The sequence below is a fragment of the Oryctolagus cuniculus genome, chromosome 10 (assembly GCF_051225735.1).
Source record: "Oryctolagus cuniculus isolate XC-2025 breed Fujian yellow rabbit chromosome 10, ASM5122573v1, whole genome shotgun sequence".
NCBI classification, from domain to species: Eukaryota; Metazoa; Chordata; class Mammalia; order Lagomorpha; family Leporidae; genus Oryctolagus; species Oryctolagus cuniculus.
The window spans coordinates 115,807,176-116,089,741 of record NC_142876.1 but is presented as its reverse complement, the minus strand read 5'-3'; the positions used below and the strand labels follow the sequence as shown (position 1 = coordinate 116,089,741).

Genomic DNA, 282,566 nt, shown 5'->3' with positions numbered 1-282,566 from the left:
ACCTGTCACATCACACAGCACTCGGCCGGGATGTGGCCCTGCGTCCTCTCCTCTTTCCTTGTGGCCATCGCAGTTCATGATCTCAGCTGCCATAGGCTGGGTCTCCCTAGCACAAGACAAGGATTTGAGAGCAAGCAGGGAACTTGAAGGGTGACCCCAGGAAGCGCTGGTCTGGGAGATGGGAGGTCCGTGGGGGAGGGGGAAGGAGGGAATTGATGTGGAGTGGGCAGGTTATTGTTGGGGAAAACTGGGGCTCCGTCCTGTTGGGTACCCCTGGGAGACCCCGCTTGATGGGGTGAGGATGCTGGGGATATGGGGGTTCAGGGCTCCTTGTGGCATTATAAACTGCCTGGCACTTCCAGATGAACCAACCCAGAGGAAGCCTTTAGGTGAAGAGTCTCAGCAGACCGCGGGCGTGGATCACGAAGAAGAGGGCAGCAGCATCTGCCCCAGTCTCCTCCAGAGACGTTTCGTTCCTGCCTCCTCCCTCGCCACACCCTGCGTGACCAGCACCTTGGACAGCGCCCGGCAGAGGGGGCGCTCAGTGAAGGGTTGTTGGATGCTGGTATGAGGGCCAGGTGAATGAAGGTGGAGCTGGGGTTGGAGACCAAGCCACCTGATTCCTGGGGCTGAGAAGGAGGTGGGAAGGGGGAAACTCAAATGTTGGCCTCAAGTTGTAGATTTCTGTGCAGTGGCTGCAAGCCTGTGAAGCCAGCCCTAAGGACGGCCACAGAGCTGCGAGCTTATGCTATGACCCAATGCAACAGCTGCCCAAATACCCTGCTTATTTAAAAACATCTCAGAGGACACTGGACAGCCCTCTGCTCTCTGCCAGTTTCCACCCTGCACTGCGTCACCAAGGAGGCACCATGAGCTGGCCCTGTGCAAGGCACTTTCCAGCTGCCATTTATGCCTCTGACTTAACAGGGGAGGGATGCCAGGATCCGAGAGGTGACGTGCCTTGCCCAAGGCTCCCCGTGATTCCCTAAGTCCCCAAGTCCAGTGCTCTTACATCTCCCCTGCTGGTCCTCTCTCGGGCAGCTTGGGAAAACGGGAGGTGTTTCTCCAAGGAGCTGCCTCTCCCCTTGGGCGACTGCCTTCCTGCTTTGCTGGAGACATCCCAATGTCACGACTTCCTCTGACACTTTCATTAATTAACTCTTGCTGCAAACCTGATTAAATGCAATCAGAGAACTGGCTTGCAGAGAGAAGCAGTTCCCGCTCGGGGTCTCGCAGGCGGCCTGAGAACATGCGGGGCTTCTTACCTGAAGGATGTCGGCAATTAGAACCTATTTCGATTGCCGGGGTACGAGCTGCCTGCCTTGGAGAACATCAATTAGCTCAGTGGCTAAATTGTGCTGAGAGTTACAGGTTACCAAGGGGACTCACGGTCAATGCCAGGATTTAAGTGGCTCTCGTCTTCGGGGATCATCTTTCCTGAATCACAGCCACGTTGTGCGCCTGGTAATTATTGGCACGCTGATTAGACCTTGTCCCTTATGCAGAGTGACTTCCTAATCGCCAGCTGCTGGGCAGGAGAGCTTCCCAGCATCGACGTAGGTACACCCCGTCCCACGTGCCCGAGCCTGGCACACACGCACAACCAGCTGCTCCACCCTGGGGCCCAAGAGACAGCGCAGGCACACGCTGGGCTCAGCCAGGTCTCCCATGAGAGTCACTTGGGGTTTTGAGGCAGCCCTGGACCATTACTGGGAAGTTGAAGATTATCTCTGAGCAGGTAGTGCGCCTGGGAAGAGTCTGCGTTACTCCGGGAAGATGTTTCATTGCGGTTCTGAAAGAGCTCAGTGCCAGCGAGGGCCTTGTGCAACTCATGGGAGGAAGCCGAAGGACGAGTGGGCACAGGCAGGAGAGACAAAGCCTTGCTTTGCAACCATCTGCTCCTGTGGCGACTGATCTGGCCCTGCAAGAGCAAGGACTCAAACCCTGGAGAAAGGCGTGGATCTCTTTTCACCACCGGCTCACCTCTTAAAAAATCCCATCACCCTTAGAGGCGGTGGTGAAGGCACAAGTGCTCTGGTTCCTGCCACAACGTGGGAGACCTGGACTGTGTTCCTGGTTCCTGGCATCAGTTCTGGCCCAGCCTCCACTGTTGTGGGCATTAGCCAGCAGATGGGAGTTCGCTCTCTATTTCTGTGCCTCTCAAATAAATAGATAAATAAATAACAGGCAGAGTTAGTGAGAGAGAGAGAGACAGACAGACAGACAGACAGAGAGAAAGGTCTTCCTTCCGTTGGTTCACCCCCCAAATGGCTGCTGTGGCCGGCGCGCTGCGCCGATCCAAAGCCAGAAGCCAGGTGCTTCCTCCTGGTCTCCCATGTGGGTGCAGGGCCCAAGTACTTGGGCCATCCTCCACTGCCTTCCCGGGCCACAGCAGAGAGCTGGACTGGAAGAGGAACAACCAGGACAGAATCTAGCGCCCCAACCGGGACTAGAACCCGCGGTGCCGGCGCTGCAGGAAGAGGATTAGCCTAGTGAGCCGCGGCACCGGCCTCAAATAAATACATTTAAAAAGCCTCTTTAAAGTCTCACCACCTTTCAGCACCGTTGCACTGGGATTCAAGTTCCAATCTAAGTTTAGCTGGGATGAAACACACCCAGGCCACAGCATTCTGAGAAGGAAATCTCTGCACCTTGTCTGAGTTCACACAGCCAGGAAGGGACGTGGGGATCCTCACAGCCCAGCTCTGACCTGATCCCTCCACCTCGTGGCTTCCCAACCCTGGCAACAGTGATTGGCTCAGGGTGGGACAAGCAGGGCCAATGAGAGCCAGCCCCAAGACTTCTCCTGGAACAGTCGGCAGGAGGCTGCTGAGCTGATGGGTGCCAGCCTGGTGGCTGCTGGAGGCCACCTGGCCCAGGCCAAGAGTGGACCTGCCTGAGAATGAAGACAGCCAGGAGCAGACAGGAGGAGGCAGGCGGGGACATACACCTGCTGACTGTGTTTAAGCCCCTGGATCCAGCCATATCTTGTACCCCTGGCCTTTTCCATCACACCGGCCAGCAAATTCTCTTTTTTGCTCAAGTCGTCTGTGTTTCTTTCAAATATAACTGAACGAGTTTTGAGTAACGCTATCTGTGAACACCAGGCTGAGTTTTAACACATTTCCAAGAGGGGAATGGTCCTCATTTTCTCCCATGCCACCTCCTGACATCCCCCAGCTTGGAGAGGTATTCCGGGGAGGGCCCCCGGCACTGCCTCGTGCATCTCCCCTGCCACCACTGCCTCCCCAGTCCCCATCACTCTTGTCAGACACTTGCTAAGACCCTGCTGTGAGCTGTCCCCATTCCATCCCTGGGTGGCCTCTGCCTACTGAGCTGTGTGGCTTTTGGGAGACCCCCGTTTGCCCTGCAGACCCAGTCTCTGCCCTGCCTGTGTCCAGACAGCCAGGCTGCAAAATGGCCGAATGGCTCGCGGGGTCAGAGGGAGGGAGTGGAGCAGGCCCTGGTCCTTCCCCCTGCAGCCGTGGTTGCCTGGGCAGCTCCCTGCCAGTCCTGCTCTCTGGCCTCCTGGGGGACGATGGCTCCCCACTGTTGCCCGCTGCCCTCCCTCCATACTTCTCTGAACTTTGCCTGCCCCAACACAAGGCTCCCTCTTCAGACGCCCTCCAGTGGGTGGCTGTTTCCTGCCTGGGCCCTGCACGATATCCCAGGGTGAGGAGAGGCAAGCCTGGCTCATGGAATCATGGCAGACTGCGTCACCTCCTTATTGCCATTAATGCCATGGAAGGATATTATTATTGTTACTATTATTGTTGCAGTAGCCACACTTACTGAGCGCTCCCCGTGCCCCGCATACAGACCTAAGAAGCTTACTTGTGTTATCACTTTGGATGCCAGGGACGACTCTCGCCAGGTCAACACTGCTCTTGTCCCATTTTGCAGGTGAGACAGTGGTTCAGAGAAGGAAGGGTACTTGCCTAGGGGCACGCAGCTCAGCAAACTTGGAATCCAGGCTCTGATCCCCAGGGCATGGGATTTCTGCTGGTGAGCTCAGCGGGCCCTCGGTGTGACCGGCTCACAACCTCGCTCGCTCTCGCTGCCTTGTTTCCCTCGCTCCTTCTCCGCAGCACAAGTGCCCGAGCGTGGGGTCACCTCCCAGAGGAGCGAGGTCTACCCCCCTGTTACTCTGCTGAAAACTGACAGCTGGCAGAGGGCTGCCTTGGCTGTGTCTGACAATGGCGCCCGGTGCTAACCCAGTAGCAGGAACGGCTTCCGGTCACCGACAGTACGTGGTGCCCATGCTAAGCGCATCGCGGGTGTTGTTTCATCTCGCCCCTGTGCAGAGCTTTGCAGTGTATTTTACAGATGGGGAAACTGAGGCTCAAAGGCATGAAGCCGGTCAGGCAAGCAGCCCCTGGAAGACTCGTGACTCTGGTCTTCGTGAGCCTGTGTGCTTACCTTCACGTGTGGACGCCGAGTGCCAGGCGGGACTTGGGGAGTGCAGCCCACCACTCCAAGAAACAGGAGCTGTTTCACTTCATGTGGCTCAGGAAGGCTTGTGGGTCTGTTTGGGATCTTCTGTCCAGAGGGCTTTGTTTGCTAGAGAGCCGGTCCGGGGGTGAACATCATTGCTCATGGCACTCATTGTTTGAAAGGCAGAGTTACAGGGAGAGGGGAAAAGAGCTGGAGAAGGAGAGATCTTCCATTCGCTGGTTCACTCCCCAAAAGGTCCCAGTGGCCAGGGTGGGCCAGGTCAAGCCCAGGAGCCTGGAACTCCATTTGGGTCTCCTGCGTGGGTGGCAGAGGTACTTGGGCCATGTGCCGCTGCTTTGCCAGGCACATTAGCAGGGAGCTGGATCGGAAGTGGAACTCAAGCCGGTGCTCATGTAGGATGCCTGCGTCACGGGCGGCCGCCTAAACCACCACGCAAGGACACCAGCCCAGCTCCAGCTCATTTTCAAGGACATCTCGATGCTTCTGTCTTCAGGTCTTAGGCCTGTGAGCTTCCCTCTACCCCAGTAACCCCAGTCGATTCTGTGCTTTCAGTATCTCGGAAGATTCCTGGCTGAAGATGGATGACGGATCAGCTTGGTTAGCTCCTGCGTCCTTGAAGAAGCAATTAAAGATGCTCTAGGCATTTCAGGAAAACTTGCAACTTAAACAAGAGACTGAGATAAAGGAACAGGAAAAATGACCGCTGAGGGAACAGAGATAATTCCGAGGACAGAGAACGGGGTTAAAGAAAGAAAAGGAGGCCGGTGCTGTGGCTCACTAGGCTAATCCTCCACCTAGCGGCGCCGGCACACCGGGTTCTAGTCCCGGTCGGGGCGCCGGATTCTGTCTCGGTTGCCCCTCTTCCAGGCCAGCTCTCTGCTGTGGCCAGGGAGTGCAGTGGAGGATGAGCCCTGCACCCGCATGGGAGACCAGGAGAAGCACCTGGCTCCTGCCTTTGGATCAGCGCAGTGCGCTGGCCGCAGCAGCCATTGGAGGGTGAACCAACGGCAAAGGAAGACCTTTCTCTCTCTGTCTCTCTCTCACACTGTCCACTCTGCATGACAAAAAAAAAAAAAAGGAGAAAGAAAAGGAGAAGCCCCTGTGACTGCGATCCTCAGATAGAGCACAGCATCCATAAAAGCCGGTGTAAGACGGTGCAGCAAAGGAACAGTCAGGGCACAGGGAGAAATTCTTGGAAATTCGGACCGCAGCAGCAAACACCTCAGCAGGTGCCTCTCCTGTTCTCCCCGCCCCCTCCACACGGAAGGCGGCTCTTCTTCCCTGCAGGGTCTGTGGCCGCTGCCGTCACACAGCCCCCCCCCCCCCCCCCGCTTCTGAGCATCCTTGCTTTCCGCGATCTTTTCAAAGCACGCACTGCATTCGCCTCCCTGCGAATATACTAATAAAGGCTCTTCAGGGCCCCGAGGCGGATGCTGCTAGTCCCTTTCTCAACAGACGTTTCCTCTGTTTTGTCCTGGTTTTGTTCAGGTGCCAAGCGGGCGTGCCTCTCCAGAGGTGCATCTCTTGATGGGCCCACACCGACCCCAGGAATTGCATTGTCTTGCCAGTGACCTATATGGGAGTGCTTGTGTCACCCAGTGAAATAGGATGCCATGTTGCAGCGGCTTTGGGAATAGGTTTCCTTGCTGATAAAACAGACACCATGGAGGGAAGGAGAATGGTTCTTCTTCTGTGTTTTTAAGCGATGGCTGGTACTCTGGTGATTGCTTGTGTGACCGTGAAGCCACGAGCCTAAGACACGAGTCAATCCACCACCAATGGCAGAGTAGGAAGGTGGATACGTGTGAGTCCTTGGCAATGTCACTGAAGCACACAGACTTACCGAACCCGGAGTCTCCGCTCGCCCAGGCGTCTTGCTACGTGGGATAATGAAAGTGACTCATTCGCATCCCTCACAGTTGGAGTTTCTGCTGCTTGTGGAGAATCTGGCATCTTCAGCCCCATCATCTGCCACCACCCAGTCCACCTGCTCCGCACCCTTTGCCGTCAGCTCCCTGAGCTCATCACCATCCCCTAACAAGCCATGCTCTCTTATCTCTCTACAACCTTGCCCTCCACCATGCTGTCTGCCAGGAATGCCTTGTCCATTCACCCTTTCACACCCAGGGACTCCTGCTTCCTTGCAGTCCCTGGCTGGGGTGGGTGACCAGTGCTCACCCTGCAGGAACATGTCTGTCCCTGCTGGACTGTGAGTCCATGGGAGAGGGAGGTGGAAAGGATGTCCCCAGCACTCAGGGAGATGCCTCTCTGGTCCTTGGTGGGGTCCATCACATCCTGCACTCACCCCTGGAGTTATGTTCTCGTGTGTGTGTGTGTGTGTGTGTGTGTGAGCACGCACTGGCGGGGGAGGCAGAGGTAGAAGGAGCTGGTTGAAAGCACAGGCTTTGGAGTGAAACGGACCAAGGGCTGACCAGTCCACTAACGAGGTGTGTGGGCTCCTGTGGCTCACGCCGTCCCTGTGGCTCAGTCCTCCCCCTGGCACGCGGAGCTGGTCTAGCTGTCTCGGCAGGGCGGCAGCAGGGTTCAGTGGGATAGGCCTGTAGGCCAGCTAACTCAATGCCTGGTTTGTAGGACGTTATGCACACTCCAGCTCTTGGCGTGATGACTTTAATAGTTCGCACTTAATTTGTGTTGGGTGGGGGGAGCACAGGTGTCTGTCTCAGCAGGTAAGATGCTGTCAGGGACACTCTCGTTCTGTATCAGAGTGTCTGGGTTCAAATCCCGACTCAGATCTCCATCTGAGCTAATGCTTTCCTTCCTGCTCATGCCCACCTGGGAGGCAGCCGATGGTGGCTCAAGTACTTCAGTTCCTGCCACCCACGTGGGAGGCCCAGATTACGTCCTGGACACTTGGCTTCAGCTCGGCCCAGCCCTGAGTGCTGTGGGCATTTGGGGAGTGAAGCACTGGATAGAAGATCTCTCGCTCTCGCTCTCTCTCTAAATTAAAATTATACTATTTGTTGGGGGAAGGGTCTCAAACTTCCATCAAATTCCCAAAGTGCTCCGTGGTCCTGGGAGGCCAGGAATCCTGGTTTGGGGACTTAGAGGAGCTGGGGTGGGGGAGTCCTGCCCATGGGGCTGAGAGTGCCCGGATGACTGCCCATGCGGGGCTCTGTGCAGTCCACGGGGAGCACCGTGTGAGCTGCCCCATGGATCCAGGAGCGTGGCTGCGGCCCGATCTGCCCGGGACGAGGCCCCACCACAACAGCCCACCCCCAAGGCTGTCCCAGTGATCTCCTTGGTCCCCCTGAGGTCTCGTCAGTGCCTGCTGGGAGCGGAACTAGGGGGCGGGGCCACTGTGCCTCTGCCTGGATTGCCTCTCATTACAGCAGCTCTGACCGGGGGTGGGCAGCTGACAGTGACAGCTCCTTGTGTCTGGGCCAATGACTCAGGGAACATCGCACCTCTGAGGACATCGTTGTCAGCACAGAGCCAAGGCAGTGGCTTAAGCGACAGAGCTCCAGCCCCCCTGGACTGGCACTGTGCCACCCCTACCCACTTAGTGTCCCAGCCCGTTTTCCTAAGCTGTGGTGGCCCCCTGCATTTACAACAAACTGGCCTTGGCTCATGGGGCCTCTAGCCAAGAGCTACCTCCCCTCGCTGCCCCATGCCCACCGCACGCATCAGGAGGGGAGGCAGACAGTCGTGCCACTGCCTCGTGGGCCCGGCTCCAGCACCTACTGCTGAGCGGTGCTCCTGGGGCCCAGTGCCCCCTCCTTCCAGGGGCCACCAGCTAATGGAGTTGTTCGAGAAGAGAATTTTCCTCAGCATGTCCCTGTCTCCGACTTCCCGAAGACGCACAGCCAATTTCAAATTGCAACTTTCTTTTATTGGCAAAGAAGAACTGTCAGCACCTGTCTCATTTATTTCTCATCAGCCGTCCCTCGTCCAGGTCCTGCCAGACTGGGGCCTGCTGGGCTCGGGAATCAAACTCCCAGGCACAGCCTCTTCTGAGTAATGCGGAAAATTTGATGGGACTCTTCTTAGCCACGACAAACGCTGTCTGGAAAAACAGATCTTCTCCACCAGCTCCCCCGCCCCCAGCCTCCGTCACCCACCCAGCACATCCCGCCAGACCCAGGGTCCCAGGACACTGTGAGGGCTCCCCCAGTGTGCTGTCTTCCTAGCGGGTCTGTCCTCTGAGGGATGAAGCCCAGTTTCTCTCTCCGCTTTTAGATTCACTTAATATGCTAGGAAGTTCTTAGTTTAATCTAACTTGTTCTTCTTGTCCCTGGCTCCATACCAAGCTGTTTTTCAGTCCTGGAAACTACCACAGGGCCAGGCCTTCTGCAGGCACTCAATAAATGTTGAGAAAATGAGTGGGGGCCGGTGCTGTGGTGCAACGGATAAAGCCACCGCGTGTGGTGCCGGCATATCACATGGACGATGGTTCAAATCCTGGCTGCTCCACTTCTGATCCAGTTCCCCACTAATGTGCCTGGGAAAGCAGCAGGAGATGGACCAAGTGTGTGGGTCCCTGCACCTACATGGGAGACCTGGAAGAAGCCTCTGGCTTTGGATAGGCCCAGCTCTGGCCATTGTGGCCATTTGGAAAGTGAACCAATGGATGGAAGATCTCTCTCTGTGTCTCTCCTTCTCTCTCTCTCTAACACTGCCTTTCAGATAAATAGATCTCTAAGAGAGAAATAGTGAGAGAGAGAGACAGAGACAGAGAGATAAAAAGAAAATGAGTGCAAGGGGCAGGTGTTGTGGCACAGCGGTGTAAGCCACCTCTTGGGATGCCCAGAGCCCATTTCGGAATGCCTGGGCTGGAGCTCCACCCCCACTTCCCATCCAGCCTCCTGCTGATGCTCCTGGGAGGCACCAGATGTTGGCTCTAGTGCTTGAGCTCCTGCCACCCACGTGGGAGGCCTGGATGGAGTTCCTGCCTCCTGGCTTCCGCCTAGCCAAGCCTAGGCGTTGGGGGCATGGATGGAAGATATGTCTCCCCCTTTCTCTCTCATTCAAATAAATACAAATGAACAAATGCTTTTCAAATAAATACAAATGAACAAACTGAAAAAAAGAAAACGAGCAAATGAATAAAGGAGGGACAAATAACAATGGGTGAGGATTGAAAATGGCAGTTCACGGAGGATCATGTGAAGTGGCTCAGACGTTTATAAATACCAAACACACTTATAAGGTATTATATTTTACATTTAAGCAATGTGCCCAAGGCCACACCGCAATCACATGACCAGTTGTAGTTGAACCCACGTGAATCACACAGGTTGGGCCTGGCTGTCTGGTGTTGTTTTCCCGGGGAGGGTGGCTGTGGGCGGAGGCTCAGGCTGAGTGGGGCCAGTGCGTGAGGCAGAGACACGAACCCCACACTTATCCTGGGGTGGGGGCTCCTCAGACTGCAGGGGAGGGCCCCCACTTCTGACACAGCTTCCCTTATCAAAGTGCCAGTTTGAATTCTGACTGCTCCTCTTCCCATCCAGTTCCCTGCTAAGGCGCCTGGAAAAGCAGTGGAAGATGGCCCAAGTCCTTGGGCCCCTGCTACCCACATGGGAGACCCAGATGGCGTTCCAGGCTTCTGATTTTGGCCTAGCCCAGCTCTGGTCGTTGTGGCCATTTCAGGAGTAAACCAGTGGATGGAAGATTTTTTTTTTCACTGTCTCTCCTTCTCTCTGTCCCTCTGCCTCTCAAATTAAAACAAACAAACAAACAAACAAACACACACACAAACTCGGGGAGAGAGGCTGGAGCAAGGGAATGAAGCCAACTGGAGCTGGGGTTGTGTGGGACACCTGGTGGCACAGGCAAGGTGTTCTGTGAGCAGTGGTTTCTGGCAGATAGGCTTCAAGGCCAGTGACAGCCAGCAAAAGACAGAGCTTTCTCCCAACACGGCAAGTGCTGTCCTGTGCTCCTTTTCATGTTTACCCTTGAAGCCTGTTGTTATTCTTACTCTTTTAAATCATTCCGTGATTAACAGACTATCGTTTTATTTTTTCTTAATTAAGATAACTTCTCCACTTCCATTAAAATAATTATTTACTTATTATTTATTTGAGAGGTACACAGAAGGGGAGAGAAATGGCTGGGCCAGGCTGAAGCCAAGAGCCAGGAGCTTCCTCCGGGTCTCCCACGTGGGTGCAGGGCCCCAAGCACTTGGGCCAACTTTCACTGCTTTCCCAGGCCGTAGCAGAGAGCTGGATCGGAAGCAGAGCAGGTCACAGCTCAAACCAGCGCCCACACGGGACGCGGTGCTCCAGGTGGCAGCTCTACCTGCTGTGCCACAGCATCAGCTCCTCCAGATCATTTTCGATACCAGCTGTCACCAGTCTTAAATCTTTTTGAAAATAACCTGCTTCTAAGATATATTCTACTTGATTCCAAAACTGGCTTGGGGCAGCTTTTATCCAAGCATCTGTGAAGGAAGTGGTTTTTTTTTTTTAATTTATTTTTATTTATTTGAAAGAGTTCCAGAGAGAGGTAGAGACAGAGAGAAAGGTCTTTCATCTGCTTGTTCACTCTCCAAATGGCCACAACAGCCGGAGCTGGGCTGATCCAAGTCAGGAGCCAGGAGCTTCCTCCAGGTCTCCCAGGTGAGTGCAGGGGCCCAAGGACTTGGGTCATCCTCCACTGCTTTCCCAGGCCATAGCAGAGAGCTGGATTGGAAGTGGAGCAGCCGAGACTCGAACTGGCGCCCATATGGGATGCAGGAACTGCAGGTGTCAGCTTTGTCTGCTACGCCACAGCCAGGACCAGAACCAGTGTCCATATGGGTTGCCAGCACTTCAGGCCAGGGCTTTAACCCGCTGCGCCACAGCGCTGGCCCCGGAAACATTTTAGAATTGTGATTAAAGTGGGTGAACTCAAGACTCTGAATATGTAGGTTCAAATACCCACAACAACACTTAACGGCTGTGTGACTTTGTCTAATTTCTTTTCTTTTCTTTTCTTTTTTTTTTTTTTTTTTTTTTTTTTGACAGGCAGAGTGGACAGTGAGAGAGAGAGAGAGACAGAGAGAAAGGTCTTCCTTTTGTCATTGGTTCACCCTTTAATGGCCGCCGCGGCCAGCGCGCTGCAGCCGGTGCACCGCGCCTATCTGAAGGCAGGAGCCAGGTGCTTCTCCTGGTCTCCCATGGGGTGCAGGGCCCAAGCACTTGGCCCATCCTCCACTGCACTCCCGGGCCACAGCAGAGAGCTGGCCTGGAAGAGGGGCAACCGAGACAGAATCCAGCGCCCCGACAGGGACAAGAACCCGGTGTGCCGGCGCCGCAAGGCGGAGGATTAGCCTACTGAGCCGCGGCGCCAGCCGACTTTGTCTAATTTCTTTCTTGCTTGCTTACCTATTCTTTATTGTCTTTTTTGAGAGGCAGAGAAAGAGAGATGGGGCTGGGCTAGGGCCAGAGCCCTAAGTCAGGGACTCAACTCCATTCTCCTGTGTGAGTGGCGGGGGATCAACTGCTCGAGCCAGCACATCCCAGGCTGCTCGCCAGCAGGGAGTGGAGTCAGCAGCCGGAGCAGGGCACCAAGAGGCGAGGTAAGCACCAGATTGCTGTCGGCATGACGTGGCACGTTGTTCTGCAGAAGAATTTTTTGCAGTACTGTACTACCTCCAGAGATGGGGGCCTCACTCCCTCAGGAGCACACTTTAACCACAACAGCTCTGTCTGAAGAAAGCATTTGCTGTGGCTGCCCTGAGGCCCATGGCTTGTGGCTGCCCAGCACTCCCTGATGGGTCCTGGCTCTGCCCTCTGGGCTCTCTGTAGAGAAGCCCTCCGGCTGGTGTCTCCACCTCTGCAGCAGCTGGGGCCTTCCTGACCTCCTGCCCGCCCTGGGCACGCTCAGCCCGGCTCCCTGGCAGGGCCCAGAGCCTCAGGGCGAGTGGATGGCCATGAGGTCTGCAGACAGCCCCTCTCTGAGCCAGGGCTCAGAGAGAAGGGAGTTTGGATTTGTTCACACTCAGGTGTGCCGCGCAGAAGTCAGTGTAAGGATCTCTCGTCACGAGAGCACTGGCTGCTCCCACCTAAAACTCCGTATCTTCCCCCCACCACCCAGGGCTGGACGGTCCCAGCCCAAGTCTGAGCTCTGGCCCTGGCACCTTGGCTGTGGACACCCCTCCTCCTCGTCTATGAACATGATTGACAGTGGGCTCTGCCTATCTGCAGTTTCCATGGATTCAACCAGCCACAAGCTGAACATATTTGGGAAAAATATATTGGAAAAAAATAGGAAGTGGATACGTGCATACTCTTGTCATCATTCCACAATCGGGTTTGACTCTGTACACAGCACTGAGGCTGTGTTGGATACGTAAGTCACCTAGAGACGATTTAAGGTGGTTGGGAGGTGTGCAGAGGTTCTGTGCAGTGCTGCACCACTCTACAGAAGAGGCCGTATGGGGAGGGGGCACGGAGGGGCGAAGGAGAGACCTCCCAGCTGCGCGAGCCCTCCCTGTTTGCACAGAATGACTCTTAGCCGAAACAGAGCTTTAGGTTGTACTACTTAGTCTTTCTCGAAACTCATATTAAAGGAAGCATCGGCAGTGCGGTGTGCCGGCCACAGCAGCCATTGGGGGATGAACCAACGGAAAAAGGAAGACCTTTCTCTCTGTCTCTCTCTCTCTCACTGTCCATTCTGCCTGTCCAAAAAAAAAAAAAAAAAAAAAAAAAAGAAGCATCCGGCACAAGCAATGGCATACACCCCAGAAGACAGTCTCATCACGGAAGGAACACACCTCCTGCAGATGGGTAAGTGCATGGTGCCACGAAAGCTCCGAAGCCTGGGACAACGTGAGACCCACGCCGAGCTCCCGAGGCCGCACCGCAGGGCCACACGCGGGGCGTCGGAAACCCGGCATCCAGGCGCAAAAAGTTAAGGATCAGTCGGAGGGGATGGGACCCGCTTCTTCCAGGTGGCCCCCGGGGTCGGGCAAGGGATCCCGGGAACTGCCCTGGGCGCCCTTGCTGGTGGGAAGAGCCGCAGGCTCGCTCTCTGAGGGCACGATTGGCTCCTGCACCTGTCTCTGCTTGCGTGGTAAGCTGCGCTGCTGGCTTCCAGCTAACCGTATACCAGAGGGGGCTACTTAAAGCCGGCAGCGGGGACACGTGGGAGGCCGCTGGGTCTGGTCCTAGGGCTTGGGACGCAGGCAGCAAGACGATGCCCCAGATTCTGATCTTCCCAGCGCCACCCAGCCCTAAACCAAAATAGGATTTGTAGGCAGCCGCCAGACAGCCGAGGGTGTGGAGGAGGCTTTAATTAAAATCCGTAATGTGCTTGGTGATATCGCTGCGTGCCTCTCCAGCCTCACGCACAGCGCGCTGTTCATGAAGGTGAGGGTCATGCAATGGATTCACTCATTCGGCTTGGAACAAAAACAGCTCACACTTCCTGCATGCCCACCCCGAGCCAGGCACTGCTCCGAGAAGCAGCTAGGGAGCTCTGAAGGAGACCTGGCCGTCCTCTGCACCTGCCCTGCCATAAGGCTGCGTCCTCCAGGCCAGGGAGACGGGAGCCCCTGGAGGCAGCCACCCGCGCACCTCTGCTGGGCTCTATGGGGGCTCCCCATATCAGCTTGTCCCCGAGGAACAGCTGGAGGGGGGATCCGCAGGGGGAAAGGAGAATGTGGGGGAGTGTGTAGGGTGGGAGGGAGAGGCTGCTGACCTGACCTTGCTCCTGGGTGGGGAACCTGCGGGTTGTTGATCTCCTGATCGAGGATAGGGCCTGGTGCTGTGGCAGGCAGAACGCAGAAGGGGCCTCCCTTCTCCTGGGCTCTGCTCTGGGCAGAGATGCGGCTCCCAAGAACAAGTGGAACACGCACTTGCTTACTGAAGGGCGTTTTAGCGTGCTTTCGGTGTAGCGAGTCAAGGATACTGAACACTTCTCACACTTGACAGGTGATCTTCAAGGGCAGGTGCTTTGAAAGTCAGCGCGACCAGCCAGAGTAGCAAGTCCAACTTCACTGTTGAACTCTTTGCTGCCTTAGATGAAGGTATCATTCAGGGTTGTCTGTAAACAGCTGTTTGGAAATGGGTAGAATTGGGGAACTGCTGTATCCTTGTGTATAGTACGGTGCTTTTGCCAACTCATTGGAACGATCAAGGTGGAGGGGACACAGCAACAACATAAAATTTTGTGATCACAGGAGTCAAGATAATTAAAAAACAAGGGGCTGGCACTGTGGTGTAGTGGGCTAAGTCTCTGCTTGAGGCACCGGCATCCCATATGGATGCCGGTTTGAGTCCTGGCTGCTCCACTTCTGATCCAGCTCCCTGCCAGTGACCTGAGAAAGCAGTGAAAGATGGCCCTTGTGCTTGGGCCCCTGCCCTGGGAAACCCGACCAGCCCAGCTTTGGCTGTTATGGCCATTTGGGGAGTGAGCCAGCAGCTGGGAGATCTCTGTGTCTGTTCCTCTCTCTGTCTGTAACTCTGCCCCTCAAATAAATCAATAAATCATTTTTAAAAAAATTTGCAGATAAAAAAGATCAGCAGGGCTGGCATTGTGGTGTAGTGGGTTAAGCCTCCGCCTGCGGCACCAGCATCCCCTATGACAGTGGTTCGAGTCCCAGCGGTTCCTCTACTGATCCAGCTCTCTGCTATGGCCTGGGAAAGCAGTGGAAGGTGGCCCAAGTCCTTGCGCCCCTACACCCAGGTGGGAGACCTGGAAGAAGCTCCTGACTCCTGGCTTCAGCCTGGCCTAGCCCTGGCTGTTGTGGCCATTTGGGGAGTGAACCAGCAAGTGGAAGATTCTCTCCTTCTGTAACTCTGCCTGTCAAATATATGTTAAAAATAAATTAATAAAAGATCACTGGAAGTAATAGATTGAGATGGGGGAGTGGCTCCCCGAGGCTTGTACGTCAGGCAAGAAAAAGCAGGAGAAGTGCACGCAGTGCCAGCAGCTGCGGCCATGCAAAGGAGAAGGGGCGAGGACCAGGCGAGGTTCAGAGGAGGAAAGGAGCCTAAACCTGCAGAGGGAGCCTTGGCTGCTCCCTGTCTCCTGGGCATCTCGTGCGTCACTTCCGGGTCTTAGGATCCTCACCGCCTCCCTGTGGATAATTGCACTGCACCATCTGATCTGTGTGGTAGGAAGGGCCCAAGAGAATCCCAGCCTGAAAGAGAGGTGGAGATAACTTGTGCTGGAGACAGAGCGGGGGGCTGAGACCCCGGGACTTCCACTGCTGTGTTTCCTAATCCCTGGGCTGGTGACACCAGGAGTAGCTGGGGCACAACGCTCAGGCAGCTGCACTGGCACCTCTCACACCAGCCTGCTGATCGTGGGGACCTGGCAGAGGCTAGCCAGAGGCTTCCGTGGAGTGTGGGCCTTGCTGGGTGTCCACCCCCGTCTTCCCACAGGACAGGTGCCTGTGTCCCAGGTGCACAGCCCTTTTGGGGACATAGCTGCCCCCAGGGCCCACCTTTCCCAGCCTGCCTTGCATCTGGAGGGCCCCTTTCTGACATCTCAGCAAGTCCTGTGTGACTGTGGTCACCAGGCACTGAAGGTCACAGTGATGAATGAATTAATGAATGAATGGAGAGAGAGAGAGAGAGAGAGAGAGAGAGAGAGGTCTCCTCCACCTCCCCCTTATTCCACCACTCCCCGACCGAGAACAGCAGCTCTGGTATTACGGTGATGTGTTATGTTGCCAAAATGTTGGTGTTGGTTTGTTTCAGCAGCTAGCATTTCTTACTGTAGGATCCAGGCTTACTGGGAACAATGTAACAGCTGAGCCCTGTGGACAGCCTGCGTGGACTGTGATCACCCCCATTTTGCAGATAGAGACTGAGAGAGAGGGATCAGCTGGCCCAGGATGGTACCTTCATTCTCCAAGTCCCTCAGTGTTTCTGAGGGGCTGTTCTGTGCTAGCACTGGGGAGACAGAGTCCCAGCCCGCTGCAGCTGGTGCTCGGGGTCGGGGGAGGGGGATGGGGAAACGGAGAACAGGGTCCTGCAAGGGGAATAGAGGCAGGGGTGGGGGTCCAGTGAGAGGTCAGCAACAGGGTGGGGCGGGGCACATAAAGGAGCAGGTGCTTGCCCCGTCCTGATCATCCCCTGAATTCTGCCACCCAGCTGCTTGCTGCCCCTTGGTCCCAGCTCAGGCCGAGAGGACCCCTTGGTGACTTGGAGCTGTGGATGCTTCCCCAGTGAGAGATGTGTGTGCAGACACAGCAGGAGGTGAGAGGAGAGGCCTTTGGGATTCTGGAAGAAGAGTGTTGCAGGCACAGGAGCAGCAGGGCCTGGGGAGGCGGGAGAGACCATTGTGGGTGGGAGACAGGTCGTGCAGGGCCTCCTTGGCCATGGCGGAGACCTGGTGCTCTGAGTGACGGGAGCCATGAGGGGTGCTGAGCAGATGAGGGGTGCTGAGCAGAGGAGGGGCGTCCTGACCTTGGCCCGAGGGATTCCCTCTCTCTGGGTGGAACAGACGCTGTGGGGATAGGGTGGGGCAGGTGAGCGCAGAGGCAGGGAAGCAGGCTGGAGTGGCCAGGACATGGGACAGGTGGCGGCTGCCAGCAGCCAGGGTGAGAAGCTGGCCTGTTGTTGATGGTTAGGAGTGGGGTGGGGGAGAGGAGGGGTCACGGAGGCCTCTAAGGTTTGTGGCCGGAGCTCGTGGAGGGTTGGCGGCCCTGTTAACTCTGATGGTAGGGCCTGGAAAGAGCCCCTGCGAGAGGAAGGAGCTGGGTCAGTAGTGCAGGGGTGGGTGGTGAACGCAGTCCCCCAGCCTAGGCTGCTGGGGTGCTCACTGCACTGCTGGACAGCAGGAAGGCATCAGGGCGGGGAGTGACCTGACCCAGCAGAACCAAGGTGGCCCCTGAAACCTGGACTGCACGGTTCTCTTTTTCTTTTCTTTCTTTCTTTTTTTTTTTTTTAGATTTACTTATTGATTTGAAAGGCAGAGTTACAGAGAAGCAGAGAGAGAGAGAGAGAGAGAGAGAGAGAGAGAGAGAGTCTTCCATCAGCTGGTTCACTCCCCAAATGGCCACAACGGCTGGAGCTGCGTTGATCCAAAGCTAGGAGCCAGGAGCTTCTTCCGGGTCTCCCAGGCAGGTGCAGGGGCCCAAGGATTGGGGGCATCTTCTACTGCTTTCCTAGGCCATAGCAGAGAGCTGGATCAGAAGTGGAGCAGCAGGGACTCTAACCAGCTTCCCTATGGGATGCCGGCACCACAGACCGGGGTTTAACTCTCTAAGCCACAACACTGATCCCTGCACAGTTCTTAAGTGGACACATGGTGCCACCTGGTGGCTGTCTTGGCTCCTTGCAACCGTCTGCTTAGCTGGGCAGCCGAGGGCTGGGTGCCAACCTGGATCCCAGGAAGCCCGGCTCTCTGAGCCTTCCAGGGAGGGATGATGGCCCCATATCTCATAAGAACCAACAGGTGGAGGAAAGGGAAGAGACTTTGGGGGGCGCGGGGCTTGGGGGCCCCGTGTCCGGTTTTGCTTTCTGCTGATTTTTCAATCTTATTCCACCTTCCTTTTCACTGATTTTTTTGCTTAAGTGTTTTTGAGAAAATAATACAAATGAAATAAAAAAAAAAAGACCCATTCAAATCCTATGAAGACAGCACAGGTGGCGAGAAGTGAGTCACCCTGCTACCCAGCTCCCTGAGCCAGAGGTGAACACCTCACAGTCGCTTCCTTCCCGACACCCAGCACACATCCGTTCAGCGATCGCAAGGGTTTACTACACAGCAAGCACACCTAGCATGGGCCGCTAGGGCCTGGCTGGGGCTCTGCTTTGTCAAAAGAGCCTGGGCCCAAGGCTGGCAAGTGGGTGGTCTCGTGGCTCACATCTCCCAGGTTGATTTCCTATTTCATACTTTGCAGGTTGCCCCCCCCCACACACACAATGCTTCTGTTTGATTCTTTTTTTTAAAATAGATTTTATTTATTTATTTGAAAGGCAGAGTTTATAGAGAGAGGGAGAGGGAGAAGGAAGGAGGGAGAAAGAGAGAGAGAGAGAGAGAGAGAGAGAGAGAGAGAGGTTCACTCCCCAAATGGCTGCAACGGCCAGAGCTGGGTTGGTTGAAAGCCAGGAGCCCGGAGCTTCTCCCGGGTCTCCCACTTGAGTGGCAGGGGCCCATGAACTTGGGCCGTTTTCTCCTGCACCAGCAGGGAGCTGGATCAGAAGTGGAGCAGCTGGGACTTGAACTGTGTCCGTATGGGATGCCCGTGGGGCCCAAACACTGGCCCTCACCTGTTTGATTCTGTCCTGAGTTCTCACAGACTTCCCACCTGGCAGGCCGTGGCTCTCAAAGCTATTTCCGTGGCACCGCCTGCCTCAACGTGGCACAGCTGCCGAGGTGTGTGAGTGACAGCTCCGTTCCTGTTTCTCACTGCGCAGGCCTGTTTCTGCGCCACTTCTGCAGATGGGGACACTGAAGAGGAGGGAGTGAGAGTGAGTGGGGCGGGGAGGAATCCCAGGGCTACACGCGGCAGGGCTCCCGGGGGCCAGAGCCCCGCCTGTAACCCGTGCTCTGCCTGCTTGCACTTTTCTCTGGTCATTCCCTCCCCCCCACACACACTTCCTGCTGGCTTCCTCCCTCCTGGCTGACCCTGCTTGCCCTGCACACCGCCCAGCCTGGCACACCCTATGCCCATCCTCCAGACAAAGGCCCCTGCCACCCCGCCAGGCTTCCGTCATCACCCTTGTGTCCCAGTGCCCCTCGGCCGGTGGGCTCAGGACAGAGGCCTGGGCTCCGCGGCTGGCATTTGGCAAGCCCTGTGATGTGGCGGCCACCTTCCGCTGACCGAGCCTCGCCAGGTCAGGAGGTGAAGACAGCCAGTGTGTGAGCGGCTCCGCGCGTTTGGGGGCAGGAGGCGTGTCTTGAGCTTATCCCGCTCCGTGTGCACCTGTGACTGTTGTGTGGCTTCCAGGACTCAGGTTCTCCCCAGCACCATGCCCTTGCATATGCGGCTCCCCCCGACTGCCATGCCGTTCCCGGCGGTCTCTGCCTGAGCCCCCAGCCCCGTGTCGCTCCTCTGCAGCCGCATGTGCGCACTTCTCCTTTGGAACAGGTGGGCTGGTGAGCATCCGTGGCTCTTGTCAGCCAAGACCTCTCCCAGTCTAGGACACTGAGCTTTCTCCTCCTCCTGGCAGGCAGTGGTTGGTGTCAGGAAGAAGCGAAGCTGGGAGCTCCTGGGAGCCTCAGGGGCCAGGTGACTGTGGGTCCAACAACTACTGGCTGTAGGGCCTCAGCCGGGTCTCCCAACCTCTGCGTGTCGCAGCTCCTCCTGTTGAGTTGGAACCTTACTGGTCTGTGCCCCTTAGGGTTGTATGAGTGTTCAAAGAGCGAAGGCTGGCCGGCGCTGCGGCTCACTAGGCTAATCCTCTGCCTGCGGCGCCGGCACACAGGGTTCTAGTCCTTGTTGGGGCGCCGGATTCTGTCCCGGTTGCTCCTCTTCCAGTCTAGGTCTCTGCTGTGGCCCGGGAGTGCAGTGGAGGATGGCCCAAGTCCTTGGGCTCTGCACCCACATGGGAGACCAGGAGAAGCACCTGGCTCCTGGCTTCGGATCGGCGCAGTGCGCCGGCTGCAGCGGCCATTGGAGGGTGAACCAACGGTAAAGGAAGACCTTTCTCCCTGTCTCTCTCTCTCTCACTGTCCACTCTGCCTATCAAAACAAAACAAAACGAAAAAAGCAAAAGCATCTAGCGCTCGCAGAACTGGAACTGTGCTGGGGGGAGGGGGTTGATCTCCCATCCTCTGGTTCACTCTCTGAATAGCTTCAACTGCCAGTTATCTCAGGCCAAGGCCAGGAGTCTGGAGCTCCGTCCAGGTGGTCTTCTGCTGCTTTCCCAGATGCATTAGCAGGAAGCTGGGACAGAAGCGGAGCAGCCGGGACTCGAAGCGAATTGGCAATCTGATACGGATGTGAGCACTGCTGTGTCACACAACCTGCCCCATCATTGCTTTTTTTTTTTTTTTTTTTGAGCAAATGACACGCTCAAAAAAGGAGACACTGGCTTCTGTAAGTGATAACACGACAGGGGACATCATGATAGTTTACTAAAAGGTTCTCTCCCTGGCCCCAGACATAATCTTGCCTGTGAGTGTGGGTTTGTCCTGGGACCTGCCAGGCCCCAGCCATTCAAAGGCCTGCTTAGGAGGCAGAGCTGGGCCTGTCGCTTTGCTTCTGACAGGTTGGGAAGTCTCTTCCTTGTTTGTGCCAAGCACACAGGGGAGTCACTGTCCCCGCAAACCTTGTAAAGTTAAAAAAATGGCCATCAGGCTGAAAATGGAGAGAAAACGGAGACTACTAAGTGTTTGGAACCCTGCAGAGGGGCGGATGGAGGCCCAGGGCGGGGGAAGGGACTCACTGACGGTGCCAAAGAAAGGTACAGGCGGGGGCAGGGCCAGCACCCAGGTCTCTGGGCCCCTGGCTCGCTGCCCCTGGGTGATTACCTTTGGAAACGCCGGAGCCGCAGGCACAGAACCAGGGCTCCCGTCTTCAGGACAGCGAGGGTAGCATAGCCTGCAGGACCTCCGCCAGCCCCCAGAACTGAGCTGGTTTTCACCACCCGCGGAGGCGGAGGCCGATGTCATCAGACAGGAGACACCTGCAAAACCCAGGGTCTCCCCAAAAGAAAGCCCAGGGCGTGTCCAGGACGCAAAGCCAAGTGGTCTCTGCTGCTGGACCAAGGCTCTGTGTCCAGGACACCCACCGATAGCCCTGTGCTGAGTGTCCGTGCTGTACACCCTCCCATCCCCACCTCCTCCTTCCAAGTCCCTACTCTCGCGTGGTTCCATACTGGGTCTCCACGTCCTCCACGTAGCTTTTCAGAGAATGCAACTGACCCTAGAACTGGAGTTTTGAGTATGGCAGGAGAAGTTAAAAGCTCCTTGGCTGCCTTACTCTGCGCATAGCGGTCGGGAGTCTAAGAACCGTGGGCCTCAGTCGGCCCATCTGTACAATGGGGCGGTGGGCGCACCTGCTCTCCCGCGGCGCGGCTTTGTAGAATTACCAAGGCCCTCCTTCGCCCCGCCCCGTTCTTGCTGCGCCTGCGCAGCAGCATCGCTCAAGTTCCAGCCCCCTTCGCGCGCTCGAAGACTCGGCGCTCGACGGGCGTCTGTCAGCCTGTCTGCTTCTGTGGGCGCCGCCGCCGCAGGCGCGCCTGCCGAGCGCCGAGCAGCCGATGGAGATGGCGGACGGGGTTGTGTGAGGGACCGCGGAGGCCCAGAGCCCGGGCCCGAGGACGCGACAGCCCTGCGTGCCCGCGGGAGCCCGACGGGGTACAGAGCCCCAGGCCCGGCCTGAGGGGCTGGGGGCGCAGGAGACGGGCGGCTGTGCGGGCGTGGGACGTGTGCGGTGTGAGCTTGGTTTTCGGGCCTTGCGAGTCGCTTGTGAGTGCGGGGGACGCTCGGGCTCTGCGGTTTGGTGGCTTCACCGGAGTGGCAGTGCGGTCTCGGCATTCGTGTCCTCGGTTTGTGCGGCGTCTGTGGTGCCCGCTCCCCCGGGCCGGAGAGGTGCGCGTTGTGGCTATGCGGGGTGTGCGTGAGCTTGTGGGGGCCGTGGCGCTCTGCGGCCGCGGGATGTGGCTTGCGTGCCGGACGCTGCAGGCCGTGTCGGTTCTATATTTTTATTTTTAACGTAATTCAGGCTGTGAGCGGATTGCATATGTGTTCAGTCACGCATGTGCGGTCCGGTTTGGTGGTGTGGGGTAGGTTTCTCTGTGGGTCACCGTTTGGTTGTGCGATTTTAGAGTTCATTCATTCATTCACTGAGCTTTTTTGTGGGCCTCTTGTTGTGCGGCAAGTCCTGGGCTAGCCCATGGGGGTCTGGGGTAACAGGTGGAGGCTGTGCCCCCGGGACGCTGACAGCCTTAGCTGATTTTGGCGCGTGCACGAGCGAGTGTCAATTGGAGCAGGCACCGTGAGGAGCATCGTGCTGGCTCGGAGGAGGCTGGGAGTAGGGGTGACGGGTTGAGAAAGTGAGATTTGGGCAGCAGAATGAGGGCTGAGCGTGCGGCAGGGGTGCCGCGGGCTGTGTGTTTGCTTTGGAGGGGCGAGGGCGGACAAGGAGGGGAGCCGCCCAGGGCAGAGCCGCCGCTGGGGAGAGCGCGTCCTGGAGCTGCCAGTTCAGTGGCCACCCGCATAAACGGCCGCTGGGTTTGTCTGTCTTCCCAGGGGCCCGGCTCGGTCCGGTCAGAGCTGAGGGTCACTCTTGTCGCTTACACAGGGTCTTGAGCAGAAATTTGCCCGCTCTTGTGGACTGGTTCTGTTTGCACGCCCCCTGCGGCTGAGAGTCTTCCTGAGGTGACACTGGACGTGACTTTGCCACGGCCCAGGGGGACCTGAAGTGTAACTTTACAAGCCTTAAAATAGGCAGGCACTGAGTCTTTGTTTATTTTTTAGTTAGCGAGTTCAGGGACCAGCTTTGTGGCGTGGTCGGTTATGCCACTACCTTTGATGCCAGCATCCCATATGGTTTGCCAGTTCCTGTCCTGACTGCTTCACTTTTTTTTTTTTTTTTAAAGATTTATTTATTTGAAAGGCAGAGTTACAGAGAGAGAGAAGGGCGGGGTGGCGGGGGTGGGGGAGGGAGAGAGGGAGAGAGAGAGAGAGAGAGAGAGATGTCTTCCATCCACTGGTTCACTCCCCAAATGGCTGCAATGGCCAGAGCTGTGCCAGTCCAAAGCTAGGAGCCAGGAGTTTCTTCTGGGTCTCCCATGCAGGTGCAGGGGCCCAAGGACTTGGGCCATCTTCTGTTGCTTTCCCAGGGCATAGCAGAGAGCTGGATCGGAGGTGGAGCAGCCCAGTCTCCAGCCGATGCCCATATGCGATGCCGGCACTGCAGGTGGCGGCTTTACCAGCCCTGCCACAGTGCCAGTGCCTGCTTCACTTTTGATCTAACTCCCTCCCTGCTGTTGTGTTTGGGTGGTCCTGCACCCACATGGGAGACCCAAAGTGAAGTTCCAGGCTCCTGGCTCCGACTTGACCCAGCCCTGGCAGTTGTGGCCATCTGGGGAGTGCCCCAGCAGATGAAACATCACTCTCTCTTCCCCCTTCTCTCTCTCTCTAACTCTGCCTTTCAAATAAAATAAACAAATGTTTTTAAAAATTAGCTAATTCACTAATGTATTTATTAGAGAGGCACAGAAAGAGAAGAGAGCGAGCTATCATCTATATGTGGTGCATTCCCCAGTGCCCGCGGCGTCCTGGGTTAGCACGGAAGCTGGGAGCAGAATACTCAGGCTGGGTTTTCCAGTGAGTGGCAGGAACCAACTTACTTGAGCTCCTGCCTCCTAGGATCTGCAGTAGCAGGAAACGGCTCAGGAGCCAGATGTGGGCATCAGACCTGTGCGCTCTAATATGGGATGGGGGGGTCTTAACAGCTAGGCCAAGTGCCCGTCTCAAATCTTTCACTTGTGAAACAGTGAGAGCCTCAGGTTTGTGGTTCAGCTCGTTCACTGGTTTATAAAATCTAGTGAGCCTGGAGAGACAGGACTCTACAAATATAAAATGCAAAATGGATTTTCCTTTTGATTATCAGATATCGATATTCCTCCTTAGAATATGGCTGGGAGCTTTGTTTCATTATACCAGACACTTTTTAAAATGCTTTTTTATTTACTTCTAGAATATTTATTTACTTATTTGGAAGGCAGAGTGACTGACAAGTATCTTCTATCTGCTGGTTCACTCCCCAAATGCCTGAAAGACCTGGGGGAAGGCCCAGCTGAAGCCAAGAGCCTGGAGCTCAATCCAGATTGACCGGGTCCCGAGTGCCCTCACCATCACCTGCTGGACCCCAGGGTGCACATGAGCAGCAATATGGAGTTGCAAGCAGAGTTGGGGCTCAGATCCAGGCACGCCAGGCTCATCTTAACCACCGCGCCAAACACCCATCCCCGTATTTAAGAAAGATATCTTACTAGTATCCAAACAAATGATCAAGGTGTAGAGTCAAATAAAAACTTCTGCTTGTTGATAACTACGTACGACTCTTCTCCAGCTGCTAAAATGCTTGCGGATTAAGAAAGTGCATGGGGCCGGCGCCGTGGCTCACTTGGTTAATCCTCCGCCTGCGGTGCTGGCATCCCATATGGGTGCCGGGTTCTAGTCCCGGTTGCTCCTCTTCCAGTCCAGCTCTCTGCTGTGGCCCGGGAGTGCAGTGGAGGATGGCCCGAGTGCTTGGGCCCTGCACCTGCATGGGAGACCGGGGAGAAGCACCTGGCTCCTTGGCTTCGGATTGATGCAGTGCCAGCCGTGGCGGCCATTTGGGGAGTGAACCAACGGAGGGAAGACCTTTCTCTGTGTCTCTTTCTCTCACTGTGTATAACTCTACCTGTCAAATAAATAAATAAATAAAAGTGCATTATTTGGCGTGAGTATAACAAGTGCCTTGATGCTGAGTTTTTTTGTCTTCAAGCGTCTATGTAGTTGCTGTTTTCTGGTGATGTTCTCGTGTCTTAGGTTTGCTTAGTGTAAGGATTTGGGAAACAGTTTGTTCTCTCCAACTTATACCAAACAAACACTGAGTATCCTTGTTGAAACTGAAAAAAAGAAAAAGAGTCCTCAGTTGTTGCTAAATTTCCTGAATTGGCTTTTCTTTCTTTCTTTCTTAGGGCTCCTGCTCCTGCAGAGAGGAAACCTCAGCCAGGGCCATGATGAGGCCACTTCCCCGTCACGCGTGTATGGCTCGGCTAAGTTAACGCCGCGGGAGCCTGGGGAGGACCCACGCTGACTGTTGGCATGAGGCCGCTGCCTTCCCAGAGCTGAGAGGGGCGCTGCCATGGCCTCTTTGGATGACCCGGGAGAAGTGAGGGAGGGCTTCCTCTGCCCCCTGTGCCTGAAGGACCTGCAGTCGTTCTATCAGCTTCAGTCCCATTACGAGGAAGAGCACTCGGGCGAGGACCGCGATGTCAGAGGGCAGATTAAAAGTAAGAGGCGAGGGTCTTGCCTGTGCCTTTACGGGAGCGAGAGCTTGAATTCATGGGATGGTTTCCATCCGCCTCCGTGTTGCTGCTGGAGCAGGAGCGTGGTAATAGTAACAAGCAGATGTCTGGCCCTTGCCCTGTGCCAGGCATGGTTCCAATCTCCCCGTGTATTTATTTCCTTTAATCTTCACAGTAGCTGTGTGGGTAGGAGTCTCAGACACGGAAAGATTAGATAACTAGGCTACGGGCACGTGTGAGGCAGAGCCTGATTTTGAGTGTAGTGAATGTAGTCACTGTGATCTCCTGTCTCTCGCTAGACAATTCTAGTTTTGTTAACCAGGGTTACGAGGGTTTGGAGAGGAATTGCTTTCTTTTGCCTTGAAAGTGGAAGCACATTGTGTACCTGTTGGCCTGTCACGAGTTTAAGCCTCCCACCATCATTCCTACCCCAGGTGGACCTTGCTGTCTACAGTCCAGGAAACGCAGTGGTTTAAAAAACCCCAAAATTAAACCTTGGTTTTTGAGCTTCCAAGGGCTCAGGTCTTAGAAAATTGTAGGAAAAATTTTTCAGAATTTGACTATATGTGTGTTTATTCTATTTTCTACACTTTAGTTTTGAACTTCCAACTAAGATGCTTCTCCTGTGGAATTTTGTTTTGTGCTTATTTAGCCGACTTGCTTGTCACACTTGGCAGCATTTCTGAGGTTGGGAGATTCCAAAAACTTGGGTGCTATATTCACCATCTTGGTTGGGTGGGAGAGAAAGAAATGATCCTAAGTGGTATTCTGAAGTGGCCTCCAAACTTAGGAGTCATGTGCACCTTGTAATCACATAGTTGTCCCTGGAGTCCACTTCAGATCTCTAGGAAAAAAGAATTGCTGGAAACATCCATCCACAGACACGACAGAGTCAAACATTTCTGGACTCCTGAGGACTTTGATTATCAAAGCGACTTCTGACTGTAAGGCTGGAGCAGAGCCTTGACTGGTGGGAAGCAAAACCCCCCAAAACCTGTGTTTACATAGTTTTCAGAGTTTCTCTCACAACACTGTGATTTCATTTGACTACCAGCAACCATGGGGGACTGTGGTGGTCTGATTTTACAGTGAGGAGGCTTCTGAGGTGACTTGGCAGAGCTAGCCCTGCATCCCAGGTCGTCGATCACCTCTGAGCCCACCTTCTCTTTCCATGGGGCAGCGCTGGGGCTGAGGCTCTGTGCACATTCCATTCACAGCACGCATTACAGCTTCTGGGGAGAAAGGTAAAACCCGGCTTGATTATGAAAGCTTCCTTACAAGTGAAGGGCTGCCATGGTTTTTAATGAGCTTCCAGTCCTAGTGGCAACTGACCTGTGTTGTATAGCACGCCATCCCTCAGACCGGTGGTGCTGGTGGTCGACAGGTCAGAGAATGTCTGCAGAGTGCCTCAATGGCCTTTTTAAAAGTGCACCCCACCGGAGACCAGGATAAATACCTGGCTCCTGCCATCGGATCAGCACGGTGCGCCGGCCGCAGCATTCCGGCCGCGGCGTCCATTGGAGGGTGAACCAACAGCAAAAAGGAAGACCTTTCTCTCTGTCTCTCTCTCTCTCTCACTATCTACTCTGCCTGTCCCCCCCCAAAAAAAAAAAAAGATTGACATCAAAGACTTTTGAAAAGTCCTTCAAAAGCAGATCACTTCTCCCTTGGTCTTTTGGTTCTCAGAAATCTTATGACATTGATAGTTTTAGGCAAGTGAAAAATTAAACCCAGAAGAGCAAACTGTGGCATCAGGTTTCGAAGGCATTAAGAAAAGATGAGCTGATGAATGGTCACGAAGAAGTGGCCCATGGGCCAGCGCCGTGGCTTACTAGGCTAATCCTCCGCCTGTGGTGCCGGCACCCCAGGTTCTAGTCCCGGTCGGTGGCTCCTCTTCCAGTCTAGCTCTCTGCTGTGGCCTGGGAGTGCAGTGAAGGATGGCCCAGGTCCTTGGGCCCTGCACCCGCATGGGAGACCAGGAGGAAGCACCTGGCTCCTGGCTTCGAATGGGCGCAGTGCGCCGGCCGCAACACACTGGCTGTAGTGGCCACTTGAGGAGTGAACCGCCGGCAAAAGGAAGACCTTTCTGTCTGTCTCTGTCTCTCTCACTGTCTAACTCTTCCTGTCAAAAAAAAAAAAAAAAAAAAGAAGTGGCCCATGGATATGAGTCCAGTCCTGGTTCAGCCATGGTGTAGCCCATTTACAGTAAGTAGGGGAAATCTGGTTGAAAATTATTTGTAGCTTCTGCTTTCTGTTTCTTTGAATGTGTGCTTTGGGGTTTGTTAATTGGCCCCCTCTGGAAGGGTTACACCCAGGCTGGGAACGCTGCCAGGCAGTTTTTTGTATATCTTCCAGAGTGGCTAAATGCATAGACTGCCTGTTTAACTTGACACGGTTTAGTCTTGTTTGCAAAAAGGAATTGTTTGCTAACTGGTGTTTCCTGTCTGCTAGACCCTTTGTTCACATCCGCAGTTCCCTCTTCCCTGTTGTTGGAAAAGACTACTTTAACAGGCTCCCAAGGGTGTGCCTTAGGTCTGGCATTTTTCCAGTTGCAAAAAACCATCCTGCAGTGGCTGATAGTCTAAGAATTTATGTATTGGGGTGACTGACAAAGACCCACCTATCTCATTCCCACTCCCTTCCTGCTAGTCCCCACCCCGTGCCACCATGTCTGCATTTACTTAGGGTTTTGAAAAGCTGTGGAAAAAAATAAATAAAAGCTCTGGATTATTTTTAATGTCATTCAAGTCAGAGGACATTTCAGAGTCATGAGAACTCTACGAGATTTTTTTTTATTTTTTTATTTTTTTTATTTTTGACAGGCAGAGTGGACAGTGAGAGAGAGAGACAGAGAGAAAGATCTTCCTTTTGCCGTTGGTTCACCCTCCAATGGCCGCCGTGGCCGGCGCACTGTGCTGATCCGATGGCAGGAGCCAGGTACTCATCCTGGTCTCCCATGGGGTGCAGGGCCCAAGCACTTGGGCCATCCTCCACTGCACTCCCTGGCCACAGCAGAGGGCTGGCCTGGAAGAGGGGCAACCGGGACAGAATCCGGCGCCCCGACCGGGACTAGAACCCGGTGTGCCGGTGCCACAAGGCGGAGGATTAGCCTAGTGAGCCGCGGCGCCGGCTATGAGGTATTGATATTAGATGTTAATGACATTTTGGATTAAATGTGATATTTTGTACTAGAGTTTTACAGGGATGGGGAACGTTGAGCTGGTGAAATCATTTTGTCCTTTGCCTGCCAAGGCAACCACATGTGGGACTCAAAATCAATGAACCTATTGCAGGCTAATTTTTAAGTTGATAATTTTGTACAGGCTGTGAATGATGTCACAGATACCCTTGGCAGAAAGGGATAGCAGTCACCCAGGACTTAAGGACACCAGTGATAGAGCAGTTTAGAACTGAGAATTATTTTGTATTCCTTGCCAGTTGATTGTTGCGTTTTAACTGTGGTCCTGCAGAACCGCAGCACAGGTGGCAGAACTCTGTTCTGCAGAAGCCTCATTCGTGAATCAGTGCTAGCTGTGGGGGAGCTGGGCTCTTGTTACAGTAGTGGGAGGTGTCCACTTCCAGCCCTCTTGTGTCTGAGATTCCTGATCCTGAGTGAAGCATGTTTCTCTCCATCTTTGCTGTCATTTCCTCCTTTGTAGGCAGGGCTGTGCCTTGCCTTTGGAAGTTGTGAGCAATGAACTATACAGTGTGTTTGAAGATGTCTTTCATTGTGCCTGGTTCCCACAGTGACTCGGTCCAGGAGATGTTCATTTTCTTGCTAGCCTGGTTCTCTTTGTGTTAGGTTGCAGATATATGTATTTCTTGAAGCTTTTGTAAATATTATCACCTTTATCTTCAGTAAGCAGGTAAGCAGCTATGGAGCAAAGAAAAGCTCTGTGTCCAATTGTAGATTATGGAGAACACCTGTCCAGGGCTCTCGAGAAATGAGAAGTGTTTACTTGTGAATATCAAGGGTAAATAAATTAGCACCATTGAATTTGATTAAAAATTTTTTATTTTAATTGAGAAGTTTATATATAAGTTTATAAAAGAGTTTATGAACTTATTTGAAAGCCACTGTGACGCAGAGTGGGTGGGAGTAGAGAGAGAAATGGAGAAAAATCTTGCATCTGCCGGCTCACTCCCTAAATGGCTGCAACAGCCAGCTTTGGAGCCAGGAACTCCATCCGCATCTCCCACATGTGTGGCAGCCATCCATCTTCTCTGCCATCCCAGTACATGAGCAGAAAGCTGGAGTGGAAGTGGACCAGCCAGCACACAGGCAGGCACCCCAGTACGGGATTCCAGTGTCACAAATGGTGGCTTAACTTGCTGCTCAATGACACTGGCACCTATACATGAGTTTTTCAGTGTACAGTAAGTTTTGACAAACGTGAATACTCATATAACCACCATCCCAATTAAGAGACAGGAAAAGAACACTTTCATCACCCTGGTTCCATCATTGCATTTAGGTTTTTTTTTAATTTTTTTTTTTTAACAGGCAGAGTGGATAGTGAGAGAGAGAGAGACAGAGAGAAAGGTCTTCCTTTTGCCGTTGGTTCACCCTCCAATGGCCGCTGCGGCCGGCGCACCGCGCTGATCCGATGGCAGGAGCCAGGTACTTATCCTGGTCTCCCATGGGGTGCAGGGCCCAAGCACTTGGGCCATCCTCCACTGCACTCCCCGGCCACAGCAGAGAGCTGGCCTGGAAGAGGGGCAACCGGGACAGAATTTGGCGCCCCGACCGGGACTAGAACCTGGTGTGCCGGCGCCGCAAGGTGGAGGATTAGCCTATTGAGCCACGGCGCCGGCCGCATTGCATTTAGTTTTAACACTTGTATTTCATTGGGCTCTTAAATTAGGCAGTGAAAGGCCAGTGTTGCAGTGTAGTGATAAAGATGCCACCTACAATGCTGACATCCCATATGGGCACTGGATTGAGTCCTGCTGCTCCACTTCTGATCCAGCTCCATGCTAATGGCCTGGGAAAAGCAGCAGAAGATGGCCCAAGTGGGCTCCTGCTACCCACGTGGGAGACCTGAAGGAAGCTCCTGACTCCTGGCTTCAGCCTGGCCCTGTCCCTGCTATTGCGGCCATTTGGGGAGTGAACCAGTGAGTGGAAGATATCTGATTCTAGTCCTCTGTCTGAAACTCTGACTTGCAAATAAGTAAATAAGTCCTAGAAAAAAGGAAGGAAGGAAGGAAGGTCAGAGTTATAGATGGCTGCAACAGCCGGGACTGGGCCAGGCTGAAGCCGGGAGCCACAAGCTTCTTGCAGGTCTCCCACGTGGGTAGCAGGCCCAAGCTCTTGGACCATTCAGGAGCTGGATTGAAAGTAGAGCAGCCAGTTCTCAAACCGGCACCCAAATGGGATGCTGGTGTCGCAGACAGATGCTTAATTTGCTCTGTCACAACCCTGGCTCCTGACTTTCAGATAAAGAAATAAATATTTTAAAAAAAGTGTAATAGTAAGCCTATATATTGGCCACATAAACAATCCTAATGCTCATACTGACTATTAGCTCTGTGGTATTTGTAATAGAGTGTTTAGATATTTATTGTTGCATTTCATTTGGGATCCAAGTATTTCTTGTACATTTTTTTAAACAAAGGACATGTAGTCCATCAATTATTGTTTTTGAGATTTCCCTTGACTTGTTATGGGTGTTCTAAACAGGATCATTTGTGTTGTATGTTTAAAGGTCTTGTCCAGAAGGCTAAGAAAGCAAAGAACAAGTTGTTGAAACGAGAAGGTGATGATCGAGCAGAATCAGGGACCCAAGGATATGAGTCTTTCAGCTATGGAGGGGTTGATCCTTACATGTGGGAACCCCAAGAACTTGGTAAGAAAATCATTTCATTCTGGCTACCTTGTGCTACGTAGTGTTTTAAGAAGTGGTTGAGGAAGCAGCATAAATCAAAGTGGCCTAACCTTCTCAAGAACCACGTTGAGAAATGAGGGACTGGAAAAGAAGGAGGTGTGCGTGTGCTCTGTCAGTGCTGTTCACCACTATATACGGGTGCTCTCATTGATTCTTCACTGCACCCCACGAGAACCTGCCTGGGGTCAAACAGATGGTGATCTGCACACGTGGGGTGTGATTCCAGGTCTCTGACATCAGCCTGGGCTGGCTCCATTGCTGGGCTGTCTACTCTCACCCGGGACATTGTTGACTAGGGAGAGACATACTTTTCTAAAATGCATGGTTATGGCACCATCTATTTACTTTCAAAGTGATCATCATTTTAGGGTGATGAAAATGTTCTAAAATTTACTGTGATGTGCTGTTCTATTAATATGGTTAAATCCATTGAATTTGTATATCTTAAAAGGTGAATTGTAGGTGTGTGGATTAGGTCTAAATAAAGATGTTATCAAAAAGATCACACCACACACTGCACTAAATAATCATATATCATTTAACTGTTGAATGATAAGAATCATTAATATAATAAAATACTTTCTGGCTATGAAATGGATAAATAGTCATTCCTTCTTAGTGCTGTATTATTCTTTCATGTTCAAGATCTTGTTCACCTTTCACAGAGTCCTCGGCACACAGAGTGGCTAGTGATGCTCATTCCCTATTTATGGGTGAGAAAGCTGAGATTCAGAGAAAGGAAGTGGTTTGTACCTAGGGTCAGCTACCGTGTCCTTACAGTGCCACTTTACAGAAAGTGTCATTTTAGATGAGAAAAGGGGGGGAATTGCTTTAAAAATAATCCTGTATACCTATGTCATGATGAGTTAGTGTTTATAGTCATCCCGGGGCCGGCACTGTGGCGCGGTGGGTTAAAGCCCTGGCCTGATGTACCGGCATCCTGTATGGGCGCCAGTTCTGGTCCTGGCTGCTCCTATTCTGATCCAGCTCTCTGCTGTGGCCTGGGAAAGCATTGGAGGATGGCCCAAGTCCTTTGGCCCCTGTACCCATGTGCCCCTGTACACATGGGAGACCCGGAAGAAGCTTCTGGCTCCTGGCTTCAGATTGGCTCACCTCTAATCAATGAGGCCATTTGGGGAGTGAACCAGAGAATGAAAGAACCCTTTCTCTGTCTCTACCTCTCTCTGTAGCTCTGTCTTTCAAATAGATAAAATGAATCTTAAAAAAAAAAAAATGAGGGAACTTCACAAAGGTCATGGAAAAATGAAATTAAAAATAATAAAATGTATAAATTTTATTCTCTAAGTTCCATCAAATTCAAGATACTTTTGTAAGTGATGATACCAGCTATTTCTTCCATCCCTAAAGATCCAAGAGTTCTGGTAATCTAACTATGTCAATGAAGTATTTTTATACATTGTTACCTGAAGAAAAATGGTTGTTTTTTAAAAAATTTCTTAAGATTAAGGCCAGCGCCGCGGCTCACTAGGCTAATCCTCCGCCTAGCGGCACCGGCACACCAGGTTCTAGTCCCGGTTGCCCCTCTTCCAGGCCAGCTCTTTGCTGTGGCCAGGGAGTGCAGTGGAGGATGGCCCAAGTGCTTGGGCCCTGCACCCCATGGGAGACCAGGAGAAGCACCTGGCTCCTGGCTCCTGCCATCGGATCAGCGCGGTGCGCCAGCCGCAGCGCACTGGCCGCGGCAGCCCTTGGAGGGTGAACCAACGGCAAAGGAAGACCTTTCTCTCTGTCTCTCTCTCTCTCACTGTCCACTCTGCCTGTCAAAAAAAAAAAAAAAAAATTTTCTTAAGATTAGGAAGCAAAAAGAATTCAGAAGGAGCCAGATCAGAACTGTAAGGTGAACACCTTGTGATTTCTCATTGAAAATCTCATGAAGTTGCACTGTTTGATGAGAGCGATGAATAAGAGCATTGTCATGGTAGAGAAGGACGGGATGTTTTCCAGGGTGTTTTTCTGCTAAAGCTTTAGCCAACTTTTCTCTGCACACTCTCTTAATAAGTAGATGTTGTCATTCTTTGATCTTCCACAGAGTCAACAGGCAGAATGTTTTGGGCATTCCAAAAAGTGTTTCTGTGGTCTTTGCTCTTGACTGGTTCTCTTCTGTTTCTGCTTTGGTTGGATCACTTGTACCTCTTGGTAGCCATTGTTTGTGCTTTGTCTTCAGGACTATTCTGGTAAAGTTGTGTTTCACCTCCTGTTGCAGTTCTTTGTAGAAATGCTTCTGGATCTTGATCTCACTTGTTTAAAATTTCCATTGAAAGCTCTGCTCTTGTCTGTGGCTATCTAGGTGCAGAAAGCTTGCTGCATTTTAATCTTTCAGTCAGAATTGTATTAGTTGCACTGTCGGAGATGTCTGTGGGGTTGGCAGCTGTTTCAGCTGTTAAATGTCAACCCTCTTCAGTTAGAGTGCAAGTGAGATGAATTTTTCCCTTGTAAATTGACATGGGTGGTCTGTTGCTGAGGGCTTTATTGTCAATATCATGTTGTCCCTTCTTAAAAGGAATTATCCATCTTTTTTTCTTTTTATTTGACAGGTAGAGTTATAGACAGTGAGAGAGAGAGACAGAGAAAGGTCTTCCCTCTGTTGGTTCACCCCCAAAATGGCTGCTACGGCCGGTGCTGCACCGATCCGAAGCCAGGAGCCAGGTGTTTCTTCCTGGTCTCCCATGGGGTGCAGGGGCCCAAACACTTGAGCCATCCTCCACTGCCTTCCCAGGCCACAGCAGAGAGCTGGACTGGAAGAGGAGCAACTGGGACAGAATCCAGTGCCCATATGGGATGCCAGTGCCACAGGCAGAGGATTAACTAAGTGAGCCACGGCACCGGCCCGGAATTATCCATTTGTAAATTGCTATTTTGTGGGGCCTTTGTCCCCATAAACTTTTCATAAAGCACCAGTAATTTCACCATTTTTCCACCCAAGCTTCACCATAAATTTGATATTTGTCCTTGTTTTAATTTTAGGAGAATTCATGTTGCTGTCAAAAGGGTGCTTTTTGTACTGATGGCAAATCTTTCTAAGTGTCTCAAACTAGATCCTTTTCAGACATGTTGTAGCAAATTAACTAATATGAGTTTATTTTGGAGCAAAAATATTTTTTTGAAATCCATGCATGGTTTTTTCATAATATGCATTTTCCATGATCGTTTTGTAGATTTCCTTGTGTACACAATTTTTTTAAAAAATTTATATTTATTTATTTGAAAGTCAGAGTTACACAGAGAGAGAAGGAGAGGCAGAGAGAGAGAGAGAGAGAGAGAAAGGTTTCCCATTGCTGGTTCACTCCCTAATTGACTGCAATGGCCAGAGCTACACCAATCCAAAGCCAGGAGCCAGGAGCTTCTTCCGGGTCTCCCATGTAGGTGCAGGGGTCCAAGGACTTGAGTCCTCTTCTACTTCTTTCCCAGGCCATAGCAGAGAGCTGGATTGGAAGTGGAGCAGCCAGGACTTGAACTGGTGCCCATATGGGATGGTGGCACTGCAGGCGACAGCTTTACCCGCTATGCCACAGTGCCGGGCCCCCACAATTTCAAAAAATTGTTTTATTTGAAAGGTATAGAGATAGTTTACTGGTTTACTGCTGGTGGTGTGCTCTGACTACTGGTTTACTCCTCAAATACCTACAGCAGCCAGAACGGGGCCAGGCCAAAGCTGGGAGCCTGGAACTCAGTCTGGGGCTTCCACTTTGGAGTCAGGGACACAACCACATGAGCCATTATGTGCTGCCCCCCAGGGTGTGCATTAGCAGGCCACACCGGGAGTCAGGAATTGAGCCAGACACTCCAGTGTGGGATGCCGGTGTCCCACATGGTTACTTCACTGCTGCACTAAAGCCCACCCTCATACACTCTTTATTTGTCAACTTAAAAAAAGTAATCTTTTAACATAAAAGAATGTGGCATATGACAGATTCTATGTTTGGGTCAGCCAGTAGATGTAGAGTTGACCGTTGAGGAGGAGGTGCAGTGAGTGCGCGTAGGGTCAGGGAGCGTGCCGCATTGGGGTTTGGAAGAGGTGCGATAGAGCAGTGGGTATTTCAGGTAGTGAGCTACGGGGTAGTGAGCTGCATGGTTCCATGTGTGTCGGGGCATTTGTCCTGCACATTTGTCATTTGGCTGCTGGACTGAGGAAGGTAGGAATTCACGTAGCTCCTTTCAAGGCCATCTGTTACCATTTCCATGTTTTTGGCCATTTTGAGAAGAAATTTTTTTTTGGAAATATTTTTTATTTATATATTTGAGAGGTAGAGTTACAGACAGTGAGACAGACAGAAAGGTCTTTCTTCCTTTGGTTCACTCCCTAGATGGCTGCAATGGCTGGAGCTGCGCCGATCTGAAGCCAGGAGCCAGGAGCTTCTTCCCGGTCTCCCATGCGGGTACAGGGGCCCAGGCACTTGGGCCATCTTCTACTGCTTTCCTAGGCCATAGCAGAGAACTGGATTGGAAGAGGGGCAGCTGGGACTAGAGCCAGCGCCCATAAGGGATGACGGCACTGCAGGCGGAGGATTAACCTTCGCCACAGCGCCGGCCCTGAGAATTGTTTTTATTCTGATGAAAAATCATGTTGTACCAACTTTACAAAGTACAGAAAAATAGAATAAAAATCACTGCTAACATTACTGTCCTTTTATTTAATAGGCATTCGTATACAGTCAGTATCCTGAGGGCTTTATAAAATTGACTCAGTCTTCCTAAACGCCCTGTGAAATAGAAACTTGGTATTCCCACTTTGTGGCCTGTTTGATTGTCCCACTTTGTAGATGAGTACATGGAGTTATAGAGGCCAGGTGGTTTGTCCAAGTCACACAGTGTGCAACAGAATTGCAGCTTGAGCACTGGCTGGCTCCAGAGTCCTGGTCCTGCCTGCAGCGTTCAAAGACCCCTCGTATTGTACTGTGTGGCCTCCAAGGGCACGTAGTAAATATTTCAGAAATTTCCTTCCAGTTGCTTTCTTAGATTTTGACTTTGTATTAAGACTTTGAAGTCCTAGCATTTCTGCTTGTTTTTGAAATTCACTGACAGCAGCCCGGTGGAGAGGCTCCCTCAGCGGTCACATCACTCCTCTCCTGCCTTGCCTTGTTCTAGGTGCTGTGAGAAGCCAGCTTTCTGACTTCAAAAAGCATCGAGCTGCCCGAATTGACCACTATGTTGTTGAAGTCAATAAATTAATAATCAGGTTAGAGAAGGTAAATTTTGTTGTTTTAAAATACTTCTTTTTTTCTGCAAGTACAGATTTTCTGGGTGGAAAAACTACATTTCTGTAACATGTATCAAGTTTGTCAGATGCGTCTGGGGCTGTTGGGAAAATAGCCCGAGCATTAAGGAGGGCGCAGTGAGCAGTTCTGGCCCGGCTGGCTTCCCTGCCGGGAATGGCCCTGGTTGACACTCAGCACACGTCAGCTCCCCTTTTCCCTCCTGTGAAGCCCACTTGGCTTCTGGAAGCTTCTGTGCCTTCCTCTTTTGGGTGTCCCAGGCACTGTCACTCAGCCGTGTGTAGTGTGATGTCATCTGATGGAGAGCCGGTCTGAGGGACTGCTGAGCCAGTGCCAGGGTCCGGTGCGGGGACGTCTGGTCCTGTGGTGTGAGAATGTGTCTGCAGAGCCGTGATTGCTGCTGTGTGTGACCTGGATGGGGAGTGGTGGGCCTGGGGCAGCCACAGGCACAGCTCTCTGGATGTCCTGTCAGGCAGGAATATGTGGCCTGTGGATTGTCCAGGAGGACTGTGGGGAGGTGGGAATTTCCCTTTGCTTCCAGTCCTGGCCCCTGCCCCTTCCCTGCCTGTTCTGGGTTATTTCCAAAACAGTACTGGTGATAGAGGTTGGAATTGGGTCGTAGGAGGGAAGGTGTCTTCTAGATGTAAAAATCATACCGTGTCCCAGGTAGACTTGCTTTAGAGCTTTGTGGGGTGAAGACACATGAGACGCCAGCAGTGGAAAGTGTGGAATGACTGCAGCTATCACTGATTAATTCCACATGGCCCTGTTTTCTCCTGCTCAGCTCACGGCATTTGACAGAGCGAATACTGAGTCTGCAAAGATTCGAGGTAACTTTGGGACTTTTTCTCACATTCATTCTTTTTTATCTTTGTTCCTGACCAAATCTCTTTTTGTAATGGTGTGCTTTCTTTGTTGGCTTGCTTTTTGGTTTGTTCTTCCCGCAGCAATAGAAAAGTCTGTGGTGCCTTGGGTCAATGACCAGGACGTCCCTTTCTGCCCAGACTGTGGGAGTAAGTTCAGCATCCGAAACCGCCGCCACCACTGCCGCCTCTGTGGCTCTATCATGTGCAAGAAGTGCACGGAGCTCATCAGCCTTCCCTTTGCAAGTAGGTGACGTGGTGGTGGGCATGCAGCCTGGCGTCCTCTTGGGACTGGCGTATTTGCCGAATACTAGGACTTTGGGCCTTTTTGTTTCTGAGTGGGCCGTGGGTTCTTCATTAACTCATTCATTAACTCTTCACTAACTCGTATGTTGGTTTGCTGAAACCCTGGCAGCCTCGGTGCTGTGCCAGGGGCCGGGATACAGAGGTTTGGAATAGGAGTTGGCAAACAGTTTTTGAAAAGGACTAGACAGTAAATATTTCAGGCTTTGTGGGGCATGTATGGCACCTGTGACATTTCTTCTTTTTTCAAACGCCCTTCTAAAAATGTGAAAACTGTCCTTGACTTGAAGGCCATACAAAAACTGGCTGCCGCTGGACGTGGCTCACAGGGTCCTCGCCAGCCCACCTCAGTTGTCCTTTCCCATGGAGTCTAGCATCTAGCAGGAGATAGAGACCCACAGAGAAATCAGTGCTTTGAACAGAGTCTATGCAGTGAGGCACCCAGGAGAGGCTGAGCAACTCTGTCAGCTCTGCTTGGAAGTGGTAGAAGCAGCTTTTTTTTTTTCTTCAAAGATTTTATTTGAGAGGCTGAGTTAACAGAGAGAGGTCTTCCATTTGCTGCTTCGCTGTCCAGGTGGCCACAATGGCCAGAGCTGAGCTGATCTGAAGCCAGGAGCCAAGAGCTTCTTCCAGGCCTCCCTTTTGGGTTCAGAGGCCCAAGAATTTGGGCCATCTTCCAGTGCTTTCCCAGGCCCTAAGCCCAGAGCTGGATCAGCAGAGGAGCAGCCGGGACTAGAACCGGCGCCCACATAGGATGTCAGCACCACAGGTGGTAGCTTAGCCCACTGTGTCACAGCACCAGCCCTTGTAGAGGAATCTTTGAAAAGAGCATCTTGTGAAATGAGCCATGGGCTGTTCCTTCCTTCAGGATAAAAGTCACAGATAGCTCATTGTCCAATGGAAGAGACTGTGATGTTGTAATGTGGGAGGTACTAGTACTGTGGGAGGCTCAGGAGAGTGGGAACATGGGGCTCTGGTTGGGAGGTGGTACTTGGGAAGTACCTTGAGCAGTGAGTAGGACTGCTCAGAAGATGGAGAAGAAGGAATTCTGGTTAGAGTGGAGAGCACATCTAAAGGCCCTGGGGCAGATGAGTAGATGAACACATGGACTCCAGGAGAGGAGTGTGAGAACAGAGTTGAGGATTGTGGGAAGGAGGCTCCAAAGGTTAGATGGAACAGGATGCTGCAGACTTGCATCTCAGCTGGTTGTTGAGAAGTTGCTGAAGTTGATCTCACTGGGCTGTCGGGGGTGGATTGTAACCCTGGAGAGTACTGCTGACTCTGGGTACTTTGCTGGCCACAGGAGGGGGGCCGAAGCAGGCGTGTCTCTAGCCGACTCTCACATCCCCCAGGCCCACTTCACCTTAATACTTTGCCTTTCTCCCTGAGACCACTTCCTGTCCCTGAGACTTCATAAGCTATATTCTGTGGACACTGTTTGCCTTCTCTTGGCTCATTGGCCAGTGACGATTGGGCAGCTGCAGTGAGTGACACAGGCTCCTTGGCCAGCTCTGGGGTGCACCCTGACTGTTGTACAGGGAGAAAAGTGGGAAGTGCTCCAAAGTGCACTGTGTGGTGGGAACTGACCGGAAGGACGGATGTCCCTGGAGGACCTGCCTTTTCAGCTGGGCTTTGGAGAGGGTAGGCACTGGATGTCTTGGGGTGGTTTCATGGAAGAATTTGGTGTATCCGAGGCACAGGGCAGAAGGAGGAGTGGGGTGAATGGTAAGGCTAGGTTAGGGGTGGGCCTCCAAGCCTTCTGGGCCATTTGGATCTTGTCTGCATGGCTCGGGAGTCCTTTCTCACCACCAGGTCCCACCCCAGGAAGGAGAGAGGCAGGTACTTCTCACCACAGGACGCACTTGACTGTGTCAGTTCCCAGATCTAGTGCCTGTGGACTGGGAGCCTTCAGTTGTGGGGGGAGGGTTAATTGGATATAGTGGGGCTCATGGCTGCCGGTGTTTGGTTTTGACAGACAAGCTCACCAGTGCCAGCAAGGATTCCCTGAGCACGCACACCAGCCCCAGCCAGTCGCCCAACAGTGTCCACGGCTCCCGCCGGGGCAGCATCAGCAGCGTGAGCAGTGTGAGCTCGGTCCTGGATGAGAAGGACGATGACCGGATCCGCTGCTGTACGCACTGCAAGGACACGCTGCTCAAGAGGGAGCGGCAGATCGACGAGAAGGAGCACACGCCCGAGATTGTGAAGCTCTACGAGGTGACAGAGCTGACCCGTGGCCGCTGTGGCCTCTGTGGCTGCTGCTTGTGCACAGGCCTGCATGTTCCTGAGAACGCTCTGGGAGGCTGCTCATTCGAATCATTTCTCCTTCCTGCTGAAGGGCCAGGGTGTGCTTTCCCAGCCAGGGCCCTGAATGAGTCAGAGTAGCCCTGTGAGTGCTGCAGCAGACTCCTGCCCTTAGCTGTCCCTGCCTTCTTGAGAGCTGGGCTTGGGGTGGGGACTGTGGTGGAGGCCCGGGGGAAGGGGAGTTGGGGCCGTTGCCATGTGGGTTGCTCCGGGGAGGGTAGAAGCTGGAGATGGCAGAAGCCAGTCCTGGGAAACTTTCTGGGAGTTTGAAGCTCTAAAGTTTGAGAAGGTGTTCCAGATTTCCAGGCTTTATAGGTTTCCTCTTAGAGGCTGCCAGCATCCCTCTCTAAGTCCCTTCAGACACCCCCAGTACTCCTTAGCAATGGTGATCCCAGCCCCCTTATTAGATACAGACTGTGGGAGGAAATAGTGTGTGCAAAGAACAGCTGGGAGTGAGAGTGGCTCTGCCTGAGTGGCTGGGGAGACCTGTGAGCTCATGACGGGGTGCTGGGCAGGGTTGTGGTTGGGGAAGGGGTGGGGGAAAGCAGCTGCTTTTGCAGAACCCCGAGCAGAGGAAGAGCATACTTTATCTGATACGATCACTCGGTGACCACTGTCCGCGGTGCTGTAGGGCGGAGTGGCCGTGTTGGGGAGCCACGAAATCCTCAAGCTGGTTGCTCATTGAACCCATGCTGCAGATGGAGCCATTATCCATCCTTTGCATGTAATTCCTGACCTGGTAGCTTTTTTAAAAAAGATTTATTTTTATTTATTTGTAAGTTACAGAGAGAGGTAGAGACACAGAGAGAGTTCTTCCATCCGCTGGTTCGTTCCCCCAGATGTCCGCAATGGCCAGAGCTGCACCGATCCGAAGGCAGGAGCCAGGAGCTTCTTCTGGGTCTCCCACGTGGGTGCAGGGGCCCAAGGACTTGGGATATCTGCTATCCCAGGCCACAGCAGAGAGCTGGATTGGAAGAGGAGCAGCTGGGACTAGAACTGGTGCCCACATTGGATGCCAGTGCTTCAGGCCAGGGCTTTAACCCACTGTGCCAGAGTCCCGGCTCCTGGTATCTCATTTTTAAAAACAAAGTCATTTATCTTTATGCTGTGCCTTTAAGATTTGTTTATTTGAAAGGCAGAGTGACAGAGAGGGAGAGACAGAGCTCTTCCATGCTCTGATTCGCTCCCCAAATGCCCGCAACAGCCAGGGCTGGACTGTGCCAAAGCCAAGCACTCCATCCAGATCCCCCACAGGGATGGCAGGGACCCAAGGTCCTGGGTCACCATCCACTGCACATTAGCAGGAAGGTGGATTGGAAGTGGAGGTGCTGGACTTGAACCAGCACTCCTGCCAAGCAGCTTAACCTATCACGCCACAGTGCCCACCCCGGTATCTCATTTTTGTAGATGGTCTTTGTGCTTTCTGCTTCCTTCTGTTTTGAGGTGAGCCTGGGTGGCGCTGGGTCCTGCTGTGGGCTGATGTTGCCAGCAGAGAGTGTAGCTGCTGGTTCCTTTTCTCTGTCTTGCTGGGTACCTTGGCTTGTGCTCCAGAAAACCTTCTCCCCTCAGAAACGTCCTATCAGAGGCTCTGCCTTTCCTCTCCTTTCTTGAAAGATTTTCTGCTTGAAAAGCAAATTTATAAGTTAGGAAATTGATAGAATTTTAAAAACCCACTTTTGTTAAAGGTGCATTTTGTAGTGCATCTCCGGCTGGAGCCTCAGTTCTGGGAAGTTTCTGTGACTGGAGGGCATCACTCACCACTTCTTTTTGTTCTTAGAAATTGCGACTCTGTATGGACAAGGTTGACCAGAAGGCCCCTGAGTACATCAGGATGGCAGCGTCATTAAAGTAAGTTGTCCCCTCTGTTCCAATGCAGTAGTGACTCTTTCAGGTCAGTTTCTCAGTAGCGGAAAATGGGGATCTTAGCTCTAGCCATCGTTTTTCTCTGTGGCCGGCTGAGGAGGTTCTTCATGTCTGTGTTTAAGTGGATCCCACGCTGCACGTGGGAGCTTTGTGAACAGTGTGAGAAGAGTGCAGTGGGGCTTGTGCTCATCGGGGTGAGGAGCTGCTGCAGCGTGGCGTTGAGGCCGCGGGGCTCAGCACAGCCCTTTTCCTTTAAGTAGGGGTTGGCAGGCTCCACCCCCAGGGCAAATCTAGCCTGCCGTTTATTTTTCTTCTCAAATTTAGGTGTAGTTTGCCATAAAATCCACCTCCCCCCTTTTTAAAAGATTTTTATTTATTTATTTATTTGAAAGTCAGAGTTACATAGAAAGAGGAGAGGTAGAGAGAGAGATCTTCATCTGCTGGTTCACTCCCCAGTTGGCCACAACAGCTGGAGCCGTGGTGACTGAAACTAGGAACCAGGAGCTTCTTCCATGTCTCCCATGCAGATACCGGGGCCCAAGGACTTGAGCCATCTTCTTACTGCTTTCCCAGGCCACAGCAACGAGCTGGATCGGAAGAGGAGTGGCCAGGACTTGAACCGGCACCCATATGGGATACTGTCACTGCAGGCGGTGGCTTTACCTGCCACGCCACAGTGCCGGTCCCCAAATCCACCTTTTTAAAGTATACCCTTCAGTGGTGTTTAGTGTATTCACAAAGTTGTGCATCCCCACTGTCTTAATGCCAGATGTATTATTTCCCTGATAAGAAACCTTGTATTAGGGGGCTGGCGCTGTGGTGCAGCGGGTTAAAGCCCTGGTCTGAAGCGCCAGCATCCCATATGGGCGCCAGTTCTAGCCCTGGCTGCTCCTCTTCCGATCCAGCTCTTTGCTATGTCCTGGGATAGCAGTAGAAGATGGCCCAAGTCTGGGCCCCTGCACCCGCATGGGAGACCCAGAAGAAGCTCCTGGCTCCTAGCTTCGGATCGGTGCAGCTCCAGCCATTACGGCCATCTGGGGAGTGAAACAGCAGATGGACAACTTCTCTCTCTGTCTCTACCTCTGTCTCTAACTCTGTCTTTCAAATAAATAAAATAAATAAATCTTAAAAAAAAAGAAACCTTGTATTCAGTTTTTTTAAAAGATTTTATTAATTTTATTTGAGAGTTAGAGTTACAGACAGTAAGAGAAGAGACAGAGAGAAAGGTCTTCCTTCTGTTGGTTCACTCTCCAAATGGCTGCAACGGCCGGAGCTGCACTGATCCTAAACCAGGATCCAGGTGCTTCTTCCTGGTCTCCCACGTGGGTGCAGGGGCCCAAGGACTTGGGCCATCTTCCACTGCTTTCTCAGGCCGTAGCAGAGAGCTGGACTGGAAGAGGGGCAGCCGGGACTAGAATCGGTGCCAGTATGGGATGCTGGCACGCAGGCGGAGGATTAACCTACTGCGCCACGGCACCGGCCCCCCTTGTAGTCATTATTAATCACCCCTCTCCCTGGTAATCCCTGGTCTATGTTCTGACTCTGTAGGTTTGTCTTTTTTTGGCATTCCCTATAAATACAACTCTAAATATGTAATCTTTTATGTCTGGTTTCCTTCACACAGGCATCATGCACATGTCAGTACGTTATTCCGTTTATTTGAATGTATGTATTTAGCTGATCCATTCATCACTTGATGAACATTTGTGTTGGTTCCACCTGGGGCTGTTAGGAGTAGTTCTCCTACAGTACTCACCTACAGGTCTTTTTGGTGGACACGTTCTCATTTCTCCTTGGTGTATACCCAGGATTTCAGCTATTGGTTGATGTAACTGAGACCAGAGGAAGCAGAATTTCTGGTTTGGGCACACCTTGTCATTTTCCACATGGTTGGCAGTGTGTTCTCATTGCCCGTCTGATGTTCTCTTTGTAAAACTGTGCACCGAGAGAATCTTCACATTATAGGACACAGCAGTGTTTTTCCAGTTAGGACTGTTTTATAGACAGAAAAATAGGTAAAGACAGCAACCCTTTCTGCTTATTTAGCTTGAATTGCTGCTGCCTCTGGCAGGGAGTTGAGGGGCCACCGCCAAAGCTGAGTGATCTCCTGAAACGTTCCCCTTGGCCCATTGGTCACTGATGCTATAAAAATGGAAAGCCCTAATCACAGCACTTGGAATTCAGCAGTCTGGGGGTAGTGACAGGCTTGGGAGCGAGCAGTTATAACATCACGACATAATTGCTGCTCTGCCTCTGAGACTTGTGCTGAGCCACCTCTGGCCTTCCTTGATAATCCGCACTCTACCGGGGCTGCACTACTCCCACCCTGCCCGGTTTGGAGTTAAATGTTTTTTTTAGGCAGGGAGTGATTGTGAGACCCGGACTGTGCCCTGCATGCATGGCTTGCCTGGGCGTCGGAGTCCCCCAGCAGCACTGCAGCTGTCCTCTTTCCGCTGTGTAGAGTTGACTGAGAGAAGCCGGATGGCGACTCATTCAGTGAACCACTTGGTGCAGCTTACGATGTACAGGGAAGCTGTGGAGACGTGAGCGGGCTAGGTTCAGCTGCTGTGTTTTGGTGATGCAATTAAAGCACGTCGTTGGGGTCAAGCACACCTCTGTCCCTGTGGGATCTGCAGGTGAGAGAGGGGCTGCCGGTTGAGTTCAGTCCAGGCAGTGAGCACTACGCTGTGTCTGCGAGTCCAGAGTGCCCCTTTGGGAGCAGTAATTGCATCTGCCCTACGAGGCCCCTACTACAGTCTCCAGTCAGCATCGGGAAGCTCAGATCAATGTTCTGTGATTCCTCCTTAGTGCTGGTGAGACAACCTACAGTCTGGAACACGCGAATGACCTTCGAGTGGAGGTGCAGAAGGTGTATGAGCTAATAGATGCTTTAAGGTAAGGTTTTCCCTCTTAGTGCAGAAGTGCATTTTCATGAAGTGGGGGGTGGCAAGCACACGTGAGAGGAGGCCTGCGAAGGTGCCAGCTCTGGCACTCGCTGCTTTTAACTCTTTGTTAAGGAGCTGGTAATTGACACTGACCATGTGCCAGTCCCTGGCTGTGTCCTCAGAGTAGCTCATTTATTGTACCCAGTTGCCCTGTGAGCTAGGGATTCACATGCCTGTTTCATAGGTGAGGAGAGATGCCACAGCTGGCAGAGTGATGGAGCCAAGAGAGAAAGAAACCCAGGCTTTTTTTTCAAGTGTGTTCTTGCTCTTCGAGTCCTCAGCTGCTTTTCAAACGTGGTTTGGGTATCAGGGTTCAGTCAGCCTGAATTACAAGAGGTACAGGTACTCCAGGGAGAACTAAGATGAAGGATTTTTGTGCACCAGACATGCAGGGCTGGCTATGTAATTCACAAGGCCCAGAACAAAAGGAACATGCTGACCGCTGTTCAAAATGTATTAAGAATTTTAAGATAGGGACAGTAGAGCATTAAGCCAAGCATGGGGCTCTTCTGAATGCCAGACCCTATGTAATTGTACAGGTTGTTCACCTTGAAGCCAGCCATGTGTATGTGGTTAGTTCCTTACTGAGTGAGCATTTGCCATGCACCCTGGGCTGTGATAGGGCCCTTGGGTATGGCCAAAGGGTAAGAAGTGGCCTTGTCCTTGGAGGAAACCTGAGTGGAGTCACTCACCTGTTTGTACCCGTCTTCCCGGCATGAAAGCCTGGTGCCTCCACAGACTTTGACCCCTGTCTCTGAGGCTGGCAGTGCCCGTTACATTGATGTGTTTGTTCCAATTCAGTAAGAAGATCTTAACCTTAGGCTTGAACCAGGACCCTCCACCACATCCAAACACTTTGCGGCTGCAGAGGATGATCAGATACTCAGCTACACTTTTTGTGCAGGTAAAGCCATCCTGGGGTGGCACAAACATTGCACTCGGCCTGTCCTGCTCGTCACCTCTCAGAAGGCAGATCCGTGCCAATGGCTTGTTTCCTATTTATACATTGATTACTTTTTAGGATTATAAATGCATCATGCCACATGTAGAGAACCATCTGGATTTCAGACACAAATAACACTACTTCTAATGCTATATCCCCAGTACACTCACTTGTCATTCTGATATATTCATTTTATTTCCATTTGCATTTGAAAATAAATGGTAGTTATAAGCAGTACATACTTGCAAGTGTGTGTCTTCCCTTTTCATTGCTGACTTGTATCCTGAGAGCTTTGGTGCACAGCCTCGCCACTGTGCTGGGACGCCTGCAGAGTCCTGCTTTGACTGTGTGTGCCGTCCTTCTTTCCCCTCCCTTGCAGTGGCATTTGTGCATTCTCATGTTTTGCTGTTCAAAATGTGGCCAGGATAGGAAGCTGCCTTAGGATAAGCTCCTGAAGGACTCGCCCAGGTCGCCGGCTGTAAGGTCCCGGGGCAGCCAGACCTTGGTGGTTAGAGCTGTGTTGTGTCTTCTACCTCTGAAAGCTTTGAGAGTCACAGCAACCTGAGGGCTCCCTGACGGGGACACTCACTAGCGTCCCGTGGGGTTACTTTTCTAGCACAGCAGTGGAGAGAATGAGGCCTTGGTGCTAGGATTAGCAGTCGTTTAGTCAGTGCCTGCTGGGTAACAGGCCACGTTCTAGGTGCCCGAAGTCCTGTAGTGAACAAAAAAAGACACAGATTCCCGTTTGTGAGCCTTATGTTCCTGAGAGAGGGACAGAAAGTAAGCAGCTAACACACTCTGTAAGATGGTGGAAGGTGCCGTGGCGAAGGGGGAGGGGTCTGTGGCGGAGCTGACGTCGGGTCCCTGGGCTGTGTGGTGCTGAGCATTCACAAAGGGAAGGCAGGCCCGCTGGGACGCTGACTCTGGCCTTTACAGGGTCAGCTGCTTCCTGCTACCAGAGCTCAGTGTCTCTCCCCGAGGATGAAGTGGCCTAGTTCAAGTGGATGCTCATCACAGGGCTTAAGGCCCATTTTCCCCCATGAAGTTTAAGTGTGAAATTGTCTGTAATTCCCTACAGGAAAAGTTGCTTGGCTTAATGTCACTGCCAACCAAAGAACAATTTGAGGACCTGAAAAAGAAAAGGAAGCAGGAAATGGAGAGGAAGAGGATCATGGAGAGACAGGTGCGTGGTGTTCAGGCAGGCGGCATCAGCCACTGCCTCCTTGAGGGATCTGAGGATGAAGGCCTCTGTGGCCCCAGGAGATTCTGTGAGGGGGCTGTAGTGAGGGAGAACCTACTGCTCTCCAAGCTTCCTTTCTTCAGAACCTGTGTCCTGGCCTCACGGTCGTCTGCAGAAACCAGAACACTTGTTTGGTTTTCTCCCTGGGTCTTGTTTCCCTTTCAGAGGCTTGGCCAGGTGTAGAACTCCAGAGCGGCTGGCAGTTCTCCCCGGCCGGGGGCTGCCGAGGACCCGGGCACAGGAGCGTCCGGTAGGACGTGTTGGAGTGTGCAGTTGCACAGGCAGTCGTGTGTGTCAGACACGCGCGAGACCCTAGTGTAGAGGGCGGTCATGGCCTTGGTGTCGAAGAGCGCGAGACTCCAGTGTAGAGGGCAGCCATGGCCTTGGTGTCGAAGAGCGCGAGACTCCAGTGTAGAGGGCAGCCATGGCCTTGGTGTCGAAGAGCGCGTTTCAGAAGGAGGAGATCGTCACCCTTGTTTTCTGTTACTCGTTGTTTTCTTTTAGAAGATCACTATCTGCCTTCCAACCTCCCCCACCTCCCAGATGCAGGCTTGATTTGATTTTAGCGGTTGGCTACAGTAGCCCTCAGATGGGAGACTGCGTGTCACTGGCCCAGGGATAGGGGGACGGTGGCGAGTGACGGGCAGTGGGGCTGCGGTTGGCCTGGTGACTGTGCTGACCGCCTGGCTTTGGTGTCTCCCCAGGTAGCTCTCGAGTCTCAGCGAAGACTTGAGGAAAGGCAGAGTGGCCTGGCGTCTCGCACGGCCAACGGGGAGCTGGCATCCCTGCCCAGAGGCCCTGCCCCTCTGAGAAAGGCTGAGGGCTGGCTCCCGCTGTCGAGATGTCAGGGACAGAGTGAAGACCCCGACCCCCTGCTGCAGCAGATCCACAACATCACCTCGTTCATCGGGCAGGCCAGGGCTGCCGGCCGCGCCGACGAGGTGCGCACGCTGCAGGAGAACCTGCGGCAGCTGCAGGACGCCTACGAGCAGCAGCAGGTGGAGAAGGCCATCGAGCTGTCCCGGAGGCAGGCCGAGGAGGAGGACCTGCAGCGGGAGCAGCTGCAGAGGCTCCGGGAGCGGGAGTGGGAGCGAGAACTGGAGCAGTTCCGGGTCGCGTCCCTGCACACTCGCACTCGGTCCCTGGACTTCAGAGAAATTGGGCCTTTTCAGCTGGAGCCCAGCAGGGAGCCCCGCCCCCACCTTGCGTATGCGCTGGATCTGGGCCCTTCCTCAGGGCAGAGCAGCACAGCTCCCACGACCTCTTCCCCCAGCCCTGCACAGGAGCCCAACCTAGTGTGGGCTGGGCCCTCAGCCTGCGGCCAGGAATGCCCTCCCCAGGGTCCCGTGTCTCAGCCAAACGAGGTGCCCTCCCTAAACCCCTTTGAAGAAGAAGACCTCGCCAGCCCCAGAGAGGAGGACCCCACGCACCCTCCCACTGCAGAGGTGTCTGTCAGCCCTGCAGCCCCTGTCCCAAAAGAGTATAATCCCTTTGAGGAAGAGGAGGAAGAAGTCGTGGCAGGGAATCCCTTCACAAGCCCAGATTCGCCTGCGCCCAACCCCTTTGAGGAGGAGGAGGAGTCTCCCCACCTGAGGCCCTCCAGCCCGCCTGTCCCTGGCAACCCCTTTGAGGAGCCTGCCGGTCCCAACCCCTTCGAGGTGGACAGCGACAGCGGAGCCGAGGCCGAGGAGCCCATAGAGGAGGAGCTCCTGCTCCAGCAGATCGACAACATCAAGGCCTACATCTTCGATGCCAAGCAGTGCGGCCGCCTGGACGAGGTGGAGGTCCTGGCGGAGAACCTGCGCGAGCTGAAGCGCACCCTGGCCAGGCAGAAAGGCGGCCCCGACTGAGCAGCCGTGGGAGGGGCCTGGCAGCGGAAAGGCAGGTGGGATTGGTGGGATGGAGGCAGGGCAGGAGTCCAGATGCACAGTCTGCTGTCTTGTGCTGTGCACTTTGAGGCATTTCCACTACAGATGAATAATAAAATGGGATCCAGAACGGGAAGAATCAGCATTGATGTGCTGCTTTTTCCTGTTTTTTTTTTTTTTTTTTTAATTGGAGGTTTTCCCCTTTCAAAGGGACTTCATATTCTCACTACCCAGGTGAAACCGTTGGGCCCAGGGCATGTACCTCCTGGGTCCCTTTGCTGCTGCCAGGTTGGGTCATTCTGCAGTGTTAGAGAGCAGCTTTTCCTAGGCCCACCCTGAGCCGAGATGGGCAGGATGGAGTCCCTTAACTACTCTGCTCTGGCCCCGTGGAAGTCAGTCTCTTGCGGGCCATGGGTTCTGTTTCACCCAGGCCTGTGCAGCAGAGGGGAGAGGGGCTGCGGTGAGGGCAAGAGTCCAGATCCAGGAGAGCCCAGCACCTCTTTGCAGTGTCTTGCAGGATCTGTTTGCCTCTCTGTGTAAGTTCCTGTTTGTCTCTTTCAGAAAGTTAAGCTCCCAGTGCAGGGGCAGCAAGGTGGATTTGAGCATGATCTTTTCAGAAAATGGGCATGGCTAATGTTCTGGTTGATTTTAGTATTTGGGAAAAGAATTTCTATATATCATGGCTCTGATGGAAATTGTCCATCCCCAGAGAAACCTCTCTGCAGAGTTTTGGCAGAACTACTCTGCTGAGGGCCTCTTTGGAGCGGCCAGTGTGTAATGTAGGATTGGGGTCAGGAAGCCTCCCGGAGTCACAGGATAAACCACAGGCCAAAGCCGCTCCATCAGCCTTCTTCCTTCGGAATCATCCCGTCCTGACCTGGGCGCTGGTGAGATCTGTTCCTACCCACACGGACATCTGTGAAGAGGCCCAGCCCAGGATCCTGGCGCTGGCTCTGCAGTGCTTCACCTCTGCACCAGGCAAGGGGAGAAAGGGAATGGACCAACTGAGCCCTGGTGCTTCGGTTTCCAGGACCCTCATGAACCCTTCACTGACCTCTGACCTCTGACGTCATGACACCCGGGTGTGCTTGGCTCTGGGCAGGGTTTCTGCAGTTACAGTTGCTAATTAATGAACAACAGCTGACCACTCGTCACTTTATACCCTCAGCTAACTCTGGACCATCCTTAGGTTACTGATGTGAGAGTTAATTCATTTCATTCTGGAGAAGATCCTACTGAAGTGGGAGTGGGAATGGCTGAATTCTCTGGGAGTAAAAATCTGTGTCGGCGCTAGTGATATTTCTTTTGCATTTTCTGGGTCTTTTTCTTTGGAGATGTGGAAATAGGGAAGGGTGGGTGTGTGTGTGGAGGACCCATTGCCTCTGGGTTCTGTTCACAAACAAAAGGAAAATGAATAGTTATGCATGTAAGCCGCTGGCCAGCCCTTGTTGGTTGCTGCGGTGGCTTTGGGAAGCAGGGGAACAGGTAGCTAAGGCAGTGGTAGGGGTCTCCCCTCTCCCTTGAGGCCATGCCCTTCCTGCTGTTGCTCCCCGACTGGAGAGAAGGCGGCTCTGCGCCGGAAACGAGGCAGTTCCGGGAGCTGAATGCCGCTCTCCGTCATACTTTGCTGTGAGAACGCGGCTCAAGTAGCTGGTGATTTCAGCTGAGACTAATCCACTAAATGTAGCCTTTCCTGAAATCACCTGCAGGAATCATGTAAGTAATTAACAGCATCGGGGGAAACACAAGAAACCTTGGTAAAAGCTGTCTTGAAAACCCGACTTACTGACGGTAGTAAACCAAACTAAAATCCCTGTGCTCTCATTGTTTTTCCCCATGGCTGTGTTCGTATGTGAATGTGAACATGACAGGAGTTAAAATTCTCCACCCCTTGGCTGTGCCAATTCTCAGAATTCATGCAGGCACATGGTTGACAGCAGGGAAAAGCTGGCCTGTGTGTCGTAACCACAACGTCAGGTTTTACCTCATCTGACTGCACTCTTGCTTCATCTCATCGTCCATGAGCAGGTTCTTGATGTGGCGTTGGCAGACCCCCAGGCACTGACACGGTCATATATGGAAGAGACTTCGGGGACTCCGGCATCCAATGAAGTTCTTCATGCCTTTTCCCTTTCATACCTCGTCTGGATCCCCCCGCCCCGGGTCTAATACACTAAGGACACTTACTCACTGTACTCGCAGCTCAATGTATCTTTGCTGTTCAGTTCCTACAATGTACCGGAGTCATCCTGAGCCATGCGGTGTGTGGCCGTTGGCGTGCTTAGGTGATGGGACTCAGAATGAGAAGCGGGTCTGCAGCAGCTCAGACTGGAGCAGCAGGTTGTGCTGGTCACCTGACAGTGACTGTCAGTCTGAGGGTCGTTGATTTGCATGCACTACTCTGAGGCCTTGTATTGGAGCTTTTTTAAAAAAATAAAATAACACATGATACTGGTTGAGTGTGTGCGCACATGTGTTCCAAGTGACAGCATCAGAAGATAGGCCTGGTTCCTGAGTCTTGTCTGATTAAGGCCCCCAAAGTCAAGGTCCCTGGAGCAAACCAGGGATAAGTATGGGTTCCAGGTCTGTCCTTACCTCGTTACTCCAGCAGAGTGGGTCCAATGCGTGATAGAGCACAAGCATAGAGCACAAGCCCTTCATAATCCTCTTACCCCTGTCAGCCCGGAGGAAACAGGCTCGGTGACGTGGGGGACCCCGACTGCCATTTGTGCCAGGCTCAGCACTGCTGCAGGCGTGGGGGCTGGCACAGTGGCTGCCTGTGATGCCATCCCATGTGGGCACTAGTTTGAGTCTTGGCTGCTCCACTTCTGATTTAGTCCCTTGCTCATGGTCTGGGAAAAGCAGCAAAAAATGGCCCAAGTGTTTGGGTCCCTGCTACACACTGGGGAGACCAGCAGAGGCTCCTGGCTTTGGCCTGGCCCAGCTCAGGTTAAAGAAGTTATCCTGGCCTGGGTCACACAGTGGAGAATGCGTATTGAAACCCAGGTGTGTCTGATTTGCTTTGTTCTCAGTAGCTAGGAGAGTTTGTGCTTGGTGAGGTGTGGAACAGGGCAGTGCTGAAGCGTTGTGGGGCTCAAAGGGGCACACATGGGCAGTGGGAAAAAAGCCAGGAGCCAGGTGCTTCTCCTGGTCTCCCATGTGGGTGCAGGGCCCAAGCACCTGGGCCATCCTCCACTGCCTTCCCGGGCCACAGCAGAGAGCTGGACTGGAAGAGGAGCAACCGGGACAGAATCCGGCGCCCCAACTGGGACTAGAACCCGGGGTGCCGGTGCTGCAGGCAGAGAATTAGCCAAGTCAGCCATGGCGCCGGCTGCTGAGCAGTTTCTGACGGTGACTTCACCTGGTCCTTGAAACGGACCTTCCCAGGACATCTAGCTTACAAAGCAAAGAGGGGATACTATTTAGTGTTCACTCTGGGCCAGAGCGTGGTGGTTGGTTTTTTTTTTTTTTTTTTTTTTTTTTTTAGGATTTACCTATTTGAAAGGGTTCAGAGAGAGAGAGAGGGAGGGAGGTCTTCGATCTGCTGGTTTACTCTCCACATGGCCTCAACGGCAAAGGCCCAAACACTTGGGTCATCTTCCTTCTGCTTTTCCCAGGCCATTAGCAGGGATCTGGATTGGAAGTAGAGCAGCCACAACACCAACCGGTGCCCACATGGCAATGCTGGTGTTACAGGCAGCATCACCCACTGTGCCACGATGCCACGATGCTGCTGGCCCTACCGGTGCTCTTTCAGTCTCCCGCCAACCGCAGTTTGCAGGGGAACAAGTGAGTGGTGAGGCTGAACGTGGCCCAGGCCTCTGACTCCAAACCCAAAGCTGTTCAGTTTGTACTCATGTCTCTGACGTGGGTGGGAGTGGGGTAGGGGAGTTCCATCTAGTGGAAGCCCCTCCTGTGGATTTAAGAGCAAAAGCTCCCTGCCCAAAACTTCGCAGGCCTGGCATAATTTTAAAAATACTTTGGAAACCACTTGTGGTTTCAGCTCAAAGAGCTTGGATAGTATCACTTTGTCCTTACAACAAGAACAAGCTAGAAAAGTTTCATTTTTCTTGGACACATCAGATAACCAGGTTTGCAAGGCACAGTGCCATCCTAAAATCTGGAGAGGGGTGTGTTCAGGGTCCCACCGCCAGACCTGAGGCCTGGAGCAGAAGCCCTGGATGTAGCTGTTAGAAGACTTAGCGGTGGTTTGGTGAGTTGTTGGGGGCAGGGGAGTGGGAGGCCAGCCCCCTTGACCACACTCATGGGCTCCGCCTCTAGGAACCCACATGGTTCTCATGGTGAACTGCTGAGAAAGATCCCCTGGTGGCTTGCCCCTAACAAAGGTCCACCCTGGGGTGGGGGAGACCTCAGGAGACCTTCCCCTCTGGGCCAGGGCATCTTTATCACTTCAGCCATCACCTTCCCCAGGTGGGAGGCTGGGTAAGGACCCAGGCCTGTGCAAATACTGAGACTTCATCATAGCATCATGGAACGCTGCCCCGCCCTGCACCTTCCCACGCCCTAACAGGCTTCACCAGGGGTCACAGCTGAGAGCTGCCGGACACAGACTCCGAGGGGGAGTATTTAGCGAAGGCCAAAGTGAAGAGGGGGAGGTGACGCCTCTGACACTTGCAGCCACAGCAAACTTAGCTGCCAGGCACATTGACATAAATCCTCACACTAAATTTAACCTCAGTCCCTGTGACCTATCCCAGGCAGTTCTGTCCCACTGCCAACCAACAATTTCATACTTAAAAGGCAAGAAAAAAGTGTGACAAGAGGAAGCAAACATCTTAACTCATGAAATTATCAGACAGGAAATTTGACATACAATTAGTATGTTACCGGGGTCGGCACTGTGCTCACTTGGCTAATCCTCTGCATGCAGTGCCGGTATCCCATATGGGCGCCGGGTTCTAGTCCCAGTTGCTCCTCTTCCAGGAGCTCTCTGCTGTAGTCCAGGAGGGCAGTGGAAGATGGCCCAAGTCCTTGGGCCCCTGCACCCGCATGGGAGACCGGGAAGAAGCACCTGGCTCCTGGCTTTGGATTGGCACAGTGCCAGCTGTAGTGGCCATTTGGGGAGTGAACCAATGGAAGGAAGACCTTTCTCTTTCTCTCACTGTCTATAACTCTACCTGTCAAATAAAAAAAATAATTAGTATGTTACCAGGTCTACTGGTAACAATAAAGAAATTGCCGGCTGGCACTGCGGCTTACTTGGCTAATCCTTTACCTGCGGCGCCGGTACCCTGGGTTCTAGTCCCGGTTGGAGCACTGATTCTATCCCCGTTGTTCCTCTCCCAGTCCAACTCTCTGCTGTGGCCCGGGAAGGCAGTGGAGGATGGCCCAAGTGCTTGGGCCCTGCACCCTCATGGGAGACCCGGAGGAGGCACCTGGCTCCTGGCTTCGGATTGGCGCGGCGCACCGTCCGCAGTGGCCATTTGGGGGGTGAACCAACGGAAGGAAGACCTTTCTCTCTCTCTCTCTCTCACTGTCTAACTCTGCTTGTCAAAAAAATAAAGGCACTGTGACAATGAGCCCTAATGGGCTCATCAGTAAGCTGGACTCAGCCAGGTGATCAGTGACATTGAAGGCAGGTCAACAGGGACTTCCTGATTGAAATGCAGAGAAAAGAATGAGAACCGACACACACCACATCCAAGAACTATGAGACAGCTTTAAAGAAATAAAATGGATGTCATGGGAATTCTAAAGGGAGAAAAAATGAAGAGGAAATATCTGAATAAGAAATTTCCAAAACTAGAGGGAGACACCAAAAGCACAGATGTGGGAAACTCATGACCAGGTTCAAGCTCAGAAGCTTCCTGGTTTGTCTCCCCACGCCTTCCCCGACAGTGTCCTCATCTTGTGCGTTAGCTTTTTTTTTTTTTTTTTTTTTTAATAAGTTCCTGCTTTCTTAGAAGAGCTGACTTGGGATGCAAATTGTGCTGTGCTGGCCTGATTCTACGCCCCTCCCAGGGAAAACTGCCCCACCAGCACTTCTTCCAGCCCTTACCAACCTAACTCACAAAGCTTTGTCCAGAGCCCTGATCAATCGCACGGACAGGTTGGACTCAGATTCTTCTGCTTTCTACTGACCAATAATAAAGCCTTTGTCTTCTCAAAAGACCCACACATAGGTGACCTGAGTGCAAAGGGCAGCCTTCGGTCGGAAACACTCGGGGAACACCAACACCCCAAATCTGCACCGCTGCGAAACGTACTCAAACTGCTTACACAGACAGTAAAAACCTTGAAAGAACCCCGAGGGACAAGATAACCTTGTGAAGGTCACAGCCCAAGGACACAGGCCCACTAAAATACAGACATTTAATCATGAGATCATGGAGAAACAGGTAAGAATTAGAGCTAATTACAGCCTACGCAAGCAAGAAGTGGGGAGTGAAATATTAAAACTTAAAAAAAAAAAAACTCACCAACCTAGAATTTTCTATCTGGAAAGTCATTCAGACTTGAAAGAGAAATAAACCTCCTGGAGCTGAGTACTTCTGAATGGCATCTCATCCACCCAGAAGCTGGTGAGTGGGGGAACTAGGATCCCAAACCACTTTTTATTTTCCTTTAGCAAATCGGTTTGATTTTCTAGTCAATGGTAAAAACAGTTCAAACTCCACATTTTGGAACTGGGCAGTGGAATAGCAACTTATCAGCTGACCTGAGTCTGCACTCAGAACTCCTAGATTTAATAGCTGAGCCTACTTAGAAATACCTTCCGGAGCGGAGCCTGCCAGCAGGTGGGTGTCTTGTCGGCGCACGAGCACCCACCTTTGCCCGAGGCCACCTGGCCAGGACTACAAGTCCCAGGCTGCCCCGCGCGGCCCGCCGGGAGGTGTTTCCCGTGAGTCTGCGCGGGAGAAGCGGCGCGAGGGCCGGCCGGGCCCACCGCTGCTGCTGTGTGAGACTTTCTCGCGCGCCGCTCGCCCTGCGGCCGGCCTCGCACCGCCGCCATGCCTATGAAGGGCCGCTTCCCCATCCGTCGCACCCTGCAGTACCTGGGGCAGGGCAACGTGGTGTTCAAGGACTCGGTGAAGGTCATGACGGTGAATTACAACACGCGCGGGGAGCTGGGCGAGGGCGCCAGGTCAGTGGGAGCCCCGGGAGGCCGCCTCATGCCGGGCGAATCGTGGCCTGGGCCTTGCCTGCCCGGTGGCAGCCCCGGGGTGCCGAGGCGGATGCGGGGAGGGCCGCCGGGCCCTGCCGTGCCGGGCCCTGCCGTGCCGGGGGCCGAGGACGAGCGCGCGGCCCCCTGAGCGCTCTGTGGCCGACGGCGGGCGAGTCGGGAGTCGGGGTAGCCGCCGGTCCTGTCGGGGTCTGGGGCGACGGGTAGGCTGCGCCCCCGGCTCCTCCCGGTGTCCCAGGGCGACCCCGGAGTGACGTGAGACCCGTAGCGGCTGCTAACCGTGGTGATCTTCACCAGGGAGCTCCTTGGGGTTTCCCGGGACCCTGGTGTTACCCTTGGAGAAGTGCTCAATTCGGACTGTTACCTACGTCTCCGGTTTTTTGGGTGGCCGGAGCCCTGGCTTGTTCGTGTGCCCTCGGCATGTCGTGCTGGGGCCTTGCTCCATTCTGAGTGCCCGGCACCAGTGCTGCAGCCGCCGTGCGCGAGCCGTCTGGGGCATCAGCTGCGATTGAATGTCTGAGGGCCAAGACCCTACTCGGCTCTGCCCCGTGCCCTTGTCCTCAAGACGGAGCCCTGGGCTCCAGGATCCGGGGACGCTGATAACCGGCTGGCAGCGGCGCGGGGTGGAGGCCCAGACCCCTCTGTGTGCAGCCTGGCTTCTTGCACCGACTGCCCCGGTGACTTGGGGCAGGTTACTGCCCAGCTGAGAAGTCCAGCCTTGTAGAATTTTCAGACAGCTGAGCGCAGTGCCTGCCACCTGCTGTTGACTGCCTTGCCTCCCAAACTTCAGCAAAGCCGTTTTCGGATCCCTGTTGCATTTGTGTTCTAGTCGTTGAAGGCGCTGGAACTTCCTGCGCGGCTATGGCCTGCCCTGTTGACAGGAGGCTCTGGGGTCTCCATGGTGGGCGTGGAGCCGGGGCCTCCAGCCCGAGAGTGTGAATTCTGCCTTGGCTTCCAGCCCTGTAGCTGTGGTCTGCTAGGCCTTGAACTGCAAGTGTGTTGACTTAGAATTTTCTCTGTAGCTCTGGCTGTCACCTGTTGACTCCTCGAGGGAGGAGGAAGACTTGGCTGCTGATGGCCACCCCTGTTGTCCCCGTAGAGTCATCTGTGAGTGCTGCATCGGACAGTAGTCAGTGTTGGAGTCAGTGCAGCTTGGGAAGTGGAGCCAGATGCACAGTGGTTTTTGGCTTTTTGATCTCTGAAATCCTTCTGTTTTTCTTGCCGTTCACTATCCTTGTTGATTTCAGCTGCGGATTCAGCGCCTTGGCTCTGGAAGTGTCCTCAGTCCCAGTTCTGTCTCTTCCAGCCTTCTGCACACATCCTGCAAGCTTCCGTCTTGCCGGCTGCCCCCTGGGGTGCTGATGAGGCGCACAGCAGCCGCTTGGCCTGCGTCACACCAGCCGGGAGTGCAGCCACGCCGCTGGCTCGGAGACGGGTTCTGCGTGCCTAGTGTGAGGGTCGGTGTGGTGGACGCAGGGTTGTCACTGAGGCTCGTCTGCGGCACCTTTAACAGAGGCCTGCCTAGAAAAGTAGCGCGAGGCTGGCAGAGACGGCAGGAACAGCGCAGAGAACCTGGGCCTGGGCCTGCAGCAGTGAGGGAGAGAAGGGCTCTTGCAGGCGGCAGGCGTCCCTGATGCTGTCCATCCTTTAGGTCTCTTGCCAGTGCCTCCCACGCCCAGCGCCACGCTGGAGGGCAGGGCCTGCGGCACGGTGACGCAGGCGTGGTTGTGGAGCACCGCACCTCCGCAGGGGCGTGGAGGTGGTTTGCCCCTTCGCTCAGAATGCTGCAGTGCACCTCGGTGAGGCCCTGCATCAGATGGCAGGTGCCGAGACCCGTGCTTGTGCTTGGGGCGCGCGCCGTGGGGCAGCGGTTACGCCGCCGCCTGCAAGTGCCAGCGTGCGGTATGGGCTCCGGTTCAAGTCCCGCTGCCCCACGTCCAGCTTCCTGCTGATGTGCTCGGGTGACTCAGGCACCGGCGCCATCGGAGCACCTGTCCGTGATTTTTCTCAGCCTTTTTGGGGCCAGGGTCTTAGGAGAATGACGACCTCTGGTTTTCCTTTGGAGAAATACGTGTGTCCACAGAAGTTTAGGGTAAGCACGATGTCGTAGATTCCGTCTCTTGCCTTTGCAGGAAGTTTGTGTTTTTCAACATACCTCAGATCCAGTACAGAAACCCCTGGGTGCAGATCACGATGTTCAAGAACATGACGCCGTCGCCCTTCCTGCGCTTCTACCTGGGTGAGTGAGGGCCTTGGTGCGGCGCCTGGCCTGGCTCAGATGGCGAGGACATCAGCAGCCTCCTTCCTGCCGGGGCAGCCCGTGATGCAAGCGCCCAGACTCGGGCCACCTCCGCATCCACAAACTGCGTGCACAGTGGAGCTGAAATCTGAACCCCGCCCCCAGCCTCTTTGCCTGTTGTCCCTGCCTCCCACTGCAGGGGGCCTTTTTTTGCACAGTCTTGGTTTTTTTCCCTCTTAAATCCATGCCACCTCTGAGATAGGATTTATTGCCACTGATGCTCAAGAAAAGTGAGCCAGGACAAGTCCAATCTGCAGGGCAAGATGAGACTATGGGCTATGTGGTGGGATGTTGGGGCCACTCCAGGCTGAGGAGCGTGTAGGTGGCAGGGGGCTTCCTCATCTCCTTACTGTGAGCGAGTGCGAGAGGAAGGTTGGCGCTGTGCTGTGAGCCAGGTGCTCCAGCCCGGCCAGCCCAGCCCAGCCTTGTGATGCAGCAGGGGGTCAAACGGGCCAGGGCAGCCCACGCCTGGACCTCTGGAGAAGGCGTGACAGCTTTGGAGCTTGGGAGAGGCAGGGTGGGCAGTGTGTGACTAGCAGAGCTGACACCTGGAGTGGTGTGGAGGGGGCCCGCAGGGAGCAGGTTCCTGAGCCTGGGGTGGTGTGCAGGGCCCTGAGGGAGCAGGGAGCAGGTTCCTGAGCCTGGGGTGGTGTGCAGGGCCCACAGGGAGCAGGTTCCTGAGCCTGGGGTGGTGTGGAGGGGGCCCGCAGGGAGCAGGGAGCAGTTCCTGAGCCTGGGGTGGTGTGGAGGGGCCCGCAGGGAGCAGGGAGCAGTTCCTGAGCCTGGGGTGGTGTGGAGGGGCCCGCAGGGAGCAGTTCCTGAGCCTGGGGTGGTGTGGAGGGGCCCGCAGGGAGCAGGTCCCTGAGCCTGGGGTGGTGTGGAGGGGCCCGCAGGGAGCAGGGAGCAGGTCCCTGAGCCTGGGGTGGTGTGGAGGGGCCCGCAGGGAGCAGGGAGCAGGTCCCTGAGCCTGGGGTGGTGTGGAGGGGCCCGCAGGGAGCAGGTTCCTGGGTGGAGGCACAGGACTGCCTGGGCCTCAGGCTGGGTGAAGGCTTTCTTCAGGGAAGGAAGCCGTGTGCCTCATGGTAGTCTTTTGCCATGGTGGCCTTCCTCACGTGTGGAAGACGCTTTCCCTGCCCCTGCCGCTGCCCCAGCCCATATGAAAGTGCCATGGCGGGGCACCGTGGCTCCCACCGCCCCCACATAGTGCAGCCTTAGGCTCCCCATTGCGCTGCTGGCTCGGAGGCTCTTTCCGGCAGGAGGGTGCAGTGTGGGGGCGGGGCGGGTTGGATGCTACGGCTGTTGGTGGAAAGGAGCCGGTGGCGGTGCGAGCTGCCGGGGTCCAGGGTTGGTCAGGTGGGCTGCCAGACTGAAGCTGAAGTGTTTGGACCACTGGGTCGTCTTCAGGGCGATCTTGGTCTAAGTCCGCTGATTCGGGCCCTGGGACAGCGAGTGGTTTCGTCTCCCTCAGCCTTTCCCCATGGGTCCAGGCAGCCCATGGTGGGAATGTGGCCCCCTTGGCATGTCTCTGTGTGGACCCAGGGCCCTTCCAGCTTCTGCCGCAGCCCACGGCTGTCTGAGCCCCCACCATGCCACCAGCTGCAGCAGGGGCTCCAGCGGGGGCTCAGAGAGGAGGGCCAGGCATGTGTGGCAGGAGCCACGTTCACAGCCTGAAGCAGCAGGTCCTACGAGGCACGCAGCAGACAGGCCTCGGCTGCTCCAGACGCTCCAGCAGCCCTGCGCCGGCTCAGGCGTCTCTGGGAAGCTGGGGTCTGGGGTCAGAGCCCCTGCTCTCGCTGACTCTGTCTGTCGCCTGCATGAGCTTTGTGCGGCTTTGCTGAGCCTCTGGGGAACCACCCCTCTTTGCAAATGAGACCTTGGGCGTGGCCATGGTCGCTGGGTCCTTGGCCCTGGAATCCCTCTGGTACCTTCCACTTCCTGTGCATCTTCTTTGCATCCTGGAGTCCTGCCTGTCCGCGTGGGCTACGGCCCTGTGCACGCTCCCCATGTTGCTCAGGCGCGTGGTGCTTGTTCGGGTCATTGTCCCAGGTTGGCCGCACTCCTCACTCGGTCATGTTCTCCCTGAGCAAGTGTCATTCTCATTTTCTTTTCTTCCCCCCCCCCCCCCCAAGATTTATGTGTTTGAAAGGCAGTTACGAGAGACAGAACCTTCCCCTCTGCCGGTTCGTTCCCCAGATGGCTGCAATGACTGGGGCTGGACCAGGCTGAAGCCAGGAGCTGCATCCCAGGCTCACACATGGGTGGCAGGGCTGTCTTCTGCTATTTTCCCAGGTGCAGCTGGGACTTGAACCAGCGCCCATATGGAGCGCTGGCGTTGCAGGCCGTGGCTTAACCTTCTGTGCCATAGCGCTGGCCTCCGTGCTTGTGACACTTCAAAGGAAGGCACCACGGCAGCCTTCCACGTCTTTGAAACCGCAGTGAAGTGTCGACTGGAAGTGCCCAGTTCCTCCCTGGATCCTGGGAAGGCGCTTCATGTCTTGCAGGGAGCCGAGACAGAGGTCCAGGTGTCAGGAGGCTCGATGGCAGCCGCAGGAGACGGAGGACGTGAGACGCATGTTGTGCAGGCAGCAGCAGGGCCCCGCTGGAGGGACGGGAGTGGGCCGTGCCGTTTTGGGCTGTTTTGAGTTCTGAGGTGTAATTCACCTGTCAGGCAGTGCGCAGGGTTTGGTGCCCAGTGTCGAGGGTGGGGGGTCCCTGTTCTCCATGAGACTGCGCCCTCTGCAGGAGGCTGGTTGGTGCCGCTTCCTGGTCAGTCCTTTCTCTGGGTGTCTTGTTAGGCTGCAGAGACAGAACCTCCCGCGTGTCTTGTTGAGCGTCTGACTCATGGGGTCCCTGGGGTTCTCCCTGCCGAAGTATTGCTTGTTGCCAACTAGTGCCCCAATTCTGCACTCACCTGCTGATGAGAGATGCTAAGATAGCTAGAAGTAAAGAAAGAGGATCTGGAGTGGGGACTCGGCGCTGTGCTGCAGTGGGTTAAGGCCCTGGCCTGTAGTGCTGGCATCCCATATGGTTGCCATTTCGAGTCCGCTTCCTATCCACCTCTGTGCTGTGTCCTAGGAAAGCAGTGGAAGATGGCCCAAGTCCTTGGGGCACTGCACCTGTGTGGGAGACCCAGAAGAAGCTCCTGGCTTCAGATGAGCTAGCTCTCCGGCTGTTGCTGGCATTTGGGGAGTGAAGCAGTGGATGGAACACCTCTTTCGGTCTCTATCTGTAGCTCTTTGAAATAAATCTTCATAAACCAAAGAAAATGGGGGGAGGGGCCTGGAGGCGGGCGGGCAGGGCAAGTCTCTGGTCTGCCAGCTGGGGGTGGACTGAGTGGGTGTGGGTGGAGGAGCTGCAGGTGGTGGCGCGGCTGCAGAGATCTTGGCCAGCTGGATTGTGTGGGAAGCTCTAGCGCTGGCCTGGGCAGATCCCAGTTTGATGGGGGCTGGCAGCTAACACAGACCGAAGACTCGTAACTTCACAGTCAGACACTCAGTCCTGCCCGTGCTGAAAGCCTGGGAGCCCATGCCTGGTGAGGGCTTTGGTGCTGTGTCACGCTGGGGAGGCCATCCCATGTTGATACAGGGTGAGCTGCTGGCTGGGGCTTGCTTCCTGTCTGTATAGGGTCCCAAATGGCGTCACGGGGCCACACACTCGGGATCGCGCCTAATTCTAATTCCCAAAGGCTCCACCGCCAGTACTCTCAGCTTCTGTAGTGGTGCTTAAGTTTCTGACGTAAGAATTTTGGGGTTGCACATTGAAACCCAAGCAAGCAGGGTGCCTCCATGGCTGCCGAGAAGGAGGCTGTAGTGTGGAGGAGGTCTTTGCTGTGGACACAGGGCCGGCGCTCTGGGTTTATACGCCGGAGTGGGGTTGCAGGGCCCAGGGGAGGCTCTGCTGACCTCCCAGCCTGCAGGGTGTCCTGCTGCAGCTGGTCCTGTGAGCTGTGGGAGTCTGCCGCGGTGCTGACCGCTCGCTCGGTGGTTAGCGCAGCACAGGCGCTGAATGTCGGGTCGGTGAGCTTAGTCCTGAGTGAACTCGGCTCAGCTCAGGAGAACCATCCTCCGTGGAGGCTGCAGGGGGAGGAGGCTGTTTCTTGGCCTGTGGGAGGCTGCCCGCGGTCTTGGGTTTGTGTCCTCATTTCGGCTCCTCTGAAGCTAGCAGCCTTGCCCGCTGGCCATGTTCCCCAGTTAGGTCTCTGTCTCGTCACAGCCATTGAGCTGCTCTGATTGGAAGCACCCGTGTGGTTTGGCTGGCCTGCTGGTTAAGCCGGAGTAAGCTGCCCATCTCACGGTCCTTACCTGTGATCACAGATGCGGTCCCTTTCGCACTGGAAACAACACATTCCCAGGTTCTCGGGGACTGGCGTGTGGACATCTCTGGGGACCGTCACTGTGTCCTTCACTTGAAGGCCTTGAAATTTTAGCCTTTCTACTGGGTGTTTTTCACAGGAGTTTTTTGGTTATGTTTAGTTGAAAGACAAAGCTACAGAAATGAGGAGAGACAGAAAGAGACCTTTCATCACTGATGCGTTCCCAAATGGCCGTAGTGGCCAGGGTTGGGCTGAGCCGAAGCCAGCTTGGAACTCTGTGGGTCTTGCATGTGGGTACCTGGGGCCTTAGTACTTGGGCATCTTCTGCTTTCCCAAGCATGTTAGCAGGGAGCTGGGTAGGAAATGGAGCAACTGGGACTTGAACTGACACTTATGTGGAATGCTGGCATTGCTAAGCCTGTGCCACAACACTGGCCCCTCGTTGAAGTTTTTTTTTTTTTTTTTCCATTAAATTTTTAATCTTTTATTAACACTTCAGGAACACATGAGAGTATCTGCAGCATGAACCAAAATGATTTAATAAGATTACAGAAAAGATTCCTGGAGTTACAATCTGTACAAAAAAATCTACATAGAATTCACACAGGATAGTATCAGACATAGCAGCCATTCAAATTAACTTGCTATGTCCAAAGCAATTTCATGTTAAAACATTATAATAAAAATAGGAATGTAATCTGTAGCCAAGTTTCATTTTCTTGATGCTTTGTTGTTTTTTTTTCTTATGTGTTATCTTGAGGCTTTCTTTATTTCACAGCAGAAATAAAGGTAGGTAGAAAAGATAGATTTTTTTTTTTTTTGACAGGCAGAGTGGATAGTGAGAGAGAGAGACAGAGAGAAAGGTCTTCCTTTTGCCGTTGGTTCACCCTCCAATGGCCGCCGCGGCCGGTGCGCTGCGGCCGGCGCACAGCGCTGATCTGATGGCAGGAGCCAGGAGCCAGGTGCTTTTTCCTGGTCTCCCATGGGGTGCAGGGCCCAAGCACCTGGGCCATCCTCCACTGCACTCCCTGGCCACAGCAGAGAGCTGGCCTGGAAGAGGGGCAACCGGGACAGAATCCGGTGCCCTGACCGGGACTAGAACCCGGTGTGCCGGCGCCACTAGGCGGAGGATTAGCCTAGTGAGCCGCGGCGCCGGCAGAAAAGATAGATATTTTTAAAATTTTCAATATACTGACGTTTTAATCTGTATGTCCTCATGAGTGTCATTTTCCTTTTTGAGACAAGAGTACGTCCTGTATATCCTCACAGGTTTTTTTTTTTTTTTTTCATTTTTGATGTGCTGATTGGCTTCCCAGTCTAGATCTTGGACATGCACAGCAGAGACCCGATGACTGTAGCCTCCAGGGTGTGCAGGAGCAGGGAACTGGAATGGGGAGCACAGCCAGGACTCGAAGCTGGGCACCCTGAAACAGGGTGTGTGTCCTAGCTGGTGTCGCACCACTGCACCAGATTCCCGTCCCCACCGTTCTGGTTCATGAGCCTTTTGGCCACATCATTCTTGTAAAGAGTCCATTTGGATCTTCCGTCCACTTCCTTTCAGCTGTTCCTTTGTCAGATACAGATGCTCCTCCGCTTACCATGGGTCTCTCCTGAGCGCGTCTTCAGTTGAAATAATCTTAGATGGGAATGGCATTGAGTCCACCTGACTTACCGGGCGTCCTGGCGCAGCTACACAGTGCACTGAAGAGCTCTGGGAGTGTTCCGTGGTGACCGGGGGCTGACGGGGAGCCAAGCTCGCTGCCACTGCCCAGCCTCCCGGAGGACCAGACCACACGGCATTAGCAAGAAAAGACTCAAATGCACAGTCCGGGGAAGGTTCTACTGCGTGCGCATTGCTTTCCTGCCATCATGGTGGTTCCGTCACATCAGGAGCCATCTGTACATGAGTTGTGATGCTTTTCTCAGTCTGTGGCCTGCTTTTCATTTTATTTATACAAAAACTTCTGTTTTTGAAAGGAGATGAGCTCATCCTCTGATTTATTCCCAACTTGGCCACAGTAGCCAGCACTGGGCCAGGCTGAAGCCATGGTCTTGGGTCTCCTGTGGGGGGGGGGGGGGCAGGGACCCAAGCACGCGCTGCGGCATCGCCTCTGCCTCCCAGAATACCCATTAGCAGGAAGCGAGCCGCGAGCAGGGCCGGGACTTGAACCTGGGCCCCCATTTGGGGATGTGCACGTCCAAATTGTGTCTCAGCTGCTATGCTGAATGCTTCTTCTGGGTCTCTTCATGGTGTCTGTAAGGGCAAGAGTATTAAATTTGATGAATTTGGTTTATCCATTTTTTCCTTTACAGTTAATGTTTTCTTTGTCCTATGTTTGCTTGTGAAGTGTGAATTTTAGATTTTATATTTCAGCCTATGATCTGTACAAGTTATCTTCTGTGTATTACATGGGAATTGAGATTAATTTTTTTCTTAAGTTTGGGAAATCCAGTTGTTAAAGCACTGTTGGGCCGGGCATTGTGGTGCAGTGGATAAAGCTACTGTTTGCAACGCCAGCATCCCGTATGGGCTCCTGCTTGTTCCACTTCCATTCCAGCTCCCTGCTATGGCATGGGAAAAGTAGTGGAGGATGGCCCAAGTTCTTGGGCCCTGCCACACACGTGGGACACTAAGGTGAAGCTCCTGGCTCAGCCCTGGCCCCTTGTGGCCATCTGGGGAGTGAACCAGGGTATGGAATGTCGACCTGTCTGTCTTTGCCTCTCCATAACTCTTTGAAATAAATACATCTTAAGTAAAAAAAGTAATATTGGTTGAAAAGCTACTTTACCACGTTAAATTTTCTTGGCATCTTTATCAAAAGTCAATTGGCCGTGAATGGATAAATGGTAGAATGTTACTCAGCCACAAAACCCTGCCCCACACCACATGAGCCTGGAAACTTGATCTCCAGTGAGAAGCCAGGTACACAGGACTGTCAGTGCAGTGTGCACAGCAGGTGGAGCTGGGGGCAGAACTAAGGTTGCAGGAGCAGGGCAGTAGAGAGGCACTGCTTAATGGATCTTAAGGTTTCTCTTTAGGCATAAAATGTTCTGGTGGTTATCCTGTGAATATATCCAGACCCACTGTACTGCAAAGCCCCATTGGTAAATTGTGTTCTGTTTAACCACATGCCCAAGAAGTCTTGGCCTATGTTTCTGAACAGCTCATCCTCTTTGGCGGACCTCTGTCCTTAGGCTAATACCACACTGTCCTGCCGTTGGTGGTTTCATGTACAGGCTTGGGAGTATCTGGCCCGTGGGCCATGTATGGCCTGTGGTATCATTTGTCTGGCCCTGCCAAGGCAGCTGCAGGCAGGACTTTTTTTTTTTTTTTTCTTTATAGGTTTATTTGAAAGGCAAAGTTAGAGATTGATCTTCCATTTACTTGTTCACTCCCCAGATGGCTGCAGTAGCCGTAGCTGGGCCATGCCAAATCCAGGAGCCAAGAGCTTCATCGTGGTCTCCCATGTGGGTGCAGGGGCCCAGGCACTTGGGCCAGTTTCTGCTGCTTTCCCAGGTGCATCAGTAGGGAGCTGCAACAGAAGAGGAGTACCCAAGACTTGAACCAGCACCCAAATGGGATGCTGGCATTGTGGGTGTTGGCTTAACCCACTGAGCCACAGTACCGGCTCCCAGGCTGGTCTTCTTATATTTAACTGGCAAGTTTAGTTCATCTTTTTTGATTTATTTATTTGAGAGGCAGAGTTACAGAAGCAGGCAGAGAGGTCTTCCATCCACCGATTCAGTCCCCAGATGGCCACAACGGCTGGCCACAATTGGCTGGAGCTGGGCCAATCTGAAGCCAGGAGCCTGGCGCTTCTTCCCGGTCTCCCATTTGGATGCAGGGGCCCAAGCACTTGGGCCATCTTCCACTGTTTTCCCAGGCCATAGCAGGGCACTGGATCAGAAGTGGAGTGGCCAGGACTCGAACTGGTGCCCATATAAGATGTCAGCACTGCAGGTGGTGGCCTTACTTGCTATGCCATGGCACTAGCTTGGCAAGTTTTTAAACTGTACCCTTAGAAGTCCATCTGTAGGAAATGTATGCAGAACCGTACAACTTCACAGTTAGAAACTTCACACATTTCGTATTTACAACATTAGGAACATGATGATTCTGCCCACCTTCCCACCCACACTCCCACCCCCCTTTCTCCTCCCTTTCTTACTCCCACTCTTAGGTTTTATTAAGTTTTTTTTTTTTTTTTTTTTTAGATTTATTTATTTATTTATATGCGGTAGAGTTAAAGACAGAGGGAGAGAGAAAGGTCTTCCGTTTGCTGGTTCACTCCCCAAATGGCCGCAAGGGCCGGAACTGTGCCAACCCGAAGCCAGGAGCTTCCTCCGGGTCTCCCACGCGGATGCAGGGGCCCAAGGACCTGGGCCATCTTACTGCTTTCCCAGGCCACAGCAGAGCGCTGGATGAGAAGAGGAGCAGCTGGTGCTAGAACTGGCACCCATATGGGATGCCGGTGCTGCAGGTGGAGGATTAACCTACTGAGCCAAAGTGCTGGCTTCACGATCTATTTTCAATTAAATTTATACACATACAATTAACTATGTTAAGTAGAGTTCAACAAAGGGTATGAAAAAACTGTTGAATAGTCAAGACAAGGGCTGTTCCGAGTCACAGCTTCTCAAAGTGTCAATTTCACAACAGATTGCCTTTTAGGCGCTCTATTAATTATCACAGGTTGGGAGAACATATGGTATTTGTCCCTTTGGGACTGGCTTATTTCACTAGGTATACACCCATTTTGTTGAAAATGACCGGATTTTTTTTTAACTGTTGTGTAGTATTCCATAGAGTACATTTCCCATAATTTCTTTATCTAGTCCTCAGTTGATGGGCATTTGGGTTGATTGCATGTCTTAGCTGTTGAGGATTGAGCTGCAGTAACATGGGGTACAGGTAACTCTTTCATATGCTGATTTCATTTCCCTTGGGTGAATTCCCAGGAGTGGGTTGGCTGGGTCATATGGTAGGTCTGTATTCAGATTTCTGAGGTATCTTGATACTGTCTTCCACAGCGGTTGCACCAGTTTGTCTTCCCACCAATGATGGATTAGGGTACCTTTGTCCCCACATCCTCGCCAGCAGTTGTCTGTTGATTTCTGTATGGGGATTCTACTAGGGTGAGGTGAAACCTCATTGTGGTTTTGATTTGCATTTCTTGATGGCTAGTGATCTTGAGCACTTTTTCATGTGTCTGTTGGCCATTTGGATTTCCTCTTTTGAAAAGTATCTGTTGAAGTCCTTTGCCCATTTAATAAATGGGTAGTTTATTGTTTAGTTTATCTTTATATATTTGAGTTATTAATCCTTTTTTAAAAAAGATTTATTGATTTGAAAGTCAGATTTACACAGAGAGAGAAGCAGAGGGAGAGGTCTTCCATCCGATGGTTCACTCCCCAATTGGCTACAACGGCCGGAGCGGTGCCGATCCGAAGCCAGCAGCCAGGAGCTTCCTCTGGGTCTCCCATGCGGGTGCAGGGGCCCAAGGACTTGAGTCATCTTCCACTGCCTTCCCAGGCCATAGCAGAGAGCTGGACTAGAAGTGGAGCAGCTGGGTCTTAAACCAGCACCCACATGGGATGCTGGTGCCTCAGGCCAGGATGTTAACCTGCTGTGCCATAGCACTGGCCCCTGGGTTATTAATCCTTTATCAGTTGTATAGTTTGCAAATAATTTCTCCCATTCTGTTGATTGAGCAGGCTAATTTTTTTTTTTTTTTTTTTTTTTTGACAGGCAGAGTGGACAGTGAGAGAGAGACAGAGAGAGAAAGGTCTTCCTTTTGCCGTTGGTTCACCCTCCAATGGCCGCCGCCGCCGGCGCACTGCGGCCGGCGCACCGCGCTGATCCGATGGCAGGAGCCAGGAGCCAGGAGCCAGGTGCTTTTCCTGGTCTCCCATGGGGTGCAGGGCCCAAGCACCTGGGCCATCCTCCACTGCACTCCCTGGCCACAGCAGAGGGCTGGCCTGGAAGAGGGGCAACCGGGACAGAATCCGGCGCCCCGACCGGGACTAGAACCCGGTGTGCTGGCGCCGCAAGGCGGAGGATTAGCCTAGTGAGCCGCGGCGCCGGCCCGAGCAGGCTAATTTTTAAAGTGGTGACTGTGTGGCCTGTGAATGGTGTCAGAAATAGCCAGATGGCCCTGGGTGGAGAAGAGGTTCTTCACCTCGCTTCGTAACACCACCATTGAAAGCAGGTGGTAGAAGCCCAGCTTGGTTCTCTTTTTTCCAAGAATTATTCTGGCTAGGCCAGGCCCTTTGCAGTTGCATTGAAACTCTCAAATCTGTTTGCCAGGTCCTAGACAAACTCTTGCTAAGGTTTTGATTGGAATTGAATTATGGATTATTTTGAGAATGTTGAGAGCATTTTTTAAAAGGTTTATTTATGTGAAAGTCAAGAGTTAGAAGGAGAGGCATAGAAAGAGAGGGGGGGAGGAGAGAGAGAGAGAGAGAGAGAGAGAAAATCTTCCATCAGCTGATTCAGTCCCCAATTGGCCACAATGGCCAGAACTGCACTGATCTGGAGCCAGGAGCTTCTTCTGGGTCTTCCCTCGTGGGTGCAGGGGCCAAGGACTTGGGCCATCTTCTGCTGCTCTCCCAGGCCAATGCAGAGAACTGGATCAGCAGTGGAGCAGCTGGGACTCAAACTGGTGCCCATATGGGATGTGGGCACTGTCGGCGGCTTTACCTGCTACGCCGCAAGGCTGGCCCCCTGGGAGCATTTTTAACAGTGCCAAGTATGTTTTGTGACTACTGTAAATGTTGTTGTTGTTTTTAAGATTTATTTGAAAGGGTTACAGAGAGGGAGAGGTCTTCAGTCTGCTGGTTCACTCCCAAAATGGCTGCAGTGGCAGAGCGAGGCCTGACACAAAGCCAGGAGCTTCTTCTGGGTCTCCCACATGGTGTAGGGGCACAAGCACTTATGCCATCTCTCTCTGCTTTCCTAGGGACATTTGCAGGGCACTGGATTGGAAGTGGAGTAGCTGGGACTTGCAACAGTGCCTATATCAGATGACTGGCACTGTAGGTGCTGGCCCCTATTGTCGCTCCCCCTCTTCGTGGAGGAACGACACAGGACCCTGCGCTGTTCTTTCGTCTGCTCGGCCCTCCCCGGGTTTGCTGCTGGTTCTTCCCAGGTTGGCTGCTGGTCCTTCCACCTCCGTGGAAGGGCGGTTCCCCCTGCCACATTCCCCACTTCCGCGGGGGAGCGGCACACCGCCGGCCGGCTCTCTCGGGGGCTGCACAGGTGTTCCTTCAGATGTTCCCCTTAGATGTTCCTGGTGCATGCTGTCTCTCTCCTCCTTTATAGTCCTCCTCCGCCAATCCCAACTCGGCTGCCCACACGCCGAGTACGCTGCTCTCCTCCAATCAGGAGCAGGATCAGCTCCTGGAGGTCATCACTCAAGTTGGCAAGAGGCAGCTGCGTAGAAGCTGTTTTCTCCTCTCCCAGCGCCATATTGTGGGAGAGCAGATGCATAGAATAAGTCTTAATTCCAGTAACTCAGTCCAGTCTGGGTTGCTCCCCACACCTATAAATTGTATTTTTATGACATTTTATTTTCCAGTTGTTTGCGGCTAACAACCAACCAACTGTATGTGGACCTTGAGTCATGTGCCCTTGATAAATTCACTTATTTCTCTCTCTCTCTCTCTCTCTTTTTTTTTTTTAATTAATTTACTTAGTTGAAAGAGTTCCACAGACAGAGAAGGAGAGGCAGAGAGAGAGGGAGAGGTCTTCGATTGACTGGTTCATTCCCCAGTTGGCTGAGACAGCCAGAGTTCTGCTGACCCGGAACCAGGAGCTTCCTCTGGGTCTCCCATGCGGGTGCAGGGGCCCAAGGCCTTGGGCCATCTTCTATTGCTTTCTCAGGCCATCACAAAGAGCTGGATTGGAAGTGGAGCACCTGTGACTCGAACTGGCACCCTTATGGGATTCTGGCATTGCAGGCTTTATCTACTACACCACAGTGCCAGCCCCAAATTCACGTATTTCTTTGAGTTGTTATTTGCTAGGTCCCTTAGGCTTTTCTATATAAACTACAGTGATATCATCTGCAAATAAAGATGGGAAAAGTGTAACTGTCTTTTTCTTTGTCTTAATTCACTGGTTAAAGTGGCAGTGATACTTGGGATTTCTCTCAGCAAAGTACAAGGTACCTTGTACTCTGTACAAGGGATCATTGTACTCTGATCCTCACCAGCACTTAGTACTGTTCAGTTTTTAAATTGTAGCCTCTGTAATCTTTTTTTTTTTTTTTTAAGATTTTATTTATTTATTTGACAGGTAGAGTTACAGACAATGAGAGAGACAGAGAGGTCTTCCTTCTGTTGGTTTACTCCCCAGATGGCCGCTACGGCAGGAGCTACAGGAGCTACGCTGATCCGAAGCCAGGAGCCAGGTGCTTCCTCCCAAGCACTTGCGCCATCCTCTACTGCTTTCCCAGGCCATAGCAGAGAGCTGGATTGGGAGTGGAGCAGCAAGGACTCGAACCGGCGCCCATATGGAATGCCAGTACTGCAGGCTACAGCCTTACCTGCTATATCACAGCATTAGCCCCTAGGATTTTTTTCTGGAAGTCTTTTTTTTTTTTTTTTCTTTTAATAACTTATTTGAAAGCTAGAGTTAGAGAAAGGAGGAGATAAAGAGGTGTTCCATCCACTGCTTTATTCCCTAGATGGCCACAGTGGCCAGGGCTGGGCCAGGCTAAAGCTAGGAGCTTCCTCTGGGTCTCCGGTGTGGGTGGCAGGGGCCCAAGGACTTGGACTATCTTCTGCTGCTTTTCCAGGGAACTGGATTAGAAGTGGAGCAGCCAGGCCTTGAACCAGCACCCAGATGGGATGTTGGCATTGCAGGGCAGCCTTACTTGCTATGCCACAATGCTAGCTCCCAAGTTTGAGCTGTTACATTTGGGTCTCTGACCTTTTTTTTTTTTTTTTCTTGAAAGTGCTACTAGGTAAAGGGTACGATTTGATTTTTTTTTTTTTGCCTATGAGCAGCAAGTTATCCCAGCACCATGTCTTCAGTGGGTTATCTTGGCATCTTTGCCAACAATCAGTGGGCTGTGTTTTAGGCTAGTACCCCACTTAGAGTGCATGTGAAATTGGAAGGTGATGGGGCCAGTGATGCAGTACAGCCGCTTAAACGTCTGCCTGTGGCGCTGGCCTTCCTAGCCCAGGCCCCTCTCTAACGTGCCTGGGAAAGCAGTGAAGGCCCAAGTCTTGGGGCCCTGCACCCATGTGGCAGACCCAGCAGTAGTTCCAGGCTCCTGGCTTAGGCCTGGCCCAGCTCTGACCCTTGTGCCCATTTGGGGAGTGAACTGGAAGATGGAAGATTTATCTATGCCTCATTCTCTGTAACTCTATAAATGAAACTTAAAAAATTGGGAATTTGTCTTCCTTCTCCATAATTACTGTGGCTATTTTGGGTCCCTTTTTTCTGTGATAAAAGCATTTGAGGCTCAGTGGAGCAGGTTCTGGGGACTGCACTGACTGGGGTGGAGGCTGTCCCTGGCCCGTGGTGTCCTTCCGTTAGGATCACCTAAGCTGCTGAACACAAGTGTGTTTTATATCTGCCCCTGGTTAGATACATACAGAAAGCAGGCTTGTGCTGCGCGTCTGTTTTCCTAAGGCTGAGAGCAGCCTCTCCCGTCTGTCTACAGACTCCGGGGAGCAGGTCCTGGTGGACATGGAAACCAAGAGCAACAAGGAGATCATGGAGCACATCCGAAGAATCTTGGGGAAGAATGAGTGAGTTGCTGGGGGCCCTAACCCTGATCTTAGCACGTCCAAGTAGAGGAAGAAAGGCGTGTGGGGTAGGCAGAGAGAGGGACGACCCCCGTGAGGGAGCCCCAAACCCCAGAGCAGCCCGGGCTGTGGCTTGGCCGCCCTCCACAGACAGCTGTCCAAGGGAAGGGGCCAGGCCCACCTCCTGGGCTGGTGAGAGCGGAGGGCAGCTCTGCTCGGAGCTGGCACGTGTTCGGCCCGGCCCTCCGTGGCGTGGCCCTTTGCCTCCCAGTGAGGAAGGACATGGGAAGGGAAGGAAGCCATGCGGAGCCATTTCCAGGCTCCTCTCCCTGTGGTGGTGCCCGTTAGCTGTGGGCCGGCGATGTTTGGGGGCCACAGCAGCAGGCAGGTGCTGCCCCGGTGACCGTCCCTGCTCGTGTGCAGGCCTTCCTCTTCTGGGCCCTCCACCACTGCTTGAGGTGGGCGAGCGGGAGGGGAGAGGCTTTGGGGGTGAGGTTAGGGGCAGGAGAGCCCAGCAGTGTCTTGCTCATGCTTGGTGCCATCTCTGCTCTCTGCCAGGGAAACCCTCAAGAAAGAGGAACAGGAGAAGCTGCAGCTCTCTCACCCAGCCAACTTCGGCCCCCGGAAGTACTGCCTGCGGGAGTGCATCTGTGAGGTAGAAGGGCAGGTGCCCTGCCCCGGGCTGGTGCCGTTACCCAAGGAGATGACGGGGAAGCACAAAGCTGCTCTGAAAGCCAGTGCCCAGGACTGAGGCCCGAGGCTACTGCGGGCTGGGCCGGGCCATCGGACCAGTGAGGAACTGGGGATGGGATTCCCTCGGCCCAGGTTCTGTCTCGGAGACATCCCGGAAACCTCTTTGTAATAAAAGCTCTTCATACAGGTGTAAAAGAACAAAAGCACATAGGGTGGGCTGTCTGGAGCTGAGTGGCTGACTGCAGCCACGTGGTGTGGGTCTTGCTGTGTGCGTGCGTGTGTGTGTGTGTGTAAGGCCGCAGCTGTGGACACCGGACTCTGTCCTGTAGCACTCCGCTGGTGCCTTCTGCCTTGGACCAGGTCTCCCTCCAGAACTGAAGGGCTGCTGTGGTTGTCTGGAGCTGTCTGTGGCTGGCAGTGTGGACACCCTTCCAGCTGAGGCATCTGGGTGCTTTTCAGAAATCTGAAGGCAACCCTTTGGGCAGCACTGACTTTTGGCTGAAGGTGACCAGCCCTTCCCCCTGCGGGGCCTGGCTTCGGGCCAGAGCTGCATGAGCCCCTAGTGGCTGACTGGCCAGCCCCACTCAGGCACATGCCTGCTGGCCACTTAACACCGTCACTTTGTGCCCTGGCCAGGGACGGTTAGCAGCCGTGGTGGGAGGAAGGCGTTGCTGCTGGTGGAGGTTTTGGGTCTCGGCAGAGGTTGCTGACGTCACGGCTATGGAAGCGGTTACTTGTCACATTGCTTTCAGAAGACAGCAGAGTCCTCTGCGGTTTACTCCCAGGAGACTGGACTTGAGGGCACAGTGAGCAGTGGTTATGGGGTCACAGGAGGGCAGTGGGGCTGAAGAGGGCCTGGCTGAGACCTGTATTTCCTGTATTTCCTGGGGTCTGGGCCAGGCTGTGCTCAAGCTCCGAGTCCCTGCCTGGTTCCTCCAGTGTGCAGTGGGGATGAAGGCAGGCAGCCAGCGATGTGATGGGAACTGCGATGCTTTCTGTGAGTGGATGGCTCACGTTCTGCTGTACGGTGGGTTTGTAGTCCGGGGGATGGCATGTGGAGTTCTGGGACGAGGGTGGGGGAAGTATGGGTCTCGAATGGTTGACTAACGTGGTGTTGACTCAAACTAGGATGGGGCTAGGCAACTTCTCCACAGAAATCCCTGCCCTCCTGTGCGTGGCTCCAGGGCCGCTCCGCCGACTGCAGCTTTGCAGTGAGCACCTTTGGGTCCTTAGGGCTATGATTTCGGTCTCTGAAACAGGTAGATGTCCAGTGCCTGATGGAACTAAGATGGGAGTTTGACGACAGGTGTGACAGGCTGTGGCATAGGCAGCCAAGACCTGGTGCCTGCCAGGGCAGTGGGTAGGCTGCTGTGGTGCCAGCCTTGCTAATGGCACGGACTGTGCCACTGGCAGCAGATGGAAATTCTGAACAATTTAAACTTGTCTCTTCCTGTTTTTTTGGGATGAAAAATGGGTTCAAAATATAAATGGGAGAAAATAAGATGAGCCCACTGAGAGGATTTTAGATCTGACCCTTCTCGTACTGTGTCACTAGTGCTCTCTGGATGGCTGCCAGGGAATTCTGTCACTAGGCTGGGGATCTCTGCGCTGTCACCTGGAACAGCAAGAGGGCAGACGACATCACACTGAGTTCGTCCCAGCTCGGGAAACCCGAGAGGTTTAACCAGGTTGCAGATGCCCGCACAGGGTGAGTGTGCTGCGTGGGGCCTGGCTTTCACACCAAGGGACTTTCCTGCCAGGTGGCTGTGGCGACCACCCTGCAGGCGTTTGCACTACATGTATGTGCAAGTGGGCCGTAGGGGTCAAGGTCACCCTTGGCTAAGGCCTGAGGCAGAGCTGCAGAGCCATCACCCACAATGCTGCAGCTGTGCTGTCCGGGGGAGAAATGATGAGCAGGATGCATGTGAGTCTGTAAGTTGCTTTAATAGTAGAAACCTCGTTAAAGTGGGAGGAGTAAGCCACAACAGTAATGCCACAGAGACAGCATTTCATAAAATGCATAAAGCTAATTCATGCACTGCAATACTCTATGTACAAACACAACAATGCAAATTCTTCAAGACTGAAGACATTGATTAGATATAAAATTGAGTTTAAAAAGAACATGCCATTTTTAAATGCCATTACATACACCAAGCTGGTTTCACAGGGGAAGCACGCTGTAAAGCTACAGCTTTGGACAGGTTTTTAAACCCGGAATTACAAGTAATGGCATAAACAATCTTTGATTTCATATTGTGAAGGGCAGAGGTTACAGAAACGGTCCCAAGAAAACCTAACACCCAAATTTTAAAAGGGCTGGTAATGCAGCTACCTCTTAAAGAAGTCCAAACTACAGATAAAAATTATGGTTGGTACTATGAAAAGTGTGCAGCTTTTCCATTATAAAACTAGTTGAACACTGGTTTACAAGGTAAGTGGGAGAACGGGGAACTATAGAAAAATATCTCAGCACTTGAGTTGTACATGGCGGCAGCGTTGGAGTCCTTGAATGTGGTGGTTGAAAAAAAAGATACTTCTCCGAAGCTATTTTTAATGTAAAAGTCTATTTGCAAATGTTATCCAAATCCTAACAGTCTGTCAGCTGATGAATGTTTAGTGTTTTTTCTGTTGTATGTATACAAGTATTGAGACATAAAAACTGTTGGCTTCTTAACTGAAATATGTACAGCTGGGATAAAAACATGACATTCTTTTTTAAGTGAATAATTTTTCTTAGATTGCTTTTGAGATAAATAGCCCCAAAAGAAAATTGAAAATTTCTAAATTTTCATTTAGAGACAGTGCTGCTTCCATCTGTATTTGGCCTGGAAAGCCACTCTGACCAGGGTGATTGTCGCGCCAGGCAATGGCACAACCACAGGTGGGTGAGGCCAGCAACCGGCTTGCTTTCTTTACATCAAAATGGGGAGGCTGAAGGACCCACGTGTCACGAAAAGCACGGAGCACTGTGGGCTCACGAAGTGTCTGCCAACATTTGATGGCTGATTGTAAGAAAAAGAGCAGCCTGTGGATTCTGAGTGCTTGTAGTTGGCCAGTGATTTCTCCCAGTGGCTGGGCCCTGGCTCCCAAGTGCCACGTCTCCGTTTAAAGCCTGCTAAAGGGCGAAAATTCATAATAGACCTGCACAGGAAAAAATCTGCCCTCTGTAGCCTTAAGGGCACAAAAATACAATTTTTATCTGAAAAATTTGCATCATAATTTACACTTGTATGCCTACAGTTAGAGAATTCAAAACCTGTGGCTTAGGTGCCACCAAGGTTAGCCATTGGCATCATGCTGATTCAGAAGAACACTGGGGGGATGGAGTTTTCAGCTGGCATCAGAGATGAGAAGTCATGGGCCGAGTCCCAGGGCAGTGCCCTCCCGGCTTTGCTGATGGTGCAAAGGACCTGCTGCCAGGACCGTGTTGTGACCCTGACCCCTGGCTCTGGAACCCGCAAAGGTGCTGTGAGCATTGGGGAAGGCACGGGCTCTAACCACAGGTTCATTCCAGCTGGGCCAGAAAGGAGCATGGCAAGTCCATGAAAAATTCCCACTTGAGTTCTGGGCTTCAGGATGAACTCTCAGAGCTTTCTGGCCCTTGTCTGAACCTTGAGAAAATACAAGAAGTCACTCTGTCCGCACTTTACCCATCGGGAATTCTCCCTTGTGCAGGATGGAGACGGACTTTGTGGCCCTTCCCAGCTAAGTTCCCCAAAAGGGAAACGGGAGTTTAGAAATGGGCAAATCTTCCTGCTGAGGGACCTTGAACACCCACATCAACTTAGATGAATGACTATCATAATGAGCTCTTTAAACATAAGGAAACTCGGGCTAGAAGGCTACATGTTTGTATACATAATGTACACCTATGTACACATACACATTACTATATACATACTGTACAGGTAGGAGATATAGACACGTGTACATTCAGTCAGTCATACAAGCCTATACATCTGTACAGCCACGACGCTGCTGATGGGCCCAGGGTTGGATGTGTGCAGTGCACACGAGCGGAGGCACACAAGGAGGAGGACCAGAACCCTGTCTCCAGGAGTTGGGTTTAGAAATTCGCATCAATGTTAAGACATAATTACAGAGCCGCCGCTGGCGTAGCTGGGCACAGGCAGCCTGTGGGGCATGTGCTCTGCTGGCTTGGGACGTCCTCAGGGGCCTCCCGGGAGAACAGCCTGTCGCCCAGTGACACCTTCAGGGCCTGGCTTTAGAGGACGGGAAAACACCTCTAACCCCACCGCATATACAGCTCTCGACGCTGGAAAGGGGGCACTGAGCTTCCACACGCGCATGAGATCAGGTAAGTGGACACACAGGGTGCGCCCGGGAGCGGGGCTTCTCTGCAGGAAATGGAGCCACCAGAGTCGGGCTTTGTCCCCCCTCAGTGAAAGCACTAAATCCAGCCAGAGTCTGTAACATGCGGAAGAGCAAAGTGTGTCCATCTAGAGACTACACTCTGGTGAGCACGTGGCCACTCGGCCCGAGAACCCACGGCACCGCCGCCATCACCAACATCACCACAGCTGGACTACCGAAAAGCTGGCCATCACTCCCTCTGTGCAGGGCAATCATGGAACATGCAACCAAGACTACATCTGAAAGCGAACCCTGGCCTTACGGCAGGAATTAGACAATAAAAACGCTCCAAATTGCACACTTCTATTCCAAATGCCAGAGATGGTAACATTGCTTCCTTAAGAACACTTCAGGAGTGACTTCAAAGTGGTATTTGCTTAAGTAATTTGGTCTTTTTCTGTTTTATGCTCATACCAGTGATCTTGATACATTTCAACATGGAACCACTTTAACCTCAATGAGATTATTCTGGAAAAAAAGCCCACATCACCAAAGTGTGACAGCGGTGTCTGTCCTGGCTCCCTGAGCCACTGAGCCCTTCTCACAACGGGTGCAGTGCCAGTGGGCTCACAGTACAGCGGCCCTGGGTGAAATGGCCTGGAACTGTCAGAGCTGTAAGACACATGGTCGGGACTCTCCAAATCTTGACTTTGGGCTGACAGGACAGAGAATGCACCTGTGGCTAACACGGGTCTGGTGACGCAATCCTTGCACAAAGGCCACGATGAGCTGGGACGCAGTGGAGTACTCAGCACTCACCACGGTGCCCTGGAATCAGCCACTGCCAGCAAAGGAACTTGAGGAGGACCAGGTTAGAATCAGCAACTTTAGAAGCAATACTGATTCTGCTCCAGGGTTCTCCCAGAGCTTAGCACTTTGTTCAACCTGAGCCTGGGCAGCCTAATGGACATAGGACTCCAGGGCCGGCTGCTGCAAGGACGGGGATCCAAAAACTGTGACACACGTATTTTCGGAATTTTGAGTCGATTAACATGCTCCGGGTGAAAAATGAAGAGGAAGCAACTACTGCGGACAGACGAGCTTAAGATATCCTCTGCTGCAACTCTCCACAAGCGGGGACGACACAGAACATGTAAGTCCACTGTCCTGGACGTTGCTGTCCTAATGGAGTTCAGTACTCTTCAGGGGTAGCAAACTAAAAACTTGAGCTAGCGGAACAAAATCCTCTCCATTTTTAATGACCATCCCCACTATATACTCTCTGCTTTAAGTGTGATTAAATCCCAAGCAGGAGTTGAGAAGTTGCAGGTGCTGTCCCCATTCGCAGTGACTTACGTAAGTGCTGCTCACCCCGCAGGATAAAGCATCTCGTTTGCCTTGGGCCCCTGGTAGCGTTCAGCCTGTCCACTTGCTCATACCAGGGCTGAGTGCCTGCGAGGCAGGAGACTGAACTGTCATCTTGTTGGATACCATACGATCAGCAGGTTCAACAATGCACAGGATTAACCTTACAGGATGCATTTTCTTAATTGGGGCTATAAACAAAGAAAACAAAACATTCGACAGTGTGCTGCATGCCACTTTCCCAGAAGGGAAGCTTGGGACCGCTCATGTCAGACGCAACTTCCCTAGGATTGACTTCTGTTCCTGTACGCTCCAGACACTAACTTCTGAGAAAGAATATCATCTTGGGCACAAGCTGCACCGGGGAACCAGAATGCACGGTGTCAGGACGCTAGGAGATTCCAGTGGAGACTGGAGATGCTGTAGAGACCCTGACATTTAAAGTCAATGTGAAAAAAAAAAAAAAAAATCCCAAAACGCTGTACCTTCACCAGGCCATAGGCAGCTCCCTTCCATTCCAAGTGACTGCAGAAACTTGGGCCCTGCCACCGTGGAAGCCCTCGGGGACGGCCCTCCCCTTGCAGAGGTCGCCCTCCTCCCAGTGGACAGCATGTAACAGCCCTGTCCTGTGCAGGAAGGAGGCTTTCTGGAAGACGCCCTCTGCTGGGGTAGCGGAGGAACTGCAGGTCTCACCAGCAGTTAATGTCTTACCTAGCTGCAATCGCATCTGAGGACAGTCCTGAGAAGAGAGCCCCGGGCTCTGGAGGAGTCTGCACACACCCATCCTGGACCAGGTCAGAGAACATGACTAGGGCCAGCTCTGCAGCTGAGCGCCTCCGGGTTGGTGCCACCAGCTGTGCTAGCACCACCCGCCCGGCCCACTTAGTGTAGGACATGCACAGCCGCCTTTGTGTTCCCAGGAACTGAGCCCTGCAGCAGTGTGTGCCTGTGGTGAGGAGTGACGCCATTTTTTCTTAAACATAAATGATTGTCTCCTGTGCCCCACTGAGTTTTCACAGAATCCTTAGCGTTTCAGCAAAGACTAACAAACAGTTTTCCATTTGCCCTGCCCACAGGCAAAATGCTAACGTTGATCAAGAAGTGCTCAGAAAGTGCTAATGTCATTACCCTGGTAATTAGTAGCTATTAGTTCCAAGGACATTTTTAATATATATACACACATACTGTTCTCTTAGTTTCTTTTAGTTTTCTTTAATACTAATCTCTGACATTATAAAACTTCATTTCTGTTTTTTGCCCTTTGAGAATTTCTAAATACAAATTGAGTTAAAAGATTGTTTCAAAATCTGCTTCATCAAAAGGCATTAAAATGTTTCTTAGGGAGGAATGGATCCTACTAGTCTTTTAGTTGCAGTTGTCGGGTTAACAGATGAGAAGAAACCGGGTACTGGGAATATCTGCACATACCACGATGCCTCCACTCTGTCTCTCCTTGGTGTCTGGGTGGGTCTGGAGGTCCTGTGCCGCTCGGCGGGTGTGCGGTGTGTGCTATAGGCTGGCTCCTGTGATCTGGCCGTTGTATTCTGCGGTCTCCATCTTGAGGATATAGGGGATTATGCTGTCTATGGAAACGTTGCCAATGAGACCAGTAAAAAAAAGTTCTTCTGTTATGTTGGCGCTCATCAGCCTGAGTGCCGGCAGGCGGACGAGAATCCGGGCCAATCTGTAAGAGGGAGCAACATTAGGAACGGGATTCCAGGCCCAGCTCTTGTTCCTGGGCCCGGTCTATACTGTGCAGAATTGAGCCCAACACATTCATTTTCCACCCACCTGTTTTTTGATTTCAACAAACAGGTATTCTATCAGAAACCTATCATGAGAAAAAATATCCAAGGAGTACAGACGTGTAGGGTTCAAATATGTTCTCTTCTGTGTTTGTAACAATTCTCCCACCCACCAAAAAGAAAAAACTTGGAAATTCATCCCTGGAAGGGCATGGCATTTTCACATGACAGACTGCTACCTACTCACTGAATAAAGATTGTGAAACCTTTTCTACAGTGCTCTAATTTCCAGTGCTCATTCAGCATTACAAATAACACAGGATGAAGGGTTGGTTACCACGTTCCTGCCCTGGACGGCCACTGGACACTGTATCCAAAGTGCCTCACATGGCCAGGCCATTCCCCAGCCCGGAACAAGCAGTGTGTGCTAGATGCCACCATACACCACGCTGACAGCCCGACTACAACCACCTACCTTTTCTCTGGCAGGGAAAAGATGGGCTCGCTCAGTGTGCAGAACATGAAAGAAGGTTATGAAACCTCCTACAGTTTATGGTACCCACTACACATAAAACAGTAATAGAAGGTACCTCCGGACAGGACTTTTTTAATGGGATTAAGGTGTTTCCTGTCTGCTTTCCAGAATGTTCTGTGTTTTCCTGCAGTGCTTACACAAGTAGCATTCCAGCATCATCGTCCATGTCCCCAGCTCACCGTACTCCCCGATGATGCTGAGGTGATCACTTAGAGGAAGCCGTGGTTCTGCCAGCAGCTCCCCCAAGGCCAGTCCCCGCCATCTTGTGGCCGTGGGAGCCTGGGGCAGTGCGCCTGTGGCTTCCTCAGGGAACAGCTTGCTGCAGGGCAAGACCATTCTCTGAGAAGTACAGGGGCCGAGGGGAAGCCCGCACGTGTCGCATCTCGGTTCTGAGGCCTGCACGGGGCACACGAGTGTCTTCCTGGACTATCAGTATTACTCCAACAGTTCTTCATAGGGGATGGCGGAGAAGGCAGATACAATGTCATTTTATTTGCAAAGGTTCCAAAAACTCCTGTGGCCCACAGGGGTTGAGAAGTCATGGGGAGAGTCCTCCATGCATTCTGAATAGTCCACGCTATTTCAATGTATTTTTGAGTCGACCCTTTACAAATACACTGTCAATCAACCTTCACCAAATAAAGGGACTTTTTTCCATTAGTTTCTGTGAGGGTAGAATTTTATACGACTTATCAGATCTTTACTGGGATCAGAGTTAACTGTCTGGTCAGGTCCTGCAGGCTGCTTCAGTGGGTGCTGAGCAGAGCCAAGACCCGTCAAACTACTCGGGACGAAGGGGGTCTCCACGGGTACCTGAGCCTCACACGTGTCAGCTCCAGCATCGACTCCAAGCCCTCCAGTTAGAGAGCAGCAGCTGGAAGCCTTGCCCACAGAATCACAGCACCCCTGGCAGCCTGGCAGCCCGGCCCCTCTGACCTGACACCTGCACGCCGGAGCAGCACGTCTGCAACTGCAGAAGCCAAGTGTGCTCAGAGGCAGCCCCTGGCAGGCTGCTAGCAACACTGCCGCTCCAGCCACACTCCTTTCTGCTCCCAGCAAGAGCGCGTGCCCGTGTGCCTCACCGGTACGTGTCTTCCGAGTAGGTTTTCTGCACGTAGTCCTGCAACTCCATCTGTGCCTTTTCTTGGAATTTTTCGATTTGGCTTGTGCCACTCAAACCTGGATGATCTGAAAACAGAAAAGCAACCCCGGTTTCCCTTCTGTATTTAGACAGTTTTGTCTGCAGACTTCTTAGTTTTGTGTTTTTAAGATCAAAGTGTGCACTCTAAAAAAATAAAAAAATCTTTAAAAATCAAAGAACAAGACTGAGCTAGCTGGGATGTCTGTCTCAGAAGGCTGGCTTTGGCTCGGAGAGGCTGCTCTCCTGAGTAAACACCCCAGCCTGAGTGGCTTCTGGACATGTGCCTTCTTAGTACTGCAGAAAACACATCTTCAAGCTGTCATGTACAATTAGGAGTTGTCATTCGTTTTCTAGCTACTGAATTATAGTCTTCCCACCTTTATGTCAGCCATATTGTTCACGAACCGGAATAGGGAGCATGGGAAAGGTTAAGCTGCATCCAGCCCTGTCAAGGTTAAAGGTCAGCCCACTTGTCCCCTCCGTGCCCTCACAGCCCCGCTGCCTCCTGTCCATATCTGCGGCCGGTCCTTTTGGTACAACCTGCAGTGGCCGCTGCCGCTTGTGCACACAGCCTGTCGCTCTGTATTCTACATTCTAACAGAACTTGGCAGTGCGCACAGCCAAAACAAACCAACAAAAGGAAAGAACAAAGGAGTCTGGATGGCAGGTGGTACGCTATCTCATGTGGCATAAGCTTGTCTGGCTGATGCATTGCTGTTCTGGTAGGGCTAGAGAGACAAGGGTTTAGGAGAATTTATGTATTTATGTTAGGTAACAAAGCCCTTCTCATGAGGACGCCAGGTCACATACAGTCTGGCAGAGCTCTCCCTATACTGCTGATGACTCGACATGGTCATGTTCAGGAGGGAAAATGTCCCAAGTCCCCACCGCATATCTTACCGGGGCTAAAGAGAACTATAGCTTTAAGGTATGCGTACTCATAGCCGTCTATATCCAGCTTCGCCATGCTGTTGCAGAACTCCTGCAGCTTCCAGATGTGCTCCATGACCTGCTTGATCCGGTCGCCAGAAAGTTTATCTGGAAAGCAACGTCACAGACCACCTGAGAAAGGCCGGTAACATACAACCAGCTGCTTTGAGGTGCCTCAGGTGGAAAGAAATGGGAGATTAATTTCATTTTCGAGCTGAAGTAACAACAGGCATCCAAACTCCACCTCACTGCCCACTCCGCCTGGACCATGACCCCTGGACCAAGCCTCCCTGCCCACTCCCTGCAACTCCTTTGGTCTCCCAGGGACACACCGTGACCGCCCTTCAACTGCTTCAGACTCCGTGCAGGTGCCGTGGCACAGCAGCGTTGTGCTGCATGAGATGAGCATGTCCCGCAGCAGAACACGGGTCTGGATACCGCTACTCTACTCCAATCCAGTGCTCTGCTGCCGTGCCTGGACGCGCACATCATGGCCCGAGGATCTGGGCTCCTGCCACCCACTGGGAGACCAGGGTGGAGGCTGGTCCAGCCTCTGCTGTGGGCTTCTGAGGAGTGAACCAGCAGATGGGCCATCAGTCTGCCTTTCTTATTTTCTGTCCCTCCTTCCCACTCTGCCTTTCAAATAAAATGGCTCTTAACCAAAAAAAAAAAAAAAAAAGGAAAAGGAAACCAATTCACATGAGTGGTTAGCTTTTCTCTTTCCTTCTTTTTAAAAACTTACTTAAAGGTAGAGAAACAGGGACCCAGGGAGATGACAGTCCCTGCATTACAGAGCTGTGAGGATTTGTGAGCTGTTACTCATGAAAAGATGGCCCATCACCAGTCAGGGAGATGCACACAGAAGCTGGCCTTATTCTGAAAGCACTCAAGGCCTGTGAGGAAATGGCCTTTCCGTGTCTTGTTTGTATTCACTGCATGGAGGAGGGCCGTCTGCACTGGTAAAGGCCCCTGAATCAACAGTCGGGCTTCCGTCAGCTGATGTGCATGGTGGGACGCCGAGCTCAGCCACCTTGCCACGGAGGCAGCCTGGGGAAACTAAGGTGTCTTTGACATGGGTCTCTTGCAGAGGGCTGGGTTCTGCTCCATGAGCACCTGACCAAAACACAGCTCACCCCAGGTCCCCAGTCCCTACCTTCCTGGATGCTGTTCTGCAGGTGGTTGACAATGGCGGCCAGGATGGTGGAGAGACTCATGACCTGGGCACACTGGGCCAGGCCTAGGGTGAAGAGCTCGTTCCAGCAGGCCCGCACTAGGCTGGTGTTACAGTCCTGCCTGCGGACACAGAAAGCAGGCTCAGTGTGGCTGCACACTGCACTTCTCCCAGGATGTGGGCAACGCAGGCACTAAGCCTCAGCACTCCCCACCAAGCAGATCTGACAGGTGTTTGTTTAGGGTCTCTGGGGTGTGCAGGGTCATCCTTGAAAACGGTCAACTCTATGAATGTTGTAGTTCAAGTCTGACATTAAACTACTCTCTTAAAGAAGATTCTTTAGACTGAAGTGTGGCCAAGCCTTCTGAGTCCTCAGCAACCCTGGCTTGGCTGTGTCCCAGGGAATGGGTATCTGTGTCTCAGGTCCTTGGCCAAGGTCACGAGAGATGGCAGAGATCAAAGGACAGCAGCTGAGTGGACGCTGAAGGGCAGAAGGTCCCTGTCACCCCAGCAGACAGGCGGCAGACCCTGTGCTGCAGCTGGAGTTGGGGCTGCAGCAGGGAGCTTGCAGCCCTGTCCTGGACAAGTTCTCAAGTCGGCCAGCAGGGCCAGCAGCTGCGAGACCAGCTGCTCTTAGTCCCAGATGTGCCCAGAGGCAGCATCCCTCCATGGGCCTCAAGACACCAGGAGGCCGGAGAACCTCAGCCATCTGGACAAGGCCATTCCCCCAGTCACCTCAAGGACAGCTCAGCCAGGGGAGAGCAATGGGACCAGGGCTGCAGCCCTGTGCCAGGCCCACCACCTGACACGTGCCTCGTGATTTATCCTCCTAGCCTGAACGTCCGCTTACAAAGCACTGCATGCGAGATCTGACTGACACCACCTTGACTATGTGGTATCGTGGTTCCAAATCAAACAGAAAAAGTGCTCTTGGCTCCTGCCTGGCCCAGCCCCAGTCATTGTGGCCATTTGGAGAGTGAACCAGCAGATAGAAGACTTCTCTCTCTCCCTATCTACCTCCATAAATAAAATAAATCTTGAAACAAGAACAACAAAATAAAAACCAAACTGAGGGTGAGGCCAGTGGTGTCGCGGACCTAGCAGGTGAAGCTACTACCTGTGGTGCAGGCATCCATGTGGGCACTGGTTTGAGTCCTGCCTGTTCCACTTCTGATCCAGCTCCCATGAATGTGCCTGGGAAATCACTGGCTCAAGTGCTTGGGCCCTGCACCCACATGGGAGACCCAGGTGAAGCTCCTGGCTTCAGCCTGGCCCAGTCCTGGCCATTGCGGCCATTTGGTTCGTGAACAAATGGATGGAAGATCTCTCTCTGACTGCCTTTCCTTCTCTGTAGCTCTTTGAAATAAATAAATCTTTAGAAAACAAACATCAGGGGCTCTTGAACAAGGTCTTAGGAACAAACTAGAAGGGACCTCGTAGGTTTTCCAAGCCATTCCTAGAGAGGGCAGCCCCTTACCTACCCCCGACACATGCTAAGAAAACACTCACCCAAGTGCCTGAAAGGCTGGGATGGACCTGGCCCAGTGCATGGAGAGGAAGAGCAGGCGGGACGCAGACTCGCAGATGTAGTGCACGTTGAGGTATTCCGGCATCGGGCTGGGCATTGTCAGCTGCACAAGGGAGGCGCACAGGCAGAGGTGAGGGCTCTGGGGACCGCTGTGCTGGCCACACGTGCCCTGCCCTTTCAGGGGCGGTGCCAGCGAGGCTCCCTGCCTCTGACTGTGAAGCTGCTGCATGGGTCCAGCTTTTGCGAGGGGCACCGATCCCCATGCTTTCTTGCTCAGTCTAACCGCCGTCTAACAGGCCCAGGGGGACTTCCCAGGTCGCTCATATGAAAACATGCTATTCAACTCTTGTGTCAGCTCAGCTGTTACTCACTGTAGTCCACTCTGAGCCATAGCTCAAAGTTTAAATTGAACTGGGAACAGGGGTCAGACCCACAGGCTCGTAGGCACTTTGGAAGGTGGCTTCAAGGGAACAGAGGTGGAGGCCACACATAACCCACGGAGTAGGACAATTCCTGCCTCCTGGATGCCAGGCCAGGGCTCTATAGCTCCACTGACTAACAGGGCCTCCCATGCCATTGAAACTGGAATCCCACTGCTGAACTATGTCTTGGGCACCCCTGGCCAACTAGGAGCAGCGATCCCATCTTTGTAAGTGAGCAGGCAGATCTCTCCAGGAAGACTCAGCTGGAGACCCAGGGACAGAGGGGCCTCAGCTGTCCTGGGAATGTCCTCAAAAGGTGAGGTAGTGAAGGTGTGCACAGGAAAACCTGTGCGAACCAACAGTCTCTTCAAGGATGCCTATGTTACAGAGGCTCTGAGGGGCAACGTGTCAGATCAGTGGTCAGGAAGGAGATCTTGTAGGCAGGCTTCTCCTGCACAGAGAAGAAAAATTGCACCCCCCCCTCCCCCCCAGCCCATGCTGCAGCTGGGCTGTGTCGGGAAGGCAGCAGCAGAGGCGCCACACTGGCCAGTCTCGATAATGACTGGCTGCACCTGCTTCAGGTTTACCTTCAGAACCCAACGCACAGTGAGCACAAGACAAGTGAAAATGCTTCCCAATGGAATACAAGATCCTGGTTGAGGCCTTGATGTCCAGGTCCACAGTACGAGAATGAGCTCATGCTGGGGCTACAATTCAGCAAAACTGGGGGAAGCCACTGCCTGTGGTGCCGACATCCCATATGAGCACTGGTTTGAGTCCTGGCTGCTCCACTTTCGATCTAGCTCCCTGCTAATGCACCTGGGAAAGCAGCAGAGGATGGCCCATGTGCTTGGGCCCCTGCCACACATGCGAGACCTGGAAGAAGCTCTTGACTTTGGCCTGGCCCAGCCCTGGCTGTAGTGGCCCTTTGGGGAGTGAACCAGAGAAGGCAGATTCTCTCCGTTTCTTTGTAACTCTGACTTTTAAATAGATAAGGAAAGAAAAGGAGCTCACGCTTAGGGTTGGCTTTAGAGCCTACAGATCAGCTTCGGCAGAAACCTCTCTCCCAACAGGCTGGGGAGGCTCGCGTGTGGTTAGTCTGAGAGCACTCACCTTAAATGTGACGTGTGTGTCTGAAAGGAGAGGGCCTTCAACCTCAATGATGGGTGTCGACTGGTCTCTGCTGATGACGTGGATGCTGCCCCCTCCACTGGCGTCTATCCCGTCGGCCAGGCTTGGAGGCGAGGAGCTGTCTGTGGTATTAAGTGCTTTAGCTAAGGTATCAAATGCCCTGTGAGCAAAAATGAAGCAAGTCTGTGAATCTACAGCTCTTAGGGGAAACAGGGCTCTAGCTGAGATGTAGCTCAGACAAGCAATGCTCTGAGAAAGGATAATCAAACTACCTGCAGAGGGAGGGCCAACACTCAGAGCTTCTGGGTATTGTACCTCCTCTTAGGCACTGAGCTCTGGAATGTTTATTTTCCATATAATTTCTGTTCTTCACCATTTCCTATTATGCCTTGAACAGGATTTGGCTCCCTCAACTCAAATGTTTGAACCCCAAAGCCTTATGTTAGTGGTCAGTGGTGGCTCGACAAAGGGTGAGGACTTGATCTAATTACCGCGTCTGGGAGCTGGGCCTAGCTGTCGTCTTTAGTCACTGGGGACTGGCCTCAGAAGTGGCACTCCTGAGACGGCTCACCATACAAGCAGAGTGTGCTTCCTGGCTCCCCGTGTCATCGTCCAGTCTCCCAGAGGCCTGAACCAACGTGGCTGCTCAGTCTCGAACTGTGAACCTCCAAAACTATAAGCTGAAACAACACTCCTTCGCCCTCCACAGCTCCTCTCAAGTACTTCAGTTGAAGTAATGAAGTAAACTTCCAAAGGTAAAAATTCTCTCCATTTTATAGAGGTGAATGCTGAGGCTTACAGATGTCAAATAACTTTTCTAAGACCATCCACATAGTTAAGTGATGGAACCAGACTTCTAATTCAATTCCCATCCTCTTTCCACTGGACCAAGATCTTCATTTCTCTCTTAGACTGCAAATAACCATGAGGACCAGAGTCCCTGCGTGCTCCTTAGCCATGCTCCTGGCCAGCCTAGCATGACAGGCAGGAGTGGCAGGAGCAGAACCAAGGCTCGGGCTGCAGAGGAGTCACAGCTGCAGCATCCAGTTACCACACCCAGACCAGCTCGTGCTCTGCTGGCTAATACGGATGTAGCTACGCTGGCGGAGTGAGGCTCCACACTCGCCACTCAGGTTACGGGAGAAAAATGGGCTAAATGAGAAGTATGATATGGGCTGAGCTGTTACTATGCAGGTGTGTTGAACAGTGCTCAATATAAACAGCCGTCCACTAAAAGGCCTCCCTGCACTTTCACGGAGTTACCTGGTTTCTTTTTTCCTTGTTTGGAATGAAAAGCAGTGGTGACCGTCTGTATCACACAGTGCTAAGTGGGCCCAGGTTATCACAGCTAAAACTTGAAAGAGGACAGCCATGCAGGGTTGTTGTGACTGCTTTAGAACCCTTGATTAAACAGGATACATGCCAACATGCCCCCCCTGGCGCTGTGCGTGTCCGCGCGTGTGGGCTCGTACCGTGTAATCTCGCTTGCAGATTGGTCCTCTGGCTGGATCTCTGAAGTGTCACCGTTGTTCAAGGACTCACTCAGGTTGGCAAGGGAGGTCACTACGTTTGCCAGTGTGCCCAGAGCTCCCTGGCTTGTTTCTGCCTAATAAACAAAAAATAGTAACGTTAAACACACACACACACATACACACACACACATAAGCTAAGGATTCTCAGGCCCCTGAAGGTGTAATGTTGGCTCCAAAACTGCTCCCCACAGGGAGCAGTGGGAGGGTGCTCTCTGTGGTGATGGGTCAGTTTTCTTTATCTCTGTGTGGCTGTGGTTACACAAACCCACAGGTGACTTAAGGACACAGGGGTGAAATGACAGAACAAAAACAGGTTAACTGGACTTTACTCAAAGTTAAACTTCTGTGCTTCAAAACACATTACCAACCAAGCAATAAAAAAGGCAACCCACAAACAAAAAGACAAGTTAAAGAACCGAAAAGAATATTTGCGAATCATGTATCTGACAGCAGCTTAGTGACCAGAACACCAAAAGAACTCTACAACTCAACGATGAACTTAAACATGGGCAAAGGGGTGGGGGTGGCACTGAGGCGCAGCGGGTTGAGCCTTCACTTGCAATGCCAGCATCCCATACTGGAATGCCTGTTCGAGTCCTGGCTACTTCACTTCTTATCTAGTTTCCTGCTAATGTGCCTGGGAAAGCACTGGAAAATAGCCCAAGTGCTTCGTCCCCTGCCACTCACATGGAAGACCCACATGAAGCTCCTGGCTCCTGGCTTCAGCTTGGCCCAGACTGGATTTGTGGCCATCAGAGGCATGAACTGAGTGATGGAAGATCTGTCACTCTGCCTTTTAAATCAATCTTTTTTTTTTTTTTTGGACAGGCAGAGTGGACAGTGAGAGTGAGAGAGAGAGAGAGAGAGAGAGAGAAAGGTCTTCTTTGGCCGTTGGTTCACCCTCCAATGGCCGCCGCAGCTGGCGCACCGCACTGATCCAAAGCCAGGAGCCAGGTGCTTCTCCTGGTCTCCCATGTGGGTGCAGGGCCCAAGCACTTGAGCCATCCTCCACTGCACTCCCGGGCCACAGCAGAGAGCTGGCCTGGAAGAGGGGCAACTGGGACAGAATCCGGCACCCTGACCGGGACTAGAACCTGAGGTGCTGGTGCTGCAGGCGGAGGATTAGCCTATTGAGCCGCGGTGCTGGCCAATCAATCAATCTTAAAAATGGACAAAAGATCTGAATCTTGCCAAAGAAGAAATACAAATGGCCAATAAGCACATTAAAAGATACTCAACAAATCAAAACAAGGAAATACCATTTCACATACACCAGGATGTTTCTGGCCAATTACTTGGGCAATAAAGTACTGGTGAGGATACAGAGAAACTGCAATCTGCACACACAGTAGGAATGTAAAGCAATGCAGTCATTTTGAAAAATATCCTGGCAGTTCCTTCAAAGTCTCCACCCAAGAGTTACCACCTGACCAGCAAACTCTGGTCAAATGCAGAAACTTCTCCAATGTCTATCAACTGACAAGTGGATAAATAAATGTAAGGTCAACCTATAGAATGGCATATTACTTGGCAACAGAAAGGCATGAACTGCTGACACAGGCTACTAGGCATGAACCTTAAAAGCATTCTATTAATATTCAGAGAAGCCAGCCACAAAAGGTCACAGACTGTATGATCCCCGATTTGAAACAGAACTGGCACAACCCTGGAGCCAGAGAGGAGGTCAGAGGTGGCAGGGTCTGGGAGAGGGGAAAGGGCTGTGACTGCTTAATGAGGTTCTGGGTTTCTTCTGGGGAGACAAAACTATTCTGAAATGAGGGGTAGTGGATGCAAAACTTGGTTATACTAAAACTCACTAAACTATACACTCAAAGGGTACACTGGATGGTATTTAACTTTTATTTCAATTTTTTAAAAAAGGAGGAAGTTAGAGATAGACTGAGATAAACCAAGATACTCATGTACAAATGTCTTGATTCCAAGAGTGAAACACCAGAATCGACAGAAGCAATAGCCACAGGAGTCACTGGAGGTGCTGAGCAGCTGCTGTGGGGTGGAGGCCATCATGGCCATCAAGTATGCTAACGGGGAAGAAAGAGGAAGAAGAGGGGAGAGTAACAGGATGGCACTCACTGGGCGCCAGTTAGATGGTCAGGTGCAACACTGACTGAGCTAGAGGGGCTGACATGGTGGAGCAGTGGGTTAATTAAGACACTGCCTGAGATGCCAGCATCCCATAGAGGCACTGGTTTGAGTCTACTTCCAATCCAGCTCCCTGCTAATGTGCCTGGGAAGGGTCCCTGCTCTGCCACGCTGCAGACCCAGGTGGAGTTCTAGGCTCCTGGCTTTAACCTGGCCCAACCCTGGCCACAGAGTGAACCAGTGGATCAAAGATTTCTCTCTCTCTCTCTGCCTAACTCTGCCTTTCAAATAAATAAATCAGTCTTTAACCAGCTTCTGAAAACAGCCATCTTTAGGTGCTGTGATATGTACTATTTTCCAAACACGCTCCTGGGGTGGGTCCTGGTATTTCCATTTCAGGGAGGAAGGCACAGGGCAGCCCAGTGTGCTGATCCAAAGTGCTCTGTGTTCACTATGCAAACATGACACAGCTTCTGCATTCAGTCCCCCATCTAGGGACAGGAACGCATTCCTGCCAGTCAGCGCTCACTGCCATGGGGAGGCACGGATGGAGCTGCCGGGTGAGAGGGGGCGCATGGCTGTGAGCAGCAGGGTGGCTCTCTGAGCCCAGTGTCTGCACAGATGGCACCTGGAGCAGCTGGCCAGAGTTCCAGGGTCATCAGGAACCTTGAGAGTTATTTGGGTTTTTGTTTTCTCTCCTTCTCTCCTCCTCCCCATGCAGTCAGCGCCGCTGTTCTGGACCGCCCGCAGGAGTTAGGTGTGTGCCCTCAGCATCGTCCTGCACATTGTCATAGCCCAAGCACAGAGAAGAGAGCTCCAAGGCCCGCCTGAGGCCAGAGAGGGCAGGGCGGCTCCTCAGGCGGGCCTCGGGCTCTCTGCCTTCTCATTCCCTCAGCACTTGATATGAGCGGACAAGGACCTGAAGGCCCGGCCTGGGCCTGTGCTCTCGCCACTGAGCTGCCTCCTTTACCGCTACGGCTTGCTGCTCACCCTTCATTACTTGGTTTACATTAGGAACAACAAATGAGCAAAGCGATGGCTTCCCTGGGCTGCATCAATCCCTCCTTGGTTTTCCTCCCAGGAACTAGCCAGCTGTCTCCCTGTCTTGGAAAGGACAGTACTGTCCCCAGTAAGGTTGGACTTCCCATGGCTGACTTGCTGTAGCTGAGTTTTAGAGCTGGACTGCCTCTGGCTAAACTTCCTCCTAAAGGTCACCTAACATAAAGGGACTGGGGGCTGCGGGAGGGGCAGGGACAGCATGTGGGTGAGCTCCCACCCGTGATACTAGCATCCCACATGAGTGCTGGGTTGTATTGCAGCTCCACTTCCCATCCAGCTCCCTAATGGCCTGGGAAAAGCAGCGGAGGATGGCCAAAGTGCTTTTGCCACCCACGTGGGAGACCTGGATGAAGCTCCTGGCTCCTGGTTTGTTTGACCCAGCCCCAGCCATCTGGGGAGTGATCCAGCAGATGGAAAACCCCTCTCTCACGCTCTCTGTAACTCTAACTTTCAAAACAAACAAATCCCTGAAAGAGCAAACAAAAAGAGACGGGGGCTTTTGCAAAAGGCTCACTCAAGGTAAGCAGCTACTTCTTGAGCATGACAGCTTGCTAATGTAAAAGAAAAAAAAAATCTCAAGAGTCCAGAACCACAGAATAGCCACCAAACTGAAGTCCAGACGCTGCCTTGTTCTGGTGATGGTGACCAGCCAGCTCACTGAGGTTTCTGAAAAGGCAGCAGCAACCCTAAAACAAGTCCCAGCGTGGCTGTCATCAACAAGCAGACAGTGAGATGCAAGGTCATGCTTTTCCATGGAGACCATGGGAGGCCAAGAAGGTGGCACACACAGTTAGGGCAGCAGCCTGCACTGGCAACACAGAGGAGGAGAGGAGGCACAGGGAGAGAACGTCACCTTGGAATCCGTGGCCAGGAGAACCGTACCATCCTCACGTATCAAAGGCTGCTGGATGTTCACAAGCATCCCTGGATCAAGAAGACCTGTTTGTCTATTTAAGACATAAAGAAACCCAGAGTAGCTTCCAACATTTTATGTACAGTATGATCATGCTGCATTCACCTGTCCCTTCAACATCTGCCAACTTATGTGCACCTGAGCAAAGATCTAACTAGGCTCAGCCACTGAGGGACCGAATGGCCCTCTTCTTCCTGTGCAACGATGTGCACAGTCAGGTCTACAGCGTGAGACAGGAAGAAGCACCAAGGCACGTTCTTCAGGGCTTTCCACTGACTGATGATTATGGACTTCTGCCAAAAAAAAAAAAAAACAAAAAAAAAAACAAAAAACTAACTTGATCTTGATCTTCAGAAAACCACCAAGGTGTTCTCAACTTCAGTTCTAAGATACATTTTGGGTTTCTCGTTTGCTTTCTGTTCCTTTTAAAGTAACTTCAATAGATTATATCAATTAGAACAAACAAAGTAACTTGTGGCACTCTCTGACAGGAAAGACCTGTCTGTACTGCAAAAAGCCCCAGTACTGAATTACGGAGCAACTGTTCTACTCCTAGGAACGCTAGTTTAACTGTACAACAGTCTCTGAGCCTGAGAGTGGAGAATTTCTAGCCCATCCCGAGAGGAGTGACTGAACAGGGGTGGGATGAGGCAAATGGAGGCTGGAGGCCGCGGCAGCCAGGCAGGAGCCACACCTCCCCGGGCAGCGGCCGTGCCTCCTCTGATCAGCTCCAGAGGCTGAGGCGTGCTGCCCTTCGTGAGAACAGGAACTGACCTTGCTCCATCTTTGTCTGCCACAAAGGTGGGGGTGGCTATCAGAGGACTCCTCAGGTCCTTCCGGATATAGATTTTCTCAGTTGATGCGGCACAATTGCTTGGTTTCTCCCGCTGCACGTCAAAGGGCTTCCGTTCACTCTGCACAGCTTAAATCACAACATAAATATTCATGTTTAGAGCACAGACCCACGTCAGTAACGAATACAATTCCTCAGGGTTAAGTAAGGGGTCTCCCTTAGTATCTATTATCGCAGGGACGTAAGTGGTGGTGCTAGCTCATCTGGCTCAGTTTTCACAGTGGACTTTTCCAAAGCGGAGAAAAGTGTTCCGAGCCAAACAATGCCACGTGAAATCTAAACGCACAAAACAGCACCAGTCCACTGCCAGGCCTCTGTGGCTCACAATGAGCCCTCGGGGCCTTCACTTCTTTTTTGATACATTAATTAATTATATCTATTTATTTGAGAGACAGACACAGAAAGATCTCATCTACTAGTTCATTCCTCAAATGCCTGCAACAGCTGGGGTTGGGCCAGGCTGAAATCAGGAGCTAGGAACTCAATCCTGGTCTGCCCCATGAGTGGCAGGGACCCAATACTTGAGCCATCAGGATATGTGCCGGGAGGGAGCTGGAATCAGAAGCGTCATGGGATCTCCGAGCCAGGCACTCCAGTGTGGGACTTGGGCACCTCAGGTGGCACAGAGATCCAGCCCTGGGCTTTCACTTCCCGCTGCTAACAAAATTAACTCTGCAGAAGAAGTGCTCATCTGCTGGGTCCTTGTAACACAGCCTAGCCTGGGTCACAAGGGATTCAGGAACCACTGTCATTTCCAACTCAGACCCAGCTTCTGCACAGTTTATGCCCGTTATACCACACGAGCAGTCTCTCCATTTAGCAACCTAGTTTAAGAACAGGTATACATGCCAGAAACAACAGAAGAAAAGGAAGACTTCTTAGAACAAGGAAGACATGAACCCTAGGGCCAAGGTTTCATACTTCCTGCTAACCGAACTGACAGGGATTGGGTCACAAGTTTGTATCTACACCTGTGATAGCGCTCTCTGTCTGTCTGTCTCACACACACACACACACACACACACACAATTACAGTCATTACTCTAAGTAGCAATATTCATCATTGAGAAAGAGGACAGTTTGGCTCTATGGGCCAGTCCAACACCAAGCCAGTGATGTCTGCATCCACTGTGGGGAAACAGCAGTTATCCTTGGCAGAAATTAGATGGTATTTCTAATTTCTCAAAGAATACATTGCCACTTGTCCCCCCATTTTCAGTTTCCAGAAGTACAAACGCTACTACCTTCTGAGGCAGGCCAGTGGGGCTGGGGTCCATGGCCTCTTCAGACATAGGCAGGATGTCCTTCCCAAGCAAGCTGTCGGCTGCAGCTGGAAAGCTGTCTCCAGTCTCCAGGCCGACCGGCACCTCCCCACTAACAGCTTCTGTACGCCAAGTGTACCCTGCAGCCTTCAATCACACCTTCGGGGGGTGGGGGGGGCTGCAATCTTTCACCCAGATCTGGCAGAGGAGGGGGCTGAGCCTCTGGGGAGACAGTCTCCAGGAGACCCCTGCTATCTCCATGAGCCCCAAGCCAATCAACATACGTATGTGAAACCCCCTGTCCAAGGGGCACCCCAATAAGATAATGCAATGAACAGAGAGTAATGCCTTAAAAACCCAGGACACTTCCTCAAAGCCAGTGTCCGGCTCAGGCACTCTGTTTGGTCGGTCTCCTCTCTGACCAGACGCTTTCTCTATTCGCTTGCCAATCAAATAAAAGGTTCTGCCTCTTTGCAAAATGTTTCCTGGCTTCTCATTTCTGTACTAAGCTGAGGAAAAGAACCTACGAGACTCAGACTGGGACTGGTAGGTAACGCCTCTCAGTCTTCGTAGGCAGCCTGTACTCCTGGGTCCAGGGCCACCAGCCTTGCCAGGTCAAGTGTGCGTCCTGCATTTGCTACCCTCCATGCTCTGCAGCACCTGCAGAGTCCAGCTCTATTCTTGGGTTTCCCTTTGCTGCCTCTCCTGGATTCCTGTCTTCACGCGGGCACCACTAGCGAGGAACCTGACTTCCATGCTGACTGTCCCTGTAGGTGAGGGCCTGGCTGAAGAAAGAGCTGAGAGGGGTCTGAGACCTTCGTTGGCTGCTCTACACCCGGGGGCAACAGCCCTCCCTTCAGAACTTCAGCTGTGCAGAGGCTGGGCCGGGGCCGAGCCCCGCGGGAAAGTACACAGTAAGGAAGCAGTGAGCACAAGTCTGTGCACTGCATCCTCGGGGCGAAATGGAGGCAGGGGAGGGGCTCCCCGGCTCCCCAGGGGTCAGTGTGCTCTCAAGCTGTGTGCACCCTACTCTCCTGTGCTGTCTCCTGCTTCATCTGAACACTGGCGCCCATTCACCCAGCTGACCAAAACGTAAGCCAAAAGCAAGTCAGAGAGGGTCAGTTTTTCCTAAAGAATTTTCAGGCCAAATTTACACCCCTTACTGAACAGACTCTTGCTCCCTCTCTTCCGGTTACCACAGGCGGCTTCATGCCCTACTCACATTCCATTTTCATGCCCATCTCCAAGCATTTTTTCAGCCGGCAAAACTGACAGCGATTGCGGTGATGTTTATTGATGATGCAGTCTTGGTTGCTCCGGCAGCTGTAGGTCAGATTTTTCCTCACGCTCCTTTTGAAGAAACCTTTGCAACCTTCACAACTGACAGCCCCATAGTGACGGCCTGGAAGGAGAAAGTACCCTGGGAGTTAGCAGGGGAAGCAGTGATCTGCGACAGCTCTCAGAGTGGCCTGGGCATACGCTGTCAGACGCCAACAGCCACGCAATGGCCACAGGCTTTGGCACGAAGCATACGGCCACGTCCTCCAGATAGCTTCTCTACGGATTTTTTAAAATTTAATTTGGGCTGGCGCCGCAGCTCAATAGGCTAGTCCTCTACCTAGCGGCGCTGGCACACCGGGTTCTAGTCCCGGTCGGGGCACCGGATTCTGTCCCGGTTGCCCCTCTTCCAGGCCAGCTCTCTGCTGTGGCCAGGGAGTGCAGTGGAGGATGGCCCAAGTGCTTGGGCCCTGCACCCCATGGGAGACCAGGAGAAGTACCTGGCTCCTGCCTTTGGATCAGCGCAGTGCGCCGGCCGCAGCGCGCCAGCCGTGGCGGCCGTTGGAGGGTGAACCAACGGCAAAAGGAAGACCTTTCTCTCTCTCTCTCTCACTATCCACTCTGCCTGTCAAAAAAAAAAAAAAAAAAAAAAAGGAAAAAAAATTTAGTTTGAAAGGCAAAGTTGCACAGAGATAAATATGGAGGGAGGAGAGGGAGGGAGAGGGAGAGGGAAGGGGAGGGGGAGAGGGAGAAGGAGAGGGAGAAGAAGAGAGAGAGAGAGAGATCTCTTCCATCCACTGGTTTACCCCACAAATGGCTGAAATAGCTGGGGCTAGGCCAGGCTGAAGCCAGGAGCCAGGAACTTCTCCTGGGTCTCCCATGTGGGTGGCAGGGGCCCAACCCCTTGGGCCATCTCCCATTACTTTCCCAGGTGCATCAGCAGGGAGCTGGATCAGAAATGGAACACCTGCAACCCAAACAAGCGCTCAGATGGAAGGCTGGCACGGCAGGTAGCGGCTCAACCCACCGCACCACAGTGCCAGCCCCTCTCTACAGTCTTTCAAGTAGGTTTATGAGGTCAAAATGCTCCCGTGACACACAACAGCCAGTAACCAGCGTGACCTCAGTGCTCTTAGCACACAAAGGACCGAGCTACTAGGTGAGGGATGAATCCCACTGTCTGCCTGTGCCCAGCCGGCCTACTCCTCAGACCTGGACCTGGGATGCTGCTCAGTCACCCATCTTACAAGGAGAGACGTGGCACACACCTGCACACGCTGCCTTAGTACACAGGGTCTCACTCCTGCATCTCTCCATCTCACTGACTCATCCTAGACCCTGGGGGCAGCTGAATGGTGACTGTGAAGGTTCGAGGTAAAGGAAGGGCACCTGTGGCTCACATGGGTTAGTTCCTCGGCCCCTTCCAAGAACACAGCAGTTTGCTTTTCTAGTCTCTGATCAGTGACATAAGGAGCACTCCAACAGCAGTCTGTGCTTCGTAGTTCACACACATCACACTGCACTGCTCCCAGCTGACTAATGTTGACTAAGCATCTGGAATTCCACAGCGGGGGAGGACACAGGACTGTCATTTCAGGGGGCTACAGGAGATCCTACTGCGGCAACCTCTAATGTGTGGAACCATTTCCCAGGTGTGCAACTGTGTCTCAACTTGGCTCTCCTTAGACTACCTGTGCTACAAGTCCCCCTCTTTGCATTGGTTTCCTTTCCTCATGGTACGACTGAGCTCTCTGAGTGACTCTACCATGGAAACAATGGCACTGACAGCCATGCCGGGACTCTCCTTCAGCTCAGAAGGGGACCGACACACAGGAAACCCAGGCGGATTCTGGCCTTTCTGTTCTGTTCAGGCTTCGCTCATAGGCTCTCACGTTCACACAGGCCTCTCCCTGCTGAGCAGGAAGGCAGAGATGCAGAGGAGGCTGGGGAGAGAGCTGGGAGAACACGGTCTTTCCTGACACTGCTGGGGGACGTCGGGCCCGTGGAGACTGAAGCGTAACACGCAGCCAGTGCCTGCAGAGCAGCCTGCACAGAGGCAGCACTGTCCACCTGCGCCGTGGGGTAGCTGAGTTTCAGAGAAGCCCTGGGACGGGCTCGGTTCATCAGGACAAAGGGGCGGGCAGGAGCAGAGGCAGGCACCACTGGCAGAGAAAAGATGTCACTAGTTTGGAGGGACTTGAGCTTCTGATCTCTTGATGCCTGTCTGGCACAGTCTTCCTAAGAAGTGTGGTTCAAGTTCCTGGAGAAAACAGTAATGTGTAACCTCTCCCAACACACACACCTCAGGACAACAAAATTTCCTGTGAATTTTCTGACCACAGAATAAAGTGAAATCAAGCAGCCACCGAACTCAGGTCTGTACCCCCGGCATCACTGGAACTGTGTCCTTAACAAATGCTTGTCCACCCCTACTGCCTGTCTCACCTTCTATGGCTCCCTAGGGCTAGCATGCCGAAGTCTGACCTTCTGGACTAAGAATCTTCTCCACTCTCTCTTTACCCACATGCTAGATCTAACTAGGGAAGCTCACGCACTCTTCCCAAAGCTACCAGGTGCACACACATTAAACTCCTGGGTCCTGGCCCCACTAGCCCTGTGTCCTTCTGTCTCACTCAACAAGCACTCGGCCGGAGGCCTGCCGCTGTAGCCAGCATCAGCTGCCCTCTCCTCCCCCGCAGCGGTTTCTCACATGAGCCACGGGATGACAGGGGAAGCAGCAAACCACTACAGACAGTAACTAGGTTACAGAAACGATGACTTCCGTTTCTTGATGTTTTCTTTGAATCTAATAACCTGAGAAACCATTTTGCTTATTTATATTATGACCCAAATATGAAAAGCAGAGTTCGTTTTACCCTACAGAAAATATTCTTTCTAGGTGAGCCCCGGGCCCTCCCACAACAGCGGGTTCTTGCTGTTGGTCCACGACATGCACCCAGCAGAGTGGCTCACACACCAGAGGCTTTGTCGCCGCAGACCACACAGTACTCCACCACCTGGGGCCGCTGCACGTCCGCCTTGCCCAGCAATCGCTCCACAGAAGCAGAATCCGTGACGATCTAAGAGATCACGAAGCAGAGTAACGTTTAACTATAAATCCCTAATCTTGAGTTCCTAAGCAGGAGAACTCGGGGCAGAACTGGGGCAGTTCCACCTGATACCCAGATGGCCTGTGTCCCTCATGGACTGCACCTCCCCTGGGACTGGGGGCCCTGTGAGGAACCACACAGAGATGTCCTCAACTGGAAATATTTAAGATCCTTCTGACTGCCTCTCTAGCCCCACTCAACAGCCTGCAAGCATGCAGGGCGCTCTTGTCAGAGAGAGAACCAGCTTTCTTCATTAAATAACTGGGTCCCTCCTGGAGGCGCTGGTGGTAGCAGGACTGAAAGCTGAGGGGACCCTCCAGGTGGAAGAGCAGTGCTCCCCTGGGGGAGTCCTGTAACTAACATCTACACGAGAAAGTGAAAAACAGCTGTTATTAAAAAACGGACTTCACCTTGGACCAGTCATAATATTTAAGGTGATCTATGAACACATACAGAATTAACACCGAATCCCCTCGTGAAACACAAGATCTGAGATGATCGGGATGTGCTGTGAGGAAGGAAGGATGAGCTGCATTAACGACTATGATATACGGTGGCTCAGAAGCACAGTTCTTCTGTGACGGGGGTTGTGGCACAGGGGGTTAAGCCCCCGCGTGTGATGCTGGTTTCAGAGCACCATTGCAGGGAGTTCCACTTATGACCCAGCTCCCCACTGGCGCGCCTCAGAGGCAGTGGAAGATGGCCGGGTTCTTGGGCCCCTCTCACCCCTGTAACACAGAAGACCTGATGACACTCTGAGCTCCGAGCTTCTGCGTGGCCCAGCCCTGGCCAGTGCCTCCATTTGGGGAGTGAACCAGCAGATGGAAGATCTCTTTCTCACTCTTTCACATAAATAAATCTTAAAAAAAAGTACAGTTCTTTTTAAAAATTGTTTACTTACTTCCATCTACTTGAAAGGCAGACTGTGTGTGTACATGAGAGAGACAGAGAGAGAGAGAGTGAGTGAGCAGGAATGAGAAAGAGAGAAAGAAAGAGAAAGAGAGAGAGAGAGAGAGGGAGAGGGGGAGGGGGAGAGAATGAATGAATGAATAATTGAATGAATGAATGAATGAATTTGTGATTCATAAAAACTGGGGCTGGGCCAGGCCAAAGCCCGGAGCTAGGAATTCCATCTGGGTTTTCCATGTGGCTAGCAGGTGCCCCTTGGGTGATCATCCACTGCCTCCCAGGCCCATTAGCAGGAAGCTGGACTGGAAGTAGAACAGCCAGGACTCAAGCTGTACTCCCACTAGGATGTGAGTGTTCCAAGCAGTGGCTTAAATCATGCACCACAGGCCCGTCCTCACAAAGTCCAGCTGTGAAAGGTGATTGCTCGTGTTCTGAACTACCTCAAAAAAAATTTCTTTCCTTCCCCACGTTTTTCCTTAATAGATAATAGCAACATTATCTGCAATATCCAGAAGGTGGAAGTAATCCACATATCCATCAATAAGTGCACAAACTGTAGCTCATACATTCATTAGAAACCTTAAAAAAATAAATAAATCGACACACCCTAAAAACGGGTGAATCTTAAACACATTATTTTAAGTAAACAGTCACCAAACAACAAATACTGCATGACTCCACTTAAATGATGTACTCAGAAGAGTCCAACTATAGAGACAGAAAGTGGAATGGTGGTTACCAGGGGAGGGGAGGGGTGGAAAGCCACTGTTCAGTGAGGACAGTTTGGGCTCAAGAAGGTGAAGAGTCACAATAATGTGGATGCACTGAGCGCCACTAAACGGTGTGCCTAAAAATGATTAGGAAGATAAATGCCAGGTGCACTGTACCATAAATTAAAACGTAATACACATTTAGAAACACACACACAAGGACCCTAGCATGACCCTGACTAGACATGTGTGTCCACTATGGGACAGGGCCTGAGTCTGCTCTCAGCGTGCTGGGTTTCGGAAGTCAGTGCTCCCAATCCCAGATGTTCTGCCAGTGTCAGCTCTCCTGCTCGTCCTGCAGCCAGTCCCCAGCTCCATTCTCCCTTGCTAGGGTAGGGAGAAGCAGGGCAGAGATGGAGACAAGAACGGAGGGGCCCAGAGCCAGCAGTTCACAGCAAGGACTGAAGGAAAGGCGAGGACCAGGTCTGGCGATCTGAACAGAATCAGAGCTAGGAACACACTGGTTCTCACCCGCTGTGGGTAGCCCTGGCTGATACCTTTGGGATACCATGGGCCAATGGCTGCCCCACTGTAGCCATAGCTAAGACCTGTTCTTTAAGGGCTTCAGTGCCAGCTTGCTCACACCACTCTCTAGTTGGCCACTGACTTTTCCTGGCTCAATCTCCATTCCCTCTTAAGTGTTGTAAGTTCACTGTCTTCTGGACCTTGCCACTTTTTGCTGGTATTTTTTTTTTTAAAGCTTTGGACAAGCAGCAACCTGCCATGTTTTCAAGTCTCAGAAAGATGTTCTAGAGATGGAATTGGCCCTTGAAGGCAAAGGCCAGAACAGGTCAGCAAGTTCAGTAGCAGAAGTGCTGAGACACACAGCTGCCCCAGGCCTTACCTGGATCCTGCCAGGGACAAGGTTGTCTGAGGTGGTGAATATGAGCTGCTTGGCGCTGGTTGTCTCTGGAGAAGCCAGGATCACCTTCCCGGTTCCAGCCCCATCTGGACCGGTCAGAATGAACTGCTGTTTGGGGGATCCGGAGGCGTCCACAGCTGTGACTATCTGTATCTTCTGTCCTGTCTGCTGGTCAGTCACAATCTACAAGACACAATATGGAGGCCACTCTCATGGAGCATTTTGGGAGCCAGGGACTCGCAGGTGGTACCCAAAAGTAGTCAATGCCAGATGCTGGTGCCTCAGTCAGTGCTGGTCCAAGATGCAATCTCATCAGTTCACGGTGACATGAGAAAAGTAAAACAAGAGTGAACTTTGCAGAAACAACTTTTCATATGGCCAGTGTTATCCTCTGATTATATCTTTGGGCTGGCATTGTGGCACAGTGGATTAAACTGCAGCCTGTGATGCTGGCATCCCATCTGGGCACCTATTCATGTCCTGGCTGTTCCACTTCTGCTCCAGCTCCCCGCTAATGATCTGGGAAGGCAGCAGAAGATGGCCCAAGTGCTTGGGTCCCTGCCAACCATGTGGGAGACCAGGATGAAGTTCCAGGCTCCTGCTTTCGGCCTGGCCCAGCCCTGGCCATTGTGGCCATTTGGGGAGTGAACCAGCGGATGGAAGATTCTGTCTTTCCCTCTCTATCTCTGTAAATAAACAAGTAACACAAATCTTTCAAATAAATAAATCTGTATATATATTAAAATACCTAACCCTTTTGAAATGCTACTGATCTATAAAATCTAAAAATGTGGAAATGATCACTTTCAAGAAGGGCTGTTTCTGAGGTGAAAAACCTTGCCTCAGGGCTGACAGAATATGGGGAGCCCCCTGCAGACACACGCTGAACTCACCATCCACTGACCGCCTACCTAATCCACTCCACTCCCTGACCCAAGGTCTTTAAGGACAGAGGCCACATTTGTGTCACTGCTACATCCCCAGGGCCAGTACAGGGCCTAGCACATGGAGAGAAGACCACAAAGGCTGTGGGATGACTGCAGGCAGCAGGCACGGATTCTGGAGAAGTCCCGCCCTGACTCCTCTGGGGGCTCCCACCTTTCTGGAGCCACCGCTGCCAGAGCTCACCGGCGCCCTCTGTCTCTGCCTAACTGCATCAGTAACTATAAAAGAGACCGATCTCTCTTGCTGGTGCCCGTGGAAGCTCTCGGAGGCTGTTCTAGTCCCCACCCTGTCTCTCTCCCAGTCTCCCAGCAGCCCTTGCAGCACTCTCTGCCTCCCTTGCAGCAAGCAGGACTCTTGGGACTGGCAGTGCTGGGACTGGGTGGGCAGAGATGGGCTGAGCTTCTGCCTGAACTTGGTCCCCTAGTGCCTGTACAGGCAGGCAAAGTACTGGCACCACGTTTCGACAGACTTTGTGAAAGGGGACTCTAAGGTCCGAACAACAATCACATGGTCTAACACATTAGCTTTGTTAACTTCCCAATACTGAAAGTCACGTAAGGTTGGCTGATTCAAAATAAAATGGCAATGGTGTGTGTTTTGTACAGCAGACGAGGTGCCACTTGGATGCCTCCATCCCACACTGCAGTGCTGGCTCCACTTCCAGTCCAGCTTCCTGGTAATGTAGCCTTTAGCAAGCAGCAGCTCCGGCGCCAGTGCTGGGGCCTCTGCCAGCCTTAGAGATCTGGATTGAGCTGCAGGCTCCTGATTTCAGCCTGGCTCAGCCTCAGCTGTTGAAGGCATCCGGGGAGTGAACCAGTGGATTGAACACTCTCTGTCTCTCCTTCTGTGTCACTCTGCCTTTCAGTTAAATAAATCTCAGAATCAAAAACATTTGAAAAATTTTAATTTCATTTTATTTGAAGATAGAGAGGGATTTTCCTTCTTCTGGTTCATTCCTCAAATGCCTGTAACAGAGCCACAGCTGGGCCAGGCCAGAGTCAGGAGCTGAAAACTTTATGTAGCTCTCACATGTGGCCACCATCATCTACTGGCTCCCAGAATGCATTTGTAGGAAGGAAGATCCGATAATGAGATGCAGGTGTCCCAAGTAGTGATTTAACTGCTGTGCCAAGCATCTACCTAAAGTAGCTTCATATTACATGAAGTTCAATGAAAAAAATGTTTTTGGGATAGGGAATAGTATTGTGGTATGTCGCTCCCCCACTCGCGGAGGAGCGGCACCGGACCCTGCGCTGTTCTCTTTCCCCGGCCCTTCCCAGATTTGCTGCCGCTCCCCCGCCTCCGCTTTCACGGAGCAGCACTGCGAGCTCTCCGACCGACTCTCTCAGGGGGCCGCCGTGCATGTTGTCCCTCTCCCTCTTTTAAGGGGTTGGGTAAGGAATCAGCTAATTGACGAAGCAGCTGTGTAAGATTTGTTTACTCTCTCTCAGCGCCATATGATGGGAGATCAGATGCATAGAGTGAGTCTTAATAGTCTCTGGTCTAGTCTGGTCTCGGTAGTCTCAGTACTTATTTCGCCATGTTGCGGGAGACAGGCCCTGCTCCCCACAGTGGCCCAGCTTTCCTTAGTGGAGTGCTGGTCTGAGTTCCAGCTGCTCCGTTTCTGATCCAGCTTCCCGTTAGCAACCTGGGAAGGCCTAAGATGCCCCTGCAATCCCTGTGAGACCAGGATGGAGTTCTCGGCTCCTCTGTCAGCCTGGCCCAGACCTGGCTTTGCAGTCATTTGGGGGAGTGAACCAGAGGATGACAGATCTCTGTCACTTTGCATTTAAAATGCATACATGCATTTAAATAATAATAATTTAAAAACCCAGTAACAAAAAAGTGAAGGAAAAGAAAAACCTTCTCAGACAAACACTAAAGGAATTAATCACCGACACACTTATCGATTACTGGGAGAGAAGCCTTCGGGTAGAAGGAAAAACATTGTGTTAGAAGCCTGGATCTACATAAATAACTGAGGGAAAATGAATGCTTTTCTTATTCTCAACTGATCTAAACATAACTGTTCAAATGAATAATAGTGAGGCTGGCACTGTGGTGCAGTGGGCAGTACTGGCATTCCATATGAGAGCCGGTTCAGTGATTACAGCAAATGGGTAAGCGAAAGGAATGACAGCAAAGTCACAAAGGGGGAGGAGGGACCCGGACAACTCTGTTGCAAGCAACCTGCACTACACATGAAACCTCACGGTGCCTTTGGTTACACTGGCTCTGACACACGAGCTCTAGGACAACAATTAAAAACAGGTTAAGGGGCTGGCGCTGTGGCGCACTAGGTTGATCCTCTGCCTGCAGCGCCGGCATCCCATATAAGCTCTGGGTTCTAGTCCCGGTTGCTCCTCTTCCAGTCCAGCTCTCTGCTGTGAACTACGAAGGCAGTGGAGGACGGCCCAGGTGCTTGGGCCCCTGCACCCACATGGGAGACCAGGAGGAAGCACCTGCCTCCTGGCTTCAGATTGGCGCAGCACCGGTTGTAACGGCCATTTGGGGAGTGAACCAAAGGAAGGAAGACCTTTCTCTCTGTCTCTCTCTTTCACAGTCTGTAACTCTGTCAAATAAATAAATAAATAATCTTAAAAAAAAAAAAAACCAGGTTAAAAAAGAATTGCATGGATATGCTAACAGCAGTGATAGGGAAGAGGGGCCAGTGTTGTGGCACAGTGGATTAAGCCGCTGCCTGCCGTGCCAGCATCCCTTATTGGCGCCAGTTTTGTCTAGTTGGTCTATTTCTGATCCAGCTCCCTGCTAATGTGCCTGGGAAAGCATAAAATGGCCCAAGTCCTTGGGTCCCTTGCACCCATGTGGGAGACCTGGAAGAAGCTCCTGGCTCCTGGCTTTGGCCTGGCCTAGTCCTGGCTGTTGTGGCCATCTGGGGAGTGAATCAGAGGAAGGAAGATCTCTCTTTCTTTCTCTCTCTCCTTATCTCCCCAACCCTCCTAGAACTCTGCCTTTCAAAAAAATAAAAATAAATCTTAAAAAAAAGGGGAAAAAAAGAAGCTTCCTACACTGAATAGAAAAGTTATACAGATGGGTGATATTAATCCAAATATATTAATTATCACATACTTTAAATGTGAATGGTTTACACACACTACTGGGAGAAGAGCTGGGAAAACAAACCCAAGACCTATCTTTACATTGTCTATGGGAAGTTCATTTTACATATAAAGACACAGATTAAAAGGATGGAGAAAGACATATCATGCTAACATTTGTCAAATAAAGCTAAAATAACTACATTCATTTCAGATTATAAGCAGACTTCAGAACACAGAAAATATCAGGCATATAGAGAGGCGTTATATCGTTAGAAAAAAGTCAGTTTTCCCAAAGAACATAACAATCCTGCAAGTGTATGCGCCTAAGAACAAGTATCAAGGTAAGTCAGGAAGACCCAATAAAACTTCAGGAGAAACTCAGCAATCAGCAGCTTTAGTTGAGGGGTCCGTGTTTCCCTGTGGGTGACGGACATATCAAGCTGGCAGCAAAGTCAGGAAGGCTGACCGGAACAGTCCTATCAATCAACTTGATCCAACTAACATTTATAAAAGAATCCATCTACCGGGGCTAGCACTGTGGTGTAGCGGGTAAAGCTGCTGCCTGCAGTGCCAGAATCCCACATGGGCGCCGGTTTGAGTCCTGGCGCTCCACTTCCTATCCAGCTCTCTGCTATGTCTTGGGAAAGCAGTAGAAGATGGCCCAAGTCCTTGGGCCCTTGTACCCGCATGGGAGACCCAGAAAAAGCTCCTGGCTCCTGATCGGCACAGCTCTGGTCATTGTGGCCATCTGGGCAGTGAAGCAGCGGATGGAAGATCTCTCTCTCTGCCTCTCCTCTTTCTGTGTGATTCTGAATTTCAAGTAAATAAATAAATCTTAAAAAAAAAAAAAAAAAAAGAATCCATCTAACAACAGAATATACTGCTTTAGAAACCTGCCTGGACCAGCCACCAACACAGACCATATTATGGGCCATAAAACAGATCTGACCAAATGTTGTAAAGTAGAAATCAAGAACACACAGTATGTTTTAGACCTCAATGGAATTAAAGAGGAATTTAATAATAGATAACTAAGGATAGCTAGAAAATCCTCAAATATCTGGAAATTAAACAATATACTTTGGAATAAAACATGATTTAATGAGACTTAAAAAAATTCCAAACTAAAGTCCAGGCCACAGAGGTGCATTTGGGAGTCACTTTAAATGTCATAATGACATTTACAGCCCTGGGCTCAACTGGACAGACCCTGAGGAACTCCAGCCCTTCCGAGTTAGCAAAGGACTACAGTGATACTCCCCAGGTGAGCCAATCATTATTCCCTATTTTATAAGCAGTGTCTCTAAGTTCAAACGTTAACATGGTCTCTCTCTCCTATGAAACAGACGCACAGCCAGCTGACTGATAAAGAGCATTTCAAAGCAGTTGTTCTAAAAAGGCTGGCAGGCTCTCTAGTTACCTTTACCCCTGGGTCAAAGAGTGTATTTAAATATAGCAAGAATTTTAAAAAATTCGTTTCAAAAAGCCTCTTAGTTGAAAATTAAATGAGGTAAGGATACTGGGAAGGGTAGGGAAAAGGGAACATTCATTTATATTTGCATAAAATTTTAATATTGACCTGGATACTCAATACCAGAATCATTAATTATAGATATTTATATATGGGTAGATATTATAAATGCCAAATTCATAGAAAAGCAAATATACCACTTCACCTACAAACTGACAAAGATTCAAACAACAGCATAATATGCAGTTGAGTACGTGGCTGGGAACATAAATTTCCATAACCTCTCTGAAGTACAGCGTGGCAAAATGGCTTATCAAATAGTTTCTCAAGAGAAAGAGGAAGTTCTACTTTGTGCTGCAGGGAACCATCTCCGTAAGACACTGTCACAAAAAAAGAGCAAGGGGCCAAACAGCAGGCACAGAGGGCCCACAACACTCGTGTGAAGCTCGGGCGCAGATGTCTGCACTGTGCTTGTGGACTTACATGCAATGTGGTGACAGTGGCCAGCTCCTGGGAGGGACTGCAGTGCCTGTCCAGAGAGGAGGAGACTTTTTCTCACCCTGCACCCTGTGTGCTGGGAGTGCTCCAGCACACATGCACTACCTCTACAACACACTCAGAGAAGCCACTATTCCTCTGAGTACAGGGAGGCGGGACTGGAACACTGGAGTGAGAAAGCAAACAGCAGACGGGTGTGGACGGGAAAAGGGCACAGGACAAGCAGCTCAAGAAAGACGTGCCAGGCAAAGAGGAGGGAGAGAGGCTCCAAGAGTTCAAGAGGCCTTCCGCTGGGAATCGTAATGAAGATTTCAAACTTAAAAACCATGTAAACTACACGAGTTCTTTCTAGTAACATCTTTATGTGAAACCTCAATATATAAAAAACTACTTTATTATATATAAATGTATCTTATAAGCTCAGATTTAAACATTTACTATAAAGTGAGACCCTGAGTATGATGATGCTCTCCTGAAAACTAAACTTGAAATGGGAGAGTATGGAGGACTATCTCAGGAAACCTCCACAAAGACGCCAAGACTAACTACACCCAGGTCTACCTCAAGCACAGCAAATACAGCAGTCCAAGTGAGCACACTCATAAACTCTAGCATGTAAAACTTAACAAATGAGAGGCTTTTTCAAAGTTAGACTAAAGTGTCAGCATCCCATATAGGCACCAGTTCGAGTCCCAGCTGCTCTGTTTCCCATCCAGCTCTCTGCTATGGCCTTGGGAAAGCAGTAGAAGATGACCCACATGCTTGGGCCCCTGCACCTGTGTGGGAGACCTGGAGGAGCTCCTGGCTCCTGGCTTCAGATAGGCGCAGCTCCAGCTGTTGCAGCTAATTGGGGAGTGAACCAACAGATGGAAGACCTCGCTCTCTGCCTCTCTCTTTTTCTCTGTGTAACTCTTTCAAATAAATAAATAAATCTTAAAAAAAAAAAAAAGAGTGAAACATAAAACTTGAACCTAGTGTTTCCTGTCTGCCTCATCTCCCATAGTTCCTGCCTCACCTCCTTTGAACTCCAGAAAATAACAGCTCGGAAACCTGGCACAAGGCTACCTTCCCTACTCTGGAGACGGTCACTCTTCCAATCCACAGTCATTGCAGCCGTTAGGATGGTAGGAGACCAATGGACACAGGGTCTGCTTCAGATCCTCCCCCACCGGCCTGCAGAACCTGTTATGGTGGTCTTGGCTTCACTGGCACCTTAATTCTCATTATTATTATTATCGTGATTTAAAACAGTACGTAAATTCTGGAATGGAAAACAGTGCTATGAAGGGCTTTACTGGAACAACTGAAGAAATCTTAGGTTACAGACCACGGACTAAAAAGCGGCTTATTCAACATCTCCTGACTCTGGTAACCGTGTGAGAGAAAGCTCTTCTTCTCAGGAAACGCATGCACGTCCAGTGCACAGCGGTAATGGTTCCAATCTGCCCTCACACAACTCAGAGAAAAATAACATCCAAGCATTCAGAATGTGACAGCAAGCAACTGCTGCCTCTGCACAATGGCTACAAGGGATTTCCATGCACTATTTTCTCTAAGTGTGAAACTATGTAAGAAGAAAACGTTAACAAACCATTAACACAGTTGCTAACAATTATTGAGGTTCGCTTCCTATAGGCTTACAGTATTATCTAATTTAATTCTTTTATAGTCCTACAAAATAGGTGCTATTATTGCCACCAAATTACAACTACAGAAATTAGGTAAACTTTCCATGGGTCACGTATCTGAGTAGAGACAAGATGTGATCTTAGGTCTGTTCCACTCAGAACCAATGCTCCTGAATACTGCCCAGCCTGTCATCCTTTCGAAAATAATCCTCCCTTTTCAGCTTTATTGGAGAAACCACTACTTGGGGCCCAACCACTGTTATTCACTAAAACAGCAGAGAACTTATTCTTCTCCCAGGCCTATTACTGACTCAAAGAAAATCCATCTCTGTCTGTGTCTCAGTCTTTCAACCAAACAAATAAAAAAAAAAATTAAACAGTTCACAGGGTTGGGGGGAACAGGCATGGTACAGTGAGTTAAGCCACCATCTGAACACCTGCATCCCATACTGGAATGCTGGTTCAAGTGCCAGCCACTCTGCTTCTGATCCAGCTGCCTGATGTATGAATTTCAAAATCTTGAAATTCCTTTTCTACAAACTCTAAAAAAAATTTATGTGAGAGACAGCAACAGACAGACAAAAATGGAGTGAGAGGCCCCAGCTAACGCCAGTAACTCAACCCACATCTTCCCAGGGACCACTGCATCCCAGGGTATGCACTAGCAAGAAGCTGGAATCAGAAGCTTGAACCGAGAGATGGACTCAGGAACTCAGTGTAGACCCAGGCATCCTGACCGAAGTCTTCACTGCTCAAATGCTGCCTTTCCACGAACTTTTTGAAGAAACCTCTTTTGTATTAACTAGCACACAGAGCACACTATTATGTGCCAGGGGATATCGTCAGCCTTTTAAAAGCCGTATCTCTTTGATTTCTCAAAAAGCCTATGAGATAAGTGCTATTGTACAGGGATTCGTGAACAGAGATGAGACACGATGGCCAGGAACAGTCTTAATTTATCACGCTGGCACAATAATCCATATAAGCACATAATAACCAGGGTTGATGCACGCACCGGCAAGCAGATAATGGCCGCATTCCATTTTCAGGGTAAGTTTCTTTCTGTCTGACCTTGGGAGGTCTCCACCACACTACTGTTACTGACATTTTCTAATGAAAACACTTAAGCATTGATAAGGTAATTGCACAGGGTCAAAAAGCTATTCAGTGGAGCACTGGATGTGACTTCCAGTCGGAGCCCTTGCTCTGAACCACGCGACGATACTGCCTCTCATATTGGAAGCAAGTAAGTAGTAAGATGGCACTGCATCTCCATAGGTTGAAACAACAGTTCAGAAGTGTGCTTTAAAAGTTAAGTGAAAGTAAACTTAGAAAAGCTTTTTAAAGAAACGAGGTTGCGCTGCATCTGACGCCACGAGGCTCAGCTCCTCAGTGACCCTTTGGCAGGTTTGGTTCTGGGAGGAAACTGGAGAAGGCAGGGCTGCCTCTGGCCGCTGGCTGCAACCAGGGGCTGGGTGCAGGTACCTGAATGCGCTGAGGAGAGGCTACCGTGGAGTCGGTGGAGATGATCTGGATGCGCGGGGAGGGGCTGGTCATCCCTGGAGATTCCGGCCGAGAGGTCTGTGATCGTGGTACCTGCAGGCAAGAAGTGGGATGGGTGACAAGGGCGTTCACAAAAATGCCCAGTGCTGGCCGGAGGGCCATGCCTCTTGGTTTCAGGGTGGCCCTGAATGATAAACCTGTGCAGTACGGACCCCGATGACAAAGGGATCAGTGAGATACTGCTTCAGGATGCTCCCCCCAAATACAATCTTGAAATACTTGTTTATGACGTCAAAATTCAAGGTAAAAAAAAATCAAAGGAATTTTCAGTTATGATCTCCACAACCTCAGTAGTGTGACACAGTTCAGACATTTACTTTAAAAATTCAATGAATGTAAACTTGAGGGAAAATGTTATGGTGGAAAAGAGGTTGTGCTTTACTCGATGCCCAAGAAGAATAAAGTTAAAAGGTCCCAAAGTAACTTTCTACAGATGATGTTTTGAGTATTTTCCACTGCTTCCAAAGCCAGCTGTGAACAGTGCCAGTGAAAAGCTCTCAAAACATGGCAGGAGATGACAAACAAAACCAACACTGCATGAAAACGTCAGGGATCCGAACTTCTGAAAAGGTCTTGGTAACTTCCCAGCCTCAATGTGATGGGGTTGCCAAGAGCCCATCACTATTACTAGAATTAGGTCAGCATCCACTAAAGGCAAGGTTTAGGTGCTGAGTGGTCATGTGAGTACCTGAAGTGGGTGTCATTTATTTTTCCTCCATTAAAAGTATTTCAGGAGGCTGGCATTGTGGTGTAGATGGAAAAGCCATAGCCTGAGTCTTCAGCATCCCACTTGGGCAGCTGTTCATATCCTGGTTGCTCCACTTCTGATCCAACTCCCTGCTAATGGACTGGGAAAAACATTAAAAGATGGCCCAAAATGTTTGGGCCCCTGACATCCACATGAGAGACCTGGATGAAGCTCCTGCCTTTGGCTTGGCCCATTGCTGGCCATTGCAGCCATCTGGGGAGTGAGCTGGTAGATAGAAGATCTCTCTTTCTCTCTCCCTCTGCAATTCTTTCAAAATACACTTTAAAAAAAAAAAAAGCATTTTATAAACTATTCTAAAAAATAAAAGGGACAAACACCTCCTAAGTTACTCTATGAGGCCAATAATTCCTGATACCAAAACCAGATGAAGACATCAAAAGAAAACTACAGACCAATATCCCTTATGGATATAAATGCAATATATCCTCAGTAAAACAACAGTATACTGAGTCCATCAGTACATAAAGTACTGAAACCATGACTACATGGGGTTTATCCCAGGAATGCAAGGTTGGTTCAACACAGGGAAATCAAGCTGTTTAACACTTCATATAAAAAAAGAACAAAACAAAATTCAAATGATCAGCACTGAGAACTCACAGTCTGTGGAATCAAACAGACATGGGGCCGGCGCCCTGGCTCACTAGGCTAATCCTCCGCCTTGCGGCGCCGGCACACTGGGTTCTAGTCCCGGTTGGGGCGCCGGATTCTGTCCTGGTTGCCCCTCTTCCAGGCCAGCTCTCTGCTGTGGCCCAGGAGTGCAGTGGAGGATGGCCCAAGTGCTTGGGCCCTGCACCCCATGGGAGACCAGAAGTACCTGGCTCCTGCCATCGGATCAGCGCGGTGCGCTGGCCACGGCGGCCATTGGAGGGTGAACCAACGGCAAAGGAAGACCTTTCTCTTTGTCTCTCTCTCTCACTATCCACTCTGCCTGTCAAAAAACAAACAAACAAACAAACAAAAAAAACAAACAAAACCAGACATGGGTTCTGAAACAGGTAGTGCCACCCTGAACCAATCACTTTAACCCTCTACACTTCCATTTTCTCCAATTCAAAATGGAAACGCTGTTACTACTTCATGGGATTGAAGTGAGGGTCACTGAATAATCTAAGCATTAATTCCATTCAGCAGAAGGCAGCTATTACAACCATCACAAATTTTCTGAAAACTGTTCTAAAGCCTGAATTACAAAGTGTATATCTTTGCTACACATGACAAACTGTACTAGTGAGTTTTTTGAGCAGAAAATTCTCTTTATTGTAAAATATGTTAAGTTCAACCTCATGTTATACAATAAATGTAAAAGTACAGGTATAGACCCTAAGTGCTGTGGAATAGCGGGTTAAGCTGCCATGTGCAATGCCAATATTCCATATGGGTGCTTGTCCAAGTCCCAGCTTCCTCACTTCCTATCCAGCTCCTGCTAATGTGCCTGGGAAAGCAGTGGAAGATGGTCCAAATACTTGGGCCCTTGCACCCATGTGGGAGACCATGATGAAGCTCATGGCTCCTGGCTTTGGTATGGCCCAGTCCTGGCCACTGCAGCCATTTAGGGAGTGAATCAGCAGATGGAAGATTTCTCTTTGCTTCTGCCTATCCTTCTCTGTAAATTTGCCTTTCAAATAAATGAATAAATCTTAAAAAAAAAAAAACAGGTGTAAATCTTCGTGATACCTGGATTAGCAATGGTTTAACACTTACAGCACAAGCAAAAAACAACAGGTAAAATGCACGTAAGCAAAATTAAAAACTGATACGCAGCTTGAATCCAGAATATATAAAGAATTCTTATAATGCAAATCAAATCAATAATAAGATACTACTCACTCCCACTAGGATGGCTACAATAAAAAAGCCAGATAATAACAACCGCTGGCCAGAAAATAGAGAAGCTGACATCTTTAGTACTGAGAATGTAAAACGGGGTAGTCATTTGAAGACCAGTCTGGCAGTTTCTCCCAAGTTTAAAAATAGTGTTACCGGCCGGCGCCGTAGCTCACTAGGCTAATCCTCTGCCTTGCGGCGCCGGCACACCGGGTTCTAGTCCTGGTAGGGACGCTGGATTCTGTCCCGGTTGCCCCTCTTCCAGGCCAGCTCTCTGCTGTGGCCCGGGAGTGCAGTGGAAGATGGCCCAAGTGCTCAGGCCCTGCACCCGCATGGGAGACCAGGAGGAAGCTCCTGGCTCCTGGCTTCGGATCAGCGTGGTGCACCGGCCACAGTGGCCATTGGAGGGTGAACCAACGGAAAAGGAAGACCTTTGTCTCTCTCTCTCTCACTGTCCACTCTGCCTGTCAAAAAAAAAAAAAAAAAAAAAAGTGTTACCAGGGTTGGCGCTGTGGCGCAGCGGGTTAATGTCCTGGCCCAAAGCCCCAGCATCCCACATGGGCACCGGTTCTAGTCCCGGCTGCTCCTCTTCCAATCCAGCTCTCTGCTGTGTCCTGGGATAGCAGCTGAAGATGGCCCAAGAGCTTGGGTCCTTGCACCCGTGTGGGAGACCCGGAGAAGCTCCTGGCTGCTGACTTGGTTCGGCGCAGCTCTGGCTGTAGTGGCCAATTGGGGAGTGAACCAGCAGATGGAAGATCTCTCTCTCTGCCTCTCTTCTCTGTGTAACTCTTTCAAATAAATAAATCTTTAAAAAAAATTGTGTTACCAGGGCAAACAATTCTGCACTTAGATGCACATATAAAAGAAACAAAAACCTAGGTCCGGAAAACTGTCAAACAATGTTCACAGCAGCATCAGTCCAACAGTTTAAAAGAGAAAGCAACCCAGGAGCTCTGAAATGAACAGATAAACCAACTGTGTACACAAGCACACCCACCTAGGCTCACAGTGGATGAGCCTTGAAGACACCATGATGAGTAAAAGCAGCCAGCTGCAAAAGAGCACATGAAATGTCTACTTAGAGAACCAAGGAAGACTAAAAACAAATCAGTACATGCTTAGGATTAGGGGGCGGGGGAATACTAGCTAAGGGATGTGGAGGGTCTCTTTGTGGGGTAATGAAAGTGTTTTGGAATTAGAAAGAGGTGATGGTTACCCAACTTTGTGAATATACTAAATGCCACAGAATTGTAAACTTTGAATAGGCAAATTGTATGTGAGCTATATCTTAATAAAGCTGTTAAAATAAAAGAATGAATGAACAAAAATATTCAACCCATGGTATAAGGGATTGCAATAGAGGTCAGTGTTGAGCAGGGAGTGAGTAGTGTTTAGGAGGGGGCGTTGGAAAGCTGCCAGTAGAAAATTTTATCCTTTTAAAAATTTATTTGAAAGGCAGAGTGAGAGCTAGAGTGAGAGTGAGAGCAAGAGCAAGTTCTGTTTTTCCATTCATTGGTTCACTCCCCAACAGCTCACAACAGCTAGGGCTAGGCAAGGGAGAAACCAGGACTAGGAACTCCATGTGGGTCTCCCACATAGGTGCTGGGGACCCAAGTACTTGAGTCATCACTTGCTGCCTCGCAGGGTGTGCGTTAACAGCAAGTATTTTGTTTGAAAATCATCCAGCACAGTGGTAAAAGGTCAGTTTGGTAACAAGACACACAAATATCAGAAGCGGCACCTTTCTTTTTTTTTTTTTTTTTTTTTTTTTGACAGGCAGAGTGGACAGTGAGAGAGAGACAGAGAGAAAGGTCTTCCTTTTTGCTGTTGGTTTACTCTCCAATGGCCGCTGCGGCTGGTGCGCTGCGGCCGGCGCACCGTGCTAATCTGATGGCAGGAGCCAGGTACTTCTCCTGGTCTCCCATGGGGTGCAGGGCCCAAGCACTTGGGCCATCCTCCACTGCACTCCTGGGCCACAGCAGAGAGCTGGCTTGGAAGAGGGGCAACCGGGACAGAATCCGGCGCCCCAACCGGGACTAGAACCCGGTGTGCCGGCGCCGCAAGGCGGAGGATTAGCCTAGTGAGCCGCGGCGCCGGCCAGAAGCTGCACCTTTCTATCTTCCCTGCGTCTCAGGGCTCGATGTCAGTCTTAGCCAGAGTCCACTTACTACCCCTTGGCCCTGCTCACTTAGTTTATGCTTTAGTATAAACGCCTGGCAGCACTAAGGTGTACGTCACACCCTCGCTAAGACACCTGCACCTTTACAAGAAAACTGCTTGTCCAAAGAACTACTGAACTGCTCATCCAAAGAACTCAATTAAAACCACGGGTGTGACAGGATGTTTGGGTATGGTTTCCAACAGACACTTTAAGGATAAAATCACTGTTCATTTTACTTTTTTTTCTTTCTTCTTCTTTTAAAGGTTTATTTATTTTATTGAAAGGCAGAGTTAGAGAGAAATAGAGATGTTTAACTCACTGGTTCACTTCCCAAATGGCTGCAACAGCCAGGGCTGGGCCAGGCCGAAGCCAGGAGCCGGGAACTCCATCTGGGTTTCCCACGTAGGGGACAGGGCCCAGGCACTTGGGTCATCCTCTGCTCCCTTCCCTGACACTTTGGCAGGGAGCTGGATCGGAAGTGGATCAACTGGGACCTGAACAGGCACTCATATGGGATGCAGGCATTGCAGGCAGAGCTTAGCTCACTGGGCCACATCGCCAGCCCCTTCACAACGTTTCTGAAACTACCCACGCTTGCCCAATACAGAAATGTTTAGCACCTACAGAGTCTGAGTGGAAGCCTTGCTCTTCTGGCCAGCCTTTCCTGGTCCCTCAGGGTGGCAGGAACGCCCTCCTCTGGGTTCCCACAGTCCTGCATCTCGGCACTCCCCACAGGGCACTGAAATCTCTACAGCAATCTCCGGGGGCAGGAGGGAATATTTCCTCCTGCTCTTATCCCCAAAGCCAGGCCCACAGTGAATGCTTCGTGAAAGAACACTTACTACCTCAATGAATGAATATGAATCCTGCAGCTCTGCCTAGATCTTTCGTTTTACTCTGCTCTTGTGCCTATCCGCTAACTAGATAGCCTGCAGGTACAGTATGTCACCACTTAGCAGTTTCATCTTCGAGCCAAGGAGGACTGGCTGCACTAATACAGGTGGGTTAATTAACCTAATGGTTCATACATTTTCACCCTGAACGGGAACCTTTTTATTTCATCACAGCGCTGTTGGACAACTCCCATGTAGGAATTCACCAAGACACAATTAAGGCACAACAGAGGAATAAAATGTATTTGCAAAGTGAAAGAACATTCAAAAGTGAACTATGCCTGGCAAGCTTTGCAGCAGCCCCTCATCGTCCTGAGAGATAGAAAATGGAATATTCATAGGAGGTGGTGCAGTGGGCAGAATTCCCAGGGAAAGAGAGAGATTTAAAGGAAACTAGTAACTGCCCATTTTTTGGCGTTAAGTCTCATGACATCAGATTCATGACTGGGAATGGGATGTTGGTCATGGTAATTTTGTTATAATGTTATTACAAGGAACTACAGGTTATCACCAGCTGCATGGCAGCCATGCTGGTAATTTCTAGTTGGCATAGGTACTGGGCACAATTTTGCAGCAATAGTGGTTTCAGGTATCTAGTCACACAGTAGGAGCTTTGGATGCAACGCTGGAGAAGGGTGTGATGACATATTCCTCTCTAGTATCTCCTCTGATTCCCCAACTGTCTCACTGGTATCACCTACGTATCGCTGTCTCGGCACCTTTTGTTCTACTTTGTTTTTTAAAGAGTTATTTGTATTTGAAAGGCAGAGTTACAGAGAAAGAGAGAGATCTTCCATCTGCTGGTTCACTCCCCAAATGGCCATAACAGATGGGGATGAACCAGGTCAAAGCGAGGAGCTTCATCCAATTCTCCCACATGGGTGCTGGGGCCAAGGACTTTGGCTGTCTTCTACTGCAATTCCCAGGGACATCAGCAGGGAGCTGGATAGGCAGTGGAACAGCCGGGACCTGACCTGGTACCCATATGGGATGCTGGCAGTGCAGGCAGCGGCTTAACCCATTATACTACAGTGCCTTCCCGCCTTCTCATTTTTTAAAGGAAATAACTGTCAGGAAAGACACCTGTGGTTAACATACAGTCATTTGCTGAAAGATGCACATGCACGTTGAAGACGATGTTCACAACTTTGAGTTACTCAGCAAATAGTAAGTGTGTCTTATCTATAATTTACTCTGGGTTTGGGCTGCAACATTCCCATGTATTGATAGGGTAACAGGTTCATACTCTCGAAAAGCAGATCACATAAACCTTGTATGTTACAAACCTCAACCAGAAATAGTCCAGGTGAAATAACCAACAATGTAAATGTCAACACTCCAGCCTGAACGGAAATGTACTATATCCTCCTTTTATCATGTATTTCAAAAGACCATCAAATAGTGTGGTGAAGGTTCAATGGGCAAAATATTAGCCCCTCTCTGTGTGACAGCTCGCGTCATGGGACACTCTACAGGAGGCTGCTAGTCTTTAAAGTTCACTGTCATGTCACACAATGTGTGGGGACCTGGCAACCCCAGTGTGCCATGTTGCTACAGAATCACTTCTCTTGATGACCGTGATGACCGGTAAGAGCAACTCTTCTTTATGCAAACTTTATGAAGGAATGAAACCTGAACATTATAAATCAGCAGCATTTATATCAGAATTAAACAAACAGTTTTTGAATTTTCCAGTTGATACTACAGGTTTAAAAAAATTACAACTACTGCCTTAAATTTCTTGGCATAACAAAGATCCAAAGTCAACAATGACTACCCAATAATTATGTACAACAATGAAATACTTAGAGAGTAATCTGGTCCATAGGCAGATTAATCTCCCGGAAAAGTGAAGAAACTAACTGCTTTTTCCCACCTGAATTTAACCAGCACAGTGGAATACAGGTTTCTAAGAAAAAACAATTTGCTAGGAGCTTAACCTAACAACAGACAGTAAAGTGAACTTTTTCAAATATACAACAGGCATCTAAATCCACAGCTATTTTACCGATTGCTCTAAAAACAAGTGTCTACTGAAATATACTGCCGCAGAAGGAGGCTTCTCCAGAGAGAGAGAGAAAGAGAAAGAGAGAGAGAGACAGACAGACTTCAAAATTGCAGTCCAAGCTTCAGGACCCTTCCACACTCACCATGCCAATGGCTCCCTGAGCTTCATTTACATTTTTCCTCAGCAACCAGGCCAAATAGAGTCCAAGCAAAAGGGCCAAGGGGTGGTTGAGAGAGAGCACAGGCATTTGCTGTTAAACCCTGTCAGTGCAGATTCCATTCACCACAACCAGACACTGCTGCTTAAGGATGCCCTCTCTATGACCCCGCTCAGCTGAAGGTCAAGTACACTACCACTCCCTGTAACCAAGGAAGCGGCATCGACATGTTCCTGCTGTTTCCCCAGCTGCTGAAATCAGCCTCTAGTAATATGATTAACAATTTGTTAAGGAAGACGCACTTTGCTCTCAAAACTTCCTCCCTCACCTGGATTGTTGCTTTTGCTTCATCTTCTCTCCCCCCACCTCTTCCCCTTCCAAATTATCTTTCTTCAACAGACAGCTCACAAGAATGTTACCATGCAGTTCAACCAACTCCAAACAGTGTGTTTTAGAAGTGTTTATTGGAAAGGCAGAGCAACACAGGGAGAGAGAGAGACAGAGATGTTCCATCTGCTGGTTCTCTTCCAAATGCTTGCAACAGCCAGGGAGTGAACTCCATCCGTGTGTCCCACACGGGTGGCAGACTCAAGCCCTGGAGCCATCACCTGCTGTCCTCCAGATGCATTAGCAGGAAGCTGGATTCCAAGTGGAGCCAGGACCCCACTGAAGCACAATGCCTCCTCCTAGAAAGGTTTAAAAGTATGAGGAGTAGAGCGAAGATCTGCAGAACCCAGACACTCTCCGAGCATGTGTTCAACTTCACAGCGCAGTAGGGTAGTATTTTTGAACTCTATGGGACCTTTGCAAGTTTCCCTTTCATTCAAAGGGTAGGCAGCAGCATATGGGCTGCATGACATACAAAAACACCCCCAAGAATAACTGGGCTCACTGAACTACATCCACCCAACGGGCGGCAGGCACATGAACACGAACACAGGGCAGAGTTCTGGCCTCAGATGCACTTGTGTAGTCAGTGCAAATGAAAACCTACTACTAACAGGCCCACCAAATGGCCTCTTCCCCAAGGCCAGGAGCAAATGGAATGCCTGAAGTCTCAATGAACTAGAGGTAGGACCTAAACCAACTCGATTCTCCAGCTCTGAGACATGAGCACCAATCACTAAGCCAGGCTGCAGTTTCCTGAATGGCACGAGGACTTATTATTTTAGTGCTTCAACAAACAACTAATATGAAAGAAAGGCTGGCCAATGATCAGAAACAAATAAGTAAAAGCCTAGGAGAAATGCAGAAAGAAATACGTTTTACAGATATTTATTTTTGCAGAGGGTAGAGAAGGAGGTTGAAGAAGGGAAGAATTTTTTAAAGTTCACATTGCTAGGAATGACCGATTTCTACTCCAGAATTCTACTTATGCACTAACATTCTAAGTTAAATGAACAGCCCCTTTTCAGGTTCTAGCACAAATCCAACAGGGAAAAATTAGCCAAGGGGGGAAACAGATGGTTCTCCTCTCTGAGAAAGTAGACTATGAGTCCTTCCACCTCAACATGTATTCACAGTTCTAAGAAGCCTGATGCTATTCCCTACGTCGTCAGTAAGCGGTGTGCAAAAGCAAAGAGACCAATACAAGGGAGCCAAAAGCTCCAAGGCCAAACAATTGCGGTCAACAAGTCTGGTTCACTGATCTGATCTCATAATTCTACTTCTGGGAACCGACCTTACAGAAATTATCCTTAATCCAGAAACCGCTTTATCAGTGTGGGGTTCTTAATTATTTTTCTACAGAATCTCTTTCGGCGGTCTGGGTGAAGCAGCGTCACGTCAGACACTTGCAGCCCTGGCTTCCCAGGAGGAGGACGGACACGGGTCAGGCAGGTGTCCTAGGCTGAGACCTGAAGCGGCAGTTCCAGCTCCAGCTTCAGTGACAGGCTGTGCTGGATCAGCAGCACCCCAGCTCTGCAGCTGCTGCCTGGTGTTGCTCTGAGCCTCCTGGTATAAAGTTTATCGCAATCTGTCTGTTCATCCTCATGTATATGTTAATCCTGTGTTCTTTTTGAGTCTATGAGTCTCATTTCTGTAAAAATCAGCAACATTTGGTTTTATGTGGTTTGATATTAAACCTCTCTCCCTTTTAAAGATTTACTTTAAAATCAGAGTTACTGAGAGAGAGGGAGAGACAGAGACAAAAAGAGAGAGAGAGAGAGACCTTGGATGAGCTGGCTCACTCCCTGGATGGCTGCAATGGCTGGGCGTCAGGGGCCAGGAGTTTCACCTGGGTCTCCCAAGTGGGTGGCAGGGGCCCAAGTACAAGCAGGGCCATCTTCTGCAGCTTTTCCCAGGCCATTAACAAAGAGCTGGATTGGAAGAGGTGCAGCTGGGACTCAAACCAGTGCCCTTATGGGATGCGGGCATCACAGGCCGTGGTGTAACCTGCTATGGCCCAATGCTGGCCTCACTGTTAAGCCTCTTGACTGGTACAGAATGCACATGTTTATCAATGTTAACTAATGATACAGAAAAGCAATTTATATGTCCAAACTAAGAGATGAACTAGTGAAATACAGTGAACTGTGCTATATTTGCTAGACACGATGTTATGCAGGCTATGTAGAAATCCAAGGAAGGATAATATTTACTCTGTGGAATATTTTTTTATAAAAACACGAGACACAAAATTGTATGAACACTGTGATTACATGTGAAAAACACCAAAAAAGAATATATTTATTCATTCAATAAACAAATCCTGAGTGTTCACTATACTCCACACACCCTATTTTAGGCACTGGGAACACAGCAGCAAATGATACAAAGTTATGACTTCCCCAGAATTTATGTTCTTGTTTGATAAAGAATTCTGCAGAAAATGATGAGTATTATGGAGAAAAACAAGTCAGAGTGAAGAGGGCAACAGAGGTCAAAGGGAGAGGTGAAAATGATTTTTCAGACCCTGAAGTGGTAAAGACACTATACTGCTTTTATAAACCATTTCTGCAGACTTCCCATGGGGCACACATTGTGGTGTGGCACAGATTAAGCTGCTGTTCGGGATGCCTGCGTCCCAATCAGAGTGCCAGTCCCAATCTCGGCTACTCCAGTTGTAATCTAGCTCCCTGCAATCGCTCCTGGGATGCAGCAGGTGATGGCTCAAATGCGAGTCCCTTCCCTTCGTGTGGGAGACTCAGTTGGGAGCTGCTGGTTCTTGGCTTCAGCCTGTTCTAGCTCTAGCTATCGGGAGCATTTGGGGAGTAAGCCAGTGGATGGAAGAACTCTCCAACAAACAGATCTTAAAAAAACAAAAAGAAAGAAAGAAATTTCCAAGGATACCTTTTAAAACCAGCATATATCACCAGAATTCAGTATTATGAATGATCTTATTTTTCACCAAGTCAGAAATAACAGTTGTTCATATTTTTCCTCATTTTTAAGATGTATCTTCTTACCCATCTAAAAAAGAACAAGGAAAATTTTCTTTGGTAAGATGACGTACAAAAGTCTATGAAAAATTCTGCCACTTGCTACCGAAAGTGTTCTAAAAAGCAGGCTATTTTACAACTACGAGCTAACTGAAACACATGAACAGGCAGCGAGGCACATGGAAACACATTACCCCGAAGAATTGTAGCTCTTGTTTCAGCAGCTTTGGGCAAGTTCCTTCATTGCTTTAAGCATCTGCCTACTCATCTGTAAGACTGAGGTTAACACCTTTTACCTCACAAGGTATTGAGAGGATTAAATGATACACCAAACGCGCACTGCACCAACAGAGGGCAGCCCGACTGTCACTTCCCTGAGGAAGCTGAGCGCAGAGCGCAGTCTGTGACTGTATGAGACGTCATCTTCTCCCGCGGAAAATACCTAACATTTAATTTTTTGTTTTGGAAGACAAAACTGTTTCATTTTTTAATTCTCTATTTCCTGTGACCAGTAAAATGATATGGTTCCCAAGTTCTTTCTCAAGTGTTAGACACTCAAGGTCTATCTCAAAAGCCGTGAGAGTCCAAGCGAGGAGATGTTTCCCGTGACAGCTTATCATGACTGTGCCCAGGCGTCACCAGCAGCCATCACTTAGGCGCAACACTTCGGCGTAAGCTAGCTCTCTGGCAAGGACATCGTGCTTCCTCATTTTCTGTTTGACAATTTCTCTTATCAACTGTTTTTCTCTTATACCACAAGTCTAATCTTACTTATTCTAATATTTTTATTTTAGTTCTACTGACTGCATTTCATCTACAAAATGCTTTTATCTTCTTATGCAAGTCCTACCTTTTTAAACTATGTGTAACTATCTAAATGATTCATCATATCATCTATGGCACCCATAGACAAAATGCATATTATAAAAAAAATCACTTTTCTATATTTCTCTTAAATTATATTGATTTTAGGGGACATTATTTGCATAAAATGGTTATATTTTCTATGAGCATTATTTTGCTCTTTAAAGAAATACTGGGGGCGGTGGGGGGGGGCAGGGATTGTGGTACAGAGGGTTACACCATGCCAAGGGATGCCTGCATCTCTTACCAGAGTGCCTGGTTCAAGTCCCTGCTACTCTGGCTTCTGATCCAATTTCCTTCTAATACACCTGGGAGAAGGAGATGATGGACCAAGCACTGGGGTTCCTACTACTCATGTGGGAGACTGGATAGAGTTTCTGTCTCCTAGTTTGGCCTGGCCTCTGCAGTTCGAATGTGAACAAGCTGAAAGAAGATCTTGTTTTCTGTTATTGAGCCTTTCAAATAAATACATAAATCTTTATATATATATAAATCTATTATTTATACATATGTACATACACACACATCTAAAAAGAAGGTACTGGGTCTGAAGCAATCAAAAACCTGTAACAAGAAGGATATTACATAGAACATCCTTAATGCATGCTTGCTGAGTTCACTTCTTGCATATGAAGGTTTGTGGTAATATTTACTTTTTCTGTGTTTGTTCATTTTTTATTTTCATTGACTTATTTATTTCAGAGGCAAGAGTTAGAGAGAGAGGAAGAGACACAGGCTGCAACAGCTGAAACTTGGCCGATCAGAAGGCAGGAGCCAGGAGCTTCCTTCAGGTCTCTCACGTGGGTGCAGAAGCCCAAGCACTTGGGCTGTCCTCCACTGCTTTCCTAGGCACATTAGCAGGAAGCTGGATCAGAAGTGGAGAAGCTGGGATTCCAACAAGAGCCTATATGAGATGCTGGCATCACAGATGGAGGCTTAACTCACTGCTTCACAGTGTCGGCCCTGTGCTAATTATTTAAGAACTGTTTAAAAGAAACTGGGAGATATAATATGATGCAGATAAGCTTTTGATCTGCAATTCTATGTATAATCTAGTCCCAAATGTGAGCCCAAGAAGTGATACTCAAAGATGTTCATTACAGCACTATTTATCTTTGAGAAAATTTACAATCAACTTATATGTACATCTACAGTTAAGTAGCCAAATAAATACAGTTCTAATTGATATACCATATGATAGCAACACAATTATGTAGGGTGGCTTTCGGTGCCACTCCAGGGGGAGACCTGGATTGCTCCAGTCATAGCTTTTGGCCAGGTCCAGCCCTGGCTGCTGTGGGCTCTGGGGAGTGAACTAGTGGATGGGAGTTCTCTCTGTCTGTGAAGTAAGTAAAAACAAACAAAAGAAATGGAAACAAAACCCTACAATGGAGAACCAGAACACACTCACCCACGATTCTCTCACACTGCTGGGAGGAACATAAAATGGCACAATTACTCTGCAATTTGGCAGTTTCTTAAAAAACTGTGTGACCCAGCAGTTCTACTTCTAGCTATTTACCCAGGAAAAATGAAAGCATGTGTTCTCACAAAACACCTGTGCACAATGTTCATAGCAGCTTCAGATCTAACAATCAAAACTGGAAACAACTCAAATGCCCATTGACAGGTGAGTAAAAAAGAGGAAAACTGTGTTATACCCACAAGGTATACGCCATCAAAATGAATGCATGAAGGATGTATACAGCAACACAGTCAAGTGCATGAATACAGCTAGACAAAAACAGGCGTACAGACAAACAGGCAATGAGAGAGAGAGAGGGAGAGAGAGAGAGACGGAGAAATGTTCATTGGTTCACCCCCAAGTTAACTGCAATGGTCAGGGATAGGATGAGCCAAAGTCAGGGCTCCCACATGCGTGGCAGGAACCCAATTCCATGAGCCGTCATCACTGCTTCCTAGGGTTCTCATTAACAGGAAGCTGGCATTAGAGGCCAGAGCTGGGTATGGAACCCAGGTTCTCCAATATAGGTCCTACGCATGATAACAACAAGAACAGACTGTGTGATCCCTTTCACAGAGTTCTAGAAAATGAAAACCCATCCAAAATGATAAGAAGATCAGCCAATCCAAAGGAATGGATGTGGCTGGCTAGAATTGTACTCAGAAGGTAACATATAGCCTACCGCTTATGTTAGGGAAGAAGGCTGAGGGAATAAAAAAGCACATCACCTATCCCAAGAATTTAGAAAAATAACGGCAAAGTAAATGCAAAGAAAGCAGCAAGAAGAAAATGCCAAGGACAGAAATTAATCAGAGATAGAAACTCTCTCTGGTGAAAGTGATGAGGGCAATGACAAGAGCAGGCACAGGTAATATTAGCAATGAAAAGGAAGCTGTAACTAAATATAAAACAGGTCTGGCTTTGGGGCATAATGGGTAGTCACCACCATCTGCGATGCTGGCATCCCATATGGGTCCCAGCTCGTGTGCAAGCTAACGCATTTCCTATCCAACTGCCTGTTAATGGCCTGGGATAAGCTGTGGAAGACGGCCCAAGTGTTTCGGTCCCTGCCACCCATGTGGGAGACAGGGATGAAGCTCTTGGCTTTGGTCTGGCTCAGGCCTGGCCACTGTGGCCCCTTGGGGAATAAACCAATGGATGGAGGAACTTTCTCTCCTTTTCTTTGTAAGTCTTTCAAACACATAAATAAATAAATCTTTAAAAATATCTCTAAAACAAGGATATTCTTAGCAACCACATACCAGTAAATCTGAAAACAAACAATATGGACAAATTATTTGGAAAAAGGTAAAACACTAAAACTCAATCAGGGGACCAGTGTTGTGGCGCAGTGGGTTAAAGCCCTGGCCTGCAGTGCTGGAATCCCATATGAGCGTTGGTTTGAGTTCTGGCTGCTCCTCTTCTGATCCAGATCCCTGCTATGGCCTGGGAAAGCAGTTGAAGGTGGCCCAAGTCCTTGGACCTCTGCACTTACGTGAGAGAGCTGGAAGCAGCTCAGCTTTGGCCACTGCGGTCATTTGGGAGAGTGAACCAGCAGATCAGAGACCTTTCTCTCCCTCCTGCTCTAGCTCTCTCTGTAACTCTTTAAAATAAATAAATCTTAACAACAAAAACTCAATCAGTTACAAATGAAAAATCTGAATAGTACTTGAATCATTAAACACATTAAATCAGTATTTAAGTCTTTCCATGTCCCAATAGTTTTACTAGTATCTTCAAAAGCATTCAAAGGAGGCCAGCACTGTGGCGTAGTAGGTTAAACATCTGTCTGCGGCACTGGCAGCCCATATGGGTGCCAGTTGGAGTCCTGGCTGCCCCATTTCCGATCAAGCTCCCTGCTAATGTGCCTGGGAAAGCAATCCAAGTGCTTGGATCCCTGCATTCATAGGGGAGACCTGGAAGAAGATCCTGGAACTTGCCTTTGAATTGACCCAGCTCCGGCTGTTTTGGCCATTTGGGAATGGATGAAAGACCTGTATCTGTCTCTCCCTCTCTCCTTCTCTAATTCTGCCTCTCAAATAAATAAATCTATTTTAAAGAAAAGCATTCAAGGTAGGATACTGTCTGTGTGTGTGTGTGTGTGTGTGTGTGTGTACACGCGGATGTGCATGTGAGAGCATCAGGCTTGGGGTCTGGGAAGCTGAATCCCATTTCAGAGGGCCTAAGTTTGAGTCTCAGCTCTGCTCCTGACTGCAGGTTCCAGATAAATGTGCACCCCAGGAGGCAGCAGGTGATGAGTCAAGTAGTTGGCTCCCTGCTCCCGCGTGGGAGACCCAGACTGAGTTCCCAGCTCCTGACTTTGCTTGGACCAGCTTTGGCAGTTGTGGGCATTTGGGGAGTGCATCAGCAGATGGAGGAGCTCTCTAACCTATCTTCTGAGTACAACTCCAGCCACATCCATCCCCAGGCAACTACTAATCTTCCTACCATTTTGGATGCATTGGTATCTTCCAGAAGTTCCCATGAAAGGAATCATACAGTATGTGCCTGTTGGGGTGGGTGTTTAGGCTAGCAGTGAAGATGCTTACGTCTCTTTTGGAATCTCAACCTTTCAAAAAAATAAAAGAATGTGTATGTATAAAATCACAATCAAGTTCAGATGACCAAATTGAAGTTTTGGTTTATTCAGAGCACATACAAGATGAGTTTAACATTACAAAGCCAATGTAACTGGTCAGAAGAGGGAAATCATATAGTCACCTCTTTAAAAGCCCCACAAAAACATTTAAAAATTTCACTGTCTGCTGAGTATAACTTATTCCAACTAGGAGTGCAAGAGAATACTCTCAATTTGTTAAAGAATAAAGGCTCATAGCAAGCATCAAAACTAATGATGAATTGTTGATAGCATTCTTCTAAGATGAGAAATGAGGCAAGGATGCCTTGCTACTATTTCCATTCAATTTTACTCAATATTCTAACTAGGATATTGACAAGACAAACGCATAAGAACGGTAAAGAAGGGATCAATGCTGTGGCATAGCAGGTAAAGCTACTGCCTGGAGCGCTGGCATCCCACATGAGCGCCAGTTCGAGACTGGGCCTCTCCACTTCCAAACCAGCTCCCAGCTAATGAGCCTGGAAAGCAGCAGAGGATGGCCCAAAAACTTGGGCCCCTGCATTCACACGATAGATTCAGGAGAAGCTCCTGGCTTTGGATTGGCCTAGCTCTGGCCATTGTGGCTATTTGGGGAGTGAACCAGTGGATGGAAGATCTCTCTCTCTGTCTCTAACTATGCCTTTCAAACAAAACAAATAATAATAATAAAAAAGAATTGGAAAGAAAAAAAATGAAAACACAACTGAATCACAGATGACGTAAAATTTCAAATGAATTTAGACTTAAATTAATAGAGTAACTGCAATATGGCTCAATTCAAAAATACTGCCAACAGCCGGCGCCGTGGCTCACTAGGCTAATCCTCCGCCTAGCGGCGCCGGCACACCGGGTTCTAGTCCCGGTCGGGGCGCCGGATTCTGTCCCGGTAGCCCCTCTTCCAGGCCAGCCCTCTGCTGTGGCCAGGGAGTACAGTGGAGGATGGCCCAGGTGCTTGGGCCCTGCACCCCATGGGGAGACCAGGAAAAGCACCTGGCTCCTGGCTCCTGCCATCGGATCAGCGCGGTGCGCCGGCCGCAGCGCGCCGGCCGCGGCGGCCATTGGAGGGTGAACCAACGGCAAAAAGGAAGACCTTTCTCTCTGTCTCTCTCTCTCTCTCACTATCCACTCTGCCTGTCAAAAAAAAAAAAAAAAAAAAAAAAAAATACTGCCAACAAAGTAACTTGGTACTTCTCCATACAGGCTGAGCATCCCTAATCTGGAAGTCTATAATTTAAAATATTCCAGATTCCAAGGATGTTAGGGTGGTGTGGATTTCAGAGCATTTTGTACTTCAGATATTCAGATTAGTGATGCTTAGCTAGTAAAGTCCATACAAATATTCAAAATCCAAAAAAACTCCCAAATGTGAAACATCTGTAATACTATTATAATGCTATTTGTAATATCAGATCAAACATTGGGAAACATTTCTGATCTCAAGAATTTGGGTAAGGGACACTCAACCTACACCAACAAGTTGGAAAATAACAATTTGATCTGATGCCATCCATGTGGGAGACCAGGATGGAGTTCCTAGGTCCCAGTTTCACTCTGGCCCAACTCTGGCTGTTAGGAGAATGTGAGGGAACTAGCGAATAGGAGCTCTCTCTTTCTCTACCTCTCAAATAAATGAATAAATAAATAAGTTTTTAAAAAAATCCTCTTTTCAGTGGGCGCTGCGGCTCACTAGCTAATCTCTGCTTGCAGTGCTGGCACCCCGGGTTCTAGTCTCGGTCAGGGCACCAGATTCTGTCCCGGTTGCCCCTCTTCCAGTCCAGCTCTCTGCTATGGCCAGGGAAGGCAGTGGAGGATGGCCCAAGTGCTTGGGCCCTGTACCCGCATGGGAGACCTGGAGGAAGCACCTGGCTCCTGGCTTTGGATTGGCGCAGCACCGGCCGTAGCAGCCAATGGGGGGTGAACCAACGGAAGAGGAAGACCTTTCTCTCTCTCGCTCAGTCTAACTCTGCCTGTAAAAAAAAAAAAAAAAAAAAAAAAAAAAAAAAAAAAGGCGTGTTCCTTGGAGACCAGAGCAGCCTTTAAAAAAAAAATCCTCTTTTCTAGGTATTCTAAAATACATTGTCATCAGTATTATCTATAGTCATCCTATTGTGTAATATGTCTTTTTAACTGTACTAATATTTGAAAAATAGTATTACTGTTATTTTAGTTCTCTGGTCTATCCCAAACCTATTTTTCCATAAACTCTGTTATTTCTGATGTATAACAATAAGGCTGTCCAGAAAGGTCTACATAATCTAACAGAAATGGTTCCCTTCCAAATCCGAAGAGCAGGAATTTTATCAATTCAGTACCTCAGGCGCACAACTTGGTGAATCAGCTGCAGAACCAAGAGGCCAGGCAGCACGTGGTGTGCAAACAACCACCTAAGAAACCCCACAGCAGGGACTCGAGTGTCAACGGTTTAAGAGCAGGGGGTGCCCCCAAATCCACCAGCTGCCAAGGAGGAGTGCAGTGCGTTAGGGGCAGGAGCTGAGCGTGGCAGTCTGCACTACTAGCAGGCTCCTGAATCAACCGTCAAAGACAGGTCATTCTCTCGCTCAAAAGGCTCCCCTACATGACAGAATAAAACACAAATTCCTGCCGTGCCTATCAAAGCCATGATGAGTGGACCCCCACCTCCCACTCCGACTCCTGTTCTTTCTCCCTTCCCCTCGAGTCCCGTCACACAGGCCTCTTCACTGTCCCTTTCCTGAGCCAACTATGCCCCTCGCACCCTTCTTCCAGTGTGAAAAGTTCCCCATCTCTGTAACCCCCAGCCTCAGATAATTCAAATGAATTATTTGCTTACTTTATTCAGGTCTTCATGTAAATGTTACCTTCAAAGAAAAATTGTCCCTAAATGTGCTTAAATAATAATTTGTGTTACTTTTAATCTCTTCTCTTTATTGCACTTTCACACTCGTATCTGGGTTTCCTACATGAGTTGGAAGAGCCCCAAACATGGGAGCCATCACCTGCTGCAAATATTTCACCCACTTTTCTGATTTGTTCTTTATTTTCTAAATAATAAATAAATAGGAGTGTTGAAATAAGGCACCTTATTTACAAACTATGTCATCTTCATAAGGATGCAGCAACTCTTGGGCCCCTGTACTCACACGGAAGACCCAGAAAAGCTCCCGGGTCCTGATCAGCTCAGCTCTGGCTGTTTGCAACCATCTGGGTAGTGAACCAGGGGATGGAAGATCTTTCTCTCTTTCTCTCTCTCCCTTATTTTCCCTCTCTCTCTCTCTAACTCTGTCTTTCAAATAAATATTTTTTTAAAGAAGTGTGCTGAGAAATAAACTTAATATTTTTATCTTTTAATTCCATTTCCCCACAAATTTTAAGTTCTCATACATGCAGGAAGTTCTACTTGTTAATAAAAACTGCTAGAATAAGCAAATTTGGCAAAGTTGCAGGATACAAAATCTACATAGAAAATCAGGTACATTACATTAACAATGCACAATCTGAAACAGAAATTCAGACAACAATTCTATTTATAATACCATTACACAAAAAATAAAGCACTAATAAACCTAACTGAAGACTTGTACAGTGAAAATGGTACTGCATCACTGAAAGACATAAATAAATGGAAAAACAATGTTTTTATTAAATCAGAAGAGTTAATACTGTCAAGATGTCAATACTACCCAAAGCCATTTTCAGATTCAAAATCCTAATGATGTTTTTTGCAGAAATAGAACAATTCACCCTAAACTACATATGGAATCTCGAGAGACTCAAACAGCCAAAAATCCTGAAAGCCAATCATGGAAAAGAAGAGTAACCTAGAGTGCAGATTTCTGTCCTGCTGCCCGCCTTCCTACCCACCTTCCTGCCAACGTGCAGGGGACCCTCATCCACCGCGGAGACCAGGACGGAGTTCCTGGCTCCTGGCTTTGGCCTGGCCCACACCTGGCTGTTGTGGCCATTTGGGGAATGAAATAGCAGATGGAAGATCTCTTTCTTTCTGTCTGTCCCACTCTGTTAAGTAAGTAAATAAGTCTTTAATAAAAAACAAAAACCACCTCATTACAAAACAACAGCAATCAGAACACTGTGGTACTGGCATCCAAGCAGAACTATATACAGACCAACTAAGTAGAGTACAGAGCCCAAATCTTGAGGACATTATGCTAAGTAAAATACGACAGTCATAAAAAGTTAGGTTCTGTGTGACTCTACTTATAAACGTATCAAAAGCAGGCAAACTCATAAAAAGTAGCATAGTATGAGGAGAGGGAAGTGAGGCGTTGCTATTTAGTAAGTACAGTTTTAGTTTTGTAATCAAAAGTTGTGAAGCTACATTGCACAACGATGTAAACACACTTAATGTAATGAATTATAAACTTTTTTTAAAAGTGGAAAATTTTATCTTTTAATACTTGCTCATATACTGCAGGAAAAATTTATCTATTTTCTTTTGAAGAATTATTTAGTTAACTGAAAGGCAGCATGACAGAGACAGAGGCAGAAAAAGAGATCTAACCATGGTTTACTTCCCCAAACAGCCTCATCAGCCTGAGCTCAGCCAGGCCAAAGCCAGCAGTCAAGAATACTATCCACATCTCCCACATGGGAGAACAGCAGCCTCAGTACTTGGGCCATCTTCCATTGCTTTCACAGGCACATTATGGGAGAGCTAAATCAGAGGTGGAGCAGCTGGGACTTGGACTGGCACCGACAGGGCATTCCAGCACTGCAAGTGGAAGCCTAACCTGCTGTGCAAAAACATGAGCCCCTCAACTATAGCCTTAAAAATGGTTAAGATAGGAAATTTTACGTTGTATGGTTTTTACCAATATAAGAGAAAAAAATAAAGAAATAAATCCTTACATATATGTCAAATGATTGTCAACAGTGACAGCCAGACCATTTAACAGGGAAAGGATAGTTACTTCCACCAATGATGCTGGGGAAGCTGGATTTCCATCGTTACGCGCTGGGCAGGACCTGTCTCTCCAAAACTTGCACAGGACATTTAACCTCTGAAGTCCTGATGTTAGTGGTCAATGGACTGAGGGTAGAGACTTGACTGAGAGGATGCTCTGGGGGAGGTCTTTGGGTCCTTGGGGGCATACCCTCAGAGGACGCTTCTCAGGACAGCTTTGATTATTTGAGTTCAAATACTGCCTAGCTGTCCCAGGTCATCATGTAATCATTCCTCTAGACCAGGGGTGGGGAAGGTCCAGCCCATGGGTCACATAAAATCATTTGGAAATCATTTGGTCTGGCCCTGATCCAAGGTTCTTTCAGGCAGCACTCAAAATTCAATAAATCTATAGCAGGCTAATTTTTAAGCTGATAATTTTGTATACATGCAAATGATATCACAAATATCCAACTGGCCTAGGGCAGAAAAAAATTCTCCACCCCTGTTCTAGACACACCATGGCCAGGCTCCACCAGATACCAAGCCGTGGGCCTGCCTGATCCTGCCCTGTAACCTCCAAACTTTAAACTGAAATAAACCTTTTCCTCCCCAAGAAGCTCCTCTTGGCTATCTCAGTTAATAAAATAAAAAGTGGACTAATACACACACATACAAAAAGAATGAAATTGGCCCCATCCCTTATACAAATGGATCACAGAGAGCTAAACTTAAGAACTAAAACTAACAGCATAGGAGAAAGGTTTCTTGGCACTGGATATAGCCATAATTACTGGGACAAACCACCAAAAACATAGGCAACAAAACAAGTTAGATTTCATTAAAATTAAAAACTTTTTCTGTGACCATCATTTGGCAGGCAGTTAATCTGTCATTTGAAACGCCTGAATCCCATTTCAGAGTGCCTGGGTTCCAGTCCTGGTCCACCCTCCACTGCAGTTTCCTGCTACTGTGCACTCTGGGAGGCCGCAGGCGATGGCTGAAGTAGTTGCGTCCTTGCCACTCATGTGAGATCAGGAATGAGTTCTTGGCTCTTGGCTTTGACCTGGGCCACAACTGGCTATTCTAGGCATTTGCAGATGGGCAATCTCTGCCTGCCTTTCAAATAAATTAAATAAATAATAAAGAACAGGTTTTTTTTTTTTTTTAAATCTGTTTGTATATCAAAAGACACTATCAAGAGAATGAAAAGGCAACACACAGAATGGAAAAAAACATGCAAATCATATACATGGTACAGTATTAATATCCTGAATCTATAAACAGCTCCTACAACTCAGGGACCAAAAAAACCCAAAAACAATTAAAACACAATCTAACAACCCAATTAACCAATTAAAAAATGGACAAAGGACTTAAACACACATTTCCCAACTAATATATAGAAATGGCAAACCAGCATGTGAAAAGCTGCTCAACTCACACTAATCATTAGAGAAATACAATCAATACTAAGATGAAATACCACTTCACATTCATTAGGATGGCTATTATCAAAAAACCGTGAAAGGAAACAGAACAGAAAATAACAGCTGTTGAGGATCTGGAGAAATTGTGCACAAGCACACTGCTGGTAGAAATGTAAACTGGTGCATCTATTACAGAAAATACTATGGTGGTTTCTATATAGAATTACCCCAAGCTTCAACAATTCCACTTCTGAAATGCTGAAAGTATGGTTCTTCCTTCTTTCTCTTCCTTCTTCCCTCTCTCCCCTCTTTCCAGACTTATTTACTTGAAAGGCAAAGTTAACAGAAAGAGACAGAGATTCCACTGGTTCACTCCCCAAATGGCAGCAATGGCCCGGGATGGAATTCCAGTAGGGTCTCCCCCATGAATGACAGGGGCTCAAGTAATTGGACCATCTTCCGCTGCTGTCACAGGTGCATCAGTAGGGAGCCAGACAGGAAGTACAGCAACAGGACTCGAATCAGCACTTCTATGGTTGCCACTGTCTCAGGCAGCAACTTAATTCACTGTGCCACAAAGCCGGCCCCCAAAATATGGTTTCACATAGATATCTGTATACCCATGGTCACAACAGCATTAATCAGAGCAGTCAATTGGTGGAAGCAATCCAAATATTAACAAAGGAACAAATACACAAAATACGGTACATACTTACAATGATTACTACTCAGCCATAAAGAGTGAAGAAATTCTGGCACATGCTACAACAGGAATGAAACTTTAGGATATTATGCTAAATGAAATAAACCAGTCATAAAATGACAAATATTATGATTCTATTTATATGAGGTACAGAGAAAATGGGGGGCAATGGCAGTTAATGTTTAATGGGTACAGAGCTTCTGTTTGGAAAGATGAGCATGAGATGTATGATGACGATGGTCACAAAACACTGTGAATGCAGTCAATGCTACTGAACTGCACATGTGAAAACGGTTAAAGTGGGAATTTCTGTGTCATGTATTTTCCCACAGTTCAGGGGAAAAACCGCATTAAAGACTCTCAGTTCTTTACTGAGATGGCCACCTGGTCTGCCAGGTGTACTCTCTTTACTACCTCTTTTCATTAACTTGGCTAGCATGCTTCCTGCTATTCTGTTGCAGGTCTGAGTCCTGCACAAAGCAAAGAATCCCGAGCAGCTCATCTCTGGTAACATGCGGCCATCACAGAGGGACTAGAATGAGAGCAGCAAATAAAAGCCTTCGAGCTCCAGATGGTTTAAGGCAACGCTTCCAGCCTATCGTGTTGGATAATGTGACCAGTCCCCTGGACTGCACAAGACAATCTTATCTTAGAATACCTCTGAACACCAGACGACCAACGGCAAGAAAAGAATACCCACCCTTAAGCAGCTCTTTGCTCCTGTGTCAGCTATGAAGAAAATACAGAAGATGGATCTTCATGCATGTTATCTCCATAAGATTATTAGTGACTTCTCTTGAGGGGGGAAAAATTAAGGTAGTTAGGTAGATATGAACCAGTGTGTATAAGAGGCCAAAGAAAAAAAATGGAAATTTCTGAGCAAAGGAAGAAAGTCTTGGGAGCAGGCCTGTATTTACACAGCAAAAGTCCTGTCTGTATTCCATACCTTGTTGGATGGGTCTTTTGTGTGGCTGACTGAGGGAAGAAGGTGCAGGCATTGTGGTGTAGAGGGTAAAGCTACTGGCTGTGATGTCCCCATCCTATATTGGCACCTGTTCACGTCCTGGCTGCTCCATTTGTAATCCATTTCCCTGCCAGTAGCCTGGGAAAAGCAGCAGAAGATGGCCCCAGTGTTTTGACCCCTTCCACCCACGTCAGAGACTTGGGTGAAGCTCCTGGCCCCTGGTTGCGGCCTGACCCAGTGCTGGCCTTTAAGGCCATCTGGGGAGTAAACCAATAGATGGAAGATCTTTCTCTCTCTAGCTGTGACTTTCAAATACATAAATCCTTTTAAAAAAACAGAATGAAGGGAGAAATGTAGTAACAAACCAGCATTTACATATAAAATATCTTGCCATTATTTAATAACCTGGTTGTGTGGGTCCCAGCCCTCTCTGGGAGCAGCTTAAGGGAATGTCATCTGCCCTTCACCAAGGTGGCTACTACGGAGTTCTGGGAAGAATTTTACAAATTCCATAGCCAGAAAGCCCTGCACCCAACAATACCCCAGAAAGTGTGCCTGGGAGGAAGCAGAGAACCCATTCCCACATCCAGAGAAACTCTAGTCTGCAAGCACACTGGGCTCTCAGTTCTTTACCGAGATGCTCTCCTGGGCCGTCAGGTGTACTCTCTTCGTTACTCCTTTTTATTAAACTTGACAAGCATGCTAACTGCTACAAACAAAATGCACTACAAAACATAAAGATAATGTCTAAAGATAAAGAAAACAGCATAGTAAGCGAATTTTTGGAATCAGAAAGTCAAATACCAGAAGAAATTGTAGACAGAGAGAGACAGACACACACACACCCTTGAAGATATGGAAAGGGTGAGAAAGTTCAGGAGCCCGCAGGTTTCCGTTTTAAGACTAACCATTGGCCAAATGCTTTGACAAGAAAATGAGAACTTAAATGTCCGATTTGTCAAGAGAGCAGAATTAAACAAATTTAATCACAATGAATCGGGCATTACAGGGCACTGGAGACAGATAACCTGAGCAACGTCTCTGCTTTTCCTCCTTTGGAGCTGTGGCCTGGTAAACACTGAATCTTTGTTTAAGAATCAGTAGAGCTCTACGTTTCTAAACATTTCCTTAAATGGAAGCTTTGGTTTAAGTTTTCTACAATGAAGATAAAAGCCCGGGTGACAGAGAGGGATTGGTTCTAGAGTCTCCTCAGCCACGGCTCTCTGGGGGGCACGATGGCCCCTTAGCCCCAGCAATCAGGGAGAAGCACGACCAAGGCCTAGAAAGCCACCTCACTTCTACTGCTTGTGATCAGACATGCAAAAGGCTCCTGCAAGTTAACCCCCAGAGTTCTCCTGGCTCAATACATTTCATGAAGTCAAAAACGGGTTTTTTCTTTGGTAATGAGGAAACATGCAGTATGTGTATATTTATGTGTGTAATGTGTTTACTCTGAATTTCTTATTATAGTGGGAAATCTCAAATGCTCAAAAAGTACTTACGCCCCTTTAGGAAAATACATTCTTTCATATGTAGCCATACTTAGGTAGGATTCAAGTCAGCACTGCTAGGGTTACCAATTCTCATCTGTCTAATATTCCTTTTAAAAAACACTACCATATTGTTCTGTTTTAAAACAACTTTCACAGTCATTTCACAGTTGATGGACATTTGGGTTATATCCCCATCAACAATGTAAAAGTTTTCCAATTTCTCCACAACCTAATTCTTTTTTTCTGTTTTTTTTAATTTCAGTCATTTGGTGGGATGTGAAATGGTATCTCATTGTAGCTCTGAGAGAAAATTAATGAAACAGAAAACAGAAAAACAATAGAGAAATTGATGAAGTCAACTGATGAAGCTAGTTCTCTAAAAGATGAACAAACCATCAAACTTAAGCTTGACTGACCAAGGGGGAAAAAAAGGAAAGATTCAAAACACTAGAATCACAAATTGAAGAAATTACTACTGTTCTTTACAGAAGGAGCAGGGCCAGGATTTAAATCCAGGCAACTGGTGCCACGGTCTACACTCTTTACCATAAAGAGCTGAAAATATCTGAGCACCTTATAGGACATCAATATGTTAAACTGCACCATCCAACTTTTGTAGCTTAGTTGGTATTCAGGACTTACACCTGTCTATAGAGAATAAGGTTGATCTGGGGACTCTAGAGAAAATCGTCCATTATCTCATTGACTCTCATAATCCTATGGTAGATACTATTATTAGTCTCATTTTTGAGATGAAAGAAGCAAGGCACAGGAGATCACCCAGACAGCAAATGACAGGGCACACATTTAATCCCAATACCTGATCTCACGGCCCACAGTCTCCTTCTAGAGTCCCTTTCTATTTACTCCTTAGTGTGGTCCATCTCACGCTTAACCCCGTATGAACTGTAGGCTCTCTTACTCCTTTAGCCAACTTACTATTTTTTATGGTTATTATTTACAGTTTAAAGTTAAGATTAAGGATTCAAAGAACAACATTCACACTCATCCCTTTTAATAGCAGGAAATCTGGGAGATATTTTAAATTGGGAGATACCTTTGCATTCTAAATTGGAATACCTTCTATAATTTTGAGTCCCCCTAAAATGCACTTTTTGCCACTAAGTTAACACAGAATTCCACTACTTAAAGGAAGTAAGGGGGGGCTGGCACTGTGGTGCAGTGGGTTAATGCCCTGGTCTGAAGTGCTGGCATCCCATATGGGCACTGGTTCAAGACCTGGCTGCTCCACTTCCAATCCAGCTCTCTGCTATGGCCTGGGAAAGCAGAAGATGGCCCAAGTGCTTGGGCCCCTGCACCCATGTGGGAGACCTGGAAGAAACTCCTGGCTCCTGGCTTCGGATAGGCATAGCTCCAGCCATTGTGGCCAGTTGGGGAGTGAACTATCAGATGGAAGACCTCTCTCTTTCTCTGCCTCTCATTTCTCTGTGTAACTCTGACTTTCAAATAAATAAACAAATCTTTAAAAAAAAAAAAAAAAAAAGGAAGTAAGTAAGGTATTTCCAAGAAAATTCCAGCTGGTACATTTTTTGAATGTATACATAGGGCTCACATTACCTCTTTAGTCCCTCAAGAATTAATAATGGCTTTCCAGGGCAGCCATTTATATACTCATCTCCAAATCAGCCTCAACTAGAAACCCTACTAAATGCAAAATAACCATAAATATAGGAAAAGCAAAGAATGATTTTCAAGGTAATTATTCCTATCACAAACTAGCAGCAAAACATACATAGGTATTTTAACTCTAATTTTTTCATATTTCTGGCCTTTCATGTAACATTAAAAAGTCTGTGAAACAATTTTCTTTCATCTTCAGTTAATATCAATCATTATTCACTGTTGGGGGGGGGACGGGGGAGTGTAAACAGGTACACTGTTGCTTTTAAGTTAATGGCTGACCTAAAATCTGAATAAAAAAACTGCCCACTACTTTTACTGGCTTAACCCAATTTGCGTGTAGCTTTTGCTCAAAAAAAAAAAAAAGAATCCTTTCTTTGTCCATTTTTTTTTTGTCAAATTTGTAGCTTCGAGGTAGAAATATGATCCAAAAATGCAATTCAGAAACCTTCAAATGGTTCCTGCATTTCAAATGGTTCCTGGTTGCAGTATGAGTCATGGCTCACTAAAGGAGCTCTGAAGAAGTGAACACACCTGGGTGGGTATCTCAATTCTGCTAAAGTATGCCCCTGATCAATTACTTATGTCTGTCAGCCTTAGCTTCCTTATTGATAAAATGGGAATAATGACATAACAGACCTCAGAGACTTACTGTGAGGATGAGAGTCCCTGCAAAGGCAATGGCATGGAGTGAATACTCAAGGTGCATTACTAGTGATAACAGATTAACTACGCTTTTAAAGATCTGCACCTGACTACCTCCTTTACAACTTAGTTTCCTGCACATACCAAGATGTTGAATTCCTCAGTCCCTTTAGAAACCTTTAGGATTCTCCCCAGAATCTACAGTACAGTTACTTACCGGCGAGTCTGACAAACGCTTACTCATCACTTAAGGGGCACCTGCAGGATCACCTCCTTTACTGAGTTACGCTTCCCAACCTGTTTCATGATTACTCCCAACCAGGCCTTCCGACCTCTAAAGGAAGGACCCACAGCTCATTCACCTCTGCATTTCTCAGCAATACCTCGCAGATGGTCAAGGACTGTGACAGCAGTCAGGCCTTCTATCAGTCCACAGTATTAACAAAGTATCAAGTATGTGAGAAACTAAGAAGCTTAGAGTTAAGCTAAACTCACAACAAGAACCAGATTCCATCTGTTTTGGTTCAAGGTAAACTTTCAAGTCACTACATTTTATGCAGTTAAACCAATTAAGAAATGTTAGGAATAAATGTTGCTACTTTTATTTTTCTTCCATGTTGACATCTGCTTTAGATTTGGATCACATGCCCACTTCCTTGGGACTGTACTGAAACAACAGTGCACACTGGGTTTTTTTCTTTCCTTTCAAAAGCAAGGGTGCCAGCATAGGTGCCGGCAGCCCCTGTCACTCACCTCAGCCACCTGCTGGGTCCCCACTCTGTGATGAACCAGCCCCTCCATATTTGTAGCCATGGTGAAGCAAGATCATTAGAGAACCTGTTTGGAAAGATGCAGCAACTTCCATCAGGTGGGGGGAAACCAGGCTACTGGAAACTATCAGTAATTAAAACTTATCCTACTGTTTTGTGCAGATTTCACCTTCAACAGAAGACAGAGCCAGCAGGCCAGGCATAGCTGGACCTGCTGCACAAGTTTCCTCAATCACAGGTATACAATTAATTAATTACAATATTTAAATTTCGAAATATGACTTCTTCTGGTAAACACAGACAAAGATGAATTTGGAAAGGTAACTATCAGGTCACCTGAGTTCCAACAGTGTGGCTTACTTCTCAGGGAGGTGGGAATCCCATACACCTTTTTGTAAAGTTCCCTGTCACAGTGTGTTGAAGAAGGTGGTTATCTGAGAAAGGCGTGAGATCAACTCTGCATAGAGCGCTAGATTGCTATCATCAACTATACTTCTGTTACTAGTGGCAATGTGAGAAGTAAAACCCTACCCAGGTGCTAACACACCCACTGGAGGGTTGAAAGGCAAACACCATCATTAACAAAGAAAGGAACAAGGAGGCCGCATTATAACATGGTACCCATAAATGTATTTCAATTTTTAAAGTCCTCCAAAAAATTAGAAAACCAGGTAATTCAGCCTCTACTAATAAAAAAGAAAGTCCCATCTGATGCCATCGTTTGTGAGAACTGAGGAAGACTATCTCAGGACCGCAGAGTGCGGCAGTCACCGAGGGCAGGACACTGGAGGACAAGCACTGCTGTGGGCACACGACAGCCCGGGTGAGTATTTCCTAAATGCTTTCTGCTAACTCCACCACAAAGAACTGAGGATAAACCAGGTCTCCTATAGCTTTAACTTATGTACAAATTATTATGGACTACAGAGGTCCCACAGTTAAGAGAACAAAGCTCTAGAATCATCTATTTCCAGGATTAACATATAAAAATTACAAAGGACTACACAGTATGCAATATACTCAAACATTGGCACAGTTAATTTGTTTGCCCTTCCTTAATCACAAACTACACTACCACGCAATGCAATTTTATAGAATTTACAAAACACACTCTGCAAAGTTCCAAACTGAAGTATTACCCAGCACTGATGTCTGTGGAGCTTTCTAACTCCCTGGTAACCGACAAGTATAAAAAACCTGGCTCTTGCCTTCAAGGAGTCAAAACTTTGTAAGAACAGGTGCCACTGGGGCTGGCATTGTTCCATATGGGCACTGGTCAAATCCTGGCTACTGCATTTCCAATCCATCTCTCTGCTAATATGCCTGGGAAAGCAGAAGATGGGCCAAGTACTTGGAAGATCCTCCTGGCTTTGGCTTGGCCCAGCCCTAGCCCCAGCCCCAGCCACTGCAGCCATTTGGGGAGTGAACCAGATGGAAGACCTCTGTCTCTCCCCCTTCTCTCTCTCTGTAACTCTGCCTTTCAAATAAATAAAATGAATGTTTAAAAATTAAAAACAAAATAGGTGCTACAGCAACCATCACATGGCACTGGGCCACCCAAACAAGGGATTCATTTTCACATATGGTTAGGCTTGAAACTGTGGAGTAATGTTTTTGGTTATATATTCCTTCAATAAATAGAACTTTTAACTTTCATTTCAAAAGGAGAAAACAGAAACATTTTGGAATCTGTCTTTGCTACAGATTAGTTCAAACTAGTAAGATGGAGGGGGAAAAAGCGAAACTTCAAATGTGCCAGAAAAGTCAACTCACTTGTTAAAAACACTATTACTGCATGTGAAAAGTCTCATGTTTTAACATTCTTCCTCAAAACTGAAGAAAAATTCTCTAGAAATCAGATATATAGCCAATAGGTATTATATTACTAAGGACTAAAATCTGAACATGTAGTTCCAACTAATAATTTAATCACTTTATGGCATTACCAGCATTTGTGCTTTTTTTTTTTTTCGGACAGGCAGAGTTAGACAGTGAGAGAGAGAGAAAGGTCTTCCTTCCGTTGGTTCATCCCCCAAAATGGCCGCTAAGGGAGCAACCAGGACTAGATCTCGGTGCCCATATGGGATGCCGGCGCGCAGGCGGAGGACAAACCAAGTGAGCCACGGCGCCGGCCCCTGTGCTGCTGTTATTAACGGCAGTCTTAGACAAGGAACGTTGTCAGGAGGGGCTGGCTTTGTGGTGCCACAGGTCAAGCGGCTGCCAACAATGCATTCCATATTGGAGCGCTGGTTCCAGTCCTGGCTGCTCTGCTTCCAATCTAGCTAGCTCCAAGTTAATAAGCCTAGGAAGGCAGTGGAAGATAGCCTACATGCTCGAGCCCCTGGTACCTACACAGAAACCTGGATGGAGTTCCTTGCTCCTGGCTTTGGCCTGGCACACCCTCAGCTGTTGCAGCCATTTGGGGAGTGAACCAGCAGATGGAAGATCTCTTCCTATCACTGCCTTTCAAATAAATAAATCAGAAAAAAGAAATAATGTTAATATTATTGAATATTTTAGAAATAATAAAGTATTGGAAAGGCTAACCTTTCTATTGGGTTTCCTTAAAAGAGCTGGCTTGATCCTACAAATTTTGAGTTGACATGGATTTTATAGATGGTCACTTGTTTATGGAGGCTTAATAACTCAAAAAATTTTCTGTAATGATTCAATTTAGCACTAAATTTTCAGCTTCAGATAGGGGATGAAGTCCCAAGAAATTGTAACAACTGGTAATGGTGAGGTTAGGTATTAGGTCACAGCAAGTGTATCCTAATTCCTTTTTTTTTTTTTTAAAAGATTTATTTTATTTTATTTGAAAGGCAGAGTTAGAGAGAAGACAGAGAGAGATTGATCTTCCCTCTGCTGGTTCACTACTCCCCAAATGGCTGCAATGGTGGGGACTGGGCCAGGCCAAAGCCAGAAGCCAGGAACTCCACCTGGGTCTCTAACGTGGGTCTAGGGGCCCAATTACTTGAGCCATCGTTTGCTGCTTTCCCCAGGTGCAGTATCAGGGAGCTGATTGGAACTGGAGCAGGTGGGTCCCAAGTCAGCACCTGTACAGGATGCCAGAGCTGTAGGCAGCAGTTCCACCCACCGCACCACAGAGCCAGCCCCAATAGGAATTCTTTGATTATATAAGTTATAAATAACTTCTCTCACTTTGTGGTTCCTCTATTAACTTTCTTTACAGTCTTCTGAGGAACAGAAATCCTTAAATTTAATAATGTTGACTTATTAATAGTTTATTTTACAGTTATATTTTTGTTTTATTTATGAAAATCCTATCCTACCATAAGTTTTTTTTTTTTTTTTTTTTTTAAGCGATGTATTTATTTGAAAGGCGACTGACAGAGGAAAAGACAGAAATACAGGAGATGGTTCAACTGCTGGTTCACTCCCCTGATGGCTGTGGCTGGGCCAATCTGAAGCCAGTAGTCAGGAATTCCCACTTGGGTCGGAGCCCCAGCACTGCTTTCTCAGGTGCATCAGCAGAGAGCTGGATAAGAATCAGAGTAGCCAGGACCCCACCCAGTGCTCCAACACAGGATGCTGGCATTGCAGGCAGTAGCTTAACCCCACTGTACCCCAACAGAGTTACCTATGCTAAGGTTTTAATTTTAATAATTCTACATATTTTCCTGTAAATGTTTAGCTGTGTAAATCCTCACACTTAAGTCACTGATCTATCTGCAACTGATTCTTGAGTTTGATAAGGAGTAAGGATCCAACTACTGTTTTCCTATGAACAACCCATTTTCCAGCACTATTCAGTGAATGATCTATCCGTTTCCCCACCGACACGGCACGTCTTCAGTTTCCCTACACATGTGGATAGTAAGTCTAGGTTCTCTTTCTGTCACCACCATTTTGTTATCACTAAGCTTTAGCTCTGACTTGCTCTTGGGCAGGACAAATGCCCCCCACCTGGTTCTCCCACAACAACTTCCTGGACCATCTCAAGCGCCTTTCTTTACACACTTGAATTCTTACAGTTCTGGATCTCACTGTTGGTTTTCTGCCTCCAAAGCAGCTTCAGGCATCATCAACAGCAGCTTTGGAAGCTGCTTAAAAATGATCAAGGAGAAGTGTACACCTTCTGGAAAAACAAGCAGAGACAAAGAATGAGAATAAGAGTGAACTATGTTAAGCAAGTGCTTTCAATAAAGATTTACATCCAATCAGAGCAGACCAGTGAGAGGTAGTTTCCAAGAAGTATCTTCATTTCATCACTTCTGACAACAGGTTGAGTCACATGCCATACCCTATCTTCACATACAGAAGCTGCTGCTTCCCGGATATCACAATGTGAGAACAAAATTCTCAAGAGACTTCAGGAAGGGGGCGAGGGAATATTTAACTACAAAGGGTAAGATAATGTCAGAGAACAAGGCTCTCACCTGAACTTCGCTTACTGCTAACACAGCCATAGGTGCTCCTAGAGACAGAAACATCACACAGTGAGAAAGGGCAGAGGTCTTTGGAAAGGGTATGGGGCAGTGGTTATCAATTAGGGGCTGTCCCCTACAATGAGAAGCTCCAAGCAACAATGGGTTGGGTCTACATGTAGTCTGATAACCATAGTCACTAGAATAATGTAATCTAAAATTAAAATCTGGACAAAAAATTCCATTTTTTAATAGTACAAACTACACAAACAAAGCTCTTAGAAAGTGGTTACTCTATACCAGGGACTATTATTAAGCCTCTGGCACAGAAACCTGAGTTTTAAAGTCTGGTACTTGACTAATTCAACTCTCTAACCTTCAAAGATTGTCCATACACACAATTTGTTTAAAGAAAAGAACCTACAGCTGTTAAGATCCAGTATCTTCAGTCAAAGAAGTGCTGTGGAACACTGGCTCCTGGCCATCTTAAACTAATCAAGCCTGACCACCTCTACCAACTTCACCAAGCAACTGCCATGAAGTTGGCAATGAACTGCTGAGAACTAATCACCACCACCACCACCACCACCCACAGTAAACAGGGAGGGAAGAGAAAAGAGAGTGCTTTGTCCTTGATAAACTTTCAAAGGAAACCAGTCAGTGTCTATGCAATGCAAAGGCTACCATGAGCACCCTCTAGAGGAAGCATGCCATTCTGCCTGGGGAAGTTCAGTGAAGATTTTACAGGGCAGGAGAAAATTAAACAAGGCTTAAGTATCTTGAAGGAAGAGTGGAAATTCAGCAAGCAAAGAAGCGTGGATGGAGAGTTCTAAGCAGAGAGGACCATCTGTGAAACTCACAGGTAGGACAAAGAAAGGGCACACTCAAGGAAGTGCAGACGACCTGGAGAGAACTGTTGTAGAGGTCAGCGGAGGAGAAAGACCAGCACTGCAGACAATGCATAACTATTAGGAACTTGGCAGAGGAAGACACAATCACAGACGGATCTTAAAAAAATGTCGCTGTGCAGCAGTGGGGCAATGAAGACTGTACATGGGAAGCCAGTTATGAAGTGGTTAGCGGTGAAGGCAGATTCTTAAACTCAACTTCAACTAGTGACTTCTCCCTGGACAGCACACAGGGAACAATATATTACAACATGAAATACGGACAAAAAAAGGACAGAAGTAAATCATGATTTCTTGGCCTTTTGTAGCAGGTTCTACAGTGTAAAGTTTTTCAAATTTAAGTACATCATATCATCCCTTTAGCAAAGAAGCACAAAAACCGCAACAGTGGCTTTGAATCAACTCTTCTAGGCCTGCAAAGAGCGTGACAGCTGACTAAACCTTCTAAACAGAGTTTCTTTAGTCAAACAGGTTACAGACCCCACTGCAGTGAAAGCTGGGCTCTGTGGAAACCCCTCAGTCTTGGCAGTGGCTAGGACAGTCCAGCCCTGCTCTCCGCAGGCAGTGGCAGGAGGTGGTATCTCAAATAACAACAAACAAGTCCTGGAACAAGGAAATCCTGTCTTCCTTGACAGGATCAGATGAGTCTGCGTTTCCCTCTACAATCAACTGATTCAAATCATTCATATTTATGTTTTACATGGCTATAATTATGTAACATTCAAAGTATCTTCCATCTTGATTTTTTTTTTTTTTTTTTTTACAAACAAAGGTGTCTGGTTCTGCGGTTCGGACACTAAGCTGATCTCTCTAGTAGTGACCATACAAGGTTGCTGGGAAGACTGGGTCTGAAATACAGTTGTGCTGTGCCCAGGGCATATGATCATGCATGACATGCATGCATGACAGCTACCAAAGGCAGAAGCTGACAATGTAACTTCCACTTTCTCAAGAAAATAAAACATGTATTACCATTAGGAAAAGGTCTCTCACTTGGACACAGGATCCCCATTAAAATAAAATATATATGTATTATATAAATGTACATACAGCATGTGTAATCCTGTTAAATTGTGCAGCTGGGCAAAATTAAAGAGTTGAATTAGGATAAAAATCCCAAAAATATTAAAAATCAATACCTACTAAGTATCTGCAAAATACTACGGGTACAGAACTGCTCAGTAAGTACAGTGTTCAGTTTAAGTTTCATTATACTTTGTCTTTCAGAACTTTTTATGCTTACAGGAAAATTTTTTTTTATTTATTTATGTGACAGAGTTAGACAGTGAGAAAGAGACAGAGAGAAAGGTCTTCCTTCCATTGGTTGACCCCCAAAAATGGCCGCTGCGGCCGGAGCTACGTCAATCCGAAGCCAGGAGCCAGGTGCTTTCTCCTGGTCTCCCATGCGGGTACAAGGGCCCAAGCACTTGAGCCATCCTCCACTGCACTCCCGGGCCACAGCAGAGAGCTGGATTGGAAGAGGAGCAACTGGGACAGAACCTGGCGTCAATATGGGATGCTGGCGCTGCAGGCAGAGGATTAACAAAGTGAGCCATGGCGCTGGCCCAGGAAAATTTTTTAAAAATATAATCTAGTTAGCATGAAAGAGAATAAAAAATGAAAAATACACAGCTCAAGAAAGATAGTTGGGGCATAGGCATTGTGGTATAGGGGGTTAAGCTGCCACTTGAGGTGCCCACATCCCACACTGCAGTGTCAGTTCGAGTCTTGGCTTCTCCACTTCCAGTCTGGCTTCCTGTTAATGTGCCTGGAAAGGTAGCAGATGATGGCCCGAGTGCCTGGGCTCCTGCCACCCACGTAGGAAACCTGGACGAAGTTCCTGACTTCTGCCTTTGGCCTGGCCCAGTCCTGGCTACTGGAGGCATCTGGGGAGTGAATGGGTGAATAGGAGATTGATGAATAATACCATTCTCTCTCATTCTTTCAAATTAAAATAAGTAGAAGCATTTGTCAGCCCCTACCTGATCTGCCAACCTGCTGCTTCCTTACAGTGTTCAATCAATCTAGCTCTGACCAGACCGTGCTCTTGAAAAAAAAAATTTTTTTTTTCTCAAATGGATACTAAGAGGCAGGTTTATGCCCATCAACAGAGAAGTTATTCATGGGGGTGCCTCTAAGGTCAAGGTTACATATATATCCTATCCACAACTTATCACTACTTAAACTCAAAGGTTATTTAGCTCCTAGGTCAGGCAATTCCCTGCCCATTGTGCCTCTCCATAGGAAAATGGTTCTTTCCATGTTAAAAATCTGGGCTGAAAGAAACGGACAGCAGTGCTGTGGGTAGGCAGGTGGAACAAGGAGTGAACAGGAGATGTGATTTTAGCCTGCGAGGAGTTCCTACACAACCAGGACAGTTCTAAAATTCACTGCACACGGTGGAGTTTTCTTCACCTTACAAAGGGTCCAAATTCAAGGCTGATGTGGACTCTCTTCAATTGTACTAGTATGAGCTACAGGAAGATGGACAGAAGGAAAGCAGGATAGATTTCCTAGGTACCTATGAAGTGCTCTGTATCAAACTATGCATGATCTGATCACCAGCATACCTCCTGAATAGATAGGATTAGCTCTACCAAGGTAGGTGGAGAAAAGATTTATTTATTTGAAGTCAGAGTTAGAGAGAGAGAGGGAGAGACAGAGATCTTCCATTTACTGGTTCACTCCCCAGATGGTTCCAACAGCCACCATTGGGCCAGGCTAAAGCTAAGAGCTTTTTCTGGGTCTCCCAGGTGGGTGGCATGGGCTCAGACACTTGAGCCATCTTCCACTGCTTTCCCAGGCCATTAGCAGGGAGCTGGATCGGAAGTGGAGCAGCCACATAGGATGTCGGTGTCACAAGTGGCGGCTTTACCTGCTATGCCGTAACACTGGCCCTGGGGAAAAAAATAGATTTTAACCAACTCCAGTCATCCAGCCACCAAATGATGGGACTGCGGTTCCAGTTCATAACCTCTTTGACTCTAAAATCACAACGGTTCCTCTGGAACACATGGCCCAACAAAGTAATTCCCCAGAAAGAGGAAATAAATGAAAAATTTAAAGGGGGGGGGGCAGGAAACCAGTTAATTAAGCACACAAACTTATATTAGTAAGCTAAATCATTTATTTTTTGAATTTTCTTTTCTTTTTGGAAGATTTATTTTATTTATTGGAAAGGCAGATAAAGAGAGAGAGGAAAAGAGGAAGAGAGAGACCAAGAGACCTTCCATCCACTGGTTCACTCCCCCAATGGTCCCAATGGCCTGGGAAGGGCCAAGCTGAAGCCAGGAGCCAGGAACTCCATCTGGGTTTCCGATATAGATGGCAAGGGCCCAAATACTTGGGCCATCTTACACTACCTTCCCAGGTACAACAGTAGAGAGCTGGATCACAAGCAGAGCAGCCAGAACTCAAACAGGATGTTGTAAGTGGTGGTTTAACCCGCTGTCACCACAATGCTGGTGCATAAGCTAGATCACTTAACTGATTTACACAATCACTAATTACTAAATATGTTGCACAAACACTGTATTTCAATATTAACAGAAACATCTGACCCAGCTCCACCCAGGTAGTACTCTTAACAGACCATAACAATTCTTTTGAAACTTGAGCACACTTTTCCCTCAAAATTTTTCCTATACTAATCATGTTGATTAAAACCATGAAGATGATGTTACCATCTTTTTTAAAAGTAAAAAGTATTACTGAGCTGCAACATGCAAATATAAAAGTGCATACTTTGGGGCCAGCACTGTGGCGCAGTGGGTTAATGCTCTGGCCTGCAGTGCCGGCATCCCATATGGGCACCGGTTCAAGACCTGGCTGCTCCACTTCTGATCCAGCTCTCTGCTATGGCCTGGGAAAACAGTGGAGGATGGCCCAAGTGCTTGGGCCCCTGCACCCATGTGGGAGACTCGGAGGAAGCTCCTGGCTTCAGATTGGTGCAGTTCCGGCCATTGATGCCAAATGGGGAGTGAACCATCGGATGGAAGACCTCTCTCTCTCTGCCTCTCCCCTCTCTGTGTAACTTTGACTTTCAAATAAATAAATACATCTTTAAAAAAAAGTGCATACATCATAATTTGATTTCTCACTAGATACACATGTAAATGCCACAGCAGAAAGCAGAACATTACCAGCGCTCACAAAGGCCCCTCTGCACCCTCCCCGCAGTCACTAACTTCCCTTTCCTCTCCGGACTTCTAGCACCAGGGCTGTTCTGCTTCTTTTGGAAGTGTGTAGTCCACGTTTTTGTGCGACTTTCCTCAGCGTCTGTGATAACCGTGAGGAGTCACTCCACTGTAGCTGCTGTGGACAGTGCAGAGCAGCGCCGTGCCTCTGGTTATCCACTTTACTGCTGCCGCACAATGAGGCTTTTTCTGGTTTGGAGCTCTTGTGACCACCGCTTGTATCAAGATTTTTATACAAGGATTTTGATGCACTACAGTCTTTCTTTACTTGAAAATTTCCTTATTTTTCACAATTAGACTTCTTCAAAAAGAAATACTATCAGGAAAAAATTTACAACATGTATTAGATAGGTCAAACGCATTTTGATGAGCAGCCTTTTCAGCTGAGCACTGACATGTAACTTGCTTTTAGCCTCGATAAAGCGATTAAAAGGTGATTTCTTCAATTCCAAAGCTATTTCCTCTGCTAAGAGGGAGAAGGGCTGTACAAATGACACTGCTGAAATGTGCCACAAATAATTATCATATTCCCTGTACATAAAAACCACCAGGGGAAAAACATCATGAAATGACTGTGACTCAAGAGCCATCCACCCTCAGCTCTGCACTTGCTCGGAGAGCAGCTGGCCACAGGAGGAGGCAGCTACGGAAGTTTTGGAGGGCACCTGTGGACAGTGAGGCGGGACACTTCTTTTCCCTGAATTCGCTTTATCAATACATGCTCAACAAAGGTAAACAAGGTAGCTCCCTGTCAAACCAAGACGCCCTCCGTGTGAGCCCAGCTCCACGGGCCTCTCGTTTTTGCCCCTCAATCTTCAGCAGCCGCTGCCCTGTTCTGCTGGCCCCAATACCTTCTCTCTCACCTCCCACAAAACCGAACAGGATAAAGGGATACCTTCTTCTACACTTGGAATCAGGGAACAAAATCCCTTCCTATCTACATGTCATCCTTTCCAGGAATGAGAATCTTTGGGGTTGTCAACAATTATGGCAGAAAAAGTTCGGCCTCTATTAAAGGGCTTTGGGTCCCTTATCACAGTGGAGAAGTACTTTCTAATCTCCTAACACTGACTGTTATCTTCATAGGCTCCCTGGAGTCCAGAAGTGAATCAGAAAGGACAGTTAAGAGTCTCAGCTAGCCTCCTCTTTTTGCCTTTTTAATTCACCTCTAGCCCTCTACTGCAAAACTCCCAGATGCCAGGGTTCACAATCTGCTTTTACTGTGCCCTTTGCAAACATCCTATTCCATAGCCCTGATCTGGGCTTTCATCCCCTCAGTTCAGTGTCCTCATCACTGCACACATGTTGTTCCCAGACAGGCCCAGCCTTTTGGTACGAAGCTCCTGCTGCTTCAACCTCTCTGGCACTCAGGGGAGCACACCTGCTACCTGGGTAGCAGCAGCTGACAAGAGACAGTAAGAAAGGAATAGCAGGATGGCAGGAATGACAGAGTCTCGGCCTCCAAACACATTAGGTTGAAAGCAAACACCCACAATAAATCAGGAAGAACCTGTCATTTACAAAGTGTGACAGGAGCATGGATGTGTCCATTAAGTTAGGCATGATGATCAGACACAGAAAAAAGTCAGCATTTTTTAATTTCCTCCTCATCAGCAATACCGAGGTCAGCTAAAACCGGGCAGGCAGTTCCGTGTCCAGTGTGAGCCTGGACCAGATGCGCTCTCAGGACCCCGCTCTCGCTGAGATCTTACACTCCTTCCCAGACTCTGTCTAGGTGGTGCTCATTAAGGCTGTATCTGGATCTGTTCCGGGGGAGGAAAGGCACACACAGCACCTAAGTAAGAGAACTCAAAGGTAACAATCCCAAAGCAGGGCTCTCAGTATTTGGAGACAAGCTGGACTCAGCGTCCAGCGGCACAGCGCCAACGCTTCAAGGGGAGGCTGCTCCAACACAGGCCCGCCTCCCTTGTCCTCACTTCTTCCAACAGCAAGTGGCTTCCTCCTTCCCAGGTACAAATGGGGAATGTGTAAGCCTCACAGGGCACCCACTCAGGGTGCGGTGCGAGAGCCATGTCGTTCTGCCTTCTCAGCCCAACTCTGTCCACCCTCTTGCACTGGCACTTGATTCCCTGGAGACAAAAGTCAAACACTTCAGAGAAGTCCTCACAAAGTGAGGAAACTTACGCGCAGTGTTTTTCTTCTCTCTACAATGGAATGATCGTGAAAAAACTTCAAGGTCATTGCACATACAACTACCAGAAGCAGTAAGTAGCTTTTTCATTAAACTATCAGTTCTTTGATTACCCTGAGTAATGAGTTCAAGAAACTGACACCAAAAACCCTTGAAAAGGAGAGAAAATTATCTAAAAATGGATAAAACTATTGACTGCTGTTGTTTTTTTTTTTTTTTTTTTATTTTTTGACAGGCAGAGTGGACAGTGAGAGAGAGAGAGACAGAGAGAAAGGTCTTCCTTTTTGCCGTTGGTTCACCCTCCAATGGCCGCCGCGGCCGGCGCGCTGCGGCCGGCGCACCGCGCTGATCCGATGGCAGGAGCCAGGAGCCAGGTGCTTTTCCTGGTCTCCCATGGGGTGCAGGGCCCAAGCACCTGGGCCATCCTCCACTGCACTCCCTGGCCACAGCAGAGGGCTGGCCTGGAACAGGGGCAACCGGGACAGAATCCGGAGCCCCGACCGGGACTAGAACCCGGTGTGCCGGCGCCGCTAGGCGGAGGATTAGCCTAGTGAGCCGCGGCGCCGGCCGACTGCTGTTGTTATTAAAATATATGCCCATCTTAAAAATCTGTATTAGGTCAGTGAACATGACTGTTCTATTTACCAGACTTTCCAGTGGAAGCTTGACAGGTACTTTATAAAACCTACTTCTGGTGTTGATAAAGCAATTACAAGGTGATTTTTCAGTAATTTCATTGCACGATTCAATTTGTCTTTGCAATGATAAATATTTAAAATTAAAGGCTACAGAGACTTTCAATTTCCAACTCTCTGCAAACCCACTAAGGATTTCTTCCCTGCTCTTTAATCTGCAATGACAACAACTCGATGAAGGGCGGGATGGGAGAGGGAGTGAGAGAGGGGAGGGCCATGGGAGGGAGGGAGGTTGGGGGGGGGAGCTACAACAACACAAAAGCTGCACTTTGTAAATTCACATTTATTAAATAAAAAAAAAACATATAACAAACAAGCAAACAAAAAGAAACAGAAAAAAAAAAGAACTTAATACTTCATCATTTTAGTATTTTTTATGTTCTGCTTAAAACTATTGGTTGAACTCTTAATTAATACACAATTACTCTTAGGGGTTTAATTAATGCTATAACTAGTACTCAAATAGTATTTTACACTTTGTGTTTCTGTGTGGGTGCAAACTGTTGAAAAAAGTTACTTAATATATGCTAAATTGATCTTCTGTATATAAAGATAATTGAAAATTAATCTTGATGTGAATGGAAGGGGAGAGGGAGTGGGAGAGGGGAGTGTTGTGGGTGGGAGGGAAGTTATGGGGGGGGGAGCTATTGTAATCCATAAGCTGTACTTTGGAAATTTATGTTCATTAAATAAAATAAAATATAAATATAAAAAAAAGAAAAAAAGTAATTTACTCGAGAGGCAGAGCATCAGAGAGAGACAGAGAAGGACCTCCCAACTGCTGGTTCACTTTCCAAAAGCCTGCGAAGGCCAGGACTGTGCTAGGATTGAAGCCAGCAGCAAGGAGCTTAATACAGGTCTCCCCCATGTGGTGTCAGGGACCCAGCTATTTACACCATAACCTGCTGCCTCCCAACTGACCACCAAGCACAAAACTGGAGTTGGCAGACAGATCTGGAAATCAAACCCAGGCACTGGAGCACGGGAAGTGGGTGTCTTAACTGCTAGGCCAAACGCCAGCTCCCAAACCTAGAATGTTTGATTTCGTGATAATCACAGGGACTCTGGGCCTGGTTTCTTCAGTCAATGGCAGTGACATGGAGCAGGCCTCTGCTCTAACAGCTGGGACGCCGCATCTCAGACGGGCGTGCCTGCTTCCAGACCCAGCTGCACCCCGAGAAGCCAGCAGATGAGGCTGCAGTGCTCAGGGTCCCTGCTACCCATGATGGAGACCTGGGTAGAGGTATTTTGGCCTGGCCCAGCCCTGACTGTTATTGGCATTTGGTGAGTGAACCAGTAGGTAGAAGATCTCTGCCTTTCACATGAAAAGAAAATAAATCTCTTTTAAAAAGTAAATGATATATTAGGGCTATTTATTTCTTCACATGTAAAGTTACTTTCACATAAAGGAACTTATAATCAACTAATTATACTTATTTCTTGTCTTTAAAAAAGATCACCATATAATTCGTGAAAAAAGGATTCAAATGGATCATCTTACCACATTTAATATCTCCCTGCAGTGGAGGTCCTGCCAAGGACCATAACAGACATTTTATTACTCAGAGAGCTATATAACAGCCCAACGAGTCCACATAAAAAGGTACCCATTTTGGACAGCAACTTAGTTATCATAAATTACCAACAATTCATCCACTCAACAAATAGTGTCAGGCATTCTACTAAGTGCTGGATACACAAAAGTGAGCAAAAACGATTCCTGCTCTCCTACAACTTACAGTGTGGTGAGGACAAGACAGTCATCAAACACATAACAGAGCAGGTACTTACTAAGTCAGAGAGGGTTATAGAGAAACAAATATAACCTAAAGAAACCTGACGTGGACTGGCAGGGAGAATCAGGGGGCACTTCCCTTAGGGGAAGGGATGCTGACCAGATCTGCAGGCCCAGGTAGGTGGCTGGCGTTTTCAATATTTTAGGGCCAGGGAACCGCAGTGTGAAAGAGCCTGTGGTGGAGAGTAAGCCACACTGACATGGAGGTTAGTTGGGCCAGAGTGTCCAGCGCACAGGGAGCTAGGGATACAGGGCTAGCAAAATAAAGACCAGTGCTGGGAGGGTTTCTGAATATGGAGCAGGAAGAGGGCCTTTACCATCACAGGGGTTGCAGCAAGACTTGAATAACGTAATGCCTTTAAAAAAAAGTTATGAAAAGCACCCTACTCTTGGTTAATGCTCTTCTGTTCCACTGCTTTGTTTTCTAAATAAATTTTTGGTCTGGACGCCAAGTGAATGACTGAAAAGCGTTAAAGGCAGAATCCAATGACATAACCCTGTTTTTGCCCCCATACCACCCTGCCTACAATTTCTTCCATTTAACAAGTTCAAAATCTGCAGCTGACAACTAGTACTTCATAATGACAGTAATTCCAACTACTTACTGAGTATTTACTATGTGCCAGGCACTTATTTACATTAACTTATTTAATCCTCAACTGTAGAAGAAAGGTTTTATTACTGCACAAACAAGGATAACAAGGTTCAAGAAGGTTAGAGAACTTACCCTAAATCACACTGCTAGCAAATGTTGGAGCTGTTAGGTTAATTACACCATTACTGAACTTCCCCTTTAAACATTTTAGGTGTGCATGTATGTGCACAGATCTGTATCAGTACGGAAGGTGGGGGCACGGAAAGGAGCAGAACGCCTAGGTGTGGAGTCACACTGACACAAGTTTGAGGATCAGTGTCTCAGTCACCTTTACATTCCGGGCGCAGCGCATAGTGCCTGGGCTATCAGTGGGGCTCAGAATTGAAGATGGATACAAAGGACTTCCACCTGGAAATAGTGGCTTTCTGACACCAGCCATTCACTTGATGGCTGTATTTTCCTGGAACGTCTTCTTTTTAATGATTAAATCGCAGATCTGGGCTGCATTACCTTTGTCACATTTCACAGACATTAGCCAGGAGGCAGAGTGGGATGACAGCAAGGGCAGCGAACAGTTCCAAACACTCTCCGGCCACAACCCGCATCCACCGCTTGCCCCGGGGTCTCCACTGCTTCCCACACGAGTCCTCCCCTGAGCATCCCAGCCAAGTCGGCCCCCGGGCCTCAGGAGCACATCACCCACTTTCCCTTCATCACGGTTCACGCCCTCAGTCCCCAACACCAGGGGGGCAGGACCGTCGTCCAGCTGCTGTCTGGAGGCATCTCCAGCGCCTAAAACTAGGTGAATGCGTCTGTAATAAACGAACGAGCAGACAATCACCTGGGAACCGCGTTCTCAAGCCCTTACGCTCCGCACCCCTGGCGGCTCCACACCGCATTTTAACAGGAACACCATTTTTACATCACGGTGCGGCTCGAGAAGCGGCCTGGACTCCATTTTCTGAGTCGAGTCCCTTAAACAATACTGCGAAGGGAGGTCCGCCCTGGCAAGAACGCCCACCATCCTCATTTTACAGGCTACGAAACGGAGGGCCTCGGAAAGAGAGATTCGCCCAGGGTCAAGCTGAAAATCCGGGTAAGAGCCTGGGATGGCGTCCGAGTTCCAAAACGCTCTTTGACAAGAGATCGCGCAGTGGATTCCCAAAGCTTCAAAGGCTTAAAAATGATTGTTCGCCGCCATCCATTAGGCGCTAGGTGCAGGCCCAGCGAAACCGCCCCCTCGCCCACGCCGGCGCCCAGCCCCTCACTCAGGCCGCGCCCCCTGCGCCCCGCCCCCGGCCCGGCCCCCGCCGCCCCGGCCTCACGCCGCGCCCCGGCCAGGTCTCCCGCGCCGCCGGGGGGCCGCCCCCTCCCGCCCGAGCCAATCAGCAGCGGCCCGGGGGCGGCGCCACGGGGCTCCCGGCCCTCCTATCTGGGCACCAATTGGCCGGCGCAGACGTCGCTCACGAGGTCGCGCCCTGCACTCGCCTTCCTCCTCTTCCTCCGCCCTCCCCTTCAGAAAACACGGCGGTTGGGCCGGGGCGGCCGCCAACTGCAGGCGGGAAGCGGCGGGGCGAGCGGCCGGGGAACGAGGGAAGGAGGGACTGCAAGGAAGTCGAGGAGGATAAAGAGGAGGAGGAGGGGAGGCCGGCCCAGCCGGAGCTGTCTCTATCGAGAACAAAATGGCGGCGCTGGCGGAGGGCCAACTGTGAGGCGGGGCCGCGGCCATTCCCCCTCCGCCCCCACCCTCGCGCCGGCCGGGCCGGTCAGGGGGAGCCCTCTCGCTTCGCCCGGCCGCGGGCGGGGAGGGGAGGGGAGCGGCCCGGCCCACTATGCAAAGCGCCCGGCGCCGCCGCCGCCGCCCCGTGGCAAAGGTAAAAGGGTCGGGTTCAGCCGCCGCCGCGGCGCCTCCATGTCCGCGCGCCAGGCCCGCCCCCTCCGCCGCCGCCGGCCCGAGCCCGCCCCGACCCCCTTTTCGGTGTTACCTCAGGATTTGGCGCCACAGCGGCCTGGAAGCAGGTCCCGTGTCGGCGGCGGGCGGCCCCCGGCGCGGAGGGCAGGGCGCGGCGAGGCCGGGCTCCCGGAGTCGGCGGATGGCGGGAGCCCCGGGGGCCGCGGGCTCGCGGGGGCCGCGGGCGGGAGGCGACGCCGAGGTGGAGGCGGGGGCGGGCCCGGGGGCGCCGCCGGGGTCGCGGGGAAGGAGGGGTTTGTTATTGTTTTTGTCAGTGAAAGGTCAGAGTTCGTGACCCCGGTGCCGCCGCCGCCGCCGCCCGCGCGCTGGGAGGAGGAGGGCGAATGTTCTTCTTCCTCTTCCCAGCGCCAGCCTCGCCGCGGCGGCGGGGGGCGGGCGAGCACGCGATTGGCTGAGGCGCGCGCGCGCACCGGAACGCCGCGGCCGGCGCTCGGGCCATCCGGCCCGCGGGCTGCGGGCTGCGGGCCGCGCCTCGGCCGCCGGGCCCTGGGTGGCGGCTCCCGGCCCCCGGCCCGCGGAGCCCGCGGACGCCGCGCGCCGCTGCTCGGGGGCAGGCCCGCCCCACGCGGGACCGCGAGCCGCGCGCGGCGGGGCGGGGCCTGCTCGCCCGGGACGGCCTCCGCGGAGCTCGCCGCGCCCCGGTGAGGGAAGGAGCGGGGCCCTCGCCGCAGAGCGCCCGAGGTCGGCGGCGGGTGTGGGCCTCCCTGTTGGGGCTTCGAAGGTGCAAGGGAGCGGTGTCGGGTACGGTGCGGAAAGGCCCGGGCCGAGTCGGAGTTGGAGCTCGGGGGCCGCCTCGGTGTGCGGACAGCAGGTCCGAGCGAGAAGGCTGCCCCCCGGGCCTCCCGGGGCCCGCGGAGCCCCCAGGTTTTCCCCGGTGGCGACTTGCCTGGGAGCTGCAGCACCCTCTGGGCCGGGCTGCGCGCGCCTCGTCGCCCGGCGTTGTAGGCCGCAGATTCTGTGCTAACGGGTTTCTCCCTCTGCGTGTCTCTTACTGGGAAGAAATACTTAGACTGATGGGTTAACTTGTTTTCTTAGCAGTTCCCATATGGCGTTTTTATCAGCATGGTCCGCCCAGCGTTGGGGATTTTGTCCGTAAGCTTATAATGATGGTTGGATAGGAACTGTTCAAAACGCAGCTGTTGGCCTTCTCTCCTTGTTGTCACCTTTCAAAGTGGGCAAAAGAGCTGCGTTTGTGTAGTGTTAGGGGAACCACAGACACTGAGGCCGGAAAGGCTCCTCTCTCTGGAAGATTTTCACCGTTGTGTAGGCCGTGAGCCCGAGGTGACAGTACTCTGAGAAACTTGGAAACGTGCACTTTGAAGAAATGTTTTTAGTGTTAATGCTCCCAGATAGAGTGTTCAGTGTAAGAATTTACCTATCAGCGAGAGGGGTTTTCTGAAACAGTGCATTTGCAGGAGATACTAAATGTTTTGCGTTGGCTTAGTTCTCCGATTCCTGTCCTGTAATACTCTAGCTGTGGAAGTGAAGCACTGTTCTTTGATTTTACTTAGGTGTGGGAACTGACCGGTGAGCAATCTGCCCTGTGTTTCGAGCACAGTAAGTGAAAACGGCTGTGATGTAACCTTCTGGATGCCAGCCTGTGTCGGGAACCAGCTGCATCAGTGTACCCCATTTGTAACGGTTCAGTAGGCAGTTAATAGTGAAAGTAGTAGCAGGGGTTCATAACCTTGATGGGGTTGGCCAGCTTTTCTTCCCCTGAAACATGCACACACACACAGAATATGCACAGTATCGGCACCTTAAGGCCTCTGTCAGCTGAGCTCAGCATTGCTCTGGATTTTTTTTTTTTCTCTATTGTGTTTGGAAGTCTTTAATGAAAACTCTAAATGGCTTTGTAAGAAATTTTATAGTTAAAAAAAATATATAGGTTGTATGTATCATACTATGTGTATGTATGTGTCGGAAATCCCATTAGTAAAAACCATGCACATTTGCCTTAGCCTTTAAAATGAGCATTTTTGACTGGGAGGGTACCTCAGTTGCTAGGCTCCCAGAGGTTTCTGAAGCAGCAAGCTTTGGGTAAAGCCTGGCCCTGGCGTGGGTACTTGTAAACATCACAGGTAATTCTGATAGGCACTGATTTCACTCCAAAACTACAGATCTACCTGACAAAACAACAAAACTTTGGTGGTTTCACCTTTTGAAATACAGTTTTAGAATTTTTTTTTTCCTTTTTAAAAAAGAGAGCTCTTTGGTCCTGTCAGGAAATTAATAGGGCTGGGGATAAAAGGAGCTCCTGTGAGTGATGGTACATCTGGCTGTCCTCAGCCCTTTCAGCCCCTGGGCACACTAGGAGCCCTGTAGGGTGTGCTTTGTCTCCATCTCAGCCTTTAGTGTAGTGCCTGGGGCAGTCGGTGTGAAGTGAATGATACCCATACCATTGTCGCTGTGTTGGCAGATGAGCTCAATGGCCTGTAACCTGGGACTGCTTGCAGAGAGTGCTGGGTGAGACCGTGGTATTCCCTCCTCTGCCCCAGTGCTTCCCTGACTTATCTGTGGTCAGTCTGACTTGTCTCTGAATTTGAGAGCTGGAACTGTATAGTACAATTTTATCTGGTACCTAGCATGGAGTACATATTTGGCTATCCAAAGTTATTTTAAATCTGCCTTTAAATAACAAATGTTGACTCTGAAAATCAAATTTTGATTGAAAATATTTGTAGATGTGCTGAATTTCTTAAATTACTATTAGAAGGTTTTTTCCTGGTAAAGGTTCTGCTTTTGTGAGCATAAAGTTTTTGTGATGTAAATTAATAACTGATAACTTGTAATCTTATAGATGGAAGGCTTAATACTTAACCTTACATATTTGTAAGTTTATATTAATTTTTGGTAAGTTTATGCTTTATAACATAGTAATTTCATCAGACTTCTGTTATCATTTGTGTATTACGTACCATTGTAAAATAAATTTTTAACTCTCATACAGTTGCTATTGGTCTTTTTCTTTTAAGAATGTGAAATCTGAATGGACATAACCTTTGAACACCAGATTGCACATTCCTTACATATTACCCTGTTTATAATAATGTTGTGAAGTGGGTGGTATTACCCTGTTTGTACAGCTGAAGAGGGCGAGGCCTAGACAGGAGAATCGGCCTAAAGCCTGTGGCCGGCAAGCTGGGAAGCACTGTTAACAGTGACTTGTGTTGAGTGCTCTGTCCTTGAGGACGCAGAACATCTGGGTCTGCTCCCCTGCTTGCTCTGTCACAGTCAACCCCTGTTGGTCTCTCAGGCCTGTTGGGGAGATCTTACCTTTGTGTAAATAGCTCTTGTTCTGCCCCAGAAAAAGACCATTGTCCCTATTGCGGATTGGTGGTACAGGGACACTGGAAGCGTTGTCTTTCCTAGCTCTCTCCCAAAAGAGTCATTCCCCTGTTGTCTCTGACCAGGGTTTCTTGTCCTTTGAAAAGGAGCTGTTTCTAAATTTTATGTCACTCAGGTATCTTAGAGCAGTTCTTGATTTTTATGGGGAGGTGTAAAACCAGTTTGAGTGTGATGGAAAATTGTTCTCTTAAAAATGTACCTACCCTTGTTTCCCTAGTTCAAGAGTATGGGTTATTTAAAGCAATGTTTTTTACTCTTTACATGTTGCTTTCCTAGGGACTCTGAATCTTGAGGCTGAGGAAGTAGAGCAGTTTTCCACTGGGGAGCCTGCGGAGTTGTAGCTGCACGGTTTTCAATGACGTGTACCTCTGCTCTTGGCTACCTTTGTGTCCAAGTTTCCCAAGTTCGGGTACTTGTTATTCCCAGAGAATGTTGTCATCCTATTTCCTGCATAGAAGGACAGTCACTTGTGTATAGGGTGGGACACAGGGATCTGAGGTCTCAGGACCCTTGTAGATACTGAGTTGGTTGTCCTCTGTAGTCCTGCCTTGGCTTTTCAGGACATCTGTGACTCCGGCTTCCCAGCTCCTTCCAAGGACAGGGGTCTTGGGGTTGTCTCACTGCTGTCCCCTCCAAAGGAACTGTGGTGAGGATGTTGTTCTATGCCAGGTTAGCCCATGTCTGTACAGTTACATCTTCCCAAATCTAGACTGACATTTTCCATACCCTGTGCTGCTGCTTGGACTTTCTCTTTGTCCTTCAAGCTGTGTGTGTGTATTTAGTGGGTTTTGGGAAGGAGCCAAGAAATGTTTTCTGGTTATCAGTCACTGCATAATCACATCAAAACTTAGTAGTCTTAAAACCTCAAATGTTGGTATTAAAGTCTTGTAGTTCTAGGGGAGTCAGGTGGTTCTCTGTGGGGTCCCTCGTTGTTGCAGCCTGGAGTCTGAGCCATCCGAAATGAAAGGCTTCCTAACTGAGCTCAGGTGGTGCTGCTTGATATCACAACACCTCCAGCACCACCTCGGCCTGCCTCCCTCCTTCCCTCTGTTCTCTGAGAACTAGTGGCAAAAGAAAAAGTGCCGTTTTTGAGTTAGAGAGTCACTTCGTCTGCTGCTTTGAGGCCATCACTGAGTTCTGCCTGCATTAAGGGTGGGGAACATGTACTCCCCTGCAGGAGGGCAGCTGTGACGTACTTCAGAAAGTTTATGGAAAATGGAACTACATGATTTTTAGAGTAGAAATTTTTTGAAACCCATACGTAGTTTATTCATAATACACATTTTAATGGGCCTTTTGAAGACCCTTTAACTTGTGGGCATCTTTGACAGAATCTACCACACTTAGGTTTATTTCTCTTTAAATGGAAGGCCAGAGGGGCTTTACTAAAGCTTTGTTCTTGTCACTGACCTATTTTACAGCATTGGAAGGCTCCCAGTCTAGTAACCAGCAGTACCAGTGCTCCTGAATGATATCACTCCAGGTGTGAGCATGCCACGTAGCATGCGCGCCACCTCCAGGGACCTCTCCTGCCCTTTTTCTCTGTGAGGGAACCCACTCTTGTGGATGTTAAGCTTCAACTCAGCATCATCTCAAGAACGCACAATCTGCTTCAGGAACAATCCATTCAGTTACCCACCTTCCCAGAGCACTTTCCCTGTACTAAGCTTAGAGTCACTGGGTGTATACCTGACTTCTCGGATTGAGCTGGCTGCAGTAACTAGCACGTTTAGCTTCATACCACACCTGGCCTAAGTCCCTCAGAATTCTTCAGGTGTAGGTGCACCACAGTCAGCCACTTAACCTTCATCTTCGGAGAGTTGAATGAAAATTTCTAGCCCCCCAAAAAACACCCCAATCATATTAACCTTGCTTTTTCAGCTAACTAATTTTAGAGATTAATATCTGTGTGTTTCTTGAGGCTTCAGCTTTCAACATTGTTTGATTTGTGCATAGATGTTTTAGTTAAGGTTCAGACCATCAGCACTCATACAAGGAGGAGGTAATTATCAGTTAGCTGTGTATCAGCTTTGACTAGTACAATCTGTAGATAGCTAAGGAGGGTGGTGGCAGCTGGGTGGCCAGCACTCTGGCGGCCCCCCATGTTCTAGAGTCCCTGTTACTCTTTGGACAAAAGCACCAACCCCAAGTTCATTTGCTGCAAGGTCTGGCTGGAGCATCACCTTGCAGGGTGGCTGGGTGTGGAAGGAAGTTCATAGTCCTGACCTAATTCCTGAATGGGGCACTTTAATTTATGTAGATAAGCACCTTCCAGTGTTTCTTGTGCCATGTAAAACTTAAAATTTTGAAATATGCTGTTTAGCAAATGTTTTACCTCTTGTAGTTTTTCTGCAAGAGAACTTAGTTTGCTTTCTTTGTGAGGAGTGAGCGTGTCTCATCCTCGTGATTGTGAAAATGGGCTCTTTGTTGAGTAGGTCAAAGGTTGCAGTTTAATTCATGAAATTATAGTGAAGACTATTATTTTTCATCTTGTCTCACAAAGTAAGATTCAGTGTCATACTGAATAGTATTACAGCCATATTTTAAAGAAGCTTATTTTGTACCTATAACAACTTCATAATTATGCATGTCAGAATCAGCCAGTCTTGTGCTTTAGGGCATGGCCAGTTACCACAGCCATCAGGAAGGAATTTCTCTTGTATTTCAATGCATATTGCTCCTGACAGGATGGCTCCATGACCCAAGCATGAATTCCAGGGTATACTGTAAGGTTGGATAATTGCAGGCCAATGGATTTGAAGGACCACACACTTACGGGCGATGTCATCTCTTCCTCACATCTGTTTAAGAGAAATTCTAAGAACACAGGGCTTGTTGCCTATGCTTTACCACAATATCTTTGGATATAGCTGTTGATGAACGCAATAGATAACAGCCAACTTTTCATATCCTTTTACTCCAGGTCCACCTTCAGAGACAACGTGAGTTGTACTTTTTTGAAGCCTTAGCCTAAAGGTGAGATCCTAGCATTGACATTTGAAGTCATTTGGGCAGCTCCTGTGTTAAGTGGAGAATCTTTATATAAGTAAGAGTAGTGGTCACTATTGAAAATGTAATTTAAGAGCAGCTGGTACAAAGCATATTCTTTTAAGTCCCTATAATATTTCTAACTCTGAGCTCCTAGAAGCTTTTCATAATTATATCAATGATTTGGTTTTCCTTTATGGATGCTACAGTATCCATTTTGTGATTAAAATAATTTGTGTAGGTGTACCATGAACTTGATGCCTGTTCCTGAAAGCTTGTTAAATTTTTGAAGCCATTCAAAATATAAGACTGGAATTATGTCTTTACATTTGCATTTGTTTTAGTCTCATTTTGGCTCATGTGTCTAACAACTTTGTACTTGGTACTCTTAAACCAGTGGTTTATTTTTTACCATAATCTCATCTGTACGTAGAAATTTTACACCAGCCATCAGTGTATGCACAAAATGGTCCTTAAGCAGAATGGATATACTCTGTGTTCTGTTCTCTTGAGATAACTTGGGGGTTGAGACCCATTATGTTGCACAGTTAGTTCCTGGAGATTTAGAAACATGGCTGCAAGCTAAAACAAAACAAAAACTTGTCTTACAAGCCTTTTTTGCTGTTGTGGGCGTGCTGTCTCTATACTGGTTGGTCTGTTCAAACAGCATCCTTGAAAGACAAAGGGTGATGAAAGCAGAGAAGGCAGTGTGTGTCAATCGTCTGCACGCACAGTGCCCTCCATGGCACTGCAGCTTCAGGTGCTGTCTCTACAGGAAGTCCATGGAGGGAATGTGTTCCACAGGATCTCTCATGGTCAGCAGGGTATCATGAGGATGGGCTCAAGGCTGAGGAGCTTCTCCAGAGGATGTTGTGTGTGGAAGGAGATGTCTGGCTGGGTGCTGCCTGGTGGTGGTGCCTGAGCAGCAGCAGTGACACTGGTTCTCCCCTCATGGACTGTAATGCTTGGCATGGTGTCAGATTTTAGAAGTGTCCTGGGTCTTGTCTGATGGCATCAGTGCAAGCTCTCATTCTGCTCGAGTCACTTCTTCTCAGCCAAGTGTGGGGGTATACCTTGTAAATTGGTGTTTCTGCTGCAGTCTTGATTTGGTGATGAGCAAAGATTGCCAGGGACTGGACTGAGTTTGATTCACAGCACCCTGAGCTCCCCCTTCCCTGTCTTCCCTGCGCCCCATCCCCATCCCTACTGTTGGGGAATCTTGTTGGACACTTACAGGAACTGTAGAAGCTGGGGCCCTACTGCCGGTTTTGCCAGTGTGTGATCCTGTGTTTGTAATCTTGTTTCCTTATTTGAAAAATGGGGATAATAATGGAATTTACCTAAGCAGATCCCCATGGAGAACTAAGATTAAGGCTCCTAGCACTTCTTAATCCCACAGAGGATCTCCTAAGGGCCTGAGAGAAGTCACTAATGTTTGGGTATTGATGTAACAATTGCATTTGATTAAGTGGATGCCCAAATAATTGCCCTGTGAGTACTCCATCAGATAATTCCCAAATCCATGGCAAGGCACAGTCCTTGTTCATTCTGTGCCAACCCAAACCATGAGGTTTCCAAAAGATGTGGTTCACAGGATGGACGATGAGGCTGAATCCATAGCAGCCATCCGTCTTTCAGAGAAGTCTGTGCCAGTCTTGATGATCCCCTTTCTAGAGACAAACTAAGAAGTGGACAGGTGTAAGGAAGTGTGGGTCTTGGAGAGGTGTTGGAGGGCTGGCTCCAGGAAGCCAGCTCTGCCTCCATGGTGGCTGTGACCAGGGAGTCCTGTAGCCCTAACCATAAGCAGCAGTTAGAGATTGATTCTAGAACTGGTTCCCAAGAATTCAAACTGACAGCATGGACAGCACGTCAGAAAAACCTGAAGTACTTGGTTGGGGATAGTACGCTGTCTAATCCTGACCTACCCTGCCTTTGGACTTGGTCTTGAGCTAATTTCCTAATGTAGTGTGTACATGGCTGTTCTCCCCACTGAATATGAATGTGCACAAGCTTGAAGCCTCCATGATCAGAGAAGCCACAAAACACAGGCTGAATGAATTAAAGAACATTGCAGCACATTATCAACTGTGTCCTGTGACAAACTTGGTATCAGAGCTGCTACTTGTGCTGCTGGCATCATCCTGGCCATACCACTTCTGATCCAGCTCCCTACCAATGTGCCTGGGAAAGGCAGCGGAAAATGGCCCAATTGGTGGAGCCTCTGCACCCATGTGAGAGACCCAAAAGAAGCTCTTGGCTTCAGACTAGCCCAGCTCCAGTCATTGAGGCCATCTGGGGAGTGGACCAGTGGAAGGAAGACACACACCCGTGTGTAACTCTGCCTTTCAAATAAATCTTAAAAAACAAAATTAAAAAACAAAAAAACCTTGGTTCCAGGCTACCACTTGCAGCCACGGTAGCCTTGTTCCCCATTTAGGGCTTCTCTGAGTGACCTTTGTATTGTCAATACAAAAAAAGTCAGCACTAGAAGAAAGGGCTCTGACCACAGCAGCCTTGGGTGCTGAAGCAGGGCTGCCAGGGCCTTACCACTGTGTACACGCAAAGATGCAAGTGCCCATCAGCTCCTCCTGCCCTGTTATTAGCCTAGGACCCACCTGCATACCGGGAAGAATGAGTCCATCAGTTGTACCAGCCTGACCAGAAAAACTTTGAGCATATTTCCAATCTGTAAAATAATTAGGACTAGCAACTCACATCCATTAGCACTAGTGTGTGTGCACTGATAACAGATTTTATGGATCCTCTTCAGTTTGCATAGTTGAGAGCAGGGCTCATGGCTTGGTGGGTTTTAGACCACACACATATGCTCAGCCTGTGCTTTTTTTGCTTCAGGCCTTGGGGAGCAGCTAGGATAATCTCCATGGGACCAAAGACATCAGGCCTCCTGACTCCCAGTCACTTAAAATGGATGACATGCCCAGTGCCTGAGTTAGCTCATCTCTGTACTGCTGAGGCTTCACACAGTATCACTGTGGTGTCACAACGGATCCCTTCACAAGAGTCTTGGCCCAGGGGAAGAAGTGCCCTTTGGCCAGATGGCTTCATTTTCTGTGACTAGTGGCAGGCAGGTGCCTTGGATGGGAGAGCATGAAATGGGCTGGACAAGGAGAAGGGCTCGGAAGGAGCAAGGAGCATGGGAGCGACTGGTAACACAGGGTCCAGAGAAAACAAGGTCTTCACCCTGTCACACATGGGCTATGGAGGATATATGGTGGCCAAAACCCACCTGGTATGTTTTATCTATTACCCGAGTGGTGTTTTCATAAATAAAGTCTGTTTCACTTCAGAGCAGCAAAAATATGGTGTTAGCAAGGGAAAGACCCTCAGATGACTTTAGCACACAATTTTATCTGGAATTCAGAAGCTGATGAGGTCAACAGCGAGAAGCTTGAGGACATTCGTGCCGCCTGGTTCAATCCTCCTTGATGCCTGGGGATGTGTTGCAGGACCCCCAGGGGATGCCCGAGACCAGTGATAATACCAAGGCCTCAACACCTGTGTACTTCAGGAATTTCACAGGAAGTGGAATTAAAGAGTGCATTTTGGTGCAAAAATTTTTGAAATTATGTATCAGCATTTATAGAAAAATGTATATTATGAAAAAAAACCATGGATTTCAACATGTTTCTGCACCAAAATAAATGTTATCTTAATTCTATTTTCCCATGAGTGTTTTGAAGTACTTTGATATAGTTTTTCCTATACAGGCATACTTGATAAATATGGTACATTAGATTTAATAGTCATAACAACAATATTCTACAGTAAAAGTTATCTGAAACTGAATTATTTTCCAACTGTGGCTGACCACAGGTAAATGAAACCACAGAAAGTGACACCACAGATAAGGCGCATGGCTGCACTGAAGTGTGCTTTTAAAGGCTCAGCATTTAGGTATGTAGATGGTGAAAAGGATTCTACTGGAATTACACTCTCAGAAATGAACAGAACTGTCTGTCTAGTCACCTAGTGTGTGACACTATATGTTGAATGCCAACATTTCAAAAGAACAGTTAAAATAGAAAAACATTTCCCCTGAAAATATTTATTATAACTAAGTCCTTGAGATGATACTTTTTACAAAAGGTTTGTCAGCAAATGCCTTTTTTAGGGGAGGGGTGGGGTGGGGTGGGGTGGGGTGGGGCAGCAGGTCAGAAAATGATATACTTGTTTCCTATTGCAGCAGCTACACCCCGTTCTTTCATCCCCTCAGCATGAGTGAGTGCCCTGTGACTGGAGCCATCTTGTGTGTGTCCAGACTGAGATAAATAAGCTCCCGGTGATACTTTGTTTTTCTCTTCTCGTAACAAATAAAAAGGATTGGATAATTCAGCCCAAGGATTCCTGTGTGTCTGAAACAAGAGGAGGTTTCCATGCCACAGTGTGAGGCCATAGCTTGAGTGGGCTGAACACAGGAAGGCACACCATAAATTAAGTGGACCCTGGCTGCAGAGGGTCAGTGGTGACCTATAGGGCTGGATCTGCCTGTCATGGCACTCCCAGTGCTGGTGATGGCTGTCGGAGGGAGGAAGCCCCCTTGAATAAGTTAAGTCAGGATACAGCTCGCAGCATCAGCTGGAGGTGAAAACGCTCCCTTTCCCATCCCTGGTCCCTGCAGCCACCACCAGGGCTGTGGAAGCTTTATGTACACCCTTGTGAGAGGACTGGGTGCAAATCAGTCCATGGGACTCCGTGTCTGCAGCTGACTTAAATGAATCACTTGAAAACAGAGGCTGCAGCTCAGTAAAACAATAAAGTGCTTTTGTCGAGAGGCGCTGCTCCTTACTGGCTGGTTCTCATTTCTCCTGAGGCACCGAAATTGACATCATTGAAGATAAAACTTACCACAGTAGAACTGTAAAAACACGTTGCTACTAAAAAGCCTGTATTTCTACTTCTCTATTGGTTTCCACGTCTTTGTGTTACTAGGTTTTAACTTATTGTTGGGTAAGGAAATAGTTTATGACGGGAGAGGGTGGCAAACCCACACAGAAAGGAACGGTCCATAAATATTCCTGCAGGGTTCGCTGGTGAAGGTATGGGGAGTTAACGGCAGAAAGGTCCCACCCTGTGCTGCGTCCAGGAGTGTGTCTGGAGGAATGGAGACGTGGATTTGCTTCTGGAAGGATTCACGTCAGCCTGAGAGTGTTCCAAGTCTGCCTGCTTGCCGACTGCTATAATACACTGGCATCTTCCATGGCCTCTATCCACCTGCACAACAGAGAAGAGGGCACCTGGGTCACAGCCCTGCCTGAGACTGGTCTCAGACCTACAGAGTCAGCTGCAAGTTGCAGACCAGGTCACATTCATCCCAGCTTCCCAAACATGTTTTACATGGTTAGCAGAAGGCCTTGAACACAGTGCGGCATTTGCTGATTCAGTGCGTGCCTGTCTGGATCAACTGTAGTCATCACCTGTCATAGGACAACGGGAGGCATTTGAGACCCATGCTGGGGATTCTGTCATGCGAATACTACAGTGTATGTGCGCCAGCTGAGATGGGGACGGCGGTCACGCAGCCTGTGCTGTCCGCTTACGCTGTGTGTGCCCTGCTCTTGGACCAGGATCACCTTGACTCTGACCTTACAAGGGCCACAGTGTCGTAGGTGGTGCTGTTTTCCAGTTCCTTTCTCATCACTGTGCATGCACAGGTGACTGGTGTGCAGACTCTAGGAACTGGTGGACGGGATGGCTGCAGCAAAACCCGTCACAGCCATGGGGACAAGCAGGGTGCTCGTGAGAGGCGAGCAGACATGGGGCTAGCTACTTGCAGTACCTCTGAGCTGCGCTGGGGTCCTCTGCCTTGAAGCTGTAGAAGAGGGTTTTCTTGTGGTAAAGGTGGAACACGGGTCCTGCTTCGCTGCTGCCCTCCTTCTCGGGGGTGATGGTGAAGCCCAGCAGGGGCATACTCTCCATGGCTGCTTTGTCCTGTGGAGCGAGGACAGGAATGCCGGGGTCACACACCAACCACCCCACACACCACACCCTCCAGTCTGAGACCCAAGGAAGGACACAAACTGCACAGTGGGACACAGCTTAGTAGGGACCATGCATTTCCACCCTGATTTTAATGAGGACAGAAGCTGCCATCTCTGGTCTAAGAAACAGGCACAGAGAAGGGAGTGGCCCAAAGTTGCACGGCTAGTCAGGGGCAGAGCGACCCTGGCCCGGGGCCACCAGCTCACCCCACATTCTTCCCAGAGGCCTGAATAGTCATCAGTGGGCTCTGTGGATTCACTTGTGATAATGGATTCTGTGCTGATTCTCCCTGCCGTGCCTCGGTATGAAGCCAGGGGGCAGGCTTGACGACAGGTACCCAGGGGCAGAGACGGATCTTAAAACAGTGCTCCATGGAAAAAGCTTTTCACATACAATGATATTTTTGTACTTGGGTACATAAGAAACACGTTCACCAATAATACAGGCTTTGTAAAAACAGACAAACACATCAGAGTGGAAGGGGGAGAGGGAGAAAGGGGAGTTTGTGTAAAAAAGTTTGAATCAATTTCAAAGACTGCTAATCCAGAACCCATTCAAGATAAAGCCAAATGAGTAGGAATAATAAAGTACAAATGAGTAGGAAGGAACTAGCTGTCTGATAAAGAACATTAATAAAACACCCACAGCTCACATCACAAACGTTTGCTCGTAAACTACTCAGTACCACACTCTGCAGGGGTCCTAGCCATCATATCAAGGCAAGAAGAAACAGATCAGAAAGGAAGAAGTAAAATTCTACACTTGTGGACAACAGGACTGGTTATAAACAAGTGCTAGGGGAACGGGCACTGGGGCACAGCATGTTAGGCTGCTGCTTCAGGTGCCCTGTACGCCATGGTGGAGTGCCTGGTGTGATTCCTGACTGCACCATGCTTCTGGTCCAGCTCCTTGCTAATGCCTCCTAGAGGCAGTGGATGATGGGCCACTTATCTGGGTTCCTGTCTACGAGAGAGACCCAGATAGAGGTCCAGGCTCCTGGCTTCAGCCAGGGCAAAAAGTTGCTCTCTGGGTCCAGCACTGCGGTGCAGTAGGTTCATCCTCCACCTGTGGCACCAGCATCCCATAGGGACGCCAGTTCTAGTCCCAGCTGCTCCTCTTCCAGTCCAGCTCTCTGCTATGGCCTGGGAAAACAGTAGAAGATGGCCCAAGTGCCTGGGCCCCTGCACCTACATGGGAGACTGGGAGGAAGCACCTGGCTCCTGCCTTCAGATAGGCGCAGCTCTTACTGTTGCGGCCACTGGGTAGTGAACCAATGGACAGAAGACCTTTCTCTCTGTCTCTCCCTCTCACTGTCTAACTCTACCTCTCAAATAAATAAATAAATAAATCTTTTTAAAAAGTTGCTTTCCAAAGTTCATGCACTGATGGGGGAACCCACACCTTCCAATTTCAAGTCCTTTGCAACTTCATTTTGCAATTAGAACTGAGGCTTTGGGAGATCAAATGGTGCTCTTGCCTCAGAATTCCTCTGAGGGTCTGTGACAGAAAAAGGAAAAGCAGGGGCCAGCCCTATAGGTTAAGTCACTGCTGGTCACAGTGGCATCCTGTATGGTAACACCAGTTTAAGTCCCACCTGCTTTGCTTCCCATTCAGCTCCCTGCCAATACACCTGGAAAGGCAATAGATGATGGCCCTGCCAGCCATGTGGGAGACCCAGAAAGAGTTCCAGGCTCCTGGCTTCAGCCTGGCCCAGCCCTGGCTATTGTGGGTAACTGGGGAGTGAACCCTAAGATGGAAAATCACTGTCACCCTGCCTCTCAAATAAATTTTAAAAAAGAGCAATCTGAGGAATGTTAGCAAGGTCACAGGATAATCAGTGTTTTTGTTTTTTAAACAGATATGGAGGTACTTCAAAGAATTAATGGAAAGTGGAGTAAGATAATTTTATTGGGGTGGGTGCTATGGCACAGTGAGTTAATCCACTGCTTAAGACACCCATGTCCCATATTGGAGTGCCACTTTGAGTCCTGCCTACTCTGCTTCCAATCTAGCTCCTTGATAATGTGCCTGGGAAACCGTGGACAGTGGCAAAATATGTGAGTTCTTGCCACCCACACTGGAGACGCAGATGGAGCTCCTGATTCCTCACCTCAGCCCACTCCAGGCTGTTGCAGCCTTTTGTGGATTGGACCAGCAGATGAAGATCTCTGTCACTCTGCTTTTGAAATATTTTTAAAAAGATCATTCTGGAGCTGGTGCTGTGGCGTAGTGGGTAGAGCTACTGCTTGCAATGCCAGCACCCCATATAGGCACTGGTTGGAGACCTGGCTGCTCCACTTTTGATCCAGCTCTCTGCTATGGCCTGGGAAAGCAGTAGAAGATAGACAAAGTCCTTGGGCCCCTGAACCCGCATGGGAAGACTCAGAGGAAGCTCCTGGCTCCTGGCTTCGGATTGGCACAGCACCATCCATTGTGGCCGATTGGGGAGTGAACCAGCAGATGGAAGACCTCTCTTATCTTCCGCCTCCTCGCTCTGTGTTAACTCTGACTTTCAAATAAATAAATCTTTTTAAAAAATCATTCTGGTTAAAAAAGTTAAAATCCATTCATTTTTTGCATTGATATAAACGCCTATTTTCTACCTGAACCTTGTAAAGGGCCCTTTTATATTCCAGCAGCAAACAACTACAAACTGTTCAAAATAAGAATAAAATTGCAAGAAGTACAAGAACAAAAGTCTAAGACCTCTACACTAAAAACTTCAAAATATTTAAAAAGAAACTAAAGAGCTAAGTAAGCGAAAATTTACACAAATTTCGCAGGTTAGATGATTCAATATGAAGATGTCAATTGATCTATAAATTCAACAATCCCTATTGTATTTTTTGCAGGCTTTATGATAAATTAGCAAGTTTATATGGAAACAAAAGACACAATATATCCCAAATAATCTTAGAAACAAAGTTGGAGGCTTGAGCCCAACCTCAAGACTTACTATGAAGTTACAGTAAATGTGGCAGCATGATACAGGAGTGCCGAGTGTCTACGAGAAATATCAGCCCAAAAAGCGACTCACGTCTGTCCAGTTATTTGCTGCTTAACAAAGATGCAAAAAGAAACCAACAGAGAATGGAGTATTTTCAACAAATGGTGGTGCAACACCTGGATATCCACTAGGGGAGAAAAGAGCCCTAACCACTGTCTCACACCATGCACAAAAATGCATCTGAGGTGAACCTCCGTCTAAAAACTAAGCACTGCTATTTGCAGAAGAAAATACTCTGTGACATGCAGCAGACAAAGACTGTTTGGCCGTGGCAGACAACAGCCATCAAAACAAAACACTGGTTATAGACCTGCACCAATCACAAGCTCCGTCTCAGGGCGGGCACTCAGCCTGGGGGCCGACACCTGCCCTGCTCACTGGAGTGCCTGGGCTTGATTGCCGGCTCTGCCTCTGACCCCAGCTTGCTGATGATGTGCACCCTGGTAGACAGTGCTGATGGCTCACACAGCAGGATTCCTGCCGCCCACGTGGAAGCCCCAGCTGTGGTGAGCTTTGGGGAGCACAAGGGATTTACCACCACCCCCCCCAGGTGTCTCCACCTCTCAGACTTAAAAAATTGGCTGTGAAGTAAATCAAGAAACAAGCCAAGAGATTGAGAGAATATCTGTGGAATAGTTATCTGACAAAAGATTGGGCTCTAGAATATATAAGTAACCCCCTCAATCATTAACAAAATGACACAACCCACTTTAAAAAATGGGCAAGAGATGTGAATACATCTCTGAATGGCCAAAAAGTACATCAACGTCCAGGGAACCAAAATTAAAACCACTTTGACTTACCACCACACTCCTGGAGAATAGCCCAAAGTCAAGTCAACACCAAGTACTGGCAAGAATGTGACGCAAGCAGAACTCTCAAATGCACAATCCCTGAGCTGCGCTGTGGCTCAGTGAGTTAGGCAGCCACTTGTGACACCGGGAGTGCCAGCTGGAATGCTGGCTCCCCTGGGAAGGCAGTGGAGGAGGGCCTCAGTGCTTGAGCCCTGAACCGACACGGCAGCCCAGGACAAAGCTCCTGGCTCCTGGCTCCGGCCTGGCCCACGTCTGGCATTGGGGTCATTTAGGGAGTGAACCAGTAGATGGAAGGTATTTCTCTTTCCCTCCCTCCCTCTTTCCCTCTCTTGCTCTCTCCCTCCCTCCCTTCCTCCCCACCCCCCTTTGGTGCTCTGCTTTCCAAATAAAATTTTTTTTTTTTAAATCCACACACCTTGGATTGGAAAAAGATGCAGCCATTTCTTATAAAGCAAATGTGTACCTCCCTTGGGGATCCAGCAGTTCCAATCCTAGCTGTTTACTTAAGTGAAATAAAAACTTATGTTCACACAAAAACCCGTATGCAAATGTTTAATGTGGCTTTACACACAACTGCCCGAAACTGGAACAGTGCAAATGCCCTTCAGCTGGTGAGTGATCAACAGATTGGTGTATTCCCCAAACAGGATGGCTCACCACACAAGGAGCGCAGCTTGCCAGAATCAAGCACATGGATGCCTATTATGGCCAACACGGTGAGTGGAAGGAATCGCCCGGGAGTCCATTTACAGCAAGATCGCAAAGGGGCAAAACTGACCAATGGGGGGTGAGAAACAGAAGAGGCTGCTCCCCCGCCCTCGGCACAGGGCGAGGGTAGTTATCTAGAGGTGCAGCATCAACCAAAACCCTTCTAACAGAAGGATACCAAATAGAAGCACATCAGTGCCAGGTGATATGGGCTCCAAGGCTGACACCAGCTTCCCACTGCTGTGCAGCCCAGGAGGCAACAGCTGCTGGGAGACCCAGAGTGGGTTCTTGGCTTCAGGCTTTGACCACCCCCAACCACTGAAGGTGTCTGGGCAGAGTGGGCTGGCAGATGGGAGCTCTCTTATAAAATAATAAAAAAATCAAAAAAGATACACAAATATTGAATTCTTTATGGGGAAATATTTTGAAAAGCAACAAAAAAGAGAGGGAGAACCAGTAGACACTCCATTACGGAGGGCAGAGAGAGAACTGTGTCACCATGCCGTAAACTCTGTCATGTCTTTGGAAGCTGCTGTAATAATGTACACAATACAGAATAAAATGTTAGAAAATAAAAAGGTCCTACACACTGCCGGCAGTCACCTCCCAGGATGGTGCCGTGGAGCGAGTCTGCCATCTCCGGGCCAGCTGGGGGGTCCCTGCGGGGGCACTGGCAGCATGCCCAGAAACCTATCCGTTTCCTCAAAATCTTGGTTTTTGGATGGAATTTGGAAAGTGCCATCCCATCCCTAGAACAAGCTTATTGAGACATCATGTTTGTTCCTCCCTCTGCAGGAAAAATCTGCCGTGGAGCCAACCTGGCTTTAACGCCAGCCGGTGTGGTCACTGCTGTGACTGGGGCTTCTGTCCTCACACAGGACTTACTTCTCGGGCAGTTACTTCAGGGTCACCACCTGCATCAGAGCCTGCATTTCTTCGTCAGCTGTGTCCTGTGCAACAGCAGTTCTGCCCGAGGCTCCGTGAGGAGAGGGCAGGATCAGGCAGCGTGGGAATGGCCTCTGGGGATTCTGAGGGCAGGCCCTGCTGACTCTACTCAGGGCCCCTGGGAACCCAGGCTCTGACACCTGCTCTAGATGCTGCTGCTCGGGCTGCAAGCAGGTGCAGAGCACCTGTCAGTCTGTGACAAGTAGAGGGCGCCTGTGACCGCCAACGACAGGAGCGCCACCTCTGCCGCAGCTGCAGGGCCTTTGAGAGGGAAGCTCTCTGTTCTGGGCGAGAAGGCCTGGCCTGCATCTGGAACCCACAGGACAGAAGCCCTTCGTGTGACCCAACAGGTACAGCCGGGGGCAGGACCTCACCTCTGCCTGCCCCAGGAGCAGGCGACTTCCATGGCCTTCTTGCCTATACTTTGGATGATGTAAGAATACAACTTCCTACAAAGATACACATCTCAAAAACAAAAGCTGAGGTGCGCACTTCAGGGTATGTGCTGCCAGTTACCAGTTAGCCTGGTAAGAGAAGAGGACAGGCAGGAGGGCGGCTTCCTCCACGCTGCCCTGTGGTTCCAGGCAGCCGGGGTGGAGACCAAGCGCAGTGCCTCCAGCACACCTGGCTCACCTGACGTGCTGTGCAAGTCTGTGCCGCACAGGTCTGCGTGCCACACAGGTCTGCGTGCCGCACTGTGCTTGCCTGAGGCCGGGTGGCTCTGCAGGTGGCAGGACACATGCAGACCCCGGGTGGGGACTCTAAGCAGGGGCTCGACCTGAGTGAGTGCGCGCACATCCCCTACCTCGCTGGCCATGTAGGTGTAGAGGACTTTGCCTTTGATGACGAACCAGAGCTTCTTCCAGTGCCGCTTGCCCTTCTTACTCCGGCTGAGGTAGCCGCTGATGGCGGAGCCCTCTCCGGAGGCAGCCACCTGTGGATGGGAGGCAGAGCGGTCAGCACCCCAGGGGGTGGACACAAACACGGCCAAGATGACTTCGCGAGCTCGGGCAGCCTGCTTGTCCTGCTTTGCAGTCTGATGCCTGGGCAAAGTCTCAAGATCCATCCAGTACCAAAGTCAGCAAAGCAGAACTTGGTGGCTGAGGAACAGCATTGGCTGGACGGACCCCGGAGACGCAGGCTTCAAAGTCGCCTCTGGGAGTGCTGTCCAGAGGCTTCAGATCCTGGGTTCCCTCTGCCCAAAACCCAGACCCTTGAATCATGGGCCTTGGGTTCTTCCCTAAAACACAGCCTCACACTTGCAGCTCCTGTCTGTCTGGGGGGTGGGGTGGGGGGGATCCTGCCTGCTTCCTGACTTCCTGCCTGGAGGGCGAGGGTGAGGGCACAGCAATTCCTTGAGCTCTCTGGTGGTGGCAGTGGTGAGCTGGCCCGCGGTGGTGCTCAGGAATGCAGGTGCTCCTTACCGGGGAAGGGGAATCAGATGACGAGACAGGGAAGTCCCCAGGCATTTAATACAACATCTAAAGCAAGACAACCAAAGTGCAGAAAGAATTTCGTCTGACCTCATCTTGCAGGGAGGGGACAGAGGGATCTACTGAAGGCCTCCCCACTGAGATACCCGGAGCGGAGCAGCTCAGACTGCCCGGCAAACATCCCGGAGCGCGGTGAACTTCAATTTTGGGAAAGCTCTCTGCAACCAGCTCAGGCTGTCTTGAGAAGCACCAGGAAAGGGAACTGGCCTTCAACCCTGCGCCTGCTGCAGGAGCTAAGAGCTGACGCTGGCCATGGGCTCTGGCTCCCGCTTTCCCTGCTGGGGAGACGCCACAGAGTGAGAAGGTGGAACGTGCCAGGGGATGCCGACTGCAACCTCCTGCTGGCAGGTGCTTTGTGGGGGTGCTCCAGGAACACGGAGGCAGTGGGAGTGGGGAGACGTGGGCCACCGCTGATCCCACCAAATGCAGGTGTGGCTGGTCATCTGGGGACAGAAGCCTCCAGGGCGTTCCCTGAGGTGGCCCAGTGACACCAGCATCAGCTGCCTGAGTCTAGTGGTGTTCTCAAACTCCCCGCCCACGGCCCGCTCTGGTTTCATGAGCCTGACTCACACGCACCCCTGAGAGCTGTAGCGGCTTCTGTTGGTCTGTGGAATGGGCTAGCTCAGTAGACAGTGGGACAGCCACAGCCTACGCAAACACAGCCTGGGTGTATGAGCGAATGTGAAATGACCTCTAAGCTGGATTAAGTGACAGAGAAGAAACTCACTTTTCACACATGGTCTCTTGGGGGGAAAATTAGCACATCTATGCTATTTCCAAGATCTGACTTGCAGAAGGAGTAAGGAAAGGCACAGAACTGCTGTCCAGGTTTTCCAGTCCCTAGCATTTTTTTCAGCCTTTGCCACCTGCTACTTGGTCATGAATATTCATGGGGAACCTCAGTGTGCCGGGCACACACTGGCAGAGCTATGACTAGAATACAGACACGGCCTGGTCCCCAGCGGCATGCAGCCGAGTCTAGGCAGCCCCGAGCTGTCCAGAGTCCCAGGGCCCCCAGGGTGACAACACAGCAGAGCTCAGAGGGCCTGCGGTAGGCAGCAGCTCCTCGAGACCACGGTGTCCAGGGATGCACTCAGTGTCCACTGGGCACATGCCCGGTCTGGGCCATGGGCCAGAGAAGCGAGAAGGCAGGAAGATGCCTCCTGGCTCCGTCCACAACTGCTCCCAGGCCCGCCCTCTGCCACCAAATGGGAGTCTCCTCTCACGCTGGGCACGGCTGGCAAGGAAGCCGGGGCACTGGCTTCTGGGTGTACCTGGCACGTCTCCCACTAGGAACCCTCTTTGTCCCAGAGAAACTGGCCAGGCGGGGATGGGGCAGGGGGTCTGACCCTGCCAGGTCCTCCCCGACTCCCCTCCAGGCGGCCAGACCCGCCCTACCTCCGTCAGGGCCGAAGGGACTTTCTTCTGCTTCTTGAAGGCCGCAGGGTTGATGCCTTGGAAGACGGACGAGAAGGCGCTGCCCGAGAAGCGAGGCGAGGACAGGGGGAAGCTCATGCTCACGGGCCGCTCTGCGGGGTGACAGTGGGCAGCCTGCGAGTCCCATGGGGTGCTGGGGCCGGCCTTGCCCCTCCTGCCGACACCCGCAGAGCTGTGCACCTGGAGAGCGGACGCTTGCCCAGGGCCACAAGTGGCTCTTCTCCAGGACTGGGCTGTACCCCCATGCCCCGGGTGGCCCAGGGATGGGGGAGGGAAACGCTTTTCCTCCCCCCTGCCTCTGCCTCGGTATGGCCTGTGGGGAAGCAAGGAGTCTCCCACGGGGCCGCCTCAGCTTCCCCCAGCTCTTCTCAGGGGGCGCCATGCCCCTCCCAGCCCACAGCCCCTCTGCTGTCAGCCTGCAAGTCCTCCTGCCCTTAGGAGGGCCCCACGGAAGTGTTCCTTCTGGGAGCACTGGGCAGCTGTCCCCAGAGCCAGAACTTTGAGGAACTGTCTGGCAGGGACTGGAACCTCTGCTTCCTTGGGGCCTCTCCCCCTCCCCTGGTGGCAGGGTTACCTCTCAGCAGACCGGGGACGGGCCCGCCCCTCTTCTTCAGCTCCCCGAAGCAGCCGTCGCAGACCTTGGCCATGCGGTCCTTGAGGTACTTCAGGGGATACTTGTTCCGCGAACAGTTCCGGCACACGATCTGCAGATGTGCAGACAGCACGGGCCCTGGCTCTGTGTGCCTGCCCCGCCGCCTCCAGGGGCCCCGCGCTGCCCCCACCCCGCTGCACCTTCCTTGTCTCCCAAGGACGATCAACAAGGATGCTACCAGCTTATTCTGAAAACACAGCAATGCCATGGGCTGCACCTGAGATTTGGAGCCCTGGGCAGAGGGGGTCAGTGGAAGGGGAGCTCCTCTGGGTAGGTACAACCATGCCCGGCTCTGGGCCCAGGCACAGCAGCAGCTGCCTGGCCCCAGCCCCGCCCCCACACACATGCCCACCGGCTGGGGAGACTCACCTTGCCACAGGCATGGCAGTGGTGGCGCCTCAGGGTGAGGGAGAAGTCGCAGCCACAGTTCATGCACATCATGACGTGTGTGACAGGCACCAGGGTGGGGGGTCTCTCGCCCAGGCTGACTCCCAGCCTCTCCCGGATCTGCAGCAGGGGCATCAGGCGAGTGGTTTGCTCAGGACAGTGCTGGCCACAGCCGAGCAGACCTTGCCCCTGATCTCATGGGGTGCAGTGGTCTCTCATTCTGAAAACCCCTGGGCGCCTCTGTTTTGCTAATGGCAGTGGGAGACAGAGCTGGACCATGAGGCGCAGCTGGGGGTGCTGTGCTGCTGGCCGCACAGAGCTGCCCCACCAGCTACTTGTGGGGAGCAACCCGGACTAGACTGAGTTACTGGAATTAAGACTTATTCTATGCATCTGCTCTCCCACAATATGGCGCTGGGAGAGAAGAAAACAGCTTCTACACAGGTGCCTCCAGTTCAGCCAATAAACTGTAGGACTCGCTCCTGATTGGAGGAGAGCAGCGTACTCGGCGTGTGGGCAGCCGAGTTGGGATTGGTGGAAGAGGACTATAAAGGAGGAGAGAGACGGCATGCACCAGGAACATCTAAGGGGAACATCTATCTGAAGGAACACCTGTGCAGCCCCCGAGAGCTGGCCGGTGGTGTGCCGCTCCCCCGCGGAAGTGGGGAATGTGGCAGGGGGAACCGCCCTTCCACGGAGGTGGAAGGGTCGGTAGCCAACCCGGGAAGAACCAGCAGCAAACCCGGGGAGGGCCGAGCAGACGAAAAGAACAGCGCAGGGTCCTGTGTCGTTCCTCCACGAAGAGGGGGAGCGACATAATGGTGCCGTGACTCGGATATGAAGCCTAGGCAGGGTTCAGTGTCGCTCCTCCACGAAGACGGGGAGCGACACTACTCACCTCCACGCTGTGGTGGAATGCAGCCAGGGCCTGGGCCTTGTAGTCCTCGGGGAGGGCTCTGCTCAGACAGCCGTACCACTCGTCCCTTTCTGCACAGGAGCTGTGGGTACGGCAGCAGTGAGCCCAGGCAGGCACCAGCAGGTGGAGCCCCCACCCAGCTTCCCCTCCCTCGGCCCCAGACCTCAGCCACCAGAACCCGGCACTGGCAGACCAGGTCTGACCCTGAGCCCCTCACGTATGAGTGGCATGCACATAGACATGTCCTCTGGGCTCAGTGCTTCGTGGGAATCCCAAGAATCCTCTGAAGGGAGGTGTGGGAAGTGGAACACCATGTCCATGGCAAGCACTGTGCAAAAGCGAGGGCATCAGGCAGGCCTGGGGGTCCACATGTTGGGAGGGTCCAAGGCCTGGGTACCCTGTGGAGGGCAAGGGGAGGAGGGGAACTGGCCAGGGTTAACCTGTCTCAATCTTCCTCCCAACTCTCCCCCACAGCTCCCCAGACACGTGCTCACTCACGGGATGGACCTTCCAGGCACCCTCTCTGCCTGGCAGGGCTTCCAGAGTGGTAAGAGCCACACCTGGTCTGGGAGTTGCCAGAGCAGTGGTACCCTGGCCCAGGCCAGCAGCTAGCTGCAAATTCTCACAGTGTCCACTAGATGTCGCACCTACCCTGCACATAAGCAGTGGCCTGCCCCTGGGACCTCCATGCAAGAAAAAGGGACCAGTTGGGGCTGGAAGGGAGGGAGGGTGGCAGCCAGAGGCCACGTCACTACTGCTGTCCCTGGGGGCTTCAGCACAAACAGACTAGGCCATCAGGAGAGTGACAGTGGTTCAAGGTCAGAGAGCGAGGCCCTGCCTAGGGAGACGGGCAGCCCCACCTGAAGGTCCGAGCCTGACCTGTCCCAGCCTCATGTCAGGCAAATGGACACCATGCTCTGTGCTTCCTGCCCGATTTTCTCAAGAGCAGAGGAGAGGTCACGACACTGCACCTCCAGGGAGTTTCCCTCACCTGCCCACAACGGGAGGTCACTCGAGACTTTCCAGGGCCTCATCCATCCCTCAGCCCCTGGACAGTACTGGACACGAGCTCCAGGTGACAGTCCTAGGACTGAATCCCAGTTCTGCCTCACGTGATTCTGTCACCTCCTCCAGGGATCAACCTCCCCACACAGGAGAGGGGCTGGAAGCTCCCCTAAGGGTGAGGAGGCCCCCGAGACCCGGCTGGTGTCCACGGCCTGTGACTGCTGTCACCACCGTCCAGATCCACCTGACAGCTCAATGTCCCGAGAACATCAAGGCTAAACTGTCTGTGCTCCAGGCACTGTGGCGTGGCTGCTGAACGCTCATGAGCCTCAGGGCCATGCCCACAGGCAGGATGACCCCCACACAAAGGGCCCACGGGCACCCAGGCCATGCTGGCCGATGGCGAGGACAGCCCAGCTGCAGGAGCCCCACCCTACCCCACCATGCCCACCTGGCCTGAGAGCTCCCTCCCTGGTCTGAGCCCCCAGAGCTGGAGCTCACCTTGCCTTGAGAGGGGACGTGGGGAGGGAAGAGGGAGCCCTGGAAGGCCGCAGCCTGAGGGTGTGATGAGGGACCCCTGCTGTGGGCAGTGTCCCACAGCGTGTCCGCCTCAGATCCCCATGGTGAGGTGAAATCCACAGCCCAGAGCAATGGGAGTGGGGCCTCTGGGAAGCCACCAGGCCACGAGGTAGAGCCTCCTGAGTGGGGTTTAGTGTTTGTACAAAAGTGCCCGAGGGACCCTGGCCCTGTCCACCTGAGAGGACAGCAGGACACCAGGCAGGCACCATCCCATTGAGAACAGGCCTTGCCAGAGACCGAACCTGCCGGCACCTTGCTCTGGGCACCTGGCAGCCTCCGGGCTGTTGTCACTGCAGTACACGGGGACAGAGCTGCCCATTGTTGGCCTGCACACAGGCCAGGCCCTCCACGGCCTAAGGCAGGAGCAGGAGATGGTGTCTTAGGCACCCACAGGTCGTCTGCAAGCCTGAGACACGGTTGAGTGTGACCACAAGTTTCTCATAAAAAAAAACCTCATGAACACATGCATTTCTTCTGGAGACAGATGCCAGTTTTTAGCAGGTTGTCAATGGGGCTGAGAATGACCCCAAATGGCTAAGAAACCTGCTCGGAGGTCCTGGCATCCCAGGCCGGCAAGATGGACGCGCAGGCCCACCCTGCCCCTGGCCCCCCCCCCCCCCCGCCCCTGCCCACCTCGCAGACAGCAGCAGGCAGGACTCCGGAGTCTCGATCTTCAGCGCATAGGGCACCTTCTCCGTCACAGGGCGGCTGACCTGCAAAACCACGGGCAGCTCCCTTCAGGAGGGGGGGTGGGGGCAGGGGCGCTGGCCAGAGCTCCTGAGGCCTGCCATGCTCCGAGCCTCAGTTCCCACGTCTGCAACGGGCACACCTTCCATCTGTGATGGCAGAAGCTGCCGGAGAGGATGAGCTGCGCACGTCCTCACTCACCCACCCCCAGGAAGGCTGCCTCCCATGCCTCCCACAGCCTCCCACAGGCCCCTGGGCTCCGAAATCGAACAAGCTTGCTGAGACACATCCAGCCTCCCTCCCCTTCCAGGTGAAGAGCCTACAGGATCAGGAGGGACCCTCAGGCTCTCCTTGCCAGTCCAGTCTGCCCTGGACACCACCACCACCTCCTGCTGCGCTGTCCCCCAACAGGGCGGGTGTCGGCGCCAGAATCGGCTTCCTAAAACCTCTCGTTCCCCGAGAATCCTGGAGGTCACACAGGGCCACCCACAGATGCACACCCAGGGTCACAGAAGCCAGGTGTGGGCAACCCCGTGCCCTGATGGCTGACAGAGGGTGTGACCTGGCCCTGGGAGGGGAGCAGGGTCTGGCCAGGGAGGGACCCTGAGGGCGTTAGGAGCAGCCATCAGCCATCACACAGGACAGGTGCTGTTGGTGTGAGGTCCCAGAGTCAGGTTCAGAGACAGATGTGGGGGTGGCTTTGCCAGTGAGGAGCGTGGTCAATGAGCTTTCAGCGGAGGAAAACAAAGCCCTGGGCACGGATGGGGCAGGGCCTGCACGCGGCTACGTGCTCCATGGGGATGACCAGCAGGCGCCCCAGCGCCCTGCACGCTGCATGCCGCGTCACGTGTGGTTGGCACAGTTGAGACAAACGACCGAGCGCCTGCTTGCGCTGCCTCCAGGTCTGCCTTTACGCACCGTTCCCCGCAGGCCGCCCTTCCCTGGCTCCGTCCCACACTGGATCCAGTGTTACCCACACCAAGGGCCCCGGGGCCAGTCCTCTGGGGGGCCCTCCCTCCCTGGCCTCTGGCTGCTCTGGGTGCCCCTGGCCGTGGGCAGTGGGGCTGCTGCCTCCTCCGCCCCCAGGGTGCCCAGCACCTGAGACTTGCCTTCATGCCGGCCACGGGCAGCGAGCTCTTCAGCCGGTACTTCCCGTCCTTCAGGGGATAGGTGTACAGAAGCATGTCACTCATCTGTGGGGGGGACAACACGGCACATGTGGCCAGCCCAGAAGGCTGTGCAGGGCTGCTGTCGGGTGCACAGACACGTGTGCTCTGGGTGACAGGCGCACAGGCGCTCAGAGGGGTCGGAACCAGAGCATTCACGGCAGCTCTGCGCCTGATGGCCCCGCAGCACAGGGGCCGCCGGCCAAGCCCGCTGTGTCCACGCCACGGAGCCCTACCTGGCAAGCAGAGGTGACTTATTGCCAACGCACGCCACGGTGTGTTTCCTCATGAGGCTGCGAGCAGCAGCCATGAAGAGTGACCACGAAGCACAGGAGCGGCAAGCAGAACCCGCAGATAGAAGGCGAAAGCCGCCCAGAGCCCCAGGGGCCCCGAGATGGGTGCGGCCTGCCACCGCCCGGCCCCTCCCTGCTGCACGTCTCATGAACATTAAACCACGCTAGGCCTCCTGCACGGGGGACAAGGTGCCGGACCGGGGTCATCGCCCTGAGTTCCTTCCAGGCCTCAGCGGCCGACCCGCTGGGAGACCCGGACAAGACGGCTCTCCTGTCTGCGCGAGGTTCTCTGGTGCACCGGGCAAGAGCCTCATCTTGAAGACTGCTGCGGTCCTCCCTCCGTCCTACCGCCCTTGGCTATTGGCCCCAGAAAATTCTCAGAGCTCGACAGCTCCGGGGCTTGGTTCTGGGGCCGGGGACTCACCAGAAACAGGTGCCGGGGGTGTCTGCTCCTCCCAGTCACTTTCAGCAGCGTCCCTTCCTTCACAAACTCCTGGAGGGGTGAGGCAGAGTTGGGGTCCGGGGTAGGAAGGCGGCAAACCTGTCACAAATCCTCCCGGAGAGCCGAGTGGCTCCGGGACAGCCAACCCAGCCTCGGGGCAGCCACCTGGCAGTGCACCGAGCCCCGCCCCGAGCTGCTCACGGTGGTCCGGCCACGACTCCCACCCTGTGTGCCACTGCCGGGTCCGCTCAGACCAGAGGGCCGGAAGCTTTGCTCACACAGCTGACAGCTATGGGCAGCAGCTATGGCCCCCTTAGTATCGGACCACAGGGTCAGTAACTAACGAGTGGACTCGGGTCCCAGCCCAAGTGCTCCATGTGATTTCACACAATCTCCCCAGGCCATCTCCCCTCCTTCTGCCTCCTGTTCCTCGTGGACCACCACTGGCGAGGATCATGGTCTTTACCACTCTGCAGCCGAGCTGCGTGTTCTCCACCCAGAAGCTGGAACGGGAGTCAGTCAGTGTCCTGGAGGAGGTTATTTTTAAGGGACTGTATGGGGCTCACTCTGGAAAGCTCTCTGCTTTCCTGGCGACTGGGGGCTCAAAGCACTGGTGCCTTTTGTAGTTCAGAGAACCGCAGCGAGCACGGGCCACTGGCACTGTGCCTCGCGGCCGGCCGAGAGCACGGGCACGGAATGGACAATGCCGGGGGAGGTGGTCGTGGGCCAGTGGCGCGAACCCAGACAGCTTGCACCCCGCCCCCCTCCTGTCTGGGGCCAGCCGGCTCACCAGGGAGGCTTATCAGCCGGAGCCGCCCGGCCACGGCCCCTGCCCGGCGGCGATGCACTCACCCTTCCTGGCTGGAGGAGATCCCCTTGGCCTCGAACGCTGTGCTCGATGTGGACCAGCTTCTGCAGGTTTTCCTGCGGCCAGAGCGGGAAGGGGGGAGGCGGTCAGAGCCCCCGTGAGGGTCCTATCTCTGCTGCCAGGGCTGGGCTGCTTCTGTTTCACAGGAGGGAAAAGGGGCCCAGAAAAGCACTGCCCAAACTTCAGCCTCCCAAGAGTGGCTGGGTGTGCAGGCCGCCAGGGCGGGGTGCTGTGCATGACCAGGCCTCTCCTGATGGGCCCGATGTCTGCCATTGCAGTCTGCCTGGGTGCCACGGACACAGGCACATCTGACACTCTGTCCGTCTCCGGCCTCCTCCTCCTCCTCGAAGCCTGGAGCACCCAAACTCATTAACCAGGGACATCGCACTGTTGAAGCCTCACAGCTGAAAACATATGGTGCTTGGGGCCACCCACTGCCCTGTAGCCTCTCACTGTATAACCCCCAAAGTGCAGCCCTGTGCAAGCCCTGCGCGGTACACAGCTGTCCCCCGAACCTGGCACAGGGCCAGGTTACAAAGACACATAGTGAGGTGAGAATGGTGTGCAGAGAAATCAGCTTGAGAAGCCTTTTATGTTTCCCATGGTTTGGGGTATAAAATCCCACACGGTAACCATGTGCAAGAACAGCTAGTTTATGACATAGAAAGCTGCAGGAGAACGTGGCTCCTGCGCTGACAGTGAGAAAAAGCCGGGAATCTGCCCATGAGACAGCGGCGACAATGACTGAACTGAGGACTGACGAGCCCTGCAAGGATCCGGCTGTGGCCACACCACGGGAAGAGGTAGGAGGCCCCAAGGAGGCCACAGGCCAGCAGCTGCAAAGTTCACAGGCATGGAAAGCTCAGGTGTGGGCTGGCGGCACAGGCAGGACTGACACAGCCACAGACCCTCCTGCAGGCTCTGCTCCAGGGGTGGTGGCTGCGGCCCCCATGGGTTGCAAAAGCATGGAAGTGGCCAGGGCAGGGCTGGTGCAGAGCCCTGCGCACTTCTCCCAGGCCTCTCAGTGGCTCAAGGCATCAGTCACTGGGGAAGGCCAGAAAACTCTCCCACCCCTGGAGCCCAGGCAAGGATGCTCTGCTTCTGGGAAGAGTGGGAATGAAAGCTGCCTGCACACAGGGAGGGGAGAGCCACCCCACAGGCCCAGCACCAGCACCATTCAGAGCTCAGACACGGAAACCTGTCCCCGCCAGCCCCAGGACCGAGTCTGAGTTTGGGTGCCAGGGAGGGGAGGGGCTGGGATGCTTTGCATCCCACTGGGGTGGATACAGGAAGAAAGCTTCCAGTGTCCACTATGAGACCGGTACTGGGGCCAGTGCTGTGGCACAGTGGTTTAAACCGCCGCCTGTGATGCTGGCATCCCATATGGGCACCGGTTTGAGTCCTGGCTGCTCCATTTCTGATCCAGCTCCCTGCTAATGTGCCTGGATAGCAGCGGAAAATGGTTTATGTGCTTGGGCCCCTGCACCCATGTGGGAGACCTGGTAGGGCTCTCTCTCTGTCTCTTACTCTTCCTCTCTCCCTCCCTCCCTCTCTGTCTCTCTCTCTAAAACTCTGCCTTTCAAATGAATAAATAAATAAATCTTTAAAGTGGGGGAGAGACTGGTACTGAGGAACAAGGGGGGACAAGAGTGCGAGGAAGAGACGCTTTCTGTCTGGTGCACGGACTGCAAACTGTGGGCCTGCAGCACCACAGGCCCCAGCAATGCTCAGGGTAATGGCAATTCTGTTGCTGGAGGAACACAAAGGCTGGGGACAGAGGGTGAGGATGATGACAACAAAACTCAAACCACTCAACTGCCTCTACACCCAGCACCAATGGCACGCCCAGCAAAGAGGCCTGCCCACTTCCAGGGGAGCAGCTACAAGGCTTCCATACATAACATCTGGTGTTCAGATATTGTGGGAAACAGGCATATGCTCACACAACCATGGGGGAACCCTCCCACATCAACTGCAGGACAGAAAGAATTCAACAAAACCTGATCAGAAGGTGGCGCGAGTGCTGGAACTGTCTGATGGGGACTTGTTAGGGCCTGGTGGGAAGGGGGGTGATGTACATGGACAGACGGGGCACTGCAGCAGAGGCACAGACGACACAAAACAGGAGGGCTGGCACTGTGGTGTAGCGGGCAGAGCTGCCGCCTGCAGTGCCGGTATCCCATATGGGTGAGCTCCTCCATTTCCAATCCAGCTCTCTGCTATGGCCTGGGAAAGCAGTGAAAGATGGCCCAAGGCCTTGTCCCCTGCACACAAGTGGGAGAACTGAAGAAGCTCCTGGCTCCTGGCTTCAGATCGGCCCAGCTCCACAGTTGCGGCCATTTGGTGAGTGAAGCAGCAGATGGAAGACCACTCTCTCTCTCTGCCTGTCTATAACCCTGCCTTTCAAATAAATGAATCTTTTTTTTTTAAAGACTCAATGGGAAATGCTTATCAGTTTTTGAGAAGCACAAGAAAGGAATTCCTCTGACAGATGTAGCAGCAAACTGAATACAGCTGAAGAGAGAACTATGCACTTGAGGCCTGATCAGCAGAGACCCAAACTCGAACATGAAGAGAGTGGGGGCTGGGGCATGGAGAATGACCAGGGCACCCAGGAGACTTCCCCAAGATGCGGGGATGACAACCAAGCACAGCGCCAAGGAGGCTGAGGGGCACAACAGGGTGGACACCACCCCATCCCTGCCACAGACGCATCCCAGTCTAACTCCAGAGTCAGACACAGAGGGAGCTTGAAGGCAGCCAGAGCAAGGGGACGCTCATGACATAAAGGACCAGCTAAGTGCCACAGCGGACTTCTTGTCTGAAACTATGGAAGCCAAGGCTGCAGCCACACCTTCAACACCGAAAGAAAAGTCTGGTCAACCAAGATTTCTAATACCCAGGAAAAAAAATCCTTAAAAAAGGAAAGCAGATTCAAGGACTGAGTAAGTGGATGAGGGATGGGAGGAGCCAGGAGTCTCACTGGTGGACAGGGAATTACAGGTAAGCAAGGGGAGGGGGCTAGCATAATCCATGTGAGAACAATGAGAGCTGGGAGTATCAGTAAGAACTGTGTGTCACTCAATGCAAACACAGATGGTTGTGTGTGGAAATACACAGGTACACACACATACATACACACACAGTACACATAGGTACACACACGCAGACAGGTATGCACACACATGCATATAGATAGGTACAGGCACATAGGTACACAAACGCACACAGGTACAGACAGGTACACACATGCACATAGGGGCACACAGGTACACAGGCATGCACACAGGAACACATGCAAGGCAGCTCTGTGTCAGTTAAAATGGCCAGAACAGTGTGAGCACCGCTAGCGCCATCTTGGAACCAGGGTTTCTCGGAGAGGTGGCTGACTCTAGGACTGGGGTGAGGACCGACTAAGACGGGTGAGCCTGGAGCACCTTGCAGGACCTGAAAGCAAGGAGGAGCTCCAACGAACTCTGCAGGGAGGGGCAGGTGCTGTGTGGCACACGGATGTGTGGGAGGTGTGTGCGAGGTTGGGGTCTGACCCCGTGTATCTCCTGCACCCGGAAGTCAGGCCTGGTGGTCAGGACAGGCTCGAGTTCAAATCCGGCTCTCACAGCGACAGCAAAGCAACCTTCCCTGCAGACCAGAGTGCTCACTGCTGAGGCAGAGGCGGCCGTGCCTCCCCTCAGGGCAGTCTGAGTGTGGGTGCCGTGGGGCCCACGGCCGCATCTCCTGGCAGCGGGTGGAGGTGGCGTTTTCCTGCACAGACTTCCCATCCTGTCTTCCGGGCTGCTCCTCTCTATGCCTTCTTCTCCACAAGACATGGCACAGAGGGGTGGGGGGTGGTTTCCTGAACCCAGCTATTTCAGTCGTGTTCCCAGAAGCACCTCCAAGCCCCCAACACCGTCGGCGTGTCTATAGCTAGGGCTGGCCCCCAAATGCACGTCTCAATGGTGGCAGTTCGACCACAGTGGCCTGTGGCAGGTGGGCCCCGTTTTGGGTGTGAGAGTTGGGAACAGGTCCTCTTGTGCATCCTACCTCTGGCCCAGCTACCTTTGCCGGGAGTTCTGGTGATGTTCCGATGTGAGCCTAAACCCCAAGTGAACGCTGCCTCCTCCAGGAAGCCTCGCCTGACTTTCTAGCCTGTGAGTGCTCCCTAAGCTCTGCTGAAGGCAAAGCCAGGGCACTGCTGGACACACTGTAACAGTATCCCATCTGGTTCCCAGGTGGAGAACAGATAGGTGAACGCTAGGAACTGCCCACGCAGGAGGGGATGGGCCTCAAGCTGGGAGCCGGCGGGCGGGGCGGGGGGGGGGGGGCTTGGTCCTCAGGAGCTCTCAGTCACGGGGCCCAGCCTTGGGGTCAGGTCTGTCTGGGGCCCAGCGGCCCTGTCGAAGGCAGAGTCCCTGCCCAGTTCCAGCAAGCACGGGTGGGGGCCTCGGATCCACACAGGCCTGGGCCAGCTGTCCACAGCCGTTCTGGGAGATGACGCTGAGCGGCCTGGAGAGAGCCTGGAGGGCGTCTGGCCACGGCCCTTCAGTCCCTCCCTCCAGGGCTGACAAGCACATGCGCTCCCCCCAGGACTCGGCCCTTGCTGACCTCACTTTGCTCCTGGGAGCAGAGGCAGTGCTGGCTAAGGGGAAGCGTGGGGGGCCCAGGCCCTCTGAGGCTGCGGCACGGCCCGGCCCACGGCACCTCTGCTTTGGGCTCCCTTGAAGGAACTGCACTGCACGCACAGGATGCCAAAGCCGTCGAGGGCGGGGAGCTCCGCAGACATCGGCGGGGGGAGGGCCCAGGGCCAGACGCCGAGGACACACAACTGACCCGCCCCAAGATCAGCCCTGGAAACTTGCCTTCGGCCTCCACACTCAGACACTCCAGCTCCCGTCTCGACTCCGCTTCCTCCCCTGTGCCTGTGCCCTGGTCAGCCCCTTTCCTCCCTCTGTCTTGTGTACAAACCCCATCCACGGGCACCTCTACTGCATCCTCACAGCCCCAGCTCCCTTCTCTGAACTCTGCACCATCCCAGCTCCCTCTCGTGACGCCGGTCCTGCTCAGGTGCACCACACGTTGAAAACCGGGATTCACACCTTGTCACCTCGGCGTCTCCTGACCTCAACAGAGCACCAGACTTGACACTCAGCAAGCGTCCAGTCAGGGCTACTGTCCTCTCTCTGCCTCCACCTTCACCGCCGCGGTGAGGATGAACAATCACCGGCATCATGGGAGACCTGAGTAATGGATCACCGAACTTTCTTCCCACTGGGCCAGGACTCAGCCTCGGAATCATTCTCAACACACAGCTCAGTGGAGCAGTAACTACCTGGACACAGTAACGATGGTAACTATGGAAATGCAGCTGGGATGCAGGATCAGGCTTGCCATCCTTGGCAGAAACCCAGTAAGCCCCGGATGAGCGTGCAACACACATAGGGTCTTAGATGTCTTGCTAAAAACGTGCATCTCCAAACCTCACCCAGACACCACCTGGGAAGGTCTGAGGTAGGCCTTGCAAGGCACGGGGTACCGAAGGTCCCAGGGCTGATGTGGTGGGCTCGGACAACAATCGGGCATTGCTTATCAGGCCTGGGTTTGAATGGTGAACCAGAGAAGGACGCACAGCAACTAGGGCCACACAGCACATGACAGCACATGACAGGGCCAGAACCCACTAGGCCATCCCTAGTGGGTGGGGCAGAGGGTGGGGCATCCTGGGGAAAGGGGCAGAGGTCTGCAGCCGCACTCACCCCTTGCTCCATGCTGTCGTTGGCACGGTCCGTGACTTTGGAGATGAGGGTCAGCACAGCTGGGGAGGAAAGCAGGCGGCTGGCTCAATGACGGGGCCGCCCTGCCCTTTCCCCATCCACTCGCCTCTGCTCTGCCCTGCCCCGACCCCTCTGCAACAGCCAGCTCTGGGGCGGGCGCCAACTTTCCTCACTTTGCTGTGTCACAGGCCCCACCCCTGCTCTGCCACTGCCCAAGTGACCTTGACAGTGACCTGGCCACTCCGTGCACTGCACGTTCCAACAGGGACGCCACGGAAAGTCCCATGCAGGGACAGTCACACAGGACTGGGAGGGAATGGGGAGATGAGGGTGAGCTTTTCAGACCTGGCACCACCTCCCGTCCCTGATTCCTGGGGACCCCTCCTCAGCTTCAGTCCACCCCCAGGGAGCTTCCCGGTCAAGTAAAGGCGAGTTTTCTCAGCACGGCCACTGGCGGGCAGGAGGCCGTGACCCCACAGAAGAGCCCCGGGCAGGAACAGGGGCCAAAGCAGGAATGAGCGTCCCTCCCCTTGGGGTTTGGTGGGCTTACCCTGCGTGTTGTCGTACTCGGCCGAGTCCGGGCACAGGTTATTTAAATAGTCTGTGGGCAGAAGCAGAGCCAGGGGTCAGCGACGCCGTCGTCCCCACCCTGGCCACACCTGGGCATGTGCGCCTGTGTCTAGAGGTGGGAAACTGTCCCCCAGCAGTGGGGCACCCACCCTCTCATTGCCACCCCAGGACCACCCTCCACATGGCTGCCACTGCTAGTCACTGGGCTATGCCTTGGGGCACAACAAGGTACAACCCTGCCCTCCCGCAGCACAGTGACAAGCAACATGGCGGGGCGGGGCATGTGCTCGGAACCTCTGGCACCTGCACGCCCTGCTCCCTGCCCAGCCTCTCTCCACCGCACTCCTCCTGCTCGAGCCACACTGGCACCCTTGCCCTTTCTTGAACACACCAAGCCTGCCCCTACCCCGGGGCCTGGCACTCTCGTGGTGCAGATCTCCATACGGCCTGGGGACTCGCCTCACTAGTTCCATTTCCAGCCACCTCCTTGGAGATGGCTCCTCCACTGCGCTCAGTGCAGCAGCCCTGTTCCCCTCTAGACCTCTAACCTGCTGCGTTTCCCTACTGAGTCCTTTTTAAAAAAGATTTATTTACTTGAAAGTCAGAGGGAGAGGGAGAGGGACAGAGAGAGAGAGAAAGAGAATCAGAGACAGAGATCAATCTTCCACAATGGCTGGGGGCTGGGGGGCTGGGTTAGGCCAAAGCCAGGAGCCCAGAAAGCCATCAGGGTCTCCCCCATGGGTAGCAGGGGCCCAAACACTCGGGCCATCTTCTGCTGCTTTCCCAGGCACATCAGGAGGGAGCTGGGTTGGAAGTGGCATTGCAAGCAGCAGTTTAACCCACAGCATCACGAAGCCTTTCGTTTTCACACTGACACTGTGTTCTCATTTCCACGTTTGTCTACAGTATAAACTCCACAGTGCCACAGCATTTGCCTATTTAATTCAGAGCTGTGTCTCCAGCACCTACCCTGCCTGGTATACAGTAAGTGCTCAATAAATGTTTGGTGGAAGAGACAGATGCAGTGTCTATGCCCGGCCCTGAGTAATCACCTCACAGCCCCTGGAGTTGCCCGTTGTCTCCGTGGGAAGAACACCTTTCCACTGAGAAACCCGATCCCCCCGGGCAGGGGTCTCTGCCGCTTTAGGGGGCAGCCGGGGACTCTGGAGCCCAGGGCAGAGGGGCAGGTGTTTGTAGCAGGTGTGGAGGAGGAGGGTTTGTAGAGGGAGCGGAAAGAGGACTTGAGGCAGGGTCCGAAGGAGCTCTGGTGCTTACAGGACCGTGGAGGAGACAAGGCCTTCACTGGCAGAAGGAGCAGGTAGGGGGTTTCAGATGGACAGGACCTCAAGCAAGGCTGGCGGCTGAAATGCCAGGGTCTTGGCCCCGAGGGGGGCTCTGGTTTAGAGGTGGGGGTGGGGGAGGGGCGGGGGGGATGGGGCTAGAGCTGGAGCTGGGGTTATGGGGTGGGAGGGGCTACTAGGGGCATGCAGGCAAGAAACGGAGAGCTCTGGCAGGGCAGGAGGTGAGGCCCCTCCTCATCCAGCATCTTAACCCCCACCCTTCTCGCCACACCCCTGCCCTGCTGTGGGCCCACCTGTGAGCAGCACTTGGTACTGGAAGAGGCGCTGAACCACCCTCAGGAGCCGATGTTTCACACCCTGGCTGCTGCCTTGCGCACTCTGCTGTTAGAAAGAGGTGGAGGGGAGGCCCCGTCACAGCCCCCAGCCGTCCCACCCACACTTCTTCCCGGTCAAGCTCAGCTTCTCCCCCATCTTCAGAACCAGGTCCCCACCCCTTCCAGGAAGCCCTCCCAGATTGGCCAGGCCCTGTGTGACTGCTCACTCCTCCAGGCTCACAGCGCTCGCCCAGGCCACACTTTGCTCGTTATGTCACTGTCAGAGATGAGCTGTGTCAGAACTGGATCCCATCTGTGGCCAGCGTCAGGCATTTCCTTGGCCACCCACTGGCTGAGGCCCCAGTCTGGTTTCTGCCTTTCAACTGGCACGGGAGACCAGCCCCCGAGGCTTACCAAGGGGCCGCCCCTTGCCACGTGGGGGATGCTCTGGGTTCTGCTCCCCGAGCTCAGATCTCCCAACCTGCCCCGTGGGTCTTTGGTCAGTCTAGGAATGCCCACCCCCAGCCCTGCACCCTCACAGCAGGGTTTCAGGGCACAGGGACCCACCTCGAATTCACGGACGGCCGCCGCCAGCTGCGGAGAGCGCAGGCAGCTCTCCGCGAGCAGAGCCAGGTACCTGTCGAACTGCAGAATGTGGGCAGTATGGTGCTCAAAGCCTTGCTCCCGCGTCAGGAAGACGTCGGCCACCTTCTGCTGGCCCTCCCTGCAGCCGGGGAAGGGCAGAGATGGCAGGAACTCAGCATAGGGCCAGCACAGCGGCGCCGGAGTCACACGGCTTGGTCCTTGTGTGCTGTTTTACTCTGGACAAACGACCTAACACCTCTGTATCCGGCTGCCTGTCCTCAAACCTGCACAGATGCGCAGGGCAGTGCCGGGGTCCCTCCACCCCCCCTCCCAGGGGCCACGGCAGCAGGGTGGGGGCAGCCGCTCACCACTCAGACAGCCGCTCCTGCAGCTCCTCCAGGATGCCCTGGTGAAGGTCAAGGATGGCAGGGAGCTCGTCTAGGCCCTGCCTCAGCTCCTCGTGGGCCAGCGGGTCCCTGCCCTCCGGGTCCATGTCGTCCAAGGCCCTTGTGACAGCGCCGTGGAAATCCTGAAAGTTCAAACAGCCTGTTACCTGTGGGGCGATGGGGCCGAGCACAGCCATGCCTGCAGGTGCACGTGAGCTTTGGGGCCTTGTCTGGTGAAGACTGCCGGGGGAAACCTCGGGCCAGCACCCCTTATGGTCACTTGGTGACCAGTCTTTTCCTTCTGTGAGGACATGTTCCCATATTCTTATTATGAAGTAGTTCATGTGCTACCTGGTTTCAAAACAAAGTCTAGGCCGGCGCCGCGGCTCACTAGGCTAATCCTCCGCCTTGTGGCGCCGGCACACCGGGTTCTAGTCCCGGTCGGGGTGCCGGATTCTGTCCCGGTTGCCCCTCTTCCAGGCCAGCTCTCTGCTGTGGCCCGGGAGTGCAGTGGAGGATGGCCCAAGTACTTGGGCCCTGCACCCCATGGGAGACCAGGAGAAGCACCTGGCTCCTGCTTTCGGATCGGTGTGATGCGCTGGCCTCCGCGCACTGGCCGCAGCGGCCATTGGAGGGTGAACCAACGGCAAAGGAAGACCTTTCTCTCTGTCTCTCTCTCTCTCACTGTCCACTCTGCCTGTCAAAAAAATAAATAAAAAAAAAAAATTAAAAAAAAAAAAAGCATTCACATTGGCCGGCACTGTGGCATAGTTAAACCTACACCTGCACCGCCAACATCCCATATGGGACAGGTTCAAGCCCTGGCTGCTTCACGTCTGATTCAGCTCTCTGCTCATGGCCTGGGATAGCAGTAGATGGCCCAAGTGCTTGGCCCTGCACCTGTGTGGGAGACCTGGATGCAGCTCCTGCTGCTGGCTTCGGATTGGTCCAGCTCCGATCCGAGTTGTGGCCATTTGAGGAGTGAACGAGCAGATGAAAGACCTCTCTCTCTGTCTATAACTCTGCCTCTCAAATTAATAAATCTTAATTTTTTTTTAAAAAGCATTCATGTCATGATAGAAAATCCAGACAGGATACAGGAGCAGGAATTCAGTGCAGCAGCCAATGCCACTGGGCATGGCAGCATCCCATAGCCTGCTCTGTGTTCAAGACCCCACCTCCCTGCCAATGCACACCCTGACCCTGAGAGGCAGCAGGGGACAGCTCAAGTTCCTGGGTCCCTGCCACCCACATGGGAGACCTGGATTGAGTTCCTGACTCCTGGCTCCCGCCTGGCCTTGCCCTGGCTGTCGTGGGCATTTGGGAGTAAATCAGCAGATGGAAGATCTCTGTCTCTATCTCCCTCTCTTTAAAATTAATAAGAAACAAAAATTTTAAAAAAGGCAGGCATACTTGGTTGTTTCTGCACCCCAGTACAATTGCGTATACAGTAAACAAAGAAAAAAGCTAAAAGAAAACAGAAATGCAAACAGTAGCTTTGTCTGGGGTATGGAATTATGACCTTACCTTTTTATCTCATTTTCCTAATATTATAGTTAATTTTCATGTAAAAATAAAGTAAATTTAATAAGCATTAAAGTGATAATGGATGTAAGATTTTTTCCTCACTGGACAAATGCTTTATCTTCAAATCCGGCTGCCCTTAAGTGAGGCCCAGCTCTGTGGTTTTTAAATACACGGGGTATCCTGCACTCACCGTCGTGAACCTTAGAGCAACGCACTTCAGGAAAACTGTGGGGCCTGGCGTCAGACCACCTCCACAGCACGCAGGAAGGATGGTCACTCTGCCTCGGTCAAGGGTGTCCCTGACAGGGAGCTCCTTACTGGGCAAGACAGTGTGTTCCAGTGTAGAACAAGACCAAGAGGAGGGGCAGCCCTTCCTCCAGGAAGCATTCCTGGTCTTCTCGCCTCCCAGTGAGGGAGCACGGGAGAGATGGGGGGGCAGAAGTGACAGGAGAGGGGTGGTCTGGGGGAAGTCAGGAGAGTGTGGCCCCAGACTCGCAGTCCCAAGGAGGGAGGATGAGTGGGTTCCTGCCCAGCCCCACCCTGCACAATTTGAAGGTTCTCAGAACCTCCAGTCCCACCACCAAGCGCAGAAGCTCTCAAAGGCCGAGTCCTGAACACATGAATGGATTCTCTGGGCTCAAGGCAGGCTTGTCCCTCAGTGGAAGTCACATGAATGCTTGGAAACTTGATTTCCTACACAGGAGCTGCCCGAACCAGCCCTCAAGGTGACTTGCGGAGGACATGACGGTTGCAAGAAGGAGGGCCACCAGGTGCAGAGGGTGCTGGGGGCAACGGTATTTCAGTCTTTAAAAACCTTTTTTTTTTTTTTTTTAATTTGAGAGGTAGAGAGAGAGAGAAAGATCACTCCTGTACACAGGGTCACTCCCCAGATGCTCAGATTGGCTGGAGCTGGGCTAGGTCAAAGCCAGAAGCCAGGAGCACAAAGCAGGTCTCCCACAGGGGTGGCAGGAACCCAGTTACTCAAGCCAAAGCCGCTGCCTCCCAGGGTTTGCACTGGCAGAAAGCTGGAGTCAGGAGCCAGTGTCGGGAATCTAACCGAGGTACTGCGAAGTGAGATGCCGCGTCTCCACCGCTAGGCTAAACGCCCACTCTGTAACGCTTAGTTCTGCCCACAGCTGACTCCGGTGCACGGGGGTCATGCTGAACCTGGGGTGAAGGCTTCCTTACTGCGCCGGTTCAGGGGCGACTGCCACACGCATTTCCCCTCAGGGCCACCTCAGCCCCAGCACGCTGGGGAAAGGAAAACGGAGGGCCCTGCGGTGCCCACTCTCTTCCACCTCTGCACCAGACGGCGCAAGTAGCTGCGGCCAAGCTACCACCTCTCTGAGCCTCAGTTTCCTCATCTGCAAAATGGCCTAACAGTACCACCAAGGACAGCAGAGGCTGCAGCCAGGCTCACCCCCATGACTAAAACTGCTTTGCAGGGACTGGGGTTGTGTTGGAACAGGTAAAGCCACCACATGATGCTGCCATCCCAACTGGGTGCCGATTCGTGTCCCAGTTGCTCCACTTCTGATCCAGCTCCCTGCTGATGGCCAGAGAAAGCAGCGGAGGGTGGCTCAATTGCTTAGGCCCCTACACCCATGTGGGAGAGCTGGGTGAAACTCCAAGCTACAGCCTGGCCCAGCCCTGGGCATTGCAGCCACCTGGGGAGCAAATCAGCAGATGGAAGATCTCTCTGTAACTCTCCCTTTCAAATAAGTAAATAAGTAATTTAAAAAACAAACTGCTCCGCAGACTGTAAAGTCTGTTCCCACTGAACAGCAACCCCATGTGCAGTTTTCCTTTCCAGTTTTGTCACCTGGGGTCAGATGTGGTCTGCAAATATTAGATGAAAAATTCCAGAAACAAACAATCCATAAGTCTTCACTTGTGTTGTTCTGAGTGTGAAATCCCAGGCTGTCCTACTCCATCCCGTGTAGGAGGTCCAGTGTGTCCACATTGTGTACAACACCTGCCCACCAGTCCCACAGCAGCCATTCAGCTGTCAGACTAACTGCAGTGGGGTTCAAGGAACCCCTACTCAACAGTGGCCTTGAACGCTGGCAGTCTGCATACGGCAAGGTGAAAAGGTAACAGTTCTCAGTAAAGGTAAGAATCCCATGTATGACCACCTGAAGCAGATGAGGCTCCTGACAGCTTAACAAAAGTTATCAGCGGCCTGAGCTCCATCACAGTGCCTCGACCACCCGCTCCCTCATCTCAGCACACAGCTGTCACGGAGCCTCCATCACCCACTCCCTCATCTGAGCACACAGGCACTGTGTCACCACACATCACCACAGGGTGTTGTAAGTAAGACACTGAGAGAGAGACCACATTCACATCGTATTACAACTGTTCTATTTTACTATTCATTGTTGCTGGTCATTTACTGTACCTGACTCAGAAATGAAATTTTACCCAAGGATGTATTTAGAGGAAGGAACGGCACACACGGGGCTTGGTACAGTCCACAGCTTCAAGCATCCCCCAGGGTCTGGGAACGTCTCCGTGGGTGGGGGGACAGCCTAGACAGGACCAGTTCAGCACAGGAGTCACGTGGGTTTTGGCTGCTGCTGTTTCTGGAGTCCATCAGAGCACACAGCACAGAGAGGAGGTCTTGGAATGCCCATGGCCTGACGGCACCACCGTCATTTAACAGAACAGGAGAGGAAGCCCTGGAGGCGCCCCACACCCAGGGCCCTGCGGGCTGGAGGAGGGAGCCAGGAGACAGGGCTGACAGCTGCATGTGCATCACCCTCCACCAGCTTAAACATTAACCTCTCTGCACACCGGGTCCTCCTCTGAAATTAATTCTCCCGAGTCCAGCCAGTCCTAATGTGCAGAGAGCCAGCACTAAGCTGAGTCCTTCCAAACACGGAGCATAATCGGGAGGGCCTCAGGCACCCACTCGTGAACCTGTGAGCCAGCTGTAAATGCTGAGCACCCAGCGGCACCATCCACTACCCCGAGAGGTCGCTGCTGGCTCAATAACGCTGTCCCCTGAGCTCACCTGCGCCCAGAGGCCTTCCTCACAGAGGCCCTTATCCTCTTAGGAGTGCCCGCACTGCACCAACCCCCAAGAGGAGAGCGTGGGCACAGCAGGGGTGCAATCTAGGGGCAAAGGGAGAAGTAGAAAGATTTCAAAAAAAGAGCGTAAGTGTTGTGATGGGGAAAAGCACAGGGTGCGTGGCAAACCAGAGGAGGGGGACCTGGCTCAGTGCTGGGAAAGCCTGCCAGAGACAACAGGGGAGCATTCCAGCACAGGAGAGGTCCTGAGGTGAAAGAGTAACTGTGATGCTGGGTGCAGAGTGGGGAGTGTGTGCATGTGCAGGTACACACATGCACCCTTGCAGGAAGTGCACATGGTGTGTGTGTGTGTGCAGACTATCTTTGTAGGAAGTGCACACGGTGTGTGTGTACACAGTGTATCCTTGCAGGAAGTGAACAAGGTGTATGTATACAGGGTATCCTTGTGGGAAGGGTACATGGTGTATGTACACCCATGCACCCTTGCAGAAGTCTATCCTTGCGAGAAGCGCACATGGTGTGTGTGCACAGTCTATCCTTGTGGGAAGTGCACACGGTGTGTACACAGTGTATCCTTGCAGGAAGTGAACAAGGTGTATGTATACAGGGTATCCTTGTGGGAAGGGTACATGGTGTATGTACACCCATGCACCCTTGCAGGAAGGGCACATGGTGTGCGTACACAGTCTATCCTATCCTTGTAGGAAGTAGACGCAGTGAGTGAGTCTCCATCTGTGTGCACAGTGCACCCTTGTAGGAAGTGTGCAGGACTGGAGCAGCACAGTGCTGGAAAGCCAGGCAGGGGCCCACCCAGCAGTGTCCAGCCCTCCCCCAGCTCTTTGCAGGGTCCCTGCTCCAGCCTTATAGGACCCCTCAAGCCCTGGCCTGGAAAGCACACGCAGCCCTTGTCTTCCTGGAGAGGGTTATGTGACCTCGGGCAAACTATTTCATCTCCAAGACCCCAGTTTTCTGTTCCGCAAGATGAGAAACTGCTTTATCTTATCTTTGTGTCCCCAGCATCCAGCCATGGAAGACGCTCGAGAAAGCACGATGCTGGCATCTACGGAGCACTCCGCATGGGAGCTGCGTGCGAAGCACTTGCAGTCAGTTCTCTCTGCATCCTCACGGCAGCCCCTTGTATCGATGTTAGGGCTAGGGATATCCAGTAACCTACCGAAGCCACCGGGGCGGCAGGATGCGAGCCCAGGGCTGTCTGACTCCGAAGTCCCAGCCCTTTCCATCACTCTACACCAGGACTGGGCAACCAGGGCCGTCTGGATACTCAACACTGCTCAGGGGCCACACAAAATCATCAAGTTACAAATCAGCCTGCTGTAGACTTCCTGAATTTCCAGCCCCACCTGGATTTGCCTTGGCAGGGCCAAATCAGGTGATTTTGTGGGCTTATACAGCCTCTGGGTCTTTCTAGAAATAGGAAGTGACTTGTTTGAGGTCAAGGAGTCGGGCTAAAACCCAGGACTCCAGAGTGCCGGCCGAGGCCCCCAGCCAAGCACAGAGCCGCATTGCGGTCTGGTGAACAGGTCTGAGATGAGGTGGCCGGTCTGCCCCTGGAGCTCACTCCGGTCTCTGCAGCTCACAGGGCCCCGGCTGTCTGCAGGGAAGCAGGGCGCTCACATTTCCCAGCCCCCCCACTCCGCTAAACCCTCGACTGAGTTTTCTGGGTCCCACCACACCTCCCTTCCCCTGGCTCAGCAGTCACAGGGTGGCCGGGATATCCTTCCAGCAAGTGGTCAAATCGCTGATGTTGTGGTCAAGACCATGTGGACTTACAGAGATCCCATCTGACCACAAGTTTGCCAATCCTGGCCATGACACACCCACACCACCAACATGCCTTGGCAGGCTGTGGGCTGGCTCGGGGACACGACTTCACTTGGCTTGCCTGGAGAGTATTTTGGAATCATGAAGGCAAAGATTACAACAAGTATTAACCACATAGAAAAACATGTAATAAACTAGACTTTATGTGAAAAGATTCACATGGGTGGGGCCAGCATTGTGGCACAATGAGTTGAAATAAGACAGCAAAAGCAACAAAGGAAAAAAATAAATTGGACTTCATTGAATCTATTAACTTTTGTGCTTCAAATAACCTTATCAAGAAAACAAAGACAACCTACAGAATGGGAGAAAATATTGGCAAATCATGTATCTGATAAGTGACAATGAAAGGACAGACAACCCAGGTAAAATCTGGGCAGGTACATATGTCTCCAAAGATAATCTATACAAATGACCAAGAAGCACGGGAAGATGCTCACCAAGTCAGTCATTAGGGAATGAGGAGCTGGCACTGTGGCACAGTGGGCAAGGCATCCCATATGGGTGCCGGTTCCAGTCGCAGCTGCTCCACATCCAATCTGGCTCCCTGTTAATGGCCTGGGAAAATAGCAAAAGATGGCCAAAGTTCCTGGGCCCCTGCCATCCATGTGGGAGACCCAGAGGAAGTTCCTGGCTCCTGGCTTTGGCAAGCCCAGACACACTCATTGCAGCCATCTGGGGGAGTGAACCAGCAGAAGGAAGATCTCTCTCTCTCTCTCTCTCACTCTCTCTGGCCAATCTTTTAAAACAAAGCAAAACACAATGGACTCTACCACTAGGCAGGATGGTAACAGTGTTACAAGGAGGCAGAGACTCTGTAACCTTTGCAATGTGACTGTGTGAAAGTAACATGTTGCAGACACTTTGTGATTTTCTAGAAGGCTAAGGAGTGACCACATGACCCAGCACCCGCACTCCTAGGAGACACCCAAGAGAATTAAAAACATTCACACAAGAATTCATCCATGGATGTTCACTGCAGTGTTTTCCTTTTTTTTTTTTTTTTTTTTTTTTACAGGCAGAGTGGACAGTGAGAGAGAGAGAGAGAGAGAAAGGTCTTCCTTTTGCCGTTGGTTCACCCTCCAATGGCCGCTGCAGCCAGCGCACCGCGCCTATCTGAAGGCAGGAGCCAGGTGCTTCTCCTGGTCTCCCATGGGGTGCAGGGCCCAAGGACTTGGGCCATCCTCCATTGCACTCCCGGGCCACAGCAGAGAGCTGGCCTGGAAGAGGGGCAACCGGGACTGAATCCGGTGCCCTGACCAGGACTAGAACCCGGTGTGCCGGCGCCACAAGGCGGAGGATTAGCCTAGTAAGCCGCGGCGCCGGCCAACTGCAGTGTTTTCACATCAGTCAAAAAGCAACAAGAGGGCCGGTGCTGTGATATAGCGGGTAAAGCCACTGCCTGCAGTGCCAGCATCCCTATGGGCGTCGGCTGGAGTCCCAGTGGCTCCACTTCTGATCCAACTCCCTGCTATGGCCTGGGAAAGCAGTCGAAGGTGGCCCGAGTCCTTGGGTCCCTGCACTGGCATGGGAGACCTGGAAGACGCTCCTGCCTCCTGGCTTTGCATCGGCCCAGCTCTGGCTGTTGTGGCCATTTGGGGATTGAATCAGCACAAAGAAGACATCTCTCTCTGTCTTTCTCCCCCTCTACCTCTGCCTCTGCCTCTGCCTCTCTGTAACTCTGTCTTTCAAATAAAGAAAATCTTTAAAAACAACAAAGACAAAAAAAGTGAGAAGAATCCAAACATTCACCAACTGATGAGTGGATAACTAGCTGAGGTGTAGCCATACAAGGGAACATCACTCAAGCAGGAACACGAAGGGACTGACACTGCCTGCAGCCGCGATAAACCTGGAAAATCTCACACTAGGAGAAATGGAGTCCATCACTGAAGACCCCAAATTGCATCATTCTGCTATGTGAAGCATGGCTAGTAGGCAAATCTACAGAGACAGGAACGAAGCTGGTGGTTGTGCAGTGCTGGGAGGAGGGTGCAGGTAGGGAGGGACAGTGTGGGAGTACGGGTTTCTTTTTGGGGTGATGAAAACATCCTAAAACTGTGGTGATGACCTCACAGCTTTGCGAGTATACTAAAAATGACTGAATTTTACACTTTATGTGGCTAACTGGCATGGTGTGAGACTTGTATCTCAATAAAGCTGTTTTTAAAAAAGTGACTAGGGAAGCCACAGACTGGGAGAATATTTACAATACCTAAATCTGACCTTCTATAATAAATCAGTAAGAAAAAGACCCACATGCCAATTTAAAAATAAGCGAAAGGCATTTCGCACAATAGATTCCCAAATGGTTAATAAGCAGAAACAAAGTCTATTTCACTGATCATCAGGGAAATGCAGATTCAAACCACAAGGAGAAGCACTGCACAATCACAGATGCCAGGGCACAAACCCACAACGCCAGCACACAGCCTCGTGCTCCTCCCACCGGGAGAGGGGCAGCGTGGCACCGCCTTGGCCTCTCTGCGATCTCCATCTGGAGGAGAAAGGACCACATGCGTGACCTAGAGTGCACGTGGAACACGGATGTCCACAGCAGCCTGGCGACAGCCCCAACTGGAAAGGCCCTGGGAGCCCCTTGCCTGGGAGTGCACAAACTCTGGCCCATGCCTGCAGGACAGCGCTGACGTGCCCAAATCCCAGGTGACCCCGGGGCAGGGTGGTGAGCTGGAGGAGCACGCCATTCTCATCCGACCCGCAGGGCACTGGAGAGCAGGCTAAACCCGTCCTGCGGGACCCTGAGCATAGCAGCTGCGGCCTCTGACCTCCGTCTGTCCGCGGGGCTGTGCCAGGAACCTCCTGGGAGGATGGCAGGCGGTGTCCCACCCAGGCGGCTGCAGCTGCGGCAAGCGTGCGCCACTCACACTCCGTTCCCATACACCCACCAGTATGGAAGCTGTAAGACTTCTCTGAAGGGGAAAATGCTTTTCCAAGAGGCCCCTGGGAAGGGAGGACCAGCGAGGACTCCCCGTTCTGTTCACCCCTTCTCTGAACCCCTGCGGCACCTCTTGCCTTGGCGTGGCGTTTGTGGCTCTGCAGGAGCTGGGCCGGTTTGTGTCTGCGACTGGCTGCTCAGGCCCGAACAACTGTGGCTCTCCCAGTGAGGGGCCTCGGAAGCCCCTGCCTGGCTTGTCAAGCACACTGCAGAGCCCACCCCGAGCTCCCACTCAGCAGGCTGGGGGCGGGGCTGGGTGACTGCCAGGTCTCTCAACTGCCCAGGTGCTAACAACTCTACGGTAACCCTCTTTCCCAGGCTGTCTGTTTTGTGCTTCCGGCACCCCATCCACACCTCGCTCGGCTGCTCCAATGCCTCTTCTTTCACAAGGCCCTTCAGGTTAACTCCCACCGTTGGTCCCAGCGCCTCTCAGGTGTCCGACAGCCTCCAGATATCTCGGGTGACAGCCCGAAGGGAGCCACCCAACCTCAGAACCACCTTGGGGCCTCACATTAGAATATTAATAATTAAAATACTTTAGATGAAATGCACATTTACATGATGTATCCAGAGTAAGACGGAGGCCCCTGGATGGCGTGCCGTTCCCGGCCCACGGCCTTGTGCACGCTAAGGCACCCGCTGCGCACCCTGCACTGGGCTGCAGACGTCCCAGCAGTTGCGGTGTTGCACTGCACTGTGTGCCCAGGCGTCCACCCTCCAACCAAGCTCCTGAATTACAAGCACTGGGGCAGGGTCCCAGGGGTAAATTTCTCACAAACTCCCAGGCATTGCTGAGGCCGCTGGGCCAGGCCCACACTTGGAGAACCTGTGACCTACCTGGCTCATCCCTGCTGTGAGCCCCCACCCCTCCAGACGCCCCTACCTTCGTACTGGGGCTCTGAGGTCTGGGGGGATGAGGGGTTCAAGTTCCATCTGCAGTCTCAAGGTGAGGTGTGAGGGAGGAGGAAACTTGTAGGATTGCTCAGCATGGAGACACAGGGCCGGGGGCGGCCTCAGCAGCCCCCGTGTGCCACTCCCGCAGCTCAGGCGGGCCAGCGGCCACCACCTCTTGCTGCGCTGAGCTGCAAGGTGCCTCCCTCCAAGTCCCTGAAACTCAGGTGCTTGCTCTGCTCCATGAGAACCCAGCAAAGACGTGGAGAGCACGAGAGGGTCCTCCCGGGCCCACTGCAAACCAGTCCTTAGTGCTGTTTGCGGGCAGCAAGCAAAGACAAGCAAGAGGAAGACATAGCTCCTGCCTTGGGAACACGAGGCTCCCGGCTCTACCCGAACGTCCCCAGCCATGGAGGCTGTGCTGGCTTGGGCAACTGGCACTGGGCTAACCTTCTGGTTCCCAGCACTCCCTCCCCAGAGCCCACCAGTGCACCCTCCCGAAGCTTCCTTCCCTATCTGTCCTCAGGGCTCCCAACCCCTGTGCCTCCTTCAGTCACTTCCCACATCCCTCACACCTTCAGTCCCACCCTCAGCAGCGCCCCCTCCCGCCCCTGTGCTCTTGTTCCCGCTCTTCTCCCTGCTGGAAGGCTTCCTCCTACTTTCTGTTCCTCCATGGCCACCTAGGCACCCCTTCTTCCAGGCAGGCCTCTGTGACTTCGCTCCCCAGGTCACATGACCCCTGCCCCTCCCCCTCAGGCTCTTCTACAAACAGCTGGACAGGTCTACATCTCCTGTCTCCTCCCCTTCGCGGGGCTCTGGAGTCAGACCTGCCTGGGGCCAGTCACTCAGTCACCCGCCTTCTCCGGGTCTCAGTGCTTGGCCCCAGCCACGTGAGACTGAGCACGTGCCATGTGCAATCAAAGATCACATGCGTGAGGTGTGGAACTGGGAGTGCAACACTCACCACTGTCCCCCTCTTCCTCCCCTGTGTCATCTGGCGCCTTTGACATCAACCACAGGGAGAAGCAAGAGCTAGGAGTGGATGAGGAGAGGGTGGGGCTGGGCACACAGACAGCAGCCAGTGTAAGTAAATACTCGGCAGTCAGTGAACGGTGTCACTGCCCGGCCTCGTCAGCACCGAGGCCAGAGCTGAGTTCCACTCCTCCCCACTGCAAAGGGAGGACCTGCAACCGAGGCGCCTTCCTCTGCTTGGCTGAGCTTCTGGGGGGTCCCTGCTGCCATGCTAAGCAGAGTGCAGTTCTCAGCAGGGCACGTACGGGGCGACCTGTGTCTGTGCCAAGTCCTGCCACACATCCTCCCTAGGTCCCTCAAAATCCATCTGGGGCACCCCCTCCAGGGTGCTTCCTTCTCCCCCAGGGCAACCCCCTCCAGGGCGCTTCCTTCTTCCCCGGGGCACCTGAGAGCCCTCCCTCAGGTGATGCTGCCAGCACCTCCAGTCCAGTGTGTATGCGGTATCCACCGCCCACGACGTTGCCCTCCCTGAGCCCAGGGCCCCCAGACCCACTCTATGCTCACCACGGCCCCCGTGCTTAGCCTGACTCCCGTCCACACACCCCCACTGCTGCAACACCTGACAGCCTCCTCGTGTCCCAGAGGGCTGAGCCTACCCCCTAACCAGGGCCTGGCGCTCTCCAGCCCTGGCCCTCACTCTGCTCACCACGGCCCCCGTGCTTAGCCTGACTCCCGTCCACACACCCCCACTGCTGCAACACCTGACAGCCTCCTCGTGTCCCAGAGGGCTGAGCCTGCACCCTAACCAGGGCCTGGCGCTCTCCCTGCCCTGGCCCTCACTCTGCTCACCACGGCCCCCGTGCTTAGCCTGACTCCCGTCCACACACACCCACTGCTACAACACCCGACAGCTTCCTCGTGCCCCAGAGGTCTGAGCCTGCACCCTAACCAGGGCCTGGCACTCTCCCTGCCCTGGCCCTCGGCTCCCTCTGCTGCATGGTGCTCCAGCCAGGCTGAATTTCTCTCTGTTCCCAGACGGGCCACTTGTGATCAGCCTCCATGCCTTTGCACGTGCTAATCGCTATGCTGGGCACAAGTCTTCCACACTGCACCCCCACATGGCCACTGGACACGGCTTCCTGGGAATCCTTTTCTGACCGAGCCTGGCGCAGCCCTCAGCATGCAGCCTCAGTGTGCACACCCCACACTGGGCTCTAGCTGGTCACACCTCCCCTCTCTCGTTTGTTGAAGGCCAGCACTACCTGGCGCACAGGAGGCACTCGGGAAGCGGTTCTGCCTGGAGGAATCACGGGGCTCCAGGAAGGGCTGGCCTCACCATCACCGGCTGTGTACTGGGTGCCACCAGCCCCTGGGGGTGGGGAGCAGACCAGTTCCTCGTCCTCAAGGAGCTCACACGGAGGGAGGGAGGAAGCAAAACCCTAGCGGACTGTGGGGAGACAGCACATCCAGCAACAACAGCCGCGACGTCTCGGGAACGGACGGAACGCTGGCCAGCAGACAGGCGACTCGAGCATCACTACCGATCCACCTGACACCCACCCGACACACATCAACACCACACAGAGGGTCCCCCGGGACACACCAGGCCGTAAGACAAGTCTCCGCAAATCCCAGGGGGCTGAAGCCGTATGAAGTGTGTCTCCCGGGCTCGATGGAATTAGCAGCTGGATGGGAATCAGAAGCGGCAGCAGCAGATTTGGGAAATACACAAATATTTGGCAGTGAAACAGCATAGTTTCAGACACCCCACGGGTCAACCAGGAAATCCTAAGGGGAACCGGGAAGCATTCTGAACAGAACGAACGTGAGAACACAACGTCCCACGCCAGCAGAGCTAAGCGAGGGCATTCCAGACGGTGAAAGGAGCTAAGAGATGAAGCTTGAGACAGAGTCAAGAGGGAAGCAGCCACGCGTTGTCACCTCCCCGTGTCCACAGCCTGGCCACGTCCGCACAGTAGCAGACAGCACCCCCGCCCTGTGCCTCTGGGCCTGGCCATGGCACCAGCTGTGGACAGTGGGATGGGGAGAAGGGATCAGGCGCCCGCGGTGAGCCTGACTCCTAGAGCCCTCTGATGTTTCACCATGGGAAGGGCTTTTCTGCGGGCACCTGCTGACCCTTCAGCCTGGGCCACAGAATAAACGCACAAGAAAGAGAGCCCCTTGCTGGATTTAGCTTCGATCAGCTGACTCCCAGGTGACTCAGCTCTCCCTGAAACTAGGAGTACCCAATGAGATAAAAAGGGGAATCATCTACCAACACTTTCTGGAAAGTTTTTCCCAAGAGGACAAACTCAGCTGGGAGGCTCTGCTTTTTTCCCTTTCTCTGTCTTCCTATCTGGGACACGGATGTGACAGTCAGAGTTTCAGCAGCCACTCTGTGTTCATGAGGAACCCTGGCAATGGATGCAGCAAAAAGACAGATGGGATCTTCGTCCTAGGATTTTGTGGAACTGCCAGATCTGATCTGGACCCCCGACTTCTGGACTTCCTTTATGTGAAAGAATAACCCCTGAGCTACTTAAGTCATCCTAGTTGAGCTTTTGTTACCAGCCTGCACATACACTCAGCTGACAGAATCACCAGGAGGGCTTCTGCAGTAGACACGTCTTTCAGAACCACAGCAGCACCTCCCACCTCACAGGGTCCTGGGACAATGTGAGCCTGACTCTCGTCCTGCTGAACGGCGGACACAGCGTGGTAGACACCGCACGGCCCGACTGCAGAGGCTGTGCCACCACAGCGCTTCCTCCTGCTGCTGGGTAGCCGGCACCTTGCTGCAAGGGGGCCCGGACCTGAACACGCAGAGGGGCCACACCCAGCCCCGCCCACACAGAGGGCCCACACCCAGACCCACCCACACAGAGCGGCCACACCCAGACCCACCCATGAAGAGGGCCCACACCCAGACCCACCCATGCGGACGGGCTACACCCAGACCCACCCATGAAGAGTGCCCACACCCAGACCTGCCCACACAGAGGGCCCACACCCAGACCCACCCACACAGAGGGGCTACACCCAGACCCACCTATGAAGAGTGCCCACACCCAGACCTGCCCACACAGAGGGCCCACACCCAGACCCACCCACACAGAGGGGCTACACCCAGACCCACCCATGCAGCTGGGCCACACCCAGACTCACCCACACAGAGGAGCCACACCCAGACCTGCCCACACAGAGGGCCCACACCCAGACCCACCCACACAGAGGGGCTACACCCAGACCCACCCATGCAGCTGGGCCACACCCAGACTTGCCCACACAGAGGGGCTACACCCAGACCCACCCATGAAGAGGGCCCAAACCCAGACCTGCCCACACAGAGGGCCCACACTCAGACCCACCCACACAGAGGGCCCACACCCAGCCCCACCCACACAGAGGGCCCACACCCAGCCCCACCCACACAGAGGGGCTACACCCAGACCCACCCACACAGAGGAGCCACACCCAGACCTGCCCACACAGAGGGCCCACACCCAGACCCGCCCACACAGAGGGGCTACACCCAGACCCGCCCACACAGAGGTCCCACACCCAGCCCCGCCCACACAGAGGGCCCACACCCAGCCCCGCCCACACAGAGGGCCCACACCCAGCCCCGCCCACGCAGACGGCCACAGGGGAGTGTTCTGCTTGACAGCCTGGCTGAGTTCCCGCTTCAGCCAGCTTCAACCACTGGCAGTGTGAGTGCAGATGTCTCCGGGGGAGCCCTGCCCCTCACACTCAAGTTCTCGCTCATCGCTGGGTCCTCCAGGTAGGGCTCAAGGTATCGCAGAGACAAGCTCCTCCCACCACGCCCTGTCTACATTCACGGAGCAGAGAACCAGGAAGCCTAGCATGACGGCCGTGTGGCACCGCCAGGTTTCGGGGCAGCACCTGCTGGAAGAGGTGGCACCTGAGCCCTGAAGAAAGAACTGGCCTAGAGAAACCAGGAGCAGGACATTCCAGCAGGGAGGAGCAGGCACCAGAGCAGAGACACGAGTGCACCTGTGATCCAAAGGACAGCAAGGAGGCCCCGTGGCTGCAGCGAGTGAGGAGGGAACGCGGACACAGGCAGGGACCGGACCCCGCAGCCTCCGCATAAGGGACTTTCTGCTGCGGCACCCGCCAGGGAGAAGTTTCTCTTTTTTAAAGATTTATTCATTTGAAAGTCAGAGTCACAGAGAGGGATGGAGATACACACAGAGATCTTACATCCGCTGGTTCACTCCACAAATGGGCCAGGCCGAAACCAGGAGCCAGGAGCTTCTTCCAGGCCTTCCATGTGGGTGGCAGGGGCCCTTGCACTTGGGCCTTCTGCTGCTTTTCCCAGGCCATTTGCAGGGAGCTGGATGGGAAGTGGAGTAGCAGGGACACGAACTGGCACCCATATGGGATGCTGACACTTGAGACAGCGGCTTTACCCGCTACGCCACGGCGCTGGCCCCAGGGACAATCTCAAGTTTGCTCTTGCACGCAGCAGACTGACTTCTCCACAGCCCTTTGACGCCCTCATGCTGCAGGGCCCCGGGTAGGAAGGACAGGGATTCGGGAGAGAACAGAGGACTGAGGTCCAGAGGCCTCCACTCGTCTCTACGCATGAGGACAGGCCCTGGCTCACGCTTAGGCCCTCAGACTCTCAGTCTGGTCCCGACGTGGCTTTTGGACCCCTCACATGGCCCTGATTCCACTTCTGACCTAAGTGATGATGCTCCACTCTCCGCACCTCGAGGCCTCTGAGTGGTGGCTTCCGCCACGCCCTGCCTTCTGGGCCTCCCCTATCACACCCCTTCCAAGGTTGTCTTGATGGGACACCCACAAATTTCAGGGAAGACCCCAACGCAGAGTCAGTTGCTGCCTCTCTCCCATTCCTCTGTGGCTGTACGAACTACAGAGCAGCACACGGGTCTTTCCAGACGTCTGTCTTCCTTCCCCACCCACACACTCCCTCCTTTCCCAAAGGAAAGCCTACTCAAGAGTGGGCTCTCGGGGGCCAGCACTGTGGCGTAGTAGGCTAAGCCTCCGCCTGCAGTGCTGGCATCCCATATGGGCGCCAGTTCAAGTCCTAGTGCTATACTTCTGATTCATCTCTCTGCTACAGTCTGGGAAAGCAGTGGAAGATGGCCAAATTCCTTGGGCCCCTGCACCCAAGTGAGAAACCCAGAAGAAGCTCCTGGCTTGGCTTTGGATTTGCCCAGCTCCGGCCATTGCAGCCATCTGGGGAGTGAACCAGTGGATGGAAGATTCTCTCTCTCTCTCTGTAACTCTGACTTTCAAATAAATAAATAAATCTTTTTTCTTTTTCTTTTTCTTTTTTTTAAAGGGTGGGCTCTGGCCCTTTCTTTGTGGGACTCCAGAAGTCTATTACCATGGCAACATCAACATCCTGGACAGTCCCCAGAGCAAACGGGGGAGTGGGCTGGACGCACAGATGAAGGGACAGGCGGGTGGGTGAATGGGCAGGCACCTGGGCAGCAAAGGTGGGGTGTGAACAACTGCAGGTGGGCAAGAGGCTGACAGATGGGCAGGTGGATGAACCCTTTTAGGGCTGGGTTTCCAGAATGGTGGACAGGAGCTTTTAAGCCGGAAGTCAGCAAGCTTTCTGTTTGAGGGGCCAGAAAATACAATGTTACTTACGGTCTTAGTCACTTACTTACTTTGCAGTTTTCCACAAACAGTTAAAAACCTAATACCTGTTCTGTCAATAGGCTGCACAAAAACAGGATGCTGATCCACAGGACTCAGTTGGGACACCCAGCACCAGTAGCATTGGAGTGAGTTCTGTCTACAGAGAGGAACCCCAAGCAGCAAGGCCTGGAGCCAGCACCTCAGCCACTGGCAGGAGCACACTGGTGCTAGGGCCTTCTGGGTGGGGGGCTTCAGGACGCGCGACCGGCCCTTCTCTGTCAGGATCCAGCCATGGGAGTTCAATGGCATCGAGTCCATGGCTGGGGTGGAGGAGTGTGGCCCACAGCCAGGGCTCTTCCTGAAGGCAGCGTCTCCAGGCAGGGCTTGGAGCCGCACCGAGGGCCTTTGCCACGCTGTCCCCATAGACACTGACACGACGCCTCTGTGGCTGACCACACCATCCCACAGCCAGCTCACAGCTCTGAGTTTCTGGCTCCCTCTCCTTCCCCTCCTCCCTGGGAGCTTATTACGGAGGGCCAGTGCCCTCCGTGCCTTTCCAGCTGGCAGGAAGCAAACACAGACGGATGTGTCCCGGTTAAAATGCTCTTAATAGAGCCATAAAACAAAACCCAACATCCAGCCTCTGTGGTGCTGCCAGCCCGGGAATGAGAGGAGAAGAATGGGTGCTGCCTGCCCTTGCTAAATGGGTCTCCTGGTGTAAGGCGGGGGTGGGGTGCATTTCGTACCCGAGGGCTGTGGGTTAACAGCGCACAAAGCTCTCCCCAGAAGTGCAGAGATGAGCGGCTGCATGTGCCAGGCGGGAGTGTGTATGCCTCCTCCCAGGGATGAGCTACCAGGGATGTGACACCTGTTGCTGACAGGTGCCAGGGAGCTCTGGGGCTCCTACAGACGGCCCTGCCCTGAGGCCCTCCAAAGACAGCTGGGGGCACACAAGTAACTCACAACAGTGGACTGAGAGCCAGGGGACCGGGGTGCCATGACAGCCAGTATGATGCCGGCTGGGTCGCCTGCTCTGGGTCTCCATATCGGTACCCCAGTCCAGGTAGGCACTGGCAACCCAGGAGAACGATACAAAGCAGCACCAAGTCAAACACTCACCCTGGTGAGTCTGCGAGTGGTTGGGAGAGTGCAGGGTGGCAGGGGGAACCCCGGGCCCACTTCCCTCACCCCTCTCCGCGACTCAGCCTGAACCCAGGCCCCCAGGCCACCTCCTCGGGGAAGCCTGCCCACGTACTCCAACGCTGGGGGTCACTCGCTGTGCTCAGAATAAGGATCTGCTCCTGCATCTGTCCCATCTCTGGCCAGAGCGGTCCTGGGCAAGGGCCCAGTAGGCGCTGTTTCCCCAGCTCTTCTCACACAGCCAGGGTTGGGAGACATGCCTGTCGACCTCACTGCAGTCCTGTGGGCCGTGTCGGTGTCAGTGCCTGACCTCCACGTGGTCCCCAATCTGGCCCCCACTCCCCTTCAAGGCCCAAGGATGGCTAGGAATTACTGCCCCCATGCCAGGAGGACCAAGAAAGCTCCCAATTCCCATGGCTGCCCCGTCGCTGGGCAAACACATCATTCTTTCCGAGTGTAACACATGCACACATGGACTTGCACACTTGGCAATGCCTGGAACCACCCCCTGTCCACCAAGAGGGCTGAGGAAACCTCCAACATCCTTCCAGAAACCTCAGCCAGTCCCTGCCCACCCACCCCTGCAGCCAGCAGGGGCACGCCCCACTGAAAGCCCGGTGCTCTCTGCCGGCTGAAGCCCATGAATCAGGAGACAGACTTCCCCGAACAGCCTCAGTGAGAGCTTGCTGGCTGCCAAGCCTCCGCTGATGGAAATCACCTCTGTCTCCTCACTGCTTTTCTGCCTCTTATATCACAGTCTTGTAAAAGGGCAATTAGTTTTTGGACAATTAAAATGATGAACTCACCAGATGCAAGTGCTGGAGCATCTCCACGTATCTGCAGAGGGAAAGCGCGTCTCTGTTAGCTCCCATCCTGTACAAGCCCAGGACGGGGAGAGGTTTTTAACAAGCTCAAGGCCACAGGCAGCTGCCTGGGGACTCACGCTTTCTCTGAAGACAGCAGTTCCTGTGCGATGACAAGAGCTCTGGACTGTCCTTCCACCTGCGGAAGGAAACAGAGCAGTCACAAGGGGCGGGCACGGACAGGGGCAGAAGGGAGACTGTGGCTCCTGGGCACAGATGCAGAAGTGACTGCCACGCTGCCCAGGGCAAGCTGCAAGTGTTTCTCAGCCCGTTCCCTGGCACCCAGTCCTGTGGGATCTTCCACAAGAACTTAACCTCCACGCCCTGGGTTTCTCTACCTAATCATGTGGGTATTAACAGCAACTAATTCAGCGGACTGCTGAGCTCATGCCCAGCGTGGTGGCCCTACATACAGTCACTGCTCAATTAATGGCCCCTAACAACATGGTGTGCCTTTCGCCTCCCATCCACAGCCCTGGCGATCTTGAACAACCCGTGCTTCTTCTCTGAATGATGGAGTTTTCCTCTGGCTTTGGCACAGGCTGTTCCCTTGGGGTCCTTTCTCCTCTGCTTGGCTAACTGCCCATCATCCTTTTAAGACCACCTCCACCAAGCAGCCTCTCCTGACCCCTGCCCGTGAGCAGCTGGGTTAGGCATCATTTCTGAGCACCTGCTCTTACGATCAATCACTGCCGTGAGGTGCCCATGTCTCCCATGGGGGACAGGGAAGGACAGGGACCAGTGCTCAGTGCATGGTTCTCCTTTGTTGACTGAAAGAATGAATGAGTGGATGAATGACGAGTCAATGTTCTTTGCATTCAGGGACACTGGCAAGCAGGCTGGCCCTGGAAGGTGAGCTGTGTAACCCATGTGAGCCCAACGGAGATGCCCAATTCCACACCAGAGTACCTGGGTCTGATTCACAGCTGAGGATACAGACTTCAGCTTCCGGCTAATTCAGACCCTGGGGGGCAGCAGTGATGGCTCAAAGGACAGGGTTCCTGTCACCACACTGGAGACATGGATTGAGTTCTTCAGCTCCCAGCTTCAGCCCCAGCCCAGCCCTAGCTGTTAGCAACTTGGGAAGTGAACTAGTGGATGGGAATGCTTGCTCACTCTCTCTCTTTCTCTCAAGGAAGGTGGGGGAATTTGATGTAGTAGTCAGGCTGCTGCCTGGGAGTCCCATTTCCCAGACTGGAGTTTAAGTCCTGGGCACCTTTGTTTCTGACCCAGCTTCCTTCCAATGCACACCTGGGAGGCTAGTGATGACTCAAGTCTTTGGGTTACTGCCACCCAGGTGGAAGACCCAGGTGGAGTCCCTGGGCTCTCGTATTTGCCCTAGCCCAGCCCTGGCTGTTGTGGGTATTTGGTAGTTGAACCAGTATCCGGGAGCTTTTTCTGTTTATCTCTGCCTTTCAAATAAAATGAAAATAAGTTAATAAATTTTTTTAAAGATTTATGTATTTATTTGAAAGGCAGAGTTACAGAGAGAAAGACGCAGAGGCAAAGAAAGAGATCTTCCATCCACTGGTTCACTTCCCAAATGGCCGCGATGAGCAGGACTGGGCCAGAATGAAGCCAAGAGCCTCTTCCAGGTCTCCCATGTGGGTTCAAGGCCCCAGGTACTTGGGCCCTCTTCTGCTGTTTCCCAAGCACATTAACAGAGAGTTGGATAGGAAGTGGAGCAGCTGGGACTCAAAAACCAGTGCTCATAAGGGATGCTGGTGCTGCAGGTGGCGGCCTAACCTGTGTGCCACAGTGCCGGCCCCAATATGTCTTCACATCACAGAGAAAGACAGAGATTTGAATCTAATACATATACCGCCTGAAACAGCGCTCAACACAGGATAAATGCTACAGAGACGCTGGCTATCATGATTGCTGCTAATTTGGCTTTTGAGGTGGTGCCAGGAACAGAACCACATATCCATGGACAGAATTTTTTCATTTGCTTTTTTAGTCATAAGAACTATTATTTAATTGAAGCTGTATCAAAAAGGTCATCTAGCTGATGATATAATCAGGAAAGACTATTTAGCTTGCTTCAAATGATTTAAAACAGGAGGATACTTTACAAGAAACCCTGTGGCAAGCACAATTCTTAACACTAGAAATGTAATGCTACAGAGTATCTTGTAAGATACACACAGAAATACCAAAGGATCATGCAAGCTCTAAGCCTGACAACTGTTAATAGCGACCCAGCAGTTAGCCTGCCAGGTCTAAGTTCACACCTCCTTGGTAGGAGAATTCTATTGCTACACCCACCGTCCAAACCAGGGGACAATGCTTTCTAATGAACTGTGCATGGGATCACCTTCTACAAAGTCTATGGCTGTCTCTGCTTGACCACGTCCATACGAGGAGCCTGATTTCTGAACTTCACACTAGATAACTTCTCACTGGCCTCAAGCAGCTCAAGCCTAAAAGCAGTTTGCAATCGACTGATCCAGGGGTGGAATTTTTAACAAAAATTGCAGAGGCAAGTAGAGAAAAGGCCTCCACTGCAAAGCGAATGCTGCCCCATGCCCCCAGCCGTAGCATCCAAGGCAGTGGAAGCAAACGGACCAGGAAACAGGCACAGCAAAGCTCAAACCCCGGCTCCCCTGAGGTCTCCCCGTCCGAGCTTCAGCAGCCACTGTTTCCTGGTCTCCATCTGCTCCATGGAAACATGGTGGACAGCCCAGGGAGCGCACGCATGCCTCACTGACTTGTGGGATGGCCCCTTCCTGCAATACTCTTCCCCACAGCTTCTGCCTTTTCAGGTCCCTGCTCAGAGGTCACGTCCTCCGTGCACTCCTGGGACTCTAATCATTTTTGCCGGAGAAGCTGTTCCATGGACCGTAGGAAAATGAACAGTATCCACGGCTCCTGCCCTAGCCCTGCCGTGTCCTCCTGGGGGAGGAGACCACTGCCCTCCCTGCACCTTGTGGAATGTTACTCCTGAGCACCTGCCATCCCCAAAACTACCGTTACACACAACAACTGGCCAATGGACATTCGAGAAAACCAATGGAATGAGGTCTGGCACTCGGCAAGCAATACACGGAGGAGCTCCCTCGCTCTGCTGGTCTTCCTCGTTTCTCACCAACAGTGTTTTCTCACTAACGGAGCACAACTCAGGTCAAGGACACCACAGCACAGCTGACCCCGCAGTGAGGATGGGGGTCTGGGGGTGAGGGGTGCTTGCTCCCCCCCAGCCCCCGAGCACGGGCGCTCCAGCAGCATTCCCCATATGAAGAAACGCTTGCAAAGGAACCAGATTCTGCCAGAACAGGCCTCCATGGTTAAGAAACCCTGCGGCCAAGCTTCCGTAAACAGAATCATTCTGGAGGGAAGCGACAAAGGCAGCAAGAGCTGAAGTTCAGCTTCTCCTCCCCATACAATGAGGGAAGGAGTCAAGATGACCTCCAGCCGCCCAGGTGCCTCTGACTGTTCCCACGCCATACGGGATGGTGTTGAGAGCCAGACCTCAGGGGTCAGAAGTCCTGGGTGCACCTCTCCCATCCTAGTCTATCCTATAATCCTGTTCTGCAAACAGGGCTACCACCTGCTTAATACAACACTGGCTGGCGTGGACTGAGCACTTAACACATGGCTACGTGGGCTCCGAACTCTCACAGGTACCTTTTCACTTGATCTACCCAACGACTTCTGAGGTAGGTTTCACAGGTTGACTGCCCCCATTCTGAGATGCTCTGAAATCTGAAACTTTGAGAGCACCATGTTGGCAGTCAGCAAACTCTGCAACCCAGACCATTTTGTGTTTCCAGATTAGGACTGCTCAACCAACAAAGTCTGCAAATATTCCGAAAATGGAAAATCTCCAAGGCCTGACACAGCTCTGGGCCCAACCATTTCAGGGACTGGACACTCAACCTGTAGTACTACAGTCATTTCACAGAGGAGGGAACCAAGGCCCAGTTAAGTCCTAGCCTTTGCCCAAGGTCACTGTTCCTAAGGGGCAGAGCCAAGATCCAGGATCAAGCCCAGAGCAGGGCAGGTGGCACACGGTGTGCACTCACGTGGCACCTGTGCTCACGGCTGATGGAGGCCGTCATGTTAAGAAACACCTGTTCTCCATCTGCACTGCAGGACCCATGGGTGTCCAGCCCTTCAGGAAGGCCTGGATCAGCCCCTCTGGGCTCAGCTCTTCCTAATTCCTGTCCCTCAGGTCACTGGCCACAAAGGTGCAAAGAGAACTTCACAGGGGACTATGGCAAGCTCTCTCAGGTGCCTGAATTTCTTCAACTGCAAAACAAAGTGAGTGTCCACGCCCCCAGGGATAAGAGAAGAGGACGGATGGCAGTGGCCACGTCCTCCCCAAACTCTCGGCGCTATCACTGTCACACTGCCAGCAGGCACAGACGTCTGGTAGGGTCCAGCATGGGCCACTCTGCACGTCCCCCGGCCCCTCCTGCCAGACGGGCAGACTCTGGGCGGGCCGCGCGAGCAGTCCTGCTGCCATGACGGCCAATGATGGATGTGTCCTGCCAGACAGCCGAGGAGGAGGCCTGGCAGGCCCTGTGCCCAGGCTCTCCACAGAGGCTGCTTCTGGGTGGGGCCCAACTGGGCCGTTTAACACCGATGTTTGTTTAACCAGGAAATGAACTCCGAGGTTGACGGCTGCGTCCAGGACAGACTTCTGGGAACAGGGTTCCTCCCAGGAGTGTGGGGACAGGGAGGCCAGGGCCCGCACTATCGCATTTCTCAGACTCAGCTGTGGGTGTTAACAGCCGGCAGCCAGCGGCCGAGCCTGTCCCCTGGGTTTCCTCCTTAGGCCTTAGGCCAGCGAGCCGCTCAGCCCTTGGCTACTCAAGGACTGGGGCAGGGTGGGAGGGCTGGTCTTTCCTCCAGGGGAGCCCGGGGTTAAACGGCAAGTCACAGAAGGATCCATGCCTCAGTTTCTCCAGCTGAGAGATGGGAGTGCCCAGCCCCCTTCTTAGAACTCCAGTTTCTACAGTGTGATCTGAGACACCAGTATTCCTCCTTTAGCTGGACCAAAATGACGGCCACTGCAGACTGAGCACAGGGAACCCAGCTGCCTACTCGTCAGCCAGGCATTCCCGGTATTTGCACAAACCAACGTCACACGACTCACTAATTTTCTTGTTTTGTTGTAGAAGACACACTTCTTTCCCCCACAAAAATGCCATTATGTGGACACGTAATCGGTTTACTATTGTTAAAACAAACACAGAGACATTTAAAAATCCTCTTGGCTCTACTTCCTAGCATGCTAAACACGGACAAGGTGCGACTCACTGAACCCTAACCTCTTTGGGGCCCTAGACCACCTTTACGCAGGCAAAACGTTCTAGGAACTTGCTACTGCAGAGACTGTCACAGCACTGGGAGGGGGGCCCTGGCCATCAGCAGATCTACAGGATGGCCAGGCACCGTGCACACTGGAGCACAAGACAGGCCAGGCTGCTGGCCCATCCCTCATGTGGCTCCTGGGATGTCCGGGGCCACACAATCTTTCTCTGCCAAGTTCCATCCTGAGGAAGGAGGAGCGAGCCTCCAAGCTCCTCCCTTCCCCTCTTGCAGACCTCCTGCGCTTGTACCTGCTCTGCCTCTCAACAGCTGCCTCTTTCTTCCACTCTCATCTCTGCCAGCTCCGAGCCAAGCCCCAAGTCCCTGAGGCCTCTGTGTCTAGTTCTCACCTGGGCATTCCAGTTTGCAACCCCTAGCCTCACCTCTTTGACCCTCAGATGACCTGCAGGGACACCCACCTCTGCGCTGCCTGGTCCCTATCTTCTGTCTTCCCTCACCCCAGGGAGGCTCCAGGCATTCACCCACTGCAACCCATCCCATTCCAGAGAGCCTCCTGCTTTGGTCACTTGCAGCCCCAGGTGGTTCACAGAAAGAGGCCCCTGGGGCCCACCTGAAGGCCCTGCCCAGTTGTCTCCCCCACTTCCTCCACGTGGAATCCAGTGCTGCTCCTGTTGTTGGCTGGGAATTCCCTGCCAGCCTCAGCAAGCGTCTCTGGCGCACACGCTCACCTGGGGGTGGGGTGCGGTGCCACGGGAGGCACTGGGCTCCCAGGTGCCAGCCTCTTCAGCCTGAGAAACCCTCATTGAGATAGGGGGATGGAGCGACCTTCCTGGGCTGTGGCAAGCCCCAGGGAAATGACTGTAATGAGTCTTGCATGTGCTGTGGGGATGGGGAGTGCGGATGCATTCTGCAGGGGCACCTGGAGAGGAAGCGAGCTTGGTCTCCAGACACCAGGGGGCTCCGTCCCTCAGTTCCTGTGGACAGCCCTGGAGCAGACACTGCCCCTGCCCTCAGAATTTACATCAAGACTTCCAGTACAGCTTTCAACGGCCGCTGGAAAATTCAGAGACCACAGCTCAGGGAGAGACGGCTCGAGGCTACCCCAGCAGTCCCCTGTGGAAGCGTGGAGGCATGGAGCCGTGGGCTTTTGGTTTCCCTTCCTGTGGAATGTGGTGATCTCGTGGCTGAAGCTTCAGACACGCTGAGAGGCAGCTCCTGTTTCCCCTCCCTGGTCCCTGGCAACCTCCACCCCGCCCTCCGCCTCTCCTGCAGACGCCTCCTATCAGGAGCATCACGGCGCTCTTCTCGCTCTGCGTACCCTCCCCCTCCCACTCATCCCCACTGCCCCTCACATGGCTGCTAGCACTCCACTGGGCGGACATCTGTGCACGCACACACATGCAGGCAGAGGTTTTCTGCGATGGACACTAACAGGGAAGACCTCATGCCACATCTTCTTACAACAACCCCCTAAGAGAGGGGTCTCTCAGTCTCCCTCTCAGCGCCCGCACCTCCTGGAGAGCAGCTGTGGTGGTCACTGGGTCGGGAGGCAGGGACAGACCAGCACAGGCATACAGGGCACAGTCCTCGTGCACTCCCCGCCTCACTCCTGTTGGAGAAAGGTCCAGCCAGGACTCGGGAGGCCAGCTGGGGGTCAGCTGCCACGCTTCACCTCCGTAGTCCTTGCTTTCCGTAAACCCTCCTCCTTTCCCCTACACTGTGTCCTGCTCGCCCAACAGCAGCGCTCAGGCCTCCTAGAAACCTCCTGGTGTCCCTGCCTCCTGTGCTGCTCCTGCTTTAGCTCACGCAGCACAGCACTCTGGCTCACCTCATGCTTGTCCCATCTCACGGGGAGCCTCTATTTTTTAGAACTGTGAGATATTCAGAAAAGAATGTAAGAAAACACAAAGTTTTAGATTCTCGTGGGCATGGCTTTCTCATCCCCTGACTCCCCTAAAGTTGGGGAACCCACGAGCTTCTTTCCTGGCATCCCCTTGAGCTGAGGACATGGTGAACGCTCCATACCAAGTAGATGGCTGATCGATGCAGGTCAGAGTTCAAACTGCCAAGGGCAACCACGGGTCACACAGGTCCTGACTGATAGGCCTGGGGCACGGCCTGGGCCTCTGTTTCTCACAAGCTCCCAGGGATCATGGTTCTGCTGCCCCCTGCATGGTACTCAGGCAGCAAGGCTTAGAGACAGAGTGACTGCTAGGAAGGCAGGAAGGAGAAAGGGAGGGTCAGTTCTACCTGGGGGTCCAAACCCCAAACAGCTGGGGCACGGGACACACCTGAGACTCAGCAGGGAGGACATTCAGCCACAGCTGAAGCTCTCTCAGAGCCAGGGGACTCTCTCTGTCCTCATGCCCTGCTGGCTGGCTGTGACTGCCTCCAGACCCTCCAAGGCCGGAACAAGGTGTAACAGATGCACAGGTGCCCAGGACGCCACCCTGCACTCCCAAGGCCCCGTGCTCAGCCCACCCTGGAGCATCTCTGTGTTGCTGTGCTGCACTGAACCGCAGCACCCCAAGCCAGACTCCCGGGGGCCCAGACGAAGCGATGCAGGCCTGACTCCTAGCTCTGTGGGGCGCGGTGCCCGGGGAAGCAGATGGGCCCCAGCGAGTGTTTCCCCAGCACAGCACCAGGCACTTGCCTTTGTTCTCCCCACTTGAATGGGAGAACTGAGTCTAATGCAGTCATTGATTTGCTTTATTTTTAAGGATACACACTGAATACTTTTTAATGTTGTCAAGCAGCAAGGATGCAACCCTGAACAGGACAAACAGGGGGCCTGTCCTCCTGCAGTGCCTCTGACAGGGAATGCAGACAATATGCAAGCAAGCAGAGCAATGAAGAACCCGACTACAGAAGAAGGAAAGAAACGGGAACACTGTGCCGGAGCCATGCCGGGTGATGCCTCTCTGAGTCGATGACACTTGAGACCTGGAGCTGGCTGTGCAAAGGGTGGCAACAGGGCTTCATGAGGAGGGGACCACATTGCAAAGGCCCCGGGATGGGCTGAGGGAACCGACAGAACTTACTCTTGTCTTTTTCACAATGCCTAGGTAATGGCCTAGGTGTGTGTCAGGGCTCCTTTGGTCTGTAATTAAGATATGGCATTGAGAAGACAAAGGCCAGGGATCCTACTCTTTCCAATCTGGGGCCCACATCTAGGAGGGCAAACCTGAGGGGAGGGGCGGGCTGAGGAGCGGGAAGACGACAAGCTCAGTCTGGGGTGTGCTGCACTGGCAGTGCTTCCGAGGCTTCCAAGGAGGACCCACAAGCACAGCTGGGCTTGAGTACGGGGTCAGGCCGGAGTCAGCTCTGGGAAGAGCCCTTCTATGTGGGACTTGCAGCTGCAGGAGACAGGGCCACAGCAGCAGAAGACAGAACAGAGATGGGCACTGGGGAAGGCTGGGCACTGGGACGTGCAGGACAGTGAGATACACAGGAGGGAAACAAGGAGAGGCTGGTGACAAGAAGCCCTGGCAAGTGGGAGCTGCCAAGGAGGGAGAGACCAGTAGGGCTGAGGCCTGGGTGTCTGTGGTGGACAGCACAACGGCTGGCCCGTGGAGGTCAGCGAGCAGGAACCACAGTGGTGGAAGAGTGCGGCAGGCCGGGCAGCGACTGTGGGACCCCTCCAGGCCCTCTCCTACCTTCCCCAACTTCATGCTGCCCTGGCCGTCTGATCCAACTTCCAGCTCTCAGAGCTCCCTGCTCTCCACTGCTGCTCCCTGCCCCTCGCACGCTGTCCTGAGCTTTGTGCATGCATGCGCTTACACACACACACACACACACACACACACACACACACAATTCAGCAGCCTGCTCCGGCATCTCCTCCTCATCTTCCCCAGGGATTGGAGCTCCTCTGCAATGCTGATGGGAAAGCGTAAGGCAGGTCCTCCAGACCTCACAAGTGAATCACGACACAATCCAGCAATGCTGCTCTGGGCATGGACCCAAAAGAGCTGAAAGCAGGGACTTAAAGAGGTGTGTGCTGGGGATGGCACTGTGGTGCAGTGGGTTAAGCCACCACCCACAATGCCATTGTCACCCCTATGGCACTGGTTGGAGTCCCATCTGCTCCACTTCTGATCCAGCTCCCTGCTAATGCACCAGGGAAAGCAGCAGAGGATGGCCCAGTTGCTTGAGGCCCTGCACCCACATGGGAGACCAATAAGCTCCTGGATCCTGGCTTCCACCTGGCCCAGCCCAGGCTGACGCAGCCATTTTGGGACTGAAACACCGGATAGAAGATCACTCTGTCTCTGTTTCTCTCTCACATTCTCTCTTTCTAACTCTGCCTTTCAAATAAATAAATCTTCAAAACAGAGAGGTGCACATCCATGTTTTTGGAAGCTCCATACACAGTAGTCAAAAGCCACCCACGTGTGCATCAGCGGGTGAATGGGTAAACAAAATGCAATCTACCCATGCAATGGAATACTATTCAGCCTTGAAAAGGCATGGAACTCGTATCCATGCTACGACATGGATGAACCTTGTGGACCGTGTACTCAGTGACATGAGCCAGGCCCAGAAGGACAAGCACAGAGCACGATTCCACTTGCATGGGGTTCCTAGCATAGGGAGAGTCACAGAGCCAAAGAGCAAGACGACGGTGCCAGGCTCTGCCAGAGGCGGATATGGAGTTAGTGCTTAATGGGGGCAGAGTCTCAGTCGGGATTCTAGAGGTACTCAATGCCACTGAACCGCACAAGGGGTAAGACGGTGGGTCGTCTGTGTACTTCACCACAATGCAAAAATTCTTACACATTTACTATTTAGCTGAGAGGCAGAGACAGAGAGAGAGGAAGAAGAGAGAGGGATCTTCCACCTGCTGGTTCATTTACTAAATGCTCACAACAGCTGTCGGACCAGGCTGAAGCTGGGAGCTGGAAACTGGGCCCACAGCTCTCATGTAGGTGGGAGGAACTCGAGTACAGAGCCATCACTGCCGTCTCCCGGTTTTGTGCACAACAGCAGGGAGCTGGCATGGTGCAGGTGCCAGGACTTGAACCCGGGCACCCTGACACGGGATGTGGGCATCCCAAGCAGCACCTTAACTGCCACAACCAAATTCCCAACCCCGTATTTTTTTTTAATTAGGGGGAAAGATGGCCTTTCTCCATCCTCTCTGTGCCCCGGGCTTGTTTTGTTTGCATTTACAGCTCTCTCACCACTTGACTACACCTCAGGAGATCCCAGGCTCGCTGTTCCTGGAGGGACTTCACACGCAACAGGAGATGAGGGCTCTGCAGCGCAGGGATGGTCGGAGGTGCAGAGCTGCCTTCCATGGTGGGAGAAGTGAACATGGCAGGGGAGCCAGGGAGCAGGTGTACACACCTGAGTTCAGGTGTCTGTGCATGGTAACATTTAACTCGGGCTGGGGGTTGGCTGGACAGTAACAACCAGGGTTCTGGTGGACCCTTGGGCCTAGGGCAGGTGGTCAAGGAGAGGCTACATGTACAAGGACTGGGGCACGTGCCAGCCCTCCTGGCAGGGGCAGCGATTTGGTTACAAGTGAGGCTCATGTTGGCCGGCACCACGGCTCACTAGGCTAATCCTCCGCCTGCGGCGCCTGCACCCCGGGTTCTAGTCCCGGTCAGGGCACCGGATTCTGTCCTGGTTGCCCCTCTTCCAGGCCGGCTCTCTGCTGTGGCCCGGGAGTGCAGTGGAGGATGGCCCAAGTGCTTGGGCCCTGCACCCGCATGGGAGACCAGGAGAGGCACCTGGCCCCTGGCTTCGGATCAGCGTGGTGTGCCGGCTGCAGCGGCCATTGGAGGTTGAACCAATGGCAAAGGAAGACCTTTCTCTCCGTCTCTCTCTCTCACTGTCCACTCTGCCTGTCAAATAAATAAATAAATAAAATAAAAAACAAGTGAGGCTTGTGGGCTCCGTTCTGCCAGGGACAACTCGTGGAGGGGGTGTGCCTGAGGGTGGGCGAGATCTCTTCCTGAAGCCAGGCCAGACTTCTGCTTCAGCCTGGGGTGAACTGGTCAGGGAAATATGGCCACAAGGCTCTGGCGAGGGAGGCAAGCACCTGGGAGGGGCTGCCAGCTCCCAGGCTGGTCTCCGGGGAGCTGGTATTTAGCTTGCGAAGTCCCCGTTAGTCTGAAAAGCAGGCTTATTGTCAAGGAGCACCGCCGGGCCGGGCGGCCTTTGAATGTCTCCTTTCACGGCCTGAGCTATTTTTAAGTCCTTCTTGCTTTTCCTTTTTCCCTCCCTCTTTCCTTCAACCTACACCCTTTGTGTGTCTGGGAGTGGGAAGGAGGGAGCGGTCAGATGTGTGGGTGGACCAGCTGGGCTTGGCCTCTTGTTGCACTCCAAGAACCTCTCCCCTCCTATCTTGGCTGCTCCCCAACACGCCGGCAGGGCAGGGCAGGGCTCACCACCGCACCCCTAAACAGGCCTGCGAGGCCCGACGGGGGCAACTCGACTCCAGCATCTTCTCTAGGTCTGTGCCCTCAGGGTGGCTGCGGATGGCAGCCTCGCTCATGGCTCCTCCAGAATGTGACTGAGGCATGGCCAGGTCTTTGCCTTTGAGAGATGAAATTCTCCAGAAGACTGGAGAACAAAACAATAAGCAGAAAACGATCTTCCTCCCCACTCTCGCATCACCCAAAATTCTACTGTGAAACAGCTGGGGCTCTGTTCCTGGGACCCCAGAGAAAAGCCTGTGCGTGTGCATGAGGGAGTGTGTGAATGGGGAGGTGTGTGCACAAGCAGATATGCACATGAGGAGGCGTATGAACAAGGAGGCATGTGAACAAGGAAGTGTGTGCAAGGAGGCGTGTGCACGAGGTGATGTGTGCAAGAGGAGGTGTGTATAAGAGGACGCATGTGTACAGGAGGTATGGGCACAAGGAGGCGTGTGAACAAGGAAGTGTGTGCAAGGAGGCATGTGCATGAGGTGATGTGTGCAAGAGGAGGTGTGTATAAGAGGACGCATGTGTACAGGAGGTATGGGCACAAGGAGGCGTGTGAACAAGGAAGTGTGTGCAAGGAGGCGTGTGCATGAGGTGATGTGTGCAAGAGGAGGTGTGTATAAGAGGACGCATGTGTACAGGAGGTATGGGCACAAGGAGGCGTGTGAACAAGGAAGTGTGTGCAAGGAGGCGTGTGCACGAGGTGATGTGTGCAAGAGGAGGTGTGTATAAGAGGACGCGTGTGTACAGGAGGTATGGGCACAAGGAGGCGTGTGAACAAGGAAGTGTGTGCAAGGAGGCGTGTGCACGAGGTGATGTGTGCAAGAGGAGGTGTGTATAAGAGGACGCATGTGTACAGGAGGTAGGGGCACAAGGAGGCGTGTGAACAAGGGAGTGTGCAGACAAGTTCATGGCAACGCTGACGGGAGGCCAACTGAAGCAGAAACACTGCCAAAGTCCCCAGCGGGGGGTGCTGAGTAAATGCCCACCTGTCCGTACAGTGGAGGGCGAGGCAGCAGTGAGATTTTCATTTCTGAGCTCTGCGTCCCAGTGTGGGAACATCTCTAAGATTCTATGGAACAAAGCCAACCAAGTTACTCGGGTTTTCCTTACAGTCTGTTATGACTCCCGCCAAAGTAACCACTCCACAAAATAACATACTCTATCTTCTACTTCTAAGGGCAGATGAAGGCAAACAGAGAGAAAGCTCTGGGAGCATCGGTGCCAAGCTGCACAGCACGGTGAGCTAGGAGTGCACGGTGTTGGGAACATGTGCCCTGACGGGTCACCAGGACAATCCACTGGGACATGCCTGGCATCAAGGGGATTCCAACGGTGGCAGACCGTGTGAGCTGTAGAAAAGTGGCGAGAGGAGGGAGTCCTGTGCCCCTGGCAGATGTGAAGTCCGGTGGTGGCCAGGAGGCAGTGACCTGACCGCCAAGAGCCCTGACCCGAAGCTCTCGGAACAGCAGGATGCTCCTGGCTGGCTCAGCATCATCACTGCCGGGCCCCACCTGACCCTGGGATGGCCACCCGCCTCTCCTGGCCAACGGTCTCGCCCGCACCTCTGACCTCTGCGTACTCCCTCCCTGGTGGCAGGCACTGTTGAAGCCTCCTCAGGCTCATTTACTCTCATCAAGACTAGGAGGCAGGTAGGGTCACTGTTATCTTGACTGCACAGCTGGGGAAACCCAGAAGCAGTGTTAAGAAGGCACTCAGCCAGCAAGTGGCCCCTGTGCTGCCTGCCTCTTGCCCTCATTACTGGGGACGTCACAGCAGCAGGCTGGAGGCCAGATGACCACTAATGTCACAGTCCAAGGCTCCACGTCTACATTGTGGTCCTAAGCAGGCCAGACCCTCCCTTCTCCTGCGCCTCCTCTTTCCATCGGGCCCCTACCCTTCTGTGTAGCCAACACTTGCACATCTGTGTTCTCACTCAACCCTGCCATGGCCCAGCAGTCACCACCAACGCTCCACGTCAGACCCAGCAAAGCCCAGGCTCTGACAGGCAGGGAGGGCTGGCCGGACACGGCCCTGGAGTAAGGCTTCACAGAGAACTGGGGGACCACAGTGGGACCCCCTCAGAGGTGGGGTTTTATGGCACATGGGAGACTCTGCTGCTCCACCAGGCTTTTACCTATCCCGGGGCCTGCTCCCAGCCTCCACTCCAGCTGTTGGATCAGACAGCACCTCTGTCTCTCTGCTCTTGGTTCCATAACCCCAACAATGCAGTGGGCAGCAGAGAGGTGGGAAGAGGAGTGAGGGGAAGACAAACCACCCTCGGCACAGAACCAGAAGACCTGCATTTGCCTCAAGCCTTCCCATCGCCAGCGGTGCGACCCTGGCAAGTCACTCAACCTCTCTGAGCCTTGGTGCCCTCAGCTGTGGAACAGCGATCCTGGGACTGAGGCCGAAGGTGCTGTAGGGGTCAGAGGTATCAAATCGGAAGAGCAGAGGGCAGCAGTCAGCACACAGCTCAGTGCCCAGAGGGGAAGGACAGGGCCAGCAGCAGGCAGGAACGGGATGGTGGGCGTGTGCTGCACACACGTCGACCAGGAAGGGGGAAGGAACGGGGGAGGAAGGGGCTGGGGCAGGGGAGGAGCTGACATGCACAGCCCCCATGTCAGGGCTCCCACAGCGCTTGGTAGCTGACTGTACCCTAGAAAGAGAAATCAAGTGTATGGAAGCAAAGCGAGGGACGCCTCCATTTCTCAAAGATGTGCTTCCGCACAGCGTGACAAACCTGACCCAGGCTCAGGAGAACAGGAAGAAGAGAGAGAGAGATGCAGAGACAGGGGCCTGAGGGAGGCTGTCGGGGGAAGGGCTGTGCCCCCTGCCTCCCCAGCTACCCCTTGGTGTGGGGGAGCAGGCCCATAAGATGGGGTGGGGTGTGGAGGGGAGATTACAAGCCAGTCTCAGCCTTCCTGACCTGCCCCTGGTAGCAGTGGTGCCCTGTGATGTTTTCTGGGACATCACCTGTCAGCCACAAGCCCCTAGGCAATTCGTCACTTGGGAAGCAGTTCCTGGCTCCTAGAAGGGGAGGGAGAGGGGCTGGGGTGGGTCAGTGCCCAGTGGAACACACATCTTCCCAGCACCAGCACTTATGTGCCCATGCTTGGGGTCTTCACCGTCCCTGGGACCTGGCTGGCCACCTGCACCTGATGAGCACAGCCCTCCCCTCTGGGCACTCCCACAGGCCCAGGGGGAATCAGACTCTATCTTCAGTTAACAATACTCGTTTCTAGCCTTTAAAACATCCCACTCTCCTCCTCCCCATTCCAAAGATGAGCAAATGGAGGCCCAGGGACCCAAGGTCATTAGAACGATGTCTGTCTTGATGCAAATCAGGCAGCTCGACTCTGCTTCACCCACAAAGCCTCTGAGAAGCCCCAGACTTCCAGGACCTAAGAATGCACCAAGGAGGAGCAGCGGCCCTGGGGTCACAGAGGCAGGTGTCACCAGCCACGCTCCTGAAGCCTGCAGCCCTTGGTCCAGCTGGGAGCAAGCAGCTCCCTCCACACCAACAGCTGGGGCAGGCCTCTGCTGTCCTCTCCCCACCTCCACCTCTCCGACGCCCACACCCCGCAGGGCCCCTACCTTGTGGGTGAGGCTTGGAGCACTCTCCTCATCCTCTGAGCTTCTCTGCTCTTCCTCCGATGTGAGGTCCTCTCTGGGGGCCATCGCCGAGATGGGACAGACCTTGTAGGGCTCCGTGTAGGCACTGGATCAGAGCAGAAGGGTTAGTGGTTCTTGTCCAGCAGAGGCAAGCCCAGGGGCCTTAGTGAGTACTGTGCAGGCAAAGCTCCGTGATCTCCACGGGACCAAAAATGAGCAGGACCCAGGCACAGACCTCGCTCTCCCCCAGCAACCCCACCCCACCCTGCCTGCTACCCTTCAATGCACCAGCCTCTTGCTGCCCCAGTGCCTTTACACATGCTAAAACAGACACACCTCTCTATCAGATTCAAGACAGGCTATAGTGGTGAGGGGAGGTCCAAATAATGAGGGTGACAGACGTGCAATCTCACTGGAGGTCTGGGGTCTGGACCGAGGGCAGCATCAGCTCTCAAGTAGCTGCGTTCTCGAGACCTGAATAGGGGATGCGACATGTGGCTGGCTGAGCACCAAGCTGTAAGTTCTAGCCTGTAATACTAGTCTCGTCATCAGCAAGGACAAGACAAGAGCCAGTATCGGTCCCTACCTCCACCAAGCGGGCGGTACGAGGGAATGAGGCCCCTGTCTCGCCGTCCTGGCAGCTGCTGCAAGAGTCACAGCTTATGCAGCTGTGATAAGCTCATCTCCCAGGAACTGGGACTATTCCGAAGGCACTGCTGGTAGTTAACACGGGCATTCAGTGCATACATACTAACTGCTTTATGAGGATGTGGGGCTGGCCAGCGGGTAGAGCACAGGAGAAGAGAGCAGCTGTCACCCTTGTCCTCCCCATGAACAATTCAGGCACAAGCACAAACTGTGAGCCCCACGGCGGAGGCCCTGGCCCTATCACCACACCTCAGGCACACAGTGCAGCGATTTCTGTCTGCAGTGGGATCTGGCCCTCTCCTGTTTGATGACCTTCAACAGATCCCTCCTAGCATTAGCAACATGGCCCCAGACCACTTTTCACAAAATGCTTCTTCATTCTCAAAATCCAGGAACCCGCGGCAGGCACTTGGCACAGTGGTTAAACGGCCACTTGGAATGCTCACACCCCGTACGGCAGCGCCTGAGTGTTGAGTCAGCTCCACTTCTGACTCTGGCTTCCTGGGAGGAAAGCAGCACACCTGGGAAGCAGGAGGTGATGATGGCTCCAGCACTTGGGTCCTTCCTACCCATGTGGAAGATCTTTTATTTTATTTTTTTTTAAAGATTTACCCATTTTTATTTGAAAGGCAGAGTTACAAAGAGGCAGAGAGTGAGAAAATGAGAGATCTTCCTTCTGCTGGTTCACTCACCAAATGGCTGCAAAGGCCAAAGCTGTGCTGATCTGAATCCAGGAGCCTGGAGCTTCCTCCAAGTCTCTCATGCGGGTGCAGGGGCCCAAGGACTTGGGCCATCTTCTACTGCTTTCCCAGGCCACAGCAGAGAGCTGGATAGGAGACTCAAACCAGTGTCCATACGGGATGCCGGCACTACAGACGGTGGCTCTACCCACTATGCCATAGCACCAGCCCATGTGGGAGATCATGACTGAGTTCCAGGCTCCTGGCTTTGGCTGGTCCAACCCCGTGGTTTATATGGACATTTGGGGAGTGAACTAGCAGATGGAAGAGTTCTCTCTGCTTTTCAGATAAATTTAAATAAAAAAAAATCCAGGCACCTGATTTTACAAAATTCTTATCCTGCTTATCCTGCTCTCTGGGAATGCCAGGTAACTCTGGAAGGATGGAGAGATGGGAAAAGAGAAGGAACACCCACTTCCTGGACTGGCTGGGCTACTGCCCTTGCTTGGGCCTTGGCCCAGGTAGGGGGATGACAGGGGAAGAGAAGTGGAGCCTTAGATGACAGCTAAGCCAGGGGCCCACCCTGGACTCCTTCTCAAACCCCGCAGGAGCCAGCGCCATGCATCCCATTTCCAGAACACCTGAAGCCTGAGTGACTCCTCACTTGCTCTGCAGAGCTCAGGGCTGCTCAGCAAACTGACTGCACAGATCAGCCTCACAGAGCCCCAGTGTCCCTCCCTCTGAATCACGGCACCAGCGCAATCCCGTCCAGCAGGGAGGGAAGGAGCAGAGCCCGGTGCTCCCTCAGAGGGCAGTGGACACCATAGGCCCTGGAGCGGCCAGCTGCACTGTCTCGGACAGCGGGCAACCATAAGTGACGGGGCCGCAAACCGTGCCCTGGCCCCTCCTTCTCATTCAGGAAAAGGTGTGTGTCAGGCCTCTCCTAGGATGAGCTGTGGGGGAGGAAGGATGTCCAGCCAGGCACCCCAGGCAGCAAGCCAGAAACCTGCGTGTCTCCTCGCACAGTCGCAGCTTGGGCGTGAAGCTCCTCCCAAATTTACTTTTTGGTAATTCCAGCTCCACTCACATCTCCATCATGGCCTCTGGTCCAGGCCTCCCTGTGCCCGGAGGGCTGTGACTGCTTCTTCCTCTTTCTCCCCTCCCATCCTGGCTGGCCTCCCACCTGTTCTCCAGACAAGGCCAGGATGACCTTACCCAAGTCCACTATGACCCTGTGGCCCCCTTGCTGAGCCTCAACAGCTCAGCCCTGGGCAAGGCTCGGTGCGACCCAGGGAGGGGGAGGTGGGCATCCTCGGCTCCTGCTGTGACTTTCTCCGGCACCAGGTGCTACTGGGTGTCACGGCACCAGACTGCGGTTCTGCCCCAAGTCAAGCAGGGGGTGGTTGCCGCTGAGCAGAGCTGTGGGTGGCACTGAGGACAGAGCTCATGGAAGCCAATTTCCTGAAGGTGGAAGGGCTGGCTTAAGGCCACATGCCAAATCTGGGCCAATGCACGCTGCCTATGAAGAAGCCTCTCTTCATGCTTGGTTCCATTTTAAATACTTGGAAACTGAGGCACCGCAGGTTCTGTTAGTACACGGATGCATGGAACTGGGGCTTGGGTTGTAAAGGCAAACGGGAACATTGGATTCCTGTGTGTTGTTATCTGATTTTCAGAACGGTGCTCCTGCTCGTGAGCTGAGCTGCCAGGGCTCATCTTCTGGTTGGTCCCTGTTGAACCTCCCAACAGGAGGAACAGCAGGAACTAATGCCCGGGGCAGCTGGAAAAGTGAGTTAATATATAAGACACTCAGAGCTGGGGCTGGTGCTTTGGCACAGCGGGTTAAGTCTCTGTCTGTGACGCTGGTATCCCTTATGGGTGCCAATTTGTGTCCTGGCTGCTCTTCTTCTGATCCAGCTCTCTGCTATGACCGGGGAAACAAGTGGAAGATGGCCCAGGAACTTGGGCCCCTGCACCAGTGCAGGAGACCCAGAAGAAGATCCTGGCTTTGGAATGGCCCAGCTCCTGCCTTTGGTGCCATTTGGGGAGTGAACCAGAGGATGGAATACCTTTCTCTCTGTCTCTCCCTCTCTCTCTGTAAATCTACCTCTAAAATAAATAAGTAAATCTTTGAAAAAAAAAAAAAAGACAGAGCAGGGCCCAACACTTCCCGACTCAGTCAGCGCTGGCTGTTTTCACTATTAGCCTCCTTTCTTCCTCTGTCCTTGCAGTCTGGGTACTTTCTGGCCGGGGCCACTCCTGTCAGCACCAGCTCAGTCCTGGCTGCCTACAGTTGCACTATATTTTCCTACTGTTTTCTCTATATCAACTTTTATTTCTAAAATGTTTACTTATTTATTTGGCAAGCAGAGAAGAAAGGGAGGGAGAGAGAGGTCTTCCATCCACTGGGTCACCCCTCAGATGGCTGCGATGCTGAGGCTGGGCCAGGATGAAGCCAGAAGTCCAGAGCTCCATCCGGGTCTCCCACGTGCATGGCAGGGGCCCAAGCACTTGGGCCACCCTCCTATGCTTTCCCAGATGCACTAGCAGGGAGCTGGATGGGAAGCGGAGCAGCTGGTATTGGGGCTCCAATGCTGGAGCCACAAGCAGTAGCTTAATCCGCTGGACCACAGCACTGGCCCCTCAATTTTTTTTTTTTTTTTGACAGGCAGAGTGGATAGTGAGAGAGAGAGAGAGAGAAAGGTCTTCCTTTTTGCCGTTGGTTCACCCTCCAATGGCTGCCACGGCTGGCGCGCTGTGGCTGGCGCACCGCGCTGATCCGAAGGCAGGAGCAGGAGCCAGGTTCTTCTGGTCTCCCATGGGGTGCAGGGCCCAAGCACTTGGGCCATCCTCCACTGCCTTCCCGGGCCACAGCAGAGAGCTGGCCTGGAAGAGGGGCAACCGGGACAGAATCCGGCGCCCTGACCAGGACTAGAATCCGGCGTGCCGGCGCTGCTAGGTGGAGGATTAGCCTATTGAGCCGTGGCGCCGGCAACTCATTTTTAACATTTGCTACCTACTCTGATGTGTCCTGAGTAAAAAGACCTGTGAAGCCATAGCTCTGTGTTCTTCTATCACTTTAAAATTAGTAAACTCTAACAACACGGTGGACTAAGTTATCTTGCTCACAACCGAAGATAAACAGCCCTCCCGGAGGTAAACCCGCTTAACTCTGACCCCCCTGTCACCTACCTGACTCAACCCAACCTCAACTATGGTCAGAAGCGTGCCCCATGAGGATGGCTCTCCTCTCATTATATTAGTTTCTGGCTTCTATTTTCTAGAAAGATCACTGAAATGGAATTTAGGAGGCAAGGTTTCAGATGATAATTTATTGCACTGTACTGTTGAGGGTCTGTGAGCCTGACAAATGTGGAGAAATCACCAGGGAAAACATGCTTTCAGGGGCAGGTGCATGCCTACCGGGTAGGTGCCCGTGTCCCGCCACTGAGCGTCGGGTCCTGAGGCCAGCTCTCAGCTAATGCGCAGCAATATGGCACACAGCAGTGATGGCTCAGGTACCTGGCTTTCTGCTACCCACGTGGGAACCCAGGATTGGGCCCCAGCTCTCAGCTTCACCCACTGACTGTTTTGGACATCTGAGTAGTGAACCAGTAGATGGGTGCATTCTTTTTTGCCCTCTCACGCTCTCTGCCTCTCAAAAATGAACAAATAAAATATTTTGATTGCATAAAAGAGCAAATTCAATGTCTCTGCATATCCAATGACAAAGTTGTAGCAACAAACCCTGTCTTGCAAGAAGAAGGCGGGGTTAAATAAACCAGAATGTTGATAGTTGAGACTCCACTGGCTGTACCCACAGGTCCTTGGTAGTAGCTACCAGGTTGACCTTCAAATTCAGGGTAAAGAAACACCTCTGAGAAATGTTTCTTTAACGACTTCTTCCCAAATGCTCTGACAGAACCTCTCTCCTGGTGGTAATCACCCCTTCCTTGGGGAAACACACCAGGAATACTTAAACGTCACACCCAGCTCCCCAGTTTGCCGACATGAACCTCGGAGCTGGGTCCTTTGCTTGGTATGGTCTAAGGAAGGCCACACGGAGCAGAGTATTTAGCTATCTGGTGCCTGTCTGTTTTTTCATTCATTGCAAAAAATTCATTAGAGCCTTTGTGTTTCAGGCTGCACTGGGGACAGCATGAGTGAACTGACACTTTGTTCTAAGGCCTCAACAGTAAAAATGCTTAAAACAACGATAACTAAGTGAGGTATTGTCTCCAGATGATTTTTTGAGCATACCAATATATTACATTTGAGAAAGCCCCCTAACCCTACCACCTATCCACCCACTCATTTAGCCATTTACACACTCATCCATCCACTCACCCACCAATCTACCTGCCCACCCAATTACCCATCCACTCAGATGTCCATTCCTGAATCTATTCACCCACCCACTCACCCACCCACCCACCCGTCTATTCATTCATCCACACAATTACCCATCCACTCACGTGTTCATTCACACATCTGTTGTCCATTCACATGTCTGCTCATCCATGCACCCATGAGACCATCCTTCTACCTAGTCACTCACTCATCCAGTCACACATTCACCTATCCCATCTACCCAGTCATCCATCCATGTAGTCATTCATCTACTCACCCATCTGAGCATCCTTCCATCTGTCAGCTATCCATCCATCCACCTACCTGCCTCTCTATCATTCTATCCAAGCACTGCCTTACTCACGAATTCATCCAACAGGGATTAGCACCTACTTCATGGAACTAACACATGGAGGAGTCAAAGATGACTAAAGCACCTGTGGCTTCAAAAAAGGTCAACAGTTCAGAGCATTCATTAAGAAGGTAGGCTCCAGGGCTGCCACTGTGGCATGGCGGGTAAAGCCACCACCTGCGGTGCTGGCACCCTCATATGGGCGCTGGTTAGAGTCCCAGCTGCTCCACTTCCAATCCAGCTCTCTGCTAGGGGCCTGGGAAAGCAAAGGATGGCCCAAGTGCTTGGGCCCCTGCACCCATGTGGGAGATCCCGAAGAAGCTACTGGATCCTGGCTTTGGTTGGCCCAGCTCTGGCCATTACAGCCATTTGGGGACTGAACCAGTGGATGGAAGACCTTTGCCTATGCCTCTGTCTCTCAGTAATTCTGCCTTTCAAATAAATAATTAGAATAAATAAATAAATAAATAAATCTTTAATAAAAATGCAGACAAGCCCATTCTACCAGCAGCCCTGGCTGGTGCTGAGGGTGGCTTAGGACCTATAGAGAGGCCCCCACTTTATAGTGCCTTACATGTCCAGGCTCCTTCACACCTGTTTCTTTGCTGGAGACTCATAGTTGCCCAACACCCAGCACTCATGTCTTCCCAAGCCCAAACCAAGACCCAGGATCTGAAACCTTAATGGATAAGGAATGAGGATGGACATCTGGAAAACACGGTATAGAAGCCAAAAGAATGGAATTTGGGGGCATAATTTCAAGTTCTTCTCTGTAGAGTGGGGATGACCAAGAAGCTTCATCTTGGCACTCAACGAGAACACTATGGTGAAAGTGGCCACTGCCTGGTATGGAGCAGGTCCTTTCTGGCCAGCCCAGTAGAGCCTGCAGCAGGACCAAGTTCTAACTCTCAGACTACTCTCCACCGGAGCTGTGTTCTCCCCGAGTTCACTGGGCCTTCAAGGAAACAGAAAGCAAAGCTGCCCAGAACTTGTTACCTTAAATGACCCTCCCAGGGAGCTGGTCCTTTGCAGCAGCCTAGAGTCGTAAAAGGACAAGTGCCTCCACGCGGGAGAAGAGCTCCATACAACCCGACCCGCGCTGTCCAACGGTGACCGTGAAATTCCACCCTCTGTAACACTCGCTGGGAGCCATCACCACAAACACAGCCAAAATGGCTCAGCAAGCTCACTTACAAAAGAACACACTTCCCCTGGGAGGGGGCTTCGGGGCTGGGCTTTCTGGGAGCTGGAAAGTCTGAGATGGAGGAAACTGACCAGCGGCTAGGGCCATCTCCATCTGCAGAGCTGCTAAAGCGCCTGCCGGTGCTCAGGGCTGAGGGCTGAGCACGCAATCAGGGGCTCTCGAGCCCTCAGATGCTCACTCCTGCACCATGCCCACTCCCCGCCTTGCAGGCCTTCCCAGGTGGTCCCTTCCGCCAGGACCCCTCCTGTGTTCCATTTCCTCAAAGGGACCCTGTGATCCGGATGGATGCAGATATGATCAGGGACCTCTGGTGACAAGGCACAGAGGAAATCTGACACGATGAAAAGAGGCCAGGAGGATGGGGGCACGGGGCTCCCCACCAACCCCCTGCACGACCAACCTTACCACCATCTGGCAGGTCTCAGTCACCACATCTGTGAATTGGGGCTGGACTGCTGGGTCCCAGCACGGGACACCAGGGATGTGAAACCACGCACTGAGAGCAGACTCCACGTGTGCCACGGCCTGTGGGCTGGGCTCTGAGCAAGGCTCCACGTCACTCGTCTTGGAGGGAACATATCACATACCCGGGGTCAGCCAGGGGATAGCCTTGTAATGATTCCCAGAAACAGCATTGAAGTAGAGGCTTTTTTTTTTTTTAATTCAATTTCCATTTCCCACTAAGCAAAAACAAAAGTCCATCCTCGCCCTCCGACCTGTGACATCTCCCCGCCCTTCTCTTTACAAGGATTTCTTCTTTCTGTAACGGCTTTAATGAGATATGATGCGCAATTCAGTGGTTTTTAGTACAGAGAGTTGTGCAACCACCACAACTATTTTAGAACGTTCTCCTCACCCCAGAAAGAAACCCATACCCTTTAGCAGTCACTCAGCAGCCCTCCCAGGCTCCCAAGCTCCTAGCAAATATTCATCAACTTGCTCTTTCCATGATTTGCTTACTCTGGACATCACGAAAATGCAACCTTACAATATGAGGCCTTTTGTGTCTCTCACTCAGCACAGCGTTTTCAAGGTTTATCTGTGTTGTAGCTTGAGTAACTCATTCCTTTTTCATGGCTGAGTAACATTTCACTGCGTGGACAGATCCTATTTTATCCTTCCCTCTGGGGAGAGGCACTTATGGTTTGTCATGAATTATGCTGCTGTGGACACTGGTATCGTGTGCCTATGTGTACGTGTTTTCATTTCTCTCGGGCAGGCACCGAGGCGTGGGACCGCTGAGTCACAGGGCAAGTCTCTGTGGAACGATCTGAGTAACTGCCAGATGGCTGCATCCAAAGCGGCTGCGTCATTTTACATTTCCACGAGCAGTGCCTGCGGGTGCCAATTTCTCCAGATCCTTGCCAATACTTGTGATTGTTGGTCTTTTTTCTCTTAGCCATGCTAGTAGGTTTAAAGTGGTTTTACAGGGATTTTCAAAGGACTGTGTTTGCCTGGATTCCAGTTCTACCTCCTCCCACCCCAAGCAAACACTGCCATTTTTTTCTAGCCAAAGAGAAATAGATTGTGACTAAGAAGGTTTTATTTCTCAGCTCATCAAGTGTGGTTCAGAGGTCCAGGGGAATAAAGAAAACTCAAAACTTTTACATCTTCAGAAGCCTCGTAAAGTGACAAACATAAGCAAGGGACATGCAATATGACTTCCTAAGCCCTCCTGCCCACAGGAACGGAGGTGGCTCTGGCTCCGGCTTCAGCAGGTGGCACCTGCCCCTGGAACAACTCAGGGCAGGGTCGTGGGCGACATGGGCAGAGGCCTGTATTTCTGCACATGGGCCTGGCCTAAATAGCACCGTGGACCCTAACATTCTGGCGTCCCTGGGGCTGCGGGAGAGGGTCGTGGTAAAAGGCACGGTTTTGACACTTCTCTGCCCAATGGCCCTGAGTAAGTTCCTTGACCTCCAAGGCTGTTTTGTGATCTGTAAAGTAGGAAAGTTTAAGGGTCTCTGAAGGTGCTTCCTGCCACGAAGCCTGTGGTTCTATATCCAAAACTGAGGGCTTTGTTCCAGTGAGTCCTGCCACCTCTGTGGCAGCCCCAGCCATGCTGCATGGCCCGTGCTCACAGCTGCACTGTCCCATTTCTGTCACAGATGCTTCTAGAATTCCCACCTCCTCTCTTCTCTATCTGCTCAACACTGCCCTCTGCCCTTGCCAAGGTCTAACCCAAATGCCACCTCTTCCAAGAAGCCCTCTCCATTTCTCTGCTAGAAGGGCTCCTGGCACATTCTGCGACCGATATCTGTGCTCCTTGGAAGGCATTTTGTGTCCTCTATGAATGGCACACAGTAGGTGCCCCAGAAACACATGTTGAGCAACTGTCCCCTCCCATTTTCTCCTGCCTACCCCAGCTACCTGGGCCTACTTCTGTGTCTACACACACGACACAGAGCTCCACAGGCTCAGAGGTGCTCAGCACCACTGGTTGAAATGGCATCAGCAGGTGCCGCCATCACTGAGAAGGCTGTGGCTACCACATCTCCACAGGTACATGAACTTCCTTCCTGACTGGGCCATCCCAGTATCACCCTGAGTCCGGCTGGGGGTTCAGTGGGGGCTGAAGGACTGGGGGCTGGAACTGCTTCACTTTCCTTGTTTGCAAGTCGGGCTGCACAGCCAGGGGTGGGTCCTGGACACTGACCCCTTGCCAAACAGGAGGAAGTACAGGCATGTCTTTCTCCTGGGATCTCTGCTCTGGGGTTTGGAGCAACCCTGACCACAGGGGAAGCAGGAAGGGCGGGGGAGCCACTGCTCTGGCCTTGGGCAGCCAAGGATTCACAAAGGAGGCTCGACTTTACACACCACGCCAGAGGCCGCCGGGGCCGCGAGCAGGCTAGCTCGTGGTTCCCAGGTGTGGTGGTCTGCAACCCAATCCCCTTCTGCCACCCCTCCCTTCCGCGGGGACACAGCAGCCAACAACGGCCGCAGGGGCGGCACTAGCAGAGACCGCAACGGTGTTCCCAAGTCCTTACTACATGCCGGGTGCTCTGTGACTCTCCCCAGCTCCTGTGTCAGGGAGGTGTAACAGCCTTCCCTTCCACATGGACAAGCAGGAGGTGCAGGCTGGAGAAGTTCAGAGCTGGGATCTGAACACAGCTCCAGGCCCAGCCTTTTCCTGTCAGCCTGCACCATTCTACCAGTAGCAGTGGACAATTACCAGGCGCTGCGCTGAGCGTGTCCCAGGAACCACCCCGTGTGATCCTTTGACCACGGTCCCTGTTTTCCAGGCGGGGAAATGAGGTTCAGTGACATGCCCAAGGTCACCCATTCTGTTGCTCCCTTCCATTAACCTCTCAGACACAACCACAGCGGGCGACTACAGCCAGACGCCCTCATCAGAGGCGCCCGCTCCTGTGGTCCCCGGTTGCCTCCTCCGTGCTGGGTAGTGTGAGGGCAAAGATGACTTGGGTAGGCCTGGAATTAGGTGAGAGGTGTCAGAACACAAGGGGCATCCATGGGGCAACTGGTGTGAAGAAGGCAGGTGGATGCAGATCCTCCTACCACACAATCGACACAAGAGCCACGTGTGGCCAGAGTGGGATGCCTGGATGGGAACCTGTCACACAGGGCCAGAGAGACACACACACTGAGCTGAGACCCAGGCAAGGGCTGCATGCTTGGACCAGACACCCAGTAACACACACACACACACTCCTGTTGCAGTAGCCAGGTGGGGAATGCCCAACTCCATTCACCTCCTTTAGTTCCAAGGAAATGCCACTCTGCCAAGCAGCTTTAAGATCCTATAAATCCACCCTGCTCCCGGAGGAAGGCCCACATCTGATTCCCCTGTGCCTGGTGCCCATGCTCCTCTGGCTGTTCTAGGCCCAGCTCAAACCTCACCTCCTACTCCAGGAAGCCTTCCCTGACCACTAGCTAAGTTGACAAAGCATGAGCTGTAGACTCCACACTTGCAGGGGTGGGTCTCTCTCAAAATCCAGTAGATTAACTTATTTTCTTAGTCGTACATCCTTTTCTACTTATTTATTTATTCATTTTGAGAGGCAGAGACAGACAGGCAGGTATACAGTGATCTCATCTGCTGGTTTGTTCCCTAAATGCTCACAGTGGGCAGGGAGCAGAAGCTGGGAGCCAAGAACTCAATCCAAGCCTCATATGTCTGTGACAGGAACTCAGTCACTTGAGCCATCACCACTGCCTCCCGGGGTCTGCATCAGCAGGAAGCTGGCGTCAGGAGCCAGAGGCTGGAACCAAACCCAGGCACTCTGACTCCCCAGACCACATGAGCTCCAGAACCTGCCCCTGCCCAACCTGCTGGCTGAGGCCCTGCCCCCACTCCAGGCTCAGGTTCCCAGAGGCAGCCCTCACTGGTTGTGATCTTCGCTTTTCAAAAACTGACTTTCTTCCTCGAGCTCCTCCTTGCCAACCCTCAGTGTTTAACTTGCAAAGCCCTCTGCACCCAGCAGGTACTCAATAAAACCTTCTGGCTTTAACACGGCAGGGGGCAGGGCCACTAGCTCTTCTGCACCGGGGGCAGACACAGATACAGGACTTGCCAAATCAACACACCTGAGAGACCTGCCCCACCGACTCCTGCTGCGGCACCTCACCGGGACAGAGCAGCTGTGACCTGGTCACCTGACACAGGCCTACGCGTGGACTTGTCCATGCCTAGCACTGGGGATGCAGAGGTGAACGAGCCCCTGCATCTGCCCTGGAGGCACTCGCAGCCTAGTGGGAGAGCCAGAGCACCACGGGCTACAGGAAAGCAGCCCACACAAGGATCCTCTAAGCCCACGCACATGTCTGGGAAGGACTCAGCTGAGTCTGTAGGTGAGCAGAACTACAGTCGACAAGGGCACTGGGTGGGTGGTGGGCATTCCCAGGGAAGCTTAGACCAGGGCGCAGGCTGGAGGGTGTCACTGTTGCTTGTAGGGGAGCCATGAACTTCAACTGTGAAGTAAGGAGGGCAAGGAGAGGTTGGGGAGGCATCAGGGGTCTGTGGGGCAGGGCTGAGGCCACTGTGCGCCCCGGGGGTAACTGGCCATGGGTGAAAGGCCTCAGCCCGGGAAAGGACTGGACCATCGTGCTCCCTGGAGCCTAGACCCTTGGCCACCTTGTGAAGCAGGGACCAGAGGGGACCCGCAGGAGGTAGGGAGAAGGGAGACGAGGCAGACCGTGGCTCAGGCTGGGGGTGGCAAGGCACAAGCTCAGGCCTCCCCAATGGGATAAAGAGGAAGGTGGTGGGAACAACCACTACCCCACTTCACAGAGTAGAAGGCTGAGGCTACCAGGAACTGGTAGCCTGCTGGGGCGACACAGCTGAGCAAGCGGCAGGCCCCAGATTTAAATTCAGGTCTGCCACCTCCACATATCACATCTGTTTCTCCTAAAAGGTGAGGCTGGGCACATAAAAATGACTACGACAGTGCCTGGCACCCGGCAGGGCCTCAGGGGAACAGGCACCCCCTCTCCAGTTCATCTCAGGCCTTCAAGCACAGTCTCGCGGCCCCCCCTCCCCGCCCTTCCCCCAGTGTTACTAACACAGAGCCCACGTTTTACATCATCTCCATCTTCATGCACTGCTTAGGAAACACCTTTGTGCTCCAGTGAGGCTGAACTGTGCCCCCCAGGCTCACAGGGCTGGCCAGGACTGGTCTGTCCTCGTGGCACCTCGAGTCTCCTGGCAGGGCGATGGGCCCGTGAGGACAGCCAGCCGTACTGGGCGCTGCTTAGGGCTATGGCGGGGCGAGTGGGGCCCACAGCAGGAGGCACTGGAAGGCAGAGCAGACGTCCACAGCTCCCGGAGCTTCCTCAGCGGACAGGGCAGCTGTCCTGGGGTTCTCAGAGGCATTCAGGGTGGGGTCATCTTGGAGGGAGGAGGCACGGGCAGGGGCAGGGCTGCCTGGAAGTGGGACTTTTCCCTTCCACAACAACAAAAAGCCTCGTCCTTTGGGTGGGAAGAGGGGCACCCGCCCTTGGCCCTGCAGAGCCACACACGTCTTCAGGGCTCAGGGTTGCCGGCAGGGCCACTGGCTCCCTCCTCCACCCACCTCCCAGGCCTTGTCCTGCATTTCCTGTAAACACCGACACTTCCTCCCTGGGGAGGGCCTGGCAGTGCTGGGGCCCCACCCACGGCTGACAGACCCAGTGCACAATGGCTGGCCCGGGGCTCCGGCTGGCCGCTCCACACCCCAGGCCTTCCCAGTATCCAGAGGAAAACCACCCTCAGCTGGAACCAAACGGCTGTTGCCCCCATGCCACAGAGGGGCAAAATGAGGCCAGGGAGGGGTTGTCACAGGCGCTGCACAGGAAGCGCAGCTCCTGGCTGCCACACGTGGAGCCCTGACAGCAGGAACAGTGGTTAGCAGCACAGACTCTGGAGCCCGCCCATGTGGGTTTCCAACACAGGGCTCTCTGCCAATGATTTATGCAACCCTGGGAAGCTATGTGCGCCTTGGTTTTCCCATCTGTAAAACTGAGAGGAAGACAGCACTGATCTCACAGGGATGTCGCGAGGATTCAGTGAGGTGACAGATACAAAGCACCTGGAACACACACAGGATGTGTTATTGTTTCTCTTCTTCAATGTTTACTGGACTCCACCAAAGGCAGACTCAGGCCTCTGGGCTACACAGACCATATCCAGTCCATGCCTTCCACACAAACTAGCGACAGTCTCATTAGTGATGAATAGCTCAGGAGCTTCCTGTGAGTCCCAGCTCAGGGCTCAGCTGCTTAAAACAACCCTACACCGTCGAGTCACTGCCAAGTTATGGGTGACAAAACTGAGGGATCGCTGGGCAGGGTGGGGATGTGATTCCCCATATCTAGCTCCCTTTGACGAGCCTCAAACACACAAGCCCAGGCCGGGGGGGGGGGGGGGCTCAGATGACATTTGTGTAATTTAATTTTTTGCAGTCTGAACACCCCACATATTTCATCTCCCTTGATGATCCCTACAAACCTGCAAAGCAGGCATGGCCACTTCCGACAAAGACGGGGGAAAAGGAGGCTCAGGCAGGCCTACCAGCCTGCCTAGGGTTCCAACCAGGGCGTCTGGCCACAGGGCTGAGAGCACTGACCTTCGGATGAGAACTCTCTGTCTCTCTATTCCCTGCACGAGCCCCAGAGGAGCCCTGGACAGGGGCCCCTAATGATGTACCAGCAGGAGACAATTCCCCCATGGACCCAGGGTGCTGTGTGAGCAGTTTCTGGGGCTGTGGCAGGGTATCTGGAAGTATTTATGAGTTGTGCATCTAAGCCCATTTTTTTTTTTCATCAGTAATTCCTTTGAAACATGGGTTCTGAGAGTTAAGCTGCAATGCCAGCTGGCATTGCCTTCTTCCCACACGCCCAGGACAGAGACTGGGACAATGGAAGGCTGGGAAAACCACACATCCACGGAGCACGCTGGCGGGAGACGAAGCAAAGTGTCACGAGGACCTGCCCTGCTTCCTCAGCCCCGAACAAACAAGCCCAGAGGAGCCCCCAGCTCTGCTTCAAGATCAGACTGCACCCCAAGTTAATGATTCAGGGGAAGTCTGAGACCAGATGGTCCTGTCACCAAACAGGGAAGAGTTATCTGGCAGTGGCCTGGAGGTAACAGAACCCAGGGCTCGCTGGGAATAGGGCTGCTCTCTGCACTCACACCAGGCCCCAAACCAGCCTCCTGTCCCTCCCATCTTTCTTCTCCACCTGCGGGCCCCTCAAAGAGGCTGGCACGTACTCTGCCCCTCGTCACAGGGGCCCTGGGCAACTCCAGTCAGCAGCCCCGGATCTGAACAAGCTGTCTGAACTCAGCTTTCCAACCTCCAAGTCCAGCAAAACAGGGCAGGTTTGCTGCTGGGGATTCTGTTTCTGACACAAACCCCACCCTCAGGTATAACCTGGTTCACAGCACTGGGTCTCTGTTTTGAGAAATGCCCCCATGTCCTAGTCTCAACAGCCACCTCGGACAGGCCCGCACCTCTTGTTCCTAGATTTCCTGGTCTGAAGAAACTTCCCCAATTCTTCAGAGCAGGAAGAAGAATTAAAAGACACAACTTCAAGGAGGCAAAGGCTTGCATAGGGAGAGTGAGTGCCTCCTTCCTGGGGCACCTGAGCTGGACCAGTGAGGGCCCGGTGTTCCCATCGCTTAACCTCCTCCCTGGCAGCCTCCAGGGGAACAGCCTCATTCATTTTAACATAAACTTCCCAGAGTAAAGTAAGCTGGTGGTTGACACCACTAGCCGGGTGAGGATGCCTTCCGAACATAGCTGGAGGAAGCCTTTCCTGCAGGCTGCTCCAACCCACAGGCTGGAACAGGAGAGTCCCTTCAGCCTTTCAAACTCTTACAATGGAGATGATCTGGGATGGTGTACACTGACATGTTTAAGAGACAGAAAAGGCAAAACCTCCCCTCCAACACACCCACACATGAGACTGGACCCCAGCAGCTCCAGGCATTGTCAAAGTGAGCTACAACTTGGGGCCAATGCTGTGCACAGGAGGCTAAGCCTCCATCTGTGGCACCAGCATGCCATACAGGAGCTCGTTTGAATCCCGATTGCTCTCTGCTATGGCCTGGGAAAGTAGTACAAGAAATACTTGGGGAGGCCAGTGCTGTGGTATAGCAGGTTAACGCCCTGGTCTGAAGCGCCAGCATCCCATATGGGTGACAGTTCAAGACCCAGCTGCTCCACTTCCAATCCGACTCTCTACTATGGCCTGGGAAATCAGTAGATGATGGCCCAAGTCTCTGGGCCCCTGTGCCCGCGTAGGAGACCTGAAGAAGCTCCTGGCTCCTGGTTCTTGGCTTCAGATCAGCGCAGCTCTGCTCACTGTGGCCAATTGGGGAGTGAACCAGCAAATGAAAGACCTCCCCCTGTCTCTCTCTGCCTCTCCTCTCTTTGTGTAACTCTTTCAAATAAATAAATAAATCTTAAAAAAAAAAAAAAGAAAGAAGTACTTGGGCCCCTGCATCTATCTGGGAGACCTGACGAAGCTCCTGGCTTCAGATCAGCCGGCCATTTGGGGAGTTAACCAACAGATGGAAGAACTTTCTCTCTGTCTCTTTCTCTCTCTGTTCATAACTCTTTCAAATTAATAAATACAATCTTTAAAAGATTAAAAAAGGTGAGCTAAGACTCAAGTTCTAACCCTCAAACCCCAGGAGGCACAGCGGTTGGAACCTGAGCACAGGTGGACCTTTCCTACAACCAAGAGCTGGAGGCTTCCTCGCACACCTTGGGAGATAATGAGACAGCAGCCAAGAGCTACCCCAACTCAGCAGACCTGGAGAGGTGAGCAGCAATGAGGGAAAGGCTTCCCTGGAGGACACAGCACAGGCGGTGGCTCAGAGACAGCTGCACGGGAGGCCTCAGAGAACCAGGCTTTTCTGCAGCCCTGCAGCACAACATGGTGCTAGTGCTCGTCACACAGTGTCTCTTTTAGGTCTCCTAACTGGTCCACGAGGCAAGAATGAAGCAACGAACCCAAAACCATACCGCTGGTAAGTTGGGGCTGGGGCTCTAAAGCATGCCTCACACCTGTCTGACTAAAAAGCAAGACTCTCAGGCACTAGCACCTGCATCTGCTGCCGTCAGCTGGGTCCGGAGGTTCCTGGAATGGACCTGACCGAGGGGTGGGTGATGACTCCGTGCACCTGCTTCAGGGAAGCACTTATTTAAGGACGCACACTGTGGAGCTCTGGGAGAAGGGGATAGTCTGTTACACATGTAATTTTCTGAGCCAGGTTCCAGACCTACTGAGTCAGTCTCCAGGTCTGGAAATCTGGGGTTTTATTTGCTTTCTTGGTTTCAGGCATATTAAGATTTGTGGAATGCTGCAGCTAGATGGGTCAGCAGATTCAGGTTCAAATCCCATCCCCAGGGGCAGTGCTCTGGCATAGGAGGTTAAGCCTCCACGCGAGGCGCCAGCATCCCATATGGGTGCCGGTTTGAGTCCCAGCTGCTCCACTTCCAACCAAGCTCTCTCCTAACAGCCTAGAAAAGCAGTGGAAGATGGCCCAAGTCCTTGGGCCCCTGCACCCACGTGGATCTGAGGAATCTCATGACTCCTAGCTTCAGATCAGTATAGCTCCGGCCACTGCAGCCATTTGAGGAGTGAACCAGCGGATGAAAGACCTCTCTCTGTCTCTCCCTCTCTCTGCCTGTAACTCTGTCTCTCAAATAAGTAAATAAATCTTTTAAAAAAAAAGCCCCACTAGCTGTGTGACCCTGGGCAAGCCACTTCTCACTCTGAGCCTTGGTTTCTCTCTTTTTTTCTTTTTTTTTTTTTTGACAGGCAGAGTTAGAGAGAGAGAGACAGAAAGAAAGGTCTTCCTTCTGTTGCTTCACCCCCCAAATGGCCGCTGCGGCCGGCGCACTGCGCCAATCTGAAGCCAGGAGCCAAGTGCTTCCTCCTGGTCTCCCATGCAGTGCAGAGCCCAAGCACTTGGGCCATCCTCCACTGCACTCCCGGGCCACAGCAGAGAGCTGGACCGGAAGAGGAGTAACCAGGACAGAATCCGGCGCCCCAACCGGGACAAGAACTGGAGTGCCTGCACCGCAGGTGGAGGATTAGCCTAGTGAGCCGTGGCGCTGGCCATGAGCCTTGGTTTCACCTGTTGGGTGGGTACAGGAATCCCTTCCCCCAGCCCACAGAGTTGCCATGGAGAGCAAAGCCACTCAGAAAAGCCCCCTGAACATGGCCAGGGGTAGACGCCAAATTCATCTTGTTTCCTTACAGCCACCAGATGACAGCTTTGCCAGGGGAATGCACCCCGATGGGGAGGGGCCGGCTCTGACCTCATCAACAGCAGTGGGTGGGAAGGCATGGTGGATCCAGCAGGGCCCCTGCAAGGCCTGGCATCCCCACTGGGGCTGCCTGGCATCCAGATGGTGCTTTGCAGGCAAGGCCTGAGCAGAGCCCAGGGCCAGGACTGACGCAGGGAAGGAAGGGGGAGCCCAGGCCCAGATTCCAAGTCTAAAAGGAAAAGACGGCAGCAGGGAGGGCCTCTGGCTCTGCACATCAGCCTCCCCTGTCCCCAGCTCACATGGCTCCAGGCGCATGGAGAGGAGGTCGTGGCAACTGATGACAGTGCGACTCTGCACTACCCAGGGAGGCCCTGCCCTGTGCCGAGTGTAGTGCTGTGCTGAGCTGGGGATGTGGACCTTTCCTTTCATCCCGAGCCATAGTCTAAAATAAACATAGTCTAAAATAAAATGAGGGGGAAAAAAGGCAACTCAATTTAGACCCTCCTCTTCTTGAAGAATTATTGAGTATTCAACTCTTGAGAGTTTTAAATGAAGAACAAGAAATACAAACCTTCACTTGATAAATGTAACACATAGGAGTATACTTTGGCTCTCTGCTTCCACAGTGGACAGGAAGCACCGTCCACAGCCCATCTTAGACAGGGCTACCCCAGGGACAGAGGGGCCGAACACACCTGGCCCTCCACCACCCACCCACCCATCCTCACGTCCTACATGGGCAAGGCACTTGCCAGGTGCTGGAGGAAGAAGGTGACAAGTCCCCATCCCCTGGGAGTTTGTGGTCCAGCAGGGAACTCTACACGAGAACATAGAGTCAGTCCCCGAAGAGGAAGACAGCAGGGAATTCCAAAAGCTACACAAGTGTTTATGAGGAGGAGGGCTAAACTGCTGGGGAAATTCAGGCGGTGTCACCAGCTTCCAGGAGACATAATGAAGCTTCGAAGAGAAGGTGGAATTTAAAACAGGCCTGGCTGGGCCCTCGGTGGGCTCTGGACAAGCAGAATGGGTGGGAGCACGTGTGGGCACGGAGTACAGCACGCCTGGACATGGGATGCTCAGAATCTGAGAGGGAACAGGATGCAATCCTGCTCCACTGATTCTGAGGGCCACAGAGAGGGAGCTGAGAGAAGAGGAAAGAGTGGATACTGACAAGCCAGGGGTGGGCTCAGAAACCCCACCCAGGAAGAGCTGCACATGGAGCTGGGTGAGGCTCAGGTCAGGGTGCAGGTGCTACAGCAGGCCAGCCTCTGTGACCATGGCTATGCCTATGCTTTGCTCACTGGGGAAGAGGTCGCGCATGGATGCTCCTGGTCCCCCACTGAAGTCCTCTGTAGGTCCAGGCACCTGGCCATGATCCTGAGGTCTAAGATCTGACAAGAAACTCCCCTAGGACTCTCTGGAGGGAACGGTGAAGGCCTGGTGTGGGAGCCCCGTGAGTCGGTTTAAGGACAACTTGGCACTTCAGCACGGGGAGTTGCAGTTCTGTTTCGCTGGGTCCCGAAGGCTGCAGCTGCCCAGGCCGGGATGCCTTTCTAGGACAAAAGCACAGCCCAGACTTCACTGTCAGGCTGGATGCTGTGCCAAGCGGAGACGCGGGCCAAGCATTTGGGTTTCAGCAACTGCCCGAGTCCTCGGGAAGAAAGGACTGCAGACAGCCGGGGCCTGGGACCCCAGGACGCTGCGGGAACGGGTGGGAGCCTTTAAACCCCCAGGACTGTGCACTCTGGAGGCACTGGGAACGTGTGGGAAGCAGGGAGAGGCAGCAGAACCCTGGGGACAGGGACCCCTCGATCATCCTGTCTAGCGACATCCCTTCCTTCTGTGCTCAGACCTCCTCCTGGGGACAGACAGCTCAGGACCCCTCCCCCTCCCTGTGTCCTTTCCAGATAAGAGAGAAAGGACAACCGTCAGCGATACCCACGCTTTGGTGGTGACTTTTCCTGTATCTTCCTGAAATCTTATCCTGGTTAAAAAAAAAAAAAGTCTGCTCCTTAACTATGCCCGTCCATCTCCTTCCTCCTTCCAGCAGTCCCAACATCGCAGAGTCTTGAATTATTCACACCCATGACGGGTCTCTGCTCATCAGCCCTCCATAATTGGATGCAAACTGGGGCAGGACAGCGTTTAACCCAGGGGGCCTGGGATCTGCGCACACACGCAGGCCCAACCGTGGGGGGAGGGGGGGCTGCTAATACTTATCCTCCCATGGTCTTCACTTTGCCCAGGCATCTTCCCAGACTCCTCACTGCTCGGAGTGGTAGCACAGTGGTACCCCAGCTCACTGTGACCACACATGAAACCTCTGAACCAACATCTCTACCACAGAAATAAACACAAATGCTGGGAAAGCTTTAAACATGAATAGGTTTGCCTGAATATTCTTTACAAAACAGCAAAACACCACAAGCCCTCTAAACTCACCATAAAGCGGAATGAGCAGGTCGGCTCTGAGCCGCTGGGCAGTTGCTTGCTACCGCTGTTACGCGGCACCTACCTGCGACTGCCTCGTAGCACACATTATTAAATGAGTCAGTTACTGCATAATATAGGCTACCATCTATAAAACACAATTAAATGAAATAAGCAAGAGAGGAGATTTTACACGGGATCTGACCACATGCACAGCAAGCACACTCTACATACTTTCACATCACAAGAACAAAATACAGCCCGATGCGAACAGCAACGACAGCAGCATGGGACTGGCCGTTGTTTTCTGCTTCCACCTTCAGATACATAAAGGATTTATGCAGACGCATGCCACACCTGGGGAGGGGCTGGGGAACAGGGGCCCAGTGGTGTGAGATGCAATTTTTCTCAGAAGACCTGAATTTCTGGAGTCTATGTGACCTTTAATAAAATCTGCTCGTTTCTGAACCACATGGACTGGCTCCATTTCTGCTCGTGTGCTGCTGCCTCCTCTGTGGCTAGAAATCTGACTGCTGTTGACATTTCTGTGACCCCTGGGCTGTGCTACCCAAGACAGGATCCTCTACACCATCACCAGTTAACCGGATAACTGTTGGGGAGTAGAGCAGTGGGGCATCATTCTGGAAGAGGAGGAGGAGGAGGTCCCATGGCAGCCACACCCAAGACAACCCCCCACCCCCATTTACAAAGGTGGCATACCCGGGCCCAAGCTGTGCATGGACACAGCGGCTATCTGCAAACAGTTAAAGGTTTACAAAACTCTACCTACTGTTCCCATCTGATCTTCACATGTCTATGAGATAAACAGTAATCTCTCCATCTGAGAGCTGAGGATGCTAACTGCGGCTCAGAGGGGTGAATGCCCCCATGAGACCCAGCTCAGAAGCCACAGAGAAAATGTTGCGGAAGTCCAAGGGTCTCACTTCCCAGAGCTGAGCAAAGGGGAAGCACAGGTCTCACTGTCCAGTGCTAACAAACCCTTGCGCATCAAGGGCACCCTTAAGCTCCACCCAAATCCTTCTGCTACATTTCAGTGACATTTCCTGTAGTTTCTAACCAACCATTGGCTTCATTGTGCTGTCCCCACCGTTTTGGGACAGGGATGTAAGGTCCTTGGAATGGCGCTTACTCTGTGTTGCCTTTCACTTTCTCGCTGTTTGAACAGAGATGTCTAGAGCTGGTCTAGTCATTGTACCCTTAGTTTTTGAGTCATCGGTCCAGAAGAACTGTGCCCCTGGAAGATCACACCCAAAGCCTCTCCCATTCAGATTTAGAGACTTGGATATAAGGGAGTTAGGACTTTGGAGACAAGGACGGGATGTGAGCTGATGCTGTCACAGGATGAGACCGCTGCACTGTGCATTGGGATGGATCTGAATCTCTGGAGGTCAGGGGGCAGACTGTCTTAGGCCAAATAACAGCCCTCAAAAACAGTACCTACACCCCAGTCCTAGAATCTGTAACAATTTTGCATTACATGACATAAAGGAGTTTGCAGACGTGGTTAGGGTCGCTATGAAGGGGGAGACTGTCTTGTCATGTTGGTGGGCCCAGTGTAGTCACTCGGACCTGGGAAGCAGAGAGTTTTCCTGGCTGGAATCAGAGATCCAGTGTGTGACAGAGACTGGACTTCAGAAAAAATAAGGAAGAACCGGGGCATTCTCTAGAAGCAGAGGCCACCCCGGCTGACAGCCAGGACACAAGGCACCCGGTCCTGCAGAGAAGAGACGTCAGCCAACAACCCCAGGACCCTGCGAGTGAGGTCTCCCATGCAGCCTGCAGACAAAAGCCCAGGCAGTCAACACCCGGGCTATGCCCTTGTGAGACTCAATGCACAGAACCCAGCTGAGCCCTCCAGACTTCTGACTTGTCTGAAGCCACGGAATTTGGGATAAATCACAGCAACTGGAAACATGAACTTCATGACAGATGCAGAACAGCCCTTAGAAACCACTCAGATAAAGCCTCATTTTCCAAATGGGAAACCGAGACCCAGGAGGCAGAACCCAGGCAAAAGGTTACATTGCAAGAGGCAGAGAGCCTGAGGGTTCAGGTGTAGAATGGAGGCCTGTTCTGGGCCAACTCCTGCACACACCAGGGCTCTGAGCTCCAAACCAAACCATGAACACAAGGTCAACTTTGTGAAGGTCACAGTCAGTCATCTTGGACTCAGTGACTCACAGGCACCTGCAAAAGCTTCCCAGCCTGCCTCCCTCTCTGTGGGAAGAGAGGAGTCCACATAGGCCTGGACTTCATACAAAACCAGCTGGCCTTAGGCCAGACACACGGGGATGGAATAGGCAGACAGGCCTCACACCAGGATTCTGCAAAGTCACAGCACCCCAAGGAGGCTCGCCCTGCGGTCGTGCCTCTGAAATGCACTCCTCCCAACTCCTGGCTCTGATGGGCCTATTCAGAGGAAGCTTGCTTATGCCTGTCACCAAGGCACTGTGGAAGGAAGCCCCTGAGATATGAGCAGAGGAGTGGCCTTGCCAGGGACAACTGAGAGGCAGACCTCACCCCAGTCTCCGCAGACACTGCTCCACTCACAAACCTTCCCCTTCTCCAAGCGTGGGGGACAGAAGTCTCTGACAGTTTTGATGGAGGATTACAAGAGGCCAGGGACTGTCCAATGAAGGCAGAAGCAGCAGGGCGAGCCTGAGCACAGAGCCTGGGCCCCGCAGCTGACCTGCTGACCGATGCTCTCAGCCTCTGCCTCGAACTGCTGCACTTCGGGGCAGATTACAGGCAGCCCCTTCCATCCTTCCCCCACTGCACACGGCCGGTGTCCATGTCTGGGGGCCTCCTGGTCCCTCTCTGGGCAGGGGCCTTGGTGCCTGCAGAGATGCCACCTCCTTCCTCATCTAGAAAACGCACACTTGCCCTCCACGCCCAGCTCCAATGTCCATGCTAACCCTGCAAACACCTCAGGGAGGTTTTCCTGGGAGCATTTGGCTGCTCCTGTGCTGCCAGTGTGTAGTGTTCATTCTCCTCTCACGGCCACCATTCTTGTGCTCCTAGCCACACCATCCGCCTTCCTCGACGGGACTTAATGTCTGAGCCACCCCTGCGACCCTCAGCTGCAGACCCTACAGTTGTTTTGTAGGTGCCCAGTGAATACTCCTTATGTTGATTTAAATCCATCTTTCAGACGTGAGGCTCACAAATGTTTTCCAAAGTCAGACTCACAAGAGCAAATTCTGGAGCCTGGACTCTACAGGTGAGAGATGTCTGAAGAGGGCTGGGGCAAGGGAGCCCCTGGGTGCAGGGAAGGAGTGGACGCTGACCTGGCCAGGTGGGAAGCAAGGGCCTTGATCAAGCACACCAGGAAGTGACCACAGCCAGCTCCGGCCTCAGGGCAGAGCTGCAGGAGAAAGCTCATGGGCTCCGAGTCAGAGGGCTGCGCACAAACCTCAGCTTCTCCTCTTGACACCTGCGTGGCTCCGGGACAATCACTTCCTTGTACTGAGCCTACGTTGGGGCGGTGACCGTACCTCTCCTGCAGTGTCCTTGTGCATGTGTGGCTCTCCTGGCCTGGCACATGCTTTCTGACCAAGTCAATTCCTCATCACGTTTTGGGACCAAGCCCAAGACTCTTTCCTAGGCCACAAGTAAGTGAGGGTAGGGTCCATGTTAAAAGCTCTTCAAACTCCCTGCAATTCTCTGGCGTGCTCAGCACCAAGCTGAACTTAATTGAGAACCCATGCCACCAGGCAGTTCTGTCTGCCTAGGACTCGAGCCTAGGGACTGTGTCTGTCTCCAGGTAGACTGCAAGGCAGGACCCGTACCTGCCTGCTTCTCCTGTTCCCAGCAGGCAGCACACGGGTGGTGCCTGGCAAGGCTGTGAGGACTGTAAGCCCCCTATGTGTGGGGTGTGCCCTCTGAGATTCAGCCTCCAGAACACACCTGCTGACGCTACAAACTTTGAGCCTCGTTGCGCCCCAAGCCTGATTGTGGGAACACAGCGACCACCTGTCTGGGGTGATGCCCTGGTGGGGGCCCCTGGGGAGGAAGTCACATAAATAGTACAGGTGGGAAGGTTCTACACAGAGGTCAAAGGGAAAGCAGCAACTCCTAGGGGTTAGGCAGGCAGTGCTTACCTGCTGTAGTCTAAGGACCGCATCCCAGCATTCCCAGGGTGTCTGCAACCCCCTTGTTGAGGTGGCCTGCCCTGTCCTCTGTGCTCACCACCCCCTCTCCATCATTCCCGCATTTGTGAGGCCGGTGGCCTGGCCAGCTTAGGAGCCCAATCCCAGCACTCCTCTCTAGGCCTCCGATTCTCCCCTGTGAAGTGAAGGGGCTCACATGGGCTACATGGATGATTGAGCCTCCCTCCTCCAGGCAGGAGGGACAGGGTAGAGATGGACAGGGCCCTGGTTCAAGGCAGAGGGCTCCAGAGCGTGAAGGTCCCTCCACACAGTGCTGTGCACAGAGCCACAGGGCCTCCTGGAGCCTGCGACCCTTTGGGTTTGAGGAGAATGGGGACAGGGAAGGTCTCCTTCGCTGGAGCCTGAGCAGCTGCCTCAACTCTTGATCCTCAGCAAGCCACTGACTCAGCCCAAGGCTTCAAACCCAGCCTTGACCTCTGGCCTCAGGCCAGTAAGGAAACTTGGGTTTGGACCAGGGACCTCCCTGGAAACCAGATGTAGCATCCACAAGGAGCTTTCCGGGAGGGGAGCACAGCCCAGCACAATCCCTAGCAGATGACATCACCCTCCCTTCTTCTGTAATCACCCAGCACAGCGCTGCAGGTGTGACCTGCGACCTGCCACAGCCTTTCCCAGGTCAGTGCCGGGGACATGGCTCTCACCTACCTCAGCCCCTCACAGGGCACAGGTGCAGCGGCTTCACAGCAGATGCCGCTGAGGTGTGTCCAGCCTCGCCGTCTGTATCTGGTGTTGCTGGACAACATGCCCAGGGCCTCGGTGCGTTCTGCCCTTCACTCCCCGCCCCTTCCTTGGGGTTTCCCAAACCCTGTGCCTCACAGGGAGGGGCCCCTCCCCCAGCCCTCCTTCACCTGGGGTGCAATCCCAACCACCATCTTTACTGCAGTCACCGAGAACCTGCTACATGCCAGGCCCTGCACACCAAGCACTCAACGTGGGTTTTTGGGTTTAGTGGGGTTCCCCCCCCCCATTTTAAAGACATAGAAACAGAGAGAGGGACACACAGAGATCTTCTATCCCGTGGTTCACTCACCAAATGCCCGCAACAGCCAGGGCTGGTCCAGGTCTCAGGCAGGAGCCAGGTGGGTCTCCCACATGGGATGGCAGGAACCCAAGTACTTGGGCCATCATCTGCTGCTTCCCAGGTGCATTTAACAGGAAGACACATCAGACATGGAGTAGCCAGGACTCAAACCAGCACCCCAATATGGGATGTAGTGTCCCAAACAGCGGCCTAACCCAATGCTCCCAACACCGGCCGCAGCACGGGTTCCTCTGAACTGCAAGACCCTTGCCTCTCTGTTATCTCCATTTTACAATTGAGGGAACTGGGATAGCCCAGGAAGATGGCCTACTCAACCTCACTGAGCAAACAGCTGCCTTATCTAGTCTTCTTCTTCAAGTCTTTGCTTACATTTTGTTTTTAATTGGTGTCTTACCCACTCCAAAGAGCGGTTACTGAGACAATCAATGGAGATGACAAAGAAAGAAAGGCTCTATAGGGGCCGTTGCTGTGGCATAGGTTAATCCTCCGCCTGCAGTGCTGGCACCCCATATTGATGCTGGGTTCTGGTCCCGGCTGCTCCTCTTCCAATCCAGCTCTCTGCTGTGGCCTGGGAAAGCAGAAGATGGCCCAAGTCCTTGGGCTCCTGCACCCACATGGGAGACCAGGAGGAGCCACCTGGCTCCTGGCTTCGGATCGGTGCAGCTCTGGTCATTGCGGCCACTGGGGAATGAACCAGTGGAAGGAGGACCTTTCTCTCTGTCTCTCCCTCTCACTGTCTATAACTCTACCTCTCAAATAAATAAAATCTTTAAGAAAAAAAAGAAAAAGAAAAGCTTTATAAACTGTAGCGTTCAGGGGCGGGCATTTGGCACAGGGGTTAGGTTGCCATTTGAGGCACCCACAACCCACATCAGAGTCCTGAGGCTCGAGTCCTGGCTCCTGCCCATTTGGGAGACCCCACTGGAGTTCCAGAATCCTAGCTTCTCTTCAGCCTGGCCCAGCCTCAGCTGCTGCAGGAATCTGCAGAGCGAACCAGCAGATCAAAGATTCTTCCTCTCCCCCTGCTTTTCAAATAAATAAATTTTTAAAAATGTAAAGTACAGGTCACCAAGAATGTGGCTGCTACATTAAGTTCCATGAGCTCCTGAACTTTCTGGGTTTTCTAGTTCCAGCTGTCTGACCATAAGAAGAACCTGCCTCTCTGACCAGCGTGTATCCAGCTCCTGTGCCCAGCCTCACTGTGAGGGTGACTCTCAGCTTCCCATGGCAGAAGGCACTGCTCAGTCCTATATACTCTGTGGGGCCTGGTTCTGGGCTCTGGCACCGCTGGCCCGCCTCCTCTGTCATGTGACATCGAGGAGCCTCAGCTTTCCTGTCTTTAAAAGGGGATGGAAAATCCTGGTCTTGCATGGCAGGTAGCTGAGAGGATCAGTGATGTGTACATGGCAAATAGCCCTGTTTCCTTTGTCCATAGATATCAGGAACCTCATGGCACTTTGCATAAGACAGACAGTGAGGCAAGGGTTATAATCCATGATCCAATAGTTACTCTCTCCTTAAACTGCTTCTCTCCCTTAACAGAAAAAAGATTTCTTTTTGCAAGAAGGGTAGGAAGGGTCAGCACTGTGGCCCAGTAGGTTAGGCTGCCATCTGCAGTACCAGCATCCCATATGGGTGCCAGTTTGAGTCTTAGCTGCTCTACTTCTGATCCAGCTCCCTGCTGCTACGCCTGGGAAAGCAGTGGAAGATGGCCCAAGTCTTTGGGCCCCCACACCCATGTGGGAGACTTGAAATAAGCTCCTGGCTCCTGGCTCCTGCCTGGCTCAGCTCTAGCCATTTGTAGCCATCTGAGGAAGAGAACCAGCAGATGGAAGATCTATTTCCCCTCTCTAACTCTGCCTTTCAAATAAATAAGTAAATGAAAGAAAGGGAAGGAAGGAGGGAGGGAGAGGTGGAGGAAGGGTGAGGAGGGAGAGAGGAAAGGAAGGAAGAAGGGAGGGAGGGAGAGAAGGAAGGGGGTTGGAAGGGAGGGAGGGGAGGCAGACAGGCGGTCAGGAATGACCACTTCACCTTTCCCACTAGGTCTGGCATGTAAAGCTGTGATTACATTCTTGGTGAAAGGACATAAATAGACCTACCTGACAGGTGACTGCCCAGATTATATGAGATGAGGTGGGGTTTTCAGTCTGCATTTCTCAGACACCACATGGGAGAGCGCTGTGGCCCAGTGGGTTAAGCTGACACGTAGGATACCTGCATCCCGTATCAGAGCATAGGTTCAAGTCCTGGCTACTCCACCTTCCATCAGCTCCCTGCTAACGTGCCTGGGAAGATGCAGGTGACAGCTCAAGTACTTGAGTCCCTGCCACTCTCTTAGGAAACCTGAATGAAGCTCCTGGCTCCTGGCTCAGCCCTGGCTGTTGTGGCCATCTGGGGACTGAACCAGTGGAAGGAAGACCTCTGTCCCCAGGGTGCTGCCTTCCAGCTGTTGTGCTTCCGCAGGAGAGTCTGACGGCCTTTCAGAGGACCTGGTGCGCACTGGGCTTGTACCAGGAGGCGCCCTTTGAACTGGGACTTCTTACGGTCTCCCTGGGCTTCTCCTCCCTTAGGTTCCGGGAACAGCTTGGGGGCTGCTGAGGCAGTGTCTCCAGCAGTCCACCTGCTTCCTTGCGAGTCCAGGAGCTTGCTGGCTTGCACTTGACGACTCTGCTATCCTCTCCACTTGAGCTTAACTGCTCATGATGGGAGGCTCCCCACCTCACAGGAGCACCCTGCTGTGCTCATCTCTCAGTGTAAGTAAGGCTCCCCAGAACAGAGCAAAGAATTTAATTAAGGTCCTGCACGGATTCTGTAAGGCAAGATTTTGTGTGTGTGTGTGTGTGTGTGTGTCTTGTTTTTTTAATTGAAATCATGCAAGCAAGCTTAAAATTTCAAGTGCCTGGGTTGTGCCTTGACCTGGAGAAACTCTCCTTGGGCCTTATTCAGGGCTCCAGACCAACTCCGTGTGTGCAGAGAATGGGAGTGTTTACATGGAGACCAGCCACGTCATCCCGAAAAACAATCTCAGCCCTGAGACATTTGTCTCGCAGGAAAACAGCCAGAGACCGGGCCTCTCCCAGTCAGGGACGTACCGCCACGCACAGCTGCAAGCCCCGTGCCTGCCTTCCTCTCTCGGAGGCAGGGCGCTCTGAGGGGGGCCATTCTCAACCAGATGCGACGCATTAATTCACCACTCAGAGACGATGAGGAGTCTGTGCTGTTGAGCTGTGGGGCTGGGACCACGGATGATACATTCCCCAGGGGCCTTTCCTGAGCAGCCGGGAGATCTAAGGAGCCTTGGCCTTCTGCAGAATACCATGCCTTCGTCACGGCAACATGTGTGCCGGTCTGTCCGCATGCAGTTTGCACATCATCCCTGGCCATGTGGATCTAAGCCAGCAGACAGTCGTTAGACATTGTCCAATTCTGAGCTCCTATGGGAGGCGCGGCTCCTTTCTGAAGATTCCGACCCTGCTGCCTGTCCTCACTTGTGACACTTGGAGGGTCCGTTTCATTTGGGAAGCTCTCAAAGGAGGTGAACCGGAAAGAGAAGCCATACCCACACTGCTCTTCCTCTGGCTTATGAGCCACACCACCACTCTAACGTAGTTTCCTCTCCTTTTAAAAAAAATCAAACTGGGCAGGTGTTTGATACTACAGCAACTAAGTCACCAACTGGGAAGCCCACATCCCACCTCAGAGTGCCTAAATCCAAGGCCCAGCTCTACCCTCCAGTCTACTTCCCCATGAATGCACACTCTGGGAGGCAGCAGGTGATGGCTCAAGTGACTGGGTCCCTGCCACCCATGTGGAAGACCTAGTCAGAGTTCCTGAAGCCTGGTTTTGGCCTGGCCCAGACCTGGCTGTTGCAGGCATTCAGGAAGAAAACCAGTGGACGGAAGGGTTCTGTTTCTTTTTTTCTCTGCTTTTCAAATAAATAAAAATTATTATGAAAAAAATGGGTGTGGGCATTTGGCACAGGGGTTGATGTGGAATGTGATGCCTACATCCCATACCAGAATGGTTCAGGTCCTGGTTCTGCTTCTGATTCCATCTTCCTGTTAACATGCACCCTCAGGGACGGCAGGTTATGGCTCAACTACTTGGGTCTCTGCCATCCACACGGGACACCTGGATTGAGTTTCAGGCTCCTGGCTTTGGCCTGCCCTGGCCACAGCTGCTGTAGGCATTTGGGGAATAAGTCATTTCTCTCTCTCTCTCTCTCTCTCTCTCTCTCTCTCTTCTCTCCTCTCTTCTCTCTCTTCTCTTCTCTTCTCTTCTCTTCTCTTCTCTTCTCTTCTCTTCTCTTCTCTCCTCTCCTCTCTCTTCTCTCTTCTCTCTCCTCTCTCCTCTCTCTGCCTTTCAAATAAATACATTTAAAAACTAAAAAAAGATATGAAACTGGGTAAGTGCCTCCAAACAGGTAGTTAGCAAAAAGAGAAATGATGCGCATGGATTGAGAAGGACTCTCACAGCACAGGAACTGGAAACCCCTTGGGTTAAAACTCTGGCTGTGCTGCTAACCAGTTCCATGACCTTGGGTTTTTTTCTGGACCTCTTTGTACCTTCACTTCCTTATCTGTTGACAGATGGAAGAACAGCATCTGTGGCTCAGGGCGCTTCGGAAGAGTGGCAGAAAATGTGGACGGCAGTGCCCGACAAGTTTCTTGTGGGTGCACTGTCTCGTTCCCTCCTTGTGACAGCTCAGAGATGAAGGGGCCGCTGCCCCCATGTGCACAGGTGACGGAACTGAGATTCAGACGTGAATGCACTCTCGCCACACTGCTTCTCGGGTACCATCCCTTGCACCAGACACCACTGACCACCTGAGAACCTCTCCCCTGCAACCTGCAGTCTAGCCAGCACTCTAGGCGGTTCTGCTGAGCTAGCCAGGCCCTGCGGGCGCCTTGACTCTGCAGAGAGAGAGCCCTTTCCCGGCTTGGCTTCCTCTCTTCCATCCTACCCTCACACGCCTGACAACAACTGTACTAGAGAAACAGTGGATCACGGAGCTTCCCTGCTCTAAAATCTTCAGTAGCTCCCTGTTGCTCACAGATCCAGTCATTCCACACTGGGAGCACAGGGCCAGATCCAGCGTGTTCTTTTTCAAGACCCGTCCCTGTCTGGTCGCCGCCTGCTCTCCCTCTGCTCTTGGCTGGGCCACCTCATCTCAGGCCCCTGCACCAACACCGTATCCTGTAGCTGCTCTGGCTGCAGTGACTCAGAGCAGTGGCTCCACACCGCTGCAGAGCAGTCACAGGTGGGAGAGAGGCCTGAGATCCACAAGCTCAGAACCACGCGGCCACAGGCAGGCCTCCATCCAAACCTCCTCATACCTGGAGGACTGCGCTGGATAGCAACTTCTCTTGGCTGCAGTTTTGAATTACCTGCTGATCTGATGCTTTATAAACATGACTCTCTGTCTAACGCCATCTCATTCGAGGAAAACCCAAACCTTCACTGTCATTTTTGGAAGAATTATTCCTTTGCATTGTGTCAAGTGCTTGCTTCCTTTTATTTAATTAGTTGAAAGACTTACAGAGACAGGAGGGGAGGGAGGGAGCAAGGGAGGGAGAGAGAGAGAGAGGAAGAGGGAGGGTGGGGAAGGGAGGGGTGAATGGAGGGGGGAGGGAGACAGAATCTTCTATCGACTGGTTCACTCCCTAAATGGCTGCAATGGCTGGGCCTGGGTCAAGCTGAAGCCAGGAGCTTCTTCTCGGTCTCCCACATGGCTGCAAGGGCCCAAACACTTGGGCCATCTTCCGCTGCTTTTTCCAGGCCACTAGCAGGGAGCTGGATCCAAAGTGGAGCAGCTGGGACTCAAACTGGCCCCACAGGGATGCCAGCGAGGCAGGTGGCTTTACCCTCTATGCCACAATGCCAACCCCAATCTAACTCTTTAAGAATGACTCCCAACTGGTCCCCTTCAACCCCACTCTCCCCTGCACTGTGCACTCCCTCCACAATGGCTCCTCACTGCTCTGACAGACCCAGGCCTCCAGCCTCAGGACAAAGAGCTTTTGTCCCTACTGTTCCCTCTTCCTGGAATCTACCCCGCTCCCAGGAGTGTAGTTCAGGTCTCCCTAGGATTTCACCTCTTGAGGCCAGTGCTGTAGCACAGCAGGTGAAAAAACGGCCACCTGCAATAGTGGCATCCCATGGGGGTGCTGGTTCAAGTCTCAGCTGTTCCACTTCCCATCCAGCTCCCTGCTAATGGTCTGGGAAGGCAGCAGAAGATGGCCCAAGTGCTTGGGCCCCTGCTACCCACAAAGGAGATCCTAAAGAAGCTGCTGGCTGCTGGCTGCTGGCTGCTGGCTGCTGGCTCCTGGCTCCAGCCTGGCCCAGCCCAGCCATTGTGGCCATCTGGGAAGAGGCTCTGACTTTCAAACCAATCAATCAATCAATCAATCTTTTAAAAAGGTAGCAAAGTCACCTCCTCAGAGAAGCCGTCCCTTGCACCAACCCCTTGCTGTGACACGGTGCTTCTGCACCAGCCGTGCCCGGCTCTCTGACTTGTCTGTTTCCCTGCTGCCTCTCTGGTGAAACGCCAGGTCTGCCAGGGTCTGGGCCTTGTCTGTCCCTCACTGCTGCCCCGGAGCTTGGATGGCAGCTCCCAGTGCTGGTCCCTGATGCGCACCAACGGACGGCCACGTCCTGGGTGAGACACACTCCTCTCCACTCGACAGGTGGGAAGAAGGTGGGCTGAGTACATGAAGGACCATGCAGACACGGGCTGGAACAAAGGCCTCTCCCCTCCTCGGGGGCTCAGCTGGTCAGGGAGATCTGCTGCTGACATTTCACCAAAGATTCCGCACAACGAGACTGCCTCCTATTAGCGAGAATTATTTTCACACCTCCCACAGGGGGAAAGGCTGATTTTATGAAGGTAAAACCACACTGTGATTAACACTTAATCATAATTTCGTCTACATTACAGCTCTGCAAGCAAAAAAAAAAAATAGTCGGGGGTCTTAATATCACGCCAGTAATGTTACGATAAGTGTGTTCCTGACACGATTTTCTTATTAGGGACCCTCCCTGTAAATTTTATTGCATTTAATTAAAAATTATTGCTAAAAGAAACAGCTGCAGATGGTCTTATTTTAAGTTAGAAAATTAAAAACTGGATATTCTCATCCGTCAATTTCAATGAGCAGCACAGCCACATGCATTAGGATGTGATGGTTTTGAGATTATAATAATTTTTATGGCATTTCCAGGTTCTTTCAATGAGACTTAATGAAAGCTCTGCATGACTTCATTTGTCAAAAACATCATAATAATAGGAAAGCTCCCGGCTTACAGGCAGATATGAAGATGCCAGTGAATACCACGCCAGGACGTGCCTCAAGCCCAGTGCCGCAGCTCTCTGCACCAGTGGAATCAGTCGGCAGGGGGCTCGGTCGTGAGAGGGCTGCATCCTCAGGCCCAGGGTTTGCAGAGGGGCTGTAAATCACCTTTGTTATAGAAGGAGGGAGGCGGCTTTCAGCACTGAGGTTGTGAAGAGTCAGGTTCACTGCTGCAGGGTGGGGAGGCCCTTCGTGCACATCTTGGGCTGGGTGGAGAATTTTATCTGCAGTCACAATCCCTGATCTGGACTGCCACCTCTGACTTGACTACCTGGCTTGTCTCCTGGAACGTTTGCTGCTTCTTTTTATCAGAAACCGATGTGACTCTTATATATTTGGGACCAGACGGAGAAACAAAAATGAAAAGAATGAGAAAAGAAATGCAAGGGCAGACACAACCTGACCCTAGACTTAATCAGTACTGGAGACCTGGGCACAGTGCACAGTCTTGGGACAGAAGTGCCTTCCTGCTCTTTGGCGGCCACAGCTTCTTAACCAGTCTCCCGCTTCCCCTCCTTCCAGCCCTCCCACCTTCAGCACAGCACTACCCTCCCACCACGCCTCCATGGGCTTCAACTGCTCAAGCCCACAGCCCTGCCTCCCCGTCTCGCCCCGTATACACCGAGCTCCTCCCCGGCACTTCCAGGTTCCCTTCTCACTCCCACCCTCATGAACGAGCTGGCCCTCCTCCTGGACTGCGTCTCCCCAGCTCCCTCATGAACAGGATCCTGTTCCTCCAACATCTGCCAGGCAGCAGAGGCTTCCTGTTGTTGCCTCCCCCACAGCCTGGGACACCATGCACCCAGCTCTCCCCTGTTTCTCGCTAGGCTCCAACTCTACCCTCTTGTTCATCCAGCCAGAGAGAGAGAGTTTTGGGGCAGGCCCTGCATCCCTCCACGCCTAGAACAGGATGCAGAGGGGCTGTGGGCAGCTGTGCAACACGGCACTATGGTGAAACAACACAACGGTGTTGCAGTCCTTGAATCTTCCAACCCATTTCCACTCCGAAGTCTCCAAGTCAGCAGACACACAAGCTGGTTTCCTGAGTAAAGGTGGCAGGTCCCTCATGAATGAAGACAGTCACTGTCGCCAGAGACCTGTTTTGTTTCTGTTCTCCCACCTTTCTCTTTCCTCTATCTGTGGGATCCTGCTTTCTCTGCAGGGTCCGCTCTGGTGCCACCCAGTCCTGGACGCCATCCTGACCACTTCTAATCCTGCATCAGAAACACAGTCGGTCCTTGGGAGACCGGCCTGGCTCCTGGCTTCAGATCAGCTCAGCTCTGGCCATTGCGGCCATTTGGGGAGTGAATCAACAAATGGAAGACCTTTCTCTCTCTAACTCTGCCCTTCAAATAAGCAAATAAATCTTAAAAAAAAAAAAAAAAGACACGCAGGGTTTAAAGTCTCTTGTGCTAGAGATGGCACCTGCTCCCCCCTCCCTCCTTCCACACCTGGCCCAGCCCAGTGCTTGCCCAGGACGGTCTCCCTCAGTCAGCCTCACACTCACTTTCCTGGATACCCCTTCCTTCTCCTCCTCAGTGCGTGGTGCGTCATGTGGTCTCTGCAGCGTGGACTTCTAGGGCAGCTCTATCATGACCCTGAGCTACAGAGAAGCACTGTGAAAAGGGGGCACCCGGGGCCCTTTGTGAGCTTTCTGGAAGGCACAAGCTGTCTCCGTCTGGGCTGACTCATCTGAATCGCCCATAAGCAGGATGACTCCAAACAGCCCTAGCCCTCAGGCGCAGCTGACTGCAGCAGGATGAGGTCCCCACTGTGGCCCTGAGTTGGGGAAGGATGCCAGAGGACCTCATAAGCCAGTTCCAGGAGAGCTCGTCTCCTTCTGGAGGAGTTGCCAAGAAAGCAGAAACCCAGCCAGCCCTCAGCAAAGGAAGACAGGTGTCCTCCTGCTGTCTTTGAGCCACGGCGCCCCTAAGTGATGCTGCGCTACCCTGTCTACTGCAAGGGACAAACTCAACAGCTGTCGGGTTAAGATCAGAGAAGGGGCCAGCATCTGGGCACCAGGGGCTAAGTCGCTGCCTGTGAGCAAGCATGCCATAGGAGCACCAGTCCAGGTTCTCAGCTGCTCCACTTCTGATCCAGCTCCCGGCTAACGTGCCTGGGAAAGCTGCAAAAGAGTGCCCCAGTGCTTGTGCCTCTGCCACTCACACGGGAGACCCAGATGAGGTGAAGTTCCAGGCTCCTGGCTTTGGCTTATCTCAGCCCTGGCCATTGCAGCCATTTGGGGAGTGAACCAGCAGGTGGAAGCCATCTTGATCTCTATATATCTCTCTCCATCTCTGTAACTCTGCCTTACATCTTACATGAAATAAATCTTAAAAAGAAAAAGAAAAAAAAAGACAGATAAGGCAGCATTTTTGAGCTCAGGATGAAAAGGCAACAGTGGAAACAGCACTGGGTTGAGATTCAGACCTGAGCTCCAGCCCTAGTTGGGCAGATCACAGCACTTCATTGGGCCTCAGTGTTCCTGCCTAGAAAATGGGCCCAGAAACTCCTGCTTCTGTAACTGAGTTACAAGTGAAATGACAGCTACAGCCACTGACAGGTGTCTGTGCTGCTATAATTACACAGCTACAGCTGTGGTTCTGCTGTTCTCGGTGTAAGAGACAGCAAAGGAATCCTAATCAGCACGGCTCAAGTTGCTGTCTGTAGCCCGCCCCTGTATTCCCACACTGCTATAGCCCTCACTTCACTATCTGGTCCCCAACACTCAGTCAAACTCAGGCAGAAAGTCATGTGTGTGTCAGAGAGAGAACAAGGAGGGAGAAGACGACACAGAGACACCCCTCCAACGAAAGGGACCAGACCCGTCCCCCACATCCTACAACTTTGGAACCAAATTCACATCCTTCATCCAACACCAGGCGACTCTGATCATGCCATCTGATAACAACTACTGCTTACTGATCATTTTACTGTGTGCTGTATAGCACATTGAGCCTCCATGATATAACCAGGCAGGCGTAAGTATCCCCCCTTTCACAGGAAAACACAAGGAACAGAGAGGTTAGTGACCTGTCCCCGGTCACACGGACAACGAGTGGCAGTGTAGACTGAAACCCGGGCAGCTCAGCTCAAAAGCCGATGCCTTTCATCTGTCCCCTGCCCTCGGCCCTTCTTGGGCCACGGTGCCCTCATCTGTCAGCATATAAAGCTACAACAGCACATTGAGAACAACAGGCAGTAATGGAAGGAAGGAGGGAGACAGAAGAAAAGCCAGTGAATGGTGAGATCCAGACAGTGGGCAATGGACGTGCACTGCAAAACTCCCAACAGTCAGTGTGAACACCTCTGCAATACAATGGTGAGGAAAAGTGCCCTCAGCGGTCGGTTCTGACGTACAGGGCTGACTGATTAAACCAGACTTGCCACCATGCAAGCAACAATGGACAAGGACAGGGGTTTAAATGAGACAACTGGGGGAGGGGGATCCAAGGTACCCCATTTCTTCACAGTTCTCTTATTCACTGTTGGGAAATAAACAACTATGAACTCCAGCACAGGACAATCACTCCCTCAGATCACCTCATGTATAATGTCTCTGGGTGGTGCCAGATGTCCACAACACCTCCCCCTGTTGAACAAAAGCACCAGGCCTCCCTCTGCAAGCCACAGCCTCAAAGGAGACTTTATCCATGTTACTTTTTCTTTGTATCTTATTTTTTCCATTGCATTCTCTTTTTAAAACAAATTTTTACTTATTTTCAAAAATTTATTTGAGGGGGCTGGCGCTGTGGCAAAGCAGGTTAAAGCCTTGGCCTGAAGAGCGCCCGCATCCCATATGGGCATTTGTTCTAGTCCCGGCTGCTCCTCTTCCAATCCAGCTCTCTGCTATAGGCTGGGAAAGCAGCAGAAGATGGCCCAAGTCCTTGGGCCCCTACACCCGTGTGGGAGACCTGGAAGAAGCTCCTGGCTCCTGACTTAGGATTGGCACAGCTGCAGCCGCTGCGGCCATCTGAGGAGTGAACCAGCGGATGTAAGACCTCTCTCTCTCTGTCTCTACCTCTCTCTCTAACTCTGACTTCCAAATAAATACAATAAATCTTTAAAAAAATTTGAAAGGCAGAGATAGATTTTCCATTCACAGGTTCATTTGCCCAAATGCCTGCAAACAGCCAGGGCTGGGTCAGGGTGAAACCAAGAACCCAGAATTCAATCCAGGTCTCCCATGTTGGTGGCAGAGACCCAAGTACTTGAGCCATCACTGCTGCCTCCCAGGAAGCCAGGACTTGAACCCAGGCAGTAAGACACGGGAGGCAGGTGCCAAGTAGTGTCATAACCACCGTACCAAATACCCACCCCTCAATCACCTTCTAGTTACGGCAAATTATGACATAATAAAGTTTCCTCCGTTGTTGTGTTTTTTTTTTTTTTTTCCAAAGATTGATTTAGAGAAAGGCAAGCACAGCACAAGGCATGCAACAGAAATGAGGATGGTGACGGCCACAAGGCCAATGGCTGAGAAAAGCCAACTGCTCCAACTCCACCATTTCCCACAGGAGCAGCCGCGGCTGGCCGGAAGTCCTGCAGCAGGTTCCGGGAATCAGCTCTGGATTCCCGTCTCTCACTGCACCGAGTCCTGCCCCGTGTCAGGGCTGCTGCTATTTATTTTGGCTTCTGCCTCTGATCCTCACCCTGCAGCAAGGTGTGGGGGAGGACAGAGCAGCGGAAGGAGGAAGGAACTGCCTCCCCACCCTCTCATCCCGTCCACCCGAGCACCCCTGCGCACACGTCTCACTCCAGCAGCAGCCCCTCCAACCACTTGAGGCTCAAAGGAAGCAGGGACGGCCGGCGCCGCGGCTCACTAGGCTAATCCTCCGCCTAGCGGCGCCGGCACACCGGGTTCTAGTCCCGGTCGGGGCGCCGGATTCTGTCCCGGTTGCCCCTCTTCCAGGCCAGCCCTCTGCTGTGGCCAGGGAGTGCAGTGGAGGATGGCCCAGGTGCTTGGGCCCTGCACCCCATGGGAGACCAGGATAAGCACCTGGCTCCTGGCTCCTGCCATCGGATCAGCGCGGTGCGCCGGCCGCAGCGCGCCGGCCGCGGCGGCCATTGGAGGGTGAACCAACGGCAAAGGAAGACCTTTCTCTCTGTCTCTCTCTCTCACTGTCCACTCTGCCTGTCAAAAAAAAAAAAAAAAAAAAAAAAAAAAGGAAGCAGGGACCCCCAGCCCTGTGGCAGCCACTCGTGCCCCTCAACTGGATGCATCTCAAACCTCCCTGCCCAGACCTGTTCCAGCCCACCGCAGGGATTTCACTCCCCCCGGCTTCCATCTGTTTCACGCAGGAAAGCGGAAGCAAGCTTTGTTCTGATTGATGTCCAAGAGGATGTGGTTCCTGCATGGGAGATTCATCCCACTCAGCCTGGCCTTCGGCGACGTAACATCACAGCAGCAACAGTCTGACAGAGTCTGACAGTCAGAACCCTCAACCACAGCCCTAGGCTGCAGCATCACACGGGAGGTAATGCGAGGACCAAACCCAGCAACGTGCCTGGCACACAGCAGTCAAGATCCGGTAGCTTTACCATTTTCTTGGATATTTTACTCCCTTACTTTCACGTTGTTTGGTGAAAGGAACCAACCTTTCATTGTTTATCGGACAGGGTGCAGATCAAGGTACTGGCACAACTCCAGGGGGCACCATATGTAGACTAAAAGATGAAAGAGTTGCCCCTGAGGCTGGCTGTACAGTGCCCAGCCTGCACAACCAGACCATAATTCACTGTGAATTCCTGAAACAGGAGTCAGGAAACCTGATTTCCTAACACTGACTCCTCCGCCAGCCTGCTGAGAGGCCTTGGGCAAGTCTCCGTGCCTGTCTCCCCCTCTACAAGACTGACCCACGTCTGCATTCCTTCCGGCTACAAAACCTTGACTTTCTATGGAAGCAGTTTTCAATTTTTCAAAGGTCGGCATAGGAAAGATTAAGCGAGCTCATCCACCCGGCTTCAGAGAGAGGAGCCTGCGTGCTGGGGGAGGGATTGTAGGAGGGCAGCTCTGGCCTCAGTCAGAAAGACATCAGCAGATGAGGCAGCTCTGGGAGGTGGTGAGCTCCCTGTGACTTGAGGAATTCAAGTATAGACTGGGTAGCCACCTGCTGGAGGGGTGAGGTTCAAGGCCTCCTTCAGCATGGAGACTTGATGGCTTCCCAGAGTGGCTTTGTTTTCATTAGTGCTAAAGCAGCAGCCAGCCAGGGCTGGGTCTCGTCTGCTGATACCTAGTAATACAATGGACCTGGTGGTTCTGCCACCACCAGCTCACCGCCCACACAAGCCCCCGTTCTCTAAATTGAACTCCAGCCCTCAGGCAGGGCCCATGTTCACCCTCGCTCTGGCAAATACATCTTTGCATCCTAGAAAGAACCAAGAAATAGCCCTGCCCCAGCCTGAGGTACGGAGGCGGAGGAGCCAGGCTGGGGAGCTGGGGGAAACACTCCAGAGTCACCCTTATCTCATCCCGACCGGTGTCCCTTAGGAATTCTGAGCTGTGACAGCTGGGCAGGACTGCTCTGGATTCCTGCATGTGCGGGGAAAGAATCAGAGGATTTCTTTTAAAATCATCGCCATTTTGGCTTTTCATTAATTCAGTTCAAGTGCTCCACAGAATGCAAATGGATAAGGCTGCATTTCATCGCCTTTAAGTTGCACGCACAGTGCACAAGGAAGTGGGAGGTGTGGCAATTACTCTCTCAGGAGGATCAATAAGGGGCACTCAGTCTCGGGAAGAAGGGTCAGAAAGTCCCCACTGTGATGCAATGACTTTAGTGTTGGCATGCCCACTTCCAAAGTCAATCAGTTAAAAAAAAACAACCTTAGTTTGAATGCTGTATCTTAAAGACTTCCATTCAGAAATTTAGCTCAGGGCAAGACTACCTCTTTAAACAATTTAAATAAATTGTCTTTGCTACTTTCCTGTGGGATACAGAGTATATTTACACAATAAAAAGGTATCAATCTCAATTTAGGGTATTTTCCTGATGGTGAAAGAGGTTTAGTTTGGAAAGACGCCAGAACCATCTTTCCTGGTGACTCTCCCAGAGGGGAGTAGCAAGCCCAGGAGAATGGAGAAATAGCTCCTCAATAATGTAGACCATAACAGCGCTCCCACCTGCACTGGATTTAGCTTTTTATGTGATTTCTTCACCCAAAGAAACCTACTCTGCTTTCCCCACACACTCTGCCCAGAGATGTAGTAACTGCAGCGCAGAGGGGTGAAACTGCTCACCCCAAGTCACCCAGGTGGAAAGAAACAGGCCAAACAGCAGGTCTGCTTGTCACCCCCCACCTAAGCCACCCTCGGAGCAATCATCGGTTACACTGCCTGAATGAGAAAGCAAGAACTTGCCGTACCTCTCGGCTTCCTGCTCGGCGCTCGGCTGCTTGCTCTCGAAGGCGTTGAAGCTGCTCATGTCCACGTAGCCATCGTTCTCGTTGGCCGTGGACAGGGCTCTGCTCTGATCCTCAAACAGCTTGGTGTACGTGCCAGCCCTCGCAGGCCGTCGGGGCGGGATCTGGATGTTCTCGTAGTCTGAGTTCATGGCTGGAATGTTCTCGTAGTCGGAAGTATCAGCGTTGGGGAATGAAATGGACCGGGGCTTGGTCAGCGGCAGGGGCAGAAAGGGTGGCCGAGAGCGGTCTTCGAAGGACTCCACTCTGGACACCGTCCTGCTGAAGGGCACGCCCTTCCTCTTGCCATCTCGACAGAAGATGAGGGAGGAGGGCGAGTCCGAGGCCCGGAGCTTCCCCGTGCGAGTCTTGAGCTGAGGGGAGCTACTGAGGCTTCTCGGGTTGAGTTCCAGAATCCTGGCGGGCCCGTGGTAGCTGGATTCCGAGGAGGACCTGGAGGAGGACACGTTCACATCCACATGCACTTTGTTCTCTGTCTTCTTTTTAAATGTCAGCGCCAGGAACCGCTTAAAGGACGACTTCTTCTTCTTGGTGTGCTTGTCCGGCGAGTCGCTCTCGATCAGCAGCGAAGGGGAGCTCTTGGTGATGGGCTTCTTGGTGATGCAGGCCAGGTCGAAGGGGGGCGGGATGTCTACCACGGACGACGGCGTGGAGGTGCCGCTGGATGGAAAGTGGTTTCTCTGTGAGAAGCTCCCAGAGGAGCCGATGACACAGGGCAGGGAAAGGTTGTCGTCTTTCCTGTTTATCCGGTGGTCGTCTAAGCCCTCCGGCTCCCGGTACACGGAGATGGGAATCTCTCGGCCTTCCACAGAGAACGAGCGAGGATACAGAGTGAAAGCCCGGGGTTTTGCTGGCAGGGCCCTGTTCGCCTCTCCAGCCTTCCCCTCTGATGACAACACCATCTTGCCTGCCTGCTCCGGGGAACCGGCAGTGCCAGAGGCTAGTGAGCCAGCTTCTGGTCCGGTCTCTTCCGGGACAGTTTCCGGGACAGAGCCAGCCACCTTCCCGGAGTGGGGCCGGGCCCTGGTGACGAGGTTTTTCCTGTCCGTGGGGACTAGGCCACCCTCAGCATCAGCGTTCACTTCTTCTCTCAAGCCACAGTCACTCAGAGTGTCCAGATCAGCTGAAGTCTCGGCCTGCCCTCCCTCGGCAGGGTCAGCCTGGCCCGTCAAGCTGACTCCCATCACATAGGGGTTGGTGAGCGCATCGTCCGTGGCACCCTCCTCTGCCTCCTCCTCCGGCATGACCACCACTTCTGGGACAGAGGACCCCCCCTCCCCAGCTGCACCCTGCAGGGGGTTACTCTGGTCACACACAGTTCCAGCCACAGGGCCCTCCTCTGCACATGCGCCTGACCTTGCCTCCTGCTCCGATTCTAAGCCTTCTGCTGACTCAGAAAGAGGAGAACAGCTTTCGCTACAGAAAGAGGTGCTCTCGGTCTGGAAGAACTTGTAGGGGCTTCCTGTGAGTGAGGTAACGGCGTCATCAACACAGTCGCTCTCAAAAGGAATGATGTGGCAGCTCTCCTCGGGGGCCTCATCCTGCGCGGGGTCCTCTCCTTCCCGAGGGTCTTCTGCCTCTGCAGGGGCTGCCGCCATTTCTTCCTGCTCCGTTTTCTCATCCTGGCCCACGGGGTCCTCAGCGGCGGGGACGCCATCACACTCCTCCTCAGGGATTTCAGGGTTCTCTGCGGCCATCTCTGCCTCCTGGACACCTGTGGCCAACTCATCCTCAGGGGGTCCTTCACTGGCATCTTCAGCACCCTGATCAGTGTCCTCGCCTGGCCCCCCTGGTTCTGCACCGGCACAGCCTACCCCCTCCTCCTCTGCCAGCTCCCCAGGGGTCTCGGGGGGCCTGGGCTCCTCGTCAGGGGCTGCTGGATCCTCTGAACCAAGCTGAGTCAGGATGACATCACTCCCAACGGCCTCTTGTGCAGCCAAAGGCCCGCTGTCCTCCCTGTGGTACACGCTGTGCTCTTTTACCAGCTTCTCTTCCTCACTTGTGGACTCCTGCTCCCTGGCACCCGGGTCACTGTCACTGTCCCCGTTTTCAGGGGTGCAGTCTGCGCCCTCCTCATCCTCCTCGCCCGGTGCTCCACCAGCTGGGGCTGCAGGAGGTGCCAAGTCCTTGCCAGCTGCTGTCCTCTCCCTGCCACTCTCCTCGACCCCCTCCTCTCCTACCTCTTCGCTGGTGGCATCTTGGGGCCCCGTGACCGTATTCTCTCCACAGGGCCCATCCTTGGGTTCATCCTCTTTCCGTGGGGCCCTGGGGGCCATGATATAATCCTCATCCGTCTCTGACTCGGAGCACTCCAGGTTGGGCCGGTGCCCTTCATAAAGCCCCTTGTCTACACAGAGCAGCCTCCCGTTGCTGCATTTGTTGAAACTGTTGTTCACGGACACGCTGGCTCTCCACTCACTGGGGACAGCCAGCCTGGGCTTGGGGGCAATGGGGGGCTTTGGTCCCCTGGACATGAAGTTTGGACTGTGGAGACTTTCGGGCCTGGGTGAGGAAGGGAATTTGGGTGTGGTCACTGGCGTGAGTACACCGCTGGTCTTTGGCTTGGGAGCAACTGGAGGTTTTGGAGAATCTAAGTGATAAGAAAAGGAGAAAAAGTACAATTAACTTGATTTCCACTCAAGAGTCTCCTAGTTATCAGTGCAAGGGAGCACTAACGATGGTTCCCCCAACCTAGGTGAACCTGCCATGCACCATGCCCTGTCTCAGGCTTATCTGGATCCCACCTCTAAAATTCCCTCATTTGCGACTTACAACTCACTCCATAAACAAAATGAACAGAACTGGTTTCCACACGGTGTCCAGCAGATGAAAATCAGCAAAATGAAAACCTGTTCCCTCCAAACTGTATTCACATCATTGCATTCATTCATCCAACAGCTATTTCTTTTGTTTTTTTCAAAGATTTGCTTATTTTTATTTGAAAGGCCAGTTACAGAGAAAGGGGGAAAGACAGAGAGAGAGGAGTATCTTCCATTTGCTGGTTCACCCCAAATAGCCCTAACAGCTAGAGTTGGACCAGGCCAAAGGCAAGGGCCTGGAACTGGGTCTCGCACATGGGTGGCAGGGACCCAATGACTTGAGTCGCCTCCACTGCTTTCCCAGGCGCATTAGCAGGGAGCTAGATCAGAAGTGGAGCAGCTGGGACTCAAACCGGTGCTGATATGGGATGCCTAACCTGCTGCACCACAACAGTGGCCCCTAGCAGCTATTTCTTAAACACTTTCTACGTGCCAAGTAGCCAGGAGCAAATTCTGAACATGACAGTCACCAGCCCATCTGTCCTCAGGGAACACACATCCATTCTACAGCAAACACGTCAGATGCCTTCTCCCTACACACAAGGCACTGCTGATGGCGGATTTTTCCACAGTGTAGAACAGAAGAACACCTAGGCTTAGCGCTCGCGTGGAGTCAGAACAACTGGAGGACAGGCCAGCCCTTGGGGTGTTATGATGGGACAGCCATCGTCTCTTTGCCTCAGGAGTGACACACCAAAGGTTCCTAATGGTGAACAACAACTCTGCTCAGTGTCACATCTGAAATCAGCATGCTTCAAGATGGCACCCAGCCAGTCCTGCACCCCGGTCTCCTGGCACAGAACTGTATGGCTACTTGCCAGTGTGGGCATCTGCCCATGGTCTCTTCCTCTGCGGAGGTTGAGGATGACAGAGTGGCAGAATAAAAGATGTACTGCAGACAACACGTTAAGGAAGCAGGAGTATGGCTTGCCGTGGCCAGGGAAGATCCCTTGGAAGTGAAACTTGGGCTAACTTTTGCAGGACAGAAGAATCTAAACAAGGGAAAGAGTCAAAGGAATGGCTGAAAACTTCCACGTTTCTCCTGGCTCGAGGCAATCCATGCCTTTCCCTGGTCTCTCTGCCTCCTGTCTGCTTCCCAGGCACAGGGAGCTTTTCAGGAGTGCACACAAACCTGCTTCCAAAGTGCTGCCTGGATCCCCACTGCCCACACATCAGGAGACCTGTGCTCCCCACCAGCCAAGTCTCATCTCCTAGTTCCACCCCCACCAAGGCCTGGATATGACATAAAGCAGCCTCAGAATGCCAGCCTGGCTCATGACAGAGGGAAGGGGGAGCAGAGCACCTGGAGGTTTCTTTCAGCAAGCTCTCCTCTTCCCTATGCACCCCTCCCCATTGACGTCCTTGCAGCCTCTCATGCCAGCCATCGGCAGGCCAGGGCTGCCCCCACAGGGCTACTGCAGGGGCACATACATGGTCACACACGTGACTTTTACTTTCCTCAGAGGGCAACACATTAAAAAGTAAAAAAGTGGGGGCCAATGCATCAGGTTAATCTGCCCCCCCGTGACACCAGCATCCCATATGGGTGCTGGCTGGTTTGAGTCCCGGCTGCTCCACTTCTGATCCAGCTCTTTCCTGATCCCTGGGGAAAAGCAGCAGAAAATGGCCGCCCAAGTGCTTGGGTCCCTGAACCCACATAGGAGACCTGGATGAAGCTCGTGGCTCCTGGCTTTGACCTTGCTCAACCATGGCCATTGTGGCCACTAAGGGAGTGAACCAGCAGATGGAAGATTCCCGCCCCCACCCCCTTTTCTCCCTCTCTTTGTAACTCTTTTAAATAAATACATACATCTTGGGGGAAAAAATGAAAAAATAAAAATAAAAAAGCAATGGAATCAGGGTCAGCACTGTGGCAAGCAGGGAAGCCGCCGCCTGTGACACTGGCAGCCCATTCGGGCACCAGTTTGAGACCCAGCTGCTTCACTTCCAATCCAGCTCCTTGACTGGGAAAACAGCAGAAGGTGGTCCAAGTGCTTGGGCCCTGCACCCATGCGGGAGAACTGGAAGAAGCTCCTGGCGCCTGGCTTCAGCTTGGCACAGCCCCAACCATTTGAGTGAACCAGCTGATGGAAGCATCTCTGTTTCTCCCTCTCTCTGTAACTCTGCCTTTCAAATAAAATAATTCCATCTACTTTTTAAAAAAAGATTTAACAGTGTATTTTATTGAATTTGATATATCTAAATGTTATCATTTCAACAAAGTTCAACTTATAATTCATGATGGTGCGAAAGGGTACCAGACAACCATTCTGCTTCCGCTTTCAGCTGGGAGTCAATCAACTCCACAAGACACTCAGCACCTCGTTACAAGCAGGCTTCGAGCTGGGTGGTTCTGCCGACTGGAGGCTAACCTAAGTGTTCTGAGCACAATGCAGGTGGGGCTGAGCAATGACGTTCAGGTCAGGTGTACTGAATGCATCATCTGCTTAGAATGAGTTCACTGGGGTGTCCCCATCATAATCCGAGGAACATCTGTAACGATACACAACATCTATTAGTGGATATTTGGTGTTCTGTTTTCATGCTGAGTCTGGAAAAGCTAATGTGTGTTTCACGTTCGCAGCACACCTGGAGGCAGACCAGCCCCATCTCAAGTGCTCAGTAACCCCATGTGTCTGGAGGCTATGGATCAGCACAGCTCTACATTTGGACATCTCCATGAGACTGCCCCAGCGGCACCTCACTCTGAATGTATGTGAAGCCAAAGTTGGCACCGTCATACCCCAAATGACAGAATCATGTAAAGTCCAGCTGAGGCCCCCAAAGAAAAAGCACCTGGTGCAGGATTACAAAGTCCCTGCCTTCTGCTTCTGCAAGGGCCTGCACAGAAGCCCAGTGAACATGTTGCCTGGTTCCCCATCCAGGGAGGCAACAGCAGCAGGAAAGGAGAAAAGAGGCACAGCTGTAGAAGGCTTTAATGCTAAAGCACCCTGGGCGTCCATTCCCCCACATCCACACCCAAACCAGCCCCTGACATCCATATCCTAATCCCGAATCTTCCAGAAATAAGCAGTGTCTTTCCAGAAGTAGTCACCACTGCCCCAGAGTAGGTAAGTGTCTGTCCAAATTAGTGAAAAGAACAGAAATGCGGAACTTACAAACATAAGCTTCACCTCATCGTTTGTGGTGGTGGGACACCAGCGAGCATAGCCGGAGCTTGGCCGGCCCAAGTCACATCTTGGCTTTGCCACTCACCACTGCAAAACTAAGCCTCAGCTTCCTCATCCATAAAACGGGTACAGAGTAGTACCCACCCTCAAGAGAATAAGTATTAAAAGATCACATGGGGCCAGAGCTGTGGCATAGCAAATTAAGCCACCACCTGTGAGGCCAGTATCCCATATGGATGCGAGTTCCAGACCCAACTAATCCACTTCTAATCCAGCTCTCTGCTAATGCGCCTGGGAAGACGGAGGAGAATGGTCCAAGTGCTCCTGCGCACCCACGTGGGAGACTCAGAGGAAGTTCCACACTCCTGACTTCAGCCTGGCCCAGGCCTGGTCTTTGCGGCCATTTAGAGAATGAACCAGTGGATCAAAGAGCTCTCCCCAACCCGTTTTGCTCTAACTCTGCCTTTAAAATAATAATAAAATAATAAAAATAAGATCACAGGATGCCTATTAAAAGTTCTTAGCAGTAGGCCTTCACATGAGGCTACTCGGAGTTCCTCAAAAAGCAGCAGCTACACCGTGTCCAGATGAAGCCTGTCGCTCCCCCTCTTCATGGAGGAACGACACTAAACCCTGCCTAGGCTTCATATCCGAGTCACGGCACCATTATGTCGCTCCCCGTCTTCACGGAGGAACGACACAGGACCCTGCGCTGTTCTTTCGTCTGCTTGGCCCTTCCCGGGTTTGCTGCTGGTTCTTCCCGGGTTGGCTACTGTCCCTTCCACCTCCGTGGAAGGGCGGTTCCCCCTGGCCACTTTCCCCACTTCCGCAGGGGAGCGGCACACCACCAGCCGGCTCTCTCGGGGGCTGCACAGGTGTTCCCTCAGATGTTCCTCTTAGATGTTCCTCGTGCATGTTGTCTCTCTCCTCCTTTATAGTCCTCTTCCACCAATCCCAACTCTGCTACCCACACGCCGAGTACGCTGCTCTCCTCCAATCAGGAGTAGGTCCTACAGTTTATTGGTTGAACTGGAGGCAGCTGTGTAGAAGCTGTTTCTCCCTTCTCAGCGCCATATTGTGGGAGAGCAGATGCATAGAATAAGTCTTAATTCCAGTAACTTAGTCTAGTCCGAGTTGCTCCCCACAGAAGCCCATCTGTGCCCGCCCACGTCCTCCCTGGTCTAAGTCTCGCTCCACACTGACCCAGCAGCCCGTGCTCAATATCAGGGGTCAGGCACTGGCATGGACTCATTCTCTGGGGGTGGGGCCTCTCATTGCTCATCCCTAACAGGTGGCATTTTTGGCGACCAGGAGACATGACAAAGGGACAGATGGGGGCATGAAAAATGACTGTCACCTTGGCCACATTACCCTCCTCCTCATCCCATACTTCATCCAATCAAGCTATTGATCTATGGGCGCAGCTTCCTCGGAAAGGTTACAATGGACATCTGAGGCGTGATCCTGCAAGAAAATGCCTCCCGCTTCGGAGCCCCTGCAGATGACAAGCATGCAGTGTCCGCCTGCTCTCCCAGCTCTGCAGGGCACGGTGCTTGCCCTGCACCCCTCTGACATCCAGGGATGCCAGCAGCAGAGAGTTCTGGTCTGAACCCTCACTGAAAGATGAGGAAACTGAGGCACAGAGAGGGCAAGTGATGCCAGGGGGCTGTCCAGTGAGTCCAGGGCAGGGGCCTGGGGCTTTTGCTCAGAGGATGTGGGGAGCCACTGCAGGGTTTCGAAAAGAAGCGCTGGTACGTTCTAACACATGGGAATGAAATGAAATGGAGAGGAAGGAAAGAAGGAACACAGCAGGGAGGCTTCTGCACAGATCCAGCAAGAGAGGAAGGGGGCTTCGCCAGGCTGGGGTGAAAAGGAGCTGGAGTACATGCCTGAAGGTAGAGCCGAGGGGATCGGCTGCAGAAAAGACAAAGTCAAGGACAACACAGAGGTTTTTCAGCCAGAGCAACAGGACAGATGAACTTGAGCCCATGCGAATGGAAAACGGCTGCAGGTGCTGGGGAAGACTCCTGGAATTTCAGTTTGCATCAAGCCAAGTTGCCTATCAGAAACTCAGGTGTCAGAGAGGTACGGCTGGAGATGGAAATGAAGGCAGGAACCTGTTGAGATCACCAGGGGAATGAGAGTGGAGGGAGACCAGGTGGCATCCGCTAGGAAAGGAGACTGAGGGGGACGAAACAAAACCAAGGGAGGGTGAGCAGCCAGCTCCACTTCCTCCAGCCTGCCCCCTCACAGAAAGGAACCATGGGGCCCCTCCCCTCAGCCTCCCGCCAAGGCCACACAGAGAAGACTGGGGAAAGCAGCGCTGGGGTACAGAGCAGGATGGAGGATTTTTACAACCCAAAACGGTGAGGGATACAGCACTGCAGGCAGAGGGGATGAGGCGCACAGGCAGAGCCAGGGGCAGGGAACTGTGAGCCCTGTGGGGTGTGCCAGAGCGCCCCAGTGGCACATCAGGGATGGATCAGGGCTGGGGTTTCCTCCTCTTGGCCAAGCTTAACTTTCTGACCACCCAGAACCCAACAAGGTCACAGCTGGTGGCCTCTGCTCTCAGCTGCAGCCCTTGGGCTGCAGGTGAACCCTCTCTTTCCTGATGCCACAGTCTGGGGTCACATCTTCCTCACATGGAGTTCACAGTGCCTGGAACCTCACAGCAATTTGCTAAGCCTGAGTATGGTGCAAATGCAGAACACCCTTTGAGCCAAGATCGGAAGAGTTAAGCAGGGGCTGGGGAAGCCAGAATGATAGGAGAAACAGCTTCTCGTGATAGACATCATCTCCAGCCAGCCCCCTGGTACCAGTTTATATTTTCCCTTTCTCTGTTTTAATTAAATATCTGTCACTCACACATTCACGCTGGCTGCCTGTAGAAGTTCCATTGTCAGCGGTGGAGACGTCCAGTTAGAAGAGGTATTGAGAGGAGCACTGGATCGGGGGCTGAGAGCCCTGATCCTCTCTCCCAGCTCGGCCATTTAGTGGAGAGGCGACCCTGGGCAAGTCCCTTCCCTTTTCCAAGACTCAGTTTCCCCATCTGTAGAGTGAGGGGAGGGACCAAGCAGCCAGCCAGGTCTGCTGTGGCCAAGTCCAGCCTTTGAAACTCATGGCTCTTCTCATAATGTCCTCTGCCCTCCCTGAGTAGACGTGCACTTCATTATACCCCCCAAACCTTGTAACCATATGTCACAGGAGTAATTATCTTCCAATTTCACCTTCCAATTGCATCTTAATTTAACTTCCATTCCTGCGTGCCTGCTGCAATGTCCAAGCAGAGCCTGAGGACTTCTAATTAGGCTGCAGTTAAGCCAGTCCAGCGATCCATGACAGGGCACGTCCTAGCAAGACAGCAAGGGACAGAGAAGGGAGAGCCTGGGCCCCGGGCTCGGACGAACCAAGGATCCAATCCCAGCTCAGCCACAGTCAGCTGTGGGATCTTGGGCACGGCATTTTGCCTCTGGTAAAATGGTAGAATAATCCCCTTTCCCTATATAGCTGTCAGTTAGGTCAAGGGAAATGACAGACATAAGATGCCTGACAAAGTCCACTGGCAAACCACATCCTGCTATATGTCAGGCGCTGGACAAGCAAGCAGGCTTTCAAGCTGGACAGTCTGTGTTTCAATCCTGTCTTGGTCCCTTCGTATTATCTGCACCTCAGTTTTCCTGTTCAAAAAACAGGAGAAAGCAAGAGTCCTCGCCCCATCAGGTCACTGTGAACACTAAATAAACTGATACAAGGGTAACACTTAAACGCAGCAAGGACCCATAAATATCGGCTAGCATTTATTACTCACTCGTAAGGTGACAGATGCTGCTCCAGGCACCTTACAACGTGCTTTAAGTCATTTAATCATGAGAACTCGATGACCAAGATCGCATTACCCCCACTTCTCAGATACAGAAACCGAGCCACAGAGAGGTTCAGCAACCTGCTAAAGGTCACAGAACTCAGGACATGCTGGGTCTGAGGTTCAGTCCCACCAGGTCTGGGAGCCTCAAAGCTATGCAGAGCATGGCACCCAGAATCATGTCGGGCTACCGTCACTGCCACCACACTGAAAAAGTCACCCCGTTATGCTGGAGACAAACCACAGGATGGCTGAGCCCAGAACTGTTAACTGCTAAGTTTCCAGGGACCAAACCTGCCCTTTGGTTTATTCCAATCAGTCCCTTCCCTAGATTCTCAGTGAAGGGAGGGCGTGCCCAAGCCTCATGCAGGAAAATGTGAGAAAACTGGAAACGCTCTCACCATTGTTACACGCCAGTTTTATTGGGAGTGTAGGAAAAAGCTAGCTTGGCTCTGTTCAGGCCTGGCCAGCATAGCGGGAGGCAACCTTCTCCCCATAATCAGTGGCTGACGGGTGCTGGAACTCTATTCCAGAGTCTTTGATGCCCCACAAACTGACAAGGGCAGCTACAGCTCCTGTCCCCAAATTCTGTGCCTCCCTAAGCACGCAGGTAACCCCTGCAGAGCCACAATGGGGCCTGGATACAAGGAGGCAGCTGCCCACTCCGAAGGGCTGCGACCCATCAGGGGAGACCAAGGTCTCCTGCCTGCACCTCATTACCACAGTAACTTTGTTTCATTACAAAGATTTTTAAAAGGAAAAACTCATCACCGGCATTCCCACCCCCAACACACACACAGTCACACTCACACACAAGGCAGCAGGATATGGTTCCAAGACAGCCAAAATGGTGGCTTCCTGTTTCTTTAGGGACGTGCATTTTGGAGTATAGCTTTCAGCAAGGTTGTCGCCCAGGGAGGGGGCTGCCTTCCCCTAAATTCGCTGGATAAAGAAAATGGAGCGGAGATCCCGCCCGGCAGGCAGTGAAATTCGCTGGGCTTATTCCCTTGGGCAATCTCGTCTTAGAGGGAACTTTCTGCTCCCCGCAGGACGGAGCCCGGCATCCCGAGGAGGGACTCCAGGCACCGCCCGCCTGCGGCTCACTTTCTGCATCTGCTCAGTGGCACCCCTCAGGGGCTCACCGGGGATCCTTCTCAAACAGGCTCGGGTTTCCCGGAATCCCTCACCCGGCGGGACAAGCTGGGGAGTCCGACCCACATGGCCCGGGGGGTGCGAGGGGGTGCCGCCTGGAGCAAGGCCAAGCCTCAGCCAGGGCTGGCCCTCAGCGGCCGGTCCCCAGGGGAGGCACAAAGGCGGCCCCGGGCCAGGGCGCCGCGAGGGAGGGGTGCGCTGCAGGGGGAATCATTTAAGGCTTTTTGGCCCCTCTGCTGGCAAGGCAGCTCCGCGTCCCGGGGTCGGGTGAGAGGAGGCGGCAGGAATTGTTGTGAGGGTGCGCCGGGTACCAGAGGACCGGGAGCAGACCCCGGGGTCGGGGAGAGCTCTGGCCAAAGCGCGCGGGCCAGATGGGGCTCTTGAGGGGCGAGCGAGGGCCCGTCGGGGACCCCGAGGTGCGGGGGTGAAGGTTCGGGAGTGCGACCAAGTCCCGTCGGCGCCCAGAGACGTCTTTCTCCATTGCTGGGGACCGTGGAGGGATAAAGGCGGACATGGGCAGGGCGCGGCCTCGCCAAAGCTGAGGAGTCGTCCCTGAGGAGGGGCACCTCGGACAGGGACCCCCGAATCTCAGCCTCCTCGGCCAAGGGACCCCGGGTCCGCTCCCAGCTCGGCCCAGGCCGAGCAGCGTGCGGAGGTCGGGGATTCGCAGCAGCTGGCTCCCGGCGCCCAGCGGTCTCCAACTTGGAGAGCCTGGCCGGGACCCCTAGCGCGCGTGCCTCACGCCCGAGCCCGCGCGGAGCCTCCTACCTGCTCTGTTCATCTTCCAGAGCGCGGAGCACGGGGCCGCCCGTCGGTGCGTCCACGGCTCTGTCCGGTCGAGCGCCAGTCCGCACGCCGCTTCACTCCATGGCCGCCCCGCGGGGCCCGCACCCCTTCGCGCCCGCCCCGCCCCCGGCGCGCGCTGGACTCCGCGCGGCGCGCAGGGCAAGTGGGGGCGCGGGGCGCGAGCCTCGGGGCTGGGCGGGGCCGTGGAGCGCAGGGGAGGGGGCGCGAGCGGGGGGCGTGCGAGGGCGGCGGCTGGGGCAGCGCGCGGCGCCGCGTCCACTCAGGACTCCGAGCGGCGCACAGGGCACGGGGGGCGCGAGTCGCGAGCCTCCGGGGGCGGGGCGGCGCCGGTGGAGGCGGAGGGCGGGCTGCGCCCGAGGGGAGGGGGCGCGAGGGCGCCGCGCGGGGGCGGCCGGGGCAGGCCGAGCGTCGGGTCCGCTGCAGGCTCCCTGCTCCGAGGGGCCGCGCTGCGCTCAGGCCGCCGCGCCTCCGCTGTGCCGCCGCCGCGCCGCCGCCCCCTCTTAGATGTTTCCTCTCGCGCCCGCAGAGGAAGGATTTTTTTTTTCCCTTTTTTTCTGCTCAGTCAGGGATCGAGGGAGCCCAGGGTCGAGGTGTCCCCGCGCGTGTTTAAAGGGGCCATGGTGACTGCGGGAGCCGCGCGAGGTTAAAGGGACGAGAACCCTCGTCCGGGGGACCCTCTGCCTGTTGTCAGCCCTGGACGTTCCTTCAGTCCTGCACCGGGAGCCTCGCTGAGGACCTCGCTAGAGCGCCCCAGGCCCTTGCCCTGTTGCAGCCTAGCTAGAGGAAGAGTCACGCGCAACAAGTACCGCTTCAGGCGCCTGAAGTGCCTTGAGCGAGCAGGGCAGTGCAGAAACAACTGGAAATTGTAGGAAGTGCTCGCCTGGGGACCCTTTGCAGGCTGACTGGCCATGACCCCACCCCCACCCCGTGCTTCTGGGGCAAGCTGAGGTCTGAGAACCACTAGGAAGGCCTCCCTGAGGAGGTGGCATTGAAAAGGCGACCTGGTGGGTGAGAAGCCTTTCTTTGTTCGTCACTCAGTACCCCCTCAGTGCCTGCCACGCCTTGGACAACAAGCCTGTGCCCTCAAGGTGCTGCTGGCTTGATGGTCTGATGGTTGTGCTGGTCTGGGATGGGTGCTGGGGACTCAAGGCAGCCTGCTGGAGCTCAGAGGAGGCCGCGGTGGACAGGGTTCAAGTCCTTCCAGGTAGTAGGAACAGCGTAGGCAGGCTTTCCCAGGGAAGGACTGGCAGGTGGGGGCCCTGGCTTGGCCTAGGGCAGACCTCAGTTTGCCCAGCTGGAAGTGGAATGAGACCCTGTGCAGTGACCGTTCCACCTCTGAGCTGCCAGAGGCCTTGTGTCCCCAGGCTGTCGTGGAGAGTTGATGGGGACGGACAGGAAGTCTGTGGCTGAGCTGTGTGCTACTCAGGCAGGTTCTTAGTAAACTTTATGGGTCTGTGCCTGCTGGTTTGAAAGAGGTGGCAATGGGGTGACGATGGTAGGCGAAGGAGGAAGAGGAGTGGGGTGGGGAAGTAGAAGTGGTGGAAGTGGAAGAGGCAGTAGAGGTAGGAGGGAGATGGAGAAGGGGGAGGAGGTGAGGTGGGAGGGAGGTGGAGGGCGTGGTGGGGGAGATATATCTGTGTGTGAATGTGGGTACAAATGAACAGATAAGCCATTTTACTATTTACTGTAGAAAGAAAGTATGCATTTAAAAATTGAGCTTGTTTCTGGGAATTAGCAATAAAAATCAAATAATGGAAGACACCGCCGCCCCCCCCCCCCCCGGCCCCAGGGCAGAGCAGGCAGGGAGGTGGCAGGGCAGGTGGAGGCCTTGGAGCCTCACTCAGCCCTCTCTGCTTCTGTTGATTTGGGATTCGAGGCTGAGCAAAGTGTACTCACAAAGATCTCAGCTCCAAGGCCTTTGGGGAAACAACACAGGTCTGCACTTGTGTGGCTGCAGCCACGTGCCAGTGTGGAGTGAAGCCGAAACGCTTGTTCCTTTGTTGGCTTTGCCCAGGTGGAGAACGTGGATGTGCAAGCCTGCGAAGCTTTGCAAACATCTGGGGATGATATTGCTGTTGGGACTCACGGAGCTGGGCCCCAGCCACACGCTGCAAGCAGGGTGACTGTCGAATGACCATCAGTGCTACTGTGTTGAGCCTTTAACATGCGTTCTTGCCAGGAACTGTATCCCATGTCACAGATGGGAAAACAGGCTGAGAGAGGGAAAGTAATGTGCCTGATAGCTGGGCAGTCACCCATCCACTGCTTCTCGAATGGCTGCAGTCTCTGCTTTGCATTTTGAAGGCAAGAGCTGCTGCCGACTTTCCTGAAGGCACCTGGCAGAGGACAGCACAGCTCCAAGGGAGACAACCAGCAGGAGCCAGGCCTCCCTGGGCAAGGGAGACACCCGGCAGGAGCCAGGCCTCCCTGGACAAGCCTTGCCTCTCTCCCCCTCTTTCTCCCTTCTCATTCCTTTCCTCCCTCTCATTCTTTCCATCTGTCTTGGGTGGGCAGAATGGGAGCAGCTACCAGCAACCTTACTGTGATAAATCAGCGCGTGTCTGCAGAAGCATCAGAAGGGGTGGCCAGAGCACCGCTGTGAGCTGATCCACCCAACAGCCCAGTGTGGAATCCAGAGCCGGGGGCAATGGGATAAACGGCACTCAGACAAGTGATGCATTAGCCCCAGGCTGGAGCAGTAACAGCAGCAATAGCGACAATGACAGTAACAGAGGCTGAGGACCGGTTCCCTGTGACCAAGCCTTTGCAGACTTCTCGTGACAACAAAAAGGGGTTGTATGTGTGTGTGTGTGTGTGTTTATCATGATCCTGGTTTTGGAGATGTAAAAACCAGGGTCAGGGAGGCAGGGTATTTGCCCAGAGCTAGCCCTAGTATGTGTCACTGAGACTGTGCTGTGTGCATGACACAGTATTTGCCCAGGTCACCAAGGCAGATTCTGGACCTGAATCCATTGTACTTCTTCCTTCCTTCATCAGTTCTACAAAAGGGGCCAGCCTTGTGGTGTAGCTGGTTAAGCTGCCACCTGCAGCACCTGCATCCCATCTGGGTACCAATTTGAGTCCCAGTTGCTCCACTCCTGATTTAGCTCCCTGCTAATGTGTCTGGGAAA

The 282,566-nt window shown here is 52.1% G+C and overlaps 4 protein-coding genes and 1 long non-coding RNA gene across 44 annotated transcripts; 3 read left to right on the top strand and 2 right to left on the bottom strand.

Moving 5' to 3' along the window:
* Nucleotides 1-21,440: 21,440 nt before the first annotated feature.
* On the top strand, nt 21,441-51,220 carry RBSN (rabenosyn, RAB effector). 8 transcript variants are annotated; one of them, XM_089306591.1, is made up of 13 exons: nt 21,441-21,765; nt 24,990-25,304; nt 31,025-31,165; nt 35,527-35,598; nt 36,308-36,408; nt 37,220-37,265; nt 37,383-37,544; nt 39,577-39,818; nt 41,683-41,753; nt 44,577-44,663; nt 45,515-45,617; nt 46,735-46,839; nt 47,601-51,220. In XM_089306591.1, the coding sequence occupies exons 2-13, from the start codon at nt 25,157-25,159 to the stop codon at nt 48,744-48,746; spliced, it is 2,424 nt and encodes an 807-aa protein (XP_089162717.1). In that variant the 5' UTR covers nt 21,441-21,765; nt 24,990-25,156; the 3' UTR covers nt 48,747-51,220. The 8 variants fall into 8 exon arrangements, with proteins under 8 accessions (XP_089162717.1, XP_089162718.1, XP_089162716.1 ...); XM_089306592.1 differs by having other exon boundaries at nt 21,441-21,888; XM_089306590.1 differs by having other exon boundaries at nt 21,443-21,654.
* A 4,408-nt stretch (nt 51,221-55,628) lies between these two features.
* On the top strand, nt 55,629-73,171 carry MRPS25 (mitochondrial ribosomal protein S25). 3 transcript variants are annotated; one of them, XM_051852572.3, is made up of 5 exons: nt 55,629-55,869; nt 58,041-58,147; nt 70,816-70,930; nt 72,191-72,278; nt 72,834-73,171. In XM_051852572.3, exons 1-4 carry the CDS (start codon nt 55,736-55,738, stop codon nt 72,276-72,278), a joined length of 444 nt encoding a protein of 147 aa, XP_051708532.1. In that variant the 5' UTR covers nt 55,629-55,735; the 3' UTR covers nt 72,834-73,171. The 3 variants fall into 3 exon arrangements, with proteins under 3 accessions (XP_051708532.1, XP_002713084.1, XP_089162734.1); XM_002713038.6 differs by lacking the exon at nt 70,816-70,930; XM_089306608.1 differs by lacking the exons at nt 70,816-70,930; nt 72,191-72,278; nt 72,834-73,171 and adding an exon at nt 69,479-70,606.
* Nucleotides 73,172-74,893: 1,722 nt separating this feature from the next.
* On the bottom strand, nt 74,894-157,006 carry NR2C2 (nuclear receptor subfamily 2 group C member 2). Of its 25 annotated transcripts, none has more exons than XM_070051049.2 (17): nt 143,734-143,787; nt 139,724-139,807; nt 122,178-122,297; nt 114,665-114,718; nt 110,994-111,104; nt 101,887-102,087; nt 99,231-99,333; nt 96,198-96,377; nt 93,635-93,782; nt 92,801-92,894; nt 88,726-88,859; nt 87,236-87,413; nt 85,682-85,803; nt 84,155-84,294; nt 82,972-83,109; nt 82,013-82,118; nt 74,894-80,334 (listed from the first exon to the last, which is right to left on the bottom strand). In XM_070051049.2, the coding sequence occupies exons 5-17, from the start codon at nt 111,063-111,065 to the stop codon at nt 80,160-80,162; spliced, it is 1,791 nt and encodes a 596-aa protein (XP_069907150.1). In that variant the 5' UTR covers nt 111,066-111,104; nt 114,665-114,718; nt 122,178-122,297; nt 139,724-139,807; nt 143,734-143,787; the 3' UTR covers nt 74,894-80,159. The 25 variants fall into 25 exon arrangements, with proteins under 25 accessions (XP_069907150.1, XP_051708522.1, XP_089162726.1 ...); XM_051852562.3 differs by having other exon boundaries at nt 83,010-83,109; XM_089306600.1 differs by lacking the exon at nt 122,178-122,297 and having other exon boundaries at nt 143,734-143,790.
* Nucleotides 143,838-159,386, top strand: LOC149124446 (uncharacterized). Of its 4 annotated transcripts, none has more exons than XR_016215055.1 (2): nt 143,838-156,343; nt 157,953-159,386. It is a non-coding gene; the product is annotated as an uncharacterized LOC149124446 (long non-coding RNA). The 4 variants fall into 4 exon arrangements; XR_016215056.1 differs by lacking the exon at nt 143,838-156,343 and adding an exon at nt 156,952-157,082; XR_016215058.1 differs by lacking the exon at nt 143,838-156,343 and adding an exon at nt 156,987-157,122.
* A 7,441-nt stretch (nt 159,387-166,827) lies between these two features.
* On the bottom strand, nt 166,828-279,905 carry FGD5 (FYVE, RhoGEF and PH domain containing 5). Of its 4 annotated transcripts, none has more exons than XM_089306588.1 (22): nt 279,397-279,905; nt 272,856-272,976; nt 267,608-270,254; nt 227,265-227,388; nt 212,040-212,098; nt 211,903-211,933; nt 193,084-193,244; nt 192,698-192,854; nt 192,110-192,197; nt 190,496-190,546; nt 189,928-189,986; nt 184,162-184,233; nt 183,292-183,360; nt 182,518-182,601; nt 181,355-181,434; nt 179,120-179,219; nt 178,204-178,341; nt 177,757-177,886; nt 177,144-177,274; nt 175,058-175,186; nt 168,575-168,726; nt 166,828-168,009 (listed from the first exon to the last, which is right to left on the bottom strand). In XM_089306588.1, exons 3-22 carry the CDS (start codon nt 270,136-270,138, stop codon nt 167,973-167,975), a joined length of 4,383 nt encoding a protein of 1,460 aa, XP_089162714.1. In that variant the 5' UTR covers nt 270,139-270,254; nt 272,856-272,976; nt 279,397-279,905; the 3' UTR covers nt 166,828-167,972. The 4 variants fall into 4 exon arrangements, with proteins under 4 accessions (XP_089162714.1, XP_089162715.1, XP_051708510.1 ...); XM_089306589.1 differs by lacking the exon at nt 279,397-279,905 and adding an exon at nt 278,287-279,108; XM_051852550.3 differs by lacking the exon at nt 272,856-272,976.
* Nucleotides 279,906-282,566: the final 2,661 nt, after the last annotated feature.

Bases quoted from the DNA above. Each gene is read 5' to 3' on its own strand.
- RBSN (XM_089306591.1), top strand. From the start codon at position 25,157: ATGGCCTCTTTGGATGACCCGGGAGAAGTGAGGGAGGGCTTCCTCTGC. The intron at 36,409-37,219 runs GTAAATTTTGTT...TCTCCTGCTCAG, and splicing joins TAATAATCAGGTTAGAGAAG to CTCACGGCATTTGACAGAGC. The intron at 37,266-37,382 runs GTAACTTTGGGA...TTCTTCCCGCAG, and splicing joins TGAGTCTGCAAAGATTCGAG to CAATAGAAAAGTCTGTGGTG.
- MRPS25 (XM_002713038.6), top strand. From the start codon at position 55,736: ATGCCTATGAAGGGCCGCTTCCCCATCCGTCGCACCCTGCAGTACCTG. The intron at 55,870-58,040 runs GTCAGTGGGAGC...TTGCCTTTGCAG, and splicing joins GAGCTGGGCGAGGGCGCCAG to GAAGTTTGTGTTTTTCAACA. The intron at 58,148-72,190 runs GTGAGTGAGGGC...GTCTGTCTACAG, and splicing joins CTTCCTGCGCTTCTACCTGG to ACTCCGGGGAGCAGGTCCTG.
- FGD5 (XM_051852550.3), bottom strand. The intron at 183,361-184,161 runs GTGAGTGCATCG...TCACCCCTCCAG, and splicing joins ATCTCCTCCAGCCAGGAAGG to GAGTTTGTGAAGGAAGGGAC. The intron at 179,220-181,354 runs GTGGGCAGGGGC...CCGTACCCACAG, and splicing joins TGCCTGCTGCTGTCTGCGAG to CTCCTGTGCAGAAAGGGACG.
- NR2C2 (XM_051852559.3), bottom strand. From the start codon at position 139,783: ATGGCTACAAATATGGAGGGGCTGGTTCATCACAGAGTGGGGACCCAG. The intron at 88,860-92,800 runs GTGACGTTCTCT...TTTGTTTATTAG, and splicing joins TCCTGGCCACGGATTCCAAG to GCAGAAACAAGCCAGGGAGC. The intron at 80,335-82,012 runs GTGAGGCACACG...TCCCTCTTACAG, and splicing joins TACTCGGAAGACACGTACCG to ATTGGCCCGGATTCTCGTCC.